The sequence below is a fragment of the Xiphophorus couchianus genome, chromosome 2, assembly GCF_001444195.1.
Source record: "Xiphophorus couchianus chromosome 2, X_couchianus-1.0, whole genome shotgun sequence".
Classification (NCBI taxonomy): Eukaryota; Metazoa; Chordata; class Actinopteri; order Cyprinodontiformes; family Poeciliidae; genus Xiphophorus; species Xiphophorus couchianus.
This window is the reverse complement of record NC_040229.1, coordinates 29,127,964-29,409,420: the sequence shown is the minus strand read 5'-3', so window position 1 is coordinate 29,409,420 and position 281,457 is coordinate 29,127,964. Positions and strand designations below refer to the sequence as shown.

Below are 281,457 nucleotides of genomic sequence, written 5' to 3'. Positions count from 1 at the left end.
GGCATACGTGTCACTTTAAATGGTGTGTGATAAATGTATCCTTCTGCATGATAATACAGCGGGCGATGATAATTAAAGAATGACAAAAACAGAGAGTGAGAAGAGAATATCTATACCAGGGGTGTCAAACTTATTTTCGTTTTGGGCCAAATCAAGAACGTGAACGCTCTTAAAGGGCCGGTTGTGCCAGAACGTATTGATAAAACCTGACCACAAACTGATAAAATATCAATGAATTCTTAAAATTAAATAATATTATTGAATGTCTTTTCAATCCCTCCATACTATGATTTTTTTTTTTTTGCAATAAAAAGTGTTTGTGGTAGTGATCATTTGGAAATATTTGCACTTATTTATGACGGTAAATTTGACTTTTTATTACTCGCTGTACAGATCATGGACTATAATCTGACATCAGTTAGGGTTGAGGCAGCTGTTTAATACAAATAAGAACGTTTCTGACCATTTTTGAGAAAAATCTGCAATAAACTCCCAGTTATTAGCTCAGAAAAGTGCTGGGATTTGTTGATTTTGCGTGAATTTCCACAATAACTCTAAAGAAAATGGAGGGACTGATTGATATAATTTGACAGTAAACGGATAAAAACTGCATTAATTTGATTGATAACATAATATTTAAGCACACTTTGTGTTTAGTCTAGAATCTAGAGGGCCACATAAAAACCCACAGTGGGCAGGATTTGGCCCACGGGTCTTGAGTTTGACACATGTGGGCTATAAAGTTACAAGACCACGATGACATGCTGACAGTGCAACCTTTGACACAATGAATTCACTGTTGATGTTAAACTGTCTGAGCATATAAAATTTTCCAAAAAATTAAAAAAATACATTTAACTCGAGTTTATGTTTGTCTGGTTTAGTTGCAAATGTAGTTCCAGGGTAAAGTCCCATTTGGTCCCAGTTGGGGTCCATGTTCTGATCCCCATACAGTCTCATGAATCCCTCGGGACCTCCATTGAAAATTGTGAGACTGAATGGTAAAACCTTCCCATCAGCCAAAAATAGCATCATTCAATGGCAACCAACCAGGTCAGAATAAGAAACTTCATATCTTGTGTCGGTTTTTTACTTTTTCCCTACGACTGCTTGACTGTGAGTAACCTCAAGCTGTCAGATAATACCAACCCAACTAAATACAAGACAGGTCTAACTGTCCTAATGTGGGAGCTACATTAAGCCTTCAACACGCCGAAGGTTAGCGAACCTTCGTCAGTGCAGACTGAGCATCTGCATAGCGCACTATGAGGAGAAAATAAGAAATATTGGCTAATTGGTGAACAATTTTTGTTGTATTTGTACTTTTTTTTTTTTTTAGCATCGGTCCATATGATAGATACATGATATTTCTAAGTTGTAGAGCTTTTGCAAATGACGAGATGCATTTTAATTCCTTTCCTTTCAAATAAATAAGAAATTTACAAAAGGGTTTCTTCCATGCTCTGTTGAACTCAAGCTTCCCCAATCTGGTACATATTCAGGATATATCGGGTGTGAGGGTGTGCAGGGTTGAGGGTTTTTAAATGAGCAGATTTCAAATTCAAACGTGTCCCAGGAAATAATACCGATACCGTGGATTGATAAGTGATATTAAGTCCTGGAAAACACATCACCGCAAAACAAACCGAGGGGTTTTCTTTTTTTTCTTCCCCCAATCAAACAAACTATTTAAGACAGATTGGGAATGGAGTTTGAGGAAAGGGAAATGACTAAAACTACAGCAAGGAACAAGTGTGGAATAGTTCAAAAAACCTCAACGGGATTTCATCATCCGTGAGGTTAAACTAAAGGAGAATGAAATTTTAAGTTGCTTTTTTTTGAAGAACAATATAACTTTCTGTGGCGACCTGAAATCTGAAACGTCCTTGGAAGTTGGATTATCACGTTTTGAAAGCTCACTTTTCTTTTCATTTTCATTAATCATGAACAAAGCACCTGTGAAATGGAAAATCTGGTGACGAAATATTTGTTTTACACCAATTGAGGGATGTATAATGTGTGAGGATTTCTTCTCTTTGTTAATAATGTTCCTTAAAACACATGGACAGCTGGGGGGGGTGAAATCCTCATCCTCAATCATTAAGTGATTTAATGTCCAATTTAACTGATTTATGACATCCAGATATAGATGCAGATGTGAGTATAACATGTTAAATATGCAATTAAGCTCAGAATTAATGATACCACATTTTTATTTAATTTCATTTTAATTAAACTAGAATACCTGTTTCTGACAAAATGATAAAGACTAGTAATAATAATAATAGTAATAATAATAACAATAATAATAATACATTTTATTTGTAGTACATTTTACAAATGTCAAACAGTCGTTAAGGTAATCAAATAAGAATTAAATCTCTTGTGAGACAGAGAAAAGTTTTAAGTTGGTCTGAGGCATCCTTTGAGATCCTAACCTTTCAAAAGAAATCTTAAGGAATATATTTATTTACATTACAGGCATCAAACTCTTCATTTAGTTGCCAGTCAGCTTTTTCCACAGCTATTTTGGTGATCCTTATTGATGAGATCAGTGGCAACCCTTTTACTTTTTAAAATGCCAACAATCTGCAAAAAGCTGACTAACCCTCCTAAACACCTACCGTCCTGGTTTTCAGGGAAGGAGAAACTGCGGGGCAAAGAGACACGAATAAACGCAACAAAATGATCTTCGCAGATGTCTTCAGACTTTTGACAGTGAAACTGGAAATCATGAGACACTCCGGGTCAGAGAGTTCAGTCTGCAGACTCTGCAGTGACGGCGCTGAAAGGCTGAGGTTGAAATAAAGGACGTGCCGAGCTGAGTTGTCGTCATGCGGTCATGAACGACGACGTCTACGGGACGTGTTGCTAAGACATCTCTCGGCGAGCTTCAGACTGTTGTAGAGATGATGGGAACCAGTAGCAGCCGCGCGGTATGAAGCATTACCTGAAAGAAACAAGGTCACGCGTTCGTCTAACTCGACCCTCTTCCAGGCAGCTCTGCTCTGGAACATCATGATTTATGCTTGGACTGGAATTGCTGTCGCACACAGTGTTGAATTATTTTTGTACTTTCTGAGCTCTGTGTTAGAAAACACCTCTTTTTTTTCTAAGCTATACTGCAGTTCTGTCAATCAAGATCAAATATAAGCCGCCGGGTACTACGGTCACTAGATGGTGCAGGAGCAGCTGTTCTTTTTTCTCTGGAGAAAAGAAAAAGTACCCTTTTGAAATTGTTCTATTTATTTTTTTAACAATGTATTGCATGTGGTCCGTGGCAGTATTTCTGGGCTTATATTACCAGTGCTCCACATTATTTTTGTAACAGTTTTACCTTTTCATCAATCCATAATAACTTTGTCATTTTATTAATTCTAAGTGATAGGTATTTTCCTTTCGAACCAAAATCTCTAACACTAAGAATTACGTTAAAAAAAGAAAAGAAAAAAAGATAAAAAATGTTTCCAGGCGGTCGTGTCACTGCGCCCTACAGGATTGGTTGCTTTGTAGTTGCGTTCACTATTACTTGTACATTCACATGAGCTTTATTTTGGTAAATTTACAAAATCACAAAATAATAATAACATTGGGATAACAATCGATAAAATAAAACATTATTTTTTTTTTTACAACACAATAATTTACCAGAAAAGGAATAGGCTGAAGCCAACACCTACACTTTGCCTACCCTGAACATGAAAGCAAATGCAGGTATGAAAAGGTTTTCTGTTTCAAATTCATCAAATTGTTCTCAACTGTTTGGTTTTTACAGTGTGGTTTTTCTTTTTTTTTTAAATGACAGATAACTTTAAAGTTATGAATACTTTATATTAAAAGTATTTAATTTCTTGTGAGCGTGAAATTAAAAATCCGCTGGCAACTCCACGTGTCGTTCAAGGTGCCGTGCCCTTTTTTTTTTTTGCACTTGAGCCCCCGCCCCTCAAAATGTCTGTGCACGGCCCTGACCTACACCTTCACCTCGTTTACCTGAATAATGTGAATCACGCGCGGAGCAGAGCTCACGGAAAATCTTCTGTGTGCCGGTGGACTTGTGTTTATTTTTCAAACAATATAATTTGCCGCAAAACTGCAGTTTATTCTTAAATTAAACACGTAAGAATAAACATGCTAGATTCAATTCCCCTCACAGGCTGCTGTTTTGAGATTTCGATCCCACTGCGTCATTTGTTTCCACAGTTACCCCAGACGACTTGATCTGAAGCTTCTCTTTCCATATAAACAGCCACATAATTGAATTATCCCCCCAAGTTACACAGCTCTGTACAAGTCATCCCTCATTAGCATACAAATTGAATCACAGCTGTCGGCTTGTTTATGGGAGCTGTAGGGGACGTTTTTTAAAGAGACAGCGTCCGCAGCAGCAGCAGACGTGTCGCTCGGCTCCCGTTCAGATTCGTTTCAGCTACCAGATCTTAAATTCGACGGTCAGATCAGAGCCTAGGCGGTCTGTCAGAAAAAAGAAGCAAAATTCTGGCTGAGGAGCGTTTTGAGACAGAGTTGTTGTAATGAGCTTTACGTGGGGATGTGGTGGAAAATCTGTCTTTTTGTGCAAAATAAGTGACAGCAGTCAGCCTGGCAATCTGACCTTTTACCGTGTGTTTGATAACTCTGAATGAATTGTGATTTTATTAAGGGGGCAGTGTATGGGGGCACCCCTCTTCCTTCCATTAACAAATCGTCTTTATACTAAGTTGTTCAGAGATGGTCTTATAACCGTTCTAAATGGGTTAAAACAGTATTTCGGATCCATATCGTCCTTGGCGCCGTGACGCCGCTAAGCTGCCAAACGTCTGCTGTTGTGGCTGGTCCAACTAGTTTACAACCAATCCGCTAAGCCCGTCTGATGAGCAGCACCTGCTGCTCTGGCGGCCTGGTGGGAGGCAAGAGAAGGAAGTCATCAGAAACAGACAAGACGGACACGGCGACTCTGGAGGAGCCGCCGAGATCCACAGCTCAGGTGTGAAAAATCTGGTTGACAAACGACTCAAGTTAAGCCTGCAGGGAAAGACGTCAGACACACGGAAGAAGGATTCTTTGGGCAAACGAGACCCAAACAATACTTTTTGCCCAAATCGAGCGTCCGCAGCAAAAACTTGGAAGTGGAGGTTTGCAGATGCCCTCTGTCTTAACCTGACTGAGCACCAGCTTCATTTATTTCTTTTTTCTTGTTTGTCTCCTGCATACATCTGGTATGTATCAGTACTTAAAAATGATTTATATGCGCAACAGGTCATAAAATATGAGCAGATGAACAGCAGGAGTCACATCAGTTCCTCCACGTGGCATTACGTGAGACAAAACAGTCAGAATAACCAGACGAGTTCTGGGTAATTTACGTCACACGAGCCTGCTGTCGATGCGAGAGGGAGCTGGTGGCTCGTGTCTTCATGCACAAAAAAAAGCGTGTGAGAGGAAGGCAAGAAACTCAGAAATGTTTTTTTTTTAAAAAGTTAGACAGTTTTGTTTTTTCCTAAATGTGTGGAGTTTGCGGAATCGTAAACGGTTAGAAAGTATGATATTAACTTATTCTGGACTCATTCACTTCACAGAACACAAGCAGAGTTCCCCTCCCCCCTCCCCCACTATTTAAGGAGGTGTATGAAACTTAATGCGTACTCAGTAAGAATTTTAAAAATCTATAACATTTATAGTGAAAAAGAAAAACAGTAAAATAGCAACATTTACAGACAATAAAATCCTTAACATTACATTACCATAGAAATGCCATAATTCAAGAGACAGAAACTTCAAGTTATTTTTACAGTCCTGAACTGTTGAAATGATGGTTTGCCAAAATATTGTGCCATAATGTCTTGTACACTAAGGATGTATTTACTACAATAAATTCGGTCATTTTACAATAAAATGCCATAACGTATCATACAGTTATGCCACATTCTTCCCCACTGACTTAGACTAATTAGCAATTTTCCACAAACAGTTTCCAGTCCTGAAAGGCTTGAGTGGCGGCTGCCGAGAAATTACATCGTATTATCTTGTACACAAGGGTCACATTTACTTACAGCTGTTGGTATTTTACCATAAATTATGCACTTTTGTTTTTTTGTTTTGTTTTTTTACAGCGTACAAAATTAAAGTTTTATTTTGATTCGCACCATTTGGGATTAAGATTCTGATTTCAAATCAACACAAGCTAGAAATCGAACAGCCTGTTGTTGTTTTTTAAATACTATACATGTGAATAACCTCACACACCGTGACAACCCGGCTGCCATGGGGCCAGGCCTCATGCCTGGCCTGTTTTCACCTTAAGTAGGGAACACCAGGGAACAGTCGCGTTGCTTAAGTGGGAGAGGAAATCACGGTTTTCTTTCATTTTTCTTTGCTTTTTTCGCTTTATGACTCCTCAGTCGATAAATGAGGGGCTATCGGCTGGAACATCTGGAAGGGATTTGCCTGTTTCTCATCATTTACACGGCTGGGAAGCTTGGCTTGCAGTCAGGAAAGCGCAGCAAACAGCCCAAGTCGCATCAGCGGAGAATCAAAGAGGTGGGAGGGAGCAGCAGAAGGGCACGCAATTACTCAACGGACTCATTAATGCCTAATGAGTCAACATGAGAAAACTAATTACAGACAAACAGGACAGAAGTTTCCCACTTGTTATCTTTTTTCTTTTTTTTTTGAGTAGCACTAACAAGGCAGAAGGAAAGAAGCTTCCAAAGTTTGGCTGCTGCAGCTACAGAGCTCCAGGATTTGTCTTGGCACAAAATCTGCCAGTGATGAAGTGGTGAAAGAGAAAAAGGAATGCAAAATATATGTCACGTTCTTCAGTTAATGTTATCTTTAAAATTATAAACAAGAGCGAGAAACAGAAGAATTGGCACAAGGACGGAGAGAAGCACACACTGGAGTGTACAAAAGTGTGCATTTTCAAAACGTTACTTTAGCGTGACTTACTGACAGATTTCAAGGAACAAAAATGAACACATCTAATGCCCTCATAGCATGCAGACGTCCAACTGCTTCCACCTGTTGCATGGGGCGTTCGGGGACCAGTTCGGAGGAGGAATCTCAGCAACGACTCTGCTCTATGTCACTTTTTTTTAATATTTGGAGGCCACTTGGACCTCTTGCGTGTCTTCTGGTGAAACCAGGGCTTATGGGAAAAGGAGAAAAACAAATTAATAATAAATTAACAAGTGGGAACTGAGTAAAATCTCATGGAGATTTTACGACGAAGATACCCAGCTGCACGAGTTAAAACAACATGCCTGGTAGTGAAGCAGATAAATGTATTTGGTTTCCGCTTTTTTTCAGTGTCGGTATCAAATATTTAAATATTTGTATGTTATGATATAATCTGTGAAAAGATCAATCTCCTACACCTCCTCCCCAAAAACCAACCAATCAGAGGCAGGATGAGAGCCTTAGAGCCGCCAATCATGCTAATGAACACGCTGCTAAATGTGGTAACGGGGGAGAAACAACTTATAATTTTTGGAAAACTGTTTTTCCGCCATCACCAGTGGCCATGCTAACTAGCCTTAGCATTCATGGCAGGCTCCACCGTAGCTGAATGTTGCAGAGAGAAACGCATGGGTGATTGACAGCGCTAAGACCCTCCCCTGGCTCTGATTGGTTGTTTCTGATGGAGTCGCGTATTTGTGCAGGTGCCAGCAGGAACATAGGACGAAGGCAGAGAAACTCAAATGATCCATCTCATATTACACTGTCACAAGAAAGCGACAGTTTTCACAGATATGTGAAAAAAAAAAGAAAAAGAAAAACATTCCTTGACGGGACAAAAACAGTTTGATTCTTCAGGAACATCATGTTCTGTCCCCCCCGCTGACAACCTTTTCTTGCTGAGCAGTTTGCTGAGGTTCTGCTAATCTGGGTATGTCTCACTGTCGTATTATGACTCAATCATTTCATTGTGAGTGCATGAAATGCATTTAGATAAAAACATTCATGTCTGGGGCCCACTCAGGGATTTTGAACAGAAAATCTTCAAGTTTCACATGATGAACGTGACCGGAGCGCACCGTGTCTTTCCACGGGCAAATTTGGAGTAGTTGGCGCAGGAAAAGAGGTTTTAGCAACATTTTCCCTCGAGGTGAGCACCGAGTGAGCGTTGTGTGTCAGAAGGGACACATTTCAGCAGTCACAGTTTTTGGCCATCATTGTGACGGCTTGATACGTCTCTTTGTCGCTCCACACATTCAATAAAAAATAAAAATAAAACAAAATCTTAAATCAGCAACAAGGATTAAGAGTTTAATCAGGGAATCAATCACTGACTACTTAAAAACGTCCACAGCTAATTAATTAATTGCAAACGAGTTCTGTTTGTCTCAATCACAGTTTGCGCTGCTCTGTGTTATTCCCACTTTTTTTTTTTTTTTTTCTGCAGTGGAACAAAAATATTTCCAGGTAACATAAATTGGTATGTCAGACGTATTTATATCTCGGTGATTCGAGAACGCTCAGAGAAACAAAAAAACACTTTGATTTACAAATGATGCCGTCACCGGAGACTTCAAGCTGCGATGTTCTTGTGTGGTCCGTGAAAGCAAAACCATAAGTTAAGGCCGCGTTTCCAAGTCTGGAGCAATCTCTGAGAGCCGGCGTGAGTCATGAAATAAAATGGGGTTTGTCATTATTACATTACTATTATCTTTTGTAAGCATTTATCAAGTCAAAGTAAGCAAATTCAAAGTATTTACCCCCCACCAGATGTCTTCGGATTTACTTTTATACATGTCGCAAGATTGTTTAGTCGTTTAAATTTTAAAATCTAATGATCCAAAAGAGTTGATTTATTTATTTTTTTTACTTTTTCTCAGGTAGTTTTAAAAACCTCTTGAGCTGGAACAAATAGATACAGCGAGCCCAGAAATGACCTTTCCCTCCCAAGTCTCTTTCTCTGCCATTTTGGGGGTAAGTTGAGAAATCTAAGCGCTATCGGGAGCTTAGCTATCTTCGGAAAGGATTTGTGATTTCATTTCCTAGGGTTGCTTAAAACAAACCCTCACCAAAAACACTGAGCAAATAGTCTCTTTTCTTCTTTCTTTCCTTGTGTGCACTTTTAACCGATTAAAGATTTTTCTTTTCCCCCGAAAAAGTGACCACGTGCAACAACCTCATAAAACTGGTTGGACCCGCACCTTTCTCCACTTGCTCAGCTATGTCTGTTCCTCCCCTTTACTTTAGCTGAAAGCTACACAGAAGGTGCCTCCTTCTCGCCCCTGAAGAACAAGTCGCTGCGGGTCGTTAGACGGCTGAGAGTCAACTCGTTTGGGGGTTTTTTTACGCCGCGTCGTCGAAGAGAGCGAGAGCCGCGCAAAAAGAGCTCGAGCGCCCTGAACGCAAAAGATGCTAACGGAAGTATGTGGTCAACAGGCTGCCATTCATGAAGCGCATTAAAATTTGATTTCATAAAAAAAAAAAAAAAAAAGAAGGAAATAAAGACAAACATCCAGAGTTCATGACAAACTGCATTCCCATCGGATATTTCCTCTCACGCGTTTCAATGGCGGTCTGGCTTCACGAAGGCCTCGCGCGGATGATTTCTTTTTTTTTCTTTGATCTTTTTTCTCCTTCCCTTCCTCCCTCCGCGCATTAGGTTACACGTCGGTTTCATGACTTCAATGTAATTCTCTTTTAGAGCAGCGGTCTGATCTCCAGGAGGTTCGGTTGCGAAGTCTGGAGAAAAGCAAACAGCTCAGGATTCCACCTCACTGATGAGGCCGCTGTTCTGGGAAAAGTGCGGCGTTTCGTGTCACCGAAGGGTGAAGAAGATGCGAAGTGGCAGGGCAGAAGAAGAAATGTATCTCAGCTATTTGACTTCTCCTTTAGACTGGCATGAGGTCAATTTTGTAATGGGATAAGAGCAAGATCTCCTCTGTTGTTTAAGGTTGTTTTTGTTTCTTTTGGGCTTAAGAATTTCTTTAAATGAGTTTACCAAATTAAACGGCTGCAGCGTCCACATGCTTTTTCCTCCTTAGCAGCAGAGCTAGTTTGGCAGCCGGCCCTGGAACAGCTTTCTCAGGCGCACCGGGGTAACGGTGTGTTTGACTTGGAGGCCGTTTCCGGCTTCATTATACAGCTCTTTCATTTCACTCAAAAAAACGTGCGGATTATTAAGATGGGCAGCCTGCATTTCTCTGATTTTCTTTTAGTTCAGCTCATTCCCTTCACCACCGTCTCTACCTGCCTTGAAGTTGACCGAAGAAAAGGATGTCCCCAAAAAAATGTTATAGGGTACACTCAGTCTTTATCCAATGCCGCTTTTTCTGCTAATAATGATCGCAGCTCGGTAAAAAAAATTTGACCAAAATCATAGAGGGGCAGAGTGAAAAGAACATTACTTCATTGCTGAGGACATGGAATAATGTCTATGTCATTTTTAGCACAAACGATCACTCACCACAAACCCTTGTATTTAGTCCAAGTAATATAGACATTATCCTGCAGCAGCCTAACTACTCCAGAGAAAACGTTCAGAGCAGAGAGTAGACAATCCAAACCATCGATAATATCCATCCCAAGTAGTTATCAGTATCAGATTGACACTTTAGTTTCAGATTCCCTCTTGAAATTGTATTGTAGTTTCTCAGTTCTACTGTAAAAATAAAATGTTGCTTTGATTTGCTCTGTGGCAAGTCACAGTAATAAATTTCACTGGCCGATAAATTGTCCCAGTAAATATTGCGATAAACGGTAATATTGTCTTTGCGAGGCAATTTTCAAGGAATATATTGATAATAGCGTCATAATTCAAGTTTGCCCTCTCAAAGACCGGTAAACTTTAATTTTGTAGGGAACATTTAACACTGGAACTGGAAGACGTATTAAATATCCAAAATAAACAATATCCATAACCAAAAATAAAATGGATTATGAAGTCTCCTTATGGAAAATCGTCTTTCAGAAAAAGAAAATCAGAATGGAAATTATAGAGTGCGTTTTACACGGCGATTGCTTGTTGCGACAGACTAATTTGCTCTCAATAATAAGTATTTGCATCTTATTTAGACAATAATGCACACAAATGTGTTTGATTTTTCTATTGTTTCTGTATGTCATATAAAGATTTTTTATTAACGTATTTTGCAGACATTTATAAACTTTGGCTAAATAATTCTGTCCAAGATTTTAACAAAATAATTCAAAGGAAAAAAATCACAAAAATGCACTGCAATGATTGCTGCTTGGATCCTACAATGTTACACTTGTGGTCTCCGTTTGAGTCGATGATGATTTATCGCTGAAAAGAAAGCTTTCTTCCTGTGCACAGTACGTCAAGAGACCTCACGGTAACAGCTAATTTCCAGCGTAGTCCAAGCTCATAGAGATTGCGTAATAAAGGGTCCATTACTGCAACGTGAAAGTATTAAAATCTGTAAAAAAAAGTGGGTGAGTTATGGCAGGTTAAGGATCCATCATCGCTGCTCCAAATGCAGAGTACCATATGGTGGCTCAACACTGGCACGAAAGAAATTTCTAAAAGCACATCCATCTGGAATGCAAGAATCTGAGGTTCCCAGCAGAGAAGTGCTGCGGTCGGGCCAAAACCTGCATCAGTTTTTGTTTGGAAAAGTAAAAAAAAAAAAGCGTTGGCCCATTTGTTCAGCTGGAAGGAGTACAATAAACGTTTTATTGGAACAAAATGTGTTTCGGCAGAGAGTCGTTACTACTTACCATTAAAGGAAATGTTTATTAGAGCAATTTCACGTGGCGTTTACCAAGTGATAAGAGCCGAACAAAAGGCCAACAGCAGAATACATTTCTGGAGTGAGGCAGCTGGACGTGAAGGTGAGATTTTTAGTGACTGTGCAACACTTCTCGAATCCTCCCTGCCGTTAGAGCGTCTCTTCTCCTCCCCGCAATCCAAAAGCCACTTGATGTCAGCAAATCCCATTGGCTGAGAGGGTCTCAGGAAGCAAGAGGCATTTAAGTGCGGTACATTTTTCTTCCACATTCATCTGCTCCCCTCCGCCCCCCTGTCAGCTGCTCCTACAGCTGGTGAAATATAAATGCCTCACATATTGATTTAATCCGTTTGCAGAATTACCATTTGCAGCAAAAGATGGAGGTCACACTGTGGGAATGAGGTTAACGGCAGAATCGGTGTGCTAACCCTTCGAAGGTTTACGATAAATATACTTTAAATATCAATTAAAACACAATTAGGTTTTGCACAAAAATAAATGAGCCAGGTGTTTCTGATTAGGTTATGGGAAACCAGAGCAATCTACTGAGCGGGAGATAGTTAAACATGAAGAATTTTATAGGACACCTGAACCACCTTTTTTGCTATCGTCCATCGTATTTTTTCAGCAGTGTTGAGGTTTGCAGCTCATGCTGCTGATATCAGTTGATCAATTTTTATGTCTGAAATCGATAAATACTGCATGGCAGAGGAGTAATTTTTCACCAATTTCCTGATTACAGGACTGGATCTTTATGACCTTTAACCTTTTTGGATTGTTTGTGCAGATTAGTCAGTGTGAACGTTTGGGGTTCGTGAATTTTGTGACCGGAGATTCGTGGAGTTTCGACAAGAGAAAGGATCTTTGTTGCTTTAGGATTTAGTTAACATACTTAACAACATTATTCTGACTTGTAATTGTCACAAGCTGCATCTTTTCAACAGAATAGTCAATATAGGTTGGAATAGTTCACAAAAGGATAATGTCCAAATAACATGCAAAGTGCAAAGCCTGGGAAACAGCAGATGTTGAGCCGTCAGAGATATAAATTAGACTTCTCAGACGGTTTTAGGGCATAAATGGGGAGTACAGTCTCACCACGTAGATAACAGTGAGACATTTTACATCCCGTAAAGCAGAAAGTTGAATATTTTTTAGATTTTCTTGACAACATCTTTTAAAAGGACAGCAGATAGGCGAACATAATGAAACATGATGAAAAGGAGTAACTGGGAAAAACAAACAATAAAACCCCCCAACAAAGATATTTGGAGAGAGCATCTCATTTTCTGAGGAATCATTTTAACCCATTAAAAAAAAAAAACACTGGATTTTAAAAAAAAATTTCGCAATCATTTACAAGGAATGTGCAAAGTGGAGATTTCTCGGGGTCTGGAAGAGGAGATGATGTGTGAATGGATGAAAGGTAACATGCAGATGTTCACTAGAAGAAGGAAGTTTGCGTCGTCTAACAAGTGGTTGCAGTAAAGCAGAATGTGAATCCAGGAGGCGGCGAAATTGGAGGCTGTGTTCACACCATGCCTGTTTCTTTCCTCTATAATCAAACTCTGATTTGTTTGCCTGGATGGTCCGATCGGTTTGGGTTGGTGTGAATGAACCTGAAACTCTGATGTGGACCAAAAAAATGAACTCTGGCCCACCTAAAATGCTAGGTCTCAGTTAGGTCTCGGTTCGGTTGAAGTGGACTCTGGTGCGGTTCGAATGCAAACGCCAAGTGGACCGGAAACCTCTCCAGTAGTAGTAAATGGACTACAGTGCAGGTCATTCTGGGTAAATACAACCAAAACAAACGAGCGTCTGGCTCTAAAGGAAGAAATGTCTGATAGTCTTTTGCCAAAGACGAAAGAGAAATCCTACAACCACTAAAGTCTGACACCGCTTCATTTTGCGCACGTGTTGCGAAGAAGAAAGTTGCGCTCTGATTTTCGTGTTGTTTCCTTCAGTTGTTCTTGGTGCAGCGCCACCACAGGTCGGAGGGGTGAGCAGATTTTTCAAAGGGTTTGGTTTGTTTGGCTTTATGTTGTCGAATGCCGGAGAATCCAGAGGCTCCCTAGAGGAGCGACATGGAGAGCGGGCAGTGAGAAAGATAACCACACACTGTATCACAAACTGTAGCATGGAGGAAATTGAGACCACCAGTGTAGGTCAAACATCAGGTATGAGTTCATGATGGGAGCGCAGTGACAGGATGAGTTGCTGAGTGCATAAAGACTTCAGAGACCCTTAAAAAAAAAGAACTGATGTCCTGTCAGAAAAACTCCAGCTGCCGCTCTCACTTTGAAAAGGTTCTAAGTTTAAACAAATTGCCTTTTAAATGTTAATGTTGCAGATGTTATGTTAACGCCCCAACACCTCTTATCCTATACATCAGTCTCACATAGTGCTGTTCCACTGCTGTCAGCAGGTTACTTTTTTTGTTGAGCCGAGCTGTTATTGTTGGCCACAACATGAAGATGAGCGCTTTAAGCTTGAGTATAGATTCGAAACTCTTATTTTGAAGTGACAAAGGAAGTAGTTTTTCACCGGTTGCCTTTTTTTGTTGTTGTTGAGAGAGTTAGCTTGCTAAGTCATTAAGCTAACGTTTAACACAAGCATGTTAGAAGATGCTACAATTTTAAAAAAGTATGTCCGGAAACATTTTTGGGACTCAGCAAATGAATCAGTGAGACAGACAAGGTGCAAATTATTGTTAAGCATTGTAAAAATATCATAACAAACTCACTGTTAGACCTTAGTGTCACTAATATTAACTTACAGCCTTTGGATCTTTATGTCACAACTCAAATAAAGGACAGTTTTTCATTTCTTTTTTATTACTTTCACCTAAATTGGAATATTTTTACTTAAAAAACTAAAACACCTAATCCCATAACAGGGTTCTCCCTACATCTACTGTGTAATATAACCCTAAATAGGACTGTGACGATGAGTTCACGTCAGGGCTTTGTGCACATCAGTCAGTATTGTTCAAAGTAGTACTTTAGGAGCAGCAGCTGTGCAATTACTGCAATGTGAGAGGAGAAAACCGTGATTTTCTTTGAAAATATCCACAACTTCTGTGATGGACTGGCGACCTGTGCAGGGTGTACCCCACCTCTCGCCCAGTGATTGATGGAGATACGCACCAGCACCCCTCACATCCTTTCAAAGGCAAGCGAGTTAGATAATGAGGGGATTGGTGGAAAATCCACAACTTTCTTTATATTTCGTTATCAGGTAAGACTTCCATTTCAAGACTCGCCAAAGCCACTGCCATGTTTCAAGCCGAGGACGATGCTTCTTGGGCTGCAAGTCGCTTATTTCCTTCTCCAAACATAAGCAGTGTCTCAACAGGCATCTGACTAAACAGCATGGTTCTGGTTTGAGTGATCATTTCCCGGTAGCATGTTTCAGTCTGGCTTCAAGGTGTCTCTTCTACAGAAGCTGAGTTTTTTGGGGGGTTTTTGTATGTAACCTTACAGTCCGTCCCTGCATAGAGCTCCAGTGATCCGTGGAGACATCCCTCGGTAGTTTTCCTTCCGTGGTATTTTGCTCGCTATCTTTGCCAGGGTTATTCGTGTGTGCGTGCGTGCTTGTGTGTGGTCCACTTTGAATTTCTTGACGTTTCTTCTTGCGCCAGTTCTTGACACTTGGCAAGCCTTGTTTATCCTTCTCCTGTTTTCATTAGCATCAACTATTTTGGCCAGTCCAAACTGATCTCTGTTGTTTTTGGCACGATGCTTTCTCGGGTGACAGCGCTAACCCTTCAAGACCCCTTAGTTTTTACTTGATTCCACAAGCTTTGAGCTTTGAAAATATCCAAGTTAAAGTTGAAGAAAATCAATCAAAAGGTCAGTTCTTTAAGTTGTGGTAATAATTTTGACCCATATAATGATAATTTCAGATGGCAAAGTAAGAAAAGGCCTCTAAAACAACAGAAATATTTTCAAATCCACAAAAATGTCTTGCTAACTTCATTCTCAACGACTTACGTTAAAAAAAAAAGAAGACTGGGATTGCCTTTTGTTCACAAAGCCCTAAAATAGAAAAAGGGCAGATGTGATTCCAGTACTTTCCCAGATCACGACGAGTTTGATAAACAGATTAAAACTCGGCTAGCAGGCAAAAATAACGTGCCTTGCTAAACACTGTAGTGTAGGCAAACATAATATATGGTCGTTCGTTGCCTAATACTGTAGATTGGAGGATGATACCAGAAACTTGGCAACATAGTTGTTTTTTTAGTGCAGCTATGAATGAGAAAGACTCCCTTTCCTGGTATCAATTTTCTTCCAGTTGGAAAAAAAGAAGAAAGAAATGGGAACATCTGCTAAGAAATATGATTTGGACGGTTGTAAGCATGATGCGCATTCTTTCCTCTTCCTGACCCTGCTCGGATTGAGCAAAGGCAGATCTTCGCAAACTGTTTCAGAAAGCAGGTCAGGTAATTCGCTCCGTGTCGTCGCCTCCTGCTGGACCGTCTCTCCATCAGCTCTACGCCCCCCTTTGTGACCTCTCTGTGGCCTTTCCGTCTTATCGTGCGTTGTACGTCTAAAACGAGAGCAGCGTCCGTCATCAAAGCTAACAACGCCATAAATTAGCTTTATCTGTGGGCTCAGGCGTTCAGCACGGGTGAAAAAAAAAAATAATAAAGCCCCCTCTATTTGAAAAGTCCCAGTCTCACCTAATTGACTTATCCTGCTTTTTTTCTGCTAATGTGCGAGAAGGGCGGGCCTGATCGCCCGTCTGCCCACGCGCACATGCAGCCGTCACGCGTGGCCTGACCCAGGGTCTGGTTGTCGTGGTCGGCCTCGGCGTCAGCACCGCATTTTCACATTTGGTCTTTCACTTTTCGCATCAGACGCAAACTTTTGGGTTGAATAATAATAATAATAATAATAAATAATAGTATTAAAAAAGATAAACAAATAATGTGAAAGACTATGACAGAGTATTAGAGCCATATTAAGAACAGAATTCAATAGAAACACGAGATTAATATCATAATAATCCAAGAAAAAAGTTGTACGAGAATAAAGTCGTAACACTGACTTTATTCTCATAGTATTCAGACTTTATTAACAGCATTATGGTTTATTGTCGTAATATTCAGACTTTATTCTTACACAAATGTATTCTTGTAATATTATGAGTTTATTTTAATTATTTTGTGACTTTGTCATAATTTTATAGATTTTTTGTCTTAGCGTGGGTCTTGTACTTGTTCAATTTATATTGTGAGATTTTATAAATTTATTTAGAATATTAAATATAATGTAAAACATCTTGCGCAAGTGTTGCACTGGAATCCCAAGTCCTGCAAACTGCAGCGATCAACTTCCATCCAGCTTTTCCATCCAATAATATCCCAAGACTGAAAAATAGGGTTCAAGTTTGGGTAAAAAAAAAAAAAAAAAAAAAAAAGAAAAGAGAGAAGAAAAGTAATTTGTACTTTTTTTAAAATTTGAAATCAACACTTTGTAATATTACAACACTGGGACAAGGTTAAACAGTTTGCTCCTTAATATTTGCAATGTTTTCTGGTCTGCTTCCTCTGGCTTCTCGCTGCACGTATGTCTGATAATGTTTCACAATGTCCGTGTGGTCCATCATGAAGTTCTTGATCTGAGGAGGAAACACACAAGCACCCATCAGTTCTTTCCTTTCTCACTCCGGCTGCCTTACGCCGCTTCCCTCAGGGTGACCTACCGCCTCCAGTTGTTTCTCTGTGTCGTGGATGTACAAACCGCTTACTCCAATCACCCCGCCGGCCATTTCGAAGAGGTTAAGGGTCGCGTACGTGATCTGGCCCAGCTCCAGCGTTTTCTTTGCAGCCGTTTCCTGAATTTGGTTCCACTGCCTTTCCTGTGGAAACACACGCGACACCTGAGCTTCTCTTGGAACGTCTTTTGCTTCTTGGCTACGGTGAGGCTATGATTAGGCGCCCTCATACCCATATCAGAGCTTTGGAGCGGGCCTTTTCCAGGTTCGTCTGGAGCTGCGACAGGTGGTTGTTCTTTTGCAGCCACAGCAGGTTGTGCTGGTCCTTCAGGATCTGGAAGGCTTTCTTCTGCTGCTCCATGTGTTCCTGCACCTGAGTCTCCCTCTGGTACAGCTGGTCCCTGATGTAGAGGAGGTTCTCGAAGTAGCCTGCGAGCGCGTCCACGTTGGTGAACTGCAAGACACGGAGTTAGGGTCGCCTGATGACAAACGGGAGCCAAAAATAAATGCGAAGTTCAAAATAAATTCAAGGGTGCGTTCGCACCGGCTCTGTTGCTGTAATTGAAATCCGGTTCGCTTGCCCAGAAAGTCCGGTTTGTTTCGGACGGTGCGAGTGTGCAATCGATCCAGAAAGCAAACTCTGGCCCGCCTAAAAACCTTGGTCTCAGGTCAGTTAACGGTGAACTCTGGCACGGTTTGAATGCATGTCTGAGCGTCAAGCGGACCGGAGACCACTCCAAACGCAGGAAGTGGGCTATAGCGGAGGGCGTTATGTGTGCAGGAAAAGGACAGATGGGATAGATCCCTATAATGTTTGATTTTTTTTCTCAGATGTCCAAATGCAAAATAAAAATGAATTAAAAACATGCCCTGGTTTTAGATTTTTCAAATTTCCACAGTTCAAGTTTTAATCAGAGTTGGGCAGAGTACACAAAGGTTTTACTCAAATAAAAGCAAAAAGGTATTTGAAATAAAAGGTACTTCAAGTACTACATAACTCAAACCTAAAATTAGATTTGATATTTAAAAATGATAGGATAAGACAGACAAAAATTAATTCATGTGCACACTGTGCACAAAGACTTACATTAAAAGAAGAAAATCCTTACAGCGGACTCATCAGAACCGCAAAAACATGATGTCTGACTTCAGCGTAAGCTGCTTGCGTGTGTTTCTATCTTCTGCATTCTTGGTTAAAATGCGTTTGCTATCTTTTCTGATCAGCCCTAGCTTTTAGGGCTAACATTTTTAAAAATATGGACGATGTACTCACTGGCTGAATATGTGGAGGATTCAACAGAGTTACCAGATGAAGGGACAATCTTGGAGATGTTGGTGAAAACCTACGGGATGCTGTAATGTCTTTATGGAGTTATGTCAGGTGTCTTTTTTTTATTTTATTTTTTTACTTCATTTAGACTGTTTCAACTGAACTTGTGTCCCAACTTGTCCTTTTTTCCCCCTCGCCATTTCGGTCAATGAATTAAAAGAAAACTGCGCCACACGTCGGGTCACTTCCGTACTTTTGTTAGCTTGAGCACGCGCTCCAAGAACTCCCTGTAGTGTGTGTATTTGAGGGTCTGAAGCTGCATCTCCCGCTTCCTCCTCTTCAGCAAAACGCACTCCTCCTTCAGCCTCTGTACTTCCGCCTCCTTCTCCATCGCCTCCTTCATCTCCTTCTCAGCCGTCAACCTGTCGGATTCCGTTTCTTCGTCCTGGAGCAGAACGACAGATTTGCTCAGTGCCACAGACAAGTCGCGTAAACAATTTGTGTGCTTTTGACATACCGTCAGCATGAAACAAACTCAGAAATGTAAGTAGTGTAATCCAAAACCTAAAGCCAAAGATGTGGTGACTAAGTATCCTCAAACAAATCTCATAGCCTGGGGGAGCATCTCCTATTTTTATTCCCCAGCTGGTAAACAGACGATTGTTGAGATATTTCTTTTCAGAGGGAAAAATAGGATTAAACATTTATATGTGAGCACACTTTAATAGAAAAATGAATATTTAGCAGTGTTAAATAATGACTTACAGATTGTCAAACTTGATAAACATGTTTTTGTGTGGGGGTGGGTGTGTGCGTGTGTGTAGGGGTGGACGTGTGTGTGTGTGATTTTTGGAAGTACCCGAAAAAACATTTCCAGCTTGAAGCGCTGCTCACGTGCTTCCTTCGCGGTTTGCTGCAGCTCCTCATTACGCCGATGTAAATAAATCAAATACTGCCACACACAAAAAAAACAACAAACATCAACAAAACAGATACTCAGTTATAGTCATATGAGTCACACGATATGAGTTTAGACTTGGTGTACAATGAAAACATCATGATTCTGGCTCTAAAGAAGTAAACAAACAGTGCTGGATGTTTAAAAATTTACTATTACATAAAGGGCGAATGACGCATCATAAAATATAAATGGTTCTAACTTATGCCTTGGTGGCTAAGATGTCTAAGGCTAAGTTTAAGCCAAATGTTTTGTCTGGCCTGAGACGGCATTAAAATCCATCCTACTGGAACGTTTCACAAAGCACCAACTATGTTTTGCATAATAACAGCATAATTCTGCCCAGATTTGAGCTTCCTGTTGTGTGTGTTTTTTTTTAACATAAACCTTTTAACATTAACCTCTCCTTGCGATCTATTTTAGCGATCAATTGAGCTGTGCAGGTGTTTCAAACTGAACCAACAATAAAGGCGGTATAAAAGAGAGAGAGAGAGAAAGATGCCTTTATTTATTTCTAAACAACTGGTCAAAGGTTTGAGCGAATCAGACTAATCTTTCTCTGCTGCTTCAGGGTCGTGTTAAGGATGTGATCGAGGTCAGCGGTCCGCAACCTGCAGCTCCAAAGTCACACGTGGGTCGAAATAACTCGAAAATAATGACAAACACTCTCTGTGTTTTGGGGAAACCCTCTGCATCACCTTCACTTTTTATTAGGCCACACGCTGGCTATCTAACATTCCAGAAATATAGGATCCAAAGGAAATGCATCGCATAAAAATGTTTTATCTTATCTTTCTGTATTCTAAAATGTAAAAGCAGCCGTGGAAAAAAAAAAAAAGAAGCTTTTTATTGATTCAAGTAACACAACAAAGGGCTGCGGCAAATTTCCTTTGGTAAGACACAGAAACGGGTTTTTGGATGATGAAGGTTTTTGGCCCCTGGTCTAGTTGTCAAATCTGAAACCACACTAAGACAACTACATTAAAAAAAATTGACTTTTTTTTTTTTTTTTTTTGAGTTTTCGCAAGCTAAACTATAAAAATCACAAAAATTTGACGTGACCTGGGGAAGAATAACCAATTCAATAATTCCGTCTGATGTAGTGAACAAGCAAACAAACACAAAAACAACACAGTTTCCCCTCACCAAATTCAACAACACGGTGTTTTATGGAATCTGTAATTATTTTAGAAGTGACCCAGTTTTAGTTGGACCATCCCGAGTGTTGCAGAGTTCCGTGAATATTAGTTAAACGCGGCAGAATTAAAACCAGCGTCGTTAGGGCAGTGTCTCCTTCAGCTGGGTCAGAACCGCCGGACAGACCGTCCCGAACCTGTTTCTGCTCATGGGTCTTCTGCCTGAGCTCCTCCAGCTCTCTCTCCTTGTCCTTCAGCTCTATCTGCGCTGCTATAAAGTCCCGTCCCGTCATCGCGCCTTGGACATTCGACTTCCTGTTCCTGCGAACACAAACAGAACAACCGTGTTGGCCACGATGGACCCGGACCGGGTTCGGCTGAAGGTCGGGGGGGGGGGGACTTACAGACAAACCGTCCGGTCGCTGGTCATCTTGGAAAACATTGCTTGCTCTGTTTCCCGTCGGCCTCCAGATGTTATTTTTTCTCCCCTCAATGTAATTCACTTCTACAGTAAACTCTCGAGAGCCTTTTCGTCGTCTCTATGGTAACGGGTCGCTTTCTTTCACGGGCGCAATCCGACGTTTTGTTTTGAAGCAAAACAGTGTTTATGTATGGAAGACCGAGAGTGCCATTTGTAGGCGTTTCAGCTTTCGGGATTCAATGTAATGTGATAAAGAATTAGGGCTACTGGAGAGTGAAAGAAAATTAAAATGTGGCCACGGAGGAGTATAATCCCAAATTTCTGGATTATTTTTGCGTAATTGCTAAAAAAAAAAAATAATTAAAAAAGGATATTCTCTCATGTGGAAAAGTTGTACATTTGCAACACACGTAATTATTTTTTTTCATGATTAAAGGTATATATTTATAATATTAGACCTGGAATATTCTCTAACATTGTAAAGCCAGCATGATAAATAAGTCAGTTTACTAAGATTATAAAGTCAGACATTTGGTACAAAACATACCATAGTTCTTCTAACATTTAAGTGGTACATTTTTAGATATACACACATGAATATTTTCCCAGAGATATAGAAAAGAACTCACATATACCCTCTGACATTTCGGAAAACAACCAGACATGAAATCATCACCAAACCTTAGAGGACTTCTGGTATTTTTTGCTGCAAAAATGCCCTTATATGTACAGTAAGAGAATATCAAAGTTTTAATACAATGAATTTATTTGTTTAATGATGCACAATTATATTTTTTTCTTGCAAATTTATGACTTTCTGTCATCAGCGACTATCCAATTTTTTTATTGACTAGGTTTTTGAAAGTCCTCTGCCACATCGTTCTTTCTTTTACCTATGGTGCAGCTAACAGGCCGTTGCTAATACTAGTAAAAAAAACAACTGACGTTTTATCTCAAAATGTGCAAAGCTAGCAGAGACATACCACCTATAAAAATTTGTTCCTGTAAATTGAGTGAAAGAAGGTTCAAATATTAAGTTATTTGTTTTTATGTGGCAAAACATGAAAACATTTATCAAGTGTGAACTCGCTTGCAAGATATGCTGACTTAGAGATTGTACATAGTTCACAGCATTGCTAAACCCTCTAACCGTGTGATATTTAGTTTCTTTACTTAACCTGGAAATAAACAACAGTCTCATTCTGGGGGACAGAAGAAACGATGCCAACGTAGTCTCCAGCTGAAAATAAAGCACTGTTCCTTTGTCGAAAATAATTACCTTTAATATCTTCTGCAAGGTTTGCCAACAACAGAACAGACAGAAAAACCCGATTCACACACTTGCCCGCTTTTCAGTGCTTTTAATGAGAATTTCTAGAGCCGGGGCAAAGTTCAGAAAACCCTGAAATTTTGTGCATGTAAGAAAATCTGTTTTTGATGTAGCCTGTTGTCAGGCAGCAGACACCCTGAAGCTTTTTCTGCTCCCACGAAAGAAGGATAAATCTGTCAAACACGACCTCAGCTACTCTAGTTTACGGAGATCTGCAAATCCAGCCTGGGGTCACTTCCAGTTCGGTTATATAAAGATCGGAAAACTACCTCTCTAAGACATAGGCATACACATATATATAAGGGATAAAAGGTGGAAATCATAGAATCAGGAGCGTTAAAGGGATCCGCATGGCAAACAGGCACAGAATTATCTTGACTACTTCATATGAATTTCAAAGACTAAACATTGCATTTCAAAGGGCTTTGAAAAATGTATGAATGTCGTGTGATGTGTGCTGATGTGAGGCTCGTTCATCAGCGGCGCAGAGAAAACGAGACTCCACTATTCAAATGGAAACTGATTTGGTCAAAGGCCTTTTGATTTTCATTGTACTGTGAACTGAATTTATATTTCACTGATGAAATCCCATGTGCAAAACTCAAAAAAGGCAGTGTATGAAAACACAACTTTATTGCTGTGTGAACACTTAAAAATGTAAAAGTGTGATTTATTTACCGGGCTTGTTACAAAATGCCCTTGGGGGCGTTCTCTTTCAGACTGCACGGGTTTTCCAGCATGGAAACTTCAAGTTGACTTTATTGTCTAACATTGCAAATGAATGAATCTTTCGATCTTTCATGTTGTGAGGGGTAGCCTGCCATTTTGTCCCATTTACTGCTGGAGACGACTCGTCCACGACGACCCCGCAAATACTGAGCGTGCGCTGGAAACGGCTGGACACACGGAGCTCATACACAAACAGGAAAACAATACAAAAAAGCAAAAAAAAAAATTTAAAAAGAAGGTCTAAATCAGTCAGTTGCAGATAGAAAAATGACAGGTTAAAAGTATTCATATAAATTTAACATCTCTGTGCCCTTCAGTTGTCGAATTATAGAGAAATCAACAAAGAATAGTTAAATGAAATACGCCTCATAACCTTGGAATAAAGCTCTTGCACATTTTGGCTTTTTTATTTCTTTAAAAAAAAAAATAAAATCACATCTTATAAATTGCAGGAGATCAAACTGCTTGTGGGAAGAGTAAAATGGGCATCTCAAGTATGTAAGAGCCTCGCTGCGTTTCATGCTAAAGCAGTCACTGAGGGGAGCCAACATGGCCGCGCTCCGCCCACGAACATCACGCACTGCACGCAAGGGAGCGAGGGCACGCAAGAATCAGGCTCGTGAGAAATCACCAGAATTTTAACAATCATTGTAGCAACATGTCAAGAATAAAAATATGCAAAGCATTTTGAAAGATTCGGTAAGTATTTTTGGTTGAGGAAAAGGACGAAGGACTCCTGTCTCTCTGCTCGCAGTGCAGGAGTGATGTTTTATTACACTTAGACATAAATATGTAAAATGTAACAACACAGGAACCCATCAGGTTGCCAAATAGAAAAATAAATAAAAAGGAAAGTAATAAAAACACATTAAACACCTGAACAGAGAGATGTTCATACAGAGCTAAAGTATTGTCTTAGAGGAGGACAGCAGAATTTACTCGCCATTTCGTGTCAAAGTGGTGAACAGAAACTGAAAATATGGTTATCAGATGTTAAGGTTGTAAAAACAGCGGGGGGGATAAACCAAATCTACTCTTCTGCCAAGCAGAGTGAGCCGATCCAAAGGGGAAATTGGGAGCTGAAGAATGTTCCACAAAGTGATTTTGTGACTTGGCTTCACACACATATAAACTAAAGTCACAGCCCTTTTTATCTTTTCAAAAAAGGTTTCTTGCACCCTAAAAAGTTTCAATGTTATTTGGTCAACATCCTTATTTTCTTGTGACTAACCTGGTCTAATTGTAACATTTCATTCTTTGTGTTTTGAGATCAACCAATGCAATTACTATTGGTGCAGCAGAGAAAATAGTGCTGCCATCTATTGGCAGACACGCGCAATTACTTTGCACCACATTCTTAATAAACTAGCTAACAGGAGCTCCAAGCTAGAGAGAAAAATATCAGAAATGTTCCACCAATCCACAGGCTCCCCTACAGATGTGATTTTCAGTTTGTGTCGAGTCTGAAATGTTACCATCCACGTTTCATATTGCCAAAGAAAATTGGTTCCACGCACACCATGTAGCGTCATAACCTGCTCTGGCTAGCATTCCTAAAATATGATGACTGCGACTTTATGAATAAAAACAACTGTTCAGCAGTGAACAGCAGCTAAGAAACGCCTCACGGTTGTTTTTTTGTTGTCGTTGTTGTTGGAAACGGTAATAAAAACAGATTGGATCAGTTACAGCGCTGAGTCTGAAGCGCCAGTCAAGTCTCATCTCTTCTTCCTCGGTTGTTGTTCGGTGCCTTCATCACGACGAGACGTCGTTAATAATACGCAGAAATGCACCCGGGGGGGACGGATGAACGCCTGCTCTGCTTGAGGACAAATGAGATCCTATCGAAGGCCTGACTGCGTGTGTAACCCCTGTCATTAGCGAACAAATGCGCCTGGAAACAAAGGCAGATGAAAATTGAGAAGACTTCATAAATAAATGCCATACAAAGGTACTGGATTTTGAGTAAAGGTTGACTAACCTCGTGAGGGTTCAGTTCATCTCAGCAGGGTTGTTCTGTTTTGATGGCTGCCTCCCTCTGGACACGAGGAAGATGCTATTTAACAAAAACATTAGTCTGAAAAGGTTGCATTCATTTATTATTTAATTGTTTTTATTTTATTTGCAGTATATTTAGAAATAGCCATCTCAGAAACTCAACTGTACGGAGTCCACTTGATGACATGGGGGATTTTTAAAAAATTTTTTGCATCCCCACGCAATAATGTATTTAGCAGTCATGCATCATCTTGATTACTGAAAGTCTTTCTGCTACAATGTCATGTTTTTGAAAGATTTTTTCACGTACACAATGTCCCATCCCCACTCTGACGCCCAAACATGGCAGAATTGTTTTGCGAGAAAGGAAGAAAGAATAAAAACGATCCAAATTATTGACTTTTTTGAGTTATATTCACAGGGTAATATCGACCGTCTGAAAGTTTTGTTGTGTCTGTTAGTCTGAGTGGTTAATAAAGGCCAAATCCCATCTCCACCGAAAGACATCACACAAACACGAAGAAGCAGCTAATAGATGGATTTTTAATAAGAGTTAAGAATGTATAAACACGGGAATCTTTAAATTTGCACCGCACAAACAATTTAGTAACTGTTGTTAGAAACAGGATTCTGTGAGCGGCACTTTGTTGGTTTTTTTCTTTTGTTTGTCATTTAGTAGTACGGTGTTAAAGTAGTAATATCGCTGTTGCTACGTCGTCTCGCAATGTATAAGAGCTGTGCTTGTTTAATCTTTTAAAAAAGTTTGTAAAGATATTTTGGCAAAAAAAACAACAAAACTAGATGCTGCTCCTGTATTTTAATCTTAGTTCTGGCAGTAACATACTCCCATACTATTGGAACAAATCCAAACGATTGCAAATCCATACTCCACACTTTGGGAACCACTGATATAGGAAATGGTGCGGTCAGAACCTAAAGATATCCACATATGTGCTGCTTATCTGTTGTACGTCTTCCATACTCTTCGTAATCTTTTTCATAAGATCAGACAGAGAGCAGAGTAAAACTTCATGCAAAATAGTTACCAACCAGCAACAGTAAAATCATGATGATATTTGCATTATTCTAAAGAAGTCCCTTGAAATAGAAAAAAAAACAAACTTGCACACTAATATATCTTTGGCTCCTATAGAAACTGTAATGTTCACACAAAAAAATGTGCAAGGTGTTTACGTGAATGAGGTTTGGACGTTAAGTTGCGCAATATGTAGCCCTTTTCAGTACGTTTCCATGGAGACTTACCATACATTTCTTGTTTGTGAAAAACTCCCAAGTCTGATTAATGAAAGCATTTCTTGTATTAACCCCCAGATATCCCTGAAATCCACTTGTTGCCTTTTAACAGTCTAGAGATCTGCTCCGTGTCCGGATTTATTGTGTTTACATTCCCCCGACAGAGTACCATTCCACTCAACAACATACCTGAAAAGCAGAAACAACCAACAGGCTCCAACATTAAGTTTACCCTTCGTGAGTTTACATAGCACAATTTTTAGAGACTGTAGAATCTAATAACATAACAGGCAAAAGATAGCCACAAGTTCAGTCACTAACACCTGAATCCCAACGTCACGTTTAGACAAAAACAAACAAAAGTCTTTAAATAACATGAAAACCCCAACAATGAATTCCACTTTAAAGAAAACGATGCAAAAATACAAATTCAAAAATGATAATGAAATTATAAAGACCTTCAGGAAGAGTAAAAGCTTACACATGACGAATAACCCACACACACAAGTAGGATGGCCACAATTTCACATTTGAAAGTGTGGCCATCCTGGCTTCATGCTAACGCTACTTCCGGATCTCACCCACAGGTGGCAGTACTTAAAATTACCTGATGTATTATAACTTTCTATAACTTCTTTCCTCTCTTCGTGCTACAACAAAATGGAGCACACCAAGACAAGCCATGTCCCACAGACTAATGTTATGCTGTCAAAAAGAAGCCTTGCGTCAGTAGCCATGTTCCCACCAACATTTTCTTAAATTAAGTATCGCAAAGAAAAGGCTGATAGAAATGACAAAATTCAAAATAATTTTCTCAACGTCTACGTCCAAACCTTTGGTCCAGAGCAGAGGCCTGTCTGCCCGGTGTGGAGAGGCGCTCCAGGCTGGGATGGGAGCGAGGGATGGAGGCGTGGGTTTGAATCCCACTTCTGACACATTTGCTTTCATTTAAGTGGACTGAGGAAGTGCGTCACGGAGCAAAGACAACTTTGACACCACTGGGAGATGTCAGGATGGCCGAGCGGTCTATTTGATGAAACAATTTTCATTTTTTCAGTTATTCTAAGAGGCCGTCCTTCAAAAGGTTATGATCATCTTTGTTAGCCTGTGCTTTCATTATTTCAGACATTACATTAGGTTTCTTCATACATATCAAACCACAGACCTGAGCTGCATTAGAAGTAAACGTTGTTGTGACTGTAGACTTGAAAACGATCTCAGAATGTTTCTGTAAAACGTTAACGGCTGCTGCCGTTAACGTTTTACTTTTCTTTAGCATAGAAAGTACTGCTGAATTGGCGCTTCTGTGTTTTGTTTGTTTTGGTCTTGTTTATATTCTGTTTAGTCAAAGTCCCAGTTTGAATATAAACCTACGCAAAGGGATTTATTTGGAGACTTTTTTTTAGTCAGAAGCTAGTTTTATTTCGCACACACGGTTGCTATGACCGCGTAGGACAACACATATTAGTTTCAAAGGCTGTGCGTGATGCTAAGCAAAACTGCATATAATTTAACCGTGTAATAAAAGTGGAGGCACTGAATATTAAATGTTTTGAACACATTCTGTGACATGTCAGATAGTTGGACCTTTGTTTATGTGCTGAGCTGCTTTACGATTGGCAAATCTTTCATTAAATGTTGCAACAAAACCAACTAAATCAGTTCGTCTTCCTCGTCTCCACTTGACTTCACACACCTAATTGAGGTTTTGAATGTCATATAATCATCATGAGAACCAACATTTCTGTGCTGGAAAAAAAAATCCCCATATTAAAGGACCACATGTGAACACGAGAGCACTTGCCAGCGCTATTTTTTTTTACCTGAAATATTCTCTTCTTTTGAACCGTCATGTTTTGTATAACATAAAATGCGCCATTCTACTTTTACATCAAGCGGACGCTGCATTTGGAGAACCTTGATGAGACGCCAAGCGTGTTTGTGGAACCTTCAGCTGACCTGTCGTATAAATCTATCCAAACGGCGCTCTCCTCTCTCACCCTGTCAACTCTAATCACCGAAACGTATGAGCGGACGTTAAAAGTCAATGAGTGGAGTGGGAGAAAGAACACTAAGCAGATTTATTCAGGCTTTCAAAATGTCTAAGAATATCACATCGTCACATTATTCATTTGGTTCTTTTTTTAACAAGATGTGTGGGTTTAACTGCGTGTTTTCTTAGTTGATGGTATTTACATTCATGTATACCAATTTGTGCCACTATCTGAAACAGAATTAGTGTTTTCGATGCCCACTGTCATTTTTAATTTTGTGTTTTATTCAGATTTATGTGAAAGATCAATATAATGTAACGCGCAACTGTGACACGGACGGAAAAAATATATACATAGTTTTAACACCTTTGTTTTTTCAAAAACACAAATTTTGTCCTGCCAATTGATTGTCAATTGGACCTCAAGTAGGTCTGGACGTAATATTAAAAAGGGTAATATTAAGTATTTTCCAGACACATAGTGCCATTTCAGAGCAAATTAACAGGGAATAACAATATAATATAATATAAAGTTATGACTTTACATAATACTGCCCCTTTAATAAGATCCATCTATCTTTCGGTTAGATGGACCGAAAGCAGTCGGTCTCAGCAGTCCCCCTTCTCTTCTAATGTAAAACACCACACAGCATGATGCTTCCACAACCATTTATAAGCATTTATATCATCTTAATGTAACTCCAAACAAATGAAAAACTACTGGATCTACTGGATCAAAGTGAGAAATCTCTTGTTTAGGTGAATTTCCAGGTCTTGGTAGGTTTGCAGTTGTTTATCAATCTCTCAATTTTTTGTGATGGAACAAATAAATCTCTGTAAGATGTTAAAAGGCTTTTGTTTTATATAACATAAGCCTGCTATAAACTGCTTTACAACTTTATTTCTGACCTGTCTGCTGTGCTCCTTGGTTTTCATGACTCTGCTGATTGACTAACAAACTCTGAGGCCCTTACAGAAAACAACTGGACTCATACATGTGTTTATTAGGTTACAGGGGATTTTATTTAGGGGCCTCTGAGGAAAAGGGAGTCGATTACAAATGTAGGCCACATTTTTAGATGGCCATTTGTGGAAGTTTTTGAAAAATATATATTTTTAAAAAACAAGCAGCCTGTAGTCTGTGTGTGTGATGAGCTCTCTCTGGGAACTCTGGCTACCTCTAGTCCCTGCAGAAATGAAGCATGTATGATATGAATGACTTTGTGTTGGCCTGTTCAAATAAATGTCTAATAAAACACACCAAAGTAAGCGTTACATGCGTCTGATCCGAGCAGTGGCGCCCCCAAGAAGGGATCCTGAGAAATGCAGCCCTACTACCCCCAAAAGTCATGTTGATGTCATAGAAAGGCATAAATGTTATTGTCTCTAGTGACAACACAAATAAATAAGATTAAAAAAAAATATTTTTAGCTTTGCCACCATAAAACTTTTTGACAATTTTCTGGACACGCTACTAGGTGATCTGAGTTTACGTTCAGCGCTAACAAAACCAAATATCTGCTTTAATCTACAGCTAAAGTTTTGCTTCCATCGGCTTTAGGATCTGCACCACAGATTCATACAATGAGCCAGCTTGAAAGCGTTGACAGCCTCTGTGGAGGAGACCTGATGTACCGACCAGGAAGGCCAGCTGTTTGCTGGGATGACCCAGTTCAGGCGCTGGGAGACAGAAGTATCCTAGCTACGCCGCTAGCCCGTCTGGGTAATGAGTCCCAACCCATGAATGACTCGGGGACTGCACTGGATCCGCAATGTGAAGAGTTACTGCGGCTCTATTGCACTTTATAGTTAGTGCTGCTTAATTTGTGGTAGTATTTCTTTACCACTGTATGGTCACCATTAACTATTTTACCAGACCGTCTACCGGGTTATGTACGAGGCTATGTGTTTAGTTTGTCATTCATTAGTTTCAATTGTGTCTAGTTACTGTTATGTGCTGCTGATTGCCATTAACGTTCTGCTCAACAAAAAAAAATGTATGACAGGAAATAGGATTATTCATATGGGAAAAAAAAAGCTAAATGCTAATTTTAAGTGTTTTATTACAATAGTTTGAGGCGTCACCTGTGCAGCTGGCGCTCTCTAGCTGCTATTTCAGAATAGAAACACACTTATTTACAAAACCTATCTAGAGTTATGTCAAAGCTCAACCTCAACCTATACTTTTATATTTAAATCACATCATTAAATGTGGCAACATGTCAAACCCATGATTGCCTTTTTAATAAGTTAATTTGTTTTTACCGTTTGGTGGCTGGGATGGAATTCAAATGATGCCAGTCTTATTACTTCACATAATAACAATTCATCATCTTTACAACATTTTTATTTTGTCATTTCCAAAATGAAACATAGGCATCATTTGACAATATAATTTTGTAAAAGAGAGACTATATGGGACACCTTCTGTCAAATTTTAATCGGAGTTTGATGGATGATTGATTGATGACTAATAGATTTTGATTTCCGGTCACAGGATGCCCCTCCCCCACCTTTCCCACCCATCCCCCCACACAGATCCGTTTTTCCCACGCCTTCAGACCAGTATGAGTTGTAAGAATAATACAGGTAAAATATGGAAATTATGAGTTTTAAGAATAATACAATTAAAGTATGAAAAACAATGAAAGTGATAGATAATTGAGAATAATATAAAATATAGTATATTTAAATAGGATGTTGTAGTTACCTCTGGTTTTAAACGGAATATCCTCCTGAGACACTGCGGGAAACGGGCTCTGTGAGGCAGGTTAAAAAAATCCTAGTTGGGTGATTCTCATGACCTTTGGGGTCAAAACACATGTTGTGCAAGGAAACTCTATGTCACCGACATCCTCTGGCAAAGAATCGATAACAATGGTGATCAATCTCTGGTTTTAAAACGGAATATCTTCCTGATCGGGTCTGCTATCAGCTCTTGGAATCTGCATATGTCACCACCCAGACCCCCTGTCATGGGTGCTTGTCTGTGTGTGTGTCCAGGGGTGTGTAGGGCTGTGTGTGTGTGTGTGTGTGTGGGTGTGTGTGTGCGCACCCGTAAGACTGAACACATACCTCTACAGAAAGCCTAGAGTTTTAACTGTTTTACTGCTTTATTTTATGGTAGCACGACTAGTCAGTGCTGACTATGAGTTTGTGATTTCCTTCATCACTTAAATTTTAAACTCTTATAGATTTTTTTCTGTAACACTTGCTAGTGTGAAACATGTTAGTAAAAGTTCCTCATTTGTACACGTACTTCTGAAGAATATGTGACAGACAGTAAACAGACCTACGTGAGGCTGCTCAAATTTAACTTTTATCTTTCCGCAGTTAAAGAATTTGTCCAGACTTTTCCAGAATTTGGCCCGGTATCATTGTGAATGATTTTGTTCAGTTTTTTTTCTTGCTGTTGAATCAACACTGATCTTCCCACTACTTCATGTTTTCTCCAAAATAGTAAATCTTGGTTTAAATACATTTGAAACTCATAGATTTTTTTTTCTGTAACACTTGCTAGAGTAATACATTTCAGGAAATGTTCCTCATTTGTACTCGTACTTCTGAACAATATCTGTCAGGGACTAAACAGGCCATGGTGAGGTTGCTCATATGTATCTTTCAGCTTTCCCTCCACCCATTATCTTACACACTTTAGTGTTCACTAACAAAATATAATACACCTCTATCTTTTTTTAATTTTTCACTATTAAAACTTTTAAATGATCAATGTGAACCATCAGTCTGTATTAAAATAATTAATATAATTCATATTATTTATTTAGATTTGATGTTTTAATGTGTGCCCTTGGATTTATATTGATTTATTGAATGTGTAAATATTTATCAAACTGAATAGCCATTCCGTTTTTTATATAGTATTTTTTTTCTTTTGGTGTTTTGTTGCACAAATTTAAATATATGCTGGCTATCAGCCAAAAATTCAATCAGTGAATTTGTGTTTTTTTTCTTAAATACTCCCTCTCACCGAGACTTACTTACATCTTCTGACAACTAGCCCCACTTATAATAACATTGACTAAGTCTGCTATTGGTACACTTTACCTAAAAATAAAAATTAAACATACTCACTACACAATCATGCTCCAAGAGTTGCTCATAACATGGTGAATTGTTTTGTTACCTTTAAAATGATCTGCAGCTTTTGTTCCTTGGTCCTAATGATGCTGTTCACTAATGTTCTCTAACAGACAGTACAACACCTCTTGTAATTGATAAGCTTATAAATGATCAATGCGAAACATCAGTATGCGCTAAAGAAGATCATATCAGTCAGATTAAGTAAAATATCATTATACTCAAAGCAATCAAAATTATATTTCTCTGAAAGGTCTTTTTTTTCAGGGAGTTTAGACTGTATGAAAGGAATCAGTGAAATATACTATGAAATATTTTATCTGCTGCATCCCCATAATGAAACTTCAATTGTGAATTGAATGATTACATTGCATCTAGATACAAAAGAATCAACCGTTAATTAGTAATCATACTGACTAACAAGATCTGATCAAACAACAAACCTGACTACCTCAAGGGATTTCTCACATTGGAGAATAAACCGTCTGACTTTCTTTAGCCACTAAATTTAACCTTACCAAAGTTTTGCCTTGGAGCAAACAGGTACTGAGTTTGAAGCGGATCAGACGCCTTCAGCCATCTGCTAAAGCTAGACTCCGGCCTTCCTCACTGTAAAATAAAACATTAGACTTAAACAAAAAGTTCAAGCGAACATCACTTAATTATCATCGACTTGTTGTTTGTACTCATCTTAAACAAGTGGCAGGAACGTTTGGATATATATATAAAAAAAAGCTTTATAAGTTAATCTATTTAAGTTGAGTCCGTGCAACAAGTAAAATAAAATAAAAAGCGAACTATTTGAAAGTAATGAGGATTTTGGCTGGTAAAAGTTGAACATTTTAACATGCCCAGACGCTACACCATTTCTGCTCAAGCAAACCAAAAGGTTTTGAACAGAACAACCATGTCAAATAATGAGACCGTGAATCTTTAATCTATGTAGCAAATATATTGCTGCTGCTGCTGTAAGCAGAAAATAAAAGAAGTTTTACGGAGAATAATATTTTGGATGAGTTGAAGAATATTGTTTGCCAAAATCACACGGTGTAACTACACTTGTCTTTTATATGTAGCAGTAATTGAATCTTTTTGAGGCAATTGGTTTGCATAAATTAAAGTAAATACGGTCTATTTTCCTGCTCCACATACTTAGTTAGCAATTTGTCAGTTAGCTTCCCAGTCTGAACTTCTGGGCAATGTCTTGATTCAGTCAAATTTTCTATCTTGTATCTCCTGAACTCTGATATTTTGCTTGCTGGTCTTCATCGTGCTCTGAATGCAGTATCGGGTTTCTCTTACTTTAACCCGCCCAACTTGCACCTGATTGGCATGTTAGCGTTTTGATTCCCTCCCAGTGAGGCGGTGCTTCACAAAGCAAACTGTTTGTCAAACTGTTGATCTGCCTCATGGCTGTTTTAGAAGATATGGTGACTGAGGTTTAGAGAGTACTAGCCAGCTCATGCAGCTTGTTTTTATTAGATGGCAGTCCTAAAAGTACATATCTTTAAAATATGAATAAATACGTACAATTCCATAATTATTCGATCCAACGGTTATAGAAGTTTTGTAATAATGCAATTCAGGTATTTTACATTTTCTGGACTAAAGGAGGATTTCAGTTCAACACCTGTGGTTTCTTAATGTAAGTGTTTCTGCTACTGGACAAGAAACAGGGTTAAAAGAGGATTTAGAAAGCAAAATACAAAGATGATAGTTGTTTTTACCGAGAGCAAGGCTGTGACTAGTTATCAGGACAGAACGAGACCTGTAAAACTGTTGGGCATATATGACCAAGGAGGGAACCAGTCATCTGCTCCAATAATTTATTAATCTTTAGGAAATATTTTTGGACACAGCCATCCGCAGGAGCAAGATGAAGCAAGAACATCACAACATCAGATGTATTTTTTCATCCTTATATCCGTGATTTAAAACTATTTTTAATTTTGTGTCATCATTGTTCCCCTTTTCAAAGAGTCAATTATCTTTTTACCCATGGAAAAGTGTCATGTGTTTATTATGAGTAGGATTAACCAAGCTGAAGGAAAATAAAGAAAAAGGATAAATAAATATTCATTGATACAGAACCGAATCAGCAAATATGAACTTATGAAACTATTGAAACCTTCAAGAATTTTATGTTGTGTAAGATATTTAAGAAACTAATATTGAATCTGCGCTCATGAATTTCTTTATTTGGTCGTTATCTCTAAAATACGTTTACCTTTTGTTTTGTTGAACACCAGACATCTCATCTCTTTTCCACAGTTTTTTTTCACTTAGTTCCACTACTGCAGTGGATTTTATAGTCAATGTTTAAAGCCAGCACAGAGTCTGAAGCGATGGAGGAAATTTACGACAATATGGAACCTGTTGGAAAAACCGCATCTAATCACACAGGTAAGAACAAAGTTACAGAGAAATTTAGCATGTATTGAATTCAATTTTGCTAAGGTTGAGGTTTTTGTTAAGGTTGGAGCAGCTCCAAAGAGAGGCTCTGCCTCCGTGCGGCTGTCTGTTTGGGAATCCTGAATGTTTTACTTTTGGCTGAACTCATCGCCCTCAGCATACACAGTGAGTCTTCTTCTAGTCATCTTAAAGATGTAAAAAGACTAGATTTTATGTTTCTGTTATATTAAAAAGGCATTGAAATCAAACTGATCAAATAGCAAGGGTTTAAATAACAGAATAAAGCTTAGTGACTCAAAGTTTTGCAGAGAGGTGAAACATTACACTAAGACAAAACATTACACATGAGTTTGATTCATTTTCAACAATGGATGCATTTGCAGCCATTTAGGTTAGCGTGTCTTTAATATCTTTTCTTTTTTCAAACTATTTACCCAACGATTTATTGTTCAGTGTTACCTCAGTTTAAATTCTACAGGCATAACCAAAATCATGAAACTATGTTATAAGTCTTAAGTGAAAATACGGTCTTGCCACTTCTTTTTGCAAACATGGTTGTTAATTTTTTTTTTTTCAGCTCATGACATGACAGCAGATTTTTCTGACATCAGCAACATTCTGACCGAGCAGAACAGCAGCAGCGAGTTTCCCTCCATGAACGCTAACTTCACTGAAACGGCTCCACGAGCTGAAGACACTTTAAGGTTGGTCAAAACTTTAAAAAAATTTGGATCTCGTTAAAAATTGAATTCTACTCTGAAATGTAGAGTATAACTAATAACTTTCCTTTTTGGTCTAAATGAATATAATGTAAATGAACAATCTTTATTTTAATTTATTAAGTGCTCTATCATTTGCGTGTGCTAAAAAACAACAAGGTAAAACAAACTAAACTTTGATTTTTTTCTCCTTAAAGGGAAATTGTGTCCTACAGAACGAACAAACATCAATTGTTCCTGTTCATCCAGGGGCTGCAGGAGAAGAGAAGAGCAGATCCACTAGTGATGGATGATTAGGATCTGTGTTCACTGTGATATTATTCACCAACAATAATGTAGCTTATTAGTACGGTGTTACATAAAATCCTAAAGATAAAATGTACACTCCCAACTGTTGTGACCTGCATCTAATAACACAACAATTTTACCGGTTGTACTCTGTGTTTTTCTTTCTTGTTAAAATTCTGACGTGATAAACAAATGTTAGAGGATGGTTTTGTGCGGAGGATCGGTTTAGCATGATGCTCTCTGAATGTGTCTTAATGTGACTTTTACTACGAGACTTTATGGAGTTCCAGTTGTGTCCGGTAATAGAGGATTAAATTCTATCTTGGTAGAATTATATTTCTACATTTCCAATTATTTACTATCATTTGTAATAAAGTGATGCCAACACCACGGATTCAACAGTGAGGAGTTTGTTCTAGTCGTCTTAAAGATGGAAAGAGTCAATATTGTGCTGATTCTGAGTAACTGAATGATTAACTGAATGACTTTTTATTCATTTCAGAGTTCAATCAGCGAGGTTATTCATTTTGTGGTGGTCCTTGTCTATGAAAGAAAGAAACAAAGAAGGAAAACAGTAAATGTACATGTTGGTTCCACCGGCTTCCCCCTGAAAATACGGATAAATTCAGTCATTGTAGGGTTAAAGTAATTTGAAGAAGGAGAAGCGTATAAACAAGTCAAGTCAATGACATGATGCATTCTGCATTTTTAACTCGGTTAACTTAACTTTTTTTTTTTTTTTTTTTTTACTGACTTTAATACATTTAAATTGCTGCGTTGTTTGATAAGTAGAATGGAAATGACTTTTTTGTAAACGGTCTTGTAAATTAGCGTTTTATAAATCAACTGAATTGAATTAAGAAATTTGACCTTCGGATTGGACTGAAGAGAAATGATGAGCAATGTTTTATGGGTTTGGGTTTTATAAAGCAAAGATTGGTATTTTTAATTTTTAATTTTTTTTTTTTTTCGTAACATCAAAAGTTCATTTTATGGTAAACAGAAAATCCAGCTTATTATAGTTTACTGGGACTAACAACCCCTGGACAAATTTGGAAAAGAAATTCTGCAAAGTGGGTGGTGCTTTAAGGAACAATGAGACACAGCCTAGTGTGGGGCCACATGTAGAGGGGATAAGCAAGGCTGTAGTAAGCGCCGTTACCAACTTGGTACTTTGTGGTTATAGTTTTCTCCAAGTTGCGCTTAAGAAAGTATGAACATGGGCAAAACTGAGGAACTCTATCAATCAACCAACTGGATATTAAAGTATGTCACCGGAGATTTGTTCTCCTGTCCACGCGATGAATCCTTGGCCCACTGCATCAGTGAAGACTGTGGCATGGGAGCAGGCATAGCGGTGATGTTCAAGAAGAAGTTTGGTCGAGTCTCAGAGTTAAAGGAGCAGAGTGAGTCAGGCTAGTTACTAAAGTCATTGTTTTGGAAAAAAGGTCTCATGTTTTTGCAGTTGATTAAAATGTCTGATTTCAACAGCAAGTGCTAAATCATATCCTGTTTTGTATTTTTTTATGTATGTCCTAATAGAGAAGCTTCCGGGGCAGTGTGCTGTCCTGACACATGATCAACGTTTCATCTACTATCTGGTAAACATACCACAATTATACTGCATAGGACCAAAACCTGTTTCATTATTCGATCTGGTAACTGTATCTTTCCTATTATGTGTCTCAGATCACAAAGAAAAAAGCCAGCCAGAAACCCACGTATGTCAACCTAAGACAGAGTCTGGAAGACATGAAATCTCGCTGCTTAGAAAATGGTGTCAATAGGATATCAATACCTCGGTTTGTAGGAACTACTGTGAGTAAATGACTATAATAAATACCCTTAAATCTTCTTCTTTATTGGGAATAATTAATCAATTTGATTGTCTCGTATCTCCCCCCTCAGAATTGGCTGTGGCCTGGACCAGCTGCAGTGGTCAAAGGTGTCAAAGATCCTGGAACAGATCTTTAAAGAGACAAATATCTCCATCACAGTGTACAGCCTGCCCTGTGTTGGGTCAAAGCTTCAAATGCATGACGTGTAGTACATTTTCATTGGGGGTTTTTTAGCTTAAAATCCTTTATAATCCTTTATATTTTGGAAATCAACACTCCTAAAACAGTTTTAAGGAAACAATAAATAAGGAAACAATAAAAACCTCCCCATAAGTTGCTTAGATACAAGAGTTTTAACATCCCGCTGATTTAAAAATGATGTTTCATGCCATTAAAGATACGAAACTTATTCCAAACACTGATGTTGCACTCTGTGAATATCATACTACATGATCTTACTACTAAATCATGCTACACAAAGTGATCCAACAAATCACCTGAGGCAGGTAAAATACAATAGTTATGCCTAAAATTTGTTTTTTTGTTTTTCTAAATCTATATAGTTGTTGAAAATGTAGCTTTTCCTGTGAATCTGTAAATCTAATTTGTGAAAGAGTTTGCTTCTCTAGCTTTATTTTCCTGACCCAAATTCAGGAGCAAGATTGTTGTCATAAGTTTTTTTTTGTCATGAGTTTATAATGATTTTGATGCTTGTTTCAGACTTTTTAGTATTTGTAACCTGTGAATGGTGTTGTACAGGATATTATGACTTTCTTTGAAAATTGCTTTGTAAATAAAATTTAAGATCATGGTTTTTGACAACCTTTACCTGCTAAAACACCAGGCAACGGTATGTAGGAAAATGCAATTTGAAATTTTTAGAAATTTCTTAGTTTTGCCTCAAAAATGAACTTTTGATGTTACAAAAAAAAAAATAAATTAAAAATTAAAAATACCAATCTTTGCTTTATAAAACTCAAACCCATAAAACATTGCTCATCATTTCTCTTCAGTCCAATCCGAAGGTCAAATTTCTTAATTCAATTCAGTTGATTTATAAAACGCTAATTTACAAGACTGTTTACAAAAAAGTCATTTCCATTCTACTTATCAAACAATGCAGCAATTTAAATGTATTAAAGTCAGTAAAAAGAAAAAAAAAAAAAAGTTAAGTTAACCGAGTTAAAAATGCAGAATGCATCATGTCATTGACTTGACTTGTTTATACGCTTCTCCTTCTTCAAATTACTTTAACCCTACAATGACTGAATTTATCCGTATTTTCAGGGGGAAGCCGGTGGAACCAACATGTACATTTACTGTTTTCCTTCTTTGTTTCTTTCTTTCATAGACAAGGACCACCACAAAATGAATAACCTCGCTGATTGAACTCTGAAATGAATAAAAAGTCATTCAGTTAATCATTCAGTTACTCAGAATCAGCACAATATTGACTCTTTCCATCTTTAAGACGACTAGAACAAACTCCTCACTGTTGAATCCGTGGTGTTGGCATCACTTTATTACAAATGATAGTAAATAATTGGAAATGTAGAAATATAATTCTACCAAGATAGAATTTAATCCTCTATTACCGGACACAACTGGAACTCCATAAAGTCTCGTAGTAAAAGTCACATTAAGACACATTCAGAGAGCATCATGCTAAACCGATCCTCCGCACAAAACCATCCTCTAACATTTGTTTATCACGTCAGAATTTTAACAAGAAAGAAAAACACAGAGTACAACCGGTAAAATTGTTGTGTTATTAGATGCAGGTCACAACAGTTGGGAGTGTACATTTTATCTTTAGGATTTTATGTAACACCGTACTAATAAGCTACATTATTGTTGGTGAATAATATCACAGTGAACACAGATCCTAATCATCCATCACTAGTGGATCTGCTCTTCTCTTCTCCTGCAGCCCCTGGATGAACAGGAACAATTGATGTTTGTTCGTTCTGTAGGACACAATTTCCCTTTAAGGAGAAAAAAATCAAAGTTTAGTTTGTTTTACCTTGTTGTTTTTTAGCACACGCAAATGATAGAGCACTTAATAAATTAAAATAAAGATTGTTCATTTACATTATATTCATTTAGACCAAAAAGGAAAGTTATTAGTTATACTCTACATTTCAGAGTAGAATTCAATTTTTAACGAGATCCAAATTTTTTTAAAGTTTTGACCAACCTTAAAGTGTCTTCAGCTCGTGGAGCCGTTTCAGTGAAGTTAGCGTTCATGGAGGGAAACTCGCTGCTGCTGTTCTGCTCGGTCAGAATGTTGCTGATGTCAGAAAAATCTGCTGTCATGTCATGAGCTGAAAAAAAAAAAATTAACAACCATGTTTGCAAAAAGAAGTGGCAAGACCGTATTTTCACTTAAGACTTATAACATAGTTTCATGATTTTGGTTATGCCTGTAGAATTTAAACTGAGGTAACACTGAACAATAAATCGTTGGGTAAATAGTTTGAAAAAAGAAAAGATATTAAAGACACGCTAACCTAAATGGCTGCAAATGCATCCATTGTTGAAAATGAATCAAACTCATGTGTAATGTTTTGTCTTAGTGTAATGTTTCACCTCTCTGCAAAACTTTGAGTCACTAAGTTTTATTCTGTTATTTAAACCCTTGCTATTTGATCAGTTTGATTTCAATGCCTTTTTAATATAACAGAAACATAAAATCTAGTCTTTTTACATCTTTAAGATGACTAGAAGAAGACTCACTGTGTATGCTGAGGGCGATGAGTTCAGCCAAAAGTAAAACATTCAGGATTCCCAAACAGACAGCCGCACGGAGGCAGAGCCTCTCTTTGGAGCTGCTCCAACCTTAACAAAAACCTCAACCTTAGCAAAATTGAATTCAATACATGCTAAATTTCTCTGTAACTTTGTTCTTACCTGTGTGATTAGATGCGGTTTTTCCAACAGGTTCCATATTGTCGTAAATTTCCTCCATCGCTTCAGACTCTGTGCTGGCTTTAAACATTGACTATAAAATCCACTGCAGTAGTGGAACTAAGTGAAAAAAAACTGTGGAAAAGAGATGAGATGTCTGGTGTTCAACAAAACAAAAGGTAAACGTATTTTAGAGATAACGACCAAATAAAGAAATTCATGAGCGCAGATTCAATATTAGTTTCTTAAATATCTTACACAACATAAAATTCTTGAAGGTTTCAATAGTTTCATAAGTTCATATTTGCTGATTCGGTTCTGTATCAATGAATATTTATTTATCCTTTTTCTTTATTTTCCTTCAGCTTGGTTAATCCTACTCATAATAAACACATGACACTTTTCCATGGGTAAAAAGATAATTGACTCTTTGAAAAGGGGAACAATGATGACACAAAATTAAAAATAGTTTTAAATCACGGATATAAGGATGAAAAAATACATCTGATGTTGTGATGTTCTTGCTTCATCTTGCTCCTGCGGATGGCTGTGTCCAAAAATATTTCCTAAAGATTAATAAATTATTGGAGCAGATGACTGGTTCCCTCCTTGGTCATATATGCCCAACAGTTTTACAGGTCTCGTTCTGTCCTGATAACTAGTCACAGCCTTGCTCTCGGTAAAAACAACTATCATCTTTGTATTTTGCTTTCTAAATCCTCTTTTAACCCTGTTTCTTGTCCAGTAGCAGAAACACTTACATTAAGAAACCACAGGTGTTGAACTGAAATCCTCCTTTAGTCCAGAAAATGTAAAATACCTGAATTGCATTATTACAAAACTTCTATAACCGTTGGATCGAATAATTATGGAATTGTACGTATTTATTCATATTTTAAAGATATGTACTTTTAGGACTGCCATCTAATAAAAACAAGCTGCATGAGCTGGCTAGTACTCTCTAAACCTCAGTCACCATATCTTCTAAAACAGCCATGAGGCAGATCAACAGTTTGACAAACAGTTTGCTTTGTGAAGCACCGCCTCACTGGGAGGGAATCAAAACGCTAACATGCCAATCAGGTGCAAGTTGGGCGGGTTAAAGTAAGAGAAACCCGATACTGCATTCAGAGCACGATGAAGACCAGCAAGCAAAATATCAGAGTTCAGGAGATACAAGATAGAAAATTTGACTGAATCAAGACATTGCCCAGAAGTTCAGACTGGGAAGCTAACTGACAAATTGCTAACTAAGTATGTGGAGCAGGAAAATAGACCGTATTTACTTTAATTTATGCAAACCAATTGCCTCAAAAAGATTCAATTACTGCTACATATAAAAGACAAGTGTAGTTACACCGTGTGATTTTGGCAAACAATATTCTTCAACTCATCCAAAATATTATTCTCCGTAAAACTTCTTTTATTTTCTGCTTACAGCAGCAGCAGCAGCAATATATTTGCTACATAGATTAAAGATTCACGGTCTCATTATTTGACATGGTTGTTCTGTTCAAAACCTTTTGGTTTGCTTGAGCAGAAATGGTGTAGCGTCTGGGCATGTTAAAATGTTCAACTTTTACCAGCCAAAATCCTCATTACTTTCAAATAGTTCGCTTTTTATTTTATTTTACTTGTTGCACGGACTCAACTTAAATAGATTAACTTATAAAGCTTTTTTTTATATATATATCCAAACGTTCCTGCCACTTGTTTAAGATGAGTACAAACAACAAGTCGATGATAATTAAGTGATGTTCGCTTGAACTTTTTGTTTAAGTCTAATGTTTTATTTTACAGTGAGGAAGGCCGGAGTCTAGCTTTAGCAGATGGCTGAAGGCGTCTGATCCGCTTCAAACTCAGTACCTGTTTGCTCCAAGGCAAAACTTTGGTAAGGTTAAATTTAGTGGCTAAAGAAAGTCAGACGGTTTATTCTCCAATGTGAGAAATCCCTTGAGGTAGTCAGGTTTGTTGTTTGATCAGATCTTGTTAGTCAGTATGATTACTAATTAACGGTTGATTCTTTTGTATCTAGATGCAATGTAATCATTCAATTCACAATTGAAGTTTCATTATGGGGATGCAGCAGATAAAATATTTCATAGTATATTTCACTGATTCCTTTCATACAGTCTAAACTCCCTGAAAAAAAAGACCTTTCAGAGAAATATAATTTTGATTGCTTTGAGTATAATGATATTTTACTTAATCTGACTGATATGATCTTCTTTAGCGCATACTGATGTTTCGCATTGATCATTTATAAGCTTATCAATTACAAGAGGTGTTGTACTGTCTGTTAGAGAACATTAGTGAACAGCATCATTAGGACCAAGGAACAAAAGCTGCAGATCATTTTAAAGGTAACAAAACAATTCACCATGTTATGAGCAACTCTTGGAGCATGATTGTGTAGTGAGTATGTTTAATTTTTATTTTTAGGTAAAGTGTACCAATAGCAGACTTAGTCAATGTTATTATAAGTGGGGCTAGTTGTCAGAAGATGTAAGTAAGTCTCGGTGAGAGGGAGTATTTAAGAAAAAAAACACAAATTCACTGATTGAATTTTTGGCTGATAGCCAGCATATATTTAAATTTGTGCAACAAAACACCAAAAGAAAAAAAATACTATATAAAAAACGGAATGGCTATTCAGTTTGATAAATATTTACACATTCAATAAATCAATATAAATCCAAGGGCACACATTAAAACATCAAATCTAAATAAATAATATGAATTATATTAATTATTTTAATACAGACTGATGGTTCACATTGATCATTTAAAAGTTTTAATAGTGAAAAATTAAAAAAAGATAGAGGTGTACTATATTTTGTTAGTGAACACACTAAAGTGTGTAAGATAATGGGTGGAGGGAAAGCTGAAAGATACATATGAGCAACCTCACCATGGCCTGTTTAGTCCCTGACAGATATTGTTCAGAAGTACGAGTACAAATGAGGAACATTTCCTGAAATGTATTACTCTAGCAAGTGTTACAGAAAAAAAAATCTATGAGTTTCAAATGTATTTAAACCAAGATTTACTATTTTGGAGAAAACATGAAGTAGTGGGAAGATCAGTGTTGATTCAACAGCAAGAAAAAAAACTGAACAAAATCATTCACAATGATACCGGGCCAAATTCTGGAAAAGTCTGGACAAATTCTTTAACTGCGGAAAGATAAAAGTTAAATTTGAGCAGCCTCACGTAGGTCTGTTTACTGTCTGTCACATATTCTTCAGAAGTACGTGTACAAATGAGGAACTTTTACTAACATGTTTCACACTAGCAAGTGTTACAGAAAAAAATCTATAAGAGTTTAAAATTTAAGTGATGAAGGAAATCACAAACTCATAGTCAGCACTGACTAGTCGTGCTACCATAAAATAAAGCAGTAAAACAGTTAAAACTCTAGGCTTTCTGTAGAGGTATGTGTTCAGTCTTACGGGTGCGCACACACACACCCACACACACACACACACACACAGCCCTACACACCCCTGGACACACACACAGACAAGCACCCATGACAGGGGGTCTGGGTGGTGACATATGCAGATTCCAAGAGCTGATAGCAGACCCGATCAGGAAGATATTCCGTTTTAAAACCAGAGATTGATCACCATTGTTATCGATTCTTTGCCAGAGGATGTCGGTGACATAGAGTTTCCTTGCACAACATGTGTTTTGACCCCAAAGGTCATGAGAATCACCCAACTAGGACTTTTTTAACCTGCCTCACAGAGCCCGTTTCCGCAGTGTCTCAGGAGGATATTCCGTTTAAAACCAGAGGTAACTACAACATCCTATTTAAATATACTATATTTTATATTATTCTCAATTATCTATCACTTTCATTGTTTTTCATACTTTAATTGTATTATTCTTAAAACTCATAATTTCCATATTTTACCTGTATTATTCTTACAACTCATACTGGTCTGAAGGCGTGGGAAAAACGGATCTGTGTGGGGGGATGGGTGGGAAAGGTGGGGGAGGGGCATCCTGTGACCGGAAATCAAAATCTATTAGTCATCAATCAATCATCCATCAAACTCCGATTAAAATTTGACAGAAGGTGTCCCATATAGTCTCTTGTAAACTCTAGAATGTGTCTTAACTCATAATATTCTTCTAAGTTTTTCTCACTTTGTTCATCTACAAACAAAAACTTGCATGATTATAAATGGCCAAATCTTTGCAGGTGAAGGTAATGCCGAACAAATTGCATATTTGTCGTCTCCAACCTCAGCGTTCCCGTGCCGTCTTCTGTCTTTTTCTTCAATTCTCCGAAGCCTGAGTGGAAATTTCAGCGTAACTAAACTGAGCGACAGACGCGGCTTTGCACAGAGACCCAGACATGCAGTGAGAAGATAAATATCCAGTTGGCTAAAGTCGTTCCGCTCTCATTCAAGCCATGTCATTGTGTCTTCAGGAGATCCAAATTTTTTTCTTTCCTTTGTGATAAGTTTATTTTCACTCAAATTATTTAAAAGTAGGTTCTTTATCAAGCTGAGCTTATTTAACTTATCATCATTTATCAAGTCATCCGCTGACTTTGTGTCGCTGCTTAATTAAGTTCAGACTTGCTTTTACCTCGATGCTGATTTGGCTTATGGAGGGCAGATCCAAGCACCTAATCACACATCCAACAAAAACGATTGAGCAAGGTCAACTTAAAATTCGCAGTAAGACTTTAATTAAAGAGGAGTGCATAAGACTGACATGACACTGTCATAAACATGACATAGTAACAGGCATGAACATGAAGGAGTCTTTATGAATGTTTACGACTGTTGTCACAAAGTGTCATTCAGTCAATACTGACACTTTTAATGCAAAGTTCTATTAAAAGTTAATTAAAAGTGTCAACTTTGCATTAAAAGTTGTGTGAGTAATCTGAAAGTACACTCCAGAGAAAAATCAGCCAGTAGGTGAATCTGTGACGGCTGAAAAGCAAATAGGACGGGGTCGACTGTAGCTACCCCCAAAATTTGTTTGTTCAGTGCAGTATCAATATCAAATCAATATTTGTGTAAATACGCATGATAGTGACGTCATACAAAATGTGTTTGTGAGCCATCTGAAACCGTTAAAGGTGGTAAGAATTGTGATGAATTGTGATGTCTCTCTGAGCTACGCCCCAAAAGAGGGCCTAGTGTGTCATCGCTTACTCCAGCTCCCATTTGCATTTCCTAACATGTGGTTTCCTTTAGCTTTAGCTTAGCAACTAGCTAAAAGAGACAAAAGGAAAACACAGAATTATTTATTCTCAACATGCCTCACCATCACCGTCCACAATCTCTTTTTGAAAAATACTTGCATGACATGAGGTGTGTCAACGTTGAACTTAATTGAATTGAGGCTTTTATTCCTGTTTTTGACAGTTTTCTGTTGATGGTGTGTGTTTGGTAATGCCACGCACGTGGGACAGGAATTGAAACCATTTAACTGGACATTTTTATTTTTGTCCCTTTGTTTGGACTCAGTAAGGTTTAAAAAAATGGCTGCGATAACAACAGCAGCTTTGTGCGTACCTACTACTAAATTATTACTTTCCCACATCAAGAGTGCTAAAGCACTAGAATCAGCATTTCCAGTTTAAAAGTGTTTTGTGGTTTGAAGAGGTAATGACCAACAACGTGGTTCACTCAGGACTGACGGTCACACCAAATGTAGGTTTCGGAGTAGCAGTATCTAAAAGAAAATGCAGCTCCGAGGTTAAAGTTCGTGTTGGACAGTTAAAGGTTTAATGGAGCCTTCCTACTAGGTGTGGAAAACAAAAAAATTAAAAATTGAGAATTGAATTGCTTCACTGAGATTTAGGTCAGTACAAAATTTGAGTAGCATAAAAGCTCATTTTGTGATCAAAATATATACTTTCCACCCTATTTGGTAAATGTTGCTGAAATCTTGTCTTGGTTTTAATTAAATTATTGCTAATGGTCAAATTTCCTGAAATTGACATCTTGTTAGAAACTAAAGCTTTTAAAGATGTTTTTCCCTTTTATAAAAAAAAAAAAACTAATGATTTTCTTTCTTATTTAAAAATATATCTCCTTTCAAACTCTGCCCTTACAATGTAACCTATGCTAATCCCTAATCCAATAAAAATAAGCGTAAACTATAGATTTTTCTCATTTTTTCTACAAGTACAGCATCTGTCATTCAGTAGATATGCATTTTGGCAGAATAAGTCACCACTATGCAATGCAAAGGCTCCAGAAGCTTTGTTGTTTTATAATGGGAAAAAAAAAAAAAAGAGAAAGGAGACGATTATAACCGCCAAAGCTTCAAATTTATGACCCAAAGGTGGATGTGGTGATGAAACGAGGAAAGTCAAACCGCATTCATCACCCAGCCGTCACGGATACTGTAATAAGCAATCTTTGAAACGAACTTGGAGATGCGGATACAAACAGAAGTCAGGCACGGATGCGTAATGTTCCACTGCCTCTTCCATCCTCTTACTGTCCATCTAGCTGTCCTCAAACTGCCACGGCCAATAAATTGTTTTAATATCTTTTTAGCAGCCAGTAATGACTTCTGCTGTGCAATCTCAGTTTTATATGCTCGTGCAAATGGAAAGTATTTTATAAGTGTCGTCTGTGACGCGTTGGAAACCAGCAGGTTGTGACTTCCTTTAGCACAAACAGGACGGCGAGACGGACAGCGAGACTTCGTTTTAGTATCGGTGTCGTTTACAAGGAAAGCAAATTGAATTTGTTGTTTCAAGATGGTAGTTTTGATTAAAATGTCGCTTGCCATTTGTAAAAGAGGACACTGTTTGGCTGTTGATGTTGGAGAAAAGGCTAGGTTATTATGAGTATAGAACTTTACTTTGAAGCAAATATGATCATAAAACAAATAAACTTCATAGACGGATCCAGAGGTATGAGATATTTTTGACGAGCCCAGAATCCATGAATATAGAAAACAGATTTTGGTTGCAGGTCCAGAGATGTGGAAACCTACCAGTGCACATCAGACAGGCTTCTTCTCTCTCTCTCTGTTTTTAGATCAACAATCTTCTTAAAACTCTCTGCTTTTCTCTGGCTTTTGACACCTTGAGATGGAAGATTTTACTCCGTTTTGTTTTTGTGTTTTTATAACATGACTGACGCTCTGATAATGTCATTATGCGTATGTACCCAGTTGGTCCAAAATGTCTTGGCGGGTTGCCCCATCCAGCTGACATTTTAGGCTGTCTTTTGCCACAATTGATAAAAAAAAAAAAGAAAACAGTTTGGACCTCAAAGATTGACCATGGAATCAATGATGTGCAGCGCGCTAATTACTTTGTGGATTGAAAATGGTAGCTGAGGTGCTGCTCAAGGAGTTTGCAAGTACTGCCTTCCAACTACGAGCCAATCAACGAATGCCATCTGGTGCTAGTGAAATCATTTCCACGTAGTACCCGGATGGAGATCAGCTTCATGTGGAGTTCATGGTGGATTGATTGAGCTTTGTGACATGGTGCCATCAGTAGGTGGTCATAAGGAGCTCAAAGTGTGCTACCAACATATGGATCCTCTACACCAGTGGTGTCCAAAGTGGGTCCTGGAGGGCCGGCATCCTGCATGTTTCAGTTCTGTCCCTGGTTTAACGCACCTGGATCAAATGATGGCTCATTAGAAGGTCTAAGAAGCACATTGACATGCTGAAAAAGTTGTTACTTCCACCAGGGAGAGAATAAAACATGCCGGATGCCGCCCTCGAGGACAGACTTTGGGCACCACTGCCCTACACCGTCACACCACCAGGTAGGATGGATCCGAGCTTTCACCTCAATCTTGGTGATGCTGTGTGAACTGTCGCCTCAGTACGACCTCCTCCTTATTGAAGTCAATTTAAGATTTTTTTTTTTAAAAAGAGGAACTAAACTGTGGGGACTTTGAACAACGGAGAAAGGTTTTTGCTAGACTTGCTGTGGTGAATGAATTCTTTCTGCCTGCCTCTGATACACACACAGCGAGTTTTGTAACGTTGACATTCTTGTCAGGTCAAGTGGAGGATGTGAAAGCATTGAGGGTCGTGTCCGTTCTTTGCTCTTTTGGTCCAGGGTTCAACAAAAGACCATTAGACGCTGGTCAAGATTGCGGCCACGTTACATTGTTAGAGCTCTGGACCTGAGGCACTGGTTTAGTTATATCACCAAAAGATTACAAGTCCTCCCCATGTTTCTATCAAATCACTTTAGCTGGACAATTGAGGAGGGCGGTGGGGGGGGGAGGGGACAAATATGGTTTCAGTCCCTTAGGACAAGAAGATTCACATTCTCCATTTTGGTACTGCTTCCATGATTCAAGAAATGTAATTTTTGAGGGAAGACTCACAGAAATAAGCCTATTGCCTGATTTTGAAATTTTTTTTCACTCCTAAAGTTGTTTTCGATGTCAACTCCGATCGGAAGGTTGCTCTTGATGAATGAAATTCTCCTCGGTTTTTTAATATCTCCGATATTAAATGGCCCTCAGGTCACTGACAAACACATCTGCTGTTTACTGATGGTTATTGGGTCACTTTTCTTCAGCGTGGAGGACCTCTGACTCACTATTTTCACAGGAGAGCGTTGATTCATTGATTTTCATTTTATATGAGAAGTGCCGGGACTTTTCCCCAGGGATCCTCCAACAGATTTTTCAGCTCAGTTTACAAGCGTGACATCAGGGCAAAAGGCAACGACAAGCCAAAGGAAGAACCAATTATCACTCCGATTTTAGCCTCACATTCAGTATACACCCAGGGAATCGTTTGATATTTAATTCCTGCTTGCACTGTGTTTTCTTTACGTTTTTTTTTTTTACTTTGCTCTATTTATTTGGTCACTTTATTAAAAGAGATACCCATGCTCCGGTACAGCTATCTAAGGTTGGAGTCTAATAACTTGTCCCATCATTTCTCAGTGATGCAAGTAGCAATTGACACACGTTAAATGATGAAACGTATCACTGCGCTCCCGCTGCGGTTTCCCCTCTAAGCTCCCGTCACGCTGCTTTTGTATATCTTGATAGGTGAGTGTCTGAAAAACTAATTTTATCCGGGGACACAGAGGGCTTTTTGTGAAACATCAAGAGAAGTCTGAGCTCTTTTCATGATGAGCTCCAGCCACATCTACCATGTGAAATGAAGGATGTAAACTTCGTGCGAGTGAAACTGCGCTGAGGGCAGACCGAGGGATGTTTGTCGTGATCTCAGCCAGCACACGTTTCCTTTCTCTCTTTCCACTCTTCATGTCCTCATAACCATCTACGACAGAAATGCCAAAGTACATAACCCAGGGATGGTGGGCACAATTTACTGCAGTGTTTTCTAGTCAATCCAAAATGTCAACAAACCTATAACCTGAATATTTCACAAAGGGATTGTCACGGGGTAATCAAGACGTCAAACTACTAAAGCAGAAGGCCTTGCGAAGGCCTTCTGCTTTAGTAGTTTATACGGAGACGTTGATTGAAAAATGTCCCGTAATGCCCCGCAGAGAGGTGTTTGTGTTTCTTACATTAATTTTAAGAAGTTAAAAAAAAGTAGGTGTTTGCAACAAGATAATTCAATTATCTCATGTTTTTTATATATATATACAGTAAAGACCAAAAGTTTGGACACACAGTTGTGTCCAAACTTTTGGTCTGTACTGTATATTTGGGTATTGGTAAATATATATAATTTGGATCATTTGAAGTTTGCAACTGTGAATAAAAACTAATTAATGATGGTCTTTTCTGTAGGACGAGCTTGCTGTGTAAAGCCAGGTGGGTGAAGTACAGTTACGGCACCTATGATGGGAACAAAAAGTGTACTAACCCATGCTTCTTAAATTGCTTTGTAGTTTTTCTTTCTTTTTTCTTTCACAGGTTACTGCAGAGGGCATCGTTCCAAGAGCATTTCATCCAGACATGCTGCCACTAGACAGACACTTTCCTCTCCTCCAGGGACCATTAGGGACACCTGGGCACAGCAGGGAGTCTCTGGCAGGCAAAATTTTACAAGTTCAGAAAAGAAGAATCAAAAACCAAGATACAACGAATAGTCAAATAATGTTGCTTGTAATTTCTGTCTATAATCTTGCCATAAAATGTTAGAGGTTTTTCTTTAAAATAAAACAATCAACCCCGTTGCAGACCATATAAGGATTCTTTTGCTGCAGACAAAAAAAATCACTCAAGTTGAATTATTGTTTAGTTTGAGGGGGTTAAAAAAAAAAAAGGTAGCAAGCTGCTACCATGAGATACTGGAACTGAGCGCAATGTGCAAGAGGATTCAGAGTAATTAACGGCCAAAAACGTGAGCACACTTTTTTTTTTTTTTTCTCAGCAGCAGTGAAAGTGATTCATGTCATACGAAACGCTGGTAGCTTTGGAAACGTGCGTGATTTTTTGCATTCTGCTCCGATTTTTGCTCTGCTTTGCTGAACTGACAGCATCAGCCGTTTTGCACCGGGTGATAAACGCGATGTGATGTGAATAGATACTGAGCGACCGGCACAGGGTCCGGGTTGCGGATATATACCCCGTGATGTACGACGTATTGCAAAGATGGAAAAACGATGAAAAAAAACAAAACACAAAATACAAACTAAATTGTTGAAAAAAACCTGTGGAAGAGTTAAAAAATTGAACCGATTTTTAAATTAAAATCAAACTGTAACAGGCATCATTAGTGGTTTATTTTGACTCCATTCTCAGTTCAGATGTTTTATTTCAGTCTCAAATCAGAATGGCCACGTTGTGTCACTCCTCCTCACCTGAACGTAAGCGGCAGATCAGTCCTGGATCTATCTACTGTCTACAGAAATATGGCTGAAGATACAATCTGCTACTCTGTCTGGACACATCCTGACTGTCGTCCCATTGGACTTTTCAGTAACTCGGCTTGACGTTTATTTGGCGGCGCTCATTGTTTGTTTATTATTGTTTGTCTGATTATGTGGTTGCTGCTGCTGCCTGTGCAGCAATTTGGCCACTGGGAGCAATAAAGATCTCCGTGATCCATGAATCCGGACGTATATTAGTGTGTAATGAAAAGAGCTCTGTTTATGAACCATAAACTCTACAGCCAGATGCTGTTCGCTCGATCATTCAGGGTTGAAAAAATAAAATAAGCCAGACGCAGCTGTGTTGTGGTTTGGATTTGGTTAGACTCAATAAAACGGGGTTACGATTAAAATAGTGGCTTTCAAATGTATTTTTTTCTGCTACATATATGCAGCATAAGTGTATTACATAAGTGTAATATGTAATTTAAATGAATAAACATAAGTAATAATAAATAAAATTACAAAAAAAAAAAAAAAACTAATGGAAGTGAATGTTGTTCACTCCTACTGCAAGTTATGAGCCAAAAATATCAACAAGTTAAATCACAACAGAGAGGAAGTAAGCCAACAGTAGCCCAGGTGCAAATATCCTCACAGAGTGAGGTGCTTGTTTACTCAAGACTGTTTGCAGTGGGATATGCCTGAGTGTTTTAGGCATGTTTAGAACGCCATATTATTTTCTCAAGCTGTGTCAGTCCCGGGTCAGAGTGCAGAGCAATGTACGGGACCTGAGAGAGGACAAAATGTAGCTGATGTGAAGAAAAATAAATATGTAAAAAAAAAAAAAAAGAAAAGAAAAAAAAAATATCTGCAATATGATAATAGGTGAGGGAGTAAATTTACAAAATGTCTGCAGATCATTTGTAATAGTTTAATTCTGAGTCTTAAATTATTGTCTTAATTCTACAAACATTGTGGGTTTTTTTTTAGATCTTTGTTATAAACAAATGCTAACATATTGTGTTACATAAAAATACTTCTAGATGTACTGTGTGATCAGAGCTTTCCTGGGATAAAAATGCTTAACAGAGAATTTGCTGGAAACAACAAAGCTGAGTTTGTTAACACCCATCAGAACCATTTTTCACTCTAAATTGCTCTTTATTCTACCTTGTATTATGAGCCTCAGTTGTTTTAGTATTTCAGTGTTTGTCCAAATGTTATTTATAAAAGAAAGGTGCTCGATTTGTTCTGGCATGAAACACAAGTTGAAACCTACTCTAAAGTTGGAGGGCTCCAGACACGTTAATTCTCCAGGGTTATTATCAAAATTTCCTTTAATCTGCTCGTAAACGAACCCAATAAAAAGGATTTTGCTCACCAAAGATTGTCGAAGACCTTTTGAGATTATCTAGAAATCGGGTTTGGAGCTTTGAACATGGAAGTTTGTAAAATCCCTACAATAAGCTTTCAGGGTAATTATTAAGTAGATATTTTCATAGATGTAAAGAAATCTTTCTAACTAGTGCAATTTGGGGATTATGACCATCTGAGATGGGGGGAAAAAAACAGTTTCTAATTCCTTATTAGGAGGAGAGATCAACCGGTGCATGGCACCAGGATTCGCGCAGGACGATCAATATTTGCCGTACTTTATAGGCCTCCTGTAACGGGTTTCCGGATATGAAGCGGAGACGTGACACTGTTGCCCAGAGAAGGCTGCGTTGTGACAAACCCTGACAAATAAGCAGAGCGACGCCGAGATTGCCTATCAGCGACTCTCGACGGGAGGGTCACAGAGTACACATTAAATTGTCCCTGATGAGAGGTGGAAATGTGCTCTGACAGCAGCAGCGCCATCAGACCTTAATGAGGATGGATTGTGCACACATGTAACGGGTACAAAAAAGAAAAAGTGTAATGCAGAAAAATATTTGCTGTTCATTTTGTGGTAACAACTGTAGATTTAGTTCAGTTAACTCTGCTGCATCTCACATTCATTTAAATGGCAAGTGTTAAAGTTTTAAAAAAGCCAGCTCAAATAAATCTGTTTCGCCTACAAAAGCATTCCGTCTTCTCCGCTTTGTGTAAAATGTCATCAAATTATGCTTATATATATATATATATATATATATATACTTATATATATATATACTTATATATATATATATATATATATATATATGCTTTTATATATATATATAACAGCCTTTGTGGTTTGAAATTGGCTGCTCTGAACTGCCACCTTCCCGCTTTCCGCAGAGAACCGGAGGGCCGTGCTCAGCTGGAAGTCAATTGATACACTTTACAGATGAGTCACCGATGCGCCATTTCATGGAGGCTCTTAAATCCATTTCCTGCAGCCCTGCGCTGGTCTGCTGTAGAGGAGCGCGGTTGCCACAGTTACGCACTGATACAGGGGGAAAAAAAAAAGGCCTGGGGATGGAGCACCATCTTACACAAGTGTCTGTATTTTTTTTTTTTTTATTAATCTGTTTTCCGCCAAGAGTCCTTTAAAGAAAAAGAAAAAAGTTAGGCTATATTCACTGTAACTCTGAGCTAAAGCGGGATTGAAAAACCTGTGATGGAGTATGTTAACAGATCAGCAGATAACGGCTCTGTCATGTTTATCAAAACATGAAATTATCAGCCGGACGACATGTTCACTGAACTCCGAGGGAACATGAGTTTTACTTGGATTTCGCCCAACCCACACAGTCGCTGACACATTTCATATTTGAAGCCATCTTGTGCTGGAATGAAAATTGGCCGTTTCTCATTAAAGCTCATAAAAAATGGATGGCTTTTCTGAGAACAAAAAAAAAAAAAAAAAAGCTTGAGATATGAAAGAAGCCGAGCAGCTAAAGAGACTGATCTTTAATCAAGCGTCTGTCTTGATTGATAAAGTTGGTCTGTTTTTATAAAGGCTGCCGTAAATCACTAATGGGGAAATAGTTTTGTGATATGACAGAGCTCGGAGTTTTCTTTGGCACCGAAAAACGTTTGATTAGTGCAGCTGCCATCCCCCCAGTCTGCCCACTGGCGTAGCGGAGGCAGAGCAGCGGCGCTAAGTATGTGATAGATGGGGGTTTGTTGTTCTGGCTGGAATCATCGACTGCACTTGTGTAGGTGTGGAAGTCAATCTCAGCGTGTTTTGTAGCGAGACGCCACGACTCTTGCTCAGCGTGGTCTCGGTCGCCTCCTTTGTTCCCTCACTCGCCCTTCTTCCATCCCCGCTTGGTCCCTTCTAGCTCGCTATGGGGGGGCTGGGACCTCTACCGGCAGACATAACCTGCAGGTACAGGCTATTAGTTCATTAGCGTTTCAGAAACAAATTCAGGACAAGTGGACAAGACCTGATGCATGAAACTTCTGGCTTAAGAAAATGAGTCAATCAATTAGGTACACAGGTCACCTGGTCATTGAATTCCAGCCCAATTCAGCTTGATTCTCATTTCCTTTCACTTCTCCATCTGGGCTTTCTCTCGTCATCTTGGATTTCCTCCGGTATAAGTTGTAAACAATGACGTTTGATTTCTGTGCTGTTTTATGCTTGCAGTCTGCCTGAAGTTTTAGCAATGAAGGAAGTTAACAAAGTTAAGTCCGTGTTGGCCACGTTTCCAAATATTGAATTAACATTACTGTTCGGCTCGGCACGTCTCTCTTCACAGTGGAGGATGGTTGTTCACAGCACAGGCAGCTTCATAGCGTCGAACTAGCGCGTTACATACGTCACAGGCAAATGTTAACGATTGAGTAAGATTTTAAACTTGGAGTCCATGCCTCTAGCAAGCAATCGTTTCCAGAGCATGTATGAAACGATCTGTCTTCGTTTAGAGATTAGACTAGATTTTTTGCCCTTGTCCTTATCTCTATAAGGACTCATACCTCCAGTGATCATGGGGTAAGAGACACATCCTGGACAGAACCTACCCAGCTCATGATGATCGTAAGTACTTAACCAGAAGGCAGGAGGACTTGTTTCTGTCAGATGGATTGTATGATCTTCAGTTTTGATCATACAATCATAGGTTAAGAGTTGCAAACTTTAAAGAAGTTTCCAGAAAGAGTGTAACTCCTGACTCACATTGAGAAGACTAGAATAAGTCAAACAGTAAATGGCTTGTACATTCATAAACCACTGATAAATATTAAACATCACTGATTCACTAAATGTTATGCAATTTGAGCAGACCTGATGGAAAAACATTCCCCTCAAGCACCACGTCACATCGGCCCTGAAGCCGAGTGTACAGTCAATCCAGTCCACCTGATGAACTGGAGTCCATGATTACTCTTATAGACACTTTCTGAATTTTAATCTTGTGCTTCATGAATTACTGGACTCCTCTGCTCCTGCTGAGAACCTGGAAAGTCTAAAGAAGAACCGTATGTCCCGGCAAAATGAGGAACTCATGAATCTGACGAGAGATTGTGGAACACCTCAACTCCACTGGCAATGTTCTTGACTGGAAGCATTTCCACAGGCTTGGAAAGACACTTTGTCTTCAAATGACAAATCTAGAAGGAAGGCGAGTTTTTGGAGAGAACTGGAAAGAGCTGGACAAAATGCATTTACATGCATATTTGGGGGTCCTCATTCTGTCTGGAGTTTTCAAGTCAAAGGATGAATCAACAGCCAGTCTATGGGATACAGAGACAGGCAGGGCAATATTTCGGGCCACAATGTCTCTGGAGACTTTTCATATTTTTTCCAGAGTAATCCGATTTGACAAGAGACAAGAACTGTCAGACAGGAAACAGACAAACTAGCAGCTATTAGGACAGTGTGGGACAAGTGGGTTGAGCATCTTCCTCTGTTCTATAACCCAGGCCCTAATGTCACAGTGGATGAAAGACTTGTGGCATTCAGAGGTCGCTGCTCATTTAGGCAATATATGCCTTCCAAGCCAGCTAAATATGGCATAAAAATCTGGGCAGCATGTGATGCAAAAACCAGCTATGTTTTGAACATGCAGGTTTACACTGGAAAGCCAGCTGGAGGAGCCCCAGAAAAAAATCAAGGTACCAGGGTTGTGCTCGACATGTCAAATGGTCTCAGGGGGCACAACATAACCTGTGACAATTTTTTCACAAGCTATAACTTGGGTCAAGAACTTCTAAAAAGAAAGCTCACGATGGTTGGGACAGTCCGAAAGAACAGAGCTGAACTCCCCGCTGAGCTACTGGTGACAAAGAACAGGGACCCTCACTCATCCATGTTTGCCTTTACAGACAATACAGCCCTGGTGTCATATTGCCCTAAAAAGGGGAAAAATGTTGTGCTCATGAGCACTTTGCATAAAAATGCTGAAATCAGCACATGAGAGGACCATAAACCAACTATGATCCTTGACTACAATGCTACCAAAGGCGGGGTGGACAATCTGGACAAGGTCACAGGATCATACAGCACCAAGAGAATGACTGCACGCTGGCCACTGGTCATCTTTTACAACATCATTGATGTATCAGCATACAACGCATTTGTCATTTGGACAGAAATCTTTCCGGAGTGGAATGTGTCAAAGCTGTACAAGAGACGCATTTTCTTAGAAGAGCTGGGCAAGGCACTTGTAGTACCACATATACAACGAAGACACCATATGCCAAGGACCCCAGCTACTGCAGCTGTAGTAAAGGAGATCCAGGAGAGGACTACACCCAGTACATCAGTGTGAGGTAAGTAAAAGTGTGTGTTTGTGTTTGTGCAAGTGCATGTTATGTGTGTCTTAGGAGCATCAAAAAATATAGTAACCATTTTATTCTTCTTTCTAGGTTGCTACTGGAGGAAAAAAGAAGAGGAAGAGGTGCCAGGTTTGCAAGCCATCTGATGATGTCAAAACGAGCATGACTTGTGTGAAATGTGCAAAATATATTTGCACAAAGCACAGTCTGATGACATGTCCTTCGTGTGTTGTGTAGATGACAAAACTAAAGCATCTAGTTCATTTACATATATTCATTTTTGTGGTATTTCTGATTGTATTCATTGCATGTTTACTATCACAACATGATGACATATTACTCATGAGCTGTGGAGATTCACAGACATACATGCACTGTGTTAGTGTTCCTGAGATCTTGTTTTGTTCATTTCTGGTTCAAAAAACAGTGGTTGAATAAAGTTTACTTTCAATACAAATCTTCATGACTTGTTTGTCTTGATTTTAATCAGCGGGTCAATTTGACCCAGAACAGTAAATGTGTCTCAAGTTCAATTATAAAGATCACCCTTTGAAAAAAAATTAAAAATGTAATACAAACAATTTTACAAAAAATCACTTTCAAAGATAATTAGTGTTATTTTGTGTTTAGGTTTTTCAGTGGGCATAAAAAAAAATGTAAATCACATTTTTTATGTCCGAATGAGTAAATTGTCATCATTGATCCTTTATTTGTGAGGAATAAAAAAACATAATTGCACAAATATTGATTGGAATGGTTAGTATAGGAGTTAATAATCAGACACAAAAAAGATTTGGAGGATTTTTTTGGTTTCTGACACTATAGCATGACTAAACACTCCCCGGGTCAAATTGACCCGCGAACATTATTGCTGTACCTCAGAAACGAACATAACAGGAGGGTTAAAAATGCAGACACAGCCCCACACATTGCATTCGCTGCTTCTCCTTTTCACATTGTTTGAGGCTGGAATATTAGGACAAACACGATAAAGCCCCCCGAAGGAAATAGCGGCCATGAGCTTAGACAAAAATAGGAACCTTTCCAATCTGATATTGTTGTGTTAAGTTGACGGTGTTGACAAGGCGACCAGAGAGGGAGATTAGCATCAGGACTTATCTTTTTCAAATGACACGACATTTGGCACGCTGACACTGAACCCCTCGACTGTAATTACTGTAATCCTTTTTTTTGGTGTGTCTTACACGCCGTATACCCAAGCTGATGAGAAATAGGCTATGGTAGATAGTAAATTAGCCGGGTAGACGCAGCGTCTAGGCTTTTGCTTTCATTTATCCCTACCATGCCTATCAGGGTGACATAACTCTTAAGTGACGCACTATGCACAACGAGGCACTTGAGTCAACAAAATGAGGCAAAGACATCACCATTCATCAACCCTTTGGTTTATCCAGTGCAGGTCTGACCACATACAGGCTTCCTGGGTAAACACAGCCGTTTTAGGCAACCCTGCTGTGACAGGGGAAAAAAACCCAAGAAAACTAAGGCTGAAAAGAGAAAGTGATATACAACAGTTCAAGATTCCACTTTAGGCTCTTCAGTCAACATCGCAGAGCTGGTGCGGGCACTGATGAATGTATACCACACCGGATATGGTGGTGTGTTGCAGTCCTGCTTACAAAACCTCAGAACTTTCTAGTTTCGTTTTGAAAGATTAGACCCCATGCAGCACGCACCCGATGCTGTAGTGTAGAAAATCTTCAAAAATGGTGGGATGCACAGCACTACTTTGATGACAAGTGGGGAACAGCCCTGTTTAGGCAACAAGTTTTGGAGCAGTCGAGGCCAGTGTCTTTATTTTTGCACGTCTTTCCCACTACTTTCTGTCCTGTCCTTGTACTGTTGAGTATTTGAAATTAGAGCTGAAAAAAAAAAACTTCCACGGTCTTGTGATCTTCGTCAGGAGGACCGGTAGCGGCTGTTGTTCCGTCAGACCATCAGTTTCCGAAACCATGCAAAAAACAAAAAAAAAAACACAGGATCAGTGCAACCTCGCCGCACCGCGTAACCGAGTAAAGAACTTGTCGGGTCTAAACGACCCCATTGCTTAAGACTTCAGTAAACTAAAATAATTTTATAGAAAGAGCTGTAATGCCCAAAAAGGGGTTGGGAAGCCTGCCATCTTTCAATGAAGTGTTTTTTTCCCTTAAGAATTCATATTCATTTGACCTCATTTTCTGATGAGAGATTTCATTTCCTTGGTTGAATAAAGCACATTTAAATATCCAAGAGGTCTGAATAACTATGAATAATAGGCTGAGTTGCAGAGGGCACAGCCAACATGTGGAAGAATTTCCTCTGGTTAATTGAAACAAAAATCCAGGTTTCAATCGTATGTTGACAATGCTCCGTGTGAAACATGGTGGCGTCTTCCTACTGGGAAGATTTACATCAGCCAGAGCAGGGAAGCTGGTCAGTTTATGGGAACGTTTCAACTAGAGGCAGTGAAATCTTAGATGAAAGAGCTTGAAAAGTACCTTAGACTGGGATGGACTTTTGTTTTTGTTTTTTTTTCAGTGCTGAGTGTATTTAACTGACCCAGTTAAATTCTAACATAAATCCAGTTAACAAGCCTTAAACGTAGATGTTCGTACATCGAATGTAACCGAGTTTTCAAAGAATGGGAACATTTTTCTAGTCTCTAGATCTGAAAAACGAGCAGACATATTCCATAATGTGTTGATGTTGCGATGGACCCAAAGACAGAAACAGCATTTATTCTAAGATTGAGAAACTTTTTTTTATTTGCACGAGGCAAACAGGACATGGAACCAGGGTGATAGTAATGGAGTAATCCAGAAACCAGGGAGATTAACGTTGTGGAGGTGTGATGGTGATGTAGGAAACAGGTGAGGCTTCACAGGTGGATGCAGAAAACCTGGGGGCAATAAAAACATGGAACTGAGAAAAGGTAACTCATAAATATTGAGTGAGGGAAATAAAAGCCTAGAAGGATCAACGAACCAACGGGAGAAAATAGGAACACGAAAACAACACTAAGCTGAAATATACAGAGAACAGAACTCATGAAAAAACCTTTACCTTTATATGACCCTAATGTTGATTATGCAATGTTGCCTCGTTTCATGTTGTTACCCAATGAAAACCTAAAAGTAGGGGGACATATACACTGCGTACCTTTTTGCGGGAAGGTTCCACCTACTAACAAAACTCAATGGAAGCCCTCAAGTGTCTCAGGTTTTATTCTTTTGGTGGTTATGGGGCCTGTTTAAAGAACTATTTGAGAAAAGCTAACTCGCAGACATGGCACTTTCCTGGCAAACGGAAAGAAAAGCCGCATGGGGAGATAAGGCCCTCTGGTAATTGCGTATGATTTTGAAAAATATTTACACAGTAATCAAAATTTCATTAGAGGATGTTTTCCCACCCGAATATTTTTGGCCTCTCTTCCAGCATGTCTGCATAAGGTGGGGTAAATGTGGGGCTCTTCGACTTTTTTTTTACCGGCGTTTTATTAGGAGACCCAGTCTCCAGGAGAGCTCACAGACTTCACTTTGAGTCTGACTTTAAACAAAGGTGAAAAGTCTCACGGCAAAAGCGCAAGACGAGCTGCAGTTATCGAAATGGTGGCTACAATAGAGGAAGAAAATCAGCAATTCCTCGTGAAACAGCGAAGCTGCCCGGAGCGCGACATGGAGGAATTACAGTAGAGCCACTGACAGTTTTCAAGACCTTTCAGAAGTTAACGGGAATAGAAACAGGTTTTTCCCTTGACTCAGAGAGATGAAGTCTGTTTTGTGTTTCGCCACGTCTTTCCTCTGTTTGCTCACACACCGTTAATAACTAAAATTATGTCATCGTGCGTGTGATACGGTGCCCTACTTTTCCGCTGACTCTCGGCTTTGTACCTGGAGGAAATTGAAAACTCAAAACTAATAGTTACCGCTTCTCTTCCATAAGCCGGCTTCCTTCAAATGTAAACATTTAGATCATTTTGATGTAGTAATATTTGGTGATTCATATTCAGTTTCGTCTGACTGACATTGGACAGCCTTTCTCGCGTTCTGCAGAATAAATCAACGCTTGCCCTGACAATTCAGACGGTGCATTTAGGTTGCCAAACCACAAGCTGCATTTTCCATTTCATGCACTTTGGTTCTCTTCAGCCCCATCATTCTCTTCTCCTCACATCCTTGACATGTTGAGGAAAGTATTAAAGTCAGTCGGTCTTTGATCAGATGAGACCAACAGGAAGTTTTGTTATTAGAGGTGCAGAAAAAAAAGGCTCTACAGAGAATCGCAATTCCAAGTCCTGGGAATCCGATTCAAAACGTTCCAAAAATCGATTTAAAAATTAAGTTGCCTGTCTTTGACGCTCCTACTTCCCACTGTTCTACATTGTTGCATCACGCGTCCACTCGGCCGTCCCAACCACCATACGTGTTTTTGAATATTTCTTAGATTATTTTGGTTTCTTTTATTAGCTAACCTAATACTGATCATTCAAGTCACAGAATTTTTTTGGCACAAACTTGTTTTAGTTTAATTTTATTTTATTGTTGATAACTGAAAATAAAAAGTTCAAAAACAATGCTGGAGTTTTCTTCTTTTTTTCTATCAATGGAATCTTTTTACATGGAGTCGACATGTTCTCCCCGTGCATGCGTGCATTCTCTCCGGGCAATGGATGGATGGATGGATGGATGGATGGATGGATGGATGACAATACATTGCCTTTGCAGTGAAAGTTAGACAATGGGTAAAACAGAACCTACAGATTAATGAGCTGATTTGACGAAGACAAACAAATGCCTAGGAACCAGACGTCATGGCCGCCAGGGCTGAACACATGGAGGGACCCACATTGTGGGCTGAAAGAAGGAAAATGAAGAACAGGCAGAGATGTGAAGTTTAACTGTCACCTCCTGGATTTGTCTTAAGAGAATAAAAATGCTCTCAGGTTCAGCTAGAATGACTGCCTGGAATAACACATCTAAAGGAAAGAGCTTTGGATGGAAAATGTATAATAAATCAAAAGAATAAAAGATCAAAGGGAGGATCCATCTCCTCTTTGTCAATAAGTCCGCTTCCAACATGGCCGTTGCCCAATATTAAAGTTTTTTTTTATTTTAGAGAGGCAAAAACAATGGAGTGTACACACATAAATCTGATTTTTACAATTACTTGATGGCCAAGATTTTTTCAATCCCAGTTTTTGTACCAGTTGAACCTCTTTCAGTGCACACAACCAAGACAGCATAGAGAGAGAAATAACTTGACCTGACTGAGGCCCTGTGTACACAACAACAATTTCTGGTGAAAATGGAAGAGTTTTGTTGTGTTTGTACTGTACATTTACATGAAACCACCGAATGTTTTCTCTGACAACGACACAGATTGAAAACGGGGTCCAGAGTGCAACTTTTCTGAAACGTACCGGTGTCCGTTGTCTTGTAAACAGAGTAAATTGATCTTTCCTGTCAGGGAATCCCTAGCTCATGCATAGTATGACGCAAAACGTAGCTGCTTCCTACAATCCACAGAAGAAGAAGAATCCCACTTTTTTCCAACCGCACCCTAATCAGACGCACATAGTGTTGTGCGTGTTTTTCCCCCAGTATCTGGGGTAACCGTACTTGATGGGGAAATGAGAATCGAAGTGCTTTCAAGTAGAACTTTTTTATTAACACATGCGCACTTAGTTTCAAAGAACCTAGCACCAACTAGTGGCGTGGCGAGGGTATTACACCTTTTCTATGTGTACCGTTAACAAAAGATTGTAATTAGAACGTCTTCATGTAAATGTGAGAACAGAAACGAAACAAAAATTTAAATTTCATTGGATCATTGTCATGTAAACAGGGCCTGAACTGCACTTCCTTTGAGTTAAGAATGTTTGAAGCGTATTGTTTATTTACATTTAAAAAACATAATTGGCTTGAACGCTGAGCCGAAGTTAGAATTTGCACAGACTTAAAGAAAACATGACATATTTTAGGCTTGGTCTAATCATGTTGCTGGGCGATGAGATGTTCAATTGTTTGTGTAGAGTCAATTCACAACAACAGTCATCTTGAGGCAATTTACAAAACAGTCATAAATTCAACCAGTTAGCATTGATATGCCTGAAATTAGACCTGTAGTTATTGTGCAATGCAGTCAAATTCAGCTCATAGCGCCGGTTAGTAAGAAACTATTGAAGGAAGCCTTGTTGGTTGCATCAAGTCACTCACTCACTCACCCATGTGGCAACAGAAACACTTTATGGTTTGTCGCTGTTGATGCCTTATAAGAAAAGTTTATTTATTGTGACGTGTGATTTTTATTTACAGGTTATGAGCTGTTAATATCTGTGTACTAGTAGATAACTCTCTCAGTGGCTAATCCAAAAGGAGCTAACACCAAAGTAGATTTCCATTATTTCAGCTCTGACGTCTTAAACATTGGAGTGGTTCATGAAAAGTCTGTTTTATGAAACTTTAAACTGTCGTCATGTTTGTTGGCTATCTTGACAGCATCTGATGAATATTTGAATAGGGAATAGAGGTTGGAGGCAGTGCGCAACCAAAAATGTTCCTGAATGAAATGTCTACTAGGAACTACAAATATAAAGTGTTTTAAGTCAGAGTAATCATGTATAAAGCAGAAATGTTATTCTATAGTAGTTTAAGTGAACATTATGTTTTTTTTATTTTTACACTACCCTGCTTTTATTTTTTAGTGACCAAAATTGTTCAAAATGTTCCGTTCTCACTGCATGTTTCATGTAGGAAGGTCACTGGTGATGCACTGTGTCCAGCGCTGACGTCAGTGAATGTCTACAGGATAAAGGTGTCATAACATGTGTCATAAGATATTAGCCTTTATTAAAAAATGTTAATTTTAATAACAGTTTTCCAGAATAATAGGCTAAACGACACGGTTTGCATGAAACAATATCACATTTTTGAGATTGACTTGCCGACTGCAATTAGATATTCCCTGCTTTTAACCTTTACAAAGAATGTCTCATTCAATCAAATGTAAGTCTGCATACTGATTTTATTTAAGTAATTTCTACTGGTTAGGCTTAGCAACACAGTCCTTTCTAAGAAACAAAAGTCATATAAATGTATTTGAAATATTCGTTTTCATCCCTCCTCGTCTTTCCTTTTTTAAGCCCTGTATATAGTCAGGTTGTGTTTACAAAAGTCCCTAACCTAATGCCCATGAATTAATCAAAGCCAACTTTACCAAATTGTTGACTGCTTAGTTTACAAACCTTGAGTTGCAGCTCTCACTAGAATGAGCGGGCTCCTTGTTTTCCTGGCAGTTCTTCTAAAGGAACAGATGCAACTCCTTTGCCGCCCTTCGTGTGTGCTGTGAAGCGGCGTCCTCTGCGAGCTGGACCGCGTGCTCGTCGTTGATGGAAGGCAGATCACCAGGGGCATGTTAACTTTGACCAATCAGATACTTTGCTGTGAAGATATTTTCCCACAGATCCAAACCCATTTAGCCGGAAAGTGTGCAAATTATAAGAAAAATGAAGAAGAAGAAAAAGTCAGTGGAGGCATCCTTAAAAACTCTTACATGTAAATTGCTGTAAAAGTGGATCTCAGTGATCTACATATATATATATATATCTATATAAAAAACAAAGTCAGCGCACCGTTACTGGATGTACCTCCCTCTTACACTTCATATGCTCAGCAGATGTGTAAAAGTCAGAGCGTTCTGGGTCAATGTTACTCAAGAAATGTTTCATTTCCCTTTTTCTCCTTGCATGAAATAAAAAAGTAAGACGCAACATTTTTGATTTGGAAAATCTGAATTCTGTCATGAGGGCAGGCTGACCTCTCAGCAGTAAAAATCACAGACATAAAGACAAGTGCAAAAAACCAAAAGGAAACATCAACACAGACGCGTAATAATGTGCCCTACAAACGTATTCCTCCTTCTTTTTATGCGTTATGTAAAGTCACAACCACAATCTTCAACGTACACTTTTATGAGATAGATCAACACAAAGTTGCACACGATTGTGAAGTGGATGAATGAAAAAAGGGTTAAACTGAACACAAAATGTTCTTACTGTATCAGACAAAAATGCACAGGGAAGAAAAACAAAAGAAAGTTCTAAGAAAATCAGTACAAAGAAACATGCTAATGTGGAAAGACGTCGGTGACAACGGTAGGATAATAATAAAAGTGCAAAAACATAAACTCATACGGATCATGATGAAACGCATCACATCTCTACTACCTTCGCCAAGATTTCTTTATAAGCGAAAGCCCTTGAAGCTAGTTTTACATCAAAATGTTTGTGCATTGCCCACAATCAGGACTGAGCCCAGTGAGCAGAGCAGCCGTCATGTAGCCAGAGGGACTTCAGCTCCTGATGCTTTCGCAGCAGGAGACCAGAGTCCCGACACGCCTCGGAGCAATGTTTACATTTTTATTCATTTTAAATAACATTTTGCCCTTAGTCCCAGTCATTCTACTGAAGACATGCACACAGAATGAAAGGGATTTAGGAACACATGCGATGTTGAAGACATAGCTTTTTGTGTGTGTATTCTGGCAGTCCTGCACGTAGAAAGTTACACCAGCTGTGGTCCATTTTTAAAGATTCATTCATTCATCTGTACTTTTATTCAATGCTGTAAAAAAAACCCTGCTTGCTCCCTAAACAGATTTCATCTGTTTTTCCTTGTTTTGTCATACTTTACTCTTCTTTTGTCTTAAGAGCCAGGCTTCATTTGGTCCTGATAGACTTTTCACTGTGTGCGTGGCCCATCGGGGTTGTACTGACCTCGCGTGCGCTTTTACAAGGTTTTTTTTTGTGTGTGGTTTTGGGAACTGACGGTCTGATGGGACAGTGGCTTCCCCACTGTCTGACCTGGACATCTGCCTCCTGAGCGCCGCGCTAAAACTACGGGAGGGTCAAATACTATATATCTCCAAGCTAATTTTAATATTGGAGAAAGATAACTTGAATAAATACAAAAAGTAGTCTACAAATGGCCAAGGAATGTTTTATTTCAGCCACATTTGGGGGCTTTTGAGTATGAACAGTACGTTTGAAGTCATACTCAACTATGACTCAAGTCCGGAATTTGAAACATTCTTTCAAAAACATTTTGTTCAGTCAGTCTACGAAATATTTTCCCAAAAGTCATGTGGCTCATCAAAATGTTTCTTGGTAAATCTGAGACAAACGATATGTTCTTTTTGGTCAGTAGTGGTTTTGGCTTTGGAACTCTCTCATGGAGGCTATTTTTGCCAAGTCTCTCTTTTTTATTGTCAAATCATGACCACTGAGGCAAATGAGGCCTGCAGGGTCTTAAATGTTGCTCTGCATTTTTTTGTGGTCTCACGGTTTTATGGTCTTCAACTGTGATGGTTTTCTGGTGTCCAAAAGTCTTAGAAAAGGCTTCGGACCCATTTCCACACTGATAGATGTAAACGACATTATTTTTCTTTCTTTTTTTTTACTGTTTTTTTTTTTTTTTTTAGATGACATGTTTCTATTCAGCTATCAAATTTATGGTTCAGTTTTAATGGACTTTCCCTTAAATGAATGAAATAATTTCCAAACAGCTTTTTTTTTTATATGTCTGACATGAATCTGGTTGTTGACTTGAAACATATAATGTGACAAACGAGCAAAAACGTCTGTTTTTCTTTCTTTTTTTTAAACCACTACACATGATTATGTTCTTTTACTGGAGCAATTTTGTTGTTTAAATCGTTTTTCTGATTCAGCAAATTGTTCTCCATGGAATTAGTCACTTATCTGAACAGAAGAAGGGGAAGATGGGAGGATTTCAGAGGAGACGTATTACGCAAAATTCACATTTTTGCATATTTTGTACTTCCATTTGATTCTTAACTGCTTCTAAAAACAGCACAAACACTTTATAAAAAAAAACACCCAGCTTTAATAAGGTATTGTTTTTTGCTACCTGAAAACGAGCCATTTCAAAAGCCTCCAGAATGTAACGTCACTAATCAGCAGGCGCTAGCAACCCGAGCTAAACCCAGCCTGTCACCTAGCAACCCAATCAGAGCTCCGGCATGTTTAGTCAGCAGGTTTTCTTCCTACATGCGATGTACAATGGCTGCTGGAAAAGACAAGTGTTTTGCTGTCGACCTACCATCCAGAAACACACTTGCTGTATTCTGCTTGGCTGTGCAAGAGGCTCCACTTCTGCTTGTCAAAGATGTAGAGATGAATAATTGCACCTCTGTTTGCAGCCGTGTGGCCAGCAGCAACTTATTTTGGATTTTAAGTGGTAAGAGGCCCTAAAGAACGTCACAGCCAGGACAGCATACAATGTTCAGATTTAATGCATAGTTAAGTTGTCTTGGAACAATCTTTCCCGTTTCGAGTAGCAACATCGATGTAACATGCAACCAGTGCCACCCACTAGATGCACATCTGTGTGTATAAATGGACCATAATCCCTCATTTCCATAACACTGTGTAAGCAGCACATCCCCACTTCCTCAGTTGGTAGCAATCTATCATGACTGTGTGGCACACTTTGTCCTGTACATAATTTTGGATCGGTGATTCAGAAAATGGTGACGCCTTGTTACCAATGCAGAGTGATACTTCCCACCCTGACGGTGCCTTTTTGAAAGCTCCATTAATGGTGTGCATTAGAGCATTCCGTCTGCGGCTTGAACGGTCACTCTTAATTTAAAAAAAAAAAAAAAACAGCGAAAAGACCTCAGATGCGTACTAATCCGGTCCTAACTTTTCTTTCTCTGTTGATTTTAAGCAAAATATAACCACATAATTGCTCCTGTTGCTTTTTGCTGCCTCCGTGTGCGAGGTAATTTCAGAGCATTTCATGCATGGGAGTAACAGTAAAAGGTTTTCTCTGTATAAGGGGGCAGGGTGAACCTTCTTCACTGAAATTTAGAGTGGCCAATTAATCTAACGTGAATATTTTTGAACTGCGGGATAAATCAGGAGTGCCCAAGAAGGTCCTTGATTCCCGGCCCGTTGTCTTTCTGCATGGAGTTTGCATGTTCTCCCTGTGTATGTGTGGATTCTCTCCGGGTTCTCCGGCTTCCTCCCACAGCAAAAACATGACTGTCAGGTTAATTGGTCTCTCTAAATCACATATGTCAGAGTCAAGGCCCGCGGGCCACATCCGGCCCGCGAGAAGGTTTTTTACGGCCCCTGGAATGATCTTGATTTATTATTAGAACCGGCCCGCAGACCGCAGTAAGCCGGCACCCCGTCTGAAAAAAAAATACCTTCCTTATTTGAACTGTAAGTAGTTCTTTAAATGTTCTGTGAGATGATGTACTTACCCATGTATCCATAACAACCGGAACTTTCAATATCCACCAAGTTATTGCCGAAATATACCATCTATTAAAGGAGTGCCCCCCGGATTAATTACACACTCTGCAGCTGCGAAGTTACAGTATTAACCCGATACTTGCTGGAAAGTGCAACGTCTCCCCTTTCAGAAACCGTTGGAATTTTTCCACTTAGCGCTACGTGTGGCGGAATTACGGTACTGCAAATTTAGATGTGTCGCCGGCGACACGTGTAGCTGCGCATCCAGGCTGCTCAAACGTTGTCTATGTTTGGCAGCACATACCTGTGTGAACAACTGTTTTCTTTGATGAACCTGAACAAAACATCACACAGAAGTCGACTTACTGCTGAACACCTTCACTCAATTCTGAGGATTTCCTCAGCTCAGAGCCTTACCCCGAACATTGATGAACTTGTGGAAAAGATGGGACACCACCAAGTGTCACCCTCAACCTCAAACAAGTGAACATTACTGTGCAATCACATATTTAGAGTTTTTACTCAGTTCAAGTTTAAAAGTTAAAGTTTAATATTTGTTTTCACTGCATGTTACTTCTCCTTGATGAAAGTGCTGTTTTTGATTAATAGTTTTTGCACTTTATTTTATTGTATTTCAATCCAATTATATTTTAAAAATATTTCAGTTGTGTCTGTTGAAAATTAAAGATTACTGACAGAGCCATAAGAAAATGTTGCTTTATTTATCTGATCATATTGGAATATATTTGTTAGGTTTTCAGTAGGTTCAATTAGGTTCACTAGACTATATGCGTCATTTAAAAAAATTTCAATGAACATTCGATCAGTCCGGCCCTCGGCTTGTAGCTAAATTTTTTATTTGGCCCTCCGTCCATTTGACTTTGACACCCCTGCTCTAAATTATCTCTAGGTGTGAGTGTGTGTGTGCATGGTTGTTTATTCTGTCTGTCTCTGTGTTGCCCTGTGACAGACTGGTGACCTGTCCAGGGTGAACTCCGCCTCTCACTCAAAACGTTAGCTGGAGATAAACACCAGCACCTCCTGATCCCACTAAGGACAAGGGTGTTAGAAAATGGATGGATGGATGGAAGAGAAGAGAACCAAACGGAGAACATTGCAAAACTCCATGCAAACAGGCCTTGCTGCTTCAAGGCTACGGTGCTGCAGCCAGAAGAGCAAAAGTAATCTAAAAAAGTTAGAAAATTGACTCATGTGGAATAAAAATTGTCCCATAAGGGTAAAGTTGGAAGTGCTTCAAATGTTCTTTCCCACAAACACAGGAGGAAGATGTCCAGGACAAACACAATGATCCAAACAGGAAAACAAGATAGCTGCACGGCTTCCAGGGAAGAAGCAGAAATAGCAAATTACACACAGAAACCGAAGAGGAACAGGTGGCAACAATTTGAGCGTCGAGGAAGAGGGGATGATGAATTATGAGGGAAAAAAACAAACAGCACAGAACCCCCACCCCTCAAAAAAAACATAGTTTTGAAATAAAATATTAACTCCATGTGAAATATCAGGTGGCTTGCACGCTAACTGCATTATTAAACTCTTAGGGTTTGTCCTGAAAGCAAAAGACAAATACTGCCTATAAATATTGGCGAACATGAGCCTTATTTACAGGATTATGATTTGTTCTCTCCATAAGCCGGAGGTCTCAAATTCAAGTGCGTAATGCAACTGTTAGCTGTCTCTCTGCTTCGCCGCACGCCTGGCTCTAATATTAGCTCGTTAGCAGAGCGCTGTGGAGCTAGGCTGCATGCTGGTGAGGGAGCGTCTCCATTTAATTCAAGTGTGTAGGATAAGAGACGCATCGAAAAGCTCGTGGACACTTTCATATGCTACATGGTTTACTCCCATATAGCGTCTGGAGTCAGAAGTCTGTGCTGTACGTAATTTTTAACAGGGTTTGGATGCACCTTTTTGAATTAATTATTGATTTTCTCCGATATTTGGTTGCATCTGTAGTATAAACACACGTTTGTGCAGCCGTCATTAAGCTTCGACGTCATTCTGACGATCGATGAACATTAGCCTCCATTAAATCTGGTTGGTTTTGTAGCACGCGAGCCGGTTTTAATCACTTCTGATACGTTTTGAACAGAGTTAGCAACAAGGCCACTGCAGAAAATAAATGCTACCCTGCTTTAATCACTCTAGAAACACAGGTAAAGAAGAAACATTACCAACCACTTTAAATGAATGCTCATAAGAGGAGTCGTCATATATCCATACATGTGATTTTTGATGGCATTAAAAAGGATGCAGTCAACAATTTAACCTAGTAGAGGTTAAATCCTCATATTTGGTCAGGAAAAGAGAATGCTGCAGGTCAATGACTCCTTCTTTAGATAGAAACTAAAATTATTGGACAATAAATTGAGCATGCTATACAGTTTGATAACTAGGATCAATTAGAATGCATGTATAATTGAATTGAAATTATTATTTTTATTTTTGTAAAGTGCCTCAAAACAACCTTTATTGTGAATTGGCTCTACATAAATAAGAAAAATTGAACTGAATTCTTCTATCCTTTATTATTATTTCTCGCCAGATTTGGTCTCGTCAGTTCTACTCCCATTCCGACACTCAAGCGAATTAATTAATATCCATTAGAATATCCGGTGTTTTTCTTCAGGACCAAACGCTCCCGCTGGGTTCCTGTGTGTACCATGATCGCGTGGGGATGCACTGGACTCGTCATCTGCGTCCTGGAGATTAGCGAACGTGAGAACGTAAACAACGCTTTAAAAGGACATGATATATAAGATGGCGCTTACTTGAGCTCCTTCGTTGCAAGATTTTTTTTTTTTAAAAAACGCCGACGCAGCCAGAGAAACTTAAAGAAAAATAAATAGTAGAGAGGAGTGGGAGAGAGAGGAATCTTGAAATAGTTTTAATCAAACAAGGAGGGGTTTTTTTTTTTTTTTAAATAACTTCTTGCATCCGAGCCAATTGAAGAAGGAGCGAGGCCTGGTCTCTCTCCCCCCCAGAGGGTTGATGTTATTGGATCATTGAGTATGGATTCAAAGGAACAGTGGTGAGAACATTGCTGTCTACTCTCCTGATAGATGATGAGCTGCGCTGATGCCTCCCAGTTTCCCATACGCTCTAAGTACAGGATGCTTAGCCGAGCAGGAACAAGCCAGATGCACGCATGTCACACGCTCACCCCAAAAAAAAAACAACACTCACACGGACGCCCGTCCACCCGGCTCGTCCGTCTTCACATAAATAACTCGGCTAGATGTTTACGCTGCAAGTTACTTCCTCAGCCGCCGTGAAGGCCTTCGCAGATGACTACTCGGGGGACGATTTTTTTTCAATCGGCTTAAAACAACAATGGCTGGAAAACTAAAAAAAAAGTAAAACTAAAAAATAAATGAAGCGTCAACTCAGCGACGAGGGACCCGGCGTTTGCGGAATCGTTGAGTCTCAGCGGTTTAGGTCTGAGAGTTTTCTTTACTCCACAAATAGCTGGGCGGGTTTCCAGCAGCCTCGTCTTTCAAAAAAACGACATCTCTCCAAAAAGACGTCGAGGAAAGAGCAAACAATGCGATCAGACAGAAAATATGTTTGCAGGAGGTGGAGGGGGCAAATGTGCTAGTAACCGTGGCTGTCAGCGGTGGCTCAAGGGTCAAGTGAGATTCATCAGACGGTCGATTTAAAAAGCACAATTTAGATGACTGACTTGTCTTTTTCATAACTAAATTAGTGTAAGTGCTTAATAGGTTTCCCATGTGGGTGGTATCCTTCTGAACTCTGCTTGACACAAGATGTACCTGATGATGGGGAAAACGCTTCCATCTTATCAGCGCCCTCTTGTCACACTCCTCCCAATATCCAAGCAAAACAACAACTTGCAAATTACTTTAGCCTTTTGCTTAGCGGTCTGAAAGGAAGACATCTGTTCAGAGTTAATAATGGCCTCCTTATCGTCACACGGTGTTTTTTTGAGTTGAGCCCAACGGCGGGCGTGAGGCAGGCACCGCCGATAACCAATAAAAACAAGTAGCAAGCTACGAGGATAGACGGCAACAGCTGGATCTGACAATGGCTGAAAGCAAGCCAACTGTGCAGATACAGAGGATGGCGATTATGGGCAAAAGAATGAAAGAAAAAGTGACTGATGAGTTTAGTTTCACAGCTGAGGAGAAGGTGCGGGAGGCACCTGAGGACGGGGTAATAAATACTGCACCCTCATGCATTAGCAAGCGGGATGCAATACACTTTCTTGTGAGAGAATAGAGTGCACAAACGTGCAGCGAAATGTGAAAAGTCTAAAAATGTGGCTCTACCAGCCAAGGGATGTTGCATAAGAGAGGCTCAGAATCCCATGTTTGTGCGAGAGCAGAACCTCGGGGTCATTACGCAGGACGAGCAAATGTCTGCGTTCGGCCAGGGGAAATGGTCTGCATCTCATGACTAATTGAGCATCCAGAGACCGTGATGTACGTTCTGTTTGCCTTTGCACAAGTAACCTGCGGCGCAAGACGGGTATGTTACGAGGAAGAGCAGGAGGAGAAGAAGTGCCTGCGTTTTGACTTTTTCTCTGGGTGAAGGACTGATTTCATATCAAAGGAACAACATTGCTATTTATAATAACGTGATAAGAGCGGATGAAATGTTCCCATTGCTGAGTCATAATTTCTCTCTTGTTGGTTTTTGACAACCGAAGGTTGATGTCCAGGGCACTCCAACCAAAAGTAAAAAGACTTTTTTTTTTCTTTTGTACTCCACACTGTCCTGATATAACGCACACAAAAAAAGATTTGTGCTGCGTTCCAGTTACCTGGTGGGAAGGAACTCTGAACTGGGTTTGACGTCAGCGTTCTGGTCGAGAAGTCAGAATTCCAACATGGCGACGCCCGTGAACGCTTTTTGCATTCGCTCTGACAAACATCGATTTAACCTTTGCTTTTCATAAGCAAATGCCATTTTTAATTAGTTCAGTCTGGAGCTGCTGGCGTAGCACCCAACGTTGTACTCCTACTTTGTCTGTCTTGTAAAATAAACATGTTTCCATTCTACCTACCTTTGGATTTCAGTTGATAAAAAAATGCATGTTACGTGGTGGGAACCAGACGTTTGCCTCAAGTTGACGTAACACATTGCTCTGACGTCTCAGCACAAGATTCAACTGGTCGACTCATTTGAATCTTGACAGAAATGGTTTCTGCTCGTGTTGATAACGACTTTGTTTTAATCATTCCTTCATTAAATAGGTTTATGATCGGATTGCTTCTCTCTTTCTCACACGTCCACAGAGGAAGAGCGCACCTTTTCACGTTGCGTAACGGACTTTCCACAGGCCAGACTTTCACGGTCACAGACCCGGTTACTGCAGCTGTGGTTTAGCTGCGGGTGAACCTGTTGGCAAAGACGCACGTGCGGTTGAAACTTGCCTGACGGACGGCCTCTCGTTGCCGTCATAATGAAATGTTGTGTTTTTGACGCAAGGTCTTCGGTTGCAGGACAGAGAAAATGATTTTACAGAACTGTGTACATCAGAAGTGTAGACCGCTGACCTTTATGGTGTCCATTTTTGTCCTTTTTTTGGGTTCTTTTTCCCTTTCTCTGCGCCTGCGTCAGAGTCGGGATATAAATCCAGAAAGTTCAGTAGCGCCTGATGGTGTTCTGTAATCCGTGCCTTGCTGAAGACATAAGCCAGGCAGCACAGAAAGCCAACCCTGTCGAGAGCGGAGATTCTTCGGATGACTTAATGTTTGTTAGATAAACATGACATAGAGTATACAGTAAGCTAGCGCGCCGCTCTGCTGAGCATTCTGGCTTTATGACTAGTAACGGGCAGACATGTTTATTGGTGGCCTCAACGCCTCGTTTCTACTGCAAAGTGATTCATTTCAGTGCGATTTGCTGATGTTTTAGTACGTGATAAAGTGAAACGCATGAAATTGTAAAGGCGAGTCACTCGTGGTTTGTTTTAAGATATGCTAATCTAGTATGGAAAGATATTATTAGTAGCTCTAAAAAGACGAAAATACGTTTGACCTTAATTAGTACCAGGGATATGTTCAACCAGTGTTTCACACCCAACGTGGACCAGGAAAAGGAAGAGTGAGAGCTTTAGAAGCAGTTCAGAGCAAATATCACAGATATCTGTGATAAAGAGAAAAACTAAAAGACAGTTTCCAAGCTGCATTATGTTCTGTTAGACAGCAGGTCCCTATAATGTTGACGTCAGATTCCCAAGAAGCACACCATTGTATTAATGGTGATGGTAGAGCCCTGGAGTATAATGGTGGACTATAATGAGGATTAAGCAGCGGCGCCGGATTCATTTTTGAAGGCGGGGGAGGGTGATGGCGTGTTTCGTCACCTCTGTGAATGTCAGGCGCGCGCTTGTTCAATCGATCTGATGGCACCTGTCAATCATTTCAGTGGGTTTGTCGCAATTTGTCCCGAAGTAAACAGTAAACATCCCTTACCTGGAGGACAATGTTTTGGGGTCTACCATGATCTGCGGTCATAGAGATTTGGTGGAAAATAATCAGAATTTTTTTTTTAAAGTTGTCAGTGGGGAACCTGCAAAAAGCAGCTTTACTCGGAGCGTTCAGATGGCGGAATGGACTTTATACCATTTTCCAAACTGGAGTCTGGAAAAATGTAAAAGACGGATAAATGCCTACAGATTTTTGTTCCAACTTCTCTCGGCACAAAGGATGACATTTAGCGATTGTGCTAACGCCAGCACATTTATACTGCCATGAATTGAGGTAAATTTGATTAACATGTGCACTGTCCTAATCAAATAAATTAAATTCCATTAAAAGACCCACAGGAGTTTTAATTACACCCTTTTAGTAGCTGTAACACTGAACCGTTCCTGTAACCGTGGAGGCCGTTGCTGTAAAATGAACTCAAGAAACATCCAGTTTGTGGGTATTTGAACTTCCTGCTGCTGGAGGTTGCCATGGGAACGTGGGTACTCTGTGGTCATGACAGCGCGGACATGGTCAGGCAGTCTGTGGTGTTTAAATGAAGCTCAGCTGGCAACATGCCAAGGAAATATTCCCATTACACCAGCAGAGCCTGACCTGCTGATACAACTCAAGGCAGCAATCAGCTCAGAGTTTACAGAAGGAATTGCTGGGCACGACAAAGCTCATAGATAAAACATGTTTCTCAGTGTTAGAGAGGTCAGGGGTCATCCGACGGGATAAAGACAGCTCAGGTCGTTTGTTGAGGAAGAATGAGCCGAATCTTTCTGTGATTGCTGCAAAACGCTGTTGCCGCAAACTATTGAGCTAAAAGGCAACATCTGTCTTCCAGTCATTAAATTGTAGAAAATATTCACCTGAATCAATAATTAAGATCAGTGTAAAACACACACTTGAGGTGCTATTTCGCCGATTCAAATCGGATAAATGCTGTCTCGTAAAGCCAGCAACTTTTTCTTCCTTCAGATTGATACAAGAATGTCAGAGTCACAGTAAATAAACCACATTCTTTCGCTAAAAACTCCCTGAAAGAGAAAGATCAGAACCACAGTCAACTTTCCTCTAGTTTCCCAAGAAATAAGGGATCCAGACTCTACTGGAAATGCTCAACATAGCTTTCACTTTCTATTTTTTTTTTTTTTTGTCTTAAGCAGTTTCGGCGTGGACTGCCAGCACCGTTTCAAATATCAAAACAAGAGGCTGACGGTAGGTGGAACAGAGGGAGACGATGTACTGTACATACGCAGCGTCTTTATTTTGACTAACTCTTCTTTCATCCTTAATTCAACTCACTTTTAATGCGTCAGAGCTGCTCGTTTTCTGTGGTGAGGATTATGATGATTGTTCGTGGTTTCTAAAATGTTTCCCGTAGTGAAAACCTGAAAAGTGCGGGGCGCATTTTCATTCCTGGCTGACGCGTCAGTCGCGCCCCGTGTTTCGCTACGTCCGTATCTTCCTGTCAGTGCTGACAAGCCTCTCACTTCCTGCTATAGAAAAATGTCCCCACTGCATGATGCAGCCACCACCATGTTTCACCACGGAGACAACCGGAACAGAATTAAGAGAGCGCGTAAAATGATTGGTTTCTCCGATTTATTCTTTATAGCAATATGTTGGACTAAAATGAACATTGTTCTTTTATTCGACGAACAACCTGTCTTCGAAACTCCAAGTAAACATTTAGTGTTTATTAGCAGAAAGTGAGAAGTGGTCAAAATAACAAAAAAGAGGCAAGTAATGCAAGGAAAACAATTTCCTCTTCATTTAGATGTTTTGACTCAAGAAGAGATCAGAAATCGGTATTTGGTGGAAAACCAGGAGGTTTTCAATGAGGTTCGGTGAAGTGCCCTCTTAATTCTTTTCCAGAGCTGTATATTAAGTGCCATCTGTCTTATAAAACCCAAATAAAATACATTAGAGTTTGTGAAATGGCTTTAATAAAAACCAAAACTGTACATGGACTGAATTTAAATCCATTTTCTAGTAATTTGCACATTTTTAAGAATTAACTCCACTGCAGCATTACGGATTTTACATTACGACTTACACTTACAAACCTTTCTTCTTCTCCTCCTTCTTTTCCCAGCAGAATAAATTCCTTTAAACAATCTGTGACTGGCTCTAGCAGAGCCATAAACGTGTGAGTGAAAAGTTAGACCGAGGCTGATGCAGATGCAACATAAATTCCTGAGATTCCGGATCCTCCCGATCCCGGCTCACAGCGGAGGATGGAGAGCAGAGCACTCATGTTCTGCAGTTGTTGAAATAAATCAATCAATCAATCAATCAATCAATAAATAAATAAAGCCCGGAGCTGCAATAATAGCAAAGACCCTCTCCAGTGGACATGTTGGAAAATCAGGAGATGAGGGTTAAAAGTGGCTCCTTCCAGGGTGATGGAAGACATCTGCTGCGGTGTCCTTGAACAACCCCCCAGGATGAACCATGACCTCCCACAACCAGCTCTCCAGCGTGAGGAGGCCTGAGGGGCCATTTTAGCAGTCAGGAAAGACTCACTAGAAAACTTTACCCGATAAGCCAGATTAACTTAGCGACAGGAGCTCGCTTTCTGTGAGGGCCAATCGGAAATGAAAGAGAGCAGATCCATCCGCGCTATTGGCACACGGATCAGCACACGGATCGGCCGGAAACCGCAGCTGGGTGGCAGCCGTTTGCTTAAGGGATGGAAACTGTAACATTCAGTTTATGTGACGCGTCACTTGGGAAGCGGAGGCAGCGCTGGTAAACACCAGACGGCGGCGCTGGGAAGTTTCTCGTACAGTAACAGAACCGTGGACAAGGAAAGTGCAGGCAGCAGCGGCAGGATGCAGTGATGGTGTTTTTAATTGGTCTCCTGAGCTTGTTTGGGTTCTTCGCTGGGTAATTCACAAAGTAATGCATCCTGCCTTACCTTTTACAAACTGTCGCTGCTCTCATCTCTCCACCAGATGCATTACTGACCATGTGGACTGTATATATAGCAATATTTTCTGATAAGAGTGATTTTCACCATTTTGCACTATTTTTCTGAATCTGAGTTTACCACATAAGCATTGTTAGCTACTTTGCAGATTTCCAGAAACAGTTTTTTACTTATTTATTTAACGGCATAAGCCTGACAATGATTCCTCTTCTGTCTGCTTTGACAGTCTTGACATCTGCAGATCTGCTAAATGTGACTCCAAACCAGGGTTACAATAGTTTTTGGTTTTTCATAATAGTCTAGTTTCCTTTTGTTGTGACTTTTTTGAGTCTAATTCAGTTCATTTTAATTAGTTTTGCTCATTTTTATTAGTTATTAGTTAAATATTGTTTAGCTTTAGTTTAGTTTTTTCACATCTTGGCTAACTTTTAGGTCAAAGTATCGTATTGTGATTATGTAGCCATCAATTGGGTAACGAATACTCAACAGAAGATACTATTTTCAAAAAAATCGACTCTGATGTTTTCTCCCAACTCTCGTCACAGGCTGCTTACAGTGAGAAGCATAACGAACTAAAAATAAAGCTAATGCTGTCAACTTACAACAAGATGGGAGCTCATGAGTCCCACAAAAAGAAAAAAAATCTCAATAAAATAAGACTTATTTTTGTACATAAAAAAGAAGCAAACATGTCAAAAACATGCAGCAAAGAATTTCGATTTATTTATTAGTCCTGCAACTCCTTGGGAGGAATTTACCATTCCAGATGTTACAGATAAAAAGTGAATGCACTGCCAGACTCAGGTACAGCTTTTGTCCAACGTCCATCACTGGATTGAATAAAAAACTGGAAAACCTTTACTCTTCTTAGTCTTACTTTTGCAAAACGTAATAAGGGGCAATGTTTCTACTGGCATTTCTAAACTTCCAAATGCCCCATTGAGCACAGAGGGCCTCACAATCCTCCCAAAAACAAGGGTACATTTTTTGTTTTGTTTTCTACATGGAGCTGAATGCTAAGCGGAATGTCTTGCTGAGGTTTCTTGCGCGCTGCAGGTCACCACAAACAAACCTAAGGAGGCGTCAGAGGGACTAATGTTTAATTATGAAACTAACAGTCACGTTTTTGTACTGTAAGAGGAGGCAGGAGTACCCAGAGAGTTCATGCGCAGGGAGAGCATGCAAACGTCACACAGAAAGACTCCAGAATGGGATTCAAAGCACAGCCCTTGAAGAAAAACAAGTTAGCATGTTTTATTGTATGGATAAAATGATAAACAGTTAATGTTACGGGGGATAACCAGGTTTGCATCGCCTAATTTCCATGAGAAATGATGAAATTATACAAGGCAACAGAAGAATTCAGTGGAAAATGGCTGAAGAGCCGGGAGCAAACTGGCAGGTTGAGGGAAGGAGGTTAAGAAACATGAAGGAAGATGGAGAAGTGTACAACAGCTAAAGGAAAAAGGATTAACACTAATAAACTAAAACAAATGCACAAAGAATGAAAAGGAAGAAACTAAACCCAAAACTCAAACACACCAGCGTTATAAAGCAAAGTCCTTTACTTTCAGTGTGTAACAACAACAACATCACAATTTGATTGACTGATTTGCCAAAGAATCAGATTTTTAAAGCAGCTCTGCTCTGAGGTCTGCGTTTCGTCAGCAGAAACAAGGGACTTTAAACGGATGTCAGGAACGCCTTAAACCAAATTCTGCTCATCCCCTCCTTCACGGGTCAAACAAGACGATGGCGCAGGCATGGACGGGAATTCGGTTTTGTTGCTTTTGACGAGGACAGTAAACAGGAACTTTTCTCTGGGAATAAAGCGGGACGGAGGCGTCGCTTCCAATGAATTCTCATAATTTTTGGCTTTGTTGCTCCCGCCGTCACTTCAAGTCACCGTGTGTTGTTTTTGTTTTTCCAGTAAAGTCTGTCTTTTAGCGTTCACAGGAGATAATCTCTCCCTCTTAGCCCGGCTAACCTTTATGTGTGGATTTTTGATAACGGCAGACATCATCGAACGCTGCTGTTACAACATTATTCCTCTCTAAAGAAGTCTATTAAATAGTAAAAACCTTGAAAACTGAATGCCGTCGAGACAGTTTGGGATTTAAAGAGATACTGCAATAGAATATAATTCATAACTATATTAATTGGCATAATTAATATAGTCATCCATATAGTAATATAATAATATAGTAATTGATTTTGCTGTTCAAAAATCCATTTGTGAGTAAAAGACATTTTAGACAGCGTGAGTTTGTTATCTTTAATTTGTAATCTGGTCACATCGTGTTGCTATCTCTTTAAAAACCTTCAAACTTTTCTGAAAACATTCCTGCATCCAATCATAACCTTGGATTTGTCCTGCGTTGTGAGCATTGTGGGTGGGAGGTGGTAACTTTGCTCAAAAAAACAAACAAAAAAATAGTAGTAATTGTACAAAATTAAATGTAAGAAACTATTACTTAAAGCAATGAATTTTTATAGAGTTGTGCAGCCAACAACTTAGAATATCATTGAATGTTTTATTAAACACTACAGTCATATTGAACGTATCAATTGTGATACATTAAGCATTCTGGTATGTGTTTTGGACTAGTCCATTTGTTGTTTTTAGTGGATTTCTATAAAAACTGGAAAACATTAAGAATTTTCTTTAGACTTGGATATATTTGAAGAGAATAATTTTAGTTAAGATTTGGCCTTTATATATCTTATAAACAGAAATGAACTGAAAAGAAAAATCAATTTTAACTCAAATATTAGGATGTTTGTTTTTTTTTTCTTCCCCCATGTAATCCAGTTTATGAATTATTTTTTTAAATTTCTTTTTGGTCATTTCTGTGTCACACAAAAGTCACTTTAACCCAATTTTCTGGCTGAAAGCCAAAGTGAGGAAGCCGGGCCAAAGCTGTAGCTCAACTCTGTCGCGTCAAATCAATGGTTCACACTTGAGCTACAACTGGGCTACCAAAATTAATCAAATAGTTTTTACAGTGAACAACAGGAGGCGTGTTGGTGCATTTTTTCTGCCATTTCATCTGGGATTATTATATACTAAAGTCACACTTTGTCATTTTCCCAGTAGTTCGGATCAAAAATTCTTAAAATTAATAACTGGTTGGCATCTCTTTCACCAAATTTTCCAAACATCAAAACAAAACCAGTTAATCAAAAAAATGTACTTTATTAACTTATGAAATTATACACATCAGGTAGTTTTTTGTTTTTTTTCTTTTCTTCTCCCGGACTACATGCAACATCTGCCACATTTCAACCACAAACAAAACCGGTGGCCGACGACTCGAATTCAAAGCTGAGCCTCATTAGGGGGGGGGAATTAAATGTGCTGCAGCGCTGCACAGATTTACAAAGAAAGAAACAATTCAGCTCATTTGAACATCGTTAAAACTAACTGCTTGCAGACTGAGGGCTCTGTTCCGCTTCACATTTCAGATGCAAGTGCTGTTTCTGCTCTCTCGGGGCAAACAGTCTTAGGCTTGCACCGAGCCTTGCTTGAAACTACGCTAAATCAAACTTTGGAAGCTTACGACAAAAGGAAAGAAACCTGCTTTGACGCCTCTTGGTTTTACATTTATGGATCATCATGTGGGACTTCTAATTCTTGGGCGCCCCGAGCCTTTTTCCGATGCCACCCTGGGTAAGTGCCCGACTCAAAAACCGCCTCTGCAGTCGGCCTGACGTATTTCGTGAATGTGCGTTGCGTATTCAGTGAAAATGCAGAGGGTGAGGCACAAACTTCCATGCATTTGCGGAGCTTTGGGTGAAATGCAGAAAAAAATATTTGTGGCAGAATAATAGCAGAGCATGTCAACTTAACGAGGCACAGAGGAGGCAGCATCATGCTGTGGTGCTGGTGTTATACAGTGTGACGTCGCTGTAGTTTTACTTCCTGGTTATGTCTTGGCCTAGCACACACAGAAAGAAATAAATCAATAAAACACACAGTTGTAACGTGAGAAAATGTGGGAAAAGTTCAAGAGTCAAAACCCTGCAGTTAGTGAATCCTGGGGAACAGGTTATTTATTGATTTGTTTTTAATATTTACATAATGTGCTTTCGTGTGTGGTTCAAGCTTTTAAAATAATACGGATAGTTGACTGAAATCAATAATTTCACAGCAGTTCTCTAGACGTGTGGTAGTGATTGGAATTAGCTGCTGCTGCGCAAATTGCGTAAAACCATCTGGTAGATCCAAATGAAGCCATTCCAAATTCATTTATTTTAATCGTTAATGATGAATCTCATTTCAATCCAGATTATTGTAGTTTATCTAATCACCAGTGGAGGCCTGATTTCTCCCAAGTAGAGAGGATGTGTTTTTTTGTTTTGAAGTGCATGCGGGGGTTTTTTCTGTTTGTTTTTTTTTACGCACTGAAATCTGACTCGACTTTAAAAAGCCACCGCGGCAGCCAGCAGCCACACAGCGCCGCGTTCCACCCCTACATCCCCGTGTGAGCAACAGGTAGCTCCATATACGGACCAGAGAGCCCGCTGGCAAACGGTTTTGCAGAGGGCGCACGGAGGGGCAGTGCCGCCATGCGCAATCCATCCGACGCGCCTCTCCTGAGCGGAGGCAACCAGTCCCTGCTGGCTTCCAGCCTCGCCGGAGACCCGACGATGGGAACCCCTTCGAACGGCACCCCCCTCCACGCGAACGGATCCGACCCGTTCGCGCGCAACGAGGACGTGGCCCAGATCGAGATCATGGTCCTGAGCATCACCTTCGTCGTCGCCGTGATCGGCAACGTGAGCGTGCTGCTGGCCATGTACCACACCAAGAAGAAGACGTCCCGCATGCATCTGTTCATCAAGCACCTGAGCCTGGCCGACCTGGTGGTCGCCTTCTTCCAGGTACTGCCGCAGCTCTGCTGGGAGATCACCTTCCGCTTCTACGGCTCGGACTTCCTCTGCCGCGTGGTGAAGCACCTCCAGGTGATGGGCATGTTCGCCTCCACCTACATGATGGTGATGATGACCCTGGACCGCTACATCGCCATCTGCCACCCGCTGAAGACCCTCCAGCAGCCCACCAAGCGCTCCTACGTGATGATCGTCTCCACGTGGATGTGCAGCCTGGTGCTGAGCGTCCCGCAGTACTTCATCTTCTCCCTGAGCGAGATCAAGAACGGCTCCGAGGTATACGACTGCTGGGCGCACTTCGTGGAGCCGTGGGGCTCCAAGGCGTACGTCACCTGGATGACCGTGGGCATCTTCCTGGTGCCGGTGGTCATCCTCATCCTGTGCTACGGCTTCATCTGCCGCACCATCTGGAGGAACATCAAGTACAAGAAGAAGAAGAAGACGGTGGCCGGGGCGGCGGGCAAGAGCGGCTTGATCGGGAAGTCGTCGGTCAGCAGCATCATGATGATCTCCAGGGCGAAGCTCAGGACGGTCAAGATGACGTTTGTGATCGTCCTGGCGTACATCGTCTGCTGGGCGCCGTTTTTCACGGTGCAGATGTGGTCGGTGTGGGACCGGAACTTCCAGTGGGACGGTGAGTCGAAACTCGGCGGGAGGAATCTTCTCGGCGGTGAATCCGTTCCGAACTGCGCTCGGAAAGTCCGTTTGCGCGCAGCCTTTTACGCACGGAATTACTCAAGAAAACAGCGCAAAAAAAAAAAAAAACGAAAAGAAAAAAAAAAGGTGCGACAAAAAGGAATGCGTGTGCGTTATTAAAGATGCAACACTCGATGATTGAGAACGAGCCACTTCACGTTCAGTAAATATGAGTGTGATAAATCTTTCAACGATACCATCCAGGCCCACAATTTAGTGAAATAAGGGTATTTTTTTCTAATAATTTAATAATTATAATTAATAGATTTTTATATAACTACTTGGTTCAATCGTAAAGTTATTCGTAAAATGCACAATTTAATGCTTAAACGTGAAAAATAATTAATTAAAATCAGTATCTCAAAGGCATAGTGTATTCAATTAATGTAATCTTTAAAAAAAAAAATTATTTCATGATAAGCTGGTTGCAGCTTGTCATGATTTTGCCAATCAAAATGATTGATTGGCAAAGCTGGTCGGTCTGGAGTGAAGCTGCGTGGTCACAGTGGTGATTCTTTTGATTTCATGATATATATGAGCATGGGAAATATGAAATAATTTGATAAACACAAATCATAATTATATGACTATAATGCATAATAAAATCCAATTTTGAACAATAATTTTACGTTTCATTTATTTGTTTATTTATTGATTGTATTGAAATGATCATAAGAATGATCATGATTATTATTTCATATATAAATGTTAGATTAAAGTAATTGTTTTTAAAATACATTTTTGTTAAGTTTAAAATTCATGGGATTAGGTTTACAGGGCCGGATCTAAGACGTAGTGGGGCTCCGGGCTGCAGCCAGTTTGGTGCCCAACCAGCATAAGTGCATTTTATGCATCAAATTCAGAGATTTTTATCACTGTCCGTGTAAAAGTTGGGAAACTGGCCTTTGTTTTTTATGTTTTGAAGAAATTCCTTATGAACTGCTAACTTTCCCCAAAACCCAATAAATTTAGACACCTCAGAGCCACTTGTGCTCATAAGTCCGCCTCAGAAACTATCTAAAATGCAGCGTTCGCAAACATCCGTTTATTGTTCAGAAGCCACTGCCAAGAAAAACAATTGTGAAATCATGGCCCCAAAGGGGGGCTTTTGTCTGAGAGGCCAGCTGGGGTAAGGGGGAGATTAATGATCATCTAGTTCTGAAAAAAAAAAAACAGAACAAAATTTAAGTCGTTTTATTCAGGTATGTTCTTGTGATGTAACTTCAAATTAAGGCCTGATAATAAAGGGGGAAAAAATGTACATTAGAAGGTCTAACCTGACAGTCTGAGTTAATGAATTTCAACTTTACACCAAAAATCAGCCGATGTGGTAAATTTCTCCACTCAGAAGAACATTTCTTTTAGTAAGAGTATAAATTTGTTATTTTGCTCTTACTTTGCAGTCTCTTATTCTTATTTTTAATCTTTTTCCCTCCTTAAATAAATAGTTGGTACACCTGAATTTCCCCATTCAGGCAATAAAGAATATTTCTATTCAAGTTGGACTTGATTCCCTATAAAAGTTAGTGTTAGTATATATACTGCTCAAAAAAATAAAGGGAACACTTTAAGTGTTAAACACCTGTTTAAGTGTTCCCTTTATTTTTTTGAGCAGTGTATATATATATTTAAAAAGGTCTTTAATTCTAACAAAAACAACTATAAATTTCACTGTATCATTACCATTTAAAGGGTTGGGAGCCATTCTAAACAGAGTGAAAAATAAAATTTTATGCATATCAATGCATGTTGCAGCTTATTAAAGCCTGGGGGGGGTCCTACACCCCCCGCCATGTGGCACCAGATGAACTTCACTTACAGGGAGACTTCTCCATATCCCAGATGTTTCATGGATTAATCACTCCTTCCCTCCCTCGCTGTCTGTTCTGCAGATTCTGAGAACACAGCGGTGACTCTGTCTGCGCTCCTCGCCAGCCTCAACAGCTGCTGCAACCCGTGGATATACATGATCTTCAGCGGCCACCTCCTGCAGGATTTCGTGCACTGCTTCTCCTGCTGCTGCAGGCTGAGCGGCGACTACAAGGAGGACTCGGACAGCAGCATTCGCAGGACGACGCTGCTGACCAGGATCACCAACCGGAGCCCGACAGGCAGCACCGGCAACTGGAGGGAGCTGGACAACTCCCCGAAAACGTCAGCTCAGACGGAGTAAAACATTCGCCGGCACCAAGAAACACATGCAGAGTGAGCTCATCTGTGAGCAATGGGTGATTAGGACAAAAAGTCCCACAGACTTAGAAATCCTAAGGGACAAGAAAGCATTCTGCATGGTGAAAAAGAAGCTAAACAATGTAAATAAGAATATATATACAGTATATACAGTATATATATGCTCAGTCCTATGTGCATACTAAAAATTGTTTATATACTTTCTAATATGTATACATCAGAAGTACATTGCGAAAGGAGGGGATGTAGTTTTTGCGTCACCTCTTCAACCCACCTGTGAACATTCTGGTGCAGCAGATAATTGAATATTTCAGCTAAATCTTTCGCATGCTGAGGGGAGAACCTGGCCGGGGCACAGATATTCCCGAGGGAGCTTGATATATACGGTAGAAAATAGAGAAGATGTTAGCCACTGAAAAATTCAAGATGGTCGACGTGGCACTCAAAGAAAATTCCGTTTTGCACTAAAACTACCAAGATTTATCACAGCTGAATACTCCGCTACAGCGCTAAACCGCTGAGCACTTAAAAAAGGAAATAATTGCAGATGTTAGCGCTAAGCCAAACACATGAAAAAATTAGCAGAAGCTAATGATGAACTGCTAAATGTAAAAAACATTTCTGGAAGCTAGCGCTAAACCAAACATAAAAACATTAGCAGAAGCTAATGCCAAACTGCTAATACATAACAAATTAGTGGAAACTAATGCTAAACCACTAAGCATATGAAAATGTTTTTTTGAAAGCTTGTACGAATCCAAACATAAAAAATTGCAGAAGCTAATGCTGAACTGCTAAACCCATAAAAAAAAATAAGCAGAAGCTAATGCTAACCTTAAAGACGACTGCCTCTCAGTCTGTGTCACACATCTTTATCTCCTTCCAGTTGACGGCTTGTTTGAGATTCACAAACAGAAAAGTCCTCAGTTTCAGAATTTGCCACACATTGTTACTTTAAGGCTGTATGACCAAAGTCCAAAACATACGATGTGACACAAAGTTCATTGAAGTCATGAAAATGGGTAACATTTTACGGCAATAGTTGATTTAAAATGCTCAGACGGCAGCCATCTTGTAAAATTACATCCTGACATTCAAGTGGCTAATTGAAAATATTCAAAACATACGACCTAAGGGCAGAGCATACGATGTTTTTATGCTTGTGTCCAGACGTAGACAATTTTTACAGTAATATGCTGCCCTATTCTTAGTCTCCCCTCCCGCACAAACATTCAGCTATCTCGATGCTGTCACTGGTGTCTCCCAGCAGAGCTCTTCCCTTTCTGAGTGTTCGCAGAGATAAAATAAAGTCACTGCGGCCTGAAGGTGTTCATGGGTAAAAACAGCCCTCTGGTCTCTAAGTAACCGAGGCAGCCACCGCATCCTTTGTGTCTGAATTTCCATTTTGTCTTTGCTTTTTTCTCTCTCTCTCTCCCTCTCTCTTTCTTTTCTTACAACCACATTTCAGCGGTTTATGTAAAAATGGGAATAAAACCAACCCTTTGACCGAACATAAAAGCATTAACAGTAAAAAAAGGAAACAGATTTGAACATTATTTCTTATATGTATGACTAAGGAGTTGTTTCATGTTGCGGCGGGCTCTCCTCTCTCAAATAACGGCTCTCAGTTCTGACGCAGAAACCCACGGAGCTGGCGGGGACACGGACTGTGTGCGGTGATCCTGACCGCTCTCAGACGGCGACCCACCCTTTGCGCGCCGTTCCCATGACTTTCACAGAATGTCAAGGAGAAGCTCACACATTCCTCACATTCCTCAGCTCACTTCCCGAGTTTTTTTTTTTCCCTGACATCCTGCGCTGTTGGGGGCTCTGTTTTTTTTTTTTGGCTCTGTTTGCACACAAGACAAAATGAATTTCCTGCACTTTAATATGACTTGCGGCATTTTAACGGCGGTCAGACCACAACCACAGAGTCCAACGAATGTGTAATTAATCAAAGTTGTATATATATATATTACTTTGTGAGCCTGTGTGCCTGTGTACGTATGTGTTCTGAAAGTGTAGCCTAATGTATATTTGTAAATAAAAGGCACCTGAATATAGAAGTAATATATGTAAATCTGTCTGTAATGGCTTTCTGCTCATATCTTAAAAGAAGAGATTTATGCTGAAATACACATCAATGTAATGAACACTAATGACTTTGTCGCCTGTTTTCATAGTCATAACACTGGAGGTTTTATGTTTGTTTTATGCAGTTGCTGCACAGCCACAGAAATCTGTCCGTTGTTTGTGTTGGAATAACACAACTTCTGAACTTACTGTATATGTCAAGCCAATCTGAGCGCTTGCATTGTGCCAGTATCTGGTGTTACGCAGCTTTTCCACTGAATATAGTGTGAATAGGAAGTCCAGATAAAACAGACCTCTTTTCAGAAAACGGTGACAACAAAACCCTCCAGATACTCCACGAGGATAGATTTAGAACAAGCATGAACGCCTCAATAACGGTGTTGGCGTTTTGTGTAGAAAAGCAATCTGTCGCTTTAGCACATTAAAGTCCAGATGTTTGGCTGCTGACATTAAAAACATTCTTGCTTTCAGACGAATTTGTTTGATTTGACTTACCGAAGCACCACATGTCAGTGGAAGATTATATGACCAATAAATAAATGATTGAGTATGTATAAAATGATGGACCTTTTAATACTCCCTTGCACATATTCGTCTTTTACTTGTAAGACGAAACAGCTCACACCACAAGCTGTCGTTTCTCACAGTTCTCGTAGGCTAACACGCTAGCATCAAGCTAATGTCTTTTCCTGCCTGTAAAGTTGATCAAATGAGGAGATGCTAGTCAACTTTCCGCCGAGAAATTAGCCTAATCAAAGCCGGGGAAAGGAGACAAAAGATAATAGGGTTTTACTTCCTATATTAATTTTATATTAATGTCGTTTGAAAAGACAAAAATAGCAACCAAACTAAAACACATAGCTACTGGGTTACGGTAAAACAAACCTTCTTGTTAATGTTTAAATCTCGAAAAAGTCTTGAAAGATTAATTCTCCATCAGTTTTCTTCCTCTTAGTTTTTCTTACGCTTTCTCTACATATGTTGTTTTAGACATTTAATGGCGTGCCACCCTGAAGTTTTTCCACTCCTACTGATGGTTTCAGGGAGGAGTCTGCTATTTTGCACCACAGATCACCAGCTAGGATGCCTTTCTGAAGGCTAACAGTTTGTTTGTTTGGTTTTTTTTTTAACTGGAACGATTTCAACATCTAAAATCCTCTCAAAAGAAATATTGACCAAAGCACGTCATCAAAAATATGCAAAGAACTCCATACCTGGTGATCTCCAATACTTTTATTTATTGATGTGCTGAGATAAAGTACAAAACAAAATAAAAATCTTGGCTCGCTTTCAGTGTCTTGATAAATTTCTATTTGTCGAACTCCATCACTGAGGACTTTGCAAGCCAACGGCGAAGTGAATTTCATTATTTCTAATCCACATTGGACGCTTCGTGAGACTGTTATCCAGTCAAATACTTCAGCTGGTCAAATGTCCTCCACCTCTCTAAAATTTAATATTTATAATGAAGCAGAAATATGACTTAATCCAGATAATTGCATTAGCTTCATAGCATTCTTATCTGATTCAAAAAGCATTTCAGACAGGAAAAAAAAAAAAATGCTTCACCACCCACATATTACGCTGACACTTGGTTTCAAAACAATTTGTTCACATTGACTTTCCTCAGAATACCTCAAGGCCTCATTTCACACGTTAGACTTTGTGGTTCTCGCCTTGTGACCCTGTAAACATACAGACTGTTTTCATACAGGAAAATCCGCACGTCCCTCAAATGCAGCACGTTAGGCGAAAACCTTCCATGTACACTGATAGACTCCAGTAAAACGGGGAATGAAACAAACGTCAGACGAGGTCAAACAGGGATCTGCTCCATTCACAGCAGCGCAGGAACAGAGAATTGCTGTAAAGTCTGATGGGCGTCTCTCAAATATCCAGCCCATAGCATCGCCTAGGAGAACAATTTGAAGCTGTCTGGATGATCTGGGCAAGTATTTGAGTAGCTGCAAGGTGGAAAATATATGTACCTTATCTTAAAACTCATAAAACCAGTAAGATGACCAGTAGAGTTCCCCTGTTTTTTTTTCCATTCACAATGCCAACACTATATTTTTGCTTTCTGTGAGATAACAACAATAAAATAAAAGTTTCTTTCAGGCAAGCAGTAATCCTACTGTTGCATCACTTTTCCATTTCAACTTGGCTATCCTTCGGTGTAAAGGATAAAGAAGATCACTTTCACCCAAAAGTCTCTTGATCCTTCCGCACACTCTCGTAAATCAAGAGAGGCGAATCTGCCGGGACGAATCGGATCCTACAAGCAAAGGGCCTCGATCCGCATCATCCCCGCGGTGGTTTGTGCATCGGCACCTCGGGCAGAAACAGCCGTCAGGTTCTGCATGGTGGGAGGTTGAATCAGAAAGTCGAGCGATCTGAACATCACTTTGTCACATTTTGTCATGTCTCACAAACGTCGATGTGTTTTATTGGTGTTATTGTGGGCCAACACAACGTAGCAAACGATGGTAAAGTGAAAGAAAACAAAAATCCTGAAGAGTTTTTTTTTTAGTGTTTTGTAATCTGTTTATAGCTCACAATCTGTATTCACCTTAACTCCTGTAAAGTTTGTCTAGAAACACACAGTCGGTTGGCTGATGATGCTTTTATTTTGTTAATTTCACTGTAAAAACGGTCGTAGAGTCCTGGACGGTCGATTGTACAAGCATGTAAACCATACTTGTCATTTTATTGTTTAACTATTACGGCGGAAATTGACAGCAGTCTGTCAGTCGTAAGAATTTGCAGTAAACACTTTTTACTGGATAAGAAGAAGAACGGTCATTTATTTCATAAGTAAGTACAATATAAGTTGCAGTCAAACGTTTTATGGAGAAGGTGTGTTTCTAACTATTAGCAACCATGGGAACAACTGCCTCACTGTCATGTAGCCTAGCATCATGTTTAAATACTTTCATTAAATGATGTATTTGGGATTATTTAATTTTCTGCCAACCATAGATTTGTCATACTTTAAGAAAACTGCATGTTAGCCGCTGCTGCTGCTTGGATGAAGCTGAAGTTGGTTTTCCAAATTCCAGCTTCCAATTCAGGAAATGGCTAAAAGGCGATTCCACCTAATTTTTCACTACTGTCAGCATCTTTAATTTACTCTAGCTAAAAAAAAAACTACATCACCTAAACTCTTCAAACCTGGACTAGATTATTCTCAACTAATTGCAGAATATTTAAAACCAAGTGTGGGATTTGTGAAACTTTTCTCTGATTTGTGAAACTTCAATAAAGAGCCGTTCTAGTGTGCATATTTCAGGAAATACGGTAGTATATTGGGAAATACAGTAAAATGCCAGCAGCTGCGGTTGCCAGACATTTACCGTATAAAGACAGTAAAGTTCTGGCAACCACAGCTGCCACTATTTTACTGTAAATTAGAGACTTTTCTTTTCTTTCTTTTTTTACAGTGTGGGACAAACAAATCCCTCCCTTTTGGGATCAATAAAATCTTATCTTACAGCTACTTAGCTGGCTCATGTTTTGTCTCACCTCAGTTTTACAGAACACATTGCCACAAAACAAGAACAAGACAAAAAAAAAAAAAAAAAAACACTCCCACAAAAACAGCAGTCAATCTCCAAAGATGAAGCCACATTACAAAAATTACAACGTCTCAAGACCTCTTATAATAAATTGCAAATATTAAAAACAGTAAATTAACACACGTATATTCAGCCGCCTTAATATCCCTCAATAATCTTTTGCCACAACCAATTGTTGTATAATTCGATATCAGTATATATTTTTTTAAAAATCTGCTCGGCGAAAACCTCAGAAGTTTGTCATTTAAAAAAAAAAAACCTCAGGTGGTCCTGTTTATAAAATTAGGATTAAATAAAGTATGGGACACAACAAACATGACGACACCTGTCAGAGGTGTGCTATGCTGCATATTTTTATATTGATACGATACCAAGTAAGTACAGGGGCGGTATCGCCAATGCCGATACTGATGCTTTTTATTTTAGTTTGACATAATATCAAATGTTTGCTCTTTCAGGTGTTTTTGTTTGTTTTTCCTTTGAATTATTTTGTTCAAACTTAGGACACAATTTGGGTTTATAGGTGCCTACAAAATACTGCAATAACATATAGGCATGATTAACAGAAAAAAGTAGAAAGACAAAAAAAATGGCAAAAATTGTAATGTGAGAGCAAAGCAAAAAAAAAAAAAATCTATTTTAGGTAGGATTGAGAAACGACAATGCAAAACTAAAATACAATTTCAAGAGGGAATGTGAAACAAAAGTATCGATCTCACCACCTTATTATTGATACTGACGCAGACTTGGTACCGACATTATCGATGTTTGGATCACCTCTACCTATCAGAAGCTAAAAGTGAACACTGCACATGAATCATAACATGTTATTACCAAAGTAAAGCATGGTGGTGGCAGCACTGTGTTTTGGCTATGTCTCCACCTGGGACAGAAAAGCCGGTCAGAGGGAGTGAAGGGAGCAAAACACTGGGAGAAAACCTTTTAGAGCTGGCAAAAAATTTGAGACGGGGACAGAGGTTTGAACTCTGGTAAAAAAATAAAAATAAAACAATTACTTCCTGGTCGTCCTCCCAGTCACTCATCATCCTGCCTCTTTCGCCCTCAGGAATCATCTCTGTTCCTGCTCGCACATTTGTGCATTCGTAAGCAAAAGCTGTCTTAGCTGTACTGTCAGAAGTACGCGGTCAGAAGGTTCTGCGCTCGACAAAAAGCTCAAATCTTATCAGGAGGTGGTGAAGAGAAAATTATGCTTGTTGGTTTAAGGGATAAAAAAAAAAATCACTTCAGGAATGTGCGCCGTTTGGTCAGATCTGTTCTGATTTAGAAAACATGTCTGCAGATGAGTGCGGGCAGGATTGTGGTTAAACATGTTCCCCTGCAAATTCTTCGTCTCCTAATAATAATGGACAAGTAAGAAGGCAAAGAAACAATATAGTCTGTACAAAATGTTGCTTTTTACACAAAATCTTACCAAGTATTTTTCATCTAGTTTCTGTACCAAATATCTTAGCTTACTTCAAATAAAACAAAACAAATTTTTTCAGCTAAACGTCCGAGCCTGTTTTAAGTCAACGATTCTGTAAAACTGATGAAAAAGTGCTAAATCTACTGGCAGGTGTTTTTCACTTATAACAAGACATTATTGCCATGTTATAAGTGAAATAATGTTGTAGTATCATCAATATTAAGGAATTATGGGCTCCAATATACTGCTGAAAAGAAAAGTGAGTCAGTTCTGTCTTATTTCCAGTCTACTAAGATATCTTTTCTTGAAACGAGACACAAACACTTGCAGTGTAGTTATTTAAATTCCTTTAGCTTCAGTCCTTCGTTCAAAAAAACAAACAAAAAACAAACACTGAGTGTCTGAAGTCAGCATCCAGATGAGAGGCTTCCAATGCACAGACCCGCTTTCAAGCAGAGGCAGAGGCAGGTGAGGTGGGCTGAGAGGCCGCTGGACACACTGACCTTTTCCTCTGGACGTCATTGTATAGGCGGGTGGTTACCGGGAACGCAGGTGACGGCGGCGTGTCGGCCATGTTTTTTGAGGGGGCCTCTCTGAAAGGATTTCGAATGAAAATTGAGTCAAAACATTTCGCCGAGTTGTTGACGTGAGAACGAACTGAGAACAGGCCGAGCGAGGAGCGCAGAGCGGCGTGCTGACGGCACGAGTTTGTTGCCTAGCAGCCAGCGCTGAGTTCGATTGTGTTTGTGATTAATGAAATGTCAGAGCTGGACTTTTTTGCTGCTCTCAAACAAACAGGTACAAATAGCCGGCTCTGGAAACAGTTTCACAAGACGGGAATGTTTAAGCAGAGCAGCTTATCGGAGGTTTCGTAAAATGATTTCTTTTTTGTTTTTCTTTTTTTGGAAGACAAGAAAAATTTCCACCTCACATTTGTGAGGTGGAAATAAAATGATATATGGCATTAAATATCTGAAAAGTGTGGCCTGCACCACCTGATTCAGTATTGTGAAGCCCTCCTCCCGATCCTTACACTATGTCTCTATCAACTTTACTCATCAACACAGTAAAATGTTTGCAAGGTCCAAGTCTCTGTCACGATCTAGACCAGGGGTCTCAAACTCCAGTCCTCGAGGGCCGCAGTCCTGCAGTTTTTAGATGTGCCACAGGTACAAAACACTGGAATGAAATGACTTAATTACCTCCTCCTGGTGTAGATCAGTTCTCCAGAGCCTTAATGACCTAATTATTCTATTCAGGTGTGGTGCAGAAGAGGCGCATCTAAAAGTTGCAGAACTGCGGCCCTCGAGGACTGGAGTTTGACACCCCTGGTCTAGACTGTTTTTTTTTGTTGTTTTATCGCCCCGCAAGGGGTCTTTTTGTGGGCTCTAGTGTCCCTTTTTCAAAGTAGGCTGACAGGAAAGGGGGGAAGACATGCGGTAAACGTCGTTGGGTCCGGCAGTTGAACCTGCGACAGCCGCGTCGAGGCTACGTTGCCTCTGAATGTGGGTCGCGCTAACCCCTCCGCCACCACGGCACGCCCCTAGACTGTTCTTTTTTATCAGTGGTTTGATTACTGCTGTTTTCAAAACCTGGGGGAAAACGCCTGATGAGAGTGATGAGTTTACTATTTGGATCAGGTCAGAAGCAATAACAGCAGGAACTAGAGCTTAGTTGACTTATAATTTCCTCTAGGGTTTTATAATTAAGTAGTTGAAATTGGGTCATTTTTCCTGTATTTGTTTTATTTGGGCACAGCATTGGTACTGGCTTTATAGTGGATGTGCAGATTAATCCTCTGATTTTTTTTAATCACATCTTCTCAGACAAAAAAAACCCCAAGACAAGTCAAAACAAAATAAAACAAAAGATCTTTGGCGTGTCACAAAATGTCCAAAAAGGAATTGGGCTTTGATCACAGAGCATCCTCCTGCGCTCTGGAAAAACATGTTTACAACCTGAACATTTCCCCCCCTGTGCTTTCATGCTTCTCTCCTGCCAGCAAACTCTGACCACAGCTCAACAAAGGAAAACAGTTGTTTACCACAAAGACAGGAAAGAAGCAACAGAGACCAACGACCAGGGCAGGGGCTCCCTGTGGAGCGTCTGACCATCATCTTAACCCTCAAATGGGGAAGAAATTCTCCAGGAGCTTCATATGCAAACCTATTGGTCGCAGCAGCGGCACCTTCCGGCTCTTTGGAGGGAAATTCATTCTGATTGATGATTTTCTTCTCCCTCATTCTTTCAGGAAATCCGGGCAACATTGTCATCCATAGCAAAATGCAAACTTCCCCCATCCTCCCATTCCCCACCCCCAAAAAGTCCCCAAAAAACAAGAACTCAAGATTCAGTCTGAATTGTCGTCCAGGAGATTTTCAGATTGACAGTGCCATCTGCTGGTCAAAGAGCCAAACTACAAGGTTTGATTCAAAATGTTCACGGCTCCTGTTCCGATCAATTGAAGCCCCAATTTGATCAAATTTATAGATCAAATCTCACAAAAAAATAAAAAAAAAAAGAATTTCTGTGCATTGTCTGTGTTTGACCATTTTCATTGATTGACTTTCTGATCCCGGTTCTGATGGTTATGAACTGTGAACTTACGGTCCCTGATCAGACTTGAAAGCTTTGTTAGGGCTCAAAAAGTATTCTGTGAAAAGATTAAAAAAATACGTGAAAGTAAAAGTACAGAGACGTATCAACATACCAAATGGTGGGAATTATGTACTTTTGTATACTTTAATCCTTTTAATGCCAAGAAATGTTTTAGAAAATCTCACTCGTCCTCTGGCGATTCCAGTTAAAGACCCAGTAGAGTTTGTCATAGTACCAGTAGCTACTTTTTTGACCGCTTAATTGGCCAATATGCAGGTTTCACAAAAACTACTATTGTCTTGCATGGGAGGAGAGAGCTTCATTTGTTCGCAGGTTAACTGAATCATGTTAAATATTGTCATTATAGTGACAGTATTCACAGATATGTAAAGAACAAAAAATAATAAGTTACCCTACTGCAGCTTTAATAACTTGAAATATGTCTCGACATTTTAGCTTTTGAGATGCAAGGCAGCTGCTCCCAGTTGTCAAAACAATACCTTGTTGCCACGACTTCACATCATAACAACTGTCTGAAAGCAAGAAAAAAAAAAGAAAAGAAAAGAAAAACATCCTTCCAGCTGCACAGCATCCAAAACTAGAGGGAATAATTGTCCAAACAAGCAACCCAAAAAAAAAAAAAAAAAATCGTGTGAAGACATGGACTGCAGCTCCTCCAGTGTCAACAGATGGTATTAGATTTCACTCCTGATGACACCCTGAAAATAAACACTGCAGTGAGAGTCGTTATCATAATCTCCATCATAAACACGCACAAAACCGGCATAATCCACGCTGACATTAAGTCTACTAAATCACCTCACTGTCTGTCTCACACATTTGTTACCGGGCAGACGCAAACCTCCGCATGCACACACACACACACCGCTCCGCCACCTCCGGGTTGTCTATCTTCCCCCGTGAGTGTGTGTGTGTGTGTGTGGGAGCCATCTGTGTGTCTGTGTGAGTGAGTCAGTCATCGGTCAGACAGGCCCGGCTTATTAAACCCACACACAGGCGTCCATCCAACAAAAAAACATAACAGATTTTTAAATTGATTTTTTAAGCCAGCTTGACCCCTGTCATCAATGTCGTAATTATGTGAAGAAGAAGAAGAAGAAGAAGAATGAGGCAGAGGTGAAGGGAGGCGATGTGCATGAAGGGAACCAAAAATAGAAAATGATTGAATCCAGCGGAGTTAAATTAGATCTAGTCATCGCTGACTAACACTGCAACATTATGCAATGTGTCAGAGGCACAGAGCAACCCGCTGAATGTGATTTATGGTTTATCTTGTTATTTTTGTCTGCTTCGTTTTGAGCAACAAGCAAAGACTTTAAATTTTACTTCTATCTATTTTTTTTATTTTTTTACCAAAAGTAAAGTCTCTAAAAGATCAGATGAAGCTTCTGAAGCTGCAAAAATACCGCAGAACTGGTGAAAGTGGAAACTTTGGTTTTCTCCTTTAAGATAAATTCAATTAGTTTTGCACTTGGTGTCCTGCAAAGAATCTCGGTTCGTTTGGAGTTTTGCTTTTATTTAGTTATTTTCGGAAAAATGTTCTGTGCATTTATGTTCTCTAAGTCTAAAACACCTAATTGAAATCCAGTTGCCTTTGGAGGTCACACAAAGGCAACTGGATTTTTGTGTGCACTTTTGTTAGGATGCGTAACCATGGCAACAAGGTGGTTTACAGCCAGGGGCAACTAATTAACGCTGCAAAACCTCAAATAGAACTTAGCTGCGCCAACAAATCCTAGATTAGTTGAAATATAGCAAGAAGAAATCCATAAGAGGAATCTGGTCAAACTTTCTAGAAAATGTGAAAGTTATGCAAATTATGCAAAATTCACAAATTGCACATTTTTATATTTCCATGTGGATCTCAACTGTTTCTAAGAAACAGCCCAAGCATTTAATTAAAAAACAACAACAACAAAAAAACACTTTTTTTGGCAATAAGTTCATATTTTTTGGGTGTCTGGAAAATGACCTGTTTTAAAATCTGCGCCATTACCTAGCAACCCCGGCCTGTTACCTAGAAACTCCAGCATGTTTGGTCAACTAGTCTTACCGCTGTACAATGGCTGCTGAAAGAGACAAGTGTTTTGTTGTTGACTTACCATCTAGAAACCGCTTGCTGCTTTGTTGTGGGCTGTGCAGGAGGCTCCACTTATGCTTTTCAAAGATGTTCGGTTGTATAATTGAGCATTTGTTTGCAGCCATTTTCACATGCGAGTGTAAACGTCGAGTTGGGGAAGAGTGGCCAGCAGCAGCTTATTTGGATTTAAAGCAAAAAGAGGCATTAAAGTCTCTTTGTAAAGGAAAAAAAACTGAACCACTGACATTTTGACAAGTTTTCTTCCTTCCTGTCCCGCTCTGTGTGATGACAAAGTTCCCAGATTTCCCTGTTCTCAACAGACCGCCATGTCTCTATAGAAACCAAGTACATTGGTATGCAACAAGCCAACATTCTTTCATAACAAAAAGTTTCATTTTGCAGAGACACCAATCTCTGCTAAGCTTTCAGGTCTCATGAGTTTGAACTTTTTGAAGTACGAACGTCATCGCCGGAGCCGCATCAAACCTTGCACCGTTTCCGTCCGCCCCGGAAAGCTCAGAGTTACTGCGCGACTCTTTGTGGGGTCGGTAATAATGACGCCCCTGCTTCTGAGCTGATCATGGAGCGTGAAGTGAAATCAGGCCAACCAGACCGGACAGCGCAGGTCAGACACTTAAACTCCATCAAACAGAATTAGTCTGGATGTTGTTTCGACCGAACTGAGCGGACCGGGGTCTAATTCTGCTGAAAACTCTTCACTATAAATGCTCTGGGAGCTGAAAAGCAACCACCAATCTGTCTCAGTTCTGATATCACACAGATGAATTCGTTACGGAGCAGCACTTGGAGTCCTGCTATACGCGTTTATCAACCTCGTCTCTGCGCGCCGTCAGATTGTGGGGGTAATCGGGTCAGTGGGACTCTGTGCAGGCAAACTTTAAATTATTGATCAGCTGCAGTCTGCCTGCAGGCCATCATCGGACCACTCGCCGTCACTAGAAAGCCTCGGTTTAGTGAGTGCGCTTTCAGAGTTAATGATCGTGCTTGCCTTTAAAGAGCGAAGACGATCGATGTCATTGAACGCAAACAAGAAGCTCGTCTAGTGATCGCTAGGAAAGATCATAAGACAACGATCATCATCCGCTCTGGTGGCTCCAGAGCGGAGGTCGACTGAGTAGAGCAGCCAAAAGATTTGGCTCAAGCGAGTGTAGCACTACTGCAACATGTTTTTACTCATGCAGAAGTAAAACGTAGCCATCCACTACTTTTTACTTTTACAAAGTAAAAATGTGTTTGTGTAAAAAGGCTACTCTATCACACAAACAATCGATCATTTAATATTTTAAAATTACGATTTTTATGTGGTTATGTGGATTTTTTATTCTTTCTGTATTTTAAGGACCAAAATGAAAATAATTCATTTTGTAGCATAATTACAAAATAACAAAATCAGGCAAAAGAAAAAAAATAATAAATCAGTTTTTTTCAATATAAAACTTAAGAAAACTGCAGGTGTGCGTTTGTGTCTGGTGATTTTTTTTGGTTAAAACAAGTTTGCTCTTCATTCTGTGAAGTTGCTGGCAGTGGCCATAATATTCAGACATTTTACTCAAGTAAGAGTAGCGTTACTTCATAATAAGAATCCTCAAGTAAAAGTGAAAGTACCGCGTAGTAAAAATTCTCCTAAAAGTACTTCATTTCATAAAAAGTAAATGTAGCTGGTTACTACGCAAACCCCGGAAAATCTGTTGAAAGGACGACTCCCCGCCTCATTCCCCACCCAACAAACCTGGCCTTGACAACGAGAGTGGCAGGAAATGATTGTTGAAAGGAAAACTATCAGAAGTCACATTTTTGTCGTTGCCAAGCAAAAGCACTGTGTCCATTTTGATTAAATCATATTTCCTTGTGAAAATCAACTCTGTTGATCACCCTCCACATCCGTCTGTAGTTAAAAAGCATCAAAAGCAGCGTATGATTTTAATCAAACAGTATAAATTACTTTTCATTTTCACTTTCTAAAATGTGAAAAGGGTTGGGTTTTTTTTGCGTCTCCAAATCTTTGAATGGTCCAGCCAAAGTCCAAGAACTCAGCCACTGACCGTGAATTCAGAGCCCTCTCTTGTCCTCTGGCCACAGCTACACTTTTGCAGTTTGTGTCACATTTTACAAAGTCCCAGTTATATTTAGGTCAAATCAAATCACGCTGTGACATCGCTGGATTGTTGATGCTGACATCGACTAGCGTCAGCATCGACGCGCCACGAGTTACAGCCACACAGGCTAATCTGATCAACAATAGAAACTAGAGTTTCACTGACTATTTCCAAGCGGCAAAACTTTGAGTTGGATTTGAATCATCATGTTTCCAGGCCTGCAGGGGGAAGTTTTGTTGTTGTTGTTGTTGTTTTTAATAATAACAACAAAATAATTTTTGTTTGTTTGTTTTTTTTCCCCCCAAATCTGAAATCTGAGTGTCTTGCACTTCAGCTCTCGGCGCCGCTCCGCGAATAGAAAGAAGCCTCGAGGCACTCTGTGCGGTTCGGCTCGTCTGCTGACTGTGCATTGTATAGCAAATCGAGGCCCACTTCTCCAAAAGTCCGGTTGGAACTGGAAAAGTGTGGCGCCAATGAGCAACTATAGGGACACCAGCGGCAACGTGATTTGACTGAAGTGTTGCCGTAGTCCTGGTAGGACGTCACTTTGCTGGCCGAGGGCCAATGAACGTCGCCACATTGGATCCTCTGAATTTGTCGGCTTGCTTTGAGGAAGACGTTACGAGAAACCACGCGAAGAGAAACTCTTGAGTTTTGCTTCTGTTTTTGTTGCGTCTTTTTCTCTTGCTGACAGAGGATTCGTGCTTGTGTCAGTTATCGCTTCCCAATGTCTTTTGTGCGTCTCCTTCAGAGACACGACTGCAGCTCAAATAAACGCGCAGCGTCAGTTTGAGAATATGTCAGAGTTCTCAAAACTGTGTTCATTTCCCGTGCGGTCAACGGCTGAGTTTTCATTCAGTCATTCATTTAACTGTCAAGGAAATGTGTAATGACACAATATTACATATGAGATTCACTTTCTGTAACAAGAAGTGACAAGAAATATTAAACTATAAAACAAGAGGAGGCAAAGGGCAACACGATCATTGCTTTGGGACTTTGGAGTTCCAAGAATTGATTTCAGAGTGATTTTTTTAAAAATACAAGCTGTCTGATAAAAATCTAATGTACTCTGGACAGACATGTTCATCCAATGCTGTAATTCACATTTGGACCACAAGGAACATGTTGAAGTAGGCGCTCTGGACAGATGAAGGGGAAGTTAAAAGACTTGTCCTGACTTTCAAACAGCAAGTGTGGAAGAAAAGCTGAAGGCGCCATCCCAGTCTTGAAGCATGGCGGTGGCAGCGGAGGCGTCATGATGTGGGGGAACCATTTTTGCCAGCAGGGACAAGGAAACTGGTCAGAATTTATGAGAAAACCGATGAAGCCAAATACGGCTCAACGTGAGAGGGGGGGGGGGGGGGGGGGGGGGGGGTTGACTTTCCAGTAGGTCGGTGAACTGAACATGCAACCAGAGCTACGGGTGGAATGGTTCATCAGTGGCGCCCAAAGTGGGTCCTGGAGGGCCGGCATCCTGCATGTTTTAGTTCTCTCCCTGGTTTAACGCACCTGAATCAAACGATGGCTCATTAGAAGGTCTAAGAAGCACATTGGCATGCTGAAAATGTTGTTACTTCCACCAGGGAGAGAATAAAACATGCAGGGTGCTGGCCCTTGAGGACTGACTTTGGGCACCCCTGGTTTAGATCCTTAACCCTCCTGTTATGTTCGTTTCTGAGGTACAGCAATAATGTTCGTGGGTCAATTTGACCCGGGGAGTGTTTAATCATGCAATAGTGTCAGAAACCAAAAAATTCCTCCAAAACATTTTTCTATCTGATTATTAACTCCAATACTAACCATTTCAATTCATATTTGTGCAATGATGTTTGATTATTTCTCCCAAATTAAGGATCAATGACAACAACCTACTCATTTACTCATTTGGACATAAAAAATGGAATTTGCATTTTTAATATTTACTGAATAAATCCTAGACACAAAAAAACTATAATTTCCTTGAAATTGATTTTTGGTAAATATTTTTATATTACACTTTTTTTTTTTTTCAATGGGTGATCTTTATAATTGAACTTGAGACACACAAACTGTTCAGGGTCAAATTGACCCACTGATTAAAATCAAGATAAATGAGTCATGCAGAGAGTATTTATGTTTCCCTCCACATCTGCTGAGTGTCACTCAGTGTGGGTGGAGTTTGTCCACAGGAACAGAAGAAGTTCTCCTCAAAAGTTGTGTGAACACCTGCTTTCTCGCAGTTTCCTAGTGAAGTAAAGAGAATAGTGAGAAAGTGGGCTTGTGTGTGTCGGGGTGTGCATGGATGTGTGTGGTGTTTGTGTGGTGAAATATGGTTCATAGCTGCAAGGAAACATATAGAAATGGACATTTTTTAATCTTTTTTTGCACTTTAACCTGACTGCCGGGTCAAATTGACCCGACCAGTATCTGTGTAAAAAGTAGACCTAGGGGTTGGTACAAATGTGTAAAACTAATAAATTTTCAATTGATATGTAGAGTTCACCTATTAAGACAAATAGGAAAAGTTTCATGCAAAAAAAATACTTCCAACTATTTTTAGAAAATTTTCAAACTTTAAAACGGGTCAATTTGACCCGGAACATAACAGGAGGGTTAAAAAACTTGATAGTTGATGCTGACATGTAAAATCAGCAGAGACGTAACCAAAGCATTGAGTCATGTGAGGTGAAAACTCTGAATATAGTATTCAAAATATGTGGCAATGCATGTCCTAAAAAAAAAACTCTAAAGCTCATTCGCGGTGGAGGAAGTCATAAAAAAGTCCTTGGTCAGTGCAGAACTTTAAAATAGAGAACTATGACCTCCAACAGGCTTGTTGTGTTCAGTGAACTCAGAGTGGGAAAACAACCTGCGGCATTTATCAGACTTCTGCACAAGTTACATAGCCTCGAGGTGATCGTCACTACCAGATTAAGCACCTTTGACCTCCAGCAGTAAGCGGCTCACCGAGGCGCGCGCGCACACACTCACAAGCAAGCCACCGGCTTGTCACATGACCACCAGCGTGAAGAAGCCCAAGTCTGCCTGTGCGTGTTTGGCTCTTATTTCCGCGTTCACCCACACCGACTGAATGAGTCTCTACCAACACCGCCTCCACAGAAGCAGCAGCAGCGGCAGCAGCGGCTCTGTATCTGCTGCCTGACGCAGAGAAACCGCGTCCCCGTGCGGGCATCGTCGCCCACCCGCATCGCTCCGCCGCCCGCAGCAGCCATGCTCACGCGGGTGAAGACGGCCGTGGCCAGCCTGATGGGAGGCGTGATGGCCGGAGGATCTAACGGAGACCATCCCGGCGGCCCGGATCTGCCGCTCAAATTTCCGTACAGCAGACCGGAGTTCCTGGGACTGTCTGCCGACGAGGTCGAGTGCTCGGCGGATCACATAGCGAGACCGATTCTGATCCTGAAGGAGACCAAGCGGCTGCCGTGGGCCACCGGCTACGCGGAGTGAGTAACCTGCGCATCCATCTTTTCTCGCATCCTTTGAAAAGTGGGATCACTCGGGCGGGTGTAAACACAAACACCAGCACGCTTTTTATCATCGGCCTGCTGTATGTATGCGTGTGTGTGTGTGTGTGTGTGTGTGTGTGTGTTCACTTAGATGTGCAGATAAAGAGCGGCGGCTCTTTCATAATCCATTGGGATCAAGATGTAACATTAGAAATGATTGTGTTGAATCTAAAGTGCAGGGACATTGCAACGACAGATGCAGGGTTATCTGTTTTTTCCCTCCATGCTTCAGTATAAAAAAAAAAAAAATTTTTTATGACATTTTATGTTCCTCAGCACTTGACCTATTAACCTACTTATTTCACAACATCTGCTTGGTTCTTTAGACAAACAAACAAATGAATCCAGACTTCATTGTTCATCTTTTTCTGTTGCTGATATTCAATATATTCCATCTCTGTGCCTGCAGGGTAAAAAATGTCTGTGTTTACTTTGCCTGTAGGAGGCACAAAATGAAGCAGAAATGTCTTAATGAGTTTCACTTTGGCTGCTTTTCATATGCTGGCAGAGTTTTTGTTTTTTCTTTTTAGTTCATGTAAACGTAAATCCGTTCGGGGTTTGATTATCAGAGCTTTCAGACGTGTGATTACAACTTTAGTGGCCAATGAAGACGAGTGATCGTCCATTCGGAGCATTTCATCGGCACCTTTCTCTCTCCACATATATTGCGATTGGCCGACATCCCGCATTGGGCCCCGAGCTCCTACTTTTCTACAGAGAGATACCAGCGCAGTATGACATTTGACCCTTTACTTTCCCACACAAAGGCTGCTATGATTGCAGCAAGTGCGTTTCCTTCTCTCTCTTTGTTTTTGGTAAAAGCACCGTCTGCAGAAATCCCCCCCCGAGTCTTTCTCTACCTAATCTTTTTAAGTTGAGCCATCCAGGTGTGAGGCCTGTTGAGATGAATGTCATCAGAACGACAGCAGCGGAACAATGTCAAAAAGAAGTGCAAAATAACCTCAAGGCTCCAACTTGACATCTTCAGGTGAATCATTTGGATACTTTGCTTTTTAAGCGTTGAGCATCGGACGTGGAAACGGTTTCCAAAGTCACAGGGTTGCATGTCAAAGCTTGTTCTTTTCCAAACTAAAAAGCCCAAATTCCTCATCCTCTCAATTCAGACGTTGGAACCAGAGGTCATTTGATATTCTTGCTTGCACAGCTTTAAAAGGAGGGTTTAAGAACATCTACTGTGATAAAACTGACAAATTAATATGTAAAAGAAGACGACCAATGTGGTCCTCATCAAATCTTTGGAAGACTGAAAAAACGGCCTGTTACTTTTTAATCAGGAAACAACATTCTGCTGTAGAATAAGCTAACTTAAGCAGTTAGGAACGTACAAAAAAAATAGAAAGCCAACAATTACTCAAAATGGCGAATTTAGTTATTTTCAACAAACACCTCGACTCTTGTTTCATAAAAATGGAGTCTAGTCACAAGCTAAAAGTAACCGGCTCTTGGTGCTGCTAAATGCCGCCAGCTCTTTGTGATAACCGGAAGCCAGAGTCCAACGCTTCTTTACAGAATTGTTTTAATTCAGCCACGTTGGGCTCATTATACGAGCAACTTCTCAATGCAACCCTGGTGATAACGTTGCTAAACGGCTAATAGAGGAGCGATGCTGTGATGACTTCCTGAAGGCGGAGTTTCAGAAAAAGCAGGAGTTTTTAAAGAGACACAGACCAAATTTCACGGTGTGAAATCAGGATGTAACGTTTCTTTTAAATCACATTTGATATGTTTGACTTAAAAGATTTATATAGATGGATGGATGGATGGATGGCATTTTTGTAACAAGTGGAGGTAACCATGGTTACTTGATTGTGCTATAAAATGGTACTATGTGACTGGAAAACACATAATACTGCCACTTTTAAGTTTTGCCACAGCAACTCAGTTGGGTTTAAATCCAGATTTCGACTAAATATGTATGATTTTTGAGTTTCGGGTTTATCAATCTGAAAACTGCAGGGTCATCAGCCGATTTCCCAGCTATTATTCTTTGCTCTAAATAATCGGATTCATCCCGACCTGAGGTGCCAAAGCTCAGCCTTAACCTGCAGCTGATGACTGATCAGAATCAGTTATTGTTTTGTCAGTATGTGGTTGCAGTCAGGAAATAAAAGCATGCACACACATACTGTACATTTCATTCACAAATTCCACTTCTGTGCATATTCCAAAACCAGCAGTAAAATTTGCATCTTGCCTACAGATAAACAGTTTCACAGGGCAGATCTGCATGCAGAAGAAGAGATGCTTATAGAATTGTATTAGAAATTACCAACAAGATTTCTTTCTTCCTTCAAAAAAAATATTGAAAGGAACTTTTTTTATACATCATAAGAGAGAATATTTGTTTTATTTTTATTTTTTATTATATGAATTATGTGAAAAAGCAGAGCCAAAGCATTGTGACCAGCTTGGTCTTCAGTGCTTGTCGACACATTGCTTATAAGCCGATGTGAACGCAACAAAAAGATTGCATCACTCTGAAAAAAGATTTTTTTTAACAGAAATTTAAAAATTTTAAAAAGTAAGGATGCCACTCGGATAAATACGGTATTTTTCGGACTATAAGCCGCCACTTTCCCCCCACGCTTTGAACCAAGCGGCTTACAGCCCGGTGCGGCTTTTCTGTGGATTTTTCTTCAACCACCAGGGGGCTCTTTAGCAGGAAGTGAATCAGTGGAAGTCAAAATTGGAAATCAAAGAAGAAAGCGCTGATTTAGAACAAGCACATGCTAGCAGCAGGCACGACGGAGAAATTCATACCCCCTCATGGAAGCAACACGAAGAAGTTCATACGATGCAGCTTTTAAATTGAGGGCTATCGATCTGGCAGTACAGATTGGTAGCCGCTGCACGTACATTCGGCGTGAGCGAATCCTTGGTTCGACGTTGGAGACACTGAAGAGGGCTGCGTCCTTAATGACTTGACTTATTAAGGACGCAGGTCCTTGAAAACCGAGAGCGGCGGAGATAACAGCCCGGTGCGGCCTATATACTTTTCCAGTTAAAAAAAAAAAACTTTGTAGATGCGGCTTATAGTATGGTGCGAGCTATAGTCCGGAAAATGCGGTAATCTGGTTTATGAAAGGTAAGTTGTAAAGGGTTTTGATAAAAACGCTGACTCAAAGGGAGACATTTTGGATCATTGTTGCTGGTCGTGTTTCCATCGACATTACACGTCGCTTTAAGGTTGATGGAAAAAGGCAAAATTCAAAATAAAGACAAGTTTTTGTCATTTCCAAGAAAGAGTCAATGCGCCAAAGGGGAGGTGGAAACATATTAGCCAAATAAGTTCCAGCTGAGATGGGTTTGTACCTTACCAGGGCCACGAAACACTAAAACATGTCCACATGTATACCTCCAGCTCGTTGCAGAGGACTCTCTCCATTATCTCTCCATGCTAGTTTGCAGCATCTAGATTTTGTTTATTACAGCCATGTGTAGCGTCAATGTCTGATGACATCACGCATTGCTTTGCTTGATTGATACGCTCCACACCAATAGCTGGAATCACAACTTTGGATAGCTTTTACACATTTTTTTAAAGTAAAATACCCGTTTGAAAGCTGCTTTTGTTTTAAGTCACTGGTTACCTTTTTTTATTAAAACATCTTTGATGGCCCGAATCTGAAAACGTATGTAATTTGTCCCATTTAAGTCTGTATTTACAAGTACAAATTTTTAGCAACTTTTGTCCTGAAATAAAACATTTAGATCAAATCAGTCTTTATCTGTGAGAAAATTCAAATCAGACTTGGCTTTTCTTCTTCATGAGTGAAGCCAGACTGCGAAGTCATTCCTGCCTCAGTCCCTGGAGACGCAGGAAGAGCAGCTCTGCTGTTAAGAGGATGATTCTGATGCCTGCTTGAGGATCTGGACCAGTGAGCAGGATCATTCAGATGGATCAGTGGTTATTGCTCACTCTTGTCTCAAGTGTGCATACAAAGCCGCACTCCCAACTTTTGCAGAGTGGTTGCTTCTTCTGCATCTCCTCTACCCCGGCAGTTGTTTTTCCACTGAAAAAAATCGACCTCTACTCTTTCTTCTTTTTGTTGTTTTTTGCTCTTGTTTGCAGAGCGGAGCGGGGCGTTGGGTTTATGCAAACAGAACAGGGCAACACACCTGAAACATCAGCTCAGTTCAACAGCAGGAGGTTCTGGTTCTGGTTGCGCAAGTCGCCGCTAAAGCAGATGTACTGTTTGTTCCTCCAATCTTTTAGTATTTTTTAAAGTCATTTTCTAATCGTTCAGCATTTAATTTATCATACAAAAGTCTGCCGATGACTAATTTTTAAAATTATTTTAACTCCCGCAAATTTCACTCCATCCATTCCCCCACCAGCTGCCCAGCCTCCATGTGACACCTGAAGAAGAAAAGCCTCTCCACAGCGCCACCACCAGGGCTCACCACGGGTTACATGCGGCCTTCGTGTTCCTTGACACACGGCATTTCCTTCTTGAACTCTCTGGTTGAGCTGTTTTCCGTTCTGCTTCTTTAACCTTTGCCCAGACTGCTGTACAGTCCAAAGCTCATCTCGTCTCCACCTCTTTTCTTCCTGTCATGTCGACGGAGCAAAGATCAGTTGTCACAAAGCTTTTTCCTCCTGCTGCTCCTTTATTTGTTTTATTTTTTTAAAAATACCGATCCACAACAGTTAATGCACAACCTCAGCAGCTGTATGATCAATAACCAATCAATAGGTTTCTCTGCAATATAAACACGAGGGCCAACGTTCCACCTTTTCGTTTGGTTGCAGCAGCGTTTCCAACTAATGGCTGTAGGAAACGCCAGTGGGTTTATCCTTTAGCTCTGTCTGCAGTTTCTATCCGTCTTGGCTCTTTGCCTTCTGTTTTTGTGCGTTTTTTTTCTTTCACTTGTACATTTTTTGCATTCCCATCAAAAGAAGCAACAATGTAGCAGGGGGCTAAGAGGAGGCACATGAACAGCATCAGTCACAAGACTCGGCACATGCTCACCGCCTGCGTCGGCACGGGAAGGAGGAAGGAGCGCTTGGCCGATTTCATTTCAACCTGGAACCTAAAACTTAAAAACATAAATTTTAGGTCTATGTTTTCAGCAGAGCTAAATTAAAGATTAAATGATGACTGCTGAAAATCTATTATAAGCAATTAGGCAACAAGGATTTTTTTTAAAGCCTATAATTATCGGCACTCATAGCCTCCAGGCTGTTCATCGCAGCATATGTTTGTGCAGCAAGTAGCAAAATCAGCGACCCAGGACAGCCTGTAATTCATAACATCCGCCGCCAATTGATAAGCCTGCCATGTTTTTGAAGTTCGCAGTCAAACAAAGCTCCCACGTAGTTCCTACGGGCTGAGCGCTCTCCGGAGCAGCAGTGGAAAATGTCAAGGAAAATCAACCTGTGCGGATGAAGGCAGGATGAGCAGCAAGTCCGCACACGGCTGAAACGCGGCTTTTAATATTTGACAAACAGCATTAAATAAGTCACTGCATGTCAAAGTATTTACCCCACATTCAGTTGCTCAACTCGATCCTTGTTGTATTCTTGGCAGTATTTGCACCCCTTCTAAGTTTTGCTACTTTTGTCAGGTTACAACCACAGATGTGAATGTTTTGGGTTTTTGGTTTGTTTGTTTTTTACTGGGATTTTATGTGATTCAGCAGCGAAAAGAAGTGCAAAAGTTGTTAAGCTGATGAATGATTTTCGACACATTAGCAAATGAAATTCTGAAAAGTGTGGCAAGCAGGTGTTCCTCCAAGTTTGCCTTGTATTTCACTTCTTCCATCAACTCTGACCAACTTTCCCAGTGCTCTAAAGAAAAACAATAACAAATAAAACCTCTCCTCTTCAGCTTGTGTAATATTTAGGAACGCACCGACATGAAAATTTGGACCAATATCAGTATCCGATATTGGTACTGCTGTTATAACCAATATTTATCGATATTCTATACTATATGTATTTATAGATTTCGCCACATTTCGACACCTTTAAAAAGAAAACCACACTGCTGACTTCACCATTGCTTCTCTGCTTCAGGTAAACTCCCCACAATCCTTTGCTTCATCACATGACCAACATTCTTCCCTGCCCCTCCACAAACGAATGGCAGCAAGATGGAAATTAATATGGGTTGTTAATATCATCCCAGTTTTTTTATTGGGCCGATACCGATAAAAAATATCAAATATAGTCCATCACCGATTATTATAGTTTATAGCTTATTCGATCTAAAATACATGTGCCTAATTATAATAGTTGTTGGTTAAAGAAAAAAATTCAAAACAAAGTCAAATGAAAATGATTCAAAAGTGTCGTAGAAATTGAAAAGGTGAAGGTTTTCAGCTTCTACCTGCCTACCTTTCCGTGTTCATAGCAAATAAACCATTTCCGCTCTTCGTAGGTCAGCTTAACAATTTTCAACTTAAAACAGAACGAACAATTAAACCCAGATAAGAAAAACGCCATCACGGCTTCAATGAGATTTCAAATGTTCAAGTCCCTTTAAGGCTTTCAATCATTCTACATTTTAATTCCCTTTTTAAACTGTGTTAAGATCCTCTGGCTAACTATTCTACAGCTTTACCATTGCAACAGAGATGCACATGCTTTCTAAAGAATGTGCATCTTTAAAAAGTACTTAAACGTCGTTGTTTTAAGTAACATTTCCATCTCAGCGCTTATCTCCCGTCTCTCTCCTTAGGGCCGAGACATCATGCATTCCTACTAATATTTGAATGCTGATTTTGCAAAATGTGAAAAAGTTTCAAATCTATCGATGCTGATGTAAAATCGCACTCCTGGAAGCAGTTGTCTTGTTGATGTTGGCACTTGGTATAAATTGATTGGAGGAAGAAAAAACAAAAACACATCTGGAGGACAAAAACGTCCTCTGCAGCATCAACTGCATGTGTTGAAGATCGGGCCGTTGAGGATGTAATCGGGGTCGAGTCAAGGAAGCGGGGTAACCCAGTACGACCGGCTTGTCTTCTTATGGCGGAGATGAAAGGCCGGTGGCGACCTCGTGACCTCGCGGGGTCAGCTGAGCGGCGCTCCCTGTGGAGGTTCGCTCTTACGCAACCCGCAAAACGTGGCGCAGAGCCACGGGGGATCTGCCGGTTTTATTGGCTACGACACAACTTTGTGTTTTCTATTGTTTTATAACTGCATGCTCTCAAGCCACTTACAAGAATTGTTCTGAATTTATAATTTGTCGTAAAAGGCTGTACGGAGTTCATCCTGCTCTTCATTCTGCACTTTTGAGGCTGAGGTGAAAAGCAGAGATTATCTTAAAGAATCGTGGGTTACTATTAGACAAAACAAAATGTGCACCATAAGTTGTGTTTTTAAGTGTTATGTAAGCTGTTTTAGTTGTTGCAACAGAGGGAAATGAAGCGTTTCCAAGTTGCCGTGACATGCAACACCAATTACAGTCGGTTTTACTGACAGAAAAAGCAGCGCAGCAATTTTACCGTCAGGTTGATGACCCGGAGTGTTTTCCCAGCTGCAGAGGGAGGATGTCCACTCAAAGAATCTTCTCCTCACAGCCGCTAATGATTGGCTAAATTAGATTTGTACAAACAGTGCTTAACGTTTCTGTTGCCACGACAACATTGGACTTTTTTTTCTTTAATCACATATCCATACACTGCACAAACCCCCCCCTGAAAATCTTACAAAATTTTTGGTTTAATTTCTAGCACAAATATCTTGTTACACTTGAAATACGAGAAAACTAGCTTTCAGATAGCTTTTCAGAAAGATACAGGCGCTTGTTTTAAGCTAATAATTATGTTAAATGGATTAAAAAACACAAATTCCACAGGCAGATTATTTCACGTACAAAAATGTCTTATTATAAGTGAGATAATCTGCCAATGGAAAAGGTACTTTTTAGTCAATATTAATGCGACATATATTGCTGAAAAGTTACTTGCAAGTTAGTTTTGTCTCATTCCAAGTGCACTAAGGTATTTGCACCCGAAACTAGACCGAAAATACTTGGTAAGAGTTTGTGTTTTTGCAGTGCATGTTTGCTGTTTTATATCATAATAATTGAATATAGTCCTAAAGATAAAGACTGATTATCTGGAGTTGAGCTAAATTTAAGAAAATGAAAGCAGATACTAATACGTAAAGTTCTGTTCTTTCAGCACCCGGTGGTCCAGTTTGAAAAGCCACTCCAGCATATTTACAGATCTAGCAGGAATGCAGAGTTTCTGTGACCCAGTGCTTTTCCATGGCTGCAGCAGCAGATCCCAGCTGTTCAGTCTGCAGTGTTTGAGTTTTCTGTTCCCTTTGCCCTGCATGAGTGGGAATGTTTTGTAAGTGAAATGTCTCTTCTTTTTCTAAGGTTGTGTCGTTTCTTGTGTGCAAAGAACAATAATAAAGGCTCAGATTATGTTTGAGTGAGTTTTGTGGGTTGCAGGACACAACAAGGGGCCTCCTTAGACAGAAAATAGCATTTCTATGTAAAAAAGAAATCAAATAAAATAAGGAAATAATAATTGAAGCCATATTTGGTCGTTAAAAGTTAGCACAGCTCTTTTTCTGTCAGTGTTGATCTAGGGAAAAGCACAATTGTGTGAATTGTTTGATTGGTACAATGAAACAATTTCCTGCATAATAATACTTTGCTACCTGCAGATATGGCTGTTGGGTATCATGGAAAGCAAAAACATATTAGTCTGACTATATATTGTCCAAATGTATCATATAAAATGTTTATAATAAAATTTTTTGAATGTATTTATTGGTAGGTTTTATTCTGGCTAGTGGTGAAGGGAACAGCAAACGTTTTATGTAAAGGAGTTCCATCACATACATTCTTGCAAAGTTTTCCATCCTCGTTCCTGCTGAGTTTTTATTGTTCATGTCTGTTTGACCATCATTGTGTTACACTGGGGTTCTAAAGCACCGTCTTCTCTCTCTTCTTCTGTCTCCATCTAGGGTGATCAATGCTGGGAAGAGCACCTTAAACGAGGACCAGGCCTGCTGCGAGGTGCTCATGCTCAAAAGGAGACCTCTGGAGAGCTCGGCACCAAACCGAAACCCCGCTGCCCGCCGGAGGTCTTCCCTGCCCAACGGAGAGGGCCTCGGCCTCCGGGACAGCAGCGTAAGTGAGATGCACAGAGATCTCTAATATGTCACACAATGTCTTTTTTAAAATGTTTTGCCACTTTCTTGAAGCTTATTTTGTAGATACGTATAGTGTTGTTCCTGATGTACTCCAGTACTCCAGCTACATGTGGTATGACTTTATTTCAAGGAGTGGTGCAAAATGGGCGGTCTGTCAGAGTTAACAATCTGGACAGAGTGAATCACTGGCAATAGCATTTCGTTTTCTTTTAGATGACTGACTCAAGATTAAAATTCAGAGTTCTGTAGTCTGTGGAAGGCCTCAAGTGGTCAAACAGTTTGGGGTTAAGTTAATGTGTGAATAAATCTGCCCACTGCCTCGTCAGCCAGTTCAAGCTGTTGGCATGCTGAGGCGAGTGAGTCTTCATGAGCGCAGATAGAGCGTTTGCGTAGTGTAGAATGAGATTAAGGGTGCATTAGCATCAGTCTTTTTTAATCTACTTCAATCAAGTTCTAGTTTGCTTGCGTACAAAGTTTGGTTTGATTGGGGAGGTGTGAAATTGTAACTGGGCTCTGATGCGGACCAAAAAAGCAAACTGGTCCGACTAAAAAACCTTGGTCTCGGTTCAGCTGAAGTAAACTGGCATGATTTGAATGCATATGTGAACGCCAAGAGGACAGGAGACCGCTCCAAAAGCAGGAAGTGGACTATAACGTAGGAAATTCTAAGTAAATGCAACCAAAACAAAGTCTGGCGCTTGCCGGTGAAATAGTGTTTTGCTGCAGACCAAACAGATAAAATCTGATTGTGCTCATGTCTTCTTCTGAGATTTTAATGTCATTTCCTTCAGTGGTTCTTGGTGCAGCGCCACTACAGGTGAGGGGGGGGACAGGCTTTGCAAAGGGTTTGGATCATTTGCCTCAGAGCAGTGTAGAAGTGGACCGCACCAGCTGAAAATGTAACAAATGTTGCAATTTTGGTCCGCAGTCAAACTAAGTTTACGAGACTACTCGGAGTGAAAGGCCTCAAGTGGTCATACAGTTTGGGGTTATGTTAATGTGTGAATAAATCTGGACCCAATGAGTCGTCAGCCAGTCCAAGCTTTTGGCATGCTGAGGTAACCGGTAAACCTTTTATGGATGCAAAAGCAAGAACTCCCCACTTGATGACTTTGTGTTTCTGTGTTTGATCTGATGTAAAGCACTTTGAAATGCCTTGCTGCTGAAATGTGCTATACAAATACAATTCGATTGATTAATTGAAAACATCCTAAAACATGTTATTTATTTGTCATTACTGCAACAACTGGAGAGCAGCTACATTCCTTTCAAAGCAGTGGTGTAAATATCTCCGAGTTGTGACGCTCACGCCACAGAATGAGCGTCCCAAAAATCTGTAGCAATTTGACTCAGATCAGACGCATAGCAAGTAGATCCTGGATATTGCAGTGTGAGTGTGAGAGGGTTAAAAACTACAGGAAGTACAGTGAGAGTAAAAACTACAGGAAGTACAGTGAGAGTGAAACCGGTCCGCAGGCCCCACTGTCCCCTCAACCCATCCAACAAGCAGTTCATTGGAGCGTAGTCTGACGCTTCCTTTCCACATCCCATCGGCGATCAGCAGCTCTTGCATGCGAATCAGCCCTCAAGTCTGATCTTTTTTCAGTCAGAGGTGCATTGTGGACAGTTCACCAAAAAGATGTGTATCATCCTGCTGTCAGTCCCTGCTGCCTGGTTTGACAGATATTGAACAATGACTTGAGTTGACGCTGTCTCTGTCCTTCGGTTTGTCTGGTTTTGTGGCAACAGAAAAGTAGCCCTGCATTACATTTTCTCTCAGTCTGTCCTTACTTCACACGAGATCGCCAAAAGCCAACAGCAAATGCATGCAAGAGCCTCTCATGACTCACTCCTGCAGTGCCTGCGGACCGATGAGAACTGTAGAGCTCCTCTTTGCCTCCTGGAATCATGCTGTAGAATCTGCGTGTGCTATATTTAGAAAACCCTGCTTTTTGCTCTGTGGATAAACACGAGCATAGAACTCAAACTACGGCTAGAGAACTCTGCAGTGCAGTTCGGTTGTTCTGTCTTTGAGGGTCGTTTAGGTTTCAGGTGACTTCATTTCAGTGGCTGGTCTGTACCAGAACTGATGCGGAAACAGAAGAGTTTGTGTCAGAAGAGCGAAGGATCTTAGATTTACTGTGTTCTGTGAAGACGGCCGACTCAAAGGGTAACGTGAGTGAGCCGCATCGCACAGGAGACTCTGTTCAAACCTTATGTGGGAGGTGGAATCTTTGAAAATCAACAAAGAGGACAGCATGTGTTACATTGTACTGGACTTGTTAAATCCTGCAAAATGCAAGAGAGGAACTAAAGCAAAGGGGTAGAAAAAACAGAGCACACAAAGTTCTTACAGTGATGCACAGACTGTATGCATAGACACAGACTAATAGTCATTTATGCCCACAAACAAAATATAAAGATCTTGCACATTTCTTTCTGCTTTCTCTGTTTTCTTGTCTTCTGTACTGTATTTTTCCTTAATTTACATGAATGGGGCATATTATTATCACCCTAAGTGCTCTGTACTAATACTTTTGCATACACAAAACCAGTGAGACGTTGTGTTTATTCTGACACCTTTTTGCCAGAACTGACTTTTAATGTCTTCAGCTGTCTGAGTTTTGAGGATTCTCTTGACTCGATCGTCTATTCTCCACAATTTGGACCAAGCTTTCACAAATTTATCCACTTGCCCAGTTTTCAGTGTTCTTTTAAGAAACTTTTCTGTAGGGTTGGACCGAGACGATAACCAAGGCCAATGTCAATGTCCGATGTTAGTATTGCTAGTGTAGCCAGTAACCAATACTTACCTATCTCATTTGTAGCAATTACATTTCCAACTCTGTGAAGAAATGCCACTGACATCGTTTCCCACATCAGTTTTTAATATCAGCAGAGTTTTTCTTATGGGACCGATACTTTAAAAACTGACCAACCGATTCAGGACCATTTCTGAAGGTCTTTCAATTTTATTTTTTTTTTCTTTGTACTTTTTCTTTCATAAGTCTGGAGTTCTGAAAATCTGGCCAATTTCTTTTCAAATTTGAAGAAAAAAAGAAACAAATTGTATTAACTGAGCTAACTGCTTCAATTAGAAGTACTTTTCCTTGTTGGGACTTTATGACATAAAATTGGTAAAGAACTGTATCCTCTGATAAGGTCGATTGCACTTGAACTTGACAGCAGCCGATGTGTGTGACACAGAATATCTTAAAGAAACATTAAAGAGAGCTAACAACTACACCTTACCAAGCAAGTCATTTTTTAAAAATCTGCCAAAATCCTGCCCAAAACTTCCAAATCTCTCCAGTAGGTCTATGAATGAAAGATTAACACTGATGTGACGATCATTGTTCTTCCTTGCATCCAGGATGGCTCAGAGGATCTTACCTTTCACTACTGGGCGCTGTTCGACGGCCACGCTGGTTCTGGAGTTGCCGTCATGGCGTCTCGTCTTCTCCATCACCACATCGCGCTGCACCTTCAAGAGGTGATGGAGATTCTGTGCGCACCCAACCTGCTGCCGCCCACTTGCCTGGACGAGGAGCCCGGCAATCACCTCCTGCCCGCAACGTCCAACCGCGCCCTGTCTAGGGCCGCGTCGCTACGAGGAGCCGCGGGCGCCCCGGGTTCGCCCAGCGCCCCGCCAACGCGCTTCTTCACTGAGAAGAAAGTTTCGCAAGAAAGCCTGATTATCGGAGCCATAGAGAACGCCTTCAAAGACATGGTGAGTTTACAGGTCAATGATAAATACATGTTGCCATGCTGCCGGTAGAGTTTTCCTCATTTTTAGTAGCAAATCAGGTATTTAATTTACTGATTACTTTAAAGGAATGAGTGATGTGCCAATCAATATGATTGGAATTGAAAAAGTTAGTTTGAGCCACTCTAACTGATGATCTGCAGATCTTGAAAAAGCAGAATTACTTTTCCCGTATGGTGATCCAAAAGGTGAGTCTGGGTTTTATTGTCCGTATCAAGGAAACTGCAGTGTTTGTTGTACTGAATTGATGAATCAGGGCACAGTTTAGGATCAGGGCCGATGAGTTTCGGTTTTCAGGCAATGTGCACTTCCACTAACTGTTTTCTGATTAGTTTCTGGGGGTTTGAAAGTACTGTGACTGAAGATACAATAATGTTTTAGCAGAAAAATAATAACTCGTGGATTCCCCCAAGAACATAAAATATTTACAGCAGAGTGGCTTATTTTCGTTGCAGTGCGATTCTGTCAATATTTTTTGCCAGCTAATTTCACAAAACCAATTCAGGCGTCTTTCATGTGCACATCTGCACCTGCGACCACTTAAACAACCTATTGGAAGTTTAGCTGTTTGTCTGATTTCATGTGCTTAAGTAATTACGTATTTTTTAGTGTTGCACATTGAAGTCCGACACCTGGCCTTCGTATGGATTTCTGATACAGTGCAACTTTGAGGTGACATTTTGTTGCTTATGAATTTAAAAGTATCAATAAATATGTTTTTAGATGTGCCAACTCAAAGGGCAAATACTACATTTCAATATTCCAGCTGAACCTGTAAGCCCCTGCAGTAGTAGATCAAGTTCTACGGGTCTCCAGGAGCAGAGATACGTGCTTCTTTGTTTTGGCCACTAGATGGCAGCGCACAGTAATGTTTGACCGACCTGGTAGGTCAGAACAAGATCGATGAAGATGAATTCATTCTTCGTGTTTGTTGAAAATGAGAGCTAAAAAACTGAGTTGATGGGTTTGTGATGTTGCGATGATGATTTTGATATAATTAGCTCAAAAATATATGAATCTGTAGTACAGTAATGTCATCATTTAAAGATGCGAAGTCAAAGAAATAAGCATTTGGCCAGCATTTAGCTCTTTCTTTTAGTTTCTGTCGTTTTGCTTCCTGTTTTCCATGTCAGGAGCCTGTTGACATTAGCCTAATTCTGCCCTCGCTATTATTAGGTTTTACATTTTAGTTTCAGACTTCCAGGCAGTTTCAGGATACATTTCTGTCATTTTGGCTGGAAACAACGCATTTTCACCTCGGTATTTAACACATATTTTAAAGAGGGGATAAGTGCAAGGGAATGTATCGGCACAGTTTGGGGTTTTCTCCACAGCTCTCAGGTTTCTGTGCAAGATTCACCCCCAGCTCATGCTTAAATCTTTGTAATTTCATTTGATAAGCTCTGAGAAAAGTAAACCTAAAAAGCAGAATGAAGATGATTTCTGGCCTCTCACCAATCTGTGTTTTATTTGGAGTTTATGTGACAGACCGAAAAAGAATATTCCATAATTGCAAAGTGGAGGGGGAATGATAAAGAACCTTCAATTTCCCCCCACCACCACCACAAATAAAACCACTGAAAAATTGGGTAAACTTGGACAGCTGACCGAACAAGCAAACGTGTTAATTCAGCGGTCTGCTATATTCAGAGCCTCGGGTCGGATCTGATGTCGGTGTTATTTTAGCAACTTTTAATAATCTGCCGTTTGCCAGTTTTCCACCATACTTTCCTGGGGGCCGTCTGTCTTGCCAGTGTTATGTCTCAGCTTTGACTAATTAGTGAAAAAATGATTAATTCAGTTAATTACCTGCCACTCTGTCCGTCGCCTGGGTTTTCCATCATTTACTGACAGCCATGTCTCGCTGTTCCGTAACTTCTTTAGTTCCATTTTCTGCTTTTGGGGCTCGTAGCTTTTGGGTTTCTTTCAAAGCTACAGGTAGAAAGAAAGTGATTTAAACTTTGCTTTGAGGGCACAAAATCCTACCTTAATTTAGAATCAACAAACTATGAAATATAAGATCAGCTTATGATTGAATTACTATGAAAATGTTCCATTTAACATAGAAATGCACCGATCAGGGTTTTGCCTCCTGATATCGATTTGGACTTCTTGTTGCATTTAATGAGCAGGAGAAAAAGAATCAAAATGTTCAGTGTTTAAGTTGCGAGAGCAAATCAATAGAGAAAATCTGCCAACATCAGTCACTGGCTAACTAATTGGTGGAAATCATTAATTCAGTTCATAATCCTAAATGCTTTTGCACAGCTTTTTGTGTGTTCCTCGAGCTCAGGGTCTTTTTTTCTCTCTGAGAGCTGAGATGTTCTTCTTCTTGATGTTTCAAAGTCACAGTTCTTCTCGGCATGAATAAACCATGATGCAGGCAGGTTATGAGCCGGCAGATGGATAAAAGTTGAGTTTCTGGGAGTACTTCATGATCCGGAGTGTCTCTGTTGGACTTGTGCCTTCTTAAAGCGCAGTGAGCTTCTGTGGCCACTAGGGGGCCTCTCACATCAGGATCTAGGGAAGTGCAACTCTTCCTACCTCCAACATGGATACAGTTGTTTACAATGCCACAGGGAGACAGAAGAAAAAGCATCTCCACAGTATGATGGTGCCACCACCGTGTTTAGCAGTGGGGATGCCGTGTTCAGAGTGATGTGCTTCTGTTGCATGTTTGCCACATCCCTTGTGATCTGTAACATTACTATTGCAGTTTGCAGACTATTCTTGAATAGTGCAATTGGGAGCAGCATAATAAATGCAGAGAATAAATCCTATTTTGCCTATTCTCTTTGCTTCTGTTTGGGATTGATTAAGGCGTCAGAGAGAGCTGACAAGGTAGCTGTGGCTCAGATATGTGCCAGTGCTTTGATTAGACCAATGGCAGGGCAATTATTCATCTAATTAATGGACTGATCGGATGTGTGTTTTTAAAATTATTTTGGGGTTAATTAGCATCATATTGATAAAGACTAATTAACTGCTGGAATAAGCAGCACTCTGTGTAAACTTTCAGTGTCTGGATTCCCTTTATTCAGTGGCTGCTTGACTGATGAACGAATAAATTAATTAATTACATGATAAATACATAGAGGTAGTTTTAATATTACATCAGCTGGGTTCCTACACAGTCTAGGAGAGGTTGGATTTCATCCATCCATCCATCCATCATGGAGTTTTGACAGAAACTGTGGACATGCTGACACACAGAATGTTTATTGATTGTTCGGCTTTAATTCTTAACTCTCTTTGTCTAAAAAAAAATGAATGTTTAGCATAAGACAGGGAAACTTGTCCACATGACGTGCTTACATTGTGTATGTGTGATGGTGTGTCAGGACGTGCAGATCGAAAAGGAGAAGGCGTCCTTCAACATCTCAGGAGGCTGCACCGCTCTACTGGTCGCCTGTCTGCAGGGGAAGCTGTACGTCGGCAACGCAGGGGACAGCAGGTGCGACTCACACCCTCCAACAAACCACGACGAGTTCTAAAGCGCGCCGCGAGCGCTCGTGTTCACTTGCACTTCGCCCAGCCATGTCGCCGTCCGTCCGGCTGAACAGAACTTTGTCTGCCTCTCTCCCTCAGAGCGATCGTCGTGCGAGCTGGGGAAGTCATTCCGGTGTCATCGGAGTTCACGCCGGAGTCAGAGAGACAGCGGCTGCAGTTTCTGGTAAGAAGGAACCAAACCAAGCTACTTTATAGCAAGTACAGCACAAGATCTCTATCTAAGAAAACCCAGCAGAGTCACCGACGTACGGCTTTCACTCCTGGACGAGCGTGTAGCGTCAAGAGAGAATAATTTGCATTGTGTTGTGGCCGTCTGCTACAACTGACTGGGAATTTGAGCACATACACACACACACACACACACACAAAAACACACACAGACGCACTAATCCAAAAGTCGGCTACATTAGTGGCTACATGTAGCTGAGCAACACAGCTGAACAGAAAAAGCTCCCAGCTGGTTTTAAAAGCAGCAGAATGAAAGAGTGTATATAGTTAGTCACAGGAAAGGCTTGGCCAATGGTTTTGCCGAGGAGAGGGTGTTAAACACTGAAAGACAGGGCAGAGTGTGTCATCTGTAGAAGGAGAACGGGGCGTTGTTGGCAACAACGCGTTGGCTAATCTCCCCCCCTTCAGGAAGGTGTTGCAGGTAAACACACGTTTGTTCTACGAAGAGTTCAAAACAAAAAGTTAAAATCTGCGGGTGTTTTCACACCTGCTAGACTGGAGACAAAAATTGCAACGTTTGTTCCATTTTCAGCTAGTGCGGTTCAAGAGCCACTCAGAGGAAGGACATAAAAGCCTCTGAAGAAGACATGATCTCAACTTCCTTCTTCTCAAAATGTAAACAAAAATACAGAAGTGTCAGATTTTAGCGGTTGTTGGATTTCCTTTTTTTTTCTGCCAAAAGATCACAAGCCATTTCTCTCACCAGCACTAGGCTCTGACGATTGTTTTGGTTGTATTTACCCAGAATGCCAGGAGCTGTCATCTGCTTCCTGCTTTTTTGATCCACATCCTGAAATAACAGCAAAAAAAATAAAATAATTAAAAAATTAGACACTAGTAGGAGAATATATAAGGGTCAGGAAAAGGAAATGGACCAAGCACTGAACCCTGTGGTACTCCACAAGTAACGCGGGAATCCAACTGTACATTTATCATTTACGTGACCGAAGGAAGTTTTGTAGATAAAGGAAGATCGTAATGTATTAAGACATCTCTATTGTGAGAAATCTTTTCAGGTAAATGTTTCAATTAGAGTATCTGTTTATCTATTAGTATCTGTTTAGATAAATCATATCTAAATTCTGAGATCTAATCAAGCGGATCAGTCGGGTACAGCATACATGCTGAAGGTTTAGACGAAGCCACCGTCTCTGAACGCTCAACCGAATCAAAACGGCTCAAACAAATCAGGTTTTACAGTCGCCTCCGATGCGTCCTCGTTCACTGGATCATCTTCAAGGAGGATCTTCCAAAGTTTTTCCTGTCCCTGGTGCGTGTCTCCCGCTCTCTAAAGCTTTTCTCTCCTCTCGTTTTGAAGGCGTACATGCAGCCACACCTGCTGGGGAACGAGTTCACACACCTGGAGTTCCCACGCCGGGTGCAGAGGAAGGAGGTGGGGAAGAGGATGCTGTACCGGGACTTCACCATGTCGGGATGGTGGGTTTGCTTAAAGGCTTCGTCGATTTAATGATTGTACCTCAGAGGAGCAGCCTCCACGGCTGGCTTACACTTCGACGAGGACGTGCAGAATTTGAGTACATGTATTAAAATGTGAGATAAATTTGAATTAGTTTAAATTTATGCTGTTATTTTTCTCAGGTCGGTTCATTTTTCCCCGACCATTTACGCTGTGATCCGTTACTTTGCACATACAATTTAGAAGTGGGCAAAGTTTTCTAAGCCGCCTTTCAAAATAAGAAAGACGAGAAAACATCCCTTCAAATAATAATCATTTTCTCACCAAAACGCTTAACCGGCCTGAAAGAGACGGAGCATGGCGCGGACGCTCGTTCATCTGGCCTCCGTCCAGTCAGGAGGACGGCGTGGGGGGAAGGGGGAGGCATCCTGGGGTTTCCATAATAGATATTAGATGCTATTTTTACGCCATGCCATCTGTTTGTTTTTTTGGGGGGGGGAAGCCACAGAGATGGACATGAGGAGCCTAATCTCTGCTCAACGCAGGCAGGAAAAACCTAGAATTAGAATTATTTCCAAGATCTGGGTAAGGTGGACATGTTTTTATTTCTAGATTTTCTTCCTTCTTTTCTAAAATACTTCCTTCCATTCTTCCCTTCCTTTCTGCCAGGTCTTTACTTCAGTGATTCTTTTTCTTCATTCCTTTTTTCTCTCTTCCCTTTGTACTTTTCTTCTTTCCTTTTCACCTCCTTTTGCCCCTTTTGTCCTTCATTTCTTTGCTTCGTTTTCTCCTTCTGTCCTTCCTTCCCCACTTTTTCTTGTCTCTTTTTCAGTTACTTTTTTCCCTCACTTCCCTCCTGTTCTTCTTTTTTTCCATTCCTTCCTTCCTTTCCGTCTTTTAATTTCCGTCCACATTGCTTTTCTTTATTCCTGTTTTTCTTCTTTGGTCATTTCTTTTTGCCTGTCCAATTTTCTCTTCCGTCTTGACCTCGGCAGAAATATCTGCAGCGAATTCTCTGTGAACTGTGATACTTTGAGAAACTGAACCGAGTGACTCAGTTTCTGGAAAGGTCAGAGTGTGTGTAGGAGCTGCTAGTAGGTCGACTGCAAAACATGTTGAAACTGTGATTAGGTTTTTCGGATATTGTGCAAAACAAAAGATGAATATACAAACTTTCTCCACCCTGTAAAGTACAGCGGAGGACTTGTGATGCTGTGGGCCGGCTTCGTTTCCACTTGTGATTCAGCCTAAGAAGGCCTCTTACCTGCACTAGAATTGTGCAGTTAGATGCAGCAAAAATGCTTACATAATATACAGTGTTTTCAAGGTGAGGACACCAGGAAGAAAATAAAATTCCTTCACCTTCGGGCGCTATTCTGGAGGAGCGATTTAAAAAAAAAAATGGAGTACCGTCTGTAAAAAGTGAGACACAGATGTGAAAATGCAGAGAAACAAAGGCCGTGGTGTGTGTTGCCCCTGCAGGAATACACACACGCAGAACGGAGGAGACCACGGGAGATGAGCGGGATTATCTCCGGCGCCTCCTCATCGCCGCTCCTGTTCGGTGGCTCGGCTTCGCCTCGGCGCATGTAGGTCAGCGTTGCCGGGCCCAGAGCTCTCAACCTGCTTGTCGTCTCCGCAGCGCAGACGCTTTGTGATGTATTTTTAATCAGGCTCTTCCCATAACCCAGTTCTGCTGCGGCTTCGCCCAGACCGGGTCTGGGTTTCGACTTTAAAACCCCCGTAAGCTAGCGCGGCTGATTGCTTTGATGTGTAAGAGGCTTCGCTGTTTATCCCCCGCAGGCTCAGTACTTCCTAATGACAGTGAAGCTTTTTGTCTCTGGATGTGCGCTGCTGTCCTGCTCTCCTCTAACACCCCGACGGCCAGACCTCCACTTTAGCGAAACCTTACTGACCTGCAGACGTCCTCGCTCACTCTCTACGCCTCCTCCATCTCTGCCAGTCGGGCCACAGGGGTAAAAATCAGGCGTTGGAGACTTTTAACGGTTGTTGTTGGCACGGGAACGGAACCGGGCGGTTTCGTTTGCACAGAACGATGGACGTTGACCGGTCGGCCAAGGCGAGGTGTCAGGTGGAAAGGAAAGATGGGGAGGAGAGAGCGAAGGAAACCAAAACGCAAAGAAGCGAGTGGGTTGAATCAATCTGCAAAGACGGACAAACGTAAAGCTGGAGGTCAAGGCGCTCAGAGGAAGGAGGAGAGTCGGAGATCGTTGGCCGTGGAGGAGTTGGCAGGATTAGTATGGAGTCCGAGTGAGACCGGGGAGGCCTTAAAGTTGTCCAAAATATAGAAAAGAAGGAGGAAAAGAGAAATGTCAGGAGAATGACGGATCAGGTGGAGTTAGGTGAGCTTCTGGTTCAAGACTGCACAACCAGAATCAGAACCAGAACATGGAGAGGTTCCGTTTGGTATTTACCACAAATCTGGAACAAACTTCCAGAAAACTACAAAACTGCCGAAACGCCGACTTCCTTTAAGCCAAGACTTGTTTAGTTGTGGATTATTAAAAACTACAACGTCACTCAGCAAATCTGATGATAATTATTCTTGCGTGTTGCTTGTTTCGTGAATGGTGACTGTCTTATGATTTCATCACGTGAAGCGCTTTGAACGTCCTTGTAGCTGAAATGTGCTTCACAAATAAACTTGGCTTGACTTTAAAAGGGGGTCTCTGGGAAAAAAAAATAACCGGAAACACAAATGATTGATGAAAGATTTCTTCCATTCCAAAACTTCCTCAGTTTTTAAATAATTTCATTCATAAAGGCCCTTTGCTAAATCAGGAATTTCCTGTGATTAAAGAATATTTTTACTCAATTTCACTCAACACATCCAAGCCTGATTACTGCCAGATTTGTCAAATCAAGAAATCATTCAAATGTAACTGGTCTGACAACATGACAGCGGCTAAAACTGCCCAAAGTGCAAGATGTCCTGATCAAACAAATTCAGGAACTGATGAGAAACAACGTCGCTGACGTTAATCAGTCTGTAAAGGTCAACAAAAAGTCATGTTTAGAGCAATTTGGACAAAAATTTTGATATGTTCATGGGGTGTCGAAATTGCCCCAAGAACATATAAACGTCTCATCTGTGAGGTCACAGTCAAACTCTGGGTCCTCACAAGTGGATTTCTAAATATTTACGGGAAAATAAGGATACAGGAGCATGGCGGGATTAAAGTTCCCGGCCAAAACGGGAGACTTGACAGGTTGGCGGCGGTATGATGCAGGTGTCGCGCGTTGGAGAACATTAGAGAGCAAACGGCATCGTGGAGTCCAAAAGAAACACACAGCAAACGGGTCAAAAGAGAAAGTCGAGAGGAGAAGATTAAATCAGGCTAAAAAACAAACTATTTATTTGACCAGTTTTGAACTTCTCATGAAACGCTGTTCGGTACTCGTTCCTGAGAGTGCCGACCAACTCCTGACTGCAAACCGACTAAGACGTGGCGGACGGATTTGAAAGTTGCTCACCGTCTGATGGGGAAGAGCCTGAGCCATTTTGCAGCGGAGGCAGAAAGTTTCTCTCTGTAGCCGGGCCCAAACGATCAATCGGATTAATGGCGTTGAGTCGATTATTGAAATAATCATCAACTAATTTAGCAATTGATTGATTCGTTAACTCAAAAAAACGCAATTTGCTGAAAGAAAAACATTACTAGTAGTCATTAAATAGTAAAAGGTGGATTATTATGGATTAATATTCTAATCCATAAATTAACCAGATCAGTTCTGGACTGTCTTGATTTCAAGTCGAGCAGGAAAAGCTGATTTATTCATTTTTTTATATGTTGATGTTGGACCGTTAATGTTACAAATGATCAAGTGTGAAGGAACGCTGCCTCATTGCATTTTAGGCAAAATGTCGCTTTCGCATAAAAACCAGCAATTGAATTATTTCATTATTTGCACTTTTGAACTAATTTCTAATATTGTATAAAAAGGTTTAGATAAAAAATCCAGTCCAGTCTTTAAAAATCCAATTCATCACCAGAATAATCGATAGATTAATCGCTAAACTATCTGGTAGAGACCATCTTCGGACGCTCTGTGTCATATTCTGCCGCAAACCTGGCGGCTGTGCGTCAAGTTTGTGCTTCTGAAGTGAAAACGTTGGAACAGACAAGGCACTGCAAGATGGTGCAGTAATTATGATGGAGCACAAGCAGATTTTAACTAGATGTAATCACAGTTCCTCTCTCCCTCCGGCCTGAAGTCGCCCGCTGAGAAGACGGTCAGCCCTCCTCCCCACTCAGCCCTCCTCTTGGTTGGCCACGCGCTGCTGTGGCTCGGGCTGCCAAACAGCCGTCGATGTTGTGGTCAGACTCCCCAGCTGCTCAGCAACTTGCGTTGCTGGTTTTGCGCTCGGTGAAGGGATCGTCAGGGCTCATCTCGTAGGACGCGGGTCTCAAACGGGACGCCGTCCTCAAAAGCTCTCCAGGGGGAAAAACTCCCCGTTGTGGGAGTCTGTATGAAACCGACACATTTAGGTGGAAAAATGTGGTCCTTTTAAAGTAGATATTGTCAGTCTTACGTAATGTATACTTTTTTTTTGTAGCTCGGAGCAGTCTCATTCTGTTGTGCTCGCCTTGATAGCCTGCGCCGCTCCAAGAACTGCTGAGTGCAGCGTTGTTGGCGCTCGCCTGAGGTGGAAACATATGGCCTCTCTGAGTAAAACCAGCAGTGATGTGAAAACCATCCTGGTCTTGTGTTTCAGAGCAGCTGAAATGCATTCGGTATGGGGAAGGGAGCGAGGCTACGGCACGGTATAGTTTATTTATAACAGCAAAACCCAAACTTTCCAGCTTCTTTTGACCCAAAGAACAGGAATGACCCAGACTCTTGCTCAAATGTAAAGTGTACCATTTAAAAACCGGTGCAACAACAACTCGATTATCACCGACATGTTGCTTTGATTATGTGAATGCTGTGAGGCATCCGATTGTTCTGGTTGCTAATTTTTTGGACTTTTAGCGTTTTTGTGCTGTTTACATTTCTAAAACATTCTGCTCATTCAGAAAATTCTGGCTCTGACTTTTGGTTTTGATACCTGCTACATTCTATGAAATATTAAGCTTTTTGTGGTCGTTTTTGGCCACCTTGAAATAAATGGAGCATCTAAAATTTACTGCTAAAAGAGCCTCTACATACTTTAAATTAGAAACAGTATTCAAAGTTTTTAATGTAGTGGCGCCCTTTGGCTACTACTGCATGATTCAGATTTTTCATACCTTTTACAGTTTTCTCAACATCCCTCTTCAGGTTTTTGGTCACATTATACTCATTTTCCAGAAAAAAAAAACACACAAAAAAACGTGGGTTGCTGTGGTTGCTAAGCAATTGAGCCACAGCGATCCTCTCTAGCTTTTTGAGAATCCCAAACAAATGATTCTTACTCATTCACATTTCAGCATGTTCCTTTTGTATTTAATGTGAAATGGAAAGAATACGTTTTTACTGGCTTGTGTTGCTGATTAGCTTTATGTTTTTATGCATTTAGCAGATGCTTTAATCCAAAGTGACTTAGAAACGAGAACATAACAACTCGCTTAATGTCAAAGCTAACATAAAGCTACTTCAAAGACTAGCCAGGTTCTCTCAGGTGACAGGCCCTAGCTTAAGCAGCTAGCCGACATGCTAATGTTATTATTTTAGCTAATATTAACATTTTAGTTAATGTTGGTATTGTTGTACATTTTAACACGCTACCTGCGTTTTAGCCAGTTGTTAGGATAAGTAGATGAACTAATTTCCTTATGTTACCTAAGAATCCACCGTTGGCGTGTTGGCTAGCATTAAAATTTATTTTAAAAGAAGAAAAGGTGGTTATGCAAGTTTCTTATCCACATAATCCTGCGTCCACCTTGGCAGAGTCGTGATGCTGGAGCTGGAATCAACGCGTCCTCAGGCTATAAGCACGCCGCCTGCCGTAAATCATAAGAAAGCCATTAACGTGTCGTCTTTCCTTTACTCAGGGCGTATAAAACCATAGAGGACGATGACCTGAAGTTCCCTCTGATCTACGGCGAGGGGAAGAAGGTAAGCGTTGTTCGGCAGCCACTCGCTGACAGCTACGTCTGCGGCCGTGAAAGCCTCATCTGTAATCAAACCTCTCAGTCAGCCCCCATCCTGCCACCCACCGTACGGGGCAGCAGGACTCATTTGTGAAATCTTGGTCAACAAGATGACCCAGGGATTTTAGGTTTATCGCAATAAAACAGTGGCACCCCCAAGAGATGGGTAGAAGGGGGCTACAGCCCCACTGGAAAAAAAAGCTGCCTACCTCACTGGCCATGTTAAGTTCATGCAAAGGCATAGAGAGTCATGCTGATCAATCAAGCCATAAATATATAACCCAATATATATAACAAAATATACATAAATATATTTAAAAATAATCCTTAGTACTGATGGAAAAGTACTAGTTCCACCGGCAGGTTATTTCACTTTCAATAAGACTTTTCTTGCTGTATTTATTTTATTTAGTTTTTTTTACTTGTGTGAGCCTAAGATTTTTACTGGTCACCCCTAAGAAGATTTTTGTTGCGGCGCTACTAGAACGCAAACCTTAAATAGCGAAAGTACTGAGCAATTTTATCGGTACTTTGGCTCAGAGATTAAAAAAACATAGTCATGTGATCAGCACATTGTTCTTTCCCCGCTGGTTCTCCCTTCAGGCTGTGACGTTGTGAGTACAGTGCAGCGTCACATTTGAGATGTATTGGAAAGGGCAAAGCCAGACGAGACGGATGTGAATCTATTCCTTTAGCTGCTGCTTTGAAAGGCCGTAAAAAATAGCCATATGGTATATGATGAGTTTCTATTTGTATTCTCAAAGAAGTTGTTTAAAATGTCATATTTCTAAATAATAAACGACCACTGGTGACTTAGTTCCTGACTGTGTGGTCCGTTCTTTGTTGGTCAGATCTGCGTAATTTGTCCTGACCTTCAAAAACCCAGATCCAAAGCTCTGCTAATCAGAGCCGAGTTCACGAGCAAAAGGTTTCCCGGAAGGCCGATCCTTCCTCTGACAGTAGAGGTGGCTCTGAGGTGTTTTGAGTTTTACATTTTGTTCCCTCAGAAAACGAGGAGATTAAAGAAACGGATCATACGTCTCTGATCTTTCTGCAGGCGAGAGTGTTGGCGACCATCGGGGTCACGAGAGGCTTCGGGGACCACAACCTGAGAGTTCACGACTCCAACATTTACATCAAGCCCTTTCTGTCCTGCTGCCCAGAGGTGTGCCGATTATTTTCCACGTCTCTTATTATTTAGAACACATTAGCAACCTGCACAGTCAGGTCGATGAATCGCCTCATCAGCAGTCACTGCTCTGACTGTGTAATATAGATGGAATCAACTTACTGGAGGAACATGTTAGATTTAATGTGTGTGTGTGTGTGTGTGTGTGTGTGTGTGTGTGTGCTTGTGTGTGAGACAAATTAAAATCAAAATTCTCTCTCTTTTTGTAGCCCCAACCCTTTAAATCCTTTAAAAATGAAACTTGTGTCAAGGCAAAATTGTAACCAACAAGTCTCATAATTTCATAATTAAAACTGTTTTTTTTTTAATTATGTTAATATTAACTTACATCATAATATTAATACTTTTTGTCATAAATTCTTGTTGCTTCATGTATTGGTGCTTTAGCTGTTCTCTGAGTGTTTATCAAATTCAATCCATTTCTCAGATTTTTGTGCGCAAATGATATTTTTCTTTGTCTAACTTGGATTTACAAGTGAAACAAAACTTTAAGCTTTACGCAGAATGTTTCCCAGTACTGAGCTGTACTGAACAAAACAGCGCAAGACTGACAGGATCTGCACATATTTGATGAAACAAAATACCCCAGGTACCTACGGAGCTACATTGAGATCAGAAAATTTGTAAAAAAAAAAAACCAAAAACTTGAATCTGAAAAATATTTTTGGAACATTTGTTTTAGTTTAAATGTTTTAAAAATATTTTTCCATTTCAAATCTTTTCTCACTCAACTTTTTTTTTTTGTTTGTGTGCAAGATCTCTGACCCCAATTTAGCTCCATAGATACCAATCAAAAAGGCCCCTTTGTATTGAAGAGTGCACTCTGGGAAGACGCACTCTGACCCTCCCCACAGTCCTTTCCCCTCGTAGCAACGACTGCACGTGATCGCATTAGTCACCAAGGTCGGGAACTCTCTCCATCCTCGCTCCGCTGCTGCCGAGTTCAGGCGCAGGTCAAGCCTCGTTCGTCGGAGATGAGTTGAGACGCTTTAGTGAGAGACGTCGTTCTGAAGAATCCGAATAATGTTTTAAGTGGCGCTGACAAACAGTCAGCATAAAGCGTTCAGGTTGACCTTAAATTATTATGTTTTTAAATTTGAGCATAAAATTCAATCGTACTCCTCCAGACAGCATGTTTGCTGCCGTATTGAGAAATCCAGGAATTATTGGGTCATCTGTGTTTTGTTCTGGGAAGCCTGACTGAAGTCATGAGGTTTACTGTGTGACCCAGACAGAGGGCCGTCAGATTTCTTTCATTATCTTCACAGTGTCCGAGCGCTGAGCTCTTTTCCCAGCAGCCTCGGCTGCAAGGCCGTCTGTCTGCTGTCTCTGTATCAGAGGGATAAATGGTGTGTGGGCAGAAAGTTTACAGATTTAAAATTCTTTTATTTTTATTTTTATAAGGCTCCCATTAGTTCCGTTACAGGAATTCATAAACTGAAGTCGAAAGTGTTTAGCAGCTGTGCAGCACGCCAAATATGACATTTACATGTAGTAGGAACCAAAGGTCTTTTAGTTTTTAGCATTTTAAAATTGAAAAACACTGAAATTTTAAACCTTTTACAAGGGATGACCAAAGTGTGGCTCCCGGGCCCTTTTGCAGACCTTGGCATTATTTTGTGTGGCCTTCTACAATTTAGAAATTATTTAACTTTTTTTTTTTTTTTTTTTGTGGGGGCATTGGAAATTTTCACTGACAAATTAAAATCTTAAAATTGAAAACGGAAAAATATTTTTCACTTAACGTGTTAGTAGACACAAACATCCAGTGATTTTCTTTTTTTCTTTTTTCAAAAGCAACCTTGGGCGCAACGTTTGTTTGTCTTGGCTGAACACAGCAACTGTTTCTGAAGACAAATTGACCTATAAATAATTTTTCATGACTTAAATAAGTATTAGTAGGCATTAGAAGCATTCGTTGTTGTTTGGTGGTTTGAGCCAAATTTAAGACAATATCTCTATCGGACATAATATGGGAAGTAAATCCACTCAGATTATGTTACTGCTATGAGAAATAACATAATCCTGAGACTGTTTACTGTATTCCTGTTGAGTTGGATTCTAAAACTGCTCCATCTCCACTCTTGCCTTTCCCCCCCTCATCCGCCTCCAGGTCAGAGTTTACCCCTTATCGCAGTTCGAGCACGGAGCAGATGACGTTCTGATTCTGGGAACCGACGGCCTGTGGGACGTCCTCTCTAACCAGGAAGTGGCCGAAGCGGTCACCGGTTTCCTGGCGAACTGCGACCCAGACGACCAGCACAGGCACGTTCTTCCACCCCGACCCGCCCTGCCCCGTCCTGTGCCGGCGCAGCTGCAGCCAGTCAGGCCTGAACTTCTGCTCACCCCCGTCTCTCCTGACAGTTTATCTGGCTCAGATTATGCAAAATTTCCAAAACATTTATTTGTTTTATAAAACAATTGTATTTATCAGGATATCACCTCACCTTAGGTGTCAAACTCATTTTCACTTTTGGCCCCATCAAGATCACGAATGTTCTTAACGGGCTGGTTTTGCTGGAGAATATTGATCAAAACCAATTAACAAACTGTTTAACTATTATTAAATAGACGTGTCTGCATTCGTACAATTAAACAGTAATGAACAGTTTTTTTTCGGTTCCTGCGAGATTTTGCTATTGTTTTTTTGCTATATTTTCTACAATCAAAGTCACTAATTTTGTGGTGATAATTTCGTCCCGTCTCCCGGGACTTTTTGTTACTCGGATCGGACAAGGCTGAGACAGCAGACTAGTAGAAGTAAGAAATACTGCCACCTGCGGGTGGGAGTAGTAAGCAGGGTTGGGCATTAACTTAGTTACATTTACTCCAGGAACGTTTTGGCAAAATTGCTCTTCACGGAGTAGTTTAAGAGTGATTTTTGTTTTTACTTGAGTAATTTCATTACAAGATAACGCTAGTCTTATTTGCGTAAAATGTCTGGATTGTGAGAAACTCCACCAAATAAAGAACGGGCTTGTTTTAACTAAAACTTTATCAGACAGTTAGTTTCACAAATTTCATATTAATTCTGTAAAATTATTTCTTTTCCTTATCATTACTGTTATTTACATGAGCCATTTTAATTTTGGGCTTTAAACTACCAAAAATGTCCACATAACTTGATAACTTTGATCCATCCGATAACATCATTTTTAAATATTAAATGATTGCTGTTTTGATGAGCTACTCGGTACTTGAGTCGCCGTTTCACCAAATACTGTTTTTACCCTGACCTGAGTAAAAATAAGTTGAGGTAGTGCTTCTCCTCTGGGAGTTAGCAGTCAATTAAACTCAATGTTTTTGACCGTTTTTGTTTAAAATCTGCGATAAACTCGCAATCGTTAATCGGCGCCAAATAGTGCGAGGATCCTTCGATTTTGAGTGGATTTCTATTGTCGCGGAAAAAAACGGGGACAGATTGATGAAATTTGGCAGTAAACAGATAAAAGCCACATTGATTTGATTGATAAGATCATATTTAAGCTCACACGTTACCTGGAAGGATCCACCTACGAGTCCCTCTGGAGCCTGGAGGGCCACGTCGGACGCTACGGCGGGCCGGATGTTGGCCCTTGGGCCTCGAGTTTGACACACGCGCCTCGCGGCGTAAACTACGCAGCGCTTCATTAATCACGTCTGCTTTCACAGGTACACAATGGCCGCTCAGGACCTGGTGATGAGGGCGCGTGGGGAGCTGAAGGATCGCGGCTGGAGGATATCCAACGACAGATTGGGCTCCGGAGACGACATCTCCGTCTACATCATCCCCCTCATGTACGGAAACAAGCAGAACTAGCAGAGGAACAACAGCCAAAATGTTTTCCTCTCCTTCATCTTTTTTTGGTTGTTGTTGTTGCTGTAAAGACGTGCGGATTTCCGGAAGGATCCGAGCCGTTTCTTCCTCTCCGGACTTGGATTTCTCTTTGTCGTAAAGAAGAAAACGAGAAACCAGACAACGAAAGGAACTGCCGATGACTTGAATTTTTCTTTTTTTTTTTCTTCTTTAAGTCTTGAGGAAAGCTATCTTTAGCTCGGACGCTCTGGCGGACGGTGCGGTGGCGTGCGTCTCAGGACCGCCGTTACTTCGCAATGCACAATATTTATAAATGTGATGCGTGTAAATACTAGCACGGCGTTTGACAAAAGTGGGATTTGTGGAATATTTGTATGATGAAGGAAAAAAAAAAAGGTCTTGGCACTGAAATGGAGAAAAATAAATGTCAAATCATTCGGTCAGCCAGGCCTCGGTTAGCGTTTTGGTGAACTAGACTTAGCAGAACTACAATTCCCAGCCCAGGTTCGACTCTAATCAAAAAAAGAACAAAAGGCCTCTTTCTCTTGCACTTTGAGAACTTTCTGTCTTCCTCTTCCTTTGACTAAGAGGTGCCTCCGACATGAATTGATCAAATGTTTTTGTTTTTTTCCATAAAGTACTTCTAAGTGACACCCATAGACGCTGACAGCTGAGTGGACAATCATCTTCCATGTCTCTACAATCACTATGTTGTTGTCAGATCCGGTGGGTTTTTTCATGTTTTTGTCCAGGTTGAGTCTTGTGAGTGCAGAGGAACTTCAACTAAAGTGCCTTGCAAAAGTATTCACACCCCTTGAACCTTTCCGCGTTTTGAAATGTTACAGTCACACAAACGTCGGTGTGTTTAATGGTGATTATTGTTTATTGTTGTATGTGTGAGCTAAATCGTCCCATGTCGGAGTATATGTGAACATAAATCTTCACCTCTTGCTACGTATTCCCAATAATATTTAGATCTGGACTTTGACTAGGCCGTGCTAGCTCCAGTCTTAAGTCTCAATTTTTACCTCTGCTTGTTTGTTTTGCCATTGTTCAGCGTGATAAATATTTTTTATGTATTTACGCTGACAGCAAATTGCTTCTGAAGCTAGTCGGCGGCTGCGTAGGTTTTATTTTGGCGTATCGGGAGCAAAACGTGTCGAAAAACACGTTTGATATATTAAGTTTGTGTTAAAAGTAAAAAAAAAAAAGTTCAAAGAGTGTGAATAGTACTGTATAGCACCAGTGTTTTATTTTCTCCATATTTTCATTTTATTGTTTTCTATGTAGATCTCGTCACGCTGTCAGCCATAGAAAAACAGAAATAAGATGTTCCAGGAGGAGCAGAATGAGACGCTATTTTTGTGGAAGAGCAAAAATATATTAGAAACCGCGCGGTAATCTTTCCTGCGGTGACCGCAAGAGTTCGTGTTCCTTGAGTTCTCCCCCCCCACACACACACACATTTTGTAACTTTAAAGCCACTAATGTTTTTGTCACGTTTCATGTGGATTTGGACAAATAAAAGTGGCTCATAATCGAATGACGTGGTGCAGAAATAAAATGGCGAGAGGAAACGTCACAAAACAGAGTGAGAACGCACCTGCAGCAAAAACAGACGAGTTGATGGTGGACAGGAGCTGCTTTGGGTCTGTTGTCATTCGGGTTCGTGTTCGCACGTTCCCAGCTTCTCTGCAGGAGCTCCGAGGACCATCTGGTCCCGTCAGAACCAGCGCCACATCCGCCTGCAGTTGGACCAGCACTGATCTGGCACTCTACTCCTACTCTCAACGTGTGTGTGTGTGTGTGTGTGTGTGTGTGTGTGTGTGTGTGTGTGTGTGTGTGTGGTCCAGATTGGATGACGGCAGCGATGACACAGCCATTGCTGTGGGTGGCTTGTTTTTTCCAAGGTCACAGCGCTCCCACCCCACCCAGGGACGCATCTGAAGTGAGATGGAGCGTGGGGCAGCGGTGGAGTGGAGGGCCCCCGGAGTGAGATGCTTATCAATTTTATGTGGAGAAGAGAAGCGTTACCTCTTTGCGTCTTGTTTTTTTTTTTTCAATCACGTTTTTCACCCCAGGATTAAATTGATTTATTTATTTTTTGCCCCCGACTCTGACTGAAGGGAATCTGCAGCCGCCTGTGTGTGAGCACAGCTGGTGATGAGAGAGGACACGTGCGGCGCAGTAACCCAGGGTGCCAAGGTTTTTGGAGCGTAAATAGTTTGCGAGCAAACTCATAGAAAACTCACAAGCCCATATCAACTTAGGTGTTTTTGAAATTGTTGGATTTTATTACTATAATATTAAATCAATAGAATTGGAAGATTGTAAATACCTAGTCCACCATATAGCATAACGCATTGATTCGTACCCACCGACGTGTTGGTCGACTTTTCTCTCATTTGTTTGTGTAAAATATGATTTTGGTGGACGGGGCACCAAAACTGACTCCAGCCTGGGGGGGGGCCCACATCCTTCTACATCCGGCCCTGGACATGGACTGGCGGTGGTCCGGCTCCTACAGCGGGCACAATTTCCAATTTGCAGTTCCTTGCAAAAGTATTCACATCCCTCTGACTTTGACCCACAAACTCCAATGCATTTGATTTATTTCATGTGACGATGTAGAACAGATGAACGCAGAATCGTTGAAGTGGGAGGAAACCGAGGCGACACTTTTAAAACCGTTTTCCAAATAACAATCTGGAAAGTATAGCTCTCCTCCGAGACTCGGTGAACATCCTAATTTATTCACATTTACCAAAGCACCAAAGAAACGTCAGTGAGCCATCTTTAATGTCTTTGACAGCAGATTAATAGTAACAGAAGGAGCCTCTGCTTCAACCAGCTGACTTCAGCCTACTGCTGCACTGTTTAAATACATTTTGTTTTTAGTAATAATGTAAAGAAATGTGGCTAAATAAAACATCTGCCTCTCACTTTCACATATCAGTAGCAGAAAAACAAGCATCGGTCAACCTGAACTCTGTTAATTAGGGAACATCTGAAGAGAAATGACTGTACTAATTTATTAAATGAGTCTGTACGATTGTACAAATACGAGTGAAAAGCCAATTTTATAAATGTATCACAAAGTGAAACATTACGTAGACTGATTACACACAGGTGAACGTTTGAACGCCTGTATTTGTCATTTGTGATGATTTTTCACTTCTATCTAATGAAAACATGACGTTTAAAATTACATCGGACCAACAAAAAAAAAAACATTTTCAAAAACGGAAATTTAGACTTATTGAAAAGTGTTTGTCTGCTAACGGGTTGCTTTCATTGTGAGACTCATCAGTGTGCATATACTCTACTTCAATAAATATGAATGCACTTTATTTTATTGAGTCATGATGAAGGAGGCCTCGTATAAAAACACACCATTTATTTTTTTGAGTTAGTTGCTGAAAAACATCCGTTCTCCCCACTTAACCACTTTGTGTTGGTCTTTCACATAAAATCCAAGTAAAATCTCTTGCCGCAATGCATACATACAGTATGTGTGATTTATGTGCAGGTGCAGCTCGCCGATCCGCTGGCTGCGTCTCCTTACAGCTGGAATGTGACACCCAGAGCGCCTGCATCACTCACATGAGAGAAACCTGTTGGAGCTTTACGCAGCATCACTAATAACAGCCGGTCTTGTTCTTAAACCGGGGAGCTGCAATCATAAACCAAACCAAAAAGCAGAAGACGTGGCTCTGGCTTGCAGCAAGCATGAGCTCCTTACAGTAGGAGTTATTTGCAATTTCAGCACAGAGACGCTGGTGGGCCCAGAGAGGAGAGCGGAGCCCCTCCCGGGGCGAACACAACCATCATATCAAGTGTGAACTCATAAATATTTCACAGTTGCTCCTCTTGGAAGGTCAAAGCAGGAATCATTCTTCCTCTGCGAGGGTCATTTTACTCAAGAAAGCAGCCCGCCCCCCCAGCCCCCACACCCTCTACCCTGCCTTTCCAGGAATCATCGACCCAGGCTTCAAGCCAATCAAAGCTCCTCGCACGTCCCGCTCTCCCACCCCCGTCAGCGGACCAATGAGCGGCTGGATGCTGCTGGGCAGCAAAGGGAGGGTCCCAGAGGTTAACAGCGGAGCTGCTTCCTGCTCTACTGAGGGGGAATAGGTGGGGTCAGGTCACTTTACTGGAGCTGTTTTTTTTTGTTTTTTTGGGGGGTGGTGGAGATTAAGGCAGACCCACCGAGGCAAAACGCGTTCAGATCTGAGCGGGTTATTATGGGAGTCGGGAGTGGATTTAGTGAATGAGCGCTGCTCACTCTGCCCTGATGGTGATGGTGATGGTATGCTGCAGCAGCAGCAGCAGCAGCAGCAGCAACAAAGGACACCCGGGGAGAGCAGATGGATTGTGGGACACCTCGGTGGGAAGCGCGAGCCACGTCACTGCTCTCCACACAGCGACACGCTGCTGACCTACATGCCTCGTTCCCACACGGTCCAGCCGCCGCGCGTGGGGCTGGAAACCAGAACAAATACTCCCACCATAATTTTACATTTCATACAATTAGAAAAAAATACTTGAATTTACACGAGGAACGATGAAAAACTACATAAGACAGAGCTCTTGTGGGTTTGGTTTTTTTTTCGTACTTTTTTTTTTTTTTATTAATAAACACGTGACAGTGAGAAACACGACACAGTTCTGAGATTAAGAAAAAAAAAGAAAGAAACAACACAAAAACAGTTAAAATCCTTATATATATATATATATATATATTTTTTTTTTTTTACATGAATTAAAAACCCTGTGAGTTTCAGCGGGGTGTGTTACCTGGGGAGACCCGCTGACCGCGTTACAAGATGCGGGGACTTTCTGTTCGTCCTTCGGCCGAAGCGGAGGCGCCAGCACTGGCAAGGCAGTAGCTTGCGCAGTCATCTCCATAGCGGGCAGTGTCTCAACCCAACCAACAGCACAAACTACTACCTCAGCCAGTAACGTGGCCTAAAGGCGGACAAAAAAGCAGGACGCCGTCAAAAATTTAAGGAGAGAAAAAAGGAAAAAAAAAAACAAAAAGTCGAACAGTCTCGAAAATCCCTCGCAGTCGAAGATATCCGCGCACCGCCGCTTCTGTCCTCTACTGAGCCGCACACTTGAACTGGGAGGGAAACCCCGCCCAAGCAGACCTGCCCTCGTCCTCACTTCCCCTCATGTGACCTGCAGATGGGAGACCGAGCTGCGGCTCCCAGAGTTCAGAGGAGGCCAGGAAGCTGCAAAACGTGGTTTCTCTTCAGAATGAATGTTAATCCCCCCACGCTTGTGTGGAGAAAAAGGGGGGATCGCCACACCCACTGTACTGTACACAGCTTGTTAGATATTCAGTGTGTTGGTTTAAATTAAACACCTAAAAAGATGAATGCAGTCTGTCTTGTCATAGTAGCTACCCGAACCATAAATGTGCTGGTTGCTAAAAGACAAACCAATTGTTGTCAATTGACGTTTCTCATCTGTTCTTGAACGTCTTTGGATTATCGTGTTTGGTTTTCAAATATTTCAGTCCACTTCATGTTCATGTCTGACAGGTTTGTATTCAAGTGGTGCTTTGATTTTGCAACTCACAAAAAATGTGCTTACACCAAAGCTAATTGGTAATCTAATAATTATAATTATGTTTTCACATAGTACCATGTTGGTTTAATTTAAATCACCATAAAAAAAACAAAAAACCTTCATACCCACATGCCCCAGATGACATCACACCAGGCATGAGATATCTGATTAAGGTCCTACAATTACACTGTTACAATTATCCCATTTTGGCCGTTTACAGCCTTCGCATTTGATCGAACTCCTCTTAGGGATTTTAATAGATCAGCTTCAAATTTGGTCAGTTTGTTCGTAAGGCATGGCCAATTAAAAGTTATCGAAACGGTGAGTTTTCATGCATGCCGAAGGGCGTTGCCAGGGGTCAAAGTTTGCCTACTCGCCATAAAACACAAAACTGTTATATCTCCTGCACAAAAACTTAGAGGCACCAAACTTTCAGTGATTGATCGTCATCGGGTGTCCTACAATACCCTATGGTCAAATGATGACATCACTTAGGCCACGCCCCCTGAGAACAAGAAGTGTCATGTTTTACTGTGAACGGTCTCTATCTTAGCCCTTTGACCTAATCAACATGAAACTGTGTCCAGAGACAGAAGACATGTTGGTGTGTTGTGGATTCCAACCCCGACCGGCTTTGACATAGCAGGTGGGCGTGGCAGCGTGGCGAAGTGACCTGTAACGCCGTTGTCATACATTTGGTTCTGACTTCCACAGTTTTGGGCCGAGCTGCTCCAAACTCTCTAGGATGCATCCTTATCCATCCGCCGACAGGAATCCATAACAGAATTTGGTGGGCGTGGCCTCATTTCCTCTACAGTTCTCTCTAGAATATTTTAAATGATCAGCCCCAAGCCATGCTTTAACCTACAATTATGAATCTTGGTACACATGTGTATCTTGTCAACTACAAAAAATGTCTTGGAGCTATGCTCTAAACCCAACAGGAAGTCGGCCATTTTGGATTGCAAGATCACAGCTGCATCAGACTTCCTATGTCTCTCTACAGACCAGCCCCGATCACATTGTCATGGTCAGTTGATGACATCACCTTAGCCCCGCCCCCCTCCAACAGGAAGTCACCTGTTTTTTTCTACTGTATGTCTTACTTTTACTCTATGATTCATATGGGTTTAATCCTGTGCCAAGTGACATAAAATGACATAATGATTAACTCTGTCAATGCTGGCTGAACCATGTGGCGTGGCCATATGGCGAACTGCAGTCCCTCGCCATACGCATACGATTGTCTCCAAATCACACATGCATCGCTTGGCTGACTGGTGCAGGAACTGTGGCAGCGGTCGTTATGACGCCGGAGCGGCGCTGAGCCGCGGCTTTAATTTACGTTGGATTTACGTCCTTTACTTGCGCATTTTTAATCAAAATGGTAGAGTTTAATATGAAAACAAGCCATGGATTTCAGAAATTTTTTTTTTTTTTTTTTTGAAAATTTACCAAAAAAAAAAAAAGACCAAAAACATGTACATTTGTTTGAAAATGTGCTCGCCTGGCATACGAATCTCCGCAGAGGAGTTTGACTCTTGTGCTTATTGTGACATCTTCAATCCAGCTGCACACATAGTAGAAATAGTGACTTATTTATTTTTTGTAAACTTGCTATTTTTGCGAACCTATTGACTCCCTCTGTGTGAAAAGTATTCGTATCCTGGAAAAAAAAAAGTATTCAAACCACCAACTGAAAAGCATCCACAACCATAAACAAAAAGTATTTGCACCACAAAATATTTGTAGCCCTAAATTAAAAGTATCAGCACTTCCATGAAGTATTCGCACCCTGCCACCCCCAAAAAATGTATATATGCAACATTAGTATTTATCTATATATAGAAGAAATGTGTAGCAAACAGATGAACTGTTTCCCTGAGCATGACTTGTAATGAAGCAGACAGCTGATTGGAGAAATGTCCCGTTTATTTTACACAGTCATACACATCCCTTTTCAGACGGCTGGCTGAAGGTGACATGGAATGTTAAAAGATTTAGGGAATTTTTTTTTTTCCTTTTTATTTGCATAAAATGTTGAAAGAACTTCATTGCTGGAAATGGTGAAAAGGAAATTAAATCTGGGTTTTTCATTTGTACGATCAGTTTCTGACTTTCTTTTCCTTAAGAACATAATCGCTGTACATCAAAGAATAAAACAAACCAAACCCAAGAGCAACACTGCAACTTTCTCCTTTATTTTTGTAGTCGACAGGCAGCTGTTGCCAGCCTGAAGGTGAATGGAGGCGGAGGGGTTTAAGTGTCATTAGCTCATATGAAAAGCACACAATGATGCATATTAAGTCTGGAGTCGTCCGGCCTTCTCTGTGGGGGGGCTGCTTCGCGTCGTCGTAAATGGAGTTCATGTCCAAGCACTTGTGAAGCACCCCGGGATAAGAATCCAGATTCAAGATTTCGTCATTATTATAAAAACAGGGAGTGTAAGTCCGGTCAGGACTCTCCATTCTGGACTTTGGAGACGGGTGGCTGCATAAAGTCTTTAAAGGGCCCCAGAGCCTCCTTCAGGGCGGCGCTCACCTCGGACGAAGAGCAGGTAATGCACTCTACTAGCGTGGGATACAGAGCGATCACCTGAGCCCACGTGTTGCCATCCACTGCATGAAGGGAAAAAGAAGAAAAAGGATTAATGAGCAGAAAGTGGAGGGATTTATTCAGGCATGGTGAGGAACATACCGTTTTCTGGCTGAGTCTTTTTAAGCGAGTCCATCAAAGTGCTTATAGCTTTCAAAACGAAGATAATCTCCGTCACTTGCTGCCTGAAAATCATAAGAAAGAGGGAAAAAAAATTAGCAATACAGCTGCTACCCCGGCGACCAGACCCCAGATAAAGCGGAAGAAAATGGATGGATGGATACAGCAAAGTAAATTTATGGTATTTTGTTGATGCCGTTTTCATGAGTGTGGAAAAAGTTACAGCTGGTCTATAGTTGATAAATCCAAATAAAATACCCCGAGTTTGTGATTGGCTGTATTTCCACTACAAATGTTGCAAAACTTTGTCGACATTCCAACAATTTCGCAATTGCAGTGAGTATTAAATGAGAAACATAATTTTTCCCATTCTCCAATCGGTAAGTCATTAAAAACATGCTGCACTAACATCCTTTACCACTTCCTGGCATCTTTGTCTTTTCCACGAGTTGCAATTGCAGTTTTGTCAAATTTCAACACATCCAAAAAAACCATCTCATTCTAGCGGGAAATGTTGTTTAACAAAAAATGTTTTCTTTAAAATCGGCACGTCTCCATTAAGCACATTTATTTTTGTACCTCTGATTTGCGCAATTTTATGGTCGATGGAAATGTGGCGGCTTTGACAAAGCGTACGGACATACCTCGGTAACGGACAGCGTCCGCTCAGCCGCTCGTCCTCCACGTAGCGTCGGAGGACGTCCTGGGCCCTCTTGAGGAGCACGGAGAGCGCCATGCGAGAGATGTAGCCCTCCTGAGGGGTGGACACCTTGTTGCTGAAGGAAAACTGGAGCAGCGTCTCGAAGCACACCTTCGAAAACTCTTCCCGCATCCGCACGTCTATCTCAGCCTCTGCGGAAAGAAAAACCACATTAGTATCTACAGAGTTAAGCCGACCGCTATCCTTTTGCGACACTTCAGCCACTTTCATTCAGCTCTAGTTCGTTTGTCTAGAAAGTCCGGTTTGTTTGGGGAGGTGTGAACACGCGATCGAACTCTGATGCAGGCTAAAACAGCAAACGCTAGTCCACATAAAAAGCTAGGTCTTGGTTTGATTCCAGGAACTCTGGTGTGGTTCGATTGCATATCTGAACACCTAGCAGACCGGAAACCAAAAGCAGAAAGTGGACTATAGTGCAGGGCATTCTGGGTAAATACAACCAATCCAATAGGCAAGGTTAGCGCTAGTGGGAGAAATGCCTCGTGGTCTTTTAAAAAAGACAAAAGAGAGATGCTACACCAGCTAAAATTCGACACAACTTCATTATTGTTTACATAGTTTAGGTTTTTGTGTCGTTTCCTTCAGTACCTCTTGATGCCTCAGGTTTTTGAAAGTGCTTGGTTCATTTTACACAGTGCAGCGTGAAAGCGAATCACACCAGCTCAAAATGTAATAAATGTTGCAATTTTGGTCCCCAAACAAACCGAGTGTACCGGACTACCAGGTGTGAAAACAGCCTTCATTTTACCTGTAAACGAGGGAGCTTGGGAGTGAATGGAACCTTTATTGAGCATAGTCATGATCTGACCAACAAAGTCTTTGGGGATGAAATTGGCAAATGGTAAAATCTCTGTGCTGATCAACTGGACCACCTGAAAGGAAGGAGACCATCACAATATAAGGGGAAACGAAAACGTTTCTGAGACACGTCACTGAACACTCGAACGGACAAAATACCTCAACATCGATCGACTCGTTCTGCTGAAACTCCTGAATGGACATATTATCAGGGGGGGAGCTGAAGAAAAAAACCAGAAACAATTAGCGCCCCACGAGAGCGTTCTGAAACCGGCCGCACGTGTCGACGAGGTTTGGGGGAAAACGTACCTTTTGGTGAAAAGAAAGTCTTCAAAGGCGTTGGCCAACTCCGGCCACATGGTGTCGAACTTCCCAGACGAGGCTTGCTGGCGCGCAACTGGCAACCCGATGGACAGCACCTTGAGCAGAGACGACACGGCGAGCTTCCAGGTGCTCTCCGAAGGACAGGCGTACTTCAAACCCAGCGGCATTCTTAAAGTCTTGAAAATGAGAAAAGAAAAAAAGAGCGCAATTTTAATCTGATGAACATTATTTGAAGAACGATTATAAGGAAATGTATAAAACTTCCTTATCCGTGGAAATCTTAGTGTAGCTCTGCTGAGTTTGTTTTGATGTTTGTCTGTTTTTTTTTGTTGCTTTTATGGATGCTGGTTTCTCTGGGTTTTGAATGCTGTGCAACTGGCAGGATTTTTGCTCTTACGTTTTTACTTGCAGATAGTTGATTATGATGCACAGCCGTGGCAACAAGGTATTTTTATCTGTTTTTTACAACTGGGAGCAGCCGATTAGCATCTCAGAAGCATGTAGGATGTGAAAACAAGGACCATTTATCTATTTATTTACTCATCCATGTTTAGTTTTGCATGCAACATATTTTTGCAAAATCAACAAAGAGGACGAGAAAAAAAAAAACGGACTTAGTGACTTCATTAAATCACCATACTCTAAGAAAATGACAGACAAAATGGCAATGGATGAAACTGCCTGTGGAAAAATAAGTTATGCACAAATGACTTTCAGGGTTCTTACAAGACATTACTGATTTTATTTTTGAGTAAGCAAAGGACAATGGAGCTACCAACTTTTCATTGTCTTAGCAAAGTGTAGCTAGACTGTTTCCTTATTTTGATTTACAAACAAAAAACATGTTGAAAATAATTTTAAAATGTGTCATTTTGTTTTTCTTTCCTTTTTTCACCCCCTTTCATTAAAATTAGCTTCAGTTAAGGAAGAAAAATGTTCTTCAGATAGAGTTATCCTGAAACATTGGAGAGCTAGTTTAAACTTTCATTTATTTCTTTGGTTTGCAGCAGAACAACAGCGAGTTCTGAAGAGAAAAATGTATCTTTATCTTTGCAAAACAGAACAGAGAAAACAACTGGCCACTTTTCAAAGGTTGGATACTTCAACATTAAAGTCCCGATTCTGCCTGCAGACTTTGTGTGGAATGTGTGTCTTGATAACAAATCAGTTCTTTTTGAAACTTTATGTCTGTACAAACTGGCAAGTTACTGTAATCCCACAAAAATGACAAACGTAAAACTAGAAAGAATCACGAGCAAAGACGACTTAACAGCATCCGATCTGGTACAAAACTAAATGTCCTCCTTATTGACAATATTCTGCATAATAATCTTAAAAGAAAGGTACACTAAAAAAGCTAAATAGCATAGGCAAACATGATGAAAACGGCTCTGCTATCGTTCCCGTGAGAAATCAGAACTTGTAAAACTCTCTATGGATTTTAAATACCTTGATGATATTCTGCTGAACCTTCTCGTTGATGACAGCTTTGTGGCACGCCGTTTTATGGTAAAGGTCCACCACCACCTCCAAGGAGCGCTCAGCAAAGGGCACGTAGTTTAAGGCAACCCACTCTGCCTGTGGAGGCAAAAAAAACAAAAAAAACAACATTTTACATTAACCTGAAAATCTAAAATCAGAAAGAGAACATTCCCTCTTCAAAATCTGGCAACACTGAAAGCGTGATTTAAAGGCACACTTTAAGCAGGAAGGAGGAAACTTTACCGCTGCTATTAGTTTTGCCCCACGATGTTAGAGTCAAATCATCAAAGTGTGCCTTTAAGAAACAAAGAGAGCCATACTTGTGTAAAAAAAAAAAAAAAAAAAAAAGGATCACCAAAAATCACAAAGTCAACTGAAAAATGAACTCCACACGTACGGTGCACACAGAGGCGCAACCACCAGTTAGTGACAGGCAGAGAGGGGTGGAGGAGGTGGAGGGGGAGGGCAGCATGGAGTGTGTGTGAGACGCAGATGAGACACGAGAGAAAACACCGTGCGGCCCGATTCCTCGTCTGCCGCAGAGGGGAGTTCATCACCGATCAGCTTAGTGCCACTATAGATGAAGGAGGGGCGGGGTGAAGGAGGGTGGGGGGGCGGGGCTAGAGGCAGATAAAGAAACTCACCGGTGCAAACAGCTGGATCTAAAATTGGTTATCCGCGGTGAGCGGGTCCAAGAAACATAATGAGAAAAAGACTGAAATTAACCGGCTGCTTTGAAGCAGAGGAGTTGACTTTGAAAATAATTAACTGTAATGATTGTTTTTGTTTGTTTTTCCGGTGGGGGCAGAATAAGTCAGGGATATTGGAGCCAATCAGATAAAAGTGTGAGGAATCACAAATAACGCCCAACGTCTTTTCAAAACTTTGGTGCTTTACAACCAAAACCGTCAAAGTTATTTAGTTGGAATTTTATGTGAGAGACCAAAATATTTCAGTATAGACTTTGTGTATTTTTGTTTGAAACCCTTAATTTATATCTAAGGGTCAAAATAAATAACATTAAGCACCAGGCATCACACAACCCTGTGCTGTGCGGACTTTTTTAAACAGTTTTACAATACAAACTGGATTCATTGGCATTACCTTTCACAGGTAAGGATGAAAAAGCAGAATTACTTGACTTTGCAGCCAGAAACCTGCTTCTAAACAATCGAGAAATATTTCTTATGAAGCTAAATTGGCCCAAAGTAACCACTGATTGTTAGCGTAGCTAACGTTTTCATACTGTTTTCTAATGAGAGAGAGCTGATGAGAAACCGCCGTTAGAGGGGAAGTGCATTAAAGACCAGAGGATTTTGTGAGGAAAGGTCAGTCAGGACCAGAGCTGGAGCTGCTGTTCTTCAGTCTCTGTTTCACAGCTCAGCTTCACAGTGCCAGTATTCAGCTATGCTATAAAGATGCTACGAGTCAGAGCCCCAACATGCTGAAAATGTCTTTTTTTCTGAATGTGAAGGGAAAACATGTCTATTTTCTATTACACTTTTGGTTAATTTCTCTTTTATCCTTGGCTTTAGCCTGTGGACCAAGACGTCTCAGAACTCATTGGGGCTCTCCCAGTGTGACCAGCAGACTGAGGCCCTGCCTGTGGCCAGTGTTCCCAGTATAATAAATAAATGTGTTTTATTCTTTCACTTTTTGTGTATTTTTAAATATCTCAACCTGAAATATTAGTGTATTAATACAGCGTATGTAATGAAATAAAAATAATTTACTCTGTTGGAATTATTTTCACTCTTTCCTGTCAATAACAGAGTTGACATAATATTGTAATAAGTAATTTCTTTTCTGGAAAAAAGTAAGAAAAATATGTAGTTTAATGTTTGACAATGACTTTAATAAATCAGTCATTTATAAATAATATATAAAAAATAAATACAAGAAAATTAAATTTCTTTCTTGTCTTGAAATGTTAAATGTACATTAAATTATGGAATCATGTAAATGTTCTTTAATAAAACACTGTAAAAGTGTGTGTCTGTTCATTAGTGTCAATATAAAAATGATCAGGATCATTTCTATCAAATAAAAACATTGTGCTCTTTATTCAGAAATCCCCCAAAACAATTAAATAATCACATCAAAAGTTAGAAACTCTGTCTTTAGTCATTTATTTGATTACCAAATATATTAGTGTGTGTGAGAAAATGTGTCAATGACAGGTATTGACTTTAAATACTTTGTAGAACGGCACTTCCTGAAGTTCGGTCCATTTCCTTGTATTAGCTTACTGGCACAGAGGCCACATTCAATATGGCGGACGCTGTGCCGTATCGCAGCAACGGGCCGACCCGCTCTATGAGGCGTCTACGTATTCATGTCTATGGGCATGGACGATCTCACTGTACATGTAGAGGTTTACCCTTCTATTCAGATATAACCATAACTGTCAAGTGTAAACATAAAAAAATAAAAAATAAAAAGTCCTTGAGTTTGCTGGAGCAAACAAAGTTTGATACTTTACACACAAATGGAATCAAAAGTCAAATCTGTGGCACCAGCAGAGCATTCTGGGATTTGTAGTATTAGCAGCGCTTCTGCCGTCTGCTGGCTGGCTGGTAGAACTTCTTATTAAACCAGTGGGCCAAATATATTTAAATAACAGGCCAGATTTGGCCTCAGTTTGACAACTAGAATCTAAACCATTCATTGCAGCTCTGCCTGCTTGCTTGTCTGTGTGTGTGTGTGTGTGTGTGTAAAAATGTGAAAACCACTTTATGCACTGCTTTGTGTTACTTAATCACATAGAATCCATGCAGGATTTGATCTTAGTAGGACAAAATGTCGAAAAGATAATGGTGACGTGAATACTTTTGCAGAACATAAGGTTGACTGTAGAGTTAGATATCTGAACATCTTTCATCAACATCCGAATTAAATCCAATCTGGATTAGAATTTAGAAACTGGCAGTAGCCCAGAGCCCCACGTTTTGGGGAGTCACACAAAAAAATAGAAGCTTTTTTATGGTTTTCTGCATGTAATTAAACTCTCTGGCTCCATTCACATGTGGTGTTTTTTTGTGTATTGTTGGATTCTAAAAAAATTTAACACTCACATATATGAAAAATGATGACGTCATAGCACATCTTTCTGGGGCCAACGTGAAGCCATCTGCTAAATGTTTCCAATCAGCCATCCATCAATTAAACATCCCAAGGTGTAGACCTAGCTTTTAAACTTATCTCATTTGTGCGAGTAAAAGATTTTATTTACTTTTTGCGGGGTTTGGGAACCTAAATTTTCCAGAAAGAAATAGCTTACAGCTTCTAAAAAATACTCCATAAGCATGTGAGGAATAGTTTGATTGTATAGGAGGTTGGATTATAGTCAGCCTCCTTTGATGTAACAAAAACAAAAAATCCAGAACAACTGTGTGGAGGTGGCATGGTGAGTCGGAGGTCGTACCTGGTTGTATTTAGCGTTGGCCACGTGTTTGGTTTCCACCCGGCCGTACTGAGGAGGCTTGCAGGAAAACTCCACGAAAAGTAGCAGCTGCTCAAAGATGGCCGGGTACATGACCTGCAGGTTCTCAGGGCCCACACAGATGGCCTGCAGCAGGGAGGGAAGAGAGGAACAAACACCGCTGACATTCACCGCAGGACTGCATATTAGATGATGCAAACAAACAATCTTCCCCCGAAGCGGCTCTGAAAACCTGCCCTGCTGAAACCATTTCTAGCATTACTTTGTTGACTCTGAGACCTTTTAACAGTTTACTTTTTTATCCTTGATATTTGAGGCAAAAAAAAATAATAATAATCATATAATAATCCATAATTAGGGTTGCACAATTTACAATATTGCCGTAACAATGGCCTGCTTGGATTCAACTAGGGATGTACTGATGGGAACATTTTCAGCCAATATCACTATCCAATTGCTGTTATAGTTGATAACTGATATTTACTGATATGATCAATAATTGTATAGCCAATTTGAAACACCACCCCGCCCCCCAAAATAAAAAACACAACTACACAGCTTATATTGCCCCTCTAATTCAATTAAACACCCCCAAAATCATTGAAACGTTGATTGGATGTCCAAACAAAAACAACATGGTTGACCCCAGTGGCGACCACAATTGGAGGTACAGGGGGGGCCATGGCTCCCTCATAAAAAAAAAGTGCCCAAATTGTGTTATCTTTTTCCATGTAGACATAAATGTACAACATAAATAAGCAAAATTATACATTTTATTTACAAATTCTGCATGCTCCGAGTATTTTTAGTGTTTTTGATACACGTTGAATTCCCTACATGTCCAAACCAGATGTACATGTTTAGTATGGGGTGGGCATTTATCTTATCATTTATCTTGAAAACTTTCTTATAAGAATTTTGATTTATCATTATAAATTTCAGTTCTTGATGGTAGGTAAAAAAAAATAAAAAATTGACTGTAAAATTGGAAATGTTATTTTTACTATTTTCTCCACTGTTTGTTCCAAAAAAGCATTAATATTATGATTTAATGCACTTATTGTGTGCAGTATTGATAAATCAGACATTTTAAAGTAAGTGCCTCTGTAAATCGGAATAATTTTCAAGAATTATACTTGTGTTTGTAGCACTATGAATGCTACGCCTGCGGTCACAACCATAATTATCTACAAAATATGTAATAAGTAGGTTTTTTTAAAATCACAATCTCTAGTGTTTTCATAATATCCATCCATCCATCCATCCATTTTCTGTTCACCCTTGTCCCTAATGGGGTCGGGAGGGCTGCTGGTGCCCATCTCCAGCTACGTTCCGGGCGAGAGGCGGGGTACACCCTGGACAGGTCGCCAGTCTGTCGCAGGGCAACACAGAGACATACAGGACAAACAACCATTCACACACACACTCACACCTAGGGAGAATTTAGAGAAACCAATTGACCTGACAGTCATGTTTTTGGACTATGGGAGGAAGCCGGAGTACCCGGAGAGAACCCACGCATGCACAGGGAGAACATGCAAACTCCATGCAGAAAGACCCCGGCCGGGAATCGAACCCAGGACCTTCTTGCTGCAAGGCAACAGTGCTACCAAATGCGCCACTGTGCAGCCGTTTTCATAATAGCGCCACAAAATATCGTGATAAAATTAGAAATCCATATTCTCCACCACTGAGGTTTAGCAGCAGAGATGCAAAGTGTGGCAGGGACTTTTTCATGAAAGAACAGAAAAAATTCAAGAAAATTCAGATTTCACACAATTATCCCCTTCATCACGATATTCCGCAGCGTCCCAGCCCCGTGCCGCCCTACCTTCTGCAGGACATCCAGAGCGGTAAGCACGGCTTCCTGCAGGCTAGTGAGCGTGGCCTCAGTGTAGGAAGGCAGGATAAAGGGCGAGGCGTCGCTGCTTATAGGCACAGATACGGCGCCGTGGAGGATTACTCCCAGCTTCTTCAGGTCGTCCATGCTGAAGTTAGCTTTGATGTGCTGGTAGAGCGCCGGGAAAATCTGGATCAGTGCCGTGAGGAAGGGCTGGCTCGGGATGAAGGCCAGCTTCTCGGCCGGGCCGCTGGGGGGCCTCGTGCTCTCCGTTCCCGCTCGGTACCATGTGTTCCACGCGGACCACCACAGCGTCGAGTCCTCCAGCGCGGACTCCTCCCCTGGCGGCGGCGCCTGCAGCTCAGCGCCGTTGTACCTCGTCAGCCGCTCGACCAGCGAGTCTGAGCGCACCAGGGGTCTGCCGGGGCCGGAGGCGGAGAGCGGGTCGATCAGGACCGGGGGCACGCCCATGGCGGCGAGCGCGTCCCCTGCTTTGTCCGAGTCTTTGACCGGCGTGACGATCTGCAGGATTTCTTGGAAGCTCTTGAGAGCTGCTAGCGAGACCTCGTTGTTTTTACTAAGGGCGGCCGACTGGATGTGGTTCAACAGAACCTCCCAGGCCTCAAAGAAATCCCCTGCAGAAACACGACGAGACGATCAGAACCAACAGGAAATGGCTGTAATTACTAGGGGTGTCCCGATCTGAAATCAGCTATAAAAAAAGTGTATCGGATTATATCGGCCTGCATCTCAAATCTCTGATAGAAGCACGCCGCTCCAGCATTTAGTCCGCCCCAGCATTTCTATCCAGCACACAGACCCATTGGTTAACCATAAATAGGTAACTTATTCTAAAACTATTGTCCTCTGTTTAAGTAACATCACTATTTCTAATAGATTTCTAATGTTCCACACTACAAGATAAGTAATATAAAATGTCTGATCTGTGTTCATATCGTATCGGGTCAATATTGGTATCGGTCGACAAGCAAAGCTTCAATATCGGTATCGTATCAGAAGTGAAAAAGTTGTATCAAGACACTTCTGAAGATCACCAATACTTTCATATGAGGCTTTTGTGAAACGCATAGCATCTGTTGCAGGCTCACCTAGTTGCTGGAGGAGATACCGCCTCATGTTGAAAATGCGAGCCACCCCGGCTAGCGTCAGCACCCACGTCTCTGCCCACTGCTTTTCGGCAGTGTCACGAGAGTGGTGGATGAGGATGTTCCCGCCCCCAGACTCGATCTTCTCCTTGTCCGCTGTGGTGGATGACGTCCTCACACAGTCCAGTAGCTGGAACAAAACCTAAAATACCAAAGAAAGATGCTAAAGAAGAGGCAATCAAAGGAAAAAAAATGCATCTGTTTGCTTCAAATTTAAGATCAGATACTTCGTCAAGGTATAAATGAACTAAGAGAATGTCAATGCTGCTAAATTTAAAGTTGTTCTGATCTCTGTGCAGAGCTTTTTTTGTTGTTGATAAAAACAAAAACACACACCGCTTAGCCTGGCGGGGGATACATAAAGCCTGGTGGCCCGCCAGGCTTATAATACACTGGGGGAACCTTGCTGCCTGTTACCTTCCAGACCACGATGTGCCACGTCGGCTGCTGCAGCAGGGTCCCGTGGGCGGCGATGGTGGAGAACAATGTCTGGCCTGCGCTTTTGCGTACAGCGGGCCGCGGGTCGACGCACAGCTCGCCCAGTTTGGCGTACAAACACAACCACAGGCAGTCGAAGGGAGGAGCGGGGTGGAACGGCCTGTTCAGGGTCTCGCCCATCTCCAGTGCCTGCTTCTGCAGCGCCTCCTCCTCTCTCTCCAGCTCCTGGGTGATGGCCTCCCCTCTTTGGAAGAAGTAGTCGGAAATGTTCCACTGTGGATGAAAATGGAACGGAGGACAAAAAGGGGGATTTATCTCCTCGTCATGACGCGAGGAAGTGCATCGTTCACTGAACGTGGGAAATGATGAGTGAAAGTTCACCAGCAGGCCGATGGAAGTAAGGCTGATGTTGAGCTCCTGGTTCTGAAGGCCGAAGCTGCCGGCCACATCCACCACAATCTGGAGGCACGTGCAAGGCATCGTGGGGAGGAAGTCGGTCACCACCAACTGCAGGCACTGGAAGGCTGTTCGAATCAACGATTCGCTGAAAAAAGAACAGGAATCAAAGGTTTGTCTCAGTAAAACACCAGCAGCCGACCGCCACCGCCGTGTCTGTTGCTCTTACCCTTGATCGTTGCGGATAGCTCCGATGACGCCCAACACGAGGGGCCAGCCGGGGCCGAGGCTGTCGCCCTGACTCTGCAATATCTGAAGGACGCACTCCAGCTGTTTCTGCCGAATGTCGGCGTGTAACACGTTGGACAGCTCCTTCAGGGGGTTCAGCAGCAGCAGCTGCAGCCGCTTTGGGAAGAGGAAGAACATGACTAGGGCTGAAACGATTAACTCATTTATTAATCGATTAATCTATAAATTGGACATAAAGACTCAAAAAAGCCATTTACTGGCAAAAACAACATATTAAGGGGAATACTTTATAGGTTATATAGGAAATCTGCAGAATGTGCAAATTCTTCTTATCCGATTAATCGTCAAAACAATCTGTAGAATAATCAATTACTATGATAACCGTTAGTTGCAGCCTTGCACATAAAAAAACGGTATTTGATTTGCAAATCTGCAGTTTAAAAGCCGACAGGTGCGGTCATAGCAATGCCACAAAATGATTTTCCCATGTCCCCTTGAAATAAAATATACAAGTATTAGAAGATTATGAAGCAAATAATAATGTTGAGGATTGGGTACTTGTATTCAAAGTAATGAATACATTTGAAGGGCCTGCCTGAGGAATGTGACAGAGGTCCGCCAGAAGTTACATGAATGAGCAGAGGTTCCTGAACACTGGAAAGCTACATAGCTACACAGCTTTTTGCACCAAACTAATGAAAATAATAGATTAAAAACATAAAAATCTTTGTTGTTCAGTTCATATGTTTTTTCAATAGCTTTGCAGCAAGAAAAGTTTTTCGATTGAAAATCTTGCTCATTTTTCTCAAAATATCATTAATTACAGACACTAAGGGGTTTTGACGTATTAAGTTTGCAGAATAAATGTACAAAACCCCCACAAATTATGAAAAATCCACAAAAATGGGCAGATATGTCTTACAGAATCAGCCTAAAATATAACTACAATATATAGCTATGATGGCGAAATGCACCCACCCACATCGACTATTAATATCAATATGTTTCTCTATGTGTTTTACAGCTCTATTCTTTTGCACAGTTGTTCTGTCCTGCCTTAATAGTACCGCCTGTATCTGCTTCAGCGAGGTAAAGGTCACCAAGTCTCACAGCACAAGATGAGGGTGACATTTCTTATCTCGTTCTCTCGCAATTGGCAGACACGGCGTGCTCGTCATGGTTACTATGTGACAGCGGAGACTTTCTAAATGTCAGCATCACAAACAGCCAATTTGAAGGACAGGAGCAGAAAAAAGTGCATAAGTACAGTCTAGGAAAATTGTGTTTTTTTTTTGTTTGTTTGTTTGTTTGTTTCTCCACAAAGTTTGACATTATTTAGTATAAAAACTTAAAAAGAAGGGTGAAAAAAAAAGAGCGTTTTTTTGAGTGTGTGATCAACCCTACCTGATTTTGGGCAAGCGGAGGGTCGTGTTTATAGGAGAGCCCAGCTTTAATTAGCGCCGTCAGGGCCTCAGCCCCCCACTCTCTCATTCTGGAGTTTGGGTGCTGGCAGACCTACAAGAGACACGAACACAGCATTCGCATAAAAGATCAACCTGCGGCTGCAAACTAGGTTGTTGCAGACGAGGCAACGTTGGGAGTGTGGATACACATGGAGAGGCCTGGATGAGTAGCAGAACAAACACACTGCTGGATCTACCTTTGTAATTGTAAACAGGCAGACATTTTTGTTTTAGAAATGAAATGACAAATTTAGAATCCAGATGATCCATGTGTATCATTTTGTGTCCACAAAAAAGCTCAACATTTTAATCACATTCTGCATTTGGAAAATTAAAAAAAAAAACATGGTAAATGTATGAATCTTAACATAGTTTCTTCAAACTATGAAGGAATTTGAATAAGCGCACAGGGAAAGATTTAAGGGAGGCAGACTTTGAAGGTGCAGATGTAGATTCGTGCTGTGTGATGAATCAGATCAACACTGCAAACAAACTGCGGACACATTCTGACATTCAGCGCCGTCTCGGATCCAACATGTTTATGTTGGACAGCGAGAGAGAGAGAGAAGTAGAGAAAGAGAGAGACATGAGGGGAAAAAAATAAACGAGAAAAAGAAGTGTTTCAAAAAAATCTGAGCTTACCTTCTGCAAAACAAACGTGTGCAAAAGAGAGGGGGAGATAAGGAAGATGTAAAGAAACCTTTCAAAACTCAGACAGATGTCCAAATGTAGAAATGTTACTCAACACCTCTGAGCCATTGCATATTTTGTCACGGTACAACTATAAACTTTAATGTAGTTTATTGGAACTTGATGTTTATGTTAACTGTGTTTTCTCCACAAAATTCACAAAAAGGTTGCTTCAAAATAAAAACAAAAACTATTTTAAAACCACATATCACCTTTGTTCCACTTCACAGGAACTTTGTGCTGGTCTTTAACATAAAATCTCAACAGAGGTCATTAAAGGTCGTGGTTTTACCATGACATAGTGTGGAAAGAAATCAATGAGTACTTCCTGCATTGCTTCGCAGAGCAAAACATAAACGGTATTATGGGTTTACATTTGTTTGAAAATATTTGATAAAATGTACAATTTATTGATATACAAGTAGGGATCTGAAAATTTGGGCCAATACCAATATCCGATATTTATGTAGCGGTTATTTTATGCCTCATGTATATTAAAGGTACATTTCTATAAATACAAAAAAGAAGAAAAAGCATAAAAACCCACCATACTGCTGACGTTGCTAAAAAGTCAACAACTCTGCACTGACTCATTATCACACAGCCACACAAAAACAACCTCTAAATTACCTCAGACACGTACACTGATGTCAACAAGAAGGCAGAAACATTGGTTATTAATATCTGCCCAGGTACAAAAAATGACTAAAATCGACCGATAACCATGTTGGTACTGATATAGTATATCACAAACTAATGCATACAACTTCTAGCAGCCTTCCAGTCTGTCAATGTGAACATAGGGCATTTTAAGCAAAAATTAATAGAGCTTTTTGCTTCTGTTGTTGCAGAATTACTTTTTGTGAAAACGTACCATAAGATCATTTTGTTTCAGCTGGTATATTTGTAGGGGGAAATACATTCCTGCTGTACTACATCTATTGCACAGGTTTATAATGAAATTTTTCCAGCAACTGTTTCCCACTAAGCGTCTTGACCTATTTTTAACCGTCATTAGCGAGCGGGTTTAACGCGGGTAAAGGTTACCTCTAACAGGTGTCCTGTCAGGGGTCTCCACAGGATCTCAATGCGGTCCATGTTGACGAGGCCCGTCTCCAGCAGCTTAGCGACGGCGAACAGAGACGGCTCCTGAACAACGGAGAGAACAAGACGTGTGACAATATCAGACGTGAGGCAATGCAGATGTGAGTTTCTATTTTAACCAGTGCAAACTCAAAAACAGAAAATATTGGCGAGTTGGAAAACTTTTCTTGCCTTATTATTTCCATAAGCCATTTCCATGGCCTCCAGAGAGAGGGAACAGAGTGCGTTGATTAAATGATGCAAAGACACGTCATCGAGGTACCTAATAAAAAAAAATATATATATATATTTTAAAATTGTTTTACTTTAATAGTAAAAGGTAAACTGTAACTATAAATGTGAGCAGAGGTGGGCATTTATTGTATCATTTATCATTTATTGAATTATGATAAGAATTTTGATTTATAGTTGTCACAATAAATTCCAATTAATTGTATAAAATCCCCCAAAACTGTCCGAATTGTTCATTTTACTATTTTTTTCACACTGTTTGTTCAATAAATGCCAATAAATTTTAAAATTGGACTAAAAGCAGTTACGAAATTCATCTAGTTGATATAAATCACATTTCTTTGTGTTACTGGTGTCCTAAAGAAGCAAGTGGGAATGTTTTTCAACAGCAGTATTTGTGTTTGTGGGGCTAGAATTGCTGTGACACGCAGTCAAAATCACACAGTTACCTAAAAATAAATAGTTCTTGTCATCACTTTTATTGCCATCACAATAGTACCACTAAATATTGTGCGAAAACTTTAAGTTCATATCGCCCACCTCTAAATGTGATGCTGATTAGCTGAAAAACATATTAAAATTATACTAAACTCAATACTAAATTTGATTAAGACAGCTTTGAAGATTGAAAAATTCTTACTGTGAGCTTTCAAATAGTCGGGACAGGATGTTGGAGATGACGGGCAGATCTGTCATGACTGCTGTGGTCAGCACCTGTTTAGATTCACTGTCAGTTAGCTCACCATAAAAGGTCGAAGCAAAAATTACGCCACCTGCAAACAAAACCTCCGGGGCCAGAACTTTATCCAGGAGCAAGAATAGTTTTCTGGGATCAACAGAGATTCATTTTGCCAGATATGAATTTCCTCAGGATCTTTTAATCTTCTAGGCCGCATTTCCTATTTATCGGTCATTTATGTTGACTGCTCCTGATGTTAGCATCTACCCCACACACAGCTGTCGCCCCAGATAAAGCAGTAGAAGTGGAGAAAGTTATTTCTCTATGTGAAAAAGAAACAAACAGAACTCACCGTACTCGGTCCCTCCACGGCTCGCCCCGGTTTCAGGGCTCCACCCACTGCTGGTTTTAGCCCCAGGATCCAAACTAGATGCTGCGAGAGAAAGAAAAAAAAAAGCTGTCAAAGTTGATCCGACACCATCCATCACAAAACGGGTTCACAAAATAAAACAATGGAGATGTATGTCTCCATTGTTTTGTTTGTACAAATATAAAAGGTATGTAAAGCGCTCAACTCCCTAATCAAATTACACAAGTCTGAGTGACGAGGCGCGTCGTACCTGGAGGGTAGCCAGCACCAGCTGCCACGACGTCCCCAGCACGGCTCCGTGGCAGTGAGCCAGGTTCAGCAGCGTCCTCATGCACTGGATGTTTTTGGCAGTCAGCTGAAATAAAAGCGAGATATTTACATGATTATTTACACCGTGACACGTTTAGCAGACACCTAAAACTAGCTAGAAACAATCTGAAAGAATGGCACGTTGGAAAGACGGCACGTGATCCGTTTTCACTGCTGTAGTTAGACTCGATAAAACATTTTGCTGGATGATAAATTGCAATAAACGATAATACTGTTGTTTTGAGAACTTTTTCGAGTAATATATTGATAAATGGGAAAAAATAATGCAAGTTCGCCCTCTCAAAGACGAATAAACTTTAATTTAGTAAAGATCACTTGGCACTGGAACTGGAAGACGTTTTAAATACCCAAAATAAAAAACAACCAAGAACAATAAATACAATGGAAATTTAAAAAAATTAAAATCACACACATCTGAAACCATTAAAAGAAATTGATTATGATGTTTCTGTAAACAAAATTGCCCTTCAAATTGTTAATCATGAAAAAGAAAATTATTGAGCAATTGCCTTCCTGCTGTTAATGGTAAATAACTATTTAAATTTTGAAACATTAGGAGTCATAAACAAGCCTTTAATATTAAACAAAATGATTATTAGTTGCCATTTTTACCATTTTATATTTCTAGTGTTACTGAAAAGAGCAGACCGCTTTTGTTAACATAGATTTCCAAAAGGCTGTCAACATTTCTTTCTCCAGAACGTCCTGTAACACGTTGAGATTGAAAACTTAAAAGAATAAAGTGGAGCAACTTTGCAGAACTATGTTGGTATTATGTTTTATTTTGTGGAATGGAAAAGGTAAAAACATTTTCTGTGTAAGATAAATAAATGTATGAAATTGTTTGGTAAGAAAGAAAAGGATAATTGTTCAATTGAAAAAATTTGTTAATCGGTTAATTAAAAAACAAAAAACGTATTAGTGGCAGCCATCAACAAATTCTAAGTGCTTTCATTTTCTTTTGAGAAAACTTTTGAGTTTGTAAACTTTGCTTAAAGTCAGTTTAGGTCCCCCTCCCCTTTTCTTTAAAAATCAGTTATGCAGATAAGCGATTCTATCTTTTTTTTAACTTTTTAAAAATTTATTTAAGCTGCAGAGAACTGGACTCGACCAGTTTTGCTCATTAGTTTTGGAGAGAAGTGCTCCATTCTTAACAGCAACAGCTGAACTTTTGGGAAATTTTCTTAGAGCCCAAGTGGCAAAATTAGCTTTGATTCAAAATAATAATAATAATTGAAAGAACAACAACTTCTGCACAGATTTAAAATATCAAATGTGCAAGTGCGTCCTCACCACCACGGTGCCTTGCGGCTGAGCGGTGAGCGGCTGCCCGACGGCCACCACCTGCTGATGAGACTCACTGGAGGGGCTGATGATCTGCACGCTCTGGCCCTGGATGGAGTAAGCTGTGGAGAACACAAGCACACACGCTGCAGCTAAGACTTCAAGTGATGCTCTGCAAAACGCACAAACAGGCTTTGTAAGAAGCAAATAAAGAAAAACTTTCCAAAGCAAAACTCCAGTGTTTACTTGGAAAGCTTGGATCCACTGAAAATCCAGACTTAATTCAGTGGATTTGTTGTAAACCAACAGTAGTTGGCTTGAGAGCGTCTTTTTATGTGTGTGAAAAAGGTTTGTGGGGAACCTTTGCTGGAGAGGTTGGAGGTGTTGCTGCTCAGGACGGTGAGAGCGTAGTGGGGCGGCAGAGAGGCCTTGCAGATGGCTGTGATGAAGGCGTCGCGAGGCGTGACCAGGCCCAGGCGACCGCACAGCGACGCCATGGTCATCTCTGCCTTCAGGATGTTCTCAGTCGCCGTTTCGTCGGTGCTGGAAATGTTGCGCGGGGAAAACAAGAGGGAAGCATAAACATTTACTGAACTTGATGTACGTGGTTATCATCATTTATAAAAACCAGACTACGTCTTACAAGTCCCAAAATAAAAACCAAAAAAAAAATGCAGAGGAAAAAGATATGCATAAGTTGCTCTGGACTACCAAACTATGAAAAAACCCCACACAAACTTGACTTATAGTCCAGAAAATACAGTAATTCTAAACTAATGCTAACTTTTCCACATTTTGTGTCACAACCACTAACGTGAGGTCATTGTATTTAATTTTTTGGTGAAGGTCTGACATAATTATTTTCCTGTCTGTGGATCAGACAGGAAAATAGGTAATCGATCATTGGGCCGGGACTCGAACCTGTGTCAAAGACTAATGCCTATGCATGAGTCACACGCTTTACCACTGCGCCACCCAAACTATGGCATAATTGTTAAAAGCAAAGTACATGTGAATTTCCACATTTTCTCCAAATAAAAATCTGTGTAGCATGTAATTCTATCAACCCCCACCGAGTGAAAACTTTGTACAACAATCCTTTGATGTAATTAAACCTGCAGGGAAAGGTTAAAGTGTTTTTGGGATGTCTTTGCACATACAGTACAGACCAAAAGTTTGGACACACAGTTGTGTCCAAACTTTTGGTCTGTACTGTATACAGACAATTACAGTATAATAATATATTTTGGTTGAAAATGTGATTGTGCAACAATGGGTGTACATTTCATTCCATCTTCATCCATCTTTCCCATCAACTGACTGGTTTCCCTGAACCCGAAAACAAAACAAACGCAAGTCAAGCTTCTAGCAAACCCGCTTTTACAATTCTCTATAAAATGATGCACTACGCTTTGTCTAGCAGATAAAATCCCTTGATGTGACACTTTTGATGTGTTGTCAGGAAGCGTTCTGCATCTTATTTATTATCAAGCTATACAAGCTCATCCTCAGAAAATCAAGCAGAGGATTATTTTCTGTTTGAATAACTAACAATATTTTTTTCTTACCTTGCGTCTAGCAGCAAAGACAGGGCAGCCAGGAGACCACACCAGCTGGCGTTGACCATCTCCTCCCAAACCAAGTGGGCCCCTGAACAGAAAAACGAGATGCTAACTGGACTTTTAATTGCTTTGGGAAATTAAGAGATTTCTGTATTTCTATTTCATATGTCACTCAAAGTCATACAAGCATATTACTGACAATATAAGGTTACAGAAACGTTTGTTGAAACCTTTTAGTCAAAACTCTACCTGTCCACCAGTGTTGTAGTCAAGACCACCTAACCCGAGACTAAGACAAGACCAGCATGTATCGAGACCGAGACAAGACCAAGACCAGCGCCCCGCGCTACATGACACAATAAAATGTGAAATATGATCAAAATTGCTAATTACATTGACCTGAAAGATTCACACTCTCATAAAACCACCTAGATATTAAATACTTAGAACTGAAATAAATTTAACCAATATTAAAAGTAGAACAAACTCTTTGTTCTGCTTATCTAAAAAGATAACGCCCTGGGCATTTGCCCATATAATTCATGTCAGAAATCACCACTGTCTGCACCATTAAACATAGCAATTGAGCCAATGCCCTGAAACAACGCTCAACTATGAACACTGACCAATGAGCAACAAGCAAGTAACCAACCACAAGGCGTTCACCATGACTGCTCTCACCCTCTCTCCCACTGCATGAAGCCAGGCAGTACAATGCTGTAATGTCTCCCATCATGGCAGACATTACAGCTGCCACTTTGAACGAAAACAATCAAAGAGCAATGCGCATGCTCTGCGTGCTCTTTTGTTCTTGTGTTTTATTTATTTGCTTTCGTTCTTGTGTTTTATTTATTTGCTAATTAAATAAATATCAATGTATATAATTGCATAAAATAATGATAGCTACTGCAGTGTACGCAGAGCATTACAATAACAAAGAACGGCTCTCAGTGAGGCTCCAGTCCTACCTTCTTAGTAAACAGAAGTTCAGAAGATTCCCGATTGTTCGTGAATGTCACATCTGCAGACTTTTGGACACAGTGTTGTCCCATATCTGCGACACGTTAGTCAACACCTCCGCACAATAATTCAGTGCAGTGAGTGACTTTTTTCATCACAAATGCTTACGTGTCTCTGTGCAGCTAGCTTCGCTAACATCACATCAACAGAGCTTGCCTTTCTTTGAGCTTCTTTTCCAAGTGACGAAAAAAGTTAGACGTAGCCCCCACCGTCTGTGAAAGCGAAGTGCTGCTGAATTAGCTGTCGGATTTTTTATGATTAATGACTTTATGCAACGCACTTCTGTTACTGACGATCAGACAGACATCTTCTGCCGCTCAAAGAAACCACTGCGCATGTCTTGGAGCGCCGCGAGCGAGTGAAAGGTGGGGACAGTAACAGAAACACGTAATTGGTAAGTCACGTTATTGCTTGGATTTTAATCGGTGCGTTTTGCATCCAGTGAAAACAAACATGTTAACAAATGAACTGGACAGTATGCTGTAAGTTTAGGGACATTTCCACAGTTGCGGTCTTGAAATAAAATCCTGAGTCCTCAGCGCCCGAGACAAGACCGGTCTCGAGTACTACAACACTGCTGTCCACATTTAGTTGTCACATTTAACACAAATATTAGAGGAAGCTTCATTTTCCTTGTTTTTCCCCAGTGACTATTCCTACCTGGCTCTGGTTTCCATTCCTGCTCAGGGTGAGTCTCCCTGAACTCTGCAGCTGCCTCCTCCTCTGTGGTCAGCTCTCTTTCGATCATGGAGGTGATGCCCCTCACCAGGTCCAGCAAGGCGCTGAAGGCCACCGACATGGCGTAGCCCTCTGGGATGGACGGAGGCTCCACCTTGTCCAACATCTCCAAGCTGGGTGGGGGAGAACATCAAGACCAAATCAGATGTGAAAACTCTAAACATCTGACTTCACTCCAACAAGTTTGATTTGATTATAGCAAATTTGTTAATCTGTTGTGGTTAATTAGTAATTATAACAATTTAGTGCAGAATAACACTGTAAAAATAAGAAAAATCAAGTCAACAAGCGTAAACATTTGTATGGTCGCCGCTCAGGTCAGATTTTTTAATATTTAAAATTAGCTACTTAAATTGTAAGATGATGGCAATTTTTCAAGATGGCTGCTGTTTACAGGCCTTTTAAACCATTTATTGCCTTAAAATGTTACCCATTTTCATGACTTCAATGAATTTTATGCCACATCACATGTTTTCTATATTGGTTATCCTGCTCATACAACTTTAAAGTAACAATATGTAGCAAAATCAGAAACTGAGAACGTTGCTGTTTGCGATTCTAAAAACAGTCGTCAACTGGAAGATGATGAAGATGTGTGACACAGACTGAGAGACAGTCGTCATTATGGTCAGCATTAACTTCTGCAAATAGTTTTCTTGTATTAGTGATATAGTTTTAGCTTCTGTTGATTTTCTAAATGTATTTAGCGGTTTAGCGTAAATGGAGCTCAGATTCTTGTTAGCGAATTCGTGGCTAGCGAACCTAACTGTTTGGTTAGGCGTGACCACAACTGGTAACAACTGCTGCTGATTTTAGTGCAAATATATGTTCTCCAATACGATCATTTTGAAAAATGTCCACAAGAAAAAGAGAAACAGGATATCAAGGAAAAATATATTACTTCTATGATTCAAAATGCAAACAGTAATTTTAGAGCAAAAATGTATTTTTCATGACATCCATGGTGACTATTATGAAAAATAAGAAAGTATCTATAAATGTGATTTCTATGGGTACAATTATGTATGTATGATTTGACACAAAAACCCTTCAATTGTGATAAATATTGCCAGTTTTAGTGCAACAATAAATTTCCCTTGATGACCACGGCAGCCATTTTGAATTTTTCGGTGGCTAACAATTGTTTTTTCAAACAAGCAAGCTATTGGGAACATCTGTAGCTAATTAGGTTCTTGTATCTGCATGTGAAAGATTCTGCTTAAATATTCAATTATCCGCTACACTACTAGTGGAGTTTCACTATAATCATAAATAACATCTGTATAGAACAAATGTTGTCAGTTTCAAAAGCAAAATGAACGTTTGAGTAAACATGAAAGGAAACCCTTACTAGGTGGCCTTGGCGCTGCCCTGGACACTAACAGTCATGAGGGGGATCCAGGTGCCGCGGTATTCAAACGCAGCCTGTGTAGTCAAGGTGCCGCTGCCCCCTCCTGTACCCGGAACCCCCTGAGCCGTGCCCAGGGTCCCTGAACCTGACCCACCTAGAGGGGAAGAGTGAAGAAAATAGAGAAAAAAAAAAAGAAAAAAAAAATGAACTTCCTACAAAAGCAGTTTTATTTAAAGCATTTCACTGTTTCAAAAAGACGATTTCTAACAGATTTTCCATTTAAAATGCACCTACATTTATTTTATAAGATCAAATTTCAAAGGTCTTTTAACACGTTTTTTTTTTTTTTCTTTAATATTCAGTACCAACTCAACCATGAAGGTAACTAACCAGCAGGCGCACTGACAGCAGCAGCGTTGCCAGCGTTTGGGACAATAAAAAGGGACTGAATGAAGGATCCCAGAGCGTTAACGATATCTCTGAACACCTTGGTGGAGTGCTGCTTCATGTCGTAAGACTGACAGAAAGAACTGGAGAAGGGGAAAACAAACAAAACGCTTTGTTAAAAACACACAAAACAAGGGCAATTTGAGCAAAATGTGAATTCTCGAGGACATGAAAACGAGGAAGAAAAAAAAAAGAAATACAAATTCCTCAGTGCAGTGGCGCCCCCAGAGAATTTCAATAAGGGTGGCTAGACCAGTCCAGTAAAAATAAACTAAAAAATATATATTTTTATATGTATATTAATACATTTTTAATGCTATTTTTAAATTACCGTATTTTCCGGACTATAGAGCGCACCTCACTATAAGCCGCACCTACAAATTTTTTGAAAAATCAAAAACAAAAAACTGGAAACGTACATATATAAGCCGCACCGGGCTATAAGCCACTGGCACCTCCGCCGCTCTCGGTTTTCCACAAGGATGCAGCAGAGGGCTGCGTCTTTAATCTGCTATTAAGGATGCAGCCCTGCGTCTCCAACGCCGAACCACAGGTTTGTTCACGCTGAGCTTACGTGCAGCGGCTCCATTTCCCTCCTGTACTGTAGCTCGATAAAAGCTGAATCTTTTCCTTCGAGTGGTTTTCATGATGAGGGGGTATGAATTTGAAGACATTTCTCCGTCGTGCCTGCTGCTAGCATGTGCTTGTTCTAAATGAAAATCAGCGTTTTCTTCTTTGATTTCCAATTTTGACTTCCAACAATTCACTTCCTGCTAAAGAGCCCCCGGTGGTTGAAGAAAAATCCACAGAAAAGCCGCACTGGGCTATGAGCCGCCTGGTTCAAAGCGTGGGAAAAATGTAGCGGCTTACTGTATAGTCGCTTATATTATATCCCAAAAAATACGGTAATACATTTATTTATTCATTTATTGGGTTTTACATTAATGTTTTGATTGAAGAAAATGACTCTGTGTGCCTTTCTATGACCTGGACATTTTTTCAAGATGGGGCCACGGCACCCTTTGGACTCCCCAGTGGTCGCCACTGATTGTCAGGTCAGAAAGATAAGGAACAGGATAAATTTAAATGAAATAAATGAATGCGTATAGATAAACGCTTGTTTACCATAGTAAATGTGGCTGCACACACAGCCTATGGACTGATTCTACAGCAACGGCTCGGAGCCACTGAGGCTTTTCCCCGTCAAGAAACTTCACCAGCAGAGACAGGAAGATCTCACATTCAGTCACCTGTGAAACAGACACAAACAAACAGGAACATTTCACACATAAACACTGGTTTTAAAGGAATTAAAATACATCAATTCATCTAAGATCACCAATATTTACTTTGCACAACCATTCATTCATCCTCCATTGTTGTATTCATTTTGGGCTTCTAATGCAGAACTGATCCTTATCAAGGTGGACAGATGTATAACACAGAAACCGAAGGAACAAACGATGCTGGTCGCATTTAGAACTTTTAAATTAACGGGTCCAAATTCTAGCTTTTTTGAAAGAGCTAATGTTGCACTTTGTATCAAAAATCAAAGACATGAGTGAATAAGGATCATGATGTGCTCAGAAATAATCCATCTGGGATCAGGTTTGGTAAACTGAGTCCTTACCAGTAAGCTGTAGAAGTGTTTAATGAGGACTGAAACCACTCGCAGTAGCCGCATGCAAATGGGAAAATAGGGTTTCTCCACGGGTGCCGGTGGAGCGGCAGCGCCGGCGCCCTGCCGGAACTTTATGTTGGGCGAGAAGAGCTTGATGACAAGAGGGCACACCCTCTCTTTCAGCAGGAAGCTGAACTCCTGGTGCTTTGGGGGACATTGAGCAAAATTAATCTCGAAACACAGAAATAACATCTTAATTTAATACAACAAGAGAGAGTGCGTACCTGTAAGAAAACACCTGGGAAATCGTTCAAAACCGACTCCAGCAGCTCCAGGCCAAACGTTCGGGTCATTTCTGTCATTCCCACCAGCCAGTAGGGGGCGTCAGCGTTCACCAACTGGCACAGGTCCTGCGGGCAGAAGCATCCAGTACAATAGAGAGTTGTATCCAACTTGCAGAAACAGTGCACTGACTTAGCTCTGGTGGGAGAATAAAGATCCTCACACACAGAGGGGCATTGTGGGTAAACAACAACAGGCAGAGAGTAAGAAAACAAGGAGCCATTGAGGAAATTCTGACAAGACTAAGAGCTTTAAGATCCACATAATTATGATGATAAAATTAGACATTTTGACTTCTTTCTTTAGATTACAGATAATCTCAAACACTCCTGACAGAGGTGGGTGGAGGACTGCTGCCTCCTGGTGGACTAACCTGAAACAGCATGTATGCATCCTTGGCGCTGGGTCTCAGGGTACTGACAGAGCGCCGGTTGGTGTTTCCCTGGACGGGAGGAGGCTGCTCTGCAATGCCTTTAATCCAGATACAGAACATGTTTACAACATTTAAGCCACAACAGCTTTTAGATCCAAGCAGGAAAAACAAAATGTTAAAATTCAGAGCTACGTCTCCTTAAAGCAACAACAATAGCAAATCCGAAACTATATCTTTGTTCTGACTATTTTTTTTTTTTTATCATGCAGACCTTTGAATCTCTCGTCTTCGGCGACCATCCTCTCAAAGACGACGGTGACGACTTGTCTGACGGTGGCGGCCGCCGTGTTGTTGGTGATGTTGTCCTTGGTGAAGTGGAGACGGAAGCACAACACGATGGCCTGAAAACGACGCGGGAGACTCTTCAGAGATGTGAAACATGTACATCAATGCATAGGCCTAATCAGCGCTACACCACTTTAGCACTTCCAGGAAAAGTCCAAGCAGCATTTGTGGCGCTGCGCATCAAACTGAGAAACGTTTTATTTTCCTGGGTTCACACCAAACAACTGGTTGACACATCTAAAGGTTGTTAACCACTTGAGAACTCCAACACGCTGCTGCTCTTTGCTGTTTTATTGACTGTTGTTTTGCCTATTCTGAATGGTGACAATAATAGAAATAATCGTGTGTGTGTGTGCGCGCGTGAGTGTGTGTGTGTCAGGGTGTAACAGGAGAAGAAGATGTTTAAATAGAAATTCCTAAAAATTTTGATCAACTTAAAAAGTAAAATAGATAAAACTGCGTCAGTAACTGAAAGAAGATCAGAAAGCAGGATAAAAGAAAGAAAAGATGGATGAACAGATGGACAGATCAATGACTACAGAAAAAAAACTATGACAGAAAAGTTGTATGAACTGACGGATGGATGAAAGAAAACATGGGTGGATAGATGGACAAAAGATAAAATGGATGGAACGATGGACGATCAAAAAGATGGACGAAATAAAGACAGATGAATGGATGGACAAACAGCTACATAAAAGAAAAGATGGATGGACGGACAGACTGACGGATAAAAGAAAAGCTGGACAATGAATGGATGGATATCTTTAGCATGGCAGCTAATACTTGTAGCCAGCTCTGTGAATTTAAACTTCATGCTTAGATTAGATTTAGAGCCTAAATGATATCGAGTACTTACAGGGGCAGACACCAAAAACTCAAAAAGCTAAATTTATTCAATTAATTATCAAAATAGTTTTGGCAACTGATGACTAAGTCGAGGATGAAAGTGAAAATTATTCACATCAGAAATAATTGAAGATAGGGTACGCCACCTTCACATCAGGGTAGAGTAAAAGAAGGAGGCTTATGTCATGATTGTGTTGACCTTTTACCTTTGAGAGGACATCATCATGAACAACCGTGTTGGTGGTCAGCAGGACCAGCACCGTCTGTAAGAGTTTCAGCTCCTCCAAACCGTTCTCCATCAGCTGCCAGAGCATGTTGATGATGTTCCCTGCAGCCGCCTGGCGCATGCACAAAAACAACCAGAGCAAACGTTACACTTTGGTGCCAACATGTCTGCACATCGGCACATGAACTGCACGCTTTATGCAGGACCCGCCATGTTCAGCAGCAGTGGGAGCAGCTGCTTCCTGACGCCAGCGACAAAACATCAGACACCAGATTTAGCCATCTGTAAAGGCTGATGCTGACACCAAGTGACACTGCATGTCCTTTTATTTGACACACAATTTTTTTTTTAAAGTCTATATGTATTGTGAGATCCAATTAAACGATCGACCTCAAAACCCAAATGAGAAACAAAGAAAAAAACAGATTTTTTTTTTTCCTTTTGCAGCATTCTCTGTAAAAGGTATCCTCAAGTTTAATCTATTTATTTAGATCAATAAATATCAGATCAAGATTTTTTTTTTTGTTTGTCCTGAGAGGAATGAAATCTTATATTTCTATCAAAGAACCTGAAGCATCTCTACTATGAAAACATCAGCGTCCAGATAATTTGGCAGATTTTTAATCAGTCCAGATATCGAAAACGATTCCAAATCAAGAGTCGATGCAACGTGCCCAATCGATGACGGTAGATCTCTTATGTCTCATTCTCTGATTTCATGTCATGCTTAATTATAATTTTACATTATATTTAGCGTACCTAAATGCGCTTTATAAATCATTTGAAAGAAGGTTGGATGTTTATTTGTAAATGTTTGACCAAGGTAGTCAACCTTTTGTTTTTGTCAGTTTCTGTTTCCTTAATATTTATTTTTACATTAGTTGTGGCACTGACTGAACAAATTAAAGTTGTGTTTTTACATGTTTGACCAAGCTGGTTGTGCAGAGTTATGTTTGTCTCTCTCTATATAAAAAAAGATTTAAATCAATTCAATTTTGTTTCTCTCCTTCGGATCGATACTAAAATTCAGATATCAATATCGGAAGTGAAATAGGTGGATCGGTGCATCCCTATTTACAATAGCTGTGTGTTTATTTTCAGTGGAAAACTTCCCTGTTTTTACATTTTGCAGCTTGCCTGACCTTTTTCCTCCCCTCACTGTCCTCAGGGGTTTGTCATTCAAACTGTGACAGCCTGCTTTTCTGATACACATTTCTCTCCGGATGAGACATGTTTGCTGCAGGAGGCGAATGTCTCAATATGACGACGATGACAGTGCTGCTTCAGTCTTGTACCAACCAGATGCCTTATTAGGTGTTGCCATTAAGAGCTCATTCAGAGCATCTGCTGCCCAATTACAGGGTTATTTTGTTAAGAAATTTCACCTGACTCCAGGTCTTCCCTTAAGACTGCTGCCACATTGTCTCTAAATGTCAAAAGTAAGACTAAAACTTCTTGAGTGGCACCTTGAGATGTAGCTTGGCTTTGGCCCATGAGGCCCTGAACACTGAAACTTAGAAAGTGGAGAAACAGAACAAAATGTCTGTTTGGTATAAGGAGGTTTTAGTTTGCTATGTTTTCTATAAATCCCCCCCCCCAAATCTTCAAAATAAGTTTAGTATTTGGTAGTTGGAGAGAAAAATTAGGCAAAACATTTATAAGAAAAATGTGAAGAGGAAAAACTACAACTTCACAAGGGACATTGGTAGATGAAGTTTTGGTATGAGATGAACAGATTAACTAATGTTAAATTAAAAAAATGGTTTCGATTAACACGTTAATTCACCGAATAAAAATTAAAACGGCAAGTTCAACTGCTTTGTTTTTAGTATTTTGTATTACTCTAAAGTCTGAACTTTGAAATTTTTTTTATTTTATATAAAATCATGATAACACATATTGTAGTGTGTAAAAAAACAAAACTAAAAAAAAAAAAAAGAGGAAAAATAGAACGAGGCCTGAATACTTTTGGAAGGGCCTGCATATCAACCTATTTGATTAGAAATAAATAATGAAAACTACCATCTGTTTTTTTTGGTTATACATCAGTCAAAAAGCTTCAGGAACTGTTTCAGACTAATGAAGTCATGGCCTCACGTCAGAATGTAGACCTCAGGAAGCTTTTAATAGCTGCTTTGTATGGTGACTTAACAAGCCAGATGTGAAGCTTCGGGGCACCAGCTTACTGGCAGCTCAGCTATTTAAAGATTCAGACCATCTTCACCCATCTGATAAGCCTATATTGAACTACAAATTAATTTAAAAACTTATTAAAGTCATCCCCTTCTCCCTGCCCCCCTTCCATTTTACTCCACATGATTTCTTCTGGTTTTTTGTAACTGTACCCGCACTCCCACACCATGTGAAGAGGCTCATGCATTTTCTCAGCCAGTGCTTTCCTCGGCTACAGAGGAAGGAAAAAAAGAAAATCATTGGGAAATTAAGAAATGGCGAGCTGCTTCGTGATACAAAACATGTCGCTATTGATAAGCTGCATTGATTTTAGAAGTTATTAATAATTAAGCTATATTCAAGTGTTACAGGTGTTGTATTTTTGTCTCTACTCAAGGCACAAAGTAAAATATCCTTAACGTATTTATTGTCAAAGATAAATTAAGTTTCTAGCCTTAAAACCATGAAAATGCACTTCTTGTTCTGACTGCAGCTGTGCTGAAACGTTGATTCTTAGGGAATTAGTTTAAAGACAATTCGATCAGATTGAAAAGTCAAAACATACATTATCAGGGTTTCTGCAGGTTTCACCAACTCAAATTTAGGACTTTTTTAAGACTATTATCAATGCAATTTAAGACCTGAGTCACCACAACTTCATCCGGCCAACTTGCGATAAATTTGCACTTACCAATGATAGACACAAAAAATAGCATATTAGCAGCTAGTTGCAACTGAGTGCAACTCAAAATTTTGCCTGACAGAAAAGTCTAGTGAGAAAAAAATAAAACATAGACTATACAAGGTTAAATAGTTCTGTCAAGACTAAATTTTAAACCTGTGATATTAAATCCCAACTTCTGTTTTAAAAGATTTAAGACCTTTTAAGGTCTTCATTTTAGATACATGAATTTAAGACTTTTTAAGGATGCGTGGACACCTTGGATTAGTCCAGGCTGTTTTGGAACATATTCATCAGATATTTACAAAACTTTTTTTTTTAATTAACTCATGCACTTATAATACCTACATGACCAATAAATCAAAGCTAACCGAACTGAAAGGTACAGATAAAATAATTATAAAATATATATAGTTATAAAATAATTAATGTTGATAGAAATATTTTAGATCCGTAGGGTTCATTTATGAGTCAACCATCCATAGGTAAATCCTAAAATCAAACTTGGGCATATTCCTAAAATAGCAACCGAAAGGAAAATCTTGATCATTTATCTAGTTGGGTTGGTTTACTTAAATACTAAAACATAATGAAATGCTCATGAATCAGTACAAAACCTGATGAGAAGCAACAAGAGGTTTTTCTGTGCTTATAAAATTCAACTTTTTTTCCCCTTTCTTAGTGTATTTGTTTATGCACAGGCACATTTGGTTGTTGACGTCAGCTGCTTGAGTCCTTGTGTTTGCTCTCTGTCCTTACCTCAGACACGACCTCATGAGACATGAGTCTCTGAATGGCAGCCAGACACAGCTGGGTGATCTTTGGCTCTTTGGTGCCGCAGCCCATCAGAAAAGGTTGCACCACCTCTGAGCTGTTCTCCTTCAGTGCTGCAGCAAAACACCAAAGACAGAAATCAGCAATGTCAGGTTGTAGCAGAAGGGTACTGCCGTGGGATTTACTCTAGTACAAAGCATCAAAATGTAAATATTAAAATACAAATATAACTTTATAAAAGGACTAAGAAAACAAACTTTTGAAGCACCTATTTTGAAAGAGGAAACACTCGTGGGAATCGGATGGTAACGTGATTCGGGAAAACGTTTTTTTAGTTTCGTCTGTAATTTAGCTGTTCAGAAACTCAGAAATCCTCTCTTATTTCAGATCACCATTACAGCAACGCTCTTCTATGAGGAAGCAATTACTGAGTGAAGACTCCAAGTTATCCAATTTCAGATTTGGTGAAGGAAAGAAGCTATTTAAGAGTAAACTGAATTTGTCGAGACTGCTGTTTATTCAGACTGCGAGACAGTGAGAGAGAGCAAGACTTTAAGCAGATAACAGGATGGCAGAACAGAGACAGATTTTTTAAAACATTCTTTTGACTTATCAAAAATAAAATAAGGATATTTGCATTACATCTCCTAAAGAGAAATAAAAAATGGAGCAAATTTACATCAAGCAGGTCAAAGGCTGATGATAGAAAATTGGCTCCAAAATTCTGATCAGTGGGATTAGTCTTTGAAATCGGATCATTTACAGAATTAAATTAACTCATGTCATATTTTTGTTTTCTAACAGCCATCTGTTGAGCTTTAACTCTGGAATAAAAGACAACACTCTATAAATCCTATTTTAGATAGCAGAACAGGAACTGTGTTTCAAATCCAAAAACTCACACAGACTCTGTAACAACCAGCTTGTCATAGTTGCACAGCGTGCAGTTATAGAGGGGGTGCTCTGTTCACTCAGAAAATGTCAGCTATGCTTCGCTACTGGAAATCATAAAAAGCTGGATTTGTTGAGGAATGTACCAAAACAATTTTCTATTCATGAGGAGGGTGGGAGTGGAGCAGCGAGGGAGAGGAGTTGTCTCGCAATTAGGTGACACCGTGACCCCGCCCCCTCTGGTTTGCAGAAATAATGTGTGGATATTACTTCAGTGCACTTTGAGGGGTTTGTAAATGTAGAAAAGCACAATGCAGTTCATTTACTGGACATGAAAATGCTGCAGATCAGAGGAGTTTGGCAGCTAAGAAGACTTGAGTGAAGGCTGCAAAAGATCAGCGCTAGAGCAGGGTTTCTGCAGGTTACATCAACTCAAACTTAGGACTTTTTAAGATTATGATGAATGGGATTTAAGACCTCTTTGTACAGACATGTACAAACTTTGTCCAGTCAACTGACAATAAATTTGCACTTACCTATGCTAGATGCAAAAAAAGCTAGCTACCTAGCAAAGGTATGTGAGCAGTGAGTTACAGGTAGCCTCGAGTCACAGAACCCAACGGTTAGTTAGCTAGTCAGGGTATGCTAGCAGCCAGTTAGCGGTAGCCTGAACTGTCTCGTCTCCCAAAATACAATGATGACGTCCGAGTGTAACTCAAAGTTTTGACTGAACAAAAAGTCCCGCAAGAAGAAAACAATATTTCTTAATATAAAAGCAAATCGCCTTGTCAAGACAAAACTTAATACCTGTGATTAACATAATATATGCCAACTTCTTTATAAAATTAATTTAAGAGATTTTAAGGATTTAAGCATTTGCAATTTTTAAGGATGTAGAGTATGATCACCAAAATGAAGGACATTATTTTAAATACCAACTCCCTACAGTAAGCACTCAGACTCAGTGTCTATGATTTCCTGAGGCGGCTATCACGCTAAAAACAAACTAAAGGACTACGACTCTTTAACAAAGCCTCTTTGCTTGTATTCTATGCGTTACTGAGGAAGACAGTTATCTCTTCTCACTATCAGAGATGTTAAGAAATGAACTTACTCTAGAAAGTAAGCATTTCATTTTCTTTTTTCAATGTTGGCATGTTGCCGGTTCATTCAGGCTGCTACTTTCAAACCGGCACTGAGACGTCAGCAGGTGAAAGAAAACTGACGGTATCACAGCGACAATCATATTTAATCCTTATGAAGGGTTCACTTCTGTCTGTCAGGAAAACATGCAAGATTCAAAATTGAGGTAAGGGTCTATTACAGGTTATGTAATAGTCCCCGCTTGATTAGTCTGATTGTTAATCAAGCTAAAACACTAAATAAAAAAAGTTTAATACGTCCACTGCAATGATTTTGCCTTCATCTGACAACAAAAGTGAGTTTCTGTTCAAGTGCAAAGACGTAACAATTTCCGTGTGTTTTTTTCTCCTGAATATTTAATTGAGCACAGCTAGAATTTCTGTTGAAATGCCACATAAAACAGTAAATATCTTCTTGTAGGATGGTGCACATTACCCTGATGTGTACCAAGAAAATCTGTTTTGTAAAAGAGAAAGGAATTCGATACGCTGTCATTATTCTTAGTTGGGTTTTAGATGCATCATTGCAGCAGACAGCACTGCACTCAACGTCAGTCTAAGAGGGCCATAAATCTGGACTACAAGAACATGACCTTTTAACCTTAAGTCTGGTGTCAACTATTAATTGCAAATTGAGCCTCTCTTAAATTGATCTCCAAAGTGGTGTTCTTCAGGCTTTTGTCTACTTTTAATTCCTTTTACAATCAAGTTTTTTCCTCAGTAATATCTATTTTATAAATGTCTGTTAAGACACTGAATAATTCTTAGCCCACAATCGTCAATAAAAATAAATTTTGACATTAGGAAACACAACGTGTCCCCCTCACCTTCCATGAAACACAGCTTACCTGCCAGTATGTCTGTTTTCCTGGCTGCGATGGTTTTAATCTTCACAATGCCAGACTCTGCAGCCTAGAGGAAAACAGAAAGTGAGACGTAAGAAAGTGTTGGTAAATACACCCAGATGAGGCCTTGGCCTCAGTGAGATGTGCTACTGGGAGCTGATTTCCCCTGTGGGATATCTGTCAGCTACGAACGCAAAACGAGGGGATGTCGAGAGGGGGGACACAAGGAGACGGTAAAAATGAGAGTGCTGACAGCTTTCAAATAAGGATCTCCTTGTCTTTATGCAACAGCCAAAATGCAAAGTTACCGACCGGTGTTTGTTTTCGTCCAACCTGCGTATCTCCTTTAGGTAGCAGCTTCACGTGATAAGAAATGTTCACGATAATTGATAAACGGTACGATAAATGTCCACCGTTACATGCAACACATTAAGATTTCTATTTATTGGGCATTTTAAAAAATATTTATTTTCCTTCCACTTCACAGTTATGCACCACTTCTTGTTTGTCTATCCCATCATGTACAAAGTTCAAGAGGTATGGATACTTTTGAAAATCAATTTAAATAACGTAAATAGAAGAAAACAAATGTTGCTCATAAAGTGAACACAGGCACTTCACAAGTGGTTTAGAGTTACGCTATGCTTTGACTCAGCGGTGACAACATGGCTGCTGTATCCCACCAACAACTTTCCACTTAAACAACCACAAGACCAAGTTATTGTGGAGAGCAGCTACTCATAATCTGCCAAGCTGTGTTTGTCACCAAGCAACGCCTGATCAGCAGCTTGGGCTTTTAACCCAAACTGAGGCCGGACCTGCTGAAAGTTAATCTCTGGAGAAATCCTGCACTCCTTCCTCACCAGCCCCCTCCTCGGTACAGTGGTGTTGCAACGAGCTGTTAGTGTTAAGGCAAGTGCCTGAAGAGAAGAGAGGCAGAGTGTAGTCCAAGTTACAGCAGGTGGCCGCAAAAAATTATTTCGAGGGCTGCATATAGCCCCTCCACCACACTTTGGACACCCCTGGTGTAGACCGCAACCTCCCATTTCTGAAAGATTAAACTTGTTATGGTTATAATGTGATATTGTTCTTTACCAAATAGCTACAGTTTGGGTTTTATTGTTATTATGTATGCAATGTTTATCAAAATTAGGAATAAAAAGATTTGAAGTATCTTAGTCTGTATAAATATAGTGTTAATGAGTTTCCTGAGGTAAATGAACGTTTAAATTAATCTTTTTTTTTTTTTTTGAGACGTTCCTGTACCAAAAAGCTTTCGTAAACCTTCTTTAAACATCTGAGTGCAATTGAGCAGCGGTGTTGCTTTCGCAAACAAGAAAATAAATCTAACATCCTAACTGGAACCTCATGTTGCCGGCATATTCAAAATATTTTCTTTGGCAATTATCGGTGCTCGTTTACATTTTCACAAAACTGGCGGCAAGTTCCTGAAACGTAAACATGGACAGACGATGCAGCGCAGCGTGGAAAACAAATCAGGAAGCATCGATGCTTTCAGTTCTCCTAAGGAGCCTTTTTAGAATGGAGACCCTTAAAGGGGAACTGGCCCACATCTGCAGACCAGATGCATCACAAAAAACGCCGGGGCCGTCCTCTGCAGCAGTGCGCCCACGCCGTCTGCACAGGTCAGCGCTTTTCACAAGCTGACTTAGCAGGCTGTGAGAAATGTCAGACCTTCAGAGTCGTACCGTCAAATCCCAAAACTGCTCCAAAAGTTGCTTGAAATGCGTTGATGAACTCTTCAAGTGCTTGCAATGCATTTAGCTCAGTTATTTTATAAGTTCTTTAATTCTAAGGCAAAGGTTGTTTCACTTTCTGGTGCTGGACATAATGCTAGAATAAAAAAAAAATAAAAAAAATAAAAAAATCTGTTCTTTTAGGAAACTCCTGCACTGTGGTGCAATGTGATTGTGGCTGACAGATTGAGAAATCTGGAATAAATCTACTGATGACTGGAAGAAGGAGAAAAAAACCCTCACAGCCTCACACACAAAATCTGCTCCAAAAAAAACATCTAAAATAGGCTTTTTAATGACTCCAGTTACATAAAGAAGTGTGGTCACTAAGCTGCACATAGTAACTTCATTTCATCATGTTTTCTAATTTATTTGTACTGAAAACTGGGGTAAATAGGAAAAATAATAATTCTGATAACGCAGATAGTGCTCAGGGTTTTTAAACGTCATTAATTGGAATTTAATGTCACAATATATCAAAGTTTATTGTGATTAGTTAGTGGTTTTCAGAACTGTTGACTATGATGGGGTTTGTTTTTTAATGTTTGCACGATGACTGAAAAACCCATAAACTTCTTTATGCTTTTTTTAAATACATAATCTGTCAGGAGAGTATTTTCATATCTCGTTAAAACAAGAAACTCTTGCTTTGCATGTCGTTAGAACGAGAAAGTTTTCTAATTTTACCGAGAAGATTTCTCGTGAGAAAGTTACAAAATTTCTTGTTTTAACAACTTTTGCACTTCGTTAGAAAGAGACACTGTTACTGAACTTATTTCTAAGCTCTGGCAGCGAATCACTTCCGTACCAAAGTCACATCCAAACAGCTTCAAAGCAAATACATATTATAGAATGGCCCAGTCAAAGATCACATATAAATCTGACAGAATCTGTGGCAGAGTTTATATATTATTTTTTCCCTCCTACTTCACAATTGCATTGCTTTTGGTGTATTATGAGCTTTAAATCTGTTGATAATCGGAAATTTAGTACTGTTAAGAACATGAAGAATGAAGTAAAGTTAATTAATAAATGGCTCAGACAAACGACACAGTACCACTTTTGGAAAATTGTAATTTATTTGCTAAATATCCACCACAGCCATGTGGCGCTGAAAGAGCTTCTCTGCTTGTTGCGCAACACTTCCATTATTTTAAATGAATAATATATGTGAGGACAGGTTTAAGAGAAAACCAAAGACGATATCCGGATTGCTGGCTTTTACACGTGGGGAAAGGAAGCTTGTAAGGACCAGAAAACACCGAGGATGAAAAACAAATCAATATCTGAGGCAGTAGCTTGATAATGATCTGAGGCAAGGCCACAGAGCCAACAGGAGATGTAAAATCAGCCGCTTGTTTGTGGTCCAGGTTTGACCGCAGGAGCAATCCCTATTAACATATCAGTCTCTAATGTTCAGGCGCTGAACACGCAGCCGGAGAAATGTCTTCCCTATCTCTTTTTTCTCATTTGAATGTTATCTATCTCCAAGGTTAAGCGACCAGAGAACAGGAAAAACAGATGAACTGAGCTGATAGACAAACATTTTCCCGTCTGCCCTTCGTGGAACAACCTTTCTGATCACTGTCAGGCGATTAATTGCACGCAGTTAAACTAAAGTAAAAGAAGAGGACAACGTCATTTGAATTCGATCAGTTCAGCAAGCGACTGATTGTACTCCAGAGGAACAGCAGATCTTGTCTGGGCGGTCGGAAAATATTCCAATCGAAGCTAAAAATGGATGGAGGGCGCTTCCTTTCCTAATACTTTGCATACCAACAGAACATGATTTGTGTATTATTGAACAATTAATTATTGCTGAGAGCAAGGGCGTAGGTTTGGTCTAAGTTTTGGTGGGACCTTACAACTTACTCACCAACTCACCAGCATTTAAAATGAATGCTACCACTGCGTAGTATATTGAAATATTAAACTAATCAATGTAGATTTTTGTTTATTTATTTTGTTTTTGTTAAAAAATACATATGTTTTTTTTTTTATTTATATGGCAAAAATTGGTCGGGACTATTTTATATCCCTTGAATATTGGTCGTGACATGTCACGACCGTCCATACCCAAACCTACGCCCATGGCTGAGAGCCAAATAAAAGCCAACAGTAGGGTTGACTCTGAAGGTAGAGGTTTTTAAGGATGCATTCATGCTAGCCCGGTTTAGTCCGCTTTAATCAAACTCTAGTTTGTTTGTCTAGAAAGTCCGGTTTGTTTGTGAAGGTGTGAATGCGCAATCGGACGCTCATGTGGACCAAAATAGCAAACTCTAAACAACCTAGGTATTGGTTCTGTTGAACTCGGCTTGAGATCGCTCCAAATACAGGAAGCAGATTATAGCGCAGAGTATTCTGGGTAAATTCAGCCTAAGCAAACATGGAAGGCTAACGCTAGAGGGGAAAATGATTTGTGGTCAAAGACAAGAAAAAAAAATCTTACAACTGCTCAAACCTGCCGCAAACTCATTGTTGTTAACATTTAGTGAAAAAGAGAGTGTTTCCTTCAGTGGTTCTTGGTTTAGCGCCACCACAGGTGAGGAGGGAGAACAGGCAGCTCAAAGCATTTGGTTTGTAACACGGTTCAGTGTGAAACGAATCTCAACAGCTGAAAATGAAACAAAGGTTTCAATTTTGGTCCCCAATCTAACCCAGTCTACCGGACTGAAAACAACCCTGGTGCTTATGGTTCTTTATAGAGAAACAATTTGAGTTTGTTTGAGATGCCTAACAAGTTGGGTTATCTGCAAGTGTAGCTCTGCAGATAACATAATCAGAAAAGGTCCCTCTGCTTATGGGGGAAAAAAAAAAGAGTCTATGATTCAGTAAGTTTGTAGAAAAGTGGATACATTTGGTCCACTTCTACACTGCTGTATTAATAAACGCCTCCACATTCAGGAGAAACCGTTAAATTTGACAGAATGGTGCAGCTGACAGCTTCAGGCAACATCCTTTTGTACAGCAACATGGAGATGGTTTTACTGAAAGAACAGCAGCTAAATTAACACCCATCTGGTGAAAGTGGAGGTGATTGTGATTTTTTAGACTTTTTTGTTCTTCTTTACTAGTTTTACATTGTTAACATATTACAGAGCTCAGTAGTGTACATTGAACTGAGTTGCCTGAAGTCATGGATCTCAAACTGTGGTACAAATACCAGCGAAGTTATCTGGGCTGCACAGTTATTTTCACCACAGCTCTAAGATAAACACAAAGCAATTGAACTCTTTCAAGATTAACTTCCATTCAGCTAAAGAGATCAATTATTCAAGCAAACTGATCTTCACTTTAACCAAAAGGAAAAGTTAAGAACCACAGTAAGTATGTATGACAAGAGGCTTACTTTGATACAAAAGTGCAAATAAATTGTTCAAAACTGCTGAAATGACACCATGCTTTAATTTTAAAGTCTAATAAATTAAAATTAGCTCAGTTATATTTTCCATTTTAACGATTAACACTTTTTTAATGGCAATTTTGTTTACAAAGACTTCACAATCTATTTTCTATATGGTTTCTATTGTGTGTTTTTAAAAATTTTTCATTCTATTTATTGTTTTTGGTTGTTGTGTTTTATTTTGGACATTTCAAATATCTTCCAGTTCCAGTGTGATGTGTTCTTTACAAAATATAAGTGTATTAGTCTTTGAGAGAGTGAACTTATATTATTTTACGTTTATCAATATGTTACTTGAAATGCTCTCAAAACCGCAATATTATCGTTTATCGCAATAATTATAGGGACAATTTATCGTCCATCAAAATTTATTATGACAGAGTTAGTCTGGGACGGTGTTAAGTTACCAAAATCGCCACTCCAAAAATCTAACTTTCAGAGGTTTATAGCCTTTTTTTTTTTTTTTTTTACTTTTTAATGGAGCACAATTAAACTGCATTCCCTTTTTCTAACAACAAAAACAATCTGAAAAACTAAGTCCTGTTGTAAAGCTGCGTTAAAAAGGGTTGTCGGTCAGGTGGCACTCGGGAAAACTTAGCGTTTACCAAGATTTACCCATGATCTGGGTATTTATTCTAATAGGTGCTGCTTCATGATTATTATTGTCATTTTTTGGTTAATCAATGTATTGTTTTCTCTCACTTGTGGTTATTACGTACTCCACTCATCCGTACCACAGTTATGGGCTGTTTCCTTCAGGGATCGCCACAGCGTAGGGGACCATGTTAGATCTTGGAGGATCAGAGCATGTTGACAGACGTTGCATATGATCGAATATACCTAGTCTATCCTGCTCAGCACTCATTTCCTTCTCCTGCTCATTTTACTCAAAACATGTAATTTTAGAAAAAGCACAAAATATATAATTATCTTTATTATTTCTTCCTGAAAACACAGTTTTCCTTTTTTTTTCTTCAGCTCCTTTCTGCTCCATCCCAATGGACATCTCAGACTTTCCTTGGCTGAAGTCAGATCCATGTGTGAATCATGACTCTGATGTTTGTCCACAAAAATGCCACATCTACTTCCAAAAGGGCAAGGAAGACATTTTGAAAGCACCTAATCAGGCGACCCAACTCTAAGCTATTTGTCTGTGAATTAACTGGCTTTTTCTACAGCTACTGTAGATATTTTAAATGTTAATGATGGACAAAAACGTTCTACAATAAGAGCAGCGTTTCAATCCTCAAAAAACTATTGTTGCCGTGTCTCGCTATCTAAACTGGGCGCTGTTTCAAGGCCTTTTCCTTTTTTTTTTTTATCTGGAACTTGTTGCTGATAAATAACATTTTCGACACACGATCCAGACTTTTGGGAAAATATTTTGGGGACTTGCAAAAAAAAAAAAAAAAAAAGTGGAAGGTTTCCCGCTACATCTGAGCTACTACAAAGACTAAGTATTTCAGAAAAAGAAAATCAAAAGGTCAATCGGAATCAGTGGCTGCAGTGGGATGGTCTCATTCCCTGGACCGCATGGTCCTGAAGAAGAAAATCCGTCAGTCGGCTTGTGACCTTGAGCTTCAGCATGCTTGGGTTGCGCAGCAGAATGAGCCAAAAAAAAATTCAGGTTTTGTAAAGACTTAGTCAAACTCTAGATCTGAATTAAACTGAAGTGTTAGAGCATGAGCTAAAACAGACTATTCAAAATATGTCTAAATGAAGTCAGTGTGTCAGAAAAGGTGACTACGGAAAGCCCTGGAGGACAAAATGCCAGTTTCAGTAAATACAAATTGAGTAAAGAGAAGCATTGACCTGATCGTCTTGGGTGAATGATTCAAGGAAAACACAGTTACATTTTCAAATCATAGCTGAAGATTTTACAATTTAGGGATCTTGATAATTCAATTCAACTTTATTTATTCCAAAGGGAAATTAAAAGCTCCTGTAACTCATATCTGAAAGAGTGATTATGGATGGTGATGCTGTGGGCATGAAAGGACTCCAGTAGAAGTCAGTCATGCAGCAAATCTGAAGAGGCCTCTGACTGAAGACTGTTGCAGTATGGCAGCATCATGACAACTCAATTTCCGGACAGCGATGACAATGTCCCACATTAACATTTCTTGGATGACTGCTAATCCACCCTGTTTGCTTTTGCAGTTTCCTGTTTAAATTTGTGACGTTGGGAATATGACCTCTGCCTGTTTTGATTCAGAGAAGACATGGTCTGAACTTGCTGCTACGAAGTTGCAAAAACAATACCTTGTTGCCCATTACTGTCCAAAGATAAGAGCGAAAATCCGTCCCGCTGCACAGCATCAAAAACAAGGGGGGATAACTGTCCAAACATGCATCACCTTGACCAATAAAATATAAACCAAAGGCTACAAAGAGAACAAAACCAAACCTAACAGAGCCACTTCGACATATTGCCATCATGACATGAATAATTCTAGAAAAAAACCCAATTAGTTTAAAGTTAGGAATAAATTGTTAAAATTTATACTCAATTTAATTGAATCCTTATACATTTAAGCTTTGTTTTCATTAAACTCTTGAAATACATTAATATTTTTTCACTGTCTTAATAGATATTTTCATCCCAAATATAGACATGAATCAGGAAGAAATACCAGGTTCGGGCAAAAAGGACAAAAGCTAATTTCAAAGTGCTCTACTTGTGTGTCAGAGAGAGGAACTAGTAAATACCTTAGTGGCAGTTTTTCATAGGAACAATGATAAACTTTTACTGCACTGCAGCGTGTGAGCAGCTGTCAGTGGCCACAGCAGACACAACAAGGCCGGATGGTTGGTGCGGAGACGGGCGCCGACAGGCAACATTCAGGAGAAAACCAAAAGCCACAACATTCCCACACGAGACAAAAGTTCACAACATTTAGCGCGGTGTAGCACTCGGCTACGAACCCAAACTAACCTCTTTGACAGGGGGGAATTTCTTCTTGCACTCCATGGAGAGAGACCGCAGGTCCGTCTGCATGTTCTCCAGCAATTTCTTCACCGCTTCGGGGCTGCTGGTCGACATCTTTGACGGCGTCTTCGACACAAATCCTCACAGGAACGGTTGACGTTTACGAGCGGCGTCGGAGCGCAGTCGCCCCCCCACCCATTCACCGCAGGGGTATAATCCGTAGCCGCTTTATTCGCCTCCCTTGTTGTAGGAACTAAAAACGCCGCGGTCCATTGACACAGGATCCCACTCCTCCGCTTCGAGCGCAGGACAGCAGCGATGACACCCGCATGCGCTCCACCTCTGCAGAGCACGCGGCCGTTAGCTACGGGAAGAAGTCGTCCTCGCTACGACTTTTCCTCCGACGCGCAGGCAAGCCGAAATATATTAACTAAATGTATCTGTCTGCCATCAATGGCCGTGCCAGCTCTGCTTTCCTTCCCACAATGCTTTGGTGGACAGTGACACGTCACTAGGACTTCCGTAAACAGTAATGAGCAGAGAAACATTACTGCAGCGACCCCTGCCGGACAAGTCCAAGGGGGGGAAAAAATCTTCTCGGTTTTGAGGTTTGAAAAGACCAAAATGTAAAATAAATAGGGAAATAATAATAAAAAATATATATTAATAAAGAAATGGCTCCACCAAGTCACAGTTAAAATAAATAATTAAAAGAAATTGAGTTTAGAGTTGCCAACATTCAAAGTCAAAGTCTTAGTCGTAGTATTTTTCAACGTCAGTGGGCGGGTCAAACACGGTTCCAGACAAGATGATTGGCTTGCGGCTGAGTTGCTGTGCAGGTCAACCAATCATATTTTACCATCTGTTTCACGACCTATCCTGATTGCTTGGCCAACGAAATGTGAAATAAACACAAGCTGATATAAATAAAAGCGTCTTGAACAAACTATATATAAACTTTTATTTTTATTTTAATGTGTATTAAATTAAAATGTGTTAATTAACTTTTTTTTACCGTAAAAATGTAAGATAAATATGTTTATACTAAAAAGATTACGTTTAAATTGTTTAGTAGCCTATATATATTTTTTATTTATCTCGTGCAATGATAGGATATACTATACAGCTACATATATACATATGTAGTTAAAAGGATTTATGGGGTTGTGCCATTTTGGTTCTACAATTGCAAGCAACCATATTTATGATTTACTGCATTAGAAATTACATAATGTTGAATTTTAAGGAGGAAATTCTCAGTGTATTGATTGTCAGACAGAAAATGGGAGCACCTACGTCTTCCAGGAAAACTTATCAAATTTGTTAATGATTAATCAACAGCAATCTATAGTATGGAACAAGAATAGTCAAGAACTTAACCTTGTCTATACCAGTAAATCTTGCCAGACTCCTTCACATATGTACACAGAGTGATATCTTTTCCGCTTACTTTCCATGCAGGTATTTTTACACAGCCTGTGACTCAGCAATAACTCCTGGCTGTTTTCACAAGGTATTTAACCCCTCAAAAGGTGGTCTTTTGTAAAGCAGGTCTTTAAATGACACAGTTTCAAAATGGGACAGTTAAAATGCAAAGTGACACGTGTTATAACATGCAGACATAAAGTTATGCTTCCAACAAGAAAATTCCAACTGCAACAACAGATTGTTTTATTATTTTTATATACCAAGACAGTTATATGAAAATCAGGTAAGATAAAATGAATAACATCAGAAAAACAGAAAGCATTGTTTTAAAATTAAGGTGATATTAATCAGTCATAAAAACATATTTCACAATAGAAAAGTTGTATAAATTGTTCTGTATAGTAATCGGTTATTGTACATTCATTCCCACATGAACCAAGTCTGAGGTTTGTCGTGTGCACCAGAAAAGAAATCAATTAAGGCTTTTTTTTTTTTTTAAAAAGAAACATATCAACCAGCTTTCCCAGATCAACACCCTGTTTAAGAACCTTTGCATTTTAATGGCATAAAAAAACCTGTATATTAGATACAAGACACCCCCAGCTAAGGTAAAACTGTGTCAACATCAAAAGTAAAAGGAAACGATAAAAAAAAAAAAGACAAACAAAATAACCATGCAACTCTGCAAAGTTCAGTAAAGCAGGTGAAAAATTAAATCGTAATTTTCCAAAGTATTACAACGGGATAAAAAAACCAAAACAGCTTATCTGATTGGTCCTTTGAGCTACATTCCTCACCTCAACTTCTCTCAAGCAGCACTTATTAGTATACTTCGGTAAAAAAAAAGAAAGAAAGAAAGAGAAAAAGAAGTGTGGTATTGAGGGAGTTGAAATTACAGGTTCCTACACTGGTTTCCAGTTTGTAGGCTCAAATGTTTACATTTAGAACATTTTGGACATTGAAGTGCATTACAATCATTTCAAAAACACCTGTAGAGACCAGGTGTTTTTTTCCCACAAAGCATTAAAAAACTACAACACTGATGTTGGCTCCCAATTTTTCGTTTTGACACTTTAAAGGTCCATTGCTGTTTTTTTGTTTTGTTTTTTTTACAACTACTGGACTTGGATCAGTTTTACTTCAAACTCAACACTTATTTGTGAATCAGGATCTATTCTATTCCGATTCTTTAACGTTTGACATCAAAACCGACTTGAATGAGAAGAACTCGTCTGCAAAGATGAGCGGACCTAGTCATGGCTGTTCATGTGATTATTTAAATAAAAATAGAATTTATAAGACAACATGGATCTTGTCATTTATAATTTTTTCATATTTTCTTTCATCATATTTGAAATTCCTAACGATGGATCAGGTTGACAGATAAAATAAATTTATTACTATTGAATAAGGAAAGAAAACAAATACTTCAGCACATGCACTTTTGAAATATAGAGAATACATGCTTTAAGCATTTTCAAATGCAGTTGTCTATTTCTGTAATCCAGAAACATTTAATAATTGCTGAAATGTATTTATTTATTTTGCATTGTCCTGCATTGTTATTTATTTAAATGGTCACATCCATAAATATTTGCTTAAGACTTACTGTGGCATTTAATGTGACACTTTTGGCCTTCAGTGAAGAAGCAGTAAAATGTCAGGTTTTTTTTTTTTTTCCCCTCTCAAGTCGGTGATAGTGAACATCTTGAATTTAAAATCCAATGTGGAAAATCACACATGAAACATAACGTGTATTCAAATATAAAACAGTGTAAAAATCATGCTGCTTATGGAAATTTCCATTTGTTTAATAGAAAAAGGTACGATAAGAAATAAAGTCTGGAAACTTGAACCATATTTTCAGACAAAGAATCGCCTTTTCCCCCATAATTCCAGGTTTCCAGACTTTTCAAACTTTTTCAAGATAGTGTACGAACGCACAGAGATGACAAAAGTCATCCCTGCAGAACTGTATCCAAAACATACGTATATGTTGCATTAATAATAATAATTAAAAAATGCAATTAAAAAGTCAATAATGTTATTCAAGTTAGCTTTTCGTGAACGCTGCAGTCAGTGTCGGGACACTTCTTGTGCTCCGTCTGCTGCAGGCCAGGCCGTTAAAAATGAACGAAAGTTACCAAAACGTCGCGTCAAACTAACTGAACATTACAGATGTCCATAACAGGTGAAAAGGCTTCCTTAGAAAGCAAATTTCTTTGCCACTGAGAACCTATAGTGGTCACGTTTTCAAATGTACACATTACTCTGCCATGGGCAAATGAGATGCTGACACGCTCTCCAAAAGAGGATGGAGAATGTTTTGTTCAAGGCACCAGGACGAGGGAGGAAGATCCAGTAGCAAGAGGTGCAGTTACAGGTATGGTGGCTCTGAAAGTCTTCACCTGATGTAAGGGAGTGAGGGAGAAAGTGGGAGAGAGAGAGGGAGAGAAAGGAAAAAATAAAGAAAGAAAGAAAGAAAGAGAGAGAGTTTGACTCTCAAGTCTCTAGCAGTGAGACTCTTTTTCATCTACGGGGAAGTAGCCATCTCTGGTGGGAGGAGCTTTCTGCTGGGGTTTGTCGCCGTCTCCAGGTTGGACGCCCATCAGCCTCCCTTGTTGTTGCTTCGTCGTTGGTAAGTCAGTGGAAGGAGTGGTGAGAAGAATGAGGCGCTGGAAAGGGTGAAGCACAAATCCAATCAAAACACAATAAAAAAAAATCGAGTAACTGTCTAGATAAGATTGGTCTGTTAAAGGTGTAATATTATGCTTTCTAGACACATAGTCCCATTTTATAACATAATCCAGTAACTATGTTACCTTCGGCTGTTGTAAAAAAAATGCTGTGACTCAAAATAATTTTAATTTTCAGATTTCACACCTTGAAATTGGGCCTCTGTCTCTTTAACAACTCCTGCTCTTTCTGAAGCTCCGCCTTCGGGAAGTCATCTCAACATCGCTCATCTATTAACTGTTTTAAAAACGTTTTTACCAGCGCTTCACTGAGAAGTAGCTCGCACAATGAGCTGAGCACATGCGCAGTTTCACCAGGGGTTTGCTAATTACTGCTGGCTAGTCTGAAGGAGCTGAGTGGGGGAGTGAAGGAGGGCGAGGGGTGCCCTGCGAGACAGACAATCAGTAGCTTGGAAACTGCAGCTGTGAGGAGCAGCTGTGCCTTGAATGTGGAGCTGGGGTCATTCAGGCGTTTTGCACAGCAGAATGGTTGCCGTGGGAGATTAAAGGATTTCTTAAACATGTATAAAAGAATAAAGGCAACACTCCAGGTGTGTTTTTGAGGTGGGAATAACATTATGGCATCATGTAGGGCTCAAAACAGTTGATTTTACATGATTCTGCCCCTTTAATAAGCCCATATTTAATTTTATCATATCTAATCTCTATTTATCTGGAGTCAAGATATTACTCTTGAAAGTATGAAAATAGATAAATCACTACCAGCCTTTCCATTGCTTCTTAAAGCATGCCAATACTCTTAAAACATGATTTTCTGAAACAAAAAGAGCTTTTTGAGGTCCAAGTCACCTCCATACTTGTATGGAAGATAACAGCACCATATGATAGATTTTATGCTTGATTTAAAAAAAAAAAAAATTGCTATTTTGACAGGAATAGGCACTTTGGTCCCCAATACTTTGATGTGTAAATTAATATATAAATGCAAGACAAAGTACACCCTGGGCAGATCCTAAGTCCATCACAAGATAGCACAGAGAGAAAACCAACTGGGGAACATTCAGAGTCGAAGTTGGGATTCGAACCCAGGACCTTCTTAATGAAAGGAAACAAGCGCTCAAAACGCTAACATGCAAGCTGCACAGCAAATCCTCTTAGTTTTTTTAAGTAGCTTTTTGCAGACTGACATCTAGAGATACGTTATCCAGTGCGCCACTTGTGTTTTTATACAGATTCTAAGAGTGTCTTCATTCATTTTTTTCAAATTTTCTTACATAAAGCAAAGAAAAAAACAGAAAACGGATTAAATTTTCCCTCCTGCACTCAACTCGGTACATCTAAAAACGAGAGGAAACTTACTTCTTTAAGCGTTCCTGGAGTATAGTAGAGTTTCCCTGCCGCCCACAGAGGGATGCAGAGCATGGAGGACAGAGCCAGAACCCAGCCAATCCCGTCCCCCCATACTGGGTACACGTATTCATTGTTGTACTTCAGAGGTGAGTACTTGATCAAGGCAAAGGCAAAGGTTCCCTGTGAAGTGAAAACAAAAAGTCATGTTGGTTATTCTACTTGCAAGACTTTAATATGTGTTTTGCTTTCACGCAATAACTGATATTTGTATTTCAACATAACTTTCTTTATTAAAATGAAGATGAAGAAAGCGGCAGGCTGCTTTGAGAATGAGTGAGCTACAATTTTAATGTCGTCCTGAAGGGGTCGCTGTCGTTTCAGCAATATGCTGTAAAATATCACTGAAAATAAACATGAAACCTACGAAGCACGTTGCTGGGGTAAAGAAGAGCCAGCAGAATTTAATGACGGGGCCGGGACGGTACCCGATCATATCCTCTATGTTGTCATAGTAACGATCAGCACCTGAGGGAAGACACAGTTTCACTGCCGTCAGTACTTTGAAGTGACTTATTTATGGAAAGAAAGACACACAAAAAAGCTAAATACATTGACTCACCATAAACCCAGGCAATGCAAACAGTCTCAAAAATAGCCACAAAAAGAAGGCACATCCCGCTGGCTGCGTAGTAGTCAAACAGCTGGAAGACGTACATGCCTCCCTGGAGGCACAAACAGGCAAGAGTTCAACTAGATACAATCAGATATCTACATTTGCCTTGCATGATATATAATTATTAGCCAGAATGAATTTCATTTCATTCCTCTTTATTATTTTCTCTGACGTTTTATTTGCTTTTCCAGAATTTTCTTAAAGCTGCAGGGTGTAACTTTTATGAAAAACATATTTTTTTTTTTTTACATACTTCTTAAAATGATCACCATGTCGTGACAGTATAATATAAGACAGATAATCTGTGAAGTAGAGTTCCATTGCCTTATGCCAGTGCTAACTGCAGAAACACTGTTCGGTCAGAAACAACCAATAAAAGCCAGGGGGAGGGTCTTAGTGCTGTCAATCACCCTAATGTATGCTCGATCTTTTCACAGATTATCCATCTCATATTATACTGTCACTACAAATAGTTTTAATAAATGAGGAAAAACATATTTTTGTAGAAATTACATACTGCAGCTTTAAGCAGGGATTCCCCCAGTGTATTACAAGCCTGGCAGGCCACCAGGCTTTACTTGTTGCCCCACCAGGCTAAGCGTTGCTTCCTTTTTTTTTTTTCCCTTTTTAAGTCTTTTTAAAAAGTTTGCATTTTTTAAGACTTTATAGTTGATGTTCAGGTATTAATCCTACAATCTTTCAATAACGCATAATTATCAAGTGATATTTTCAAATTTCCTGTAAACTTTAAATATTTTTAACTCAAAAACATGATGGATGAATGACTGCCATAGCGCTCAACCACCAGGCTTAGCAAATTTCCTGGGGAAAACGTTGTTTAAGGTTACACCAGAATATGTTCACTGGCATCTATGTACACTCTGAAGTGTGTTTGTACCTCTGTCAGCATGATGAGTCCCAAAAGGAAGGACACCACAGCTACTGCCAGGATGAAGAGCTCCCTGCGGTTTTTGCGGCGGAAGACGGAGGGATACATGTCCACCATGGCTGTCACCAAGCTCTCCACGCACACGAACTAACACAGTGAAGAAGTGAAAATCAAAGCATGACTCAGCACGAATCGAATAGCTTTTGTGTTGTCGATTGTACCTGACTGTCCAGTCCCAGGAACACAATCATTACGAAGAAACAGCAGGCCCAGAGAGGGGAAACGGGCATCATGGTGACAGCGCGAGGATATGCTATGAAGGCCAAACCGGGACCTGGACACGCACAAACAGAAAAAAAAAAAAAAGAAAGACCTCAAAACTTTTTGTTGCCTTTGTTGGATGTTGAAAACAAACAAATAAATAAATGTCTTTAAGCTTTCAGCGACCCTGTTGGAATAAACACACACCAGATTCGGCCACTTCTGAGATCGGCACGTTTTGCTCAAAGGACATGAAACCCAAAATGGAGAAGATGGCAAAGCCGGCGAGAAAACTTGTGCCGCTGTTCAGGAAACAGAGACACACGCAGTCCCTGGAAACGGCAGAAACGAGGCATGATGTTTAAAATACGACACTGACACAGACTTGACTGAGGTTTTGTAATAACAAATTGGCAACCGCTATAACGAGGTAATGATGCAAGACAAGTGATATTAAAAATAATGTAGATGGAAAAACTGACTTTTTTTCTTTTTTTTTAGCCTTACCTGTAGCAGTTGTTGTTGTATTTGTTGTAGCTTCCTAAGGCTGTAAGGCAGCCCAGGCAGATGGCATATGAGAAAAATATCTGCGTTCCAGCATCCATCCAGACCTTGGCACAAAGAAATCATGTACATACAGTATTAAAGTCCAGAGAGACTAATATACATTCATACATTTGCATGGTTAAGATATATGCTGTAAGGCTGTACAGTCATCGAGCCACAATTTCAAAGCGTGACTAGAAGACAGAAAGCCCTTTAAAAAAAAGCCTTTAGGTGGATGATCTGTGAAGACATGTTCGAGACCCCGTTCATCATCTCAGAGAACAAAGCTGTGCAGTTTGGCAGTCGCCAGTTGAAACTTGCTCCTCTCCTTTAGGTGATAAAAGACAAAACATTTTGTTCTTATCGCGGTTTGAGCAGCGCCCATGCTGCCTTGGTGCCACGCGGCCACTCTCCCACGCCCGGTGGCCAAAGGGGCCGCAAGTGTAAATTTTGTCATAACTGAACGCTGAATTATACGTGCTAAAAACGGCCAGCCACTCCTTTTGAGTCAAAAAGACCAAAATACTTTGAGCACTCGCATTCTGAAATGAAACTGTAGCGCACACAAACACATGATATTTGAACTGCTTTTCTCTAAAGTCCCTTCGTAATAACCACACTGAATCGTTGGTCTAGTCATTACAACCGCATGAGGCAACCCATAATCACCAAAATGTGTAAAGCTCAAAAATGATTTCCCTGCACAAAAGCCAAGACACATAAAAGACATTTTAAAATCTTTAAATAATTAAGTACTAGTCCTGCTTCTGAATTAGGGTGGCACAGTTTCAGGAAAATGTTGAATTAACTCCTTCATTTACATTTTAGTAGCTTTGCTCTTTAGGTTTGCTTTTTTGTGTGTTAAGGATACTTAAATCCTTAGTGGTTGGGTCTTAGTTGAATTATCTATTTTAAATATTGATTATATTAATCACCACATGCTGGTAAATTTTCCTCTGAATTTTAGCTGAATTGTTACCCTACTTGATTCATCAACTCAACAAATTTTAATTTTAAGAAACTTACAAAAAACTAGCGATCCTTATTCAAATCTGCGGTAGAGATTGCTCACCATAAAGAAACCAATGCATCTTTTAAACTGATTTAGCTGGACTGTGACACTAAACGGTTTCTAACCCTAGCTTCGTATGGTTTCGTGTAATTTAATCATTTGGTTTTGCCTTTCTTCCTGTTGCATGCAGGACATAAAATCTGGCTGACTGGAGTTCCAGCCAACAGCACAAATACTGGAAATCACATTTAACAAAGACAGATACTTCCAAGATAGCGGCTCTACCGGTCTAGCTTGACTTGGCCAGCACTCTCGGGACTCCTTTTCATTCCCTGAGACATGAGAGGAAAAGAAAAGGAGGGAAGCCTGTTTCTTGGATTGTCATGCTGGATCGGTATGCAGCTCTCAGAGAGACAGTAGAAGCGAACAAAACAATCAATCTGCATATTAGAAATTCTCCAGCAGGACAAAAAAACTGATTTACATGGCTCAATTACGATTTGGTCAATGAAATTTCATTTGATTTTAATTTCCCTACTGATGAGAGTGTCTTAAGTCACAAGAGATGCTGTTTTTTATAGTTACTGGGTGAGATGATTTGAACTTTGCAGTCATTGTGAAGTCAATTTACACCAATTGTTCATTTGTATGAGGAATCAAAAGCTACTGACATATAAATTCATAACTTATTTTAAAGCTAAAGACTTAATCTGCCTATTCTAACATACAATCGGAACCTGAAACTATATAAAAGAAGACGTGTTTATTTCAAACTGTCTGGTGGGAAATCAGAATAAAGTTTTCCCATCAATTTCTTTTTCTATTTGCTAAATAATGAGAGAGAATTTTTTAAGACAGTTTTTATGACTTTCTTCAGTCAAAAGTTCAAATACACTAAGATTACTGTGCCTTTAAACAATTTGAGACATTCGATGCCATGTCTGGTAGCGTCTGACAGGTTTATTAATAATACCTGAGTTAATCTGAGGTAACTCAGGTAATTCAAACCTGAGATAACTCAGGTTTGAATTACCTGAGTTAACTGCTGGTGTCATTTAAGGCACACCTGAAACTCACTGCTTACCTCGTGTAACATCATGGGAAAGTCGAAAGAAACCAGCCACTGTATCAGGAAGAGAACTGTGGACTTGCACAAGTCTTAAACCTACCTGGGGGTCAGACAGTCGTCCCAAATCGGGGTAAAGGTAATAGTGGATTCCCCTCAAGGCTCCGGGCAAAGTGACTCCTCTGATCAGCAGGACCAACAGCATGATGTACGGGAAAGTAGCCGTGAAGTAAACCACCTGCAAGGAAACACAGCAACTCTGTCAAACTATCAGTTCGCTTTGCATTATTTTCGCTCATATCCCTCAACCTATGGAGACGACTTCACCTTCCCAGTTGATTTGACTCCCTTCCAGATGCAGAAGTAGCAGATGACCCACGCGACGGCCAAGCAGGCGACCAGATCCCAGTTTAACGCGCCAATGTGGTCAATGCCAGAGGAAATTCTCAGGACTCTACGCCTGCGGGACACAAGCAATCCCAGGATCACGCCGACGTCCTTTGACAAACGAGCAACACAATCTGAAGCGATTCCAATTCTGAAAGAGGCTCGAATCACTTGTGGAGTGACGGACATCTGGTGAACTACCTTGAGGAGCCGGCGAAACAAAGGGCAGAGAAAAACGGAACTTACTCCCAAAACTCAATGACGGGAGAGGTGGCGTTCTCATGGTGATTGACGGAGCCGTTTCCCCTCTGAAATGCCATGCAGGAATCTTGAATGAAGAACAGACAAAAAGGACATTCATTCCCGCGAAGAAATCCAAGCTTTCTCAGAGGTTTCCAAGTTACACTCGGACGAGAGAAGCAATGCCGCCGCTGAGGGGGAACAGTGAAGTGGAGCGGGAACACTCAGTCCCGCAACTTAAAGCAAGTAGCAATAGGAATGAACGAAATGATGAGGGAAACCATTGAAAAACATCAAAGTTGTGACATTCAATTATGGTTCCTAAAAAAAAAAAACAAAAAAAAAAGAAAAGCTTGAATTTGGAGGCTGTGGGTACATGTTAGCAAGCAAGCTATTAGCGGCAAAGCTAACATGTGGCTGAGGTTAAATTCATTACACGAATAGACAACAGAAAGTTTAGCTGATAATCGGATAGAATTACAAATATTCTCCTGCATTTAAATGTTAAACATAAGCAGCAGCCAGATAGATATTGAGGTAGTTTAAAGTTTCTGAGTTGAGGTAAAAAAAAAAAAAGAAGTAATTCAGACTTTCTATGTTGTTTACTAATGAGTCTTTAAAGGTGGAAGCCCAGCTAGCTGCTCAATCATGTTCCTATCTATCTTATCTTTGTTCACTATAACCCAGTTATTAGTCAACGAATGTCTTTCTTTCATTGTTGCAGGAAAAGAATAACCCAAAGAAGCAGAATGTATACAAAGCTGTAATCTCAGAACCACTACAGTCTGAAACGCTTCAGGGAATGGAAATGGCTTTTTACTGTTCTGAATATGCCTCAGAACTTGGAAGTCAAATCTAGCAATTATGTCACACATACAGTATGTTGAGCCCAATCTACCTACAAGGCGACTAAAAGTAGGATTGGCTAATCCTATGGTGCTCATGATGCGTTTGAAATTGTATTTAAAGTAGGATTTATTTTAGGAATCTCACATCTGTGGCAAATTGTACAAACGGAGTTACTAATTGTTGTGGCACGACTGGTGCACTCAATAGTCAGAGGTCAGATGAATCGCCGTCAAGTTAATGCGTCTGAGTCGTAAATTAGAAAATAGGTACTGCAAACTGTGGCAAACTACTATTATGTATACAAGACAAAGACGATGCATTTATCTTCTCCTTATTTATCTTCTCTGAAATAAAAGATTTTGTACCGTCCTGTGTTTTGCCTATGATTTAAGGAAATCCAAGCTTTCAGAAATATAATAAATACTTCATACCTCTGACTTTCTTTGTGTTTTACACATGCAGCTCCGGCATCCATGATGCTGTTTGGAGACCTTACACTTTCCAATTCAGATTTGCGACTTCGTTGCATTTCCACCCGGGAACTTGAACAGTCCAACTTTCACGTCGTAATAGAAGCTGATGACAACGTAAATTTTCTTTTTCATTATATTTTAACATGTTTGAAAATAGAGGTCGTCCATTTTTACGTCCAGCTTATCCCTCTAACTTTCACTGTGTTTTATACACTCCCAGCATGGATGTTAAACTTCAGGAGATTTTGTTGTTGTTGTTGCATTTCCAACTGGGAACTCAACTTCTCCACCTCAACTTCTGAGTATGCATAAAATGCAGCATGAATCCACGGAAAAACTGTCCAAATTGAGAAACAACTGACCCTGCCTGCGGTAATGAAAAATAGTCTTATTGTCCCATCGATCGCCTCACCTGTGTTCCATGTGTTGTTGCAAGACGCCCAGGGAAGATCCCAGGTGAAGGAGTTGAAGAGAAAGAATATGGCCCAGGCCAGCACAACAATGTAGTAGATGTTCAGGAGAGCGACAATCACCTGGGTGGCATAACCCACTCCTGATATGCATGTAAAAAAAAGAGAAGGGGAGTCACTTAAAAAAAACAAACAACAAATTAAGTGAGATCAGTTTGTTGAGTTTTCTTCCACTCAATCTAAGCTGAAGCTTTAGATTCACATGGAAGTCATTTTTGCACATTTATAATGACTCCCAGGCATCCGAGTTCTGGACTAAACCTTTGCTTCTGCACGTGTACAGTATGTGCTTCTTTCCCAGATGTCACGCCTCAAGTTTCCCTATTAGACTTTCCCATTAAAAAAAAACACTTAATATATAGCCTCCTATTGTTTCTACATATACTTAATTGATTTCAGTGTGGCATGTGCGCTTATTCTAATCATTCACAACCACAAACGTTTTGCACTGACATGTCTGGAATTCCTCTGTCAAACCACAGCGTTGCACAGACATGTTTGCTTGTTGTTTTCCACGGTGACGCCCCGAGTTTCTTATGGATCTTATGTGGTCCGTAAGAATGAAGCTTGCTGTGTATTTCTGCACTGACCTACCAAACGATATTTACCTTCAACACATACAGACATGTTGCAGGGTGACGCCAGCTCCCGGCTGTAGGCCGAAAAACTGCTCGCCAACAATCACCAGTAGTTTTAGCTCTGAAGGTGCAAAGTCTTAAATGTATGCGTGGCGTATAAAAGAGAAAGGGATGCATTGCTTTGCAACTGATTGTCCACACTATGACAACTAGATGACAGAAAAAAAGTTCAAATTTAATAAGAAATAATGTAAAAGTAGGTTATTTAAGCTAGCTTGACAACCTTAACATGTACATGTGCTGTGGATTTCGGTGTTTCGGTTCATTAAAAAAAAAAAAAAAGCGATCAACACACCAACTTTCTCACCAATCATCAGCAGAGCAGGTGTTTAAATTAGCTAATAATAATAATAATAATAATAATAATAATAATAATAATAATAACTATCACAAAATACACATACAGCATGAAAACACAATACTTTACCAGACTGAATGTTCTGCTTTTTTGTGTGGGAAATGTTTTGGTGTTCAGTCCTGATACATTAGTGGCATTGTCAGTCAGTTGCTATGGCAACGAGTCTTTATGTAGCATAGCCGACACAGAGAAAAGAACACGAGTGGTCTTGAGTTATTCTCCAAAGGTTTTTCTGTGTTATTTTTCGTTTTGTTGTGGCACAAAACACTGAATTAAGAATAGTTACATCTCCAGGTTTCATTTTGTTACCAGAATTGTTCTCTGACTGCGGCGCGGCTACAGAAGGCAATAGACTTTTTGCCCTCCGTTGTTGTGCACATGCTCAAAAGTTCTGGACGTAAACAATAACATGAAAACGTGCGTACAGAAGAGAAATAATCTCAAAATGTTTCAAGGCAGAATAATAATTACAAAAAAACCCCCCACATTACCTTCAAACAATGGGCAAATCTTCCGCCAGCAAGTGATGCCGCCCTCACTGGTGTACTGTCCCAAAGAAGTCTCCAGGAGGAACACGGGGATGCCACAAGCAAACAGGAAGATGAGGTATGGAATAAAAAAAGCCCCTGTATACATTTAGGCAACAGTTCATAAACACGTTAAGACTGTCTAATACTTACAGCTGGGTAAGCAAAAACACAGCATCTTGCATAAATATCTATGCCCCATAAGCCATTCCACATTTTGTTGGAAGCACAAACTTCACATGACTTTGAATTTTGCAGTACCGCATGCCTTTTGGGCAACGTCTCCACCGGATTTCGACATCGACACACTGTTCCCATTCCTCTCCGCACAACGGCAAAAGCTTGGTCAGACCAACTGGTTAACTTTTGTAAACAGCAGTTTTTAAATGACACTCTCTACATCTGTATTTATTGTTTAGGTGATTTCTGAAGGCTGTCAGTTGCAGTGGACTTTATGTGATGGTGCCAGAGTAAAAGGGGCTTAATGGTATGTTTTAAAACTGGGAATCATTTTCCTTCCATCTCAGATTATGCACTAATTTGCATTGGTCTACCACATACCATCAATAAAATCTATGGAAGTTCGTGGTTGTAACATGTCAGATTTCGTAAAGGTTCTCATTTGAAAAGGATAATACTATTTAAACACATTTTCTATGTAGAGCGTCGCATCACAACATTGGTTTCTTTTATTTATTTTCACAAATGACATCTAGCTATCTTTGTACGTCCAAAATGTCTGCGTTTGCCTATGAGGTCTAAAATCCTCAGATGTGAACTTGCAAATGCTATCGATTATCCCTACCACTAACTCAATGTGGCTTCTGCTCCATATTAAATATGTGCAAATAACTGAGAACAGCAGATGAACAGCGTTAGTGCCACAGTTGTGGGGCGTGACAATGAAAAGTAAAAAGAAAGTCCACCAGGTTCGGCTGGGCTACAAATCAAAACATGTTTTGGCGAGGTCACGGTTTCTTTTCACATCCCTGGTATCACACCCATGTTCCGTTTTAACTTAATTAGGTCCTGCGCAACTGTCTGATGTCGTGCTTCAGACATCAAACAGTTGCCACGAACCATGAAGACGATTCTTGGAGCTCACCTCCTCCGTTCTTGTAGCAAAGGTAGGGGAAACGCCAGACGTTGCCCAGGCCGATAATTTCCCCGGCGACAGATAGGACAAACTCGATCTTGTTGCCCCACTGGCCCCTGTCCATCATCTTCTCCTCGGTGCTGGGGACGATGTCCACCGGCCTGCCATGACCGTTGGACGGCTCCGCCTTGGACGTGTTTTCTGCATCTCGTTTCTCACCTGCATCAAACGGAGCACAGAGACTGACTTGAAAAGGATGAATCGGACAAATGTTTTCCCTAATTTTATGGAAGGATGCTCACATTTTCAAGTATTTCCACAAATTCTTAATTTGAACACAAATGTATGCCACGTGCTTCATATTTGCGAATGTAGGAACTTTTAAATGTGTTATTTTCTTCCCTTTCATTTAAGGATTTGAGTGGATCCATCTAATAAAACTACAATAAAATGCATTCAGGTTTATGGTTGCGTTGAGACTAAATGACGAAAGGTTCATTGGGTTCACAAACTTTTGCAAAGACTTGGAGACACAATCTTTAGTTTATACCAAAAGCCAGATCACCTAACAATTACTCTAAGGTTTTTAGCAACTTATAATAACCCTCTAAATTTCCCCTTTGGAACTCTGATGATATGCAGTCGCCATTTTGATATGGGTTGTACAGGTTGCACAGGGCAGCATGAGAAAATGGGGTTGCTCACAGGAAAAAAAAGAAGAAGCTACATTCACATGCATGTAGCATGTGAATGTAGCATCAAGACGCTCAATTCAATTGCTGAAATCCGATTTATTTTTTGCACAGTTGTTCATTCTAATCAAATGCGACTACAATCACACTCCTGTGTGAACGGTTTTCTAAAGAGACCAGCAGAGGCAGGAGGAGAACGACGGTGATCATTATTTACCCGCAGCAATGGGAGTCAACAGTATTGTCACAAAATCATAACACAAGGGAAGGTAATAGAAAGAAAACACTTAGTCAACGTCGTAAAAGTAGTTAATTGCCATTTCATACCACATAGGGAAGAGTCGCAAATTGGATTTTTTTGTATGAAAAGACCAAAATTGGGTTACTCAGATTGGGGTAAAGAAGTTGGATATGAGTCACACTTTAACATGTTTTTTTTTTTTTATGTATGTAAGGTGAGGTAAAAAAAACAACCCAAAAAAGTATAAAACTACATATAATTTCTCCATATTTAAGAATGAGTAGTCCATAATTTATAACTAGTAGTAAGTGTAATGTTTAAGGAGTTAATACCCTCTGCTTGCCCGCATGAATTTTAAGACTTTTTCACGTGCATTGTAATGGATTGCGGTTCCTTTTATTGTGACTTTGAATTTTCAGGATTTTGATTGGTTGACGAGAGGCCGATTAAGAAAACAAAAGAGAAAAATCAAGATCCCCAAAGCAGGAAACATATTTTCAGTACCATGGCTAGTTCTTAAGAGTTATAATGGCGGTATGCAAACGGCACCAGATGTGTTTGCTGGCGTCCGAATGGGCCCTTTCTTTTGGATGAGGTCACCACTGACTTCAGGTTGTGAGTTCGGAGCTGGTCGATCCCTGATCCGGACCCAGTTCTGGGGCCAGTGCTGCTGAAATAAGTGGAGGAAACAGGCGGCCCACTGACTGTGCTCACTCCTGTCAGGTTGCATTAACAGACTTCTGACCGGCCCCGCCGCTGCCCCTTCACCCTTTCCACCATGTGGTCACAGCTACCGACCAAACTCAAACAAGCTGCTAATCAGTCTACAAGAAACACGCTCACTCTAACTCAGTTATGAGAATCCATCAAACGCATCTAACCTCCCTCATATTTTCACCCTCGCACGCCAATAAACACAAATTATGCCATGTGTGGCCAATCTAGCTGCCGCTTTTCTTTTTATAAAAATGCAACACATGGGATGGGAATTCCATTTATTCGTCCGTTTTGTGCGAAGCTACCTTTAGGAATGCGCTCCTGCTGTCAGAGCGCAGAGGTCGAGCACAAGCGTGACTCTGTGCGGGGTGTGCGCACGGGGGTCCGGAAACGGGAGCCGCATTGAGAGCCAAGGTCTGCGGCGACAGGAGCCAAATTGTGACCGGGGTAAAAATAGAGTTCCTTGTCTTCGGAGGGCACTTTGCGAGAATGGAGGCTTAGCGCAACAAAAGCGGAGTATCCCTCCTTTTATTGCACTGGCAACTGGCAGCCCTCACTGGCCTCACAGCCAGGTCTCTCCTTCCCTTCACTCTTCTTCCCATTTCTCCCAAATCGAAAGATGTGTTCGTGATTTATAAGGAGGTTGCCTGCAGGATGCCACTTTAAAGATCCCTTAGGCACACTGCATGAAAATATCACTAGAGAAGAACCGTCTACAGTGAAACTTCATCCCACCAAAGGGTGGCAACAGATCCATTCGAAATAACATCGGGTGATTGCGCAGTTAAGGGAGAGAGAGTGACAGACTGACCTGCTGAAATTATGGGGCAACACTTTTCCATTGTGGAACAGTTTGAGGTGGTGAGAATACAGAACAAAACAATCAAAGCAAAAAACAAAACTTGAAGCTGTTTTTTTTTTTTTTTTTGGCTCAAAGTTGGCAGATGTGAAGATAGACAACAGACGACCAGCCAAGTTCTACTAAAAAACCAAGTTTCTGTACCTGTTACATGTACTAAAGTAACCTTGAAGTATTTGTCTGTAGTCAATTTAGCAAAAGGTATATTTATAATTCAGTCTTGGACATTTGTGGATGCCCAAACTTATTCAACCTTCCGCAAGGTGGGTACCTGCAAGGAAACCTGTAAAGCAGAGATTAAAATAGTAAAAAAGAGAAGAAATTTAACAGCGTGAGCTTTACTATTTGTAAAATTCATATTGTTATATAGTTCCTCTGCGGTTAACAGTGAATTTCAACTCTTTTAATTCAGCTTGGCTCTGAACTTTAACTGGGCCATTCCAACACAAGAATATGCTTTGATCTAGACTCCTCTATTGTAGCTATGACTGTATGTTTAGTTAAATTTGTTTGGGCCCTGTTTTTCTCCGAGGTTGTCCCGTATTTAGCTCTTCTTCTGACCCAGATACTAAAACTGATTTCTGAAGATAGTTTACATTGCAAGCGTAACAAAACATTTTTAAATTCCATTTCACAATGCACCATGCAACTTTGTTGGAATGCGCGATATACCGGCACTAGCATCGGTATCGGCCGATATTAGTCATTTTTCAGCATTTCGGTATCGATACGACAAAAATAAAGCCAATATTTATTTCCATCTTGCTGTCATTTGTTGCTGGAGGAGGAAAGGAAGGAGGCTGATGATATGGTGTTTGTTTGGTCATGTGACAGTGATAGCAATGCAGCAAAGGATTGTGGGGAGTTTAATTGAAGCAGAGAAGCAGTGGCGATGTGGTCGTAGTATTCAAGGTGTCGAAAGGCAGTGAAATATATATAATGCACATGATTTAGCAGCAAAATTAATATCGGATATCGGTATCGACCCAAATTTTTTATATCGGTGCATCACTACAGCTCTGTCTTGGTCTATCCCATGTAATTTTACTTAAACCCAATGAAGTTTTTGGTTGTTACAGAAAATTGTAAAAATCTTGATGGGGCGTAAATATTTTTTCAAGACCTTGTACTTTTAAAACTCCACTGATAATAGACACAAACGTGGACATATTAAGAAGAGTTAAACTATTCCATTTTCATATAAGTATGATTCAGTGTAATATTAAATAGTTAACCAAGTATCACACCTCTAAGGCAGAAATCCTAACAATGACTTACACCAACAATGGTGGATCATTTTTTATTAGCCTTAATTTAAATTTGGCACATTTCTGATTTTATTTTCTTCTCATAACAGCATGTTAGAGGACAGGTGGTGGACTGATGTTTGTTTTTGTTTTTTTTACCTTGAAGAGATGTGAGGCGGTTGGTTAAGGTGGGGAGGTGGAGTTGTTAGGGTGGAGTCAGGATCTTCTCAGCTTTAAACAGAGGTCTGAAAAATCTCAGTTTTGAAATTTAAAGATTTCTGACTTGACAGTCCAGTTTGTAGGCAGACAGTGCAGGACCAACAGCAAAGCCTGTTTCTGCCACTTTAAAACCGCTCCAAATCTCAAAATTGTCCGGAGCGTTCTTTGTGCTGCTCATTTATACAGAAATCTAACATTTCATCCACAACACTGAAACCACGTAATGTACGTTGTCCAAATGAAGTCATACCCAGAGAGTTGTCAAGCAGGTGTCAGCATGTGACTTCCTCTGATGAAGTAAGTTTATGTTATTATTAAAACCGCAAAATGAGGGTGAGTGTGACACCGGGTTGTACTTTCATTTGAGACCGTTTTTTTTTTTAAGAAGCAAGAAAAGGAACGAGTTTCGGTACTACCTATTGATCCTACAGGCCATTTTTCCACCCATATGTGATCTATATCAGATATTTATACAATCTGAACAGTACAACTGTGACCTTTTTACAAATCAGACCTGCGCCACTTCCATATCAGGTCCTCAATCGGATACGATGTTTTTCAGATGGTCCTATATACCTAGTCGCGTGTGAGTGACAGAATTTTGTGCAAGAGGAGGCAGGAAGCGACAAGATCAAACGTTAAACAATGTATGAAGCAAACATGGCAGATGCTGTAGCTGCTGCAGGTTTCAGTGGAACTCCTTTATCCACAATTTGTGCCGAGCAAAGTGATTCACCTGCGCCAGGCTTCTCATACCAACATGGCACAGAGTGGCTACTGCAACTGGCTAGCAGTTAGCAGCTTCCTTTACTGACGTTAGCATTTGCCTCCCAGCTTCCTACCACGCTCTAGTGTTTAAATGACTATTTCAAGTTCAAAATCTAATATACTTTGCTTGAAAAATGTGTGTTTTATATTTGCTTTTTTGCATTAAGCTATTGTCCAAAGATATTGGCTAAAATTTCATCTGGCGCTCATGCAGCTAATTTGATGGATTGTCTCAGCTGCTGGACTGGATGTATCGTTGCGCATCTAGTAATTTACTCTGAAAACTACATTGTTTATACGACATTGCAATTATCTCTCATGTTAAGCATATGTTGAAAATGGAGCATGTTAAGTATGACTTATCATCTATATATGCTAAAATATATAAAATAGCATTCAAGCTAACCACTACAAATGTTTTGTTTGTGACTGTAGTATTTGTTCCTGTTCCTCCGATTCTTAAAAATATTTTTTTGTGCTGTAAACACGAGGGCCTTTTTTTCTTGAAACAGAAAAGTTTTTGACCATTTGTGGAAATGGTCTTTCAGGGGACCCCAAACGGTTTTGTGTTTGTTTTTTTTAAAAATGGCTTTCAGAGTGTAAGTTTCGCCCTCGTATATATTTGCTTGGGCGGCAAAAACGCCTCTTTTATGAAAACACTGAAACGTTGGCCAAAGCTCTAACCTGACTTATACCCCCAAACGCCTCGTACATGACAGCAACAACTGCATATTTGCTGTCGTGCTGCAGCTGCCACAGAACCTCATCAATCAACCTTCAAAAATCCTCTGTACAAAAAACAATTTGATTGCGAAGAGGAGGCTGAGGAACAACGATAGAAAATATTCTTGTGTTCATCGTTACACTCCAGCGGAGGCTTTGTGCACATGGGAATGGTCCCGTGTGGACGTGCACCGCAAAAACATGAAGTCTTACCAAGTATTTTGGTCTATTTTCCGATGCAAATATCATAGTACATTTGAAATAAAACAAAACTAACTTACGAGTAACTTTTCAGCGAGATAAAGCAGCTGGGTTTAAGCCAATAATTCCTTAATATCGATTAAAACGTGCTGGTTCGACTAGCAGAGTATTTCATTTGCAAGCTGCACTATTTCATCAATATCAAGAAATGATTAACTTAAAACAAGCTCCCATGTCTTGCTGAAAAGACACTTGCATGTAATTTTTTTTTTATGTCAAGTGTACCAAGATATTTCCACTAGAAACTAGACCAAGATTGGCAAGAAGTGATGTTTTTGCAGTGCGGTTGTTTCCGCAAGCCTGGTTGTTCAGATGGCTGCTAACAACTTAACATTTCACAACAGACATTCTCCTCCAAACTGCAGTTTCGAGAGCCTCGCCCTCAGACCGAACTTGAGTGGGTGTCTGTGCTCACACTCTGCGGCCCGTCAGCTCCAGGGCAAGCGGGTCACTCTGCATGTAGCGGCATGCCGACTGAACAGAGGGTGGGAACCCCACAGTGCAACCGCTAGCTTAAAGATGATTAACGGATTAAGAAAACAATCTGCAAAGCTCAGAGCTGAGGTTGAACTGAAGGAAATCTTAATCTTAGTTTGTTTTGTGTTCGGGCTTAAATGCGATCAACATCTAATATCTAAAGGAAAGCGATATAGAGTGACCCGATAACGGATAACGGTTCACAATTTGACAGGAGAAAGAATAAAACTGAGTGGTCAGAAACTATTAGGCTGCTTGGTTCTATGTAAGAGCAGACAGCATGTCGTTTTAAAGTGACTTGTGACATTTCTTGCATAAAGGCAATTATTGGGGTTCCTCTAACTCATGCCAGAAGCTTGACACATCCATAATTGCCTGCGCCCAGAGGCTCTCTCAGCTGGATGAAACAGAACTGCTTTAGTTGCTCAACAGTCACGAACAGGAGAGTCGCATGAGCTTAACCGTCTTAACTTCATCAACGTCTCTCAAGCTAATTGTTTCTTCCTACCATCTGAGACAAATATGAGAGACAGCAGAAGGAATTAACTGCCACATCCTCAGTGCTCAGCTTTCATGCTAATATTTTATTTGCAATGTCACCAATGGGGATTTCGGAAATCGATCACAGATTCGATCAGAATCGGGCGTTACGTGCAGCTCGGGGATCGGATGTATATTTACTCTAAACACAGATGGGCATAATAACAGTTAGCATCTACCGTTCTGTTCAAACCGTGCGTTGCAGCACAAGACTAACGGTGCTCACATTTTCTCACCAAGAAATGAGCGAGCACCTGCTTTCTTTCATTTTCACTCGTCTCTCCAGTTCATTTCTTTTCTCTTTTTGTTGTTGCTGGTTGCCTGACTTCTCAAATCTCAGAGTATATCCATCAATTACCAACGTAAAATTTACTTGTTCAGCTGCTTATTTTAGACATTATTTATATGGCAAATTTTTAAGCATGTAGCTCAAATTCTTTTTTCATTACAGACATTAATGCAAAACAGACTACCTCAGTTGTTTCTTTTTTTTTTTTTTTGGAAAAGCAGCACAAATGTCATCGACAGCCAATATATCCGTTTCATCTCAACTCAGATTCCCATGATCTTTTTGTAAGTAATCTTATTTCATGCCTTATTAATACCATTTTTTTTTTTGCTATTTTAGATTGTTTTGTCAAAAAAAAAAAAAAAAAAGATCTCAACATTCTTCTTGTTCCTTTGCAACTTGCCAACATGTTGAACCACTGTCCACTGGCCTAATCGGTTGGTTTTGGTTAAAAAGAAATCGACGTCACAGAACAAATTTCACGGGACCTAAATTTCAAAGTCCAGCTTGTGACACGTCTGTATGAAACTTTGCTATTTGTTGCGTTACTAGCTGGTTGCCTTTCGCTGAATTTTCCAGCGGCGTCCCTGTTAAAGACTAACCATTTACAAACACCCACATAAAACACACTCAGAAGCATGCAACAACAGGCCAACACGAAAAAAAAAAAAAAAATTAAATAAAAAATTGCAGGATAACAACTGGTTAACGGGTTGAGCTCCAACCCCGAGCTTTAGCAGACAGTTCTTCAGCTTCAGGATGAATGTTAGGCAAACACTTCCCCCCCTTCCAAGCAATCATACGAAGTTCTGCTGCTTGGAAACCAGCACAAAAAAGTTTGAAGATAACTACATATGTATACATATATTTGCTTGTCAAAGCCAGCTAACGATGAGACAGATGATTATTAGCCTAATCGATAAACAATTATGTGGCACTCACCTTGCATAATGTTTGACAGACGGCAGCCTTCCGGGACAGAGCGGGGCTGTCAGCCACCGCTTCAGGTTTCACTATATAACATGCATTGAGGGGCGGAGATAGAGGAGACTGAAAACTCTGGCGCAGCTTGCATTGAGATTTCCCCTCTGCTTTGCCTCTCGCTGAAGAAACGCCCCCTTTATCCATTCACACTCAAACGCACACACACACACACACACGCACACACGCACACACACACACACACACACACACACACACACACACACACACACTCATCCCCTACAGCACACTGGAGGTCTGTGCCGCCTCAGTGTGGTGGGCTGATTGCGTAACCTTTTGACAGGCTCGTTCTCCCAGGGGTTCTGCACAAACTGCAAGGGATAAGAAAGAAGGAGAGAGGGAAAAAAAAAGTCACGCTGGATAAGCAGAGTTGTCCGATTGTGTCATATGTATGCAAATGTCTTTCGCTGACGCAAATTATTTAGCAGCTGGAGCTCCGCCAGCCAACATTTTTTTTTTTTTTTTTTTTTTGGTTGTTTGTTTTGTTTTAATGTACAAAGAGGCAGAGTCATTCTGACAACGCGTTATGCTAATATTTCAGACGTCTGCGTCCTGCGGACGGGGATTAAAATGTCGCCCCATCTTCGTGAAGCTGCTGCTTCCAAACACACCCTTAGTTCGGCCCCCGGGAAGCCGTCTTTATTCTCCGCAGCACAGACTCGCTCCTCACAGGCCCGGCTGCCCCATTCAGAACATTTTCCCACCACAGGCGTCCAGAGAGTGGACTGGTCTGAAGCGCTTGTTTTAAGGTCACGATCCAGAGGGATTTTTATTGATTTATTTATTCATCGGAGATTGTGAAGCAGAGCAGGGAAGGTGATGCGCGCCTGCTTTTCATTTCTAAAAACGCTTTGGGAGGGGAGGGGGAGTTGAAAACCAGGTTTGGTTGAATGGTTTTCAACATTTGTTTTAGGAATAAACCACTGAAAAGTGTGGTGTGCATTTAAATTTGACCCAATTTTCCCCTAAACCTCCTCCAGGACAACCAGTTGCTTTCTGCAGCAACCTAATGGGCCTGTTCATAATTTGCTCTCAGTGACAGGTCAGGGAGAAAGCTTTGGAGAAATTTCAAACAGATGAGACCGTTATTTCACTTTCCCCCAGCGCCAACTGTGTTTCTCCAACACGCTTGAACATAAGTGGAGCCTCACATTTCAGCAAGACTGCCCTATGCCTGCTACATTTGAATGGCTCACGTCATAGCACGTCTGTTAGAATGTCCTAGTCAAAGTTCAGAGACAAATCCAGTTGTTGAACAAATGGTCCGGGTTGCCTCGCAGAAGCTGGTAGACATGCAACAAAAGGAGTTTTTTTTTAAGAACTAACCAAAAAAAGTAAAAAGGGGGAGTGAAAATATATGCATGCCACACTTTTCAGATTTTTATCTGCTAAAAAAAAAAAGAAAAGAAAAAAAAAAGTTGGTGGCACTAGCACAGTTTGTGGGGGTTATGTGAACAGATTCAACATTTCAGAAGGTGAATAATTTTTTTCCTCGTGGATCGTAACGTGTTGATTTGTTGTTGTTCCCGCCTCATCCTATTGGATGTATTGGTGTGTGGGAGACTGAACTACAATATCCCTGAGGGTAAAAATCCCAAAGGGATGAATAAAGTTTCTATCTGCCTGCCTGCCTCTGTCTGTCTGTCTGTCTGTCTGTCTGTCTGTCTACAGTTGAAGAGTTTTGGTTTCTTTCTTCAGGTTGTACATGCTTGTATTTCCCTCATCAGATCCCTGCTTTGTTTCCGTTCATGTGTTTTTTTCCCCCCTCTCCCCTTCACACAAGGTTCTAATTCTCAAGCCGTCATTACCTGCATCGGGTTGTTTCCCTCCACCTCAGCACCGTGCATAGTCTCAGATTGTTCATTTTTCTCTCTCGCTTCATTCCCTATTATTTCTTTTCGCTTTATCCACTCGTGCCCGAGGAGCGGCCTGCGTCCGCCTGCTCCCGACGCACCGGCACGCCGCTCACCAAATTGTAAAATCTCTCTCGGCGGGTTCCAACACGAAGCGCAGGCGGCTCGACCTGCGCGGCCGACACGCGATTCATACACATGCCAAGAAAGATTTTCCCAGAACTCACTGATCTGATCTGATCTGTTTTTTTTTGTTGTTGTTGTTGTTGTTGTTGTTGTTTTTTAATAAAACATGGCTCTGCTTTGGCGCGGCGTCTTCGTTTTGTTATGAGGGCACAATGAATCCGATCAGCTGCATCCCAGAGTATCGAGCAACGTGACTGTCTGCTCGTGAAGCGATCGAGGCTGCAGGGAATTTCCAGGGATAGAAAGCGTGGCAAACGGACGGAGGGTGGAAACACGGCGAGGTTAGAAAATGCAAATAACGTGGATGATCCCACTTGGAGCACGGAACAGGTAAAACCAGTTCGCAAAGGTGTCATCTTTAAAATAAACTTGACTGCTATGACGTCTGTTGGCGGAAAAACAGGATTTTTGATACTGTAAAGGACAGAGGAAAGAGGACAGACACTGTGTAAACTGCGTCTCCTATTTCCTCTCGCGTCTTTCCACCGATCTCCAGCTGTTCTGCCACAGGGCACTGACTGCTCCGACTCTATTGTCCGCGCTGCTTCTCACTGACACTCGGCGACGTTTCTTTTCATGTCAGATTTAGCTCGAACTTCAAATATTTACAAGTTGGCTGGTCACCAATATCAAGTGAAATCAGCAAAAGTAAAAAAAAAAAAAAAATGTAACAAGACTGCAAACATTGAGGATTGCACCTTTAATTTAGAAGCATCTGCAAGTGTGCACTTGACTTTTGGCCGGAGTTGTGCGCCCATCCAGTATTTTTCCACAGTGGACAAGTTTCAGCAAAACGTGTGTCAGTTACTCTTAAATATACAATTATTCTTTTAACTCTGAGATTAAGATGGGAAACAACAGTTCTTTGAGACCGATGACTGCTATTTCCCCTTCCTTTGTCTCTTATGGGGATTTATTTTTCTTTGATCGACTGACAGAAGGACAAAGGTCTAGGCAGGTGGTTGCAAAGTTTACACTTACCATGGGTGTGACTTTTATCAGAGTATATATATATATATATATTGTTGTTGAAACTGTCGTTATGCTGAGACAGATAATCTGTGAAAAAATGCAGCTCCTCTGCCTTCTCCCAGTGCTAACTAGAAACAACCAGTCAGAGCCAGGAGGCGGGTCTTAGCGCTGTCAATCATAATGTCCTGCAGCGTTCATCCTCCCTCCCTTATCCTCTGCTTGTTCTGTGCTACGCTGCAGCTAGCTAGCATAGCCTGTTGGATGGATTCAAGAAATGCAACGCCTGCTTTACCCGCTACAAAACCATTTCTGATCTGTGTTTATGATTTTTTTTTTGTCTTGTCTGAAGTTTCGACTGTCTGGCCAAAACGTTTACAAACAAATCAAAGAAAATTGTTTTCGGTATATCCAAACAACCCAGGCTTGACCCTCCTGTGATCTTAATAGATAAGGGTTTTTTTTCATTCTGTGTGCTTTTACAGTTCTTTGTCTGTGTGTAGTTTCAGGAACCGACGGTATGATGGGACAACCCTGTCAGATTGCCATTTGCCGCAATCCTCCGGAGAGTTGCATTACACTACGACCGCGGGAGGGTTAGATTAATCCACGACAAAGCAAGTTTTACGTCATTGGCTAAAATTTACAAAGCATAGACAAGGCATAGACTAGAAGTTTTTTTTCCTCAGAAGAGACAAAGACTGAGATATAATGGGGTTTGCTCAACCAGCCAGGCGCGGAAATTAAAAACAAGCATGACTTTGCAATAAGTTTCAACAAGAAAGGTGAGAAGGTGAGCTTTATCATTTAAATCTGAAACATTTGCTTGGCCAACAACATGTTACACTGAGCTTGTATGACCAATACTTGGGACAGAAAATGTATGATTGGAGTTGATGCCGATGCCGCTCAACGCCTCCAGTTGTCCAACACTGCCCACTCAAGGAAGTCCCACTCACAGCTGCCTGGCGTGCCGCCACCTTGTGATTCGTAAGCGGCCAGAGGCAGATCAGAGGTGATCGGTCTTTACAGGTTCATCAAAGAATTGTTTTGAGAAAGAAGCTGATAAGACTGTACCATCCGGACGCATCATCCCAAGGATCTGTGTCACTGCTGGAGGTAATGGAGTCTTTTCCACAACGGGACTTGAATAATGAAACGACTTCAAAATCTGTCAGCTTACACCCATAAAAAAAAAAATAAAAAAAAACGGTTTTAGAATGAACAATAAAGCAACTTAACATTAAACTTCTGGAATAATTGTGTGACAATTACAATCAAAAAGCCACATGTGTTCCAGGAAGCCACACAAACATCTGATGCTGGATTTATGTTACAAGTTTGTTAAAAGCTGAAAAATGGACTGTGTGGTTTCCCTGCACATTGATAAAGTAAATTTGGAAAAAGTATGAGGTAGAAACGTGTTTATTTCAATCCTGTGTGGATAACAGAGGCATTTCACTATGGACCCTATCTTATTCACCTGATTTAAAACTTCTCATTATCCGTGGAACAATTGGTTAGTATTTTATTGCTTCAGTTCACTTTTAAGTTTTGCATGCCAGACAGACTCGAATAAAACAACCGGAAAACTAAATTAATTAGTGTCGGGTCACTGTACATCTCTACTCACCAAACTGAGATAAAAGGAAACTGAAATCAACATGTCGCTCATATTTATATTAAAGTCAATCACAGACCTGCGAAGCTATTACTGTATATAAAAGGCACCAGCTAGCAACGATAAGTTCAACTCACATTTAGACGTAACTTTATAATGCTTTAGTCATTTGACGTTACTCAAAATAAAACAAAACAAAGCTCAGATTTTTCTTGTTTTAACCAAAGCCATGAAATATTAGAAACCTAATTACTCTAACTTAGTGTGGGCCTTATTATTGGAGCTTACAGTTTCAAAATGTTGCTTAAAAAATGAAGTGATCGGAATTGTTTGCAGCTGACTTTATAACATGCATAGACATGCTGGTATCATGAAACACAATGCCCGTAAAACTGATAAGTGGACATACAAGTTAGCACAGTGGGGCCGAGCATTTTGGCAGTAAACAACATTTGTTTTTGCCAAATTACTGCCCAAATAATATTTAGTTTGACGTTTAGCCACACCTTTGGAGCATGTGGCAACACCTTTTGAGTCTGTGTAGCAATAAAATCCTCCTAATAACTATCATTTACCTGGGAACAAGAGAGAGCAGAAACAAAACACCAACAGTCAACCGTTTTCTGTGGAGAGTATCAGTAACTTCCTTCAACAAAATGCAATCCTCATCACTCGGATGCAATAACAGTGCACCACATCTTGAACAAGAGACAGATTTCTGATGCCAAATAGGAGCAGGAAAATTTGAGTTTTCGAGGCATGAATACATTTTCTGGTCTATGTTTAAGGGTGACATAAAAATTAAAATGGTTTCCTGTAAGGCAGAAGAATACCCAAAAGCAACAATTGGTTATCACTTCAATTTGCTGCAGCACCTGGATTAGCTTTTTTGCTGAATAATCAAAATTTGAATTAGAGAATATGAGTTTAGTTATTTTAAACTAAATCCAAAACTCCCCCAAAACAATTAAAACAAATACTGTATACTCACAAACAACAAAACCAATATCGCCACCTTCTGGTAACAATAACAGAAGGTTATTTTAAACCATCTACTAAAATATTTTGTCCTCCAACCTAACAGGAAGAGTTGCATTTGTCTCGGTGTCGACAAGAGCCTGATAAAACTCACTGACTGTGTAATTTCTTAAATTTTTTTTACAAACAGCAACCAGTTCTCCACAAACTAAGCACATTTACTTTAACTTCAGCAAAGCAGACAAAAAAAAAAAAAAAAGGTTAGCTGAACGTGTTATGGCAAAATGAGTCTTACTGTCTTTAGGGTGCGCTGACATCTCTCTGGATAAAGTGCAGGATCTCTTTTATCAGCACTGAGCAGGCTTGGACTGCGCACCCAAAGAGATAGCGGGAGCTAACGGAATGCAACCGGCTCCTTTCAGAACAAAAGCTGTTTTTAAAAGAGTAAATCCTCAATCCAACATGACAAGCAATTCTACAGATAATAACAGTGCACATGTAGCTAATATATAAAACTAGTATAACTATAAATCAGCATGTCAGCTGCTCTTCTGAGCGCCTTTAAAAGTCTTTCTGTGAATAAATGAAGCTAAAGCCTTGAGGTCATTTCTATTCTGTGACCCGAGGAGACGGGTCAGATTCAACGTTTCATCCAGGTCTCGCCAGGTTGGGGTCCTCGCCCCTCATTTAATTGTTCTTTATAAATGATTACCAGAGCTGTTACCACGAGCAACACGCCATTAGTTTTGAGGAAGATTCTGCCATCGTTTTCACTTTCAAACAGTGAAAAGACCCAACGCGGCCTGGTCACTCATGACCTCTTAAAATGGAGTGAAGCCTTTTATTTTTTTAAATATTGAGATTACATGAAAGAAGTGTGTATCGATTTTAGAAAAGGGCCCCTCCTCGATCACTCCAGTAGTTAGATCGAACAGTGGAGTTGGTGCTGCAATATAAATATCTGGTAGTAGTTATTGTTAAATTGAGCTTTAGCCCCTTGTAGCGTCATTGGTAGAAAACCAATCCACACTCGAGCATATCGTCACTTTCCTCAAATTATGGTCCAAGTCATTTTTGGACAAAAGTGATTTTTTTATTATTATTTTTTGCTTAACTCATCTTTTGGCAAAAAAAAAAAAAAAAGAAATACAAAAAATCACTTTTGGCAAAAAATGACTTAGGCCATTATGTTTTCTATTAGGAAGGTGACAGTCATTTTTTTATCGGAAACTTCACTCTATTAATGTTAGTCCTTTTTGTATGAAAGTGTTTTATTGGGTCCATTCTGACCGTTTCTCTTATCTGTCGTCGTTGCTGACAGAGCGATAAATTCCATCATGAGAGGACTTCTTTGACCCCTCAATCTAGGAATAAAGATTGCTATTTATGATGATTCCTTTTCCTTCTTTTTGTTTTCGTAATGTGTGCAGCTGCTGACTCTGCAGCAAAATGCCTTCTAGGGAAAACGGAGTTCAGTAGAATTGAGCTCATGCATTCCTGATACAATCTGACCCCCCCCCCCAAAAAAAACAGATAACAGAGCATTGCATGATGATGCCTTTGCTGCTGTAAGTGTAACACTTGCTTATGATAATGTCTCTACAGACCGTGCCAACTGAAGCTGCAGGAGCCAAGCCTTTCTGTCAATCAATCAAGCAAAAAAAATAAGTGCTTTACATCATAAAAACAAAAAACAAAAAAAACCCCACAACTAGTCGACAACTGAGAAACCAGTGGCAAGCATCGCATTTTGACATAATCAAAATCATCAATACACCCTTTGTTCTCCTTGCAGGAACTCCTTATCAGCGCCGAGTGCAGTCAGACTGCGCGCACGTGGAGATAGTTGCTTAATTTCAACAAGCTTGAAAAGAGCAACCTTGCTTTTTTTTTTTTTTACAAGCTTGTAAAAATGACTGAAAAGAAGAGCAAAAGAAAGCAGTCACTGTTATCCACTGAGAGACAGAGCCCTCTACTGGTCAGGATGAAAATGCAACAAGAGAACGTTCTGGTGAATTCATAATAATAATAATAATAATAATAATAATAATAATAATAATAATAATAATAATAATAATAATAATAATAGGATGGAATCAAGAGTCAAGGCGTTCCTCTCTATTTAGTATTTTATTAGTAAGCATTTTTCCATTGGACAAAAAACCCCACAGCAAAGGAAGACTGGAAAGGCTCAGTATTCTTCATGGAAGGGATACTCTGGATGATCGCTCCACCTGCAGAAGGATTGAGGGAAAGATGGTCCGTATAGTTATGGTTATGAAAACAATAACAAACGATATCTGTTTTCTTTAACAAAGCACACATACATCAGCAGCTCAACGAAGCGGATGTTCTTGTTCAACGCTTCAATGGCCTTCATCTCTTCCTCCGTGAGGGAAAAATCAAATATCTGTAAATAATAATAATAATAATAATAATAATAATAATAATAATAATAATAATAATAATAGATGAAACATATCAAATATGCCTAAGAACTTTCAAGAACTAAGTGACTTGAACTTGAGGTGCCCGCATATCTTACATACCACTTCAGACTTGACTTGGACTCTTGATCTAAAACCTCGGGGCTTGTCATGGACTCGAGCTTTGAGACTCCAGTTTCAGGAAAAGTTATCTCGTGTTATCAGGGCTAAAAGCAAGTTAATAAGGGTAGACAACTGAGTAAAGGACTGAATTACAAGTCTATCAACTGCTATGATAACCTTATTCACACTAAAAATGTCTTGTCTTTAATATTTCTTAGTAAAAATAGTCAACATCCACAACATGGCACAGCATAAACCACGGACCGGAGTCCCAGTGGAGGTTTGTATATTCTCTTCTTAAAGACAGTGATTTATTAACGAAGGTCATTCTTAAACCACGGCTATTAATGGGACTGGTTCTACTGCTGCTTCACTAATTCACTCGCTATTTTGCATCTCTCTTTATCTCGTACTCTATTGCTCACCTTTCTTGCAAATTAATCTCAAGGATAATGATTTGATTTCATAAGCTGCAATAACGCAGCGTCTCAGGCAGCTTAAAAGCCACGTAACCGACAGTGGCCTAAAAATGTTCCTCTTGGACCAGGAAAATATTCCCTGCGAGCATCTCCACTCTGACACACTCTTTATCATTCAAAGGGAAATAGTTCTTCTTCACCTGAAAGTTATGCTGGATACGCTCACGACTGAAGCTCTTTGGAATCACCACCACTCCTCTCTGAGCGTTGAAGCGCAGCGCCACCTGAGCGCTGCTCTTGTTGTGCTTCTTCCCAATGGACACCAGCAGCTCGTCCTCCAGCAGGGGAGGACAGGTCAGATTCACCCTTGGTGAGACGTGGCAACGAAAAAAGCCAGTGGCTCGATTAATCTTTGTCAAAATAAGTTACAAGTTAAAATGTGCACGCAGCATAACGTACCAAGAGGCATCTCTGGAGGAACCAAGAGGACAGTAGCCAACAACAACAATGTCATTCTGACGGCAGTACTCCAGAAGTTTCGGCTGGGTGAAATATGGATGGCATTCAATCTAAGAGGTAAGAGAAAAGAAGCACATCGGAATCCAAACCAAGCAAATTAGCCCTGTTTTTTTTTTTTTTTTTTTTGGTCAAACTCTCAGTTTTTACAGCTGGATAACTATTTCTAGCTAATCAATTTTCATTCCACGAGCTATGATATTTGTGCAATTTTATCGCCTTTTCTGGAAAACGTGTTGCTGGAGGTCACTAAACATGGTAAACCGTGTGGCGTCAGTGTGGCGGAGACTCGCTGACCTGGTTGGAGACAGGTTTGTGTTTGAGGCCAGGTTTTGTCAGCAGCAGCTCCAGCTGTCTGCGGTTGAAGTTGGAGACTCCCAGAGACTTCACCAGCCCGGCGTCTTTGCAAGCCTCCAACGCCTGCCGAGAAAATGAAACTCTCCATGTTCCACACACTAATACCAATCACAGTCAAAGGCTTACTTGGTCTCCCGAAACCTGGGAGTTACTGACTGCACATGAGCCAAGTAAACCTTTTGAAGGTCTTATTTTAAAAATCCTTTAGATGAGATCGTGGAGAAAGGTGCAGCGTACACCGTCCTAAAGAAAGGCTCCTTCAGTTTTCCCTCAATAACAAGAAGTGACTAAGGGAATGCTGGACAGACTGGCGACCTGCCCAGGGCGAACTCTGCCTTTTGCCTGAAACGTTCGCTGGAGATGGACACCAGCATCCTGTTTGACCCCGCTAGAGACAAGGGTGTAGAGAAAATGGATGGATGGACTAAAGGAATGCCAATTATGGTCTATTGAAGGTAATTTAACAGAAAAAAATCCTAATTGATAAACTAAATGCACCACGTGTACATGACAAAATAGTAATTAACAAGCTAAAGTCTATTTGTGAGGGGTATTATACTCAAACCCCTCAATAAGTTGAAACTTTTACTTGTTACCGACTTTCTAAGTTAGAGGATGAAGTTAGAGGATGTCTGTGCTGTATTTTTGTTTCTCTTTGTAGCGTCAATGTAGCAAATAAACCTTAAAGATAAGAATTTGATCTTGTAATATGCTGTTTTTATCTAAACTGCAGCGTGTAAATACCAGCAGTACTGTGAAACTAATGTTTTCAGTTCCAACCAACACCATGCCAAGTCCTCACATAGTTGAGTATTGGTGACACTTTGAAAGAAAATGCTGAGTTATCTTAATATTTAGGACAAATGTCACCTATCGGTACAAATGATTTGGAGTAACCTCTGAAGTGTGGCCATGTTCGATAAATCTTCCTTAACATGAGTGATTGTTAGTTCCGAGCTCTTGTTGTGTCAAATGTGTCCCACTGACCTGAATATATTTGTCAGACCTAATTACACCAGTGTTTACAGTTATCAAGACACACATTTGTTTCTTGATTGCGGTGCCATGAGATAACAGAGTGAAACCAAGACAACTCACCTCCCATGTTGCACAGAGATCAGTGTGGTGGTAGATATATTTCCCATTCTCGTCTCTCGGATAAAATTCCTTGCCGGGCTGAAATGCGAAGCATTTTTTGCATAAATAGTTGATACGAAACCTTATCCACTCTATGCTGGCACAATCTGACCACTGTACCGAAGGTTGGACAATAGTTCATCTCAACAAGGTTGTGGCCTCGCACACGTATTATCATCCTGCTAAGATAAGAGAGCGTAACGTGTGATCTTTTGGTACCTTGAAGGCCATGGGAAGCTCCACAATGTAGAGATCCACGTAGTCCATCTTCAGCGTTTGCAGCGTTCTTTCCAAAGCAGGTCTCACCAGCTCGGGAGGATGGAAGGTATTCCAGAGCTGGAGATGGCAACGTTGTTAGAGAAACTTAAAATAGACGTCAATCACGACGCTCAGTAACTTAATACCTGGTGACAAATATTCTCATGTCATAGTCAGAACTCATTAACAAAAGCTACGTAGAGTTGATAACAGCAGACAAATCTAGGTGTTACCTTGCCGCAGTAAAATATGTCCTCCCTTCTCACAGTGCCATCAGCGATCTTCTCTCTGATGGCTTGGCCCACCTCATGCTCATTGAAATACACCAGCGCCCCATCAAAGTGCCTGTAGCCAACATCTATGGCCAGCTTCACACACTCAACTGTGGTGCCTTTGGGCGTCTACGAAACGCAAACAAGTTACAATTACAGGTTATCCAGACATGCATGCTTTTTCTGATAAGCACCGTTTCAAAGGAGCAGAAGGGTTTTCTTTTCCTGCTTACCTTTCGAGGGTCTCCGTAGGTTCCCAATCCCAGAAGTGGGATTTGGTTGCCATCGCTAAGAGGAACGTTGTGGCTCTCCGCAGAAAGACTCATCAGTGCAGAAGTATGTACCCGACTGAGCTTTTATCGACAGAGCTATCCTACATAAAAGATAACTGAGTGCGGCCGTGAACGTTGAACCTGGTTGATACATTATCAGCCAAGCATGAAGTGAGTGACCTCTAACTGGGTCTGTAAAGTTTTATCTTGGATGGTTGGGGGTCGGATGTGAAAAATTACATCTTTGAATGGGTGCAGAACATTACACTGGTTATAGTCTTGACTTTGGACATCTAACAGTGTCAGTCTCCAAACAAATGTAAAAACTGTTTTGTTGAGTTGGAATTCAATTTGACACAAAGGCCGCCGTCACATTGTTCTCTACCTTGCGATGCGTTTTGCTAAAACTGTTGTTTTAAATGGTGGATGTAAAAATAAAAGAAGGGGTGAAGAAATCAGTGTCCAACTGTGCAAGGATGGGATACATTGCTTTTGTGATGACAATACCAGCTCAAAAGAAACAATTTTAAAAAATCAGGCTTTTTATTTACATTCTACAACTAAAATAATTTTTTTTGTTAAATGGCATGTTAAAATTTATGCACGCCTGTTATTCCTGATGAGCTCAAAGACTTTGAGCTCTAGTCTTTGGCTTCATGCAGACAAATTTATTTTTGCTTCAGGTGGCAAAAACATGTTGTTGTTTTTTTTCTGGCCAGGACATTTCAAACGTCACGTACGTCCTCACTGGTCTCTCCTACTGCAGTATTAGTCAGTCAGGTAACTATGCTCACCTTCAATTTCTGACCACACAGTGTTTGTTGAATATGAGATAAGGATTATTTTTGTTAGGCAGTCTAAGTTTACGTCTGTAACTATTTTATTATTATTATTATTTTTTTAAAAAAGAAAGAACTAATTTGTGTATCTTGACAGAACCATGAAAACAGACTCAGGAAACCTGAGATATTCAGAATTTAGCCAGTTTTGCTAGCTAAATTATTCATTCAACCTAGTTTCTCTTTGCGTTTTTATATTTTGACATTGTCATCGTTGCCAATGAGCGTGTGCGAAACGAGGCCGTCTCTGCCTCCTGTATTTTAATATCCTCGGGGGCTTTCCTTGATGGGTTTGTTGTACATCACTGTTACTGGGCAGTGATGTGCAGTAAGAAATGAATGGTTTTGCTTAAAGAGGACATGTGTCGGAGCAAAGATCCGCACTCACCTTTCACACACATATAGAATGTCCACCGTTTTTATAATTCATTTCATTATAATACATTGTGGATTGCACTTAACATTTGTGTCAGACAGAAATGTGTGCAGCTTGTTTATGTGCTAAACGACTCCAGCAGCACCCTGGAGGTGCCTCCTTTGTAATACAGTAATGGTAAACCCTAACCGCCAGGGGGCGCCCTTGCTTCTACTTTCAAGGCTGAAGGATTTATATTGGCAAAACCTATTCGTCCGTGGGGTAATCCACATTATAGCAAGCTGCTCCTTAGGAATGCCAACATCTGTCACTGTTAAGATATAATAGGGCTTATTTATCTTTGTTAAAAGCTCCACAGCTAACTGTGAGGCTCAGCAAACTCTTAGAGTTTATTTTTTAAATGCATTTAGCCAAACGTGAGCAGAGTTTTTGATGCTCGTCTTTGCCCACTTGCAGCCAGAGAAGAGTAGAGCTGGTTAAGAGTTAACAACTCAGAGTAGGGAGTTATTTGGGGAGGGGCTTTGCGCTTCAATGACAGATCAGGAGAAAAAAAAAAACCCAAAAGGGTAATCTTTTGTTTTATGCAGTGGAAGTTATTAATATCTGGTTTGTGCTGCACATAATTTCAATCTTGTGTTGATTAGAGAAACTTCGCTACAAATACAAACTCGCACCTGACTCCTGTTCATGAAAATAGTTGAGGTTATGTATCTAATGCTGTTTCAGCTGTGTAAAAATAACAGTTCAGGTAAATTATTACAAGCCCCAACATTAATGTGACTTTGTGTGAGAACCTTAGAGCAGAAATGCAGGAACAGGACAATGATTCACATTTTTTCTGCACTCATCTATAGGTTAATTATTGATTAATGTAGTGCACGCGATTGCTTGTTTTTGACTAGATTGTTTATATCTAGTACTTTCGAACTTATCACTCTTAGTTATATATTTTACAAAACTTTGTATTTATTACCTAAGATAGAGTAGTAGAGCAATTTCCCCTTGGGAATCAATAAAGTATATTCTATTCTATTCTAACATGCTTGGACTTTTCCTGAGAATTTTTGGAATTACTTGTAAATATTGCAGATATTATCCCTGATGGTGGTTTTGGTTTACACATTTCTGTTATATGTAACACGGGTTACTTTAAATATCAAAGCAGCCACTATGATACTCTCAGTTTTGACCTTTTTTTTAATGCTGAGCTTTATCCACTCCACTCGACATCTGCAGTGTCATTGCCTATAGAAACATCTACAAAACCCACTCTTTCACAAAAGAATAAAACACACACATAAAAATGAGTGGAAGTTGTGTTGCAGCAGGACACGGACATGTGATGTTTTACTAGTGATTCAGACTGTTTAGTCTAGCTCAAGCTGTGTTTTGGTTCCCACATTGAAGTCGGGGATCTCTCTTTAAACAACGCTGGTCTCTGAAGTTCATTCAGAAGTTGCGTAACGCTGACATGGACAAGCTGTTGCAACTGCGAAACGAAACTCAGTCAAGAAATATGACAACTTTCATGTGTTTTCGAGTAAATGTTCTGTTTTTTTCCCCCCCGCCAATTTTAATTGTTGTTAAGTCACACAATGTTAATGTATATCTACGTTTGTGTCTCAGGCGCTTTTCACAACGGCGCTACATTGTTTTTGAGGAAAGGTTATCATTTTTTGGGTGTATAGGCTGCAGAGAGCATGGTGGATTTGTCTCATATCATGGTGTCTGACTTGTGTGGTATACCAGGAATCATGAATCATTAAATAAATATAACACTTGCCAGTGGTTGGCAACCATTTTAATGCAAAGAGCCATTTTGCCCTCACTTCTAGTAAGTAAATTTCCTTAAAGCCCTTTGGAAAACATCAAACTTACAGTATAACTGTGATGTAAAATGTATTTGTTTTAGGGCTAAATCAAATAATCAGAGTTGGGTTTCTGTTTTGGAGTTTTAGAGTGATAAACTTTCTACTTTTTCGACAACTACACCCGCCATATTTCCACAAAGCACCTGCCTCAAGCTGCTGTTAAGGCCTTGACCGAATTATGTGAAACCTCTTTCATTCATGTATTCTAAAGCCAAGACCCAAGTGAAACAGTGTCGTTTTGACAAGACCCAAAACATTGATATGACTTTGTGTGAGACAGCAAAAATATCAATAGATCCGATTAAAAACAAAACAATAATAATCATGACGAAACATGTAGCTTGCTGACACTATTTGATCAAATATTAATATTTCTATGATCAGTTAGAAGGTTTTGAAGTTGCAGAAACTGGGGAAAAAATGACTCCCTGATAAACATGTGCCATAATTCCTGGTGTTATTGAACATTTATGACCTTGCAATGTGCAACCAGGGTAAGAGGATACATACACAAACAATAAATATGACTTCTGTTAAAAAGCTTGTTGTTATCAAGTCAGAGGACTCCAATGTTCTGAACGATTCCCTTAACTTCAGCAGAACACTCTGAGATGCTACATGTTAGCTTCTTGAGAACTAACCACAGGCACTTAGTGGGGTTAAGATCTGGAACGTTTTCTGCCCACAGGTCTAAAATTTTATTTTGCCTTTATTTTGATTTTTTTTGAAAATCCTGCTGCTCCCTCATGATTTACTGGGATCTCCACGAATCATCACCAAACGGCGCTGGCAGAAGTTGCTCCGGGGGACGTTTTGATCCCACTTTATTTATTCGTGGCGGGCAGAATTGTTAGAAAGCTCACTCCCCTCCACGAGAGACGGCCGCTCGTAAATTGCATTAGAATGCGTCACCGTTGGAGCAACGCAAGACTCCTGATTTCTCTCTCACCACTTCTCAAAATGGAAGAAATATTCTCCAGAGAAAATAACGTTTCGCCAGTTCGTCTGGTGTCCTTCTGCAGAAATTCAGTTTGTCCTCGAGGTTTCTCTCCAGATGGGCCAGCTTCTTTGTTCCCCTCCTTGTCTCAGAGTCTTACCTCTGCCTTCTTTACTTGAGCATTCAATTTAGCGAATGGTCTACACATTTCTGTAGGCCTGCTCAGTCTGCTAATTAATTCAAAATCTCAAAAGTGTGGCATGTGTCTGGATTTAGCCCCACTGCGTTACGCCTGAAGATCTTTTGAGTTACGTCTCTACCGCATCTAATGACCAAAGGTCAGATTAGATGGGGAGTGTCTGGAAACAGTTTTCTTTTATTTATTTATTTTTATTCTTGCCACAGATTCTCAGATCAGGACTTTACTGGACTTTACCAAAACGTCGACATGCTTTGATTGAAAACATTATCGTTAATATGTAGCTGTAAGTTTATGTTTGTTGTAGGAATTGGGGGAGTAGTCAACTTCTTTGAGCTTAGCACGATGTTATAAAGTTATTCCCTTGTTGAAAAACATGCGTGGAGTGTTGCCTGGATTCTTTCATGCGTATTTGAGAAATCTTTCAATCTCCCCTGGCAACCATTCAGCCGTGTGAAACGCCTGGGTGTGGGGACCCAGTGCAGCCATTGAGACTAAGCTCCTCCTTGGAGCTGCACCTCCTCCATGACTCCTCCATTCAGCTCCTTCAGACTAGCCAGCAGCTATTAGCAAACGCCTAGTGGAAGTGCACATCTGCTGAGCTCATTATACAGGGTACTTCTCAGTGCAACGCTGTTAAAATGCTCTTAAAGGGTTAACATCGGCGTGATATTGTGATGCCTTTTGGAAGGCGGAGTGTTGGAAAGAGCGGATCTTTCTTAAAGAGACAGAGGCCCCATTTCAAGGCATTAAATTATGAAGTCTAATTTCTTTTAAGTCGCATTTGATATGTACAGGATTTTTATAACACTTGAAGGTAACATAGTTCCTTGATTGTGCTACAAAATGGCACTAAGAGTTTGGAAAACACAGAATACTGCCCGTTTAAGCCGTTGATTTAATTGTTGATTTTATCTATGTAACATGCTGCATTTTGTGAGCAAGCAGGCGGAAATCATTTTGTCGTGGCCAACTACAGCAGTAAAGTATTCCTCTGTTCTTCTCGGCTAATTTAATGACCCTCTGTCCATATAGTGGCAGCCTTCAACAGCTATTGAGGGTCTGCTTTCAATATAGTTTAGAGTTTGACTTTCTTTATAATGCAAAAGAAAAAAAAAACAGGAGAAACATTTTGATTGCCAGAAATAGTGGAAGACTGGAATTTAGTACTTCCTGACTTCTCTCTGTCTGGTACAGCTCTTAAACTTTATACTGTGGTTAAATACTTACGACATCATATATTTGATGACCAGTCTGATGACATGGACATTTAAAGACAATGCTGTGCAACAAGTAAATGTGCCAAGATTTAAAGATGGTGTGGCGCTCTGTCCCAGTAAAGATTATACTCTTTAAAGCTTCTGGTTCTCTTCTGCTCATGTGTGGAGGACCTCCAGACAAGCCAGTGTGTGGAAACTCACCATAACCGTTAATGATAGGATGAGGTTTCTGCTTCAGATGGCAGGATGGCAGTGCAAGCCAAATGTTCATTAGTGCTGATGTCCCCACTTGTTTTGCTACGTTGCAGAATCTCATGATTGTGTGCGCAGGTTAAAGGACAATTGCCACAGGCTGCCTTTAGTACAGCTGACAATATACAGTATATCTACCTAACAAGATAAAATTGAATACTTTGTGGTATTTCTGAAAAGGAAATAAGTAACAACTTGTTGTCTTTAAAGGGGCAATAGTATGTGTTTTTTTGGTACCTAGTACCAATTTATAGCACAATCAAGTAAGTATGTTATCTTCAGTTGTGATAAAAATGCTATGTATGTCATATATGACTTAAAATGAATTTTACTTTGTAATTTAGTGCATTGAAATTGGGCCTCTGTGTCTTTAAAGACTCCTGCTCTTTCTGAAACTCCACCTTCAGGAAGTCTTCACAACCTGGCTCCTCCATTAGCCCGTTAACGTCGTTTTTACCAGCTTTTCACAGAGAGCTGACTCCTATAATGAGCTCGGCAAATGTGCAGTTCCAATAAGTGTTTGCTAATTGATGCTGGCTAGTCTGAAGGAGCCGAGCGGATGAGTCGCTGGGGAGACAGAAGCTTGGGAAATGCAACTCCGAGGAGGTGCTTCGTCTTGAAGGCGGGGCTTGGTCCACCCAAGTGTTTTGCACAGATGAATGGTTGCCATGGGAGATTAAAGGATGTCTCAAACATGCATGAAAGAATCAAAGAAACACTCCAGGTATGCTTTTGATGAGGGAATAACATTATAACATGATATGAAGCTCAAAAAATGTTAATTTTACGTAATACTGCCTCTTTTCGTATCTAATCTTTTGGCCGCCTCTATCAACCTCTAGAACGACTCCACTTTGCACCCAGCAGAAACCTGTCCACTTAAGGACATTTTTTTTACAGTTATTAATTTCCAAACCCTCATGTGCAGATCTTGGTCCAGATGGTTGGCACCAATAACCCGTTCCCAAACATAAAATTCGACGCGCATTCAACAAGTCTTTAACTGTCCTGCCGTTCTTAAACTTATTCTTAGATTTTCTGAGGGGAACAGGAATCAATTTCTGAAACAAAAACAATATTATGAATGCATTTTCTAAATTGGACATGCATTAAACACTAATGTCTATTAGTGGCTGTGTCAGTTTGTCTCAACCACATCAACAGCATACCTTAATATATTGCACCCGAAAGCTGTCATCACTCCATAATATCTGCTGCTACATATGTGATCCTCTGCTTAGACTGGGCATCTATGAACAGGGGAAAAAATTAGTTAAGCCACTGACCATAATTAAAATTTGGATATCAAAAATGAGGAGTGTTGTTTTATGGCGCTCCTCTTTGTTTTTATACTGTGACACTGCATTTAAGTACAGTACAATTCACCAGCAGGGGAACAGCTCTGCGCACACATCGGAATTTCCTCTTTTTCTAGTAATATATATCACAATCATTATAATTGACCTTTGCTTTATTGCCAGAGACAGTTTCCTGGAAGTCTTCAGAAACACATCAGCCTTGTGGAGAAGTGGGTTCAGTGTCAAGATGAGATAAACCTCTTCCTACGTCATTGCCGTCAACAATGAGCCAAATGATGGGAGTAGTTGCACAGAAAGACAGTAAATTTAGTCTAGTGAGTGTTCCATAGCAATCTTTATTCCTCAAGCCGGTTCTGACCATGCTAAATTCTGATATGTAGTTATTTTTTATGGGACTCAAACTTACCATTTCCAAAAAAAACCAAAAAACACCTTGGAGAGTGCCGATGTCTGGAAGACGTCTTTGCTTCTTGTGTAAAAGGGAGATCCAAGTTGTGTGTCTGACTTTATTAAATCAAGAGTATATCTGGTATCAAAATATACTGATCACATCAAGGAAATATGTACTTCTATTTGTATCGCTCTCATCCAGTTGGATGGTGTGTGAAGTGGCTGAATGCGAGAATTTGTCACCTGGAGGTTGAAACTTTACAACACTCAGTACCGTAGAGCAGCACCTGGGAGGCTTTCTTGTCCCATGGAGTCCTCAGTAGCCTCAGGGGGACAGACACCAGGCACCCCACAGACAAACCACATGTAGGACACAGAAACAGGTGCCAAGCAAACTGTCCGGGCCAAAGAGGCAACGCAAAAGATGCACAGTGTCAAATCTCCCTACCCAGGACCTTGAGTATGTCCCTAGTCCTGGCCAAACCTGGAGCAAAACCGTGCAAATCCTAAAATCAGTTAAAAAAGCAAAACAAAAAGAGAACGATGGTCCCGGCCCAATTTAAAGAGCAGACATAAAACCTCATGGGCTTTCACATCCTCAGAGCCGTCTGCTGGACCAGAATGAAACCAAAACTCCAGAACCTGCCCTTTTGTGCCAAAGACGTTGATTACATGAAGTAAGCTCTGTTCGACAAGGCAATGTTTCACTCTGGTGGAGAGTTGTTGTGCTGCCATAAGAGCTCAAAGGTTGTTTTGAGAATATATCTCAGAAATATTCTGAGATCAAGAATATTTCAGCTTCTCTGGATGTTTTAACACAGTGCAGAATTTTTCTTTCAAGCTTAATTCTTAACTGCACTGTTGGAGTTCTTCCATTACTGTCTCTTTACCAGCTTTAGGGCCCGACCAGAACCCCTCACTGTAAATTACCTTGAGAATGAATGAGATTTGGTTATATAAAAGAGCAGGCTTTAGTGCTGAAAAAAGATCAAATGCTACAAGCCATACATGTCATACAAATGGAACAGATACAGAGTTACATCCACCGTCCAGCCACACTGAGCTCACCTTATGGATGGAACCAGCATTGTAGCTCGAGTTTAGCTTTATATTCTTCTCTGCAATCTGTTTCAGTCTAATCGGTTTCAGTCTGTCTACGTATGACTGCCGGCAGTCACACTTAGTCATGGTTATGTAAGCTGCAGCCTGTGCATGTAAGCGGTTAAAAAGGCTAAAAGAGATAGAGGAAAAGATAGCTCATACAACAACACTTAAGCAAAATTTCTTAAAAACTGTTTTGGTTGCCGGTGACGGTCCAGTACTTTATTATCGGTCTCGTTGCGCTGCAGCAGTGTCGAGGCGTAAACGGGGGTCCTTAGAGCCCTCCTTGAGGTCATTCTTCTGTCTGCCCGGCCGTGTTAGAGGTGACACATACGTGGCAAGGCGAGCTTTATTGAGCTTCAAAGGACCTGACCTGCGCAGCCCCCCCTCTACAACAAGATTAACACTGCTGGAGGACGACCTTTCAGGAACTCCAATTTCCTCCACGCATTGGCTCGGAGGTCAGTTCCCCCTGCTGTTTCTTGTTAAGACCCTGCGGTGGTGGAGAGGAGGAGTATGTGATTACGTTCTGGCTGGGAGCATGGGAGGCTTAGACCCTCTGGTATTCTGAATGTTGCTCCTTCCTCATTCAGACTTTCATCTCTAATCTACTCTATGCAAAGACAAGCGTAGGTGTTGGTCGGAAGTAATGAGGTGTGATGACTCCTAGGAGGATCCATCCATTTTCTGTACACCCTTGTCCTTTAGAGCAGTGGTCCCCAACCTTTTTAGTACCACGGACCGGTCAAGACTTCGCAAATTTGCTGCGGACCGGGGGACGGGGCGCACCGACACAGATACTGTTGCTGCTGTTTCTAAATCATTCTGCTGCTTGTGGGCTCAATGTTGGCATTCAAGACATAACCGAAGGAATCCGGTTAAAGGATTTTCAAAATAAAAGAACCTCCAGACTCAATACATGAAACGGAAGTATTTAATTATTTCTTGCGCGGCCCGGGGACCACTACCTTAGAGGGTCCAGCTAATGTTCCAGGCGAGAGGCAGGGTTCACCCTGGACAGGTCGCCAGTCTGTCGCAGGGCAACACAGAGACAGACAGGACACACACATCCATACCTAGGGAGAATTTAGAGAGACCAATTAACCTAACAGTGGGAGGACCCACGCATGCACAGGGAGAACATGCAACCTCCGTGCAGAAAGACCCCAGGCTGGGAATCGAACCCAGGACCTTCTTGCTGCAAGGCAACCTTGCTACCAACTGCGCCGCTGTGCAGCATCCTAGGAGGATTTAGTTACAAAATAACGAAAGCTGTAACTGAGAGAGCATTTTCGCTAACTGACTGGAGCTACGTCATGCGTTTATAAAACTATAAAATTTATATTTTGTTTCCCCCAGACAAGCAGTTTACATCAGCTGTCGGCTAATCACAATACTCCATATTCCCCCTGGCGGCGCTCACGCTAGTCCGCAAAATGGCGACTGCAAAAGTTTATGAGAGAGTGAACAATAGTTGAATCGTTTTTTTGTGTGTTTTTTTTATGGTATCTTTTGTTGAGTATTCACTATCCAATCGATGCGTACATAATCACAATACGACCCTTTGACCTTTTTTAATTCTGCACCCAAAAATTTCTCAAAGGATAAAACACTAAAACTCCTACAAACTAAAGTAAAACTCACAAATAATAACTGATAAAAACTAGCAAACACTCTAAAAACTAAATAACTGAACTAGACAAGTGAAAAGTCACAACAAAATAAAGAAAAACTATAATAAAACCCCCCAAAGTATTATAAAAACTAGTGTCACATAACTAACACCGACACATTTACAGTCATTCTAAGAGTTTCTATTCAGATAGATTCTTTCTTTTCAGGCACATTAAAGTCTGTTCCTTGATTTATTTTATTTATTTATCGGTTTTTTTAATTCAATCTTTATTAAACCAGGTAAGTTGATTGAGAGCAGATTCTCATTTTCAACGACGACCTGTTCAGAAAACACTGACGCACCGTACAAACATTAATGAGTGAGTGAAGGTAAGGAGAGTTTTTGTGCCAGTGACATAGTCTTATAGGTGAATTTGTACTAATTTGTTAGTGATTTTGTCGTCCATTGCAGTAAAAAGCAACATTTTCCTGATTTTTCTTTCGGTTTGCCGAGGCGTTCACTGAATCAGTCTAAAATACGAGCTTCTAGTTTCTACAGCGTGTACAGGTTTTTATTTTGAGAAAGGATTAAAGCGTGGCCATTAAAGTGGATTTAAAAAAAAAACAAAAAACAACTGATTGACAGATGTGTTAATTCATGTAATGATTTTGCTGTTTGTCCTCTGCGGCTCTAACAGCACGACTCTAAAACAAGTTGAGAAATGTGATGCATTTCAGAAAGAGGACACACGGTTAAAAGTGACTTGTGCTTTTGTCAAGAACTGTGATTCTTTAAGTTTTGCTTAGTTACTTTGATGCATTCTGGGCATCTCAGTTTATTATATTCCCGGTTCACTCTCTCTTTTCTTTTTTTTTTTTGTAGTTCTTTTAAGTTTAGTGTTCGTCTTTAGATTTTGTTGCGCTGACGGTCATTCTACTGATTGTTCTCATGTGTTTCCCATGTCACTGATCACCTACCATAGACTCAAAAGACAGCTTCTAGATTTGTTATGTCTTTGTCAGATCCTTCCACTCAATAACAGGCACTGCTCCCACCAAACTTAGTAAGTGTTTGCATCCCTGCTGGTATCTGTACAATTTTATTGCCGTACAATTTTTTGTAGCGCCGCTAATTGTAAATAGTCTGTATTTTAATGCTCAGTGAGACGGGCACATTTTGTACTATTTTAATTTAACCAACTCAGCTGCATATTTCTCTGGACTTTTTTTATTTTATTTTTTTATAGCTACACATTTTAAAATCTTGCCTGTATTCTATTCTTTATTCTGCTTTTATTTACATATTCTGTCTTTGTGCAGGTTTATTTGCCAACGCCTGCCACTGTTGCACTGCAATTTTCCCCACTGTGGGACGATAAAGGGCATTTCTTGTTGCAAGTAATCAAATCAAGTTCATCCAAGTCAATATATTATGTTTCTCAAGTTGTCATGTTGAACGTAAATAAATTTAAGTTTGTCAAATTTGATCACATTAAAAAATTAACTCAACTGGGGGTTTTTTTGTGGGTTTTTTTAAAAGTTGGAGCTCCGTTCTCTAGCCAGAATAGAGAAGAGCAGTTTGGATCGCGCTTTAGAATGGCACAGTCAAAGTCCAGATCTAAATAAAATAAAATAAAAAATGTATGGTAAGATTTGAAAAGAAGAATAAGCAAAGCCTCTAGAGATATCCTTCAAAAGGCAAAAAGGCATGTGTCAAACGTTTCACAGTTTTATTTGTTAAAACCTTGAACACCATTTGCATCTTTTCTTCTACGTCACATTTGTTCAGTGCATTGTTTTGGTTATGCAGGTAAAATCCCAGTAAAATAAATATACAAGTAGCTATATTGTTAAAATAAAAAATAAAAAAATACATAAATAAAAATCTCCCCCAAACATTCAAAGAGATATAAATATTTTTGGACAGCCCTTTATAAAGTGTGGTCATGCTAAAAAGACTATTAACTGACTTTAATTATCAACTGAACCCAGACAGTGGCAGAAATCACAGCAGAGCCTTTTTCCTCTTTCACACTGCAGCTATCTATTTCTCGCTGTCATGTCGCTGCGGTTTCCCCCACCTCCCTGATGACACCGAGTCCACGCTGATGTCTTTTGACCGACTAGACTGCTGGTGGAGGAGGAGACATCTGGCACTGATTAGAGGATCGTTTAACCTCCTCCTGTCAGCATGCCCAGAATCAGTAGACTGATTGAATTTGCAGAGGGCCTTAGCTGGTACAAAATATTTTGAATGCAGTCTAGCAATTATTTCTGCGCCTCTTGCCAAGTCTGGCAGGAGAGTGTGTACCTGAGTAGACGGGGGTGTGCGTGTGTGTGTGTGTGTGTGTGTGTGTGTGTGTGTGTGTGTGTGTGAGCAGCTTGTTTATATCCAGACCCTTCTCAGAGTCCATAATCACTTTGGCTGACAGATACCTTTTCCCTCCAGCTGGTGGCACCGTTACAAAAAGCCTTAACTTATTAACTTTAATGGAGAAAAACAGGGTTAGCTGTGGGCCTGAAGGGAACCGTGAAACTACCGCAGAGATGCGGGGGGGACGCAGGAAAAGGCGCTCAGCCTGTGCACAATAATCTCTCGTACGACAACGTGACTCGCAAAAGTATTCGCGCCTCTCGGCGGGTTACGATGGGGCTTTTGACGAGCGAAAGCAGCGTCCGATTGAGAAGTCGAAAGAAACCGATGCGCATCGCTTTTGAAGGGTTTTGCAAATGAAAGCCTGAAGGTGCGAAATGTGTTTGTGCTCAAGACCCATCGAGTCGAAACGTTGCAGACCTACATTTGTCTGTCGCTGCAGCTGCAAGTGTTTTGGGTTGTTGTTGTTTTTTTTGTCTCTATATACCAGTTCACAGTTTTGCCCGTTCTTTGCGAGCGCAGTCAGGTTGAACACAGGGCATCTGTGAGTCGTGATTTTGAACCCTTCCCTCAGATTCTCTGTTTTGATTCCGCTCTGGACTTTAACTAGGCCAATCTGGCACATGAACATGCCTTTGATCTAAACCATTCATCGTAGCTCTTTTCAAATTTTATTAGTAAGACCAAGTTTCGAACCATTTCATATGGTTATCGCAGTGATGTTGTGTCGGTCTATATCCCATAGATTCTAAAATTGCGGCACTTTTGTTGGCAGCATGTTGGAGTAACTCAGTTAGTTTGCTCTGATTTGCTCTTTTTGTAGACTTTTTTCCCCCCAAATTATTATCTTTATGCTTCAAGTATTTCGTGTTTGGGCAATTATTCCATCAGTTAGACGCTTTTACTTTTTGACTTTCAGCCAGTTGTTACAACGCGTAGCTGTGGCAGTAAGGTATTGTTTGTTTTGTTGTGTTTTTTTATTGTTTTCAACTGAGAGCACGGTTAGCATCTCAAAGGCTCCAATAATACCTGAACCACAAACCAAATGCAGAGAACAGAGAGTGAAAGATGGTCAAAGATTCGTCATAACGAGCAGGAATCTCATCCTCAACTCCAAAATCTTTCTAACCTTACAGATAGACAGAGATTTACAGGGGAGCGGCAAAAGCAAATGAGGCGGATTATCAGTGTTTGGCAACAGCTGATGATGTCATCTGGAACGTTAATGTGGTATTTCATGTCTGCAGCCCAGATATCATGGGACTGATAGCTCAACAGCCTTCAGTCAGAGTCCTCTTCAGATTCTTCGAAGTTACCATATTTTCCCCCACGCTTTGAACCAAGCGGCTTACAGCCCGGTGCGGCTTTTCTGTGGATTTTTCTTCAGCCGCCAGGGGGCGCTTTAGCAGGAAGCGAATCAGTGGAAGTCAAAATTGGAAATCAAAGAAGAAAACGCTGATTTTCATTTAGAACAAGCTCATGCTAGCAGCAGGCAGGACGGAGAAATGTCTTCAAACTCATACCCTCTCATCATGTAAACAACATAAAGAAGTTCATATGAAGTTCATAAGTTGAGTTAGTTAAGTTATATATATAGGCTTTGTACGTTTCCAGGTTTTTTTTATTTATTTATTTATTTTTTTTAAACTTTGTGGGCGCGGCTTATAGTGAGGTGCGCTCTATAGTCAGGAAAATTCCTTACTTGGATGATATGAGTCGTGACAACATTTAATTTCCCTTTTTGGGATAAGTAAAATATTTTTGAACCGAAGTAAAATACCAATCAAACAGATGAAAGTTTGTGGCTTTAACGCGACACAATGTGTGGGAAGCCTCCAGTGGCCCGGATGCCTTTGCAAGGTGACAGAACCCACATCCATTGACGTTTTACGTCCCGTCGTCCGTATAACTGATGCCCAAAAACTTCCACCGGCTTTGAAAGGGCCAACGTCTGGACACAACCGCAACACTTTTTTCTTTTTCTTTTTTTTTTACAAAGCTCTCCAAACCATCTCCAGATGTTTACTGATCTCTGGAATCGTTAGTCACGGACGCAGAAGGTCTCTGCCCTGCTGCCGACCAGGAGACAATTTCCATGTGTGCAAAGCTGCTCCGGGACACGGCGAAGAGAGACGAAAGAGACATTCTGACAGAAAAGATTTCTGATTTACAGAAAAGAGGAGTTATAGTAACAATAATCTACTTTTTTTTCCCAAAGCGCTTTTCAGGACACTTGTAGACCTCATTTTCATTTTTCATCAACTACAAATTGTTAGATTACTATGGCTTCATCTGCATTCGATGAGTAGCCTACTTCTAAAAAAAAATTTTTTTTAGAATATTTAGCATTGAAATAATACGGCATCATATTAAAAAACTAATTTGATTTGAGTGATGAAATTATATTTAAGCACACAACTGGCGACAGGAAGTTCTATTTCTTTAACTTTAAAGGTCCATGGACTTTGGCCCTTTAAAGTCCATGGCCCTTGTGTTTGCTATGGTGGGCAGAATTTGGCTCTTTGACACATATGCGCAGTACAATAATAAAGATGAAAAGCTACAACAACAACAACAGGGGTGGCAACAAGCAATCGGATAAATGTTACATTTAACGTAGCAATAAGATCCTAAAGGGACGACGAACGAACGTGTTCGAATAACGTCGAAACCAAAGCAGGGAGCAAAGATCACCCTGCAATTGATGAGCAACAAGTGGGTGTCGGTGGACCCAGCCCGCCCCTCACGGTGCCATTAGACGCTGCAGTCACGCTGCGAGCTGCGACTTCCCAGCTCCATCACATCCACTTTTTTTTTTCTCTCCTTTCCTCCACACACTCAGTCCTTTCCTTTTAAAAGAAGCGCTGCGGTTCATCCGCACATCCCCGAAGGAACGAACAATCTCGCAAGATCGGTCACTATCGGGCACCTTTCTTCTTCTTCTTTTTTTTTTTTTTTTAATTAATTTATTTATTTTTTTGCAACACTCCTCTCTAACCCTCCTGCGGCTGATACTCGAGTCCCCCAATGGCTCTGCGTGTGGCGCTGCTCTGCTCTCTGCTCGGGCTTCTCCTCGGACAAGGTAAAGTCACCTTTGCGGACGAGGCTGTGCGCGTGCGAGGACTTTTAATTAGGTCGGGGACAAAACTGCACGAGATTATTGGCGCTGATGTGTAAAAAAAATAATAAAAAATACATGTATTTAGAGCGCTGCACGTGAAGAGTTTGAAGATACTTAGAGACGGGAGCAGATGAAACAGAGTGGGGACTTGAGGAAGTGATGATTGTGTCTAGGGACTAGTTGGGGCTTGTGATTGAAAGCTGGGCGCTTCAGAGTGCTGCAGGAAACCCCCCCCCCCTGTTTTACTAACTTGATGGTAAGTTTTCATGAGTTTTCATGGTGCAGAAAACTCTCCTGGCAGCTAAATCAGCATTAGCACCTTTGGTTTAAATCATTGCCTAACTGACTTATAAAAGGTGTGAAGTGCAGTTCCTTCTGTCATGGAAGTCAAAGTGTGTTTTGATGTTACATGTGAATTGCTAAGTTAGTATCTGACTAGGACAGGAGTGTTAGGATTTAAACACTAGGGGGTGGAGCCCCCCCCCCCAAAAAGTTAATCAAACCCTTAAAATAGCAGCTTGGATTTGTTAAAAATCTGTTTATCACATTTGTCTTGCTGATACAGAGTGACATTTTCCCCGAGTTCTTTTACATTGAAATTACATTTCAAAATAGAATGGAAATATCTTTTACTGTCCCACAATGGGTAAGTTGCTAAATGCTAAGAAAACATCACTTTTCTTAGTGATGCCCCTCCACCTACACTGGGACCAAGTTTGCCTTCCTGATTAGCTTATCTAGCTGCTTCCTCTCAGCAGTAGATAAGCTGATGCTCCAACAAGCTACACCACATATGATGGTGCAGGTAGACTCTGCATTGGGCCTTCCTGTAAAGAAGGCTCAGACTGTTTAAGGAAAAATTCAAAAGTATGTCTACCTTGGCTTCAGCCTCGCTCGTTCATGGTTATGTGACATCTTTCCACTGCAGCTATCAGTAATGACTTAATATATATTATATATTCTGAACTAACCCTTTAAGATACTTCATTATAAAGATTTGTCAATCAGAAATGTGTGGCCCATTTTTGATTTCCAGTTATTGTAAATCTGTTTTGGCCTCTTTGAGAATGAATGGAAGGCGAAAGCTGAAAATGACAAACCAAGACAACCACTCTGTAATATGTTCAGCCTTCCTGTTATCTGCTTCAAGTCCTGATCTCTCTCACTTTCTGGCAGCCTAAGCGAACCACCGACATGCTTCCTCATGTAGAAAGTACAGTTTAGTTTTAAAATATCTTCCTGCATCTCTGAACGTCCTCTGACTTCACTACACCGACATTGACCATAACAATCTTTGAGCCGTCTTCCATACTGCAGAGTGTTGTCTCTGTTGGATTTTCTAGTTTCTGATTAGTTTTATTATTTGCGGAGCATTGTTTATCAGGATGTGTTATTTAACACAGTGGCTCTCACTTCTGACCTCTGCTCTGCTTGCTGTAGATGTTTCCATGCTTGAACGATATGGCTGAAAAACAAATAATGGATACCAGTTGAAATGAATGATTATTGATTTGTTTTTTATTCATTGGAAATATTTGAAACACTGACACACGGGTGGCAGGACCTTTCATGTTTTATCCACATTTTTCACTTTACACTGTTGTTTTGTTTTTGCTGTTGTTTTTTTTTTTTAAAGCAGTTAAGAGACACAGCGGTGAAATCTTAAACTGCTGCTGCGCAAGTTACTCAACAGGTTGTTGCTAGGCAACCAAAGAGTGAGCGAGTCAGTTGATGCCACCAACTTTTCTTATCCGGCTGTGACAGGTTGAGCGGCTAAAGCCTTTCCTCTGCCTACATCTCCCAGAATACCTTGTTGCTCTGGATCGGAGTTCAGTGAAGTTACTGGATGTTCTATCAGACGTGTTATCTATTGATATCGATCACATATATATCGCGATACATATTGTTATTGATTTATTGCTCAGCTCTACTTGAACATATCTGATTTAAATAAATTGATAATGAACAAGTCTGGACAAAATCTAAATATAATACGTATTGTACTGTTACAGTTATATTGGGGGTGATTCTAAACATCTTAAGGAAGATTCAGCTCCTTTATGACTGGACCAGTGATGCCATAAGTTGGGGTCAGAATCCCACTGAGGATGATCTCAAGAAATGAAATTGTGTTTAAAAGTTTATTATGAGAAGCCTAATTGTTAACACAAATAACATACAGTTGCATGAAAGTACTGTAATTGGGTCTTTGGGGTTGTTTATGCTGCTTTTCTATGTCTCAGTTAACTTAACCAGTGATAGTTTAACAAGTAATTGTTAGTTGTTTTGTGGAGAGGAAACTTAAAAGTTTCAAATCACAACCGCAGTCTGGTGACGGGCGTGATTATCCCCTGACACACACAACAGGAGCACCGAAGTGTAGGATGCTAATGCACATGGGTTGATTTCTAAGCTTTTATTCAAAAGATGTCAATAGCTTGACATTACCTTGGAAAGCTACTATTATGCTATTATTTTGGAAGTGAGCTATTGAGCGAGTGAGTGCTGACCATCAATCGTCTCTCTGTGCAAGGCTTTCATGACGATCCAGGCAAAACAGAACGCTCCCATTAAAAGCCCTTTGAGTGCGGCTTGGAAAGCAGTCCAGTCCTCTGCTGCGATCTGGTTCCAGACAAGCTGCTCTGCCTGGGCGGAGCTCCACCAGTGGGCTCGCTAGGCTGTGTTTACATGAGGGGTCTAGACTCGGGCAAGCCACGTGCTGCTCCGCATGGACAGAATGGCCCTCGCTACCAGCAACTTCATCCAAAATGGAAACGAGCCCTTATTCTGACAGACCATGAGTCACAGAAACAGAGAAACCGGTCGCAGGATAACTGAGCCAGTCAGAGTGGGTTACCTATGATACCAGACGGCAGTATTTGTGGATCTAAATGTGTGATGTATCAATTTAGCTTTTACAACCGGTGAGATGGAATAGCTTAGCAAAAATCTGTTAAAGGAAGAAAGCTCGTAAAATATTTCTTTAATATGTAAATATACTCTGGTCTCTAATTTCACCACAATTCAGATCCACTGCATTATCTTCAATAGGATTTTAAAAGGCCAACATTTCTATTAACCTGCTTTACTTTAAGTATTACGCTGCTGGCTTACTCATCTGAAATGTGACTGCAAATCTCAAAAAGCACTGCTAGGCTTTTTGAGATTAAGTTGACGTTTCACCAATGTATCCAGAGTTTATTTATCAACCCTCACTTGCATAAATTCAGAACACTGTGGTTCTGTTTCTGTCACTTTCGAATAGACGTCCTCGCTTCTAGTAGCTTCTTAATTAGCCTCCTTTGCCTCTTTAAGTTCAAAGGTCACCGAAAATGTAAACATTGAACCTCCTGTATGGAGAAGCGAAACCAGTGTTTTTGTGGAACGGTTCGCTTGGATGAAATCGAGTCTGTTATAATTATTATTATTATTATTATTCAAGGAACAGCGGTAATCACTTGTAATCCGAGGTTTTGCTGCATGTTTCTCTGGCCATCTAAAACACACAAACCCGCTGATATTTTGGGACTTTTGCAATATTATCATACATATGTTATTCCTTGAATCAGTCAGAAAATAAGAAATAACACACATTCTGTATCAATTTTCTTTCTAATTAGTGTAAATATTACAGCAAATAGGCTCAAATACATGCGTACACTCCCACAAATATACCTAAATAACTTCAGTCTCTGCCAAGGGTTGTAAGATTATGGCAAAAATGACAAACACGATTACTTTTGTCAAAACTGGGATAATGATTATTTTAAAAAATCCTTCTATTGCAAGAAAATAGCCCCGTCACCAACCTGCATGGCTGCTCTGTCACGACTTCATGAGGGCAGCTACAAATTTTAATTCAGCATCAACGTGTCGGTTTCGGAGCATGATCTTCTTGTTGGCCTCTCAGCCATTGGCAGTGTAAAACTTACATTCTAGCCAAATTTCTTTTATCTGAAGATTAGTGTAATGGCCCAGACAGTTGAAACTTGAACATAATTTGGTATTTTAAAATAATAAAATAAAAGGACAAAGCAGACACACATCAAAATGAGTTTTATAACAGACACTGTAGGCTAAAAGTAGGCTTTTGGGAAGCACTGACCTTAACTATTCCTAAAATTAGGGGATTATGTTGATAGTCAAGAAAATAAATAAAATGAGCTCTACCATTTTGAGTAAAAAAGAGAGAATATTATTTATATAGATCACTTATTCCACGAAAACATAGAAAGTGGCTCCAAGTTAAGCCTGGCTTGGCTCCAGTAAGCATGTCATAAAAATTTAATTGAGTTGTTTTTAAAAATCAGGGGTTTTTAAAAATAATCAATCTTCTCTCGAAAAAGATGTCAAAATCCTAAAATCCATGCCAGCGATGACCGTATGTAAACATCTTACCGGCTTTGGACTACGTTTGTCAATCTTCAGTCTATTTGTCGTAATGACTGCCATTACAGGTGCCTCCGTAAAACTGTTTGTGGTTGTTGTACACTTCTTTCTGCTGTTGTGGAAGAAGACAAGCAGCGTTGTAAAAACCAGGCAGTGCTGGTCCAGACACTTGTCCTCCCAGCTCAATCTCTCACTATCTAAACTTGCTCACTCCTGCCAGACCGCTCTCAGCAGCCAAGGCAACCCCCAGACAAAAGCAGCCGTACAGCACATTTCCCAATCACTCCTCAAAAAAACCCCACAGCCAAGGTCTGTTACCAAGACTCAATAAAAACTCACCTCAGACTTAGTTGGTTTCGTCCCCTTTTTTGCCGTCTTGGGAGTCGTTTTTTAAAAACACAGCGTGGCATACTAATCCTGATTCCAGCCGTAGGCAAAATTCTTCTCAAGAAGAAGCCTATCTGCCAAAGCCTTTTTATTTTTTTTTTTACGTTTGGCAGTTCACACAAACCACAGGCAAGTGAATGTACTTGACGTGATTGCGACGGTTGATTGTTTACAGAGCTGAGGCATTCCACATTCTCTAATCCACATGAATCAGCAGCCAGATCACCACAAAACTGGTCGCGCTCCAGTCGAAAGCCTCTTTTGTCTCTCCAACAACATATTTATCATCCTCTGCCTCAGACAAAAAAAAAAAAAAAAAAAATCCCTAATGATTGTAAAAGATGGTGCAGTTCATCAATCTTACAAAGGATATTAAAGTAGAAGGGTGAAGTCTTTGTTTATTTGGAGTAGACAGACAAATATGATCATCGAGACTCAATTAGGAATAACTGTGTCACAGAGAGTTTAGGAGGGAACCTGACTGTTCAGAAAAAGTATAAATCGTGACTACGTTCTGATGGTGGTAGACGTCCCCGTGTTGTATGTTGCCAGAGTCAGAGTTTCAGTTTTCCTGGTATAGTTTTAATAGTCTACCATTGGTAGATCACAGCCAGAGCAATTTCAATTAGAAGAACGGGAGAAGAAATTAGCACAGGGGAGTCAAACTATCTGCTCCACAGGAGGGTGCAGTTCCACAACAAGCAACTTAAACCTCAAAATATATATTGCAGATCAAATGGATGCATTGTTTACATTATACATTTCACACAGTTTTCTCTCTTGCGCCATATTAATGGTTAGAGTGAAGACCCTCCCAATTGAAACAAGTTCAAAGTTGCAAAAGGCCTTCCTGTATGTGCAGCAAAATTTGTGTGACATTGATAAGCGCTTCCAGTCTGTTTAAACCAGTGGTGCCCAAAGTCGAGGGCCGGCATCATGCATGTTTTATTCTCTCCCTGGTGGTAACAACCTTTTCAGCAGGTCAGTGTTCTTCTTAGACCTTCTAATGAGCCATCATTTGATCCAGGTGTGTTGAACCAGGGAGAGAACTGAAACATGCAGGATGCCGACCCTTGAGGACCCACTTTGGACACCACTGGTTTAAAATCTTCTACAAATGTTAAGAACGGGTCACTCTCTGGTGCTCAATGGATTCCAGTGTTGTATACCATGATAGGATGATTTCTGAAGCACAAAAACAAGAGGTTGCTAACTGTCTTGAGTCAGTGAGTCTATATGTCCTTTAGATTTTAACATGATATTGAGAGGAGCTTAAGGGACTACAGTAGGCTTGCAGGGGCTAGGTTCATCCAAACCCTTTACATCAACACTTAATTTCAACGTATCAGTGGTGTAAAGTATGCTAGTACTAGACTCTGAACCAATGGAAATGTGTTCTTGGAGTGGCAAATCATGCTTCACTGTCTGGAAAGCCGATGGACAAATCTTAGTTTGGGGATTGCCAATCAAACAGCGCTTTTACCCGACGGCATTGTGTGGGTCTGTTTTTTCAGGAATGGGATTTTAGGTATAGCAACATAAACTCTTTTATTTTCCCCAATATATTTTATTGAATTTTCTATTTTAGGACACAACAAACCTACAAACAACAAACTTAAACATTGTAAACATGTACATTACATGAACACTTACATTCACTCACGCACTCACCATTCGAACCTGCATTTGTTTAGTTCCAAAAGCAAAATAAACTCTTAAAGCCTCAGTATGCCAATACATTTTGGACAATGACATGCTCCCAACTCTGTAGGAACTGTTTTGGAACGAGACTTTTACTTTCTGCTTGGCCTGGTTCCGTCTTACTCAAATTCTGTCCTGCAAAATTCATACCGGCTGTTCTCTTCGCTTCAACTACATTTTTCTTTAGTTTGCTCTGAACGCTCTGACAGAAAAAGGGCAACAAATATTCAGCATTATGGCTCCTACATCATCTCCAGTCTGAACTCAAAATATCGGATCTTATTTCTGAGTTCTAACCTCAGTCCATCCTGTCCAACATCAGCGTCTGATCTTGTGAATGCCCTTCTGAAAGAATGACCAGAAATTTCCACAAAGAAAAAGCCAATGTCATATTAAAGTATGTTGAGCATCCCGAACCCAGTGTCCCCACCCGGTAGACATAAAGTTCCTGCCTTTGTGTGGAAAATTTGACAACTCTTCTGCATTAACTATGTCACGTTTTTCCTAAAATTTGATTATTAAAGTGCCACATAGTTTCAAGCTACCTACCACAAGGTCCTCACAAAGCGTCTTTCATAATTTGTAAGGTGCCGCACAGTGTGTTAGTCATTCACACTTCACTTCTTCGGAAAGCTTTAGCTGAACCCGTTCCAGCCAAACTACTACCAACAAGGTGGATTTCACAGTTTTCCACACTTTGGTAATCATATTTTGTTTGGTAAGCAAATTATTTTGTTGTTTTCACAGGAGAAAAGCACACCGCAGTAAGCGACTGCTGCAAAAACGGCCAGAAGCACGCGAACGATAACAATGACTGTGCATCCCTCCGCCTCATTTCCTCTTCAGTGACTTGCAGGTAAGGAGGGGCTCATTTGATCCCAGTGACTCAATTCATGTTAATCCAGTGGGGTCATGAAAACCTTCACCTTTTTTGCCACAAAGTTTCACTTTCCGCCAGCACTCCCATCAGTTCCCCCTTTTGGATCTCGGCCTGTGCCGGGAAATTTCTCTCGCTCCTAATTCAAAGCAACTTTACCTTACTCCCATAAATCTCCGAACACATTATTCACTTCATATGAGAGCAGGAAACACTAATAGTGATGGGATAATAGCAGGTCTCCCTGTAATCCTAGAAGGTGTTCTGCCGCAGGTCGAAGGCCCCCCCAAGGGCCAGAGAGCTCTGCCCGCGCACACAAATGGCAAATGCGTTTCCCATAGCCAGCGCGACTTATCTTACATTCCTCAAAATTACAGGACGAGTGGAAGGTCGGAAACGGGGAGGCATTAGCGGCGCAGGAGGGTGTGCCTGGAGGTGGAGATGATCGGGCTTTTGGTCACAGAAGGTTAAGACGAGGGCTTGTTTCAAACCAAATGAATACCTCGGAGGTGAAACATGATATTAAAGAAGGAAAGCAAAGGAGAAATAGTATCGGAGAAAAGGAGCGCAGGGATATTAGGAGAATAGCTGCCGCTCTCGACAATTTTTGTAGAAGCGTAGTGCGTCTTGACGTAAATTAGAAACGATACGGATTCTTATTGGGAGGGAAAGTAGTGGCGAGCTACCGGTTCTGTTCCTCCACTGCAGCCGCTTAAAATTCAGGACACTCAGATATCCTGATATCTCAGAAACTTTCATATCTGAGGGAACTCTCAGATGTGATCTTACATGCATCCGAAAAGCATGTCAGATCACACTGGGTCACCAAGTCCCCACCGACTTCACGTGCAGAAAATGTAATATCTAACTTCTATCTGGTGTTTGTGCGCCCATCTTTTTTAGAGTTTATACTTTCCTTCTTATGAAACAGCGACGAGAAAGAGCCGGCAGGGTTTGTCTCTGTTAATTCTTCTGTGAGGCAACTCAGGTCAGCATGATGAAATCTAATCTGACTTCAAACTGTTTTTCATTGTTTGTAGAAACTCTTCAAAATATTGCTTTTGATGGTAATTACAATGTCTGTATGAACTGACTGAGTTTTTGCAGTTTTCTAGGATGATGTCGCTCATGTCTTAATAGTTGCCGATTCATGCTGCTGATGCAATAGAACTGCATTTCCCGGCAACCGTTAGTCACCCAAGCGGTGGCCAGCCCTCCCTTTTCTGACAGGAATCGGCAGGTTTATTATATATGAGTGGCTTTCTCTAATGATAGGATTCTTATTCGGAGTGCAGAAGTTAGTCATACGTCTTGAGCTTTTTCCGCATTTTGTCTGCGTCAAAGCGTTTTATCGAGATTTTATGTGTTAGACGAACCACATAATAGTGCGCGGGAAGTTTGTTGGCGTTCACCGGAAGCCGGCAACATCTAAATACGTGGCGATTCTTTACAAAAAGAGGGAGAAAAACACAGGAGACAGGACATCAACCCTAAAGATAACAGTGGGACTTCACCCTTTGACCAGGTCGACGGCCTCATACACACAGCCAGTCCTACAATGTAATGAAAGTTCAGATAAAGGCATAGTCATGTGTTTGAATGGCCTAGTCAAAGTGCAGTCTTAAATTCAACAAAGTAAGGCAAGACTTGAGAACTACTTTCTGAATCTAACTTAACTAAGCTTCAACTTTATTGGGGGAAAATAGGTTCCTTCTCTAGATTATATGCAACAAGGTTTTTATCTGTTCTATTTGATTGTTTTTATGGTTTTTAATGTCTTACACGTTGAGCACCGGGCCACTTTTAATCATGTCATATTTATACTTATTATGTATCCATGTCAAGTTTCCTGTCTGACAAGTTAGCTGACTCGCGTCACTGTTACCAAGTTGATCGATTGGTTAATTTTTCTGCCGTGAGTGCATCAAAAGTCTTGATCCATGGGGATGAATAGATTTCTTAAAAGAATAAAAGAAAATAAAAAACTCTACATCATTTGTCTTCCACTCCACAATTATGCACTTTGTGTTTGTCTGTTCAGTAGAAACATATTACAGTCTGTGGTTTTACTGTTGTGAATTTGAAAAACAAAGAGTTGAGAATATTCCAACAACAACAACCCACTGCTGATCGCAAGTTCTTCACTTGAGACCAAAAGATATGTTTTAACTTTTGAAACAACTGCATAAAAGCTGTATGCTCTATAAAGTTGACAGAATTGACTGTGGAAGCAAACCCTGGGGTTTCTGTGTATGCTTCTTTTGGGGGGGTTTTCCTTCTGGCAGGATAGCGCAGGAGCAGTGCTGCGTGTCAGTGCTGGAGGACAACATGTGCTCCACCGGTATCAACGCGGCAAAGGAACATGGAAACTGCGATTCTCTGCTTGCCAGCACCTGCGAGACCAAGACAGCAAAGGTGTGTTTGTATTGCATGTGGAACTAAATGCCTTAAGATTTACAAATTATACCTCATAATCCAGGGAATATAAATGAAACAAGAACGAGAATCTGTGGCAAGACTTGAAAACTGATGTTCACAGTCAGTTCCGATTGATCTCAAGTGCTTTTGTTTTCCAAAGAAGGATGGACAAAGAGTGTTTCTGTAGACGTAAAAAGCAGGTAGAGAAATACCCAAAAAAGGCCGTGCGTTCTGATTTTTCATCTTCGATATTAGTTGGGACTAGGTTTTGGCCTGCTACATGAAAATCCAAATAAAAATACATTGAGGTTTTCAAGTATAATGTGACAAAATGTGCAAAGGTTCAAGTGAACACTGGAGTTTATTGTGTTATCTCTTGATGCTCCAGAGAAGCAAAACTGCACCTGTTTACTTCCCAGTCATATTCTTGAGAAACTACTTAGGGTGCGCGTAGTTTTTCCAAGTCTCTGAATACGCTTTTAGCTTGTGTTTACTCACCTCACAGAGCGGCCCTCTCTGACAGTTTCCCCACTCAGCTCCTTCGGACTAGCCAGCACCAATTAGCAAACATCTGGGTGGAACTGAGCTCACTATAGGAGCTCTTTCTCAGGGTACCGCTGGTAAAAACGCTGTAAACGGGTTAGCAGAGGAGCCATGTTGTGATGACTTCCTGAAGGTGGAGTGTGGGAGTGAGTGGGACTTTCTTAAAGAGACAGAGGCCAGATTTCAAGGCGTTAAATTCCAAAGTCAAATTTCTTTTAAGACGTGTTTGATATTCACAGCATTTTTATTATAACAACTTACTTGATTGTGATATAAAATGTGCCAACAAAATACATGCCCCTCTAAGGCTGGAATTAGTTTTCTTTTCATTCTCTGAACATGTATTTAGCTTATTTTTGTTATAAACAGATGGCAAAAAATAGACTTTTGCATTGAATGGTCTTTCTTTTTTTGTATCGTCTGCGTGTGCAAGACGAGGCATGCCGCTCCAGGGAGGATCTGAGTTTGCTGCTGTCAGATGGATTATAAATTCAGATCTGACTCCAGATCCGTTTGCAGGCTCGCAGCCAACCACTGTTTAGCTCTTCTGCATTCGCCACCGCTACACTCAAACCCCAACTTACCCATTCTGTTTTCACAACATTTCACCATCAACACATCTGGAGAGAAAATGAGAGAAAAATTCCTCTAAAGTGGGGGCAAGCAGGTTTGTACGTTTACTCCTTAGATGATTGTCAGCGGAACGACTTGTCTTTGCTTGATCGCCCGCGCAGTTCAGGCTTGCACCTAAAGTGCTCCACAGGTGTTGTGGATAACAGAGGGTGATCTGGGTAATAGGTAACGATGTGCACCGATGTGATGAAATATCTCAAAGTCGCGGTTTTACACACAGTTTGTCACCTGCTTCACGCCGAGACCAGATACGGACATTTTAGTGCGACGTCAAGAATTAAGGTAATCCGAACTTGCTCATTTTTGAAGTGAGACTTTGACGGTTTCCACCTAAGTTGCATCGATGACACACACACATAACATTGCCTGATGAATCTGTATTTCACCAACAGACAATTGGCCATCAGTACAAAGTAATAAAGATTTGGTTGATTACATCTGTGTTGTAACAATGCCACATGGCTATAAATTTTGTACGACTAGAAAGCCCTTTTTATTCTTCTTGACTTGAAACAAGTTTGTGAAAAAATGCGTTTGATAACTTAAGGGAATATTCATTGTCTACAGCCAGTTGTTGTTCTGGGGTCACTGGTGCTTATCTCTAGAGGTCATTGGGTGAGACATCAGGACAGGTTGCTAGTCCGTCACAAGGCTTTACCTAAGGGAATACTCACGATTGAGGCAAACTTAAAGTAAGCTGTTAACTTCTGTTTTTTTTTTTTCTGGTTGCACTCTTTTCAGAATCTCCGGTCTGAACCGACTGGAGCGATCGCTCTTCATGACAGACTGTCACAGTGATAGACTGAGAACGCATCAGCCAGAGGGGGATGATGTCATCTCATCATTGTCTTCTTGTTTTTCTTACCGACTTCCTGTCCAGGATGTTTGTCTTTCTGAAGCATGTCTGTCCGTTTTGAGCTCTTCTGTCTATCTGGCCATCCGAAAGAGTTTAAACAAATTTAACCAAAGTTTAAACAGACTGTCCCCGGGTCACACTTCAACAACCTCCAGTCTATCCCTTTCTTGTTTTCATTCCTCAGCTTTCTTCTGCTGGAACATGGATTCCTGATAATCTTTTTTTTTTTTTTTTTGTAGAATTACAGGATTGACTTGTGAATAATTCTCTCTCTCTCTCTCTTTACAATGTTTATTTTTGTGTTCCGTTTTGCACAGATGTGCTGCGACTGTTGTCTTCTGGGGAAGGAAGCTCAGGACCTGAACATACCCTGCGACCACAACCTGTCAGTGGGCTACCAGTGCAGCCTGGTGTCCCGGGCCTGCTGCATGGACGGAGCCTCAGACAACCAGACAGCAGCACTGGGACAGTCTGAATGTAGGTAAAACTCTCGAATCATGCGGAAATGTTTTGCGTGAAGGGTGAAAACAAACTAGGAGAAGGAAAACAAAAGAAAAAAAAATCTATTCAAAATGGTCTGAGTGGTGACATTGTGCCACCTGGTGGACAAATATGTTCAATGTTTGTGCTTTTTGTGATTTCAACATATATAGACAGGAGCTATTCAATAGTGATTTTAAGTTGCTTTTCCTTGAAGTTAACCCTTATTAATATTAGAAGACAACAATTTTAAGGGCAGAAATGCATAAAAAACGGCTTTTCTATACAAAGTGAGCACTGTAAGATGACAAATCGAGCTTTTTTGGGATTGTAGCAATGACGTAAATAGTCACAAAAAAGCAATGACTGGCAAACCTTAGGTGATGAGAGCACTTGCTTTCTGAAAGAATAATTTCATGCTCGTCTCACTGGTAAAATAAAAGGATTATAAAAGCACAGATTGAAATTCTTATCCTGCTCGGTGGCATGCTAGGAAATAAATAAAAATTGAAGTGAGGAAAACTTATTTCACTGATTTGTTTCGTTTCCTAAACATATATATTCCTTACAGCGGATTTAGAAAACAGTGCTGCTGATATCAGCATAACAACATATTAAATTGTTGCATAGATGCAGATAAATAGATTTTCTTGAACTCACTGCAGAATTTAAAGACATTTAAAGACATGCGTTAAAGCGTCACTTACGTAACGAAAGTAACGTGTAGAGAAATGCGTCGAAATGTGGCTAGACGAGACCGAATTTTCAGGCTCTCATTCAATATATTATACATGGTGGCAAACTAATACTGCATGACACCACGAACACACCAGCCTCACTGTAACATGCACTACCTGTAATTGATTAACTGTGAATTATAGTCTATGGGAAGACAGAAAATCGTGAAAAAAGACTCAAAGACTGCTGTGGAGGTTCATCTTCCCACAGCCCAAAACGTAATGCACGACTTCCTGTTGATCTGTCACATAAAATCCCGTTTCTTTTTAGTTTCCATAAATGAGTAAACAGTTTTGATTTCTAGGCAAGAGCTGTTAAGTTTCTTTTCATTATGAATGTGTCAGAATGTATTGATAAAACTCAAGAAAAACTGTCAAAACAAATCACAAATCACATTTGATAAGTACTGCTTAAAATTGAACAATATTGAACATCTTTTCACATTGATCCGTTCCTCCAGGATTTCGCGTTTATTTGTTTTTGCAATTCTTTTTTTTTTTTGCAATCAGAATAGCACGTTTTGTGGCACTAATTAAGAACTATTCACAATTCACATTGTGATATTTGCACTTATGTATGGGAGGTAAATGTGACATTCTGTCACTCGCCGCATTGTTCACAGACTTGACATCTTGACATCAAGCGAGGTCTTGGCAGCTGGGTGGTAGAAGTGGGGGATACCACTGCCTGCAGGTGGGAGGTAGCATCACTTAGACCCACTGTTTTTGACCATTTCTGCAGTAAACCCAGAAACTCATATGAACAGTTAAGCATTAGTGCCAAAAAGTGTGGAGATTTCTTGATTTTGAGTGAATTGCCATGATCCCGGAAAAACTGTACTGAAGTCAAGAGGGCCACATAAGAAGCTGTTCTGGGCCGTATTTGGCCCTCAGACCTCGAGTTTGACAGGTTTTAGGACGTCATTTATAATCAATATGGATCTACCGTCTCATAGCGCAGGTTAGAGGTGCCATTTGTATTTCATGAATATGAACAGGGTTTATATACTCTCTATGTGTCATGCAGTACCCAACCAGGACGGCAGCGCTGGTGTAGCAGTGGGAGTCGATCCATGCAAAGGTAAGGGGTGTCAAAACCAAACGGATATGATTGCCTGTCGAGACGCGATCAGGCTTCGAACCAATCCTTCCTGGTCTGCGTCGTTTCTCAGGGAAGTGTGACCACGTCTGTGTCGGGAATGACTCCTGCGCCTGCATGAAGGGCTATAAACTCAAACCGGACGGGAGGAGCTGTGAGGGTAAATGACCCCGTCAATTAACGTTGAAAATGAAAACGGGAGGCGATCGGCGAGCGCGCTCCTGTCAGGAAGCGGCGGCATAAAGAGGCGCGTGTCCTCCTGGTTCCTCAGACATCAACGAGTGCCTGCTGGGATCCAGCAACTGTCGGGGGGGAGAGCGTTGCATCAACACCGAGGGTTCGTTCCGCTGCATGAGAGAGGTCAGCTGCGGGACCGGCTACGAGCTCACCGAAAACAACGACTGCAAAGGTACGGCTGCATGCGTCCTCTTTGGGTTTTTTTTTCTTCTTTACTTTCCTTTTTTTTTTAGCTGGTGCTCATATATGATGTGTAAGTTAGCGTTTCTGTTTTGACTCCGTCCAGACATAGATGAGTGCGAGACGGGCATCCACAACTGCGGCGAGCAGTTCACGTGTCAAAACACCCAGGGGTCGTTCCGCTGCGCCCCGAAGAACACCTGCGGCTCGGGCTTCATCCAGGACGCGCTCGGAAGCTGCATCGGTGAGATCGTCGTTTTGTGAAGGACTTTTGTTTCTGCAGAACTTTTAGATACAATGGCGTATCGGGGCCAGAAAACAGAGAAACTTTGAGCTCAAGCTCAGAAATTTTCTAGACAAAACAAGGAAACTCCTGAGCACCAAAATTCTAAAATTTGCGAGAAAATCAGAGAAATTTTGAGATTAATGTCAATAGTTGAAATGTCCAACTTTTTTCTATTTCTTCGGTGGAAATTTACTCCCTTTTTTTATATTTACAATGGCTCTGATACGCCGTTAGAGATAGAGGCCAAATGCTGCAAGGAAACCAGAAAAAAAAAGCATGTTAGCAATTTTAGTTGTGCAGAAAGACGTTTTTCATGAGAATAGATAATTGACCTGCTTCAGGTGTCTCAGCTGTTTAGGGACGATGTTAAAAATGCACCGATCAGAATTTTGGTTTTTTGGTTAAACTTTGGCCAGCCGATATTAATTGAAGTTGATTTTCTTTCTTATAACTGAGTAATAAATGATTTCTATTCTTCTCTGACCAGGTTTTCCTTATTTTTCATTGAGAGCAGAGGCGACGTCATGCCACTGTGTGTGAGATCAGTCACACAGACACTGAAAAGGCCTCATCTGTAATCTTCTTCATTCAGTAACATAATCTATACTGAAGGGTGTTGTTTTCCTGTGTGACCTGGTACAGCTTACATTCAATGTTTGGTAAAAGATTAGATTTTTGAATAGTACTACAACGCCAGCAGTAAAGCACTGGATTTCAGAAGTGTCGGAAGTGATCTAGTTGAGGGAGGATTTACGTACAAAAACCTGTTGACCTCGTCAATGTTTCCGGCCGCCATCTAAGACTTCCACGATGTTTGTTGAGGAAAAGTAAACGACAGCCTTGATTTAGCATGGTCTGTGTTTCCAGATATCAACGAATGTGTCTCCCAGTCAAATCCGTGCCACCGAGGGCAGATCTGCGTGAACACGGTGGGCTCCTACGCCTGCCAGAGAAACTCTGTGAACTGCGGTCGGGGATACCACCTGAATGAAGAGGGCACGCGCTGCGTCGGTATGACAGCGAAACCGCACCTCGCTTAGGCACCGACCGAGAGTGCCTTTTGCTCCGCTGAGTTTGTGTGCGCGTCCCTGCAGATATCGACGAGTGCAAAGGAGCCGAGCAGGTCTGCTCAGGCCACTCTTGCATCAACCAGCTGGGGTCGTACCGCTGCGAGTGTGAAACCGGGTACAACTTTAACAGCATCAACCGGCTCTGTGAAGGTAAGCTCTTACCAGATCTGTAAAGAATACTTCATTTGTCTCCTTTCTTATGCTTTCTGTTATAATCTGTTTGTTTTATTTTAGATATTAATGAGTGCAGGCACTACCCTGGACGACTATGCGGTCACAAATGTGATAACACCCCTGGGTCCTACAAGTGTAGCTGCACCACCGGCTTCCAACTGGCTAGGGATGGCCGGAACTGCGATGGTGAGAAAATATTTATTGTATTAAAGTTTTGTTTTGATTGTCAATTGTTAATTCTAAAAGTGTCTTGATACAATTTACGCCTTAAGTCACAACATTGTGACACTTCAAATGCCAAAATAAGGCTCCCTGACAATATGGTGGGCAATAAACACGGTGTCAACTCCCTGACGCCATGTTGTAGAAAAGGCACCAGGTGCTTTTCCACATATTCATCCTTCGCTACGCGACGGTGTGTGTTATTGATGGAAAAACTCAATCTCAGACTCAGCCAACCAGAGCACACTGTCCCACATTGGTGCTATTAGAGGTAAAGTACAGGTGGAGTTTAGCCAAGTCCACCTGGGGAAAATACTTTCCCCTGGAATTTTGCTCTCCAACAAAAAGTTGGCACAAGCTGTAGGTTGCATCTAATGGTTACTATGGAGACGGGGTGACCATCTCCATAATAACGGAGACAGCTATTATGGAGTGGTTTGGGGAGATGGGACTGTTTATCATGTCAAATTTATAACCTTAGGAAAACAGGAAGTAACCACGCGTTGCTCCGATCTACTTAAGAATGAAGCAGTTACATTTATTTTATAGGAATGAAGGGTTTCGTTTAGAACCATGTTTCCTCCATTGTAGATGTGAACGAGTGTGAGAGCAACCCGTGCAGCCAGGAATGTGCCAACGTGTATGGCTCCTACCAGTGCTACTGTCGCCGTGGCTACCAGCTCAATGACATAGACGCCATGACTTGTGAAGGTAAAATGAAAGGCCTTGGTCTTGCCTTCTGAATAAATGAATAAATATTAATATTTACATAAATGTTTACCCTGTTTTGACTTGTTTCGATGGGTGTTTGTTCATCCACGCAGATATTGATGAGTGTGCCCTTCCCACTGGCGGCCATATTTGCTCCTATCGCTGCCACAACACACCGGGAAGCTTCCACTGCTCCTGCCCTGCCAACGGCTACACGTTGGCAGTGAACGGGCGCAGCTGCCAGGGTAAGCAGCGCCGTCATTTCTGGTCGTTGCTGAATTTTGTTCGTTGCAGATTATATTTGCGAATGTTTTTTGTTTTAAAACCCTTTTCCCACCTTTCCCCAACGCAGACGTTGACGAATGTGTAACGGGAAGACACACATGCACGGAAAATGAGAGCTGCTTCAACATCCTGGGCGGGTACAGGTGCCTGTCCTTTGACTGTCCCAAAAACTACAGACGTGTTGGACAGACGTGAGTATCTGAACATTGAGTCTAGAACTGCAGCTAATGGTTACTTTTGTAATTGTTTATTCTGCTAATGATCTCTGACGATTAATCGGATTTTAAGAAATTGACATTTTCTGCCGATTTTCATTTCAGCACATTAGCCTTTTTTTTTTTTTACCTTAAATGAAAAAAGTTTATATTTTTGTACAGTTTTGGGTCAATTGCTGCTCTTAATATCCTTATTATCCTTAATATCCTTTTTTGAGTCTATCCTCCAGTTAGCGGTTAATCGATTACTTATTTAGTTGACGTTTATTTGAATTAATCAATTAACCACGATTAATCTATTAATTGTTTCAGCCCTGCAGTTTGCAATTTGATCGACTTATCACAAAGTTAATATTAGAAGGTCCTATGTGAATCACACAGGCATCAAATTAGGCCTAGAGATGTCCTTTTGTTTGCTTTTTAAATTGGGTCCATATTCATAAGTGTAAATCATTGTCCTGCATGCTCAGTCTGCTTCATGTTGGAATGATTGTAGAATACATTGACTGCAGCATGTTCTCTCTTGTTGAGATAGACAATGAAATGCACATTCATGTTTTTCTACCTTCTATTTTTGTCACTTTTCTAACTAAGTAGCATTGTGTTAAAACAACAGTTTGAAGAACCTCTAGCATGTTCTCACAGACGACACCATAACCGACATTACCCTGTTAAAATTCATGTCTTCTTCTACTGCATGCAACGCATGGTTATTAAAAATGAAACCCCTTCTCCCCTCCCTCTCCTCTCCTCTTGCAGTCGATGCGAACGCTTGCTTTGCAACGACTCTGTCGATTGCCCGATCTTGCCCCTGAGAATAACCTACTACTACCTCACGTTCCCCACCAACGTTCCCGCCTTCACCAATATCTTCCGCATGGGCGCCTCCCACACGATGCCTGGCGATGACGTCCAGGTGGCGGTCACCGCCGGCAACCAGGGGGGGTTCTTCAAGGCCGAGCGCACGCCCACCGGCGGCGTGATGTCGGTGGCAAGGCTCATCGACAAGCCACAGGACTTCCAGCTGGACTTGGAGCTCAGGCTGCGCCGCTACGGCACGGTCTCCATTTACCTGGCTAAGATTCTGGTGTTTGTCATCCAGGAGGAGCCCAAAGTACCATACAACCTCTTGCAGGAGTAAACACAAGACTTGTTGAGGATTAAACACATTAGTTTACTATTAGAAAATGAATGTTTCACACAATATTGATGATACGATGTAGATGTATATTCTTCAAGATACAGGAAAACTCTACAATTATTGGCACTCCTAGGAACAAGGTGTGAAAGGTCTTAAATAAATTCATATTGAACTGTATCTCACAGAATATTTTGTTATTACTTGTTCATACTTGCAGCTAGGGCTGTCACAATAACACATTTTCCAGGAACGATAAATTTTCCCAGAAGCTGTATCGTGATAAACAATAATAATTGTTGTTTTGAGGCCATTTTCAAGTGTTATGACAGTAATGGCATAGAAACCCAAGAACACATTCTCAAAGATCAATAATCTATAATGAACATTTAACACTGGAACTGGAAGACACCTTAAATGTCCAAAATAAATGAACAGAACACCAGAAACAAAACATAAAATGAATTTATGAAGCCTCTGTAAACAAAATTGTCACTTAAAAAGAGGGCTGGTTGAGAACAATGCACCAAACTGAAGACTTTTGTCATCCAGTTGACAGAAAGAAAGATTTTTTTTAAAAAAAGAGAGAAGGAGGATAAATTGCGCAAATGGAAATTATTGAGCTCGCTTTAATTTATCATGTGATTAATTGATTTATTGCTTATTGTGACAGACCTGCCTACCTGTCAAGTCTCCAGTTTTGGTCGAGAAACTACAATATTTTACCTCTCTTTCCCGTCGTGTTCCCATAATAGTATTTTCTCGTAAAGGTCCCATTTCATATCATATGTAGTCTCCGCCCCTCCCACGCCGCTCCGACGGCGTATTTTCAAATCCAAAGCTTCGCAGGAATGAGGCCTACCTGGAGCAGAAGTGACGTCCGACCGTGTGTGTGTGTCACTGACGTAAGAAATTGAGTAGAATCGTGAAAGAAGCACAAATTTTGACGTTTTAAATTGTCTTTAGCATCAAATGTTAGCTTCTAGCATGAGTAGCACAGTTAGCATTGCTGAACGTAAACGTCAGTCACTGTACGTACTCTCTCGACAATGTAAAGTCTTTTCTCTGGGATTTCAGTGTAAAGACGAAATCCCAGAGAATGTTTTGGATTAAATTTTAGGATTAAATCTTAAATGGATATTAGGTGGTTGCTACACTTGCTAACTTTCTGTAAGCCGCTGGAAATCAGAGCTTTTCCTGTTAAGTGCCGTCAAATGATGACTTTAGTGGAGTTGTCAGTGGTGCCAATAATTGCAGTGTTTTTATTACTTATCAAAAGAATTATTGTTTTAATGACTAAATGTACTCAAGGCAAAGTTTTAACATTTTTGATGCAACATTATGCTGTTGTGCTATTGCAGTAATAAGACTTTTTAGACATTTTTTATGAGGTTAACCAATAAAACATGAATGACATGTTACATATTAAACACTTTAAATCCAAGTTTAAAAAAAAAAAAAAAAAAATCACTGACTTACCAGTGACTGTGACTTGACATTATTGGAGTTTATGGATAAATTATGTGTCTGGGAAGAATCCTATCTTAAAACGTGAGGTAAAGAAATTGGTTAAGCTGAAACTACATCTTTCTGGATTCTGCGTGACGTCTGAGTTGATGCGTTGTTGCGTTCCCGTTTTAGTCACTGCATTGTCACAGCCACAACTGTAGGTGGCGTCCTCGGTCCGGGCAAATGGTTAAACGGTAACAACCCTCAGCAGGCCCTGTGAGTGAGTGAGTGTAACTTGACGATGGTTGCATGATAAAGTCTGACATTCTGCAGCGTTTTATGGTTGCGGTGCTGGATGAACACGTTTCTATTAAAACTGAGATAGAAATAACACATGTTCAAGTCAAGTCAAGTCCTGTTCCTGATAATGGGGCATTGTGGGGCTCTTAATCAAATGCAGCGATGGGAGCCGTTAGGGTGGGAGGCCAAGTCGCAGTTGTAAGCATGGAGAGCTCCTTCGTATAGTTTCACATTTCTTGTATTCCAGTGGTTTCAGCAAAGAGGAAATGCAGCTGTGCATGCAAATTCTCCAGTATTCCACTCTGGTATATTAGTTGTTTTTTTTTTGTTTTTAAGATTATTTTTAAAGTGACCAGCATCTGTGTAATTTGCAAACGGAAATCTCATAAAGTGTGCATGTTATATTGCTTTAGAAATAACAACATAAACAAAAAAAAACCAGTCTGAATTACTTTTAATACCTTTAATAGGTTTAACACTGTTGCTATGTGCAGCAATGCAAACACCTTCATATTTACCACTTGTAAGACCAAAGTGACCAGATTACATTCGTAAACCAGATCGGGCCTAATGTATTGCTACTCCCACACCCCCTTACTGTCAGGCACCACATGTACGTCTCTCTGCAGCGGTTGTTTTCATGCACATCTTTTTGGCTTCCATCGTATTTAATGTGAAATGCAAAGGTTTCCACTGCGGCTGCAGACCCCAAAGCAGACAGATAATCCAGAAGCAGGCAAAGTAAGTGACATGCGATGGGATGCAGCAGCAAAAGAAGGAGCCTGGTGGAAGGGGGAGTCATGAGTATAAATACTCTGACATGGTGCGAGGCTGCGGCCCACAGCCTGCGGCTTTTATTAACTGTAAATTCAGATGTCCCTGGGTTCCTTCTGTCCAGAGCCGTCGGGCCCGTGAGGATGCACTTGGTTCCTAGCAGGGATATCCTTTAAACGAGTGCCCGGCGGTGCACAGGTCCCCCCCTTTTCACCTCCTCCCCCCCGCCCACCCTCCCCTTTGACATTGAGTTATGGGGCTCTGGGCTCTGGCCGGTGGTCTGAACAATTTGTGGTACGGCAACATCACCGCACACAAAATGAATGATGCCCTGCAGTGTTTGTGTTGGGGCGTTATCAATGTGCCGACTATAAATAATAATTACCAAAAAAACACAGGGCCCTAAGTTTGACCAGAGCACTTTTATCCAAAAAGTCTGTTTTTCTTTCTGGTCTGTAGGTATTGGTTTTTTTTTTTTTTTTTGTTTTTGTTTTTTTTTCTCCCCTCGGCTGAGCCGCGTGAGGCGTGGGAGTGGCTGAAAGCCTGTTTGCATGGATGAGTGTAACATTGATCGGCCAATGCAGACATTTTTTTTCTGTTTACCTTGAATCGCTTCCCCCTGTTTGTAAAGTGTCCACCTGCATGTTCAGTGCATTGCAAAAGCATTCAGAACTTTGAACTTTTCTGCATTTTGTCACATTGTAGCCACATATTTCAATGTATTTTATTGGAAATTTACGATATGGGTCATGCAGAAGTAAAATGATAGATGATATTTGTTGTTTTAAAAGGGCAGTATTATTTAAAATTTATTATTATTATTATTTTGCTTTACATCATGTTACAATGTTATTCCATCAAAAAACATGCCTGAAGTGATGATTGGATTCTTTCATGAATGTTTGAGAAATACTTTAATCTCCCGTGGCAACCAAAAATGCCTGGTTGGACCTAGCCCCGCCCTTAAGGCACAGCTCCTCCTTGGAGTTGCAGTCTCCAAATTTCCAAGCTTCTGCCTCACACAGCAGGTCTCTCCTCTGGCTGCTCAACTCCGCTTCTTCAGACTAGCCAGCAGCAATTAGCAAACTCCTTCTGGAACCGCAAATTTCCTGTGCTCATGATATGAGCCACTTGTCATTGCAAAGCTGGTGAAAGCATTGTTCAAGGGTTAGTGATGTGGTGACGTCCTGGAGGCGGAGTTTCAGAAAGAGCAGGAGTTTCTTAAAGGGACAGAAGCCCAATTTCAAGGCGTTAAATTACTAAGTCAAATTTCTTAAGTCATATTTGATATACGCAGCATTTATTTTAAATAGCAACTGATTACTTGCTTGTATTATAAAATGATTCTATGTTCCTGCCTCTTTAAAGATAAAAATAACAAAACTGCGTTGGCCATCTTTGCTCCAATAAAATCAAGTGCAACCCATTGCCTTCACAACCCAGCCACTTTGTATGTGAATCTCTGTATAGATCCAGCTGTTCTGTGAAAGAGTTTGAGGCTTGTTGGAGACTATTGGTGGACAAATGGCATTGTGAAGAGCAAGGAACACAGCCGACAGGTCTGGATTGAGGTTGTGGTGAAGTTTCAGGCAGATTAAGGCGATAAATCGGTAATCCAAGCGTGGTTCACTCCAACATCTGAAAATAGAAACCATATGGCACAGCTGGAAACCAAGGCAGAGCATCGATGAGAGAAGCAGACAAGAGGGTTGAAGTTAGCTCCACTAAAAAAAAACCCTCTTATGATTAACACAAAAAAAATCATAGAAAGGATTTCCATTTGATGATTTCAGAATTATGTAGTTCTGTTGTTCCGATTTAAAGCACTTGTGTCGGTTCAACTTAATTTAAGTTTTACTCTTCACTGTAGCCCAATTTAATATACCGTATTTTCCGCACTATAAGGCGCACCGCATTATAAGGCGCACCTTCAATGAATGGCCTATTTTAAAACTTTTTTCATATATAAGGCGCACCGCATTATAAGGCGCATAGAATAGACGCTACAGTAGAGGCTGGGGTTACGTTATGCATCCGTTAGATGGAACTGCGATAAAGGGAATGTCGACAAAATAGTCAGATAGGTCAGTCAAACTTTATTAATAGATTACAAACCAGCGTTCTGAAAACTCCGTTCATTCCCAAAATGAACAGCTGTTGCTTCCTCCACTTCCGCACCATTGATTGTTCATGTTAAATTCTCTGGCTGCTGCTCTATGGGCTCTTTGCACCTCAGCTTAATGATGTACATCAAGCCGAAGCCCCGACAATAAGCTGGAGAAAGGTTTTAAGATGTTCGCCTCGTTATACACAGATACGAAGGTGAGTTTTACTTTCTTTAAACTTTGTGGCTAACATTAGCTTTAGCTTATGCCGGACATTTTTCTTGTAAAAATGTGCTATTTAAGTATCTAAACATTTTTCATAATTCATTAACGGACAATGTTTTTACCTTATGTTCAAGTATATTACGTGGTTTATTGTCGTTAGTGTCAGAGACCAAGTAACGGGGATTTTACGGTTCAGGCTTTTTGCTTCTGAAGCACAACGGGCCCATAGCTTAGCATTAGCTCTGGTGTCGGAGTTCTAGTTCAGCTGATGGTTCAGGTTCAAAGTTGTTGCTTTTAGAAAAATATGGCCGTGTTCCTTAAGGTTTCCGTGTTACTTCGCTTTATTAGTTTTGCATGCTTCTTGTGAAGCAGGACGGTGTTTACAGCAGTTTGTACAGGCGGATCAGTTGCTCGGCTGTCTGGCTCTGGTCTGCTCTCTCGTTCCGTAAACTCGATCATTCAGGCTGAATACAGAAGTGATTCCATGGAAATAACACAGAAAGCTCCTTTACCTTCTTCTTTAGGCTGAAGAAGTTGATCCGGAGTGACGTGACGGTTGTAAACTTTGCTGTGCGGCTTTAGCTTTAACTGGTAGTGACGAATATTTACAAGCCATTGTCTTCTTAATTCAGGATCGTTTGGAAATCCATGATAACTTAAAAGCCCATTATTTAGGAAGACAGCAATGTTCATAGTATTGTTTTATTTGCGTCTGAAATAAGACTTTGTCTTTTCTAGCTGTCATGGTAACTCAAAGCGAAAAAAGAGAGCCGCATTTGCGCTTGCGGTTGTGACGTCAGCGCGGCAGGTGCAAAGAGCCCATTCCCGTGTTCTACTGTGTGACTGATCGCCTTGAGCTTAAACTCTGCGTTGTAAGCATGTCTCTTAATAGGAGCCATTTTGGGGTCTTTACACAAAACCCAGCTTGCACCGCTGGCTGCATCGGCGTCTGCTTTCCCGTTTCTTCTTCTACGGGGAAAATGAAGTTGGCGTCTGCTTTCCCGTTTCTTCTTCTACGGGGGAAATGAAGTTGGCGTCTGCTTTCCTCCGTTTCTTCCTCTACGGGGAAAATAAAGTCGGCGTCTGCTTTCCGGTTTCTTCTTCCACGGGGAAAATGAAGTCGGCGGCTGCTTACCGTAGTTGCGAGACCTGTTGTGGCTCAATATTGGTCCATTTATAAGGCGCACCGGATTATAAGGCGCACTGTCGGCTTTTGATAAAATTGAAGGTTTTTAGGTGCGCCTTATAGTGCGGAAAATACGGTAATTGAGCTAATCCAATGAATTTACTTTAGTTGATTAGGATGAACACAAATTTAGTTTAACTTGTTTAACAGTGGTACAATTACGCTACTTAAACAGGTTGATCCAATGAATGGAAATCAAGTTAGCCATACAAATATGCGTTATGCTGAAAGGTAAGGAGCTGCAGAGACACACAGCTTCTCAACAGGACAGCCTTAGAGCAGCAAACATTTTAGATCCAAGCATGTTTGTGTGGCAGAATGGTCCAGTTAAAGTCTGGACCGAATCTATGGCTAAACCTGAAAAATGGCTCTTCACAGACAATTTCCATCCTGTCAGAAAGTTTGAATTTGCGCAGAAAAAAATTTGCACTACCATACAAAATACACATAAATTTTGGTGTGAAGGATAAAAAAAAAAAAAAAAAGAAGAATGAAAAGAAAAATCCTTTCCAAATATTTTTGCGTGGCGCTGTAAAGAGTGCCGCGCACAGCGGGGGTCCGTTCATGCTTTGCCGTCTTCTCATAAATCCACTCCCTACCTCAGCAGCTTTCACCTCGTCCTCCAGAGCCCCGCTCAGGCGGCGGTATTATAAACTAGTAGAACATTTTGTGGGTTTGGCCTGGACCAAAGCAAAACTTGGACCCGCCCGCTAATTGCTAATTACAAGCCCCTATTGTGCCGGCTTGACTTTCTGTCGGAGGGGCTCCTCTCCGCGCCACAGGTCCAACTGGGCTCGGCCGCTGGAGCTGCGGCGGGATGGGTCCCCCAAGGAGCACCAGAGATCCACAGCCCCGTGACTCACATGTGGCTGTGTGACCGCCCGTGCGCATTAAATTGACCCGTACATGGCAACTCTCATGTTTTTGTAACCCAATATAACCACAGACTGACATCTTTCCTCTGTGAAGGCCAACCGTGAGCGGCCTAATTTAACATCAAGGCATCGTTTTTTTCTTTTAAAACTTCCTCGCTGTTTCATAGACAAGGTGTTGATTTATGAGGGCGTTAATGCGTTCAGAGCATCTCATGAACTCCTTTTGCGGCAGACAGGAAGTGAAAAGCGATGTTCCAGGTGGCGTTGGCTTTAGAAGCCTCCAGTGTCTCCGACCTGTCACTGATTAATCTGTGGAATAAACAAAGTCCTAAATAATAGGATGAGAGCGGCCCCAGGGGGAGAGGACGGGGAGTTGTCGAGTCATGTTGCTCACAATTTAGGAGTCTTTTAGAACATTCCCTTGCTACATAAATCCTCCTCAGGAGATTATCTGATGTGAAGCTGGGGATGCTTTGCAAATCCAAATATTTTCCCTGAGCAGGTTGTGAATCATTCTTTGTGAGCGCAGTAATTCATTTCCCACACAGCGTGACAAGGGGGCATCAGAAGAGCGTCGACGGCGGCGCGAGTCTCCATAAGTTATAAAGTCTGGCTGTAGCACGAGCTGTTGGCCATTCCTGGTTTATTATTCTTCCTAACCGCACGGATTTTGATTATTCCTAATGCTGAGGGCTAAATCCAGCACCCTTGCCGTCTTGAACAGACAGTGTTTGTGTAGCAGCCATGGAGGGAATCCCACTGAGTTCTTGATTATGTAGTGGGCAGAACTCTTCGAGTAGCTTGTAATTGTGAGCTTTAGAGAGCAAAGACATTTGACTCTGAAAACTAGAAATAGAAAGCACCTAAGTGAGAGGGCCTTCGGTGTTTGTGAATTTTGTCGGAGTGTGTGATTTATTCTCTCCTTTAGAACTCCGACGCTCGAACGATCTGACACGGTCCGCTGTATAAAATCCTGCCTGCCCAATGACATCGCCTGCGTTCTGGACCCCACGCTCTCCATGGCCCACACCTTCTTCTCCTTGCCCACCCTCAGAGAGTTCACAAGGTCAGAGGGTAGGTTCACGTTCACCTCTATCTTTCCTCCTTTCTCTTTTTTTTTGCAGGATCCGACAAGTAAAACAAACAGCAGAGAAGTGCAAAAACTTGAGAAAAGGTTCTGTATGTTAAACTCAGATTAGCAGTTAGCATGGATCCCTGTGCGACATGCGTCCGATGTCATCTTTTTTTATGTGACCAATCCTTGATAAAATTCATCACAGGTCCCGGTAAAGAAAAATCAAACAGGCCCAATTCAACGCACATCTGTTCTGTCCTATTCATTCTAATATAATCTATTTTAGTCCAGTTAGATTACAACTCCATAGACAGTCTAGATTAACACAACTCACTACAATTAAAGATTGTCCAGCTCAATGTAATTGTACGGTGCTCTTCAAAAGCATTTGCACACATGCAGATTTTCATACATTTGCTTTTGTCACCTTTAAACGTCACAAGATAAGATAAGGCAACTTGAGGATAGTATTTAAGCTAGCTTTAGCTTTTTAACTAATTTTTTGAGCAAAAATTACCTACAATAAGAGACACTGTGATAAGTGGCCTCAAAGAATTTGAAATCAGCCAATCCACAGTACATAAATAGTCTACAAGTGGAAGACCTTTCAACTGCTAATATGTCAAGAACTGACTCCAACTAATTTCACCATGTAAGCAGACTGCAGGATGCTAAAAAAGTCTCCAATATCAATAAAATGCCATCACACATCCTGCAGCAGGTTTTTATTTCCCCTGATTTGAACATTCATGGCCCTTCAGTCACAAAGACACTGCACTTGTTTAACCATCAATCGAAATTTGCAAGAGGAAACCCTTGAAGGACAGATTGATGTTGGCCAGAGAGAAGGTAGTGATCTGCAGCCTTTACAACCTAAGGACCCATTTTTGCCCTGAGTCCAGCTGAATAAAACTAATTTGGAACCACAGATGTTCCATGCCCTTTTGAATTACAGCTTGTAAGTTGCAATAAATATCTATTTATATTTTGTGATTTAAAACACCCCCCCACTATTTTATTTTTATTTTTAGGTTTAAAAAATAAAAGAAAAAAAACATGTAACCTTTGCAAAAAGATACTGGATGCATTCTTCTATTAGATGTTGATGTGGAAAATTATGTAAAAAAAACTCCCCCAACATATTCTTCCTTACATAATAATCAGAAAAATTGAAATGTTATTGGTACTTTTAGTATCATGCTTTTGTAAAAAAATACAAGTGTACATTTCCAGCACAGAGCTGGAACAAGACGTGGCTAGAACCATAAAATAAACAACAAAAATTGTTCTACTGTTCTAAATACTATTGAGGCACTACACTAAACAAAAAACATGTTCAATTTAGGTCCCTGGTCTTTTTCAGTTCATGACTCCATCTTCTCCAATAAAAAAAACAACACTGGCAGCCCTCTAGCTGAGCGTTATTGTCATGCTGCCTGAATAGAAGCAACCACTGTAATTATTTGCAGACGGTGACAGCTGACAAGCATCTATTGGCCGGCATGCAGTGCCTGTCTTAAGACATGCTGAGTGTCTCAGAGAGTTAAGCCCTTGTCATCTTTCATAAGCTCCACGTTGGGGTGTAAAGGACTGAAAGCACTTTAGTTGAGCAGCGGTACTGAAAAGCTTCAAACTCTCTGTGACCCTCTCAGTATACAACAAAACACAGACCACAGCATCTTTCAGTATATCATGTGGTACAAGTCTGGCAGAAGAACCCTTATGAGGATTTAGGTCCTAAAAGTGATTTTTTTTTTGTCCTTGATTATCTTCCAACAGAAATCGTTTTCCTGAGAACGACAGTTCCGGCTTACGGATCGTACCACTTAGGTACTTATGACGTCAAGTTTGAAATCCTAGAGGGCAACATAGAGAACGCCTTTGACATCATCAAGCGAGTGGAGAATGGAGTGTATGTGGGTGAGTAGATTCACACAAAAGCAGTTTTGTTATGTAACATTTACCACCCTCTGGCATCTGTGATCAGACACAGCATTCTGGTTTTCTCAAAGGAAGTAGTTTTCTTATTAAAAGTAAAGTTATAGTGCCTTGCGCAAGTATTCACAATGAATACTTGAACTTTTCAGCATACTGTCATGACAGACTTCAAGCATCTTGTAAATTTATATTTGGTCCCCTTATTTAAAAAGGCTGTGTTCAAACTAGAGAAGGATCACACAATGAAAGCTCCCTGGTAAGGTTTGTTAGGGAGGTCTGGAGTAGAGGGTCTGCTGGACAGTCAAACATCGGGTTCAGGAGAAACAGAGAGGCTTTCATTCTGGTTGTGGAACACTGAACCAGATCAACCCAGAGGGACTTGTAGAGCCACTGCTTATCCACACTGAAAGGAGTCAGCTGAGGAGGCTCAGGCATCTCGTCTGCACTGCCAGCAGGATGTCCAACTCGTTTCCGGTGATAGTTGGCCTTTGCTAGGGTTTCCTTTTGTCACCAATTCTGTTCCTCACTTTAATGGACAGAGTCCAGTTGCAGCCAAGGTGGATCGTATCTCTGCTCTTTGCAGATGATGTGGTACTACTGACTTTATTAGGCTGGGATCTACAACCTTCGCTAGTGTGGTTCACAGCAGAGAGTGAAGTGGCCTGGATGAGGATCAGTGTCTCCAAAGCCAAGAGTCTTGAGCCAAAAAATGGCACAGTGCCTTCTCCGGATTGGGGAAGAGATCCTGCCTCAAGTGGAGAAGTTTAAGTATCTTGGAGTCTTGTTCACGAATGAGGGAAAATGTAGTGGGACATCGATAGGTGGATTGGTTCTGCATCTGCAGTGATGCAGAGGCGCTGTACCGGTCTTTTGTGGTGAAGAAACAGTTGAGTCAAAAGGGAAAGCTCTTCATTTACTGGTCAACCTTTGTTCCAACGTTCATCTATGGTCACGAGCTTTGGGTAGTGACCAGAAGTGGCCAAAATGAGTTTCCTCCACAAGGTGTAAGGCTCTTTCATAGTGATAGGGTGAGAAGCTCAGTTATCCGGGAGGCACTCAGCATTCTCCTCAGTTGAGCCAGTTGAGGTCTCCCGTGCAGAGGTGTTCCAGGCCCGTCTCACCAAAAGGCAACCCACATGATGACCCAGGACACGATGGAGGTACTATGTATATCAGCCGGCCTGGGAACGCCTTGGGATCCATCCAAAGGCATTGGCCCAAGTGGCTGGAAAGAGGAACGTCTGGGTCTCCCTGTTTAGGCTTCTGCCCCCGTGACCCGACCCCGGATAATCGGAAGACAACGGATGGATGAATTTAGTTTTCTTTTTTACAGTCTATTGTTTCTCTGTTGAGATGCAGGGAGGAGCTGGTTGTACAAAGAAAGTTCTTGTCTCTGTAACGGATGAAGAGATTGGCTGTCAGTATGCACATCTGCCTTTGCGGAGCGGGAGAGGAGACGAGGAGGAGCGGGGTTATACGAGGAGAAAAAATGTGGCTGTCAACGGGCGAATGCTGGATTAGGAGCGCACGCAATTCTTTCACACTTGTGAACTTAGAGAAACAGATGTGCGCTGATCAAACACGCCCAAATTTATAGAAAGAGGTGGGAGAAAAATAGCAGTTGGGGGTAATAATTCATACAGATCTCTGCAGATTTTATAATTGTACGCACTTATTTCAAATGGCATGCTTTGTTGGAATTCACAATGGTGTAATTCGGCGTCAGTAATCGGTCTATCCATTTGGGTGTGTGTGTACAGAGAAGATCTTGCTTAATTCCCTGTTTATATTAGTGCTCAATTTCATAGACAATGTCTGTGTGTATGTGTCTATGTGTGTGTGTGTGTGTGTGTACAGTGGAAGGAATGCAAATAAAACAGCAGGGAGAGAAAGAGACACAAAGTGAGACAGTAAGACAATGAGAAAATAAGGAGAAAAAAATCTGTGCAGAAGTAATCCTGTGACTCTTTGCTTCATGTGGTTGAATGCATTGTTCCATTTCTTCACGATAGGCCTCAGTGTCTCGCCGAGCATTAGAGCACTTAAACTGACAACCACATGAAAGGCCTGTTTTTTAGGAGCCGTTTTTCTCCCGAACCCATCGTTTTGCTTATTGGATGCAGCTTGGTCCGTGTTAGCAGCAGTTCGCTCATCACACCTCTAAAACCCAAAGGCACCCCGGCTCACTGGAACCTGAGGTCACTAACTTACTTACTGAAATGTGTAGTGGTCATGGTGTGATGATGGCGCCTCTTTCTGTCTCTCTTTCTTTTTTCTTTTTTTTTAAATTTGCGCCGCTGGTACTTTGGCCTGCAGACGCTAGTGTTGCTTAATCATTGTATGAGGCTCGCTGATGTGTCACACAAGGAAGCTTAGTTTCCAGCGTCTACAGTGACTCCATCGGTTGTATAACGGTTTGGTGGGACGTGAACAGCAGCAGACATTCAGGCTCCAGTGATGAACGTGTGTCGGCTCAAACTACCGTCGCTCCCATTCATTTTGTCCCTCTTTTGAGATATTAAAAGTGTCAAACGAGCCAATTAGGAATCCTAAATATGTGCTTTTGGCTTTTAAGAAAAGTTCTCGTTAGATAATTTGATTGGAAGATACAACTTTTTCATATCTTTGTTACATTGCAAATTATCTGATCATTTTATTAGGATTCGGTGTGACAGATGAGCACAAAGTAGTGCGTGAGTGTGAAGTAGAAAGAAAAGGAGGATGCATTCACTCCAGTCCCGTTTAGTTTGCTATAAAGATGGAGTTTATGATATTTTTTGAACATATTTGTTAAAATTGTAACTATGTTGTGACAGTATGATATGAGGTAGATAACCTGTGAAAAAAAACTAAAGCTCCTCTACATCCTCCAAGCTATTATTGCCGTCTGAAGAAATTCTGCGCTCCCGGTAAAAAGACAACCAATCAGAGTCATGAGGAGTCATGCTCCTGTACGCGGCATTAAAAGTGCTAATGGCGAAGAAACAACTTACCCATATTGTAAAACTGTTTATCTGCTGTCATCGGTGGCCATGCTAACTAGCTTGAGCATTCATGACAGCCCCTACATTAGGGGAATTGACAGCACTAACACCCTCCTCCTGCCGCTGATTGGTTCTTTCTGATGGAGCTGTGTATTTCTGTAGTTAGCATGTGGAGACGGCAGAAGAGCTCGATTTTATTCAGAGATCATTTGTCTCATACTGTCACGGCACAGTGACAGTTTTAGCAATTACGTTAAATGAAATACAATCCTGCTGGAAAACTTTTAGCAGCTTAAGCGTACAGTCAGATCTACTGTAAAATAGTTTAAAAGTATATTCATTTGACAAAATGTCTCACACAAATGGAGTATTTTTTCTTATTTATTAAGTGATTTCTAAAGCCAACTGGTTGCTCTGATTTTTCTAGAGGCACCAGAGTAAAGGGGGCTGAATACAAATGTGTGCCACCTTTTCAGATGTTTACTTACAATATATTGCTGAAAGCCACGAATTTTTAAATTCCACTTCACAATTATAAGCTACCTCAAGTCGGTTACTTCCTGATTACATATGCTGAAGTTTGTGGTTGTGAAGTAAAAACAAACAAAAGAAAAATCCAAGGAATAAGCACACTTTAGCAAGGCACTGTACTCAAACCAGCACACATAAGTGCAACTCTGGCCAAACGCACAACCCAGCGGGAGAGCCACGCTGTTATTTCTCAGTCCAGAGCCATCTGTCTCTGGTTCATCTGGATGACGAGCCCCAGGGCCTCGCGCATCTGAGCAAACAGGACGGTCTCTCAGGACTTGGCAGACACGATCATAATCTGATCAAACACCTACTATTTACCCCAATAGTAGGACTTGGAGTAGTAACCCTATAGTAGTACCCCTATTGAAAAACCACGGTGGTGTGGTAGCAACGCCACAGGATTCCTTCAGGTAGAGAGCAAACGACACACAAGGTCTGCCACAGTTAGACTTTACAAGAGAATAAATAGAGGTGGGTTGAGCATCCAAAAATGTAATTCAAGTCATTTCTTGGATTTCTTCTCTTCAGTTTAACGTGAGTAAAAATATGTTGTAGTAGTGCTATTCTTACTTAAGTAAGAGTAAAAAGTGTATTTGGTAAAAAAGGTGACTCAGGTAACTGGTCAAAAAACACACTCATTTAATATGTCAAAATTACATCATTGGACAGACCAAAATATAAAGTTATGTTTAAATTTTGCTATTTTAATGACCAAAATGGAAATAATTAATATAAATAATTACAAAACAACAAAATCAGGCAAAAAGAAACCTTTTTCAAAATCAGTCTCTTTCAGTATAAAACTGCTGTGCATGTCTGTCTCTGGGGCAGTTTTGGTTGAGACAAGTTTGTTCTTCGCTCAGTGAAGTTACTCACAATGTGTAGAGTATCCAGACAGTTTACTGAAGTAGAAGCACAAAGCTCAGAATAGTAAAAAGTACGCTTTCTCTGAAAAGTTACTCAAGTAAAATTTAACTAGTTACTACTACCGAAATCTAAAAATATGTGTTGAGGTTAACCCATGGAAACTCAATAAATGATGAAATGCATAGCTCATGCTGAAGCACTTTTAATTGGGGGAAGGTTGTCTGATCGGAGCTGATATTGGGGATGATTAAGTGTAGCGGTCAGTTGTTGGATTAATACACCGGCTCCCTGATAGCCTAACAGAATAAATCCTCCTATTGCTCTGTTTTTACTGCCTTCCATTGAATTACACACATCTTCCCTGTCTTTACATGTTAAGGTCGGCTCGATGAATACGTCACGTATCACTGGGCCTTTATTTGATTTTTTCTTTTTCTGTTTTGATGGGAAATTGTGTTAAAATCTTTTAACTGTACAAAACATACATATGAACACAGCTCCATGACTCGTTTCAGTGTGTGTAAATCCACTTTATAGACAATCAAGAGACAACTGTGGAATCACAAAGACAGCACGCTTAGTCATCCACTGGATTTCTCTGAGTAACTCCTCTTCATGAGCGATTGTCACGGGAGGACTTTACTGTGCCGTTAATCTTTGCTGTGTGGGAAAATAACTGTTTTTATTATGCTGTAATTTTTTTTGTATCTTACTGGAAATTGCACATAATACAAAGCCCCCGTTTTTTTGTTTTTTTTTCATGAAACACATACATCATGTGGAGGAACTGAGCGTTTAAGACGGCAACGCTAAATTCTGGTCATTTTTCATACGCCGGTGTAGATGCGCCTCTGCGGCTGGTTTGACGGAGCGCTGATGAAAGCGAGCTCGATAAACAAAGAGAAGAAGGAGCTCGGTCCAGGTAGTCATCGTCCGGCAGCGCGGCCGACAGCAGCGGGTGGAATGTGAGCTCTCAGTGTGAGACATGACTACTTTCTGACCTGCTGGAGCTTTTGGCTCCGAGACGGTCAGCTCCTCCGGCCTGGACGGCGGATGAATCCCAACAAAGCTGCAAGGGGCCCACCAGAGAGCGCCAAGCCCATGAGGAATACTTGTTGAGCAGATTTATGGGGCTAATCAGAACCAGGGCCTTCTCCACCCAGCGATTCCAGTCACACACACGCTGCGCTCCCCCTAACTTCCCGCGGCCCTCAGGGTGGTCCGCCACAGTCAGACTTACCGATGAACAGATAACCATGCAGAGACGTCGTCATAGGGACAAACCACGTACGCAGTGTGAACACAAAGTACATGTTACTTGCAATAAAACTGTCTCCGTAAGTCATCCTGATCCATTCGCCTGCCTGGGGTTTGTGGGATCTGTTTAATTTAAATTCATTGTTAAGTTTGTGCTTTCAAACAACGCGTTCTTAGAAAAATCCCGTCTTGTTTGGCTAACTGTTAAATATACATTTTTTTACCCCCGGTGCTTTTCTTCATATTTCTCATGCGACGTGCCAAACTCAAAAGGAAAGTGCCTTGACGGCTCATCAACTTGTTGCTTTACTCCGTTTAGTTGAGAGTTCAGTGAAATTACTGAAGGATCCTGATTCAAAATGTGGAGAATCAGTTTTCAGTCTAATCTCTTTATTCAGGCTATTTATACTCCCAATTTTTGACCTGCATGCACTTACACTGCACTCACTCTCAACACACCATACCCATAGTGAAACATGGCGGTCCGGCGGTGGACCGTGACTTTCAACTCCACTATATTTCTTGGAAGCTTGTCATTACTCGTACCTTTTGGCTCAACGTGGTTTTGTAGTCCGCCGTTGATGGTTTTCTTTACTCAAATGCAATTGGCCACACGCTATGCTCCTCACCAGACTGGGAGCTTAATCACAGTCGCCGCTCACACCTGGGATTTGTAATTACATCATCCTCGTTAAGTGTGGCGAGCAAAGCTCCCGCTTCCATTCACACAAAACTCGGCAATGGGGCCGGTTAGAGAAACTCAAGCGGAGAAACCAGCGGCCACATCTTAGTTCAATGTTTGATGTTTTTAAGTTTCTGTGTTAAATACGGTATTGTAGTTACCATTACTTATAGTTGTGAGGAGAAAAAAATCTGGTTCTTTTTTGTTTTTTTTGAGGGGTGGGACGTTTTAAGTAATAATAACACACAGAAAATGGTGTCAAGTTTAAACAGGTGGTGTAGACATCTTGTGTCAGAGTGATTCTACATGTCAGTGCATCATTAGGTGGTTTCAGTAAATGGTGAGTGGTTCTGCACTCACAAAACAGCACAAACATAATTTGTACTTCTGAATACTGAAGTATTTCCAAAGGGTAAGTACTTAAGCACTTAAACTGGAGTAAACCTTTGAGTGAGCAACTTTTACTTGTAATTGAGAAAGATTTGGCCACGAGTATCAATATTTTCACTCAAATACTAGAGTCAAGAACTTTTTCCATCACTGGGAATGACAGTGTTGTGCAGTGAAGATGTTTTCTTCTTATTAACAATAAAACTATTCACATAACTCGCTGTCAGACATTTCTTATCATTTTCCCTGTCCTCAGCAAAGCAGGGGATTCTTTTCTTATTATTATCTGCAACAAAATTGTGCACATAATTCACAGTGACACATTTATCTCTCGAATATGAACTTTAAAGAATCAAATGAAAACGTTAGTCAAATGCTTTCAAACAGCGTGTTCTCAAGTTTTGTTTAGATAGCCATTAAAGCTACAAAATTACTGGAGCTTACTTGCATGCCTCATGTGTGACACACCAAAACCCAAAAAGACCTCAGCAGCTCATCAGCAAGTCCATGCTTTGCTCCATTTACAACATTTTAGAAGACTTTATTAAAGACGCTCGATTCAAAGTGCAGACAAAGCAAGTTTTTCTTCCGCTGCCATTTTTCATTCAGGCTATTTTATGCCTCCAAGCTATGGCTTTGAAAGGTTGCTTGTGTTGCTGCGGAAAGGTTGTGGTAAAGATAATGGTGCGTGTTATGTCATCTCAGCTGCTCTGGCCCACAGCTGCTAAAAACTGAATACCCAAGAAAAGAACATATCCGTGGCCTTTAGGCTACTGTTCACCAGTGATGTCACCAGTCACTGTCCAGCAACAACCCACGAGCCACTGAAGAGATCAGTGACAATGACTCTCTGTTAATTGACCTTAAAATATCAAGCCACATGTGTTGGCCTTACCGAGCTGGACTGCACACGCATCCCACTTGCTCTCCACCGTGGTCAGCGCTGTGTTTGGATAGCCTGACCTAACCGTCCGTCTGCGTAGCAGCGAAAAGGTTGTAAACGCAAGATCTTACCCCAGAGAGGCATGAGCGCTCCGCTTGAACGTAGCTGGTCCGGTTGCTTTGCCTGGAAGTTTAAAAGGATTGTTAAGTCAGCCTCAGTGAACGATTATCAGAACTGAAATGTGTCGGTTTCCTAACGGGGAAAGTGATTTAAGACTAAGAATAAAACTTAATGGAGGCGGTAGAGGCAGCGACTAGTTGGTTGTCAGAACACAAAGTGATGAAAATTATTACTGACCTTTAGGCCTGTCACGATAACAAATTTTACTGAATGATAAATTGTCCCAGAAGTTATTGCGATAAACAATAATATTGTTGCTTTGAGACCATTTTCAAGCAATACAATGGTAAAGGCAGAATAATGCAAGAACACATTCTCAAAGATGAATAAACTTTACTTTGAATATTTAACACTGCAACTGGAAGACATTTTAAATATCCAAAATAAACAACAGAGGAAAACAAATAAATGAATTATGAGTCACATTTTTTCATGTCCTTCAAATAAAAGGACTAGTTAACACCAGATTGAAGAATCTTATCATCCAGTTTTTGGTAGAAAGAGGAAAACGATAAATTATGCAAATAAAAATGATTGAATTTGTTTTCATTTATCATGCGATTAATTGATTTATTGTGACAGGCCTTTTGACCATCTGACTTGTGTGACTGTTTGATCTCCAAAATCTGAAGGACTTCTATATCAATAACGTTTTGATAAAAGCTAATTTTATTTCACTGTGTATTTTAGGAGAAAATTAATGAGAGTAAAACACTTGTTAACATGTAGGGCGAGGCAATAAATCAACAACAATACATATTGTAATGGATACATAACCACTATCAATTGAAAATACGTCCACTGGTATGTTCAATAATTTCACTGAACTCTGACCCAGAACCGCACAGCATTCTGGGGGATGTAGGCAGAGCAAAGGCTTTAGCAGCTCAACCTTTCACGGCCAGCTAAGCAAGGTCGGTGCCATAAACTAACTCACTCATTGGTTACCTAGCAACAACAAAAAGTCAAGGTCACATCAGTGGTTTGGCAGGATTTCAGATATTTATGTCAAAAATCAAAAATGATTGATATCGACTGATATGACACGCTTATATTGTGATTATCGCTCAGCCCTGGTAGACCACACTTTATTGTGGATGTTCCTTTCCAGTACTGGTTGAACCTCTTTTGCCTTCAGAACTGCCTTTATTAAAGGTGCTAAGCTAAACATTCAGCAAGTCATCTTCGCCAACTCTACAAATAAATTAACTGAGTTGCTGTCGTGTGATTGGCTCACCTACCATTTGTGTGAATGACGAATTGAACTGTGGTACCTAATAAAGTAGCAGCCGTCAGTGAAAGACGCTGAACGCATTTCACTGCAGTGACGTTAAAGTAAACCATTCAAGCACTTCTCCACTTGGCTCCCGTGGACGCGCCGTCGCGCCGTAGCCAATGTGTCATTAAACAATACTGCGGCGAAGTCAGTACATGCTTTTCATTTGTTTCTGGTGTGAAACCCATTCATTTTAGATTTTCCCATCCAATGTCTCGCCGAGTTGTAGAAACCAAGAAACCCTGAAATTGTACTGTTTACATGTAAGCCTTCAATACTGCAGACCTTGTGGCTATAAAGGATGACAAATGCCTACTGGCATTTGTGAGGTTGTCTCAGCTACTCACAGGCATTTATTTGATTTTCTTTTTTCTGCAAAGCGAGCAGATGGATTGTACAGCTGTTTGGTGGTGGCTGTTAGGACCAGTGGAGTCACCTTTGAACCTGGTGGTTGATATCTCCTTGAACGGGAGGTGGACCGCAAACTTCTTCAGGACTTTAACTGTAAACGTCTCCTCTGACGGACCAGGCCCGAGATTCATTTTTAATTTAAATTTTTAAGTTTTCATGGTCTCCACGGGTTTATTATTTATAAGGCCCCTGTTGTGTGCTAGCTAATCAAAGTGAACCTGTTGTGCGTGGCCTTTTGACTTTTCATCTGGATGAAATGTTCAGGACGGGAGTGCGGTTGTGGTTTCGCCTCAGGTTCGCTTTGAGCGCAATGAGGCCCAGCTGTTAGCTGATGCTTTCCCCTCATTGAAGGCGGCGCTCTGCTTTTGATGGGGAAAGCTTACGGAAACACCGAATCACCAAGTCAGGATTCGACAAAAGGCTCCCAAAAGGTCACGCACAATGACTTAAGCATCAAAATCTTTCACGCTGAACGTTGCAAACGACCAAACACTTTTCACAATCAAAGCAAAAATGCTCAATGCACAAACCAATGCCATATTGTTCCAATGCCACTTGACATTGCAATAACTGTGATCGCCGTTTATGCGTTGTGCTACGCCCTACAGCAAACAAAATTCAAACAGTTTTGGGGTTTAAAAGTCTTTTAATTTCCCACCACAGCCTCAGAAGAAATCTGGAGCCGTTAAGGGGCATTATAACAGACTTTTTGTTCATAGGCGAACACTTATTACGCTAATTAGACCACAAAACAAATTTACAATACACTAATAGGCCTCAGACACATTCCACATATTGCTGTGTTTAGAAATCCTTAAGAAACATTAGTGTGGATATAATGTTTCCCTGTATTTTGCTAAGTGTTTTCTTATGTGGTTAGATTGTTTAGGATGTTTTCATAGAAACACTCGGCAGGAGTTTTGCAGGAAAATCTTGTTGACCCTGATTAACAAGTGCTCTGCCCTCATTAAGCATCAGCCAAATTTACCCTCCGCATCATTTAAAACATTTGAATCGATTCAACAAATAAATACTGAACTTTGGAACTTCGCTAATAATTTGCTTCTGTCAACTCACGGTTGTGCAGCATCTCCACTGGCTTCAGTCGGAAAACGACCTCCAGACTTAAAATGCTACCTTCCCCTGACGGTCGTTTTCAGCTGGTGCTTACACAGACCTGAGACCTTTTGGATCACGTCAAGGATTTGGAAACAATAAAACCTCGGGCACGTGCCTCTCCTGTCAATTTTCGCCATGCAACGGCGTTCCAAAACACCAAAACAAGGGAGGTAACGCCGGTACGAGGGGGCCCCAGCTCCCGCTCTTCCTTACGCCTATCGCCACAATCACCTCAATTTTCTTGCTTGCCCTCAGATCAAACTCGGAGAAGGATGAGAAAGTGAAATAAAATGAAGGAGAGGGAGAGAGAGAGGAGAAGAAAACAGATCCAGTGCCGCAAGTTTATCCTTCCTTGAGTTTAAGAAGGATTCCTGGAGGAATGCCTTCATGGCTGGATTGCGTGACTGCTCCTTTCCATCAAACACATGGGATTCATTTACCCTTGTGGGCCACAGGGATGGTGCCACAAACACCAGGCCCCCGCAGGAAGGGAAGAGAGAGAAGGCGAGGGGGAAAAGGCAGAATGAGTGGGTGGGGGATCCATCGATTTACAATGCCAGTGTCCCAAAGGACGTCGTGGCTGGCACGTTACGGATCATCGTTCCCCTTGTTGTGGATGACAACCAAATGTGTTTCGCTTCTAGTTTCAAAGTGTCACAGAGAGGAGCCTCGTAATTCTGATGAATGTAGGCAAGCGATCGCTCGTCATTTTTTATCCACGCCGAGTTAAGCTATGGAATCATTCATCTAACAGTCTGAGTGATTTACCGACTCTGAATAAATGAAACAGAAATGACAGGAGGAGAAAGAAATAGGGTGTTGTAAGGTGCAGTACAAGAACATGTGAGTGGTTGTGTTCAAACAGACCAAAGCTGAAATGTCACCAACCCCGTGAAGGGAAAGGCCTGCTGACAGCCTGCATAAATACTGACACCAGCCCCCCACGTCCCGTAATCGCATGTTCACTTAAAAACAGCACCCAGTGAATTCCCAGGAAATTCAGTAATGCTCTGTAACACTGTGTTTATTCTGTCATCTATTTTACTTTTGACTTTAATTCATCTCTGATTTGTGAGGTTTTGTCATAACTATTTCTTAAAGATCATTAGGGACTCACTTTATTTCTTAGCTCATCTAAAAGAAGCAGAGTACACAATAGACTTGAAATTAATGTGATAAGTAAAACATTGATTTTTTTTTGGCTTTTAAATCTTATAAATCACTAGGTTCCAAGTGAACTGGCTAACAATTTACAGTCCTACATCTACTTAGTTTTACAAGGGGTATTATTCAAAAGCGTCTCTTAGACCCCATCTCAAAATGTAATACATCCGCAAATCTTTTTGGTCATTTAGGCCATGTGTCCACACAGATCCAGCATTTTGGGAAACCAGAAACGAGAACTTTATTTTTTTCGGTTTTTAAACTATGCTGCACTTTTTTTATTGTGATATACACAAATCAAATATACAGATCCTTTAGAAAACAGGTCCTAGAGTGGAAACATTTCAAAATACTGGTTTTATTTTTCAGCGTGTAAATGCAGCCTGTCATTTGGACCCCACGAGCTTTTTACCATGTGCGGTCCGGCGGGGTCGTACTGACCCCGTGTGCGCTATTATGAGGTATTTTTTTTTATGACAATCTTACAGGACAAACACCCACTTCCCCATTGTCTGACCGTGACATCTGCTGTACACTTCCTGAGTGTTGTGCTAATAATAAGGGGTGGGTTAAGCAATTTTTTGTATGACTTATACAACAAGAAAGTCCTACTAGGCCAGCAAAAACAAGAAACACACTCCATGTTTTGGCTTCCTATGTATGTGCTGGTCTCTCTGTTGGAATAATGCTGTTGGCTGGAGTGAAGAGCACTCACCTCCAAATTGAGCATACAGACTTGATCCTGGTAGATTGAAATTGATTGTATCCTATATATTGTGTTGTTCAAATACAAAATGTATCTATGATTCTGCCAAAGAGAAGTCCTGGCATCCTATACAGAGGCTCCTACAATACGATCTTGCATTAGTCAAGTCATGACACATGAAAAGAAATAAAAACCTCAAACCTTCAGTGCTTTGGTGTAATCAATTCAAATTAGTAGTTAACAAAAGTGTTTTTATTCCACAATTTCTTCTGATTCCTCTGTATGAGATTCGCACACACAATCGTATGTTCAGAAGTTCGCTGTGCTCCGTACAGATAAACCTCTCACCTTTAACTTCTCGCCCTTCTAATAATGTGAATAAAGTTTTGATATTATCTTTTCTACAGAAAGGCTGAAACTGATGGTTGAGGTACAGAAACTTTCAATGATTACAGAACGATTATCCGTATCGGTAGGAAACATCTGTGTGCCAATATGATACAAACAGCAGCAACTGGAGGATGTTCCTACAAACATTAGATCATTTCAGGCTGATTTATTTCTAACAACTAGATTAAATTGACAGTTTCTCTAAGCTAATGCAATAACTGAGATAATTTTGGCAAACAGAGAACACATTGACTCAATGCAGTTTCAAAACAAGTGTTTCAAGACACTGCAAAGAGAATATCCGCTTTTAGTATTTTGGTACTTTGTTTATTGTTTGTTTGTTTTTGTACACAACAGGCTTTATGTATTTTTATTTTTTATTTTAAGTCAACCAGCTAAACTGATTGGTGGGGCAGATTGTTCCAACAACACAAAGGCTTTTTGAATTGACTGTTCTCCAGGAACCTTTTCCTGACCTCTTGTTTTACCTTCCCTTATCACGGTTTAACACAGCAATAAATCCATACGTTGGCCTTTTCCCTCCCTCTTTTATACAAATGATTTGGTCCCACACATGAACCGAAGCATACGCGGTTTCACATATGCAACAAAATAAAATAAATTACCTTGTTAATGGTCAGGACATTAAAATACCTATTTGGGTTAGGGAAAAATGCACGACTCTGTATTAAATACCATCCTAGTAGCCAGGAAATAAGGCATGTCGGCACGCGTTCAGAAACCAGTGTGATGCTCACGAGTAGAACATACGAGTTGCACATATTTCTGGTTCCCAGAAACGTAAAACGGAGACCTATTTCTCAGGAGGCTGGGCCGTGTAATCCACATTTTAGTTGACAGTGCTGACCTGGAACCAACCTTGCTCACTTGTTGGTGAAGGACCCCGAACTATTTGTCAAAGCCGTGTTGCCTAAAGGCACCGGTCTCTGTTTGACATAACGCCTGTGCCACAAGAAAACATGCCTATCAAAACTGCAAGTAACTCTAAATTATGTGCAGTTGGATTTGGACATCTGATGTCGTGGTAGTTTGCTGGTTAATATATCTTGCACTGATAGAGTTCGACCTACCATAAAACTGAAGAATCCATTGGTATGGATGACAGGGATTGACACTTGAATATACATTGAGGGTATATTCTGACTGGTGACACACACAACAACCTTGCAATGCATCATGTGGTTTCTAGGAATGTGCAATAAGTCAACTGTTTCTACATCATTTTCAAAAAGTGGTTAAATATTTGTCTTCCCTCCAAAAAGAACCTTTATAAAGTCCTTAACACGTCTTGGAGTAAGATTTAATTTTTGATTTGACCTAATTAGTTAGAAAGTGGCTTAAATACAACATAGAAAAAGGGACACACTGTGTAAAAGTACTTAATCGTCCAACTTTGAAGTTTACGGCATTCTCTAAAAAGCAAACACTTAAAAGTTGCACCGAGTGAGATTCACAGTCACTTTTAACTTCAATTAATGACCAAATACCTGAGGCATAACGGCCTAAGATTGCATGACTGTGTTAAAAAAAACACACTGTTGCCATTGGCATGATAAATGTTTTTGTTCCCATAGGTGTTGTTCGCCTTGTAAAGCCTCTGATTGGTCCAAGGGAAACGGTACTGAAACTGTCCATGCGCAACCTGACAACCCAGGGTGAATCTGGCCAGAGCATCATCAATGTTCACGTCTTTGTGTCAGAGTTCTGGTTCTGAGAAGAACATAGAAGATTTTACAACACATATAACAACATCCACTCTTAACACTGTACATGTTGTTGTACGCTGAAGGCATAACTCGGCGTCAAAGGGGTTTAATTGTATGTTTTGACAATGTCAATACTTCTGACTGTCGTTGAGATTAATGGCCGCTGCTTGCTTCTGATGAAAGCTCTGTTATTTTGTGGATGACAAATTCAAAATAAAGTGCAGCATCGCTGAAAGATCTTACACTATGTTGTCGGTATAAACACATGTCAGAGATACAGATATGCCGTTTGTTTGAAGTGCATGCATGTGAAGAACTGATCTAATAATAATCATTTTCTTACACTTCAACACTTTTTTTTTTTTTTTTCTTCGTCTTGCTAAATGTATTTTTGTATTTAAGCATTTTCTACAGAATAAACACTATTTTATTTACAGTACTTTTTGAATTTTATTCCATTATCACTTAAGGAAGATTTGTTATATTTGTTTCTTTCTGACAAATTTGAGTGTTTCAGGTTTTCTGGTTTTTAATAAAACACTGCTGGCCTGTCTCCAAACAGAGAATGAACTTTAAGACCATAAAGATCTTTTTAATCATAGTTTTTCACAGGTTATATTTTCCCACTTCAACTTAAGTTCAGTTCTGCTTCATTATCTCGTTTGATAATGTTTATAGATCTTAGGCAGCTACTTTCTTTAAAATTTAAACAAAGAATTTTCAACATTTTGAGCAGTATTCTGCAAATAATTATTATACAAAGGTGCAAAATTATCTCTTTCAAGACAGAAATCCGTAACTCCCCATAATGGATGCCGTCGTAGAAGGCATAAAGACGCCTAAACTGTGGCGCTATCATTCTTTCTTCTCAAAATCCACAGCTTTATAAGCTACAGTGTTGTTAGCATAAAGTGTTCCAGATAAAGAGGATAGTAGATCCTTCTGAAAATATTTCAATAGCTGAAAAAACACGAGAGTGTCCTATTTATTAAGTGTTTCAACCAAGCTAGAGACGTTAGCATTCAAAGCCATGCTACGCAGTTAGTTGAAAAGATGGTACAGTTTTACAAATAAACGTGGCTATTACAAATGCCAGATGGTCTTCAAATATGGCTGCCATCTTGTTTCTCAGTTTTGTTAGTTTTCTGAACTGGATTTAATAAGTTTGACCAAAGGGATTCATCTAGAGAGCTGGCTGCTAATTTTGTTTGTTGACGACTTAGTACTGCTAACTTATGTTCATGTCTAATTCCATTCCATAGGCAAAGCCCTCTTAATTATTGTTATCCTTGTTAATCTTTCATGCTGCCAATGTAATTTTATAGATTCATAAAAACGCAAGCTAATTTAAAGTTACTTTTCTCAGAGGTTGTGTTTTTATTTAGCTACTAGCCCACAAAAATGTTTTCTCTCAGTGCACACATTTTTAAAGAGCAGGTTGTCAACCATGTTGTCTTGATTTTGAGTCAACATTTGGTGGGATAGTGCGTTGTCTACACCAGGTGCATTGCCACGAGAGCCAAAATTGGTAAGTTGAAAGTACTCACAGGCCACAATCGATTTTTTTTTAAATTACAAATGTTCAACAATAAACTAAGCATGCAAATGTTATTAAAATAAAGTATTTTCACCCAAAGGAAAAAAGATTGTAAATCACTAACAGGTTTTTGCTTAAGTTTTTGGGTTGAATGTCAGGGTTTCCCCCAGAAAACTAGCTAAGCCTGGTGTTAGTAGTGCTAGAGCAGTCATTTATCTAGTGGCCCGCCATGTTTTTGAGTTAAAATGTTTAGATTTTTTTAAGTTGACAGGAAATGTTGAATGTATCACTAGATAATTATGTGTTATTGGAAGACATTATTAACAATACCTATAAACACCAACTATATAGTCTTAAAAAAGGCACACATTAAAAATAACAAACTAAAATAAACAATTCGTAGCCTGGTGGGGGCCCAAGTAAAGCCTGGTGGCCCGCCAGTCTTATAATACACTAGGGGAAAGCCTGAATGCTTTCTGTTTTTTATGTTTTGTCTAGTTTGAGCAAGAAGAACCAGATATGTTTCAATCTTTCTTCAGAATCATATATTTTATCAAGTTTAATGAATGCATGCACACAAATCCATTTTTAAGTAAAGGTTAAGGAATATGCAATCAAATGGGCAGTGTGAAAATGTTCCAGGCAACATTATTGGTATGCGAAAGTAGAGCAAGAGTAGGAATAACCAGTTTTTCTGTCGTTAGCAGCAATACGATCAAGGTATCCACTGTTTAGATCTTTTGTGTTTTACCGTTAAATCATGGTATTTTTACAAAGTTTAATATGGCACCAGAATCCTGTCGTGTAGAACAATAGGAGGAATACCCAGAAAAAACACGTGCATGCACATGGAGACCATGCAAACTCCAGAAAGGTCGTGGCCTTTGGATTTGAAGACCTTCTTGCTGTAATGGCAACAGGCCTAAAAACTGCATGTGGCGGACCACAATCACAAAACCATAATTCCTTTTTGGAAAAGGCCCTGACCACACTCATGACAGCCAACCTAATTTTGAAAGTTCAGACATGTCAATATTAGCGAACAAACAGAGATATATGAATCAAGCTAACTTGACCGTTTGACTTTTGTCCGTGGTGCTCAGTGGAATTTTGGTTTCCATGGTGACATCTAGAAAACGCTGCGTTTGTGTTTGCGCCCGACGATATCTGTCAAGAGACGGATAAGATATTATGTTGGTCCTCTGAATGCCCTCGGGCGATTTGGTGAGCGGGGACATTTCTGTTAAGATTTTCAAAAAGAAAGAAGGCCAGGTTTCGTTAAGTATTTATAGGAGCGGCAGTAAAAATGAGACCTCAGGCATGGCTGGTGAACCAGATCGTTTCTTTCCATAAGCCATGATGAGATGAGACGGTAAATGAGCTGGGAACATGTTAGTAATGGCCTGACTACTGCAATCATCGCTGTGGACGGGCATGGTCAAAGCTCCAGATGCTTCAAAGACAAATAAGGAGAGAACTAATACATCATCATCTCAATACACGCACTGTGATGGATTATAGACCCTCACAGTAAGGGGGATAACCTCTTTTCAGAAAAAACACAGGGCAGCAGTTCAAACCAGTGGTTGGCATGAAAAGAGAGAAGAAAAAAAAAGTTGTGTTCTTCGGTGTTTGCATGTTTATCTTAACTCCTGCACCCAAAAGCCTAAATATCAATAAATACTGGATGCCTTAGATGGTCGCATTCTTTTTAAGAGAGCAAAAAAATAATCAATTTAGCTATGCATCATAAGAGCAAGAAGAAAGAAAACGATAATTATGGTGAGCTTAATACCACAAAGGAGTAAATTAAGCACATAGTTGTTTAATCATGACAGACTTGTTACATCTGTACACAAACATAAAGAAAAATAATGAAAGACTATTAGTAGTTCATTTTTAACCACTATGTCATTCACATTTAAAGAAATTCTTTCAGTTTGAGGTTTAAAATAAGGCTTACGCTGGATCTTTTTTTGTTTTTTTTTTATTTGCTTGAATGTACAGTTAAAGCAAATCCGCAGGAACCCAGAGGAGAAACGTAGAGAGCTAAATATGAACAATAAAAAGTCACACAGTCAGACTGTGTGGGAGGACATTACCCAGTTTAAAAAAAAAAAAAAAAAAAAAAGGTCCTTCTGGCTCCAGAGTCAGAAAGACTGGGGCAGCGGTCCCCGAGCAGCGTTAGTAAACCATGTACATGTGTGGGGACAAATGAGCAAATGTCTTCTGCCAGATTCTCCATCCAATAAGCCAAGACGGAGCCGCGCGCGCGCTGCAGGCCTGGGCTATGACTAAACCGAGTGGGCTTCCTGCGTCGACGTGACGGCGAGGGAAGCTGACCCGTGAGTCTCACTTTGTTTGTTTGCTCTCTCGGCTGCGGCGTAATGGCGGTCAGGCCTCTCGGTACGAGCGGTCGCGGCGGTGTCTGGGTCGCGGCGGACGGAGTCCTGGGGGGCTGACGGCAGGCTGGCCCCGGGGCTTTTGGAGCGGCTGAGCCCAGACAGAGCCCGGAGGACCTCGGGGAGGCACGTGCTCGGCCGACTCCTACACTCACCCACTCCTCCTTTTTTCCTGGCGTTCATCGCTGGCTCCCACCGCAACACATGTTATAGGATATAAGTGAGTTCTTATAATACGTTTGGGAATATTTATTTTTTTTCCTCCATTTCACAAACCGCTGCTCCTCATTGCCTTATGCAGTTTCTGTCCAATGGGCACCGGCAGCTCACTCTGGTTTTGCTCTTTTCTCGTCGTGATTAAGAGCATTTCATGCTCATTAGGACAAAAAGGGATTATTTTAACCTTAGAGCTGAATTACAAATTGTTTACGAATCACAAATGGACCAAAAGGCATAAACTTTCTTTATTGATATGTTGTGACACATAGAAATGTCCAGTGATGTTTTAAAAAGTCCAATAGATGGCAGACACATGCAGCACAAAACCACAGGGCTAGAGGAGCTTCAACAATAGTCTCTGAATCATGCCCAGCCTGTGTTACAAAGGCAGTCACAAGTCAATATTTTTACCTCAGAGGGGAAAATCATCCCTTTACTGCTGCAGCAGTTATGTTTTGCAGTAACATCTAAGCTTCCTGAAACAAATGCAAGTCATTTTTACGTAAATTCTCCATGGAGCTGATTCCTGACTTCAGCCTTGTTAAGTGTTGGATTGCACTCAAACAAAGCAAGAAGCTGATGTGAGCGCCGCAGACCAGTCAGCTGAGACCTTCGCCCGAAATAGCTTCCTGAATGAGTGGTTCCGCTACTGTGTATTTCATTGTCCTCCTTGTAATATAAAACTGATATTATTGGCTACTTAAATCAATTAGGTCTGCTGAAGTTTAGTGAGATGGACAGCCCGCCAATTAGAAAAGCACTTCAACCGTGACCTAGAGGAAAACACAACGAGTACAAGTGTGCCCTTCCATAACTTACGGAATGCAACGATTTAACAACCGCTACTGAACTTAAACAGCGGCCAAGGTATATAGTGGATCAATCACATCAGGGAATATAGACTAAGGCTCCTCTCATGAAAATTCATTGTGGAGTCTCTCTCTGTTGTTCCAAGCAGCCCTGAAACACGCTGTGACGTTCGCGCCGCTTACGTGGATGAGTATCACGGCCATGGAAAGGAAAGAAGTCTGACCACGTCTAACCACAGTGCGATGGCCGCCTAAAATAGTCTCAACCTCACGGACATCTTTCCTCATAGAACCGATGACAACGTTGTGACCTCTTGGTAAGTGGTTCATCTGTAAGGTTGTGTTTTTCAGACGATCACGTCAAATCAAGTACAAGACGACAAGTAATCCGGTATAATTGCATTACCACATGCATCCAGTCATCAAAATAAGGCTGCTCTGGTGGGATTTCTCCTCTAAAGAGTAGCTAGAAGAGAACCTCATCCTCCTTCAGCTATGAATTGACGAGAAAGAAAAGAAATAACACCGTATTTACTGTTAAAGAAAGTTCTAGGACTAACAATAGCTGCGTTTCCATTGATCTTGTAGCTGCACTAAATGGAATTATGAAAATAAATATGTCATGTTAAAGGAAACACTGTGATTTTGAAAAAACTTTCGCTTTTCAATAAAAAATGTGTGCATTTTGCAAAACTCAATGGAAACAGCCCTGGATTTGTCTAGCTCTCTACCTCACAGTATTTTCAGATCCTCATGTTCATTTACCTCAGTCCTCTGTGCTTCCCTGTTGTCTCCATTTGTCTCCTGGTTTGATGTTATTTTGGATTTATTTTTGTTGCTACCTTGGATTTTGTATTTTTTGTAAGTGCCCATCGTCATTTCTACCATTCTACATTAAATCATCAAAGAACTCAGCTGCTGCCTCCGCTTTTCTGCATTTGGGGCCTTCACCAACCAACATCGTGACAGTTAATCTCTATATATGCGAGCATTATTACTGAGCAAGTATGGTAATGCAAAATTATCACACTGCAAAGTAAAAAAAAAACCAAATTTTTCCCCATCTCACTTTTTTATTTTCATCTGTTTAAGTGAGAATTATCAAGTAGAATGTGTGGCGAGGCTACAGACATGGGAAATTCAAATCCCATCGTCCGTTCCTTTCCCTTAAATCTTCTCCTACTCTGCCCCCGTCCTGTCAGACAATTTTCAAATAAAGGCCTCTTGTGCTGAAACAATTCTTCAAAAAAGGACAACTATAACATGCTACTTTTCAATAAACAGGTGAGAAAGGGAGGCATGTCATAAGTTTTTGACCTTTAGCTCTTTACTGGCTAGTCAGGTGCCAGAGGAATGCTTGAATGCACGTGAAGTGGGGAATTTGCATCTTTTAAACAGATGCATTTTTTTCTGGACTACTGATTGAAGAAAGTGTCTTCTAAAAACTGGCAGTAAGTTTGAGCCCATCTTTAACAATGCCAGCCCATACCGATAGCGCACCTGCTAGCATCTGACTCAAAGTGGATCTCTGCGCCTGTTCCTGACCCACCCATGGGCCCATCCACCTGGTGTTCATTCTTGTTTCATCCATAAAACCTTTGAAAAATCTGTCTTTCAGTTGTTCTTGGCCCATTGTAGACGCATCAGTTATCATCCTTCCTACCTTGACCAAGTCTCTAGAGTTCTGAACATCTTGTACCTTTAGGTGTGTCGCACTTATGATAGAACTGGTGGCTTCACGCTTGATTCTCCTCAAATCCTTGACAATCAATGTGTGTGTGTTTTTTCCCCCCCACAGATGTTTCATATGACTCTGACTATTTGCAAAAAAATGCTTGACGATTCTGTGATCACGCCCTGATAACTTAATTTCAAGAGTGCTGCATCCATCGGACAGACTTTTTGTTATTTTTGACTTTTCAGAGTTCAAGTTTGTCCAGTTTGGAGTTAGAAAACATGCCTAAATATTATATTATGGTCAAAATACTCTCTTGTCTAATAATTGTGCTCAGTGTTGATATCCTCTGGATGTTATTTCCATAGTCAGCCACGTCACGTTTCTTCATGTTTTTTTTTTTTACTCTTATTCCGACAAGAACTAAACAGATAAACTTGTCTCTATTCCTACATATACTGGTAGAGCACTTAGAAAGCCAAATCGGTTCTGAGACAGCATATCCTATTAGTATGATGATGCTTTACATCTATCACCCGGCCACGACTTGTTGTGCGGTGAGGCTAAAGCAGATGTTTCAGGGTACAGACGAGCTTAGAGCAAAAACTGCAGTGAAGCCAGAAGGGAGAAGACTCTGGAAGCCACTGAGTCATTGGTCTCAAGACCCTCCGGTTCATTTCTGAGCCT

The 281,457-nt window shown here is 40.4% G+C and overlaps 8 protein-coding genes and 1 long non-coding RNA gene across 19 annotated transcripts; 4 read left to right on the top strand and 5 right to left on the bottom strand.

The window, feature by feature from the left end:
- Positions 1-17,141: 17,141 nt before the first annotated feature.
- On the bottom strand, positions 17,142-64,802 carry cfap73 (cilia and flagella associated protein 73). Of its 2 annotated transcripts, XM_028044911.1 has the most exons (9): positions 64,465-64,801; positions 25,246-25,302; positions 21,189-25,158; positions 20,982-21,105; positions 19,550-19,642; positions 18,944-19,135; positions 17,653-17,874; positions 17,409-17,564; positions 17,142-17,324 (listed from the first exon to the last, which is right to left on the bottom strand). In XM_028044911.1, exons 3-9 carry the CDS (start codon positions 21,224-21,226, stop codon positions 17,205-17,207), a joined length of 945 nt encoding a protein of 314 aa, XP_027900712.1. In that variant the 5' UTR covers positions 21,227-25,158; positions 25,246-25,302; positions 64,465-64,801; the 3' UTR covers positions 17,142-17,204. The 2 variants fall into 2 exon arrangements, with proteins under 2 accessions (XP_027900712.1, XP_027900722.1); XM_028044921.1 differs by lacking the exons at positions 21,189-25,158; positions 25,246-25,302 and having other exon boundaries at positions 64,465-64,802.
- On the top strand, positions 37,036-38,076 carry LOC114161576 (ADP-ribose glycohydrolase OARD1-like). Its single transcript, XM_028044935.1, has 4 exons — positions 37,036-37,432; positions 37,569-37,627; positions 37,716-37,828; positions 37,935-38,076. Exons 1-4 carry the CDS (start codon positions 37,240-37,242, stop codon positions 38,071-38,073), a joined length of 504 nt encoding a protein of 167 aa, XP_027900736.1. The 5' UTR covers positions 37,036-37,239; the 3' UTR covers positions 38,074-38,076.
- Positions 64,803-81,119: 16,317 nt separating the features above from the next.
- avpr1aa (arginine vasopressin receptor 1Aa) lies at positions 81,120-87,833 on the top strand. Its single transcript, XM_027998997.1, has 2 exons — positions 81,120-83,422; positions 85,377-87,833. The coding sequence occupies exons 1-2, from the start codon at positions 82,465-82,467 to the stop codon at positions 85,655-85,657; spliced, it is 1,239 nt and encodes a 412-aa protein (XP_027854798.1). The 5' UTR covers positions 81,120-82,464; the 3' UTR covers positions 85,658-87,833.
- A 14,635-nt stretch (positions 87,834-102,468) lies between these two features.
- Positions 102,469-133,777, top strand: ppm1h (protein phosphatase, Mg2+/Mn2+ dependent, 1H). The gene is made up of 10 exons (XM_028040826.1): positions 102,469-103,031; positions 112,045-112,210; positions 115,607-115,963; positions 119,341-119,453; positions 119,588-119,672; positions 121,056-121,174; positions 127,151-127,214; positions 128,307-128,414; positions 130,552-130,703; positions 132,090-133,777. The coding sequence occupies exons 1-10, from the start codon at positions 102,799-102,801 to the stop codon at positions 132,235-132,237; spliced, it is 1,545 nt and encodes a 514-aa protein (XP_027896627.1). The 5' UTR covers positions 102,469-102,798; the 3' UTR covers positions 132,238-133,777.
- Positions 133,778-139,722: 5,945 nt separating this feature from the next.
- Positions 139,723-181,507, bottom strand: mon2 (MON2 homolog, regulator of endosome-to-Golgi trafficking). 4 transcript variants are annotated; one of them, XM_028037933.1, is made up of 36 exons: positions 181,006-181,507; positions 172,914-172,977; positions 170,018-170,145; positions 166,385-166,516; positions 165,256-165,385; positions 164,985-165,082; positions 164,554-164,679; positions 164,279-164,473; positions 163,774-163,898; positions 162,592-162,731; positions 162,202-162,355; positions 160,773-160,963; positions 159,099-159,180; positions 157,892-158,073; positions 157,540-157,652; positions 156,167-156,271; positions 155,899-155,979; positions 155,508-155,581; positions 154,808-154,898; positions 154,580-154,681; positions 153,485-153,487; positions 152,784-152,894; positions 151,360-151,535; positions 151,116-151,278; positions 150,714-151,007; positions 150,240-150,438; positions 149,122-149,765; positions 147,273-147,416; positions 144,493-144,510; positions 143,816-143,944; positions 142,352-142,542; positions 142,202-142,262; positions 141,993-142,116; positions 141,168-141,375; positions 140,506-140,588; positions 139,723-140,426 (listed from the first exon to the last, which is right to left on the bottom strand). In XM_028037933.1, the coding sequence occupies exons 1-36, from the start codon at positions 181,111-181,113 to the stop codon at positions 140,263-140,265; spliced, it is 5,133 nt and encodes a 1,710-aa protein (XP_027893734.1). In that variant the 5' UTR covers positions 181,114-181,507; the 3' UTR covers positions 139,723-140,262. The 4 variants fall into 4 exon arrangements, with proteins under 4 accessions (XP_027893734.1, XP_027893752.1, XP_027893743.1 ...); XM_028037951.1 differs by lacking the exon at positions 144,493-144,510; XM_028037942.1 differs by lacking the exon at positions 153,485-153,487.
- A 1,149-nt stretch (positions 181,508-182,656) lies between these two features.
- Positions 182,657-204,145, bottom strand: slc6a13 (solute carrier family 6 member 13). The gene is made up of 15 exons (XM_028034775.1): positions 203,934-204,145; positions 195,968-196,177; positions 194,827-194,961; positions 193,282-193,422; positions 191,554-191,635; positions 191,248-191,380; positions 191,024-191,158; positions 188,804-188,907; positions 188,504-188,628; positions 188,257-188,369; positions 188,045-188,182; positions 187,093-187,195; positions 186,898-186,998; positions 186,483-186,653; positions 182,657-185,102 (listed from the first exon to the last, which is right to left on the bottom strand). Exons 1-15 carry the CDS (start codon positions 203,938-203,940, stop codon positions 184,938-184,940), a joined length of 1,863 nt encoding a protein of 620 aa, XP_027890576.1. The 5' UTR covers positions 203,941-204,145; the 3' UTR covers positions 182,657-184,937.
- On the bottom strand, positions 189,425-191,017 carry LOC114155095 (uncharacterized). Its single transcript, XR_003597666.1, has 2 exons — positions 190,898-191,017; positions 189,425-190,837 (listed from the first exon to the last, which is right to left on the bottom strand). It is a non-coding gene; the product is annotated as an uncharacterized LOC114155095 (long non-coding RNA).
- A 7,566-nt stretch (positions 204,146-211,711) lies between the features above and the next one.
- LOC114153943 (3-oxo-5-beta-steroid 4-dehydrogenase-like) lies at positions 211,712-235,904 on the bottom strand. 4 transcript variants are annotated; one of them, XM_028032639.1, is made up of 11 exons: positions 235,722-235,899; positions 222,244-222,324; positions 215,342-215,481; positions 215,070-215,237; positions 214,798-214,914; positions 214,540-214,617; positions 213,382-213,504; positions 213,028-213,137; positions 212,769-212,934; positions 211,928-212,010; positions 211,712-211,834 (listed from the first exon to the last, which is right to left on the bottom strand). In XM_028032639.1, the coding sequence occupies exons 3-11, from the start codon at positions 215,432-215,434 to the stop codon at positions 211,792-211,794; spliced, it is 981 nt and encodes a 326-aa protein (XP_027888440.1). In that variant the 5' UTR covers positions 215,435-215,481; positions 222,244-222,324; positions 235,722-235,899; the 3' UTR covers positions 211,712-211,791. The 4 variants fall into 4 exon arrangements, with proteins under 4 accessions (XP_027888440.1, XP_027888463.1, XP_027888449.1 ...); XM_028032662.1 differs by lacking the exon at positions 213,382-213,504 and having other exon boundaries at positions 235,722-235,904; XM_028032648.1 differs by lacking the exon at positions 222,244-222,324.
- Positions 230,619-274,567, top strand: fbln1 (fibulin 1). 4 transcript variants are annotated; one of them, XM_028032635.1, is made up of 17 exons: positions 230,620-230,954; positions 238,218-238,326; positions 240,633-240,762; positions 243,115-243,274; positions 245,042-245,095; positions 245,187-245,273; positions 245,385-245,522; positions 245,637-245,774; positions 246,684-246,827; positions 246,911-247,036; positions 247,121-247,246; positions 247,874-247,993; positions 248,107-248,238; positions 248,346-248,469; positions 257,474-257,619; positions 259,400-259,540; positions 273,997-274,567. In XM_028032635.1, the coding sequence occupies exons 1-17, from the start codon at positions 230,900-230,902 to the stop codon at positions 274,134-274,136; spliced, it is 2,070 nt and encodes a 689-aa protein (XP_027888436.1). In that variant the 5' UTR covers positions 230,620-230,899; the 3' UTR covers positions 274,137-274,567. The 4 variants fall into 4 exon arrangements, 3 of the variants coding, with proteins under 3 accessions (XP_027888437.1, XP_027888436.1, XP_027888438.1); XR_003597444.1 differs by lacking the exons at positions 257,474-257,619; positions 259,400-259,540; positions 273,997-274,567 and adding exons at positions 249,253-250,656; positions 250,716-253,596 and having other exon boundaries at positions 230,619-230,954; XM_028032636.1 differs by lacking the exons at positions 257,474-257,619; positions 259,400-259,540; positions 273,997-274,567 and adding an exon at positions 249,253-253,596 and having other exon boundaries at positions 230,619-230,954.
- Positions 274,568-281,457: the final 6,890 nt, after the last annotated feature.

Bases quoted from the DNA above. Each gene is read 5' to 3' on its own strand.
- cfap73 (XM_028044911.1), bottom strand. From the start codon at position 21,226: ATGTTTTCCAAGATGACCAGCGACCGGACGGTTTGTCT. The intron at 17,565-17,652 runs GTATGAGGGCGC...GTGTTTCCACAG, and splicing joins GCTCCAAAGCTCTGATATGG to GAAAGGCAGTGGAACCAAAT. The intron at 17,325-17,408 runs GTAGGTCACCCT...TTTCCTCCTCAG, and splicing joins CAGAGAAACAACTGGAGGCG to ATCAAGAACTTCATGATGGA.
- avpr1aa (XM_027998997.1), top strand. From the start codon at position 82,465: ATGCGCAATCCATCCGACGCGCCTCTCCTGAGCGGAGGCAACCAGTCC. The intron at 83,423-85,376 runs GTGAGTCGAAAC...TCTGTTCTGCAG, and splicing joins CCGGAACTTCCAGTGGGACG to ATTCTGAGAACACAGCGGTG.
- ppm1h (XM_028040826.1), top strand. From the start codon at position 102,799: ATGCTCACGCGGGTGAAGACGGCCGTGGCCAGCCTGATGGGAGGCGTG. The intron at 115,964-119,340 runs GTGAGTTTACAG...ATGGTGTGTCAG, and splicing joins AGAACGCCTTCAAAGACATG to GACGTGCAGATCGAAAAGGA. The intron at 127,215-128,306 runs GTAAGCGTTGTT...ATCTTTCTGCAG, and splicing joins TCTACGGCGAGGGGAAGAAG to GCGAGAGTGTTGGCGACCAT.
- mon2 (XM_028037933.1), bottom strand. From the start codon at position 181,113: ATGTCGACCAGCAGCCCCGAAGCGGTGAAGAAATTGCTGGAGAACATG. The intron at 162,356-162,591 runs GTTAGTTACCTT...CTTCCCCTCTAG, and splicing joins TGCTGTCAGTGCGCCTGCTG to GTGGGTCAGGTTCAGGGACC. The intron at 151,536-152,783 runs GTAGGGTTGATC...CTCTTCCCAAAG, and splicing joins CTCCGCTTGCCCAAAATCAG to CGGCTGCAGCTGCTGCTGCT.
- fbln1 (XM_028032635.1), top strand. From the start codon at position 230,900: ATGGCTCTGCGTGTGGCGCTGCTCTGCTCTCTGCTCGGGCTTCTCCTC. The intron at 245,274-245,384 runs GTAAATGACCCC...CTGGTTCCTCAG, and splicing joins GGACGGGAGGAGCTGTGAGG to ACATCAACGAGTGCCTGCTG. The intron at 247,037-247,120 runs GTAAGCTCTTAC...GTTTTATTTTAG, and splicing joins CATCAACCGGCTCTGTGAAG to ATATTAATGAGTGCAGGCAC.
- LOC114153943 (XM_028032639.1), bottom strand. From the start codon at position 215,434: ATGAGTCTTTCTGCGGAGAGCCACAACGTTCCTCTTAGCGATGGCAAC. The intron at 215,238-215,341 runs GTAAGCAGGAAA...TGCGTTTCGTAG, and splicing joins CCTACGGAGACCCTCGAAAG to ACGCCCAAAGGCACCACAGT. The intron at 212,011-212,768 runs GTGAAGAAGAAC...TATTATTTACAG, and splicing joins GTATCCAGCATAACTTTCAG to ATATTTGATTTTTCCCTCAC.
- slc6a13 (XM_028034775.1), bottom strand. The intron at 187,196-188,044 runs GTACAAACACAC...TTGTGCCTCCAG, and splicing joins GACTCATCATGCTGACAGAG to GGAGGCATGTACGTCTTCCA. The intron at 185,103-186,482 runs GTAAGTTTCCTC...CACCCTTTCCAG, and splicing joins CTCCAGGAACGCTTAAAGAA to CGCCTCATTCTTCTCACCAC.
- LOC114161576 (XM_028044935.1), top strand. From the start codon at position 37,240: ATGAACATGGGCAAAACTGAGGAACTCTATCAATCAACCAACTGGATA. The intron at 37,628-37,715 runs GTAAACATACCA...TATGTGTCTCAG, and splicing joins AACGTTTCATCTACTATCTG to ATCACAAAGAAAAAAGCCAG. The intron at 37,829-37,934 runs GTTTGTAGGAAC...CTCCCCCCTCAG, and splicing joins AATAGGATATCAATACCTCG to AATTGGCTGTGGCCTGGACC.